The 282,155-nt window shown below is 38.0% G+C and overlaps 29 protein-coding genes, 3 long non-coding RNA genes, 3 other non-coding genes and 5 pseudogenes across 71 annotated transcripts in view; 18 read left to right on the forward strand and 22 right to left on the reverse strand.

Moving 5' to 3' along the window:
• The first annotated feature begins 10,088 nt into the window (after positions 1-10,088).
• Positions 10,089-11,897, forward strand: LOC121804819 (10 kDa chaperonin 1, chloroplastic-like). The gene is made up of 7 exons (XM_042204503.1): positions 10,089-10,247; positions 10,312-10,388; positions 10,475-10,525; positions 10,873-10,938; positions 11,025-11,072; positions 11,257-11,286; positions 11,601-11,897. Exons 1-7 carry the CDS (start codon positions 10,166-10,168, stop codon positions 11,667-11,669), a joined length of 423 nt encoding a protein of 140 aa, XP_042060437.1. The 5' UTR covers positions 10,089-10,165; the 3' UTR covers positions 11,670-11,897.
• A 419-nt stretch (positions 11,898-12,316) lies between these two features.
• LOC121804817 lies at positions 12,317-15,052 on the forward strand. 5 transcript variants are annotated; one of them, XM_042204500.1, is made up of 8 exons: positions 12,317-12,472; positions 12,540-12,672; positions 12,780-12,947; positions 13,034-13,094; positions 13,207-13,342; positions 13,501-13,828; positions 14,096-14,224; positions 14,316-15,052. In XM_042204500.1, the coding sequence occupies exons 3-8, from the start codon at positions 12,887-12,889 to the stop codon at positions 14,336-14,338; spliced, it is 738 nt and encodes a 245-aa protein (XP_042060434.1). In that variant the 5' UTR covers positions 12,317-12,472; positions 12,540-12,672; positions 12,780-12,886; the 3' UTR covers positions 14,339-15,052. The 5 variants fall into 5 exon arrangements, with proteins under 5 accessions (XP_042060434.1, XP_042060436.1, XP_042060432.1 ...); XM_042204502.1 differs by having other exon boundaries at positions 12,540-12,947; XM_042204499.1 differs by having other exon boundaries at positions 12,336-12,672.
• Positions 14,334-15,052, forward strand: LOC121804820. The gene has a single exon (XM_042204505.1). The coding sequence runs from the start codon at positions 14,403-14,405 to the stop codon at positions 14,763-14,765; it is 363 nt and encodes a 120-aa protein (XP_042060439.1). The 5' UTR covers positions 14,334-14,402; the 3' UTR covers positions 14,766-15,052.
• Positions 15,053-16,391: 1,339 nt separating this feature from the next.
• LOC121803199 (putative invertase inhibitor) lies at positions 16,392-17,201 on the forward strand. Its single transcript, XM_042202896.1, has one exon. It carries the CDS (start codon positions 16,474-16,476, stop codon positions 17,032-17,034), a length of 561 nt encoding a protein of 186 aa, XP_042058830.1. The 5' UTR covers positions 16,392-16,473; the 3' UTR covers positions 17,035-17,201.
• Positions 17,202-18,772: 1,571 nt separating this feature from the next.
• LOC121803691 lies at positions 18,773-21,052 on the forward strand (annotated as a pseudogene).
• Positions 21,053-23,932: 2,880 nt separating this feature from the next.
• Positions 23,933-27,206, forward strand: LOC121805592 (probable purine permease 11). Its single transcript, XM_042205507.1, has 2 exons — positions 23,933-24,241; positions 25,908-27,206. The coding sequence occupies exons 1-2, from the start codon at positions 24,235-24,237 to the stop codon at positions 26,993-26,995; spliced, it is 1,095 nt and encodes a 364-aa protein (XP_042061441.1). The 5' UTR covers positions 23,933-24,234; the 3' UTR covers positions 26,996-27,206.
• Positions 27,207-30,004: 2,798 nt separating this feature from the next.
• On the reverse strand, positions 30,005-31,403 carry LOC121804407 (haloacid dehalogenase-like hydrolase domain-containing protein Sgpp). Its single transcript, XM_042203932.1, has 5 exons — positions 31,271-31,403; positions 31,034-31,148; positions 30,809-30,963; positions 30,479-30,740; positions 30,005-30,389 (listed from the first exon to the last, which is right to left on the reverse strand). The coding sequence occupies exons 1-5, from the start codon at positions 31,291-31,293 to the stop codon at positions 30,201-30,203; spliced, it is 744 nt and encodes a 247-aa protein (XP_042059866.1). The 5' UTR covers positions 31,294-31,403; the 3' UTR covers positions 30,005-30,200.
• A 297-nt stretch (positions 31,404-31,700) lies between these two features.
• Positions 31,701-34,015, reverse strand: LOC121804409 (phosphatidylinositol N-acetylglucosaminyltransferase subunit P-like). 3 transcript variants are annotated; one of them, XM_042203938.1, is made up of 5 exons: positions 33,747-34,011; positions 33,231-33,303; positions 32,757-32,875; positions 32,493-32,619; positions 31,701-32,070 (listed from the first exon to the last, which is right to left on the reverse strand). In XM_042203938.1, exons 1-4 carry the CDS (start codon positions 33,934-33,936, stop codon positions 32,495-32,497), a joined length of 507 nt encoding a protein of 168 aa, XP_042059872.1. In that variant the 5' UTR covers positions 33,937-34,011; the 3' UTR covers positions 31,701-32,070; positions 32,493-32,494. The 3 variants fall into 3 exon arrangements, with proteins under 3 accessions (XP_042059872.1, XP_042059873.1, XP_042059871.1); XM_042203939.1 differs by lacking the exon at positions 32,493-32,619 and having other exon boundaries at positions 33,747-34,015; XM_042203937.1 differs by lacking the exon at positions 31,701-32,070 and having other exon boundaries at positions 32,196-32,619; positions 33,747-34,010.
• A 58-nt stretch (positions 34,016-34,073) lies between these two features.
• On the forward strand, positions 34,074-37,512 carry LOC121804408 (UMP-CMP kinase 3-like). 3 transcript variants are annotated; one of them, XM_042203933.1, is made up of 10 exons: positions 34,074-34,191; positions 35,166-35,223; positions 35,364-35,415; positions 35,576-35,693; positions 36,004-36,160; positions 36,343-36,423; positions 36,521-36,628; positions 36,709-36,768; positions 37,099-37,153; positions 37,258-37,512. In XM_042203933.1, exons 2-9 carry the CDS (start codon positions 35,194-35,196, stop codon positions 37,108-37,110), a joined length of 618 nt encoding a protein of 205 aa, XP_042059867.1. In that variant the 5' UTR covers positions 34,074-34,191; positions 35,166-35,193; the 3' UTR covers positions 37,111-37,153; positions 37,258-37,512. The 3 variants fall into 3 exon arrangements, with proteins under 3 accessions (XP_042059867.1, XP_042059868.1, XP_042059869.1); XM_042203934.1 differs by having other exon boundaries at positions 34,120-34,232; XM_042203935.1 differs by having other exon boundaries at positions 34,157-34,285.
• A 1,076-nt stretch (positions 37,513-38,588) lies between these two features.
• Positions 38,589-41,333, reverse strand: LOC121804405 (very-long-chain aldehyde decarbonylase CER1-like). The gene is made up of 8 exons (XM_042203931.1): positions 41,224-41,333; positions 40,930-41,147; positions 40,618-40,850; positions 40,313-40,532; positions 39,835-40,195; positions 39,639-39,746; positions 39,095-39,559; positions 38,589-39,016 (listed from the first exon to the last, which is right to left on the reverse strand). Exons 1-8 carry the CDS (start codon positions 41,281-41,283, stop codon positions 38,852-38,854), a joined length of 1,830 nt encoding a protein of 609 aa, XP_042059865.1. The 5' UTR covers positions 41,284-41,333; the 3' UTR covers positions 38,589-38,851.
• Positions 41,334-50,080: 8,747 nt separating this feature from the next.
• LOC121802233 (very-long-chain aldehyde decarbonylase CER1-like) lies at positions 50,081-53,333 on the reverse strand. Of its 2 annotated transcripts, XM_042201854.1 has the most exons (10): positions 53,106-53,331; positions 52,810-53,033; positions 52,500-52,732; positions 52,199-52,418; positions 51,474-51,849; positions 51,281-51,388; positions 51,005-51,205; positions 50,819-50,917; positions 50,579-50,752; positions 50,081-50,499 (listed from the first exon to the last, which is right to left on the reverse strand). In XM_042201854.1, exons 1-10 carry the CDS (start codon positions 53,163-53,165, stop codon positions 50,320-50,322), a joined length of 1,875 nt encoding a protein of 624 aa, XP_042057788.1. In that variant the 5' UTR covers positions 53,166-53,331; the 3' UTR covers positions 50,081-50,319. The 2 variants fall into 2 exon arrangements, with proteins under 2 accessions (XP_042057788.1, XP_042057787.1); XM_042201853.1 differs by having other exon boundaries at positions 52,500-53,033; positions 53,106-53,333.
• Positions 53,334-57,458: 4,125 nt separating this feature from the next.
• LOC121803692 lies at positions 57,459-58,481 on the forward strand. Its single transcript, XM_042203327.1, has 2 exons — positions 57,459-57,868; positions 58,157-58,481. The coding sequence occupies exons 1-2, from the start codon at positions 57,459-57,461 to the stop codon at positions 58,479-58,481; spliced, it is 735 nt and encodes a 244-aa protein (XP_042059261.1).
• Positions 58,482-58,794: 313 nt separating this feature from the next.
• Positions 58,795-61,967, forward strand: LOC121804443 (sister chromatid cohesion protein DCC1-like). 3 transcript variants are annotated; one of them, XM_042203988.1, is made up of 4 exons: positions 58,795-58,927; positions 59,973-60,262; positions 60,418-61,335; positions 61,436-61,967. In XM_042203988.1, the coding sequence occupies exons 2-4, from the start codon at positions 60,093-60,095 to the stop codon at positions 61,536-61,538; spliced, it is 1,191 nt and encodes a 396-aa protein (XP_042059922.1). In that variant the 5' UTR covers positions 58,795-58,927; positions 59,973-60,092; the 3' UTR covers positions 61,539-61,967. The 3 variants fall into 3 exon arrangements, with proteins under 3 accessions (XP_042059922.1, XP_042059924.1, XP_042059923.1); XM_042203990.1 differs by having other exon boundaries at positions 58,834-58,927; positions 60,012-60,262; XM_042203989.1 differs by having other exon boundaries at positions 58,844-58,927; positions 59,922-60,262.
• Positions 61,968-62,727: 760 nt separating this feature from the next.
• On the reverse strand, positions 62,728-67,205 carry LOC121804442 (eukaryotic translation initiation factor 3 subunit B-like). Its single transcript, XM_042203987.1, has 11 exons — positions 66,985-67,205; positions 66,499-66,736; positions 65,464-65,610; positions 65,224-65,352; positions 64,959-65,087; positions 64,802-64,885; positions 64,580-64,704; positions 64,263-64,461; positions 63,650-64,182; positions 63,376-63,484; positions 62,728-63,205 (listed from the first exon to the last, which is right to left on the reverse strand). Exons 1-11 carry the CDS (start codon positions 67,104-67,106, stop codon positions 62,873-62,875), a joined length of 2,148 nt encoding a protein of 715 aa, XP_042059921.1. The 5' UTR covers positions 67,107-67,205; the 3' UTR covers positions 62,728-62,872.
• Positions 67,206-67,793: 588 nt separating this feature from the next.
• On the reverse strand, positions 67,794-71,255 carry LOC121805523 (ribose-phosphate pyrophosphokinase 1). The gene is made up of 9 exons (XM_042205411.1): positions 71,056-71,255; positions 70,763-70,963; positions 70,343-70,591; positions 69,900-70,043; positions 69,506-69,673; positions 69,281-69,350; positions 68,693-68,774; positions 68,196-68,355; positions 67,794-68,098 (listed from the first exon to the last, which is right to left on the reverse strand). Exons 1-9 carry the CDS (start codon positions 71,128-71,130, stop codon positions 68,060-68,062), a joined length of 1,188 nt encoding a protein of 395 aa, XP_042061345.1. The 5' UTR covers positions 71,131-71,255; the 3' UTR covers positions 67,794-68,059.
• Positions 71,256-73,168: 1,913 nt separating this feature from the next.
• Positions 73,169-78,204, reverse strand: LOC121803487 (protoheme IX farnesyltransferase, mitochondrial-like). Of its 3 annotated transcripts, none has more exons than XM_042203145.1 (7): positions 77,256-78,204; positions 76,816-76,945; positions 75,817-75,954; positions 75,567-75,700; positions 74,964-75,089; positions 74,227-74,330; positions 73,169-73,675 (listed from the first exon to the last, which is right to left on the reverse strand). In XM_042203145.1, exons 2-7 carry the CDS (start codon positions 76,849-76,851, stop codon positions 73,308-73,310), a joined length of 906 nt encoding a protein of 301 aa, XP_042059079.1. In that variant the 5' UTR covers positions 76,852-76,945; positions 77,256-78,204; the 3' UTR covers positions 73,169-73,307. The 3 variants fall into 3 exon arrangements, with proteins under 3 accessions (XP_042059079.1, XP_042059078.1, XP_042059080.1); XM_042203144.1 differs by having other exon boundaries at positions 76,816-76,856; positions 77,256-78,202; XM_042203146.1 differs by lacking the exons at positions 76,816-76,945; positions 77,256-78,204 and having other exon boundaries at positions 75,567-75,710; positions 75,817-75,942.
• Positions 78,205-78,786: 582 nt separating this feature from the next.
• Positions 78,787-88,889, reverse strand: LOC121804410 (F-box/LRR-repeat protein At4g14103-like). 10 transcript variants are annotated; one of them, XM_042203948.1, is made up of 7 exons: positions 88,755-88,889; positions 88,536-88,656; positions 85,340-88,005; positions 83,765-84,777; positions 80,543-80,707; positions 79,283-79,656; positions 78,787-79,133 (listed from the first exon to the last, which is right to left on the reverse strand). In XM_042203948.1, the coding sequence occupies exons 4-7, from the start codon at positions 84,719-84,721 to the stop codon at positions 79,091-79,093; spliced, it is 1,539 nt and encodes a 512-aa protein (XP_042059882.1). In that variant the 5' UTR covers positions 84,722-84,777; positions 85,340-88,005; positions 88,536-88,656; positions 88,755-88,889; the 3' UTR covers positions 78,787-79,090. The 10 variants fall into 10 exon arrangements, with proteins under 10 accessions (XP_042059882.1, XP_042059881.1, XP_042059878.1 ...); XM_042203947.1 differs by adding an exon at positions 88,201-88,245 and having other exon boundaries at positions 88,536-88,883; XM_042203944.1 differs by having other exon boundaries at positions 85,340-88,656.
• Positions 88,890-92,990: 4,101 nt separating this feature from the next.
• On the reverse strand, positions 92,991-93,061 carry TRNAG-GCC. The gene has a single exon. It is a non-coding gene; the product is annotated as a tRNA-Gly (tRNA).
• A 442-nt stretch (positions 93,062-93,503) lies between these two features.
• Positions 93,504-98,762, reverse strand: LOC121805897 (ELMO domain-containing protein C-like). The gene is made up of 10 exons (XM_042205929.1): positions 98,525-98,762; positions 98,164-98,436; positions 96,195-96,289; positions 95,598-95,666; positions 95,361-95,476; positions 95,227-95,281; positions 94,949-95,069; positions 94,479-94,526; positions 94,237-94,331; positions 93,504-94,005 (listed from the first exon to the last, which is right to left on the reverse strand). Exons 2-10 carry the CDS (start codon positions 98,252-98,254, stop codon positions 93,904-93,906), a joined length of 792 nt encoding a protein of 263 aa, XP_042061863.1. The 5' UTR covers positions 98,255-98,436; positions 98,525-98,762; the 3' UTR covers positions 93,504-93,903.
• A 2,142-nt stretch (positions 98,763-100,904) lies between these two features.
• On the reverse strand, positions 100,905-102,974 carry LOC121803281 (blue copper protein-like). The gene is made up of 2 exons (XM_042202960.1): positions 102,745-102,974; positions 100,905-101,614 (listed from the first exon to the last, which is right to left on the reverse strand). Exons 1-2 carry the CDS (start codon positions 102,923-102,925, stop codon positions 101,307-101,309), a joined length of 489 nt encoding a protein of 162 aa, XP_042058894.1. The 5' UTR covers positions 102,926-102,974; the 3' UTR covers positions 100,905-101,306.
• A 7,116-nt stretch (positions 102,975-110,090) lies between these two features.
• On the reverse strand, positions 110,091-115,841 carry LOC121802830. 3 transcript variants are annotated; one of them, XR_006050851.1, is made up of 3 exons: positions 115,727-115,841; positions 111,806-113,087; positions 110,091-110,495 (listed from the first exon to the last, which is right to left on the reverse strand). It is a non-coding gene; the product is annotated as an uncharacterized LOC121802830 (long non-coding RNA). The 3 variants fall into 3 exon arrangements; XR_006050852.1 differs by lacking the exon at positions 110,091-110,495 and adding an exon at positions 111,651-111,696; XR_006050850.1 differs by lacking the exon at positions 110,091-110,495 and having other exon boundaries at positions 111,750-113,087.
• A 790-nt stretch (positions 115,842-116,631) lies between these two features.
• LOC121803693 lies at positions 116,632-124,060 on the reverse strand. The gene is made up of 16 exons (XM_042203328.1): positions 123,798-124,060; positions 123,115-123,406; positions 122,943-123,008; positions 122,720-122,855; positions 122,407-122,562; positions 122,212-122,268; positions 121,753-121,930; positions 121,367-121,407; positions 121,133-121,147; positions 119,135-119,333; positions 118,305-118,623; positions 118,148-118,213; positions 117,900-118,032; positions 117,514-117,669; positions 117,319-117,375; positions 116,632-117,057 (listed from the first exon to the last, which is right to left on the reverse strand). The coding sequence occupies exons 1-16, from the start codon at positions 123,958-123,960 to the stop codon at positions 116,875-116,877; spliced, it is 2,217 nt and encodes a 738-aa protein (XP_042059262.1). The 5' UTR covers positions 123,961-124,060; the 3' UTR covers positions 116,632-116,874.
• A 1,725-nt stretch (positions 124,061-125,785) lies between these two features.
• LOC121805275 (calmodulin-like protein 8) lies at positions 125,786-127,368 on the reverse strand. Its single transcript, XM_042205076.1, has 4 exons — positions 127,218-127,368; positions 126,991-127,148; positions 126,794-126,874; positions 125,786-126,230 (listed from the first exon to the last, which is right to left on the reverse strand). The coding sequence occupies exons 1-4, from the start codon at positions 127,357-127,359 to the stop codon at positions 126,093-126,095; spliced, it is 519 nt and encodes a 172-aa protein (XP_042061010.1). The 5' UTR covers positions 127,360-127,368; the 3' UTR covers positions 125,786-126,092.
• Positions 127,369-135,004: 7,636 nt separating this feature from the next.
• Positions 135,005-135,111, reverse strand: LOC121806103. Its single transcript, XR_006051636.1, has one exon. It is a non-coding gene; the product is annotated as a small nucleolar RNA R71 (small nucleolar RNA).
• A 7,946-nt stretch (positions 135,112-143,057) lies between these two features.
• LOC121802341 (guanine nucleotide-binding protein subunit gamma 2-like) lies at positions 143,058-145,788 on the reverse strand. Its single transcript, XM_042201996.1, has 4 exons — positions 145,166-145,788; positions 143,544-143,596; positions 143,425-143,469; positions 143,058-143,338 (listed from the first exon to the last, which is right to left on the reverse strand). The coding sequence occupies exons 1-4, from the start codon at positions 145,280-145,282 to the stop codon at positions 143,254-143,256; spliced, it is 300 nt and encodes a 99-aa protein (XP_042057930.1). The 5' UTR covers positions 145,283-145,788; the 3' UTR covers positions 143,058-143,253.
• LOC121802342 lies at positions 145,479-146,963 on the forward strand. The gene is made up of 3 exons (XR_006050765.1): positions 145,479-145,549; positions 146,623-146,711; positions 146,830-146,963. It is a non-coding gene; the product is annotated as an uncharacterized LOC121802342 (long non-coding RNA).
• Positions 146,964-165,384: 18,421 nt separating this feature from the next.
• LOC121805157 lies at positions 165,385-167,214 on the forward strand. The gene is made up of 3 exons (XM_042204944.1): positions 165,385-166,210; positions 166,295-166,487; positions 166,592-167,214. The coding sequence occupies exons 1-3, from the start codon at positions 165,842-165,844 to the stop codon at positions 167,080-167,082; spliced, it is 1,053 nt and encodes a 350-aa protein (XP_042060878.1). The 5' UTR covers positions 165,385-165,841; the 3' UTR covers positions 167,083-167,214.
• Positions 167,215-173,121: 5,907 nt separating this feature from the next.
• Positions 173,122-175,034, reverse strand: LOC121803172 (annotated as a pseudogene).
• A 5,092-nt stretch (positions 175,035-180,126) lies between these two features.
• On the forward strand, positions 180,127-190,062 carry LOC121804799 (alpha-mannosidase I MNS4-like). 2 transcript variants are annotated; one of them, XM_042204476.1, is made up of 17 exons: positions 180,127-180,320; positions 181,117-181,236; positions 181,325-181,417; positions 182,212-182,298; positions 182,827-182,917; positions 183,763-183,818; positions 184,612-184,684; positions 184,777-184,886; positions 185,056-185,106; positions 185,769-185,857; positions 185,984-186,065; positions 186,161-186,274; positions 187,427-187,506; positions 187,588-187,723; positions 188,021-188,091; positions 188,872-189,112; positions 189,263-190,062. In XM_042204476.1, the coding sequence occupies exons 1-17, from the start codon at positions 180,204-180,206 to the stop codon at positions 189,527-189,529; spliced, it is 1,878 nt and encodes a 625-aa protein (XP_042060410.1). In that variant the 5' UTR covers positions 180,127-180,203; the 3' UTR covers positions 189,530-190,062. The 2 variants fall into 2 exon arrangements, with proteins under 2 accessions (XP_042060410.1, XP_042060411.1); XM_042204477.1 differs by having other exon boundaries at positions 180,195-180,320; positions 181,112-181,236.
• Positions 190,063-192,227: 2,165 nt separating this feature from the next.
• On the reverse strand, positions 192,228-193,612 carry LOC121802793 (auxin-responsive protein IAA1-like). Its single transcript, XM_042202497.1, has 4 exons — positions 193,387-193,612; positions 192,908-193,107; positions 192,713-192,812; positions 192,228-192,626 (listed from the first exon to the last, which is right to left on the reverse strand). The coding sequence occupies exons 1-4, from the start codon at positions 193,602-193,604 to the stop codon at positions 192,551-192,553; spliced, it is 594 nt and encodes a 197-aa protein (XP_042058431.1). The 5' UTR covers positions 193,605-193,612; the 3' UTR covers positions 192,228-192,550.
• Positions 193,613-200,864: 7,252 nt separating this feature from the next.
• LOC121802656 lies at positions 200,865-202,678 on the forward strand (annotated as a pseudogene).
• Positions 202,679-205,695: 3,017 nt separating this feature from the next.
• LOC121803695 lies at positions 205,696-206,486 on the forward strand (annotated as a pseudogene).
• A 4,133-nt stretch (positions 206,487-210,619) lies between these two features.
• LOC121802641 (auxin-responsive protein IAA7-like) lies at positions 210,620-211,821 on the reverse strand. The gene is made up of 5 exons (XM_042202319.1): positions 211,613-211,821; positions 211,367-211,551; positions 211,151-211,286; positions 210,889-210,950; positions 210,620-210,657 (listed from the first exon to the last, which is right to left on the reverse strand). The coding sequence occupies exons 1-5, from the start codon at positions 211,819-211,821 to the stop codon at positions 210,620-210,622; spliced, it is 630 nt and encodes a 209-aa protein (XP_042058253.1).
• A 35,150-nt stretch (positions 211,822-246,971) lies between these two features.
• On the forward strand, positions 246,972-252,291 carry LOC121804804 (phosphatidate cytidylyltransferase 1). 3 transcript variants are annotated; one of them, XM_042204482.1, is made up of 12 exons: positions 246,972-247,105; positions 247,964-248,163; positions 248,394-248,644; positions 248,947-249,098; positions 249,277-249,418; positions 250,177-250,333; positions 250,653-250,700; positions 250,786-250,872; positions 251,068-251,196; positions 251,283-251,339; positions 251,780-251,863; positions 251,939-252,291. In XM_042204482.1, the coding sequence occupies exons 2-12, from the start codon at positions 248,080-248,082 to the stop codon at positions 252,026-252,028; spliced, it is 1,281 nt and encodes a 426-aa protein (XP_042060416.1). In that variant the 5' UTR covers positions 246,972-247,105; positions 247,964-248,079; the 3' UTR covers positions 252,029-252,291. The 3 variants fall into 3 exon arrangements, with proteins under 3 accessions (XP_042060416.1, XP_042060417.1, XP_042060415.1); XM_042204481.1 differs by having other exon boundaries at positions 246,998-247,174; XM_042204483.1 differs by lacking the exon at positions 251,068-251,196 and having other exon boundaries at positions 246,996-247,174.
• A 46-nt stretch (positions 252,292-252,337) lies between these two features.
• On the reverse strand, positions 252,338-253,098 carry LOC121803696 (annotated as a pseudogene).
• Positions 253,099-254,720: 1,622 nt separating this feature from the next.
• On the reverse strand, positions 254,721-255,815 carry LOC121803040. The gene is made up of 3 exons (XR_006050895.1): positions 255,710-255,815; positions 255,382-255,439; positions 254,721-255,178 (listed from the first exon to the last, which is right to left on the reverse strand). It is a non-coding gene; the product is annotated as an uncharacterized LOC121803040 (long non-coding RNA).
• A 769-nt stretch (positions 255,816-256,584) lies between these two features.
• Positions 256,585-261,994, reverse strand: LOC121805133 (calmodulin calcium-dependent NAD kinase-like). Its single transcript, XM_042204920.1, has 8 exons — positions 261,848-261,994; positions 261,603-261,785; positions 261,298-261,521; positions 260,964-261,022; positions 257,777-257,980; positions 257,276-257,710; positions 257,012-257,156; positions 256,585-256,950 (listed from the first exon to the last, which is right to left on the reverse strand). The coding sequence occupies exons 1-8, from the start codon at positions 261,861-261,863 to the stop codon at positions 256,708-256,710; spliced, it is 1,509 nt and encodes a 502-aa protein (XP_042060854.1). The 5' UTR covers positions 261,864-261,994; the 3' UTR covers positions 256,585-256,707.
• A 5,942-nt stretch (positions 261,995-267,936) lies between these two features.
• Positions 267,937-268,007, forward strand: TRNAG-GCC. Its single transcript has one exon. It is a non-coding gene; the product is annotated as a tRNA-Gly (tRNA).
• Positions 268,008-269,250: 1,243 nt separating this feature from the next.
• On the forward strand, positions 269,251-274,095 carry LOC121804721. 4 transcript variants are annotated; one of them, XM_042204364.1, is made up of 9 exons: positions 269,251-269,485; positions 269,909-269,967; positions 270,210-270,335; positions 270,444-270,602; positions 270,709-270,807; positions 271,035-273,168; positions 273,320-273,435; positions 273,542-273,654; positions 273,779-274,095. In XM_042204364.1, the coding sequence occupies exons 3-9, from the start codon at positions 270,236-270,238 to the stop codon at positions 273,884-273,886; spliced, it is 2,829 nt and encodes a 942-aa protein (XP_042060298.1). In that variant the 5' UTR covers positions 269,251-269,485; positions 269,909-269,967; positions 270,210-270,235; the 3' UTR covers positions 273,887-274,095. The 4 variants fall into 4 exon arrangements, with proteins under 4 accessions (XP_042060298.1, XP_042060295.1, XP_042060297.1 ...); XM_042204361.1 differs by having other exon boundaries at positions 270,210-270,602; XM_042204363.1 differs by lacking the exon at positions 269,909-269,967 and having other exon boundaries at positions 270,210-270,602.
• A 757-nt stretch (positions 274,096-274,852) lies between these two features.
• The window catches only part of LOC121804505, a 7,743-nt gene continuing 440 nt past the window's right edge, over positions 274,853-282,155 (forward strand). The window contains exons 1-8 of one of the 7 annotated variants that reach the window (XM_042204071.1): positions 274,854-275,044; positions 275,142-275,270; positions 275,313-275,397; positions 275,673-275,742; positions 279,104-279,351; positions 279,952-280,065; positions 280,980-281,034; positions 282,024-282,155. The exon at positions 282,024-282,155 is cut by the window's right edge and continues 440 nt beyond it. In XM_042204071.1, coding sequence (XP_042060005.1) covers positions 275,269-275,270; positions 275,313-275,397; positions 275,673-275,742; positions 279,104-279,351; positions 279,952-280,065; positions 280,980-281,034; positions 282,024-282,155 — 706 coding nt within the window. In that variant the 5' untranslated portion in view covers positions 274,854-275,044; positions 275,142-275,268. Of the gene's footprint in view, positions 275,045-275,141; positions 275,398-275,672; positions 275,743-279,103; positions 279,352-279,951; positions 280,066-280,979; positions 281,035-282,023 lie in introns of all 7 variants that reach the window. The other 6 variants (XM_042204074.1, XM_042204075.1, XM_042204072.1 and 3 more) reach the window with 6 other exon arrangements.

The raw sequence follows: 282,155 nt of genomic DNA on the forward strand, positions 1-282,155 counted from the left end.
GAGTAATTATCTATGATTTATTCGCATTTCAAATACTAGTAAATACTACTACCGAGTAATACTCCTACTTTCAACAAATTAGTTTTGTGGTGATTATAATCAGTACTGCATTAATTGTTTGGTAATTGTGTGTGATATCCAACTGTATGATCAATAAATTACTTACATGTGATTGGTTAGTTGTAAATATTTGGTATTATGTCATTGTCAATTATCAGTAATTAAGATTAAACTGCAAGGGTAAAGATCTAGCAACAAATTAATATTAACATCCAACTTCTTTTTCAAAGAAGAGTAATATCATGCATATCTTTACTTTGAGAACAAGTCCTTTTTCTAAAAAGTCCTAACATATTTTTATTAACAAACATGCACTTAACATATTTTGTACTCCACTAATAAACTCATAGTGCTAATGGTTCTGACACGTGTACAGAATGTGCCTCCCCAGTGTACCTTCTTGAGGAAGCAGCAACTACACTCACTTTCTTCTTGTTAATTTTGAGAAAAACATGAATATTGTTATAGCAGAAAACAGAAAACATAATGTTTTTTGGCAAGAGCTTTTGCCAAAATTGGTCTAAAAATTATAGTAATAGTGGAACTAGTTAGTTCAGTTTACTTGTCTTAAACATTACATTGCCTTTCTTTCTCCATAATCTGTAAGCTAAAGAGCTTCTGTATCCCCATATGCTGCCAAAAATTGAAGCCAATATTCGCCCATCAAACTATTTTGCACAACATATCACAAATCCTTTTCTTAGGGATTGGTAAAAATAAAAGGGTTAATTATAATTTAATCACGAAGTTTGGTCAAATTCTGATTTATCCGAACTTTAAAATTGAAATATTAAATTATAAAGTTTCAATTTTTCTTAACAGTCCCACATGTATAAATGTCTTTTTTAACTATATTCAAAATGATGCTTTCTTAATTGGTAAAAATAAAAGGATTAATTTTTATGGGACGGAGAAAATATGTTGCTCCCAATATATTGACCCGTAATCTCTCTTACAAGTAAGACCTCAAATATTTGCATCACCACAATCGGAACATCCAAAATTCATAAATTAGATATAATAATAATGGGAAAAAATAGTACTACTAATTTTTTAATAGAAAATTGAAAACTAGTGAAGTTAAATGAGGTTGGATAAAAATTGAGAAACTATAAAATATTTCATATTTTATTTTAAATTGTAATAATAAATGTTCCTTATATCCCATAAAAATTTGGGCATTTGCAATGTCACTCGAATTAATGCATAATTGATAAAGTAAGAAAGATGATGAGAATTATAGTAGTTAAAGTATTATTAGTAGAAAGTGGGACCTACATTATTATTAGTGTGTGATGAGTAGTAATAGTGAGTCGTAGTAGTATAAGAGCATCCGCAGCGGTGCTCTTGCGGAAGAGCAAGAGTCGTGTCGTCGGCACGGCGAGCGACGTGCTCGCCGCTGCGCTCTTGCCGTCAGCACAGACGTTCTCTTGCCGAAGAGCACCGTCCTTGCCAGCGAGCAAGCGAAGTGGCGGCTTCTGGTTGGCCAACGGCTATGCCATTAGAATTTCATTTTTTTAAAAAAATTTCAAAAAATCTAAAAATTCAGATTTAAAAAAAAATATATTTTTCCACTTCCCAGTAAAATATATCCATTTTTTCCCACTTTTAATTTATTTTTTCATTATTTTTATCCCAAAATTCACATTTTCATCTATAAATACTCTCATTTCAACCCAAAAAAATCACAATATACTAAACAAATCTCCCAGTCTCATTTTCTCTCAATTCTCACTCTTTCTCTCTTGCAAACATGTACAATATTTTTTAGTACTTTGTAATAGTATTTCGGGTATTTTTAATGCATTTTAATAGTGTGGAAATGTTTTTAGTAATTGAAATATTTAAATAGAATGGTGAAACTCGTGAATAGTGTAAGAGCATGTCTTGCAAAAGAGCACGGATGTGGGTGTTGTGCTCTTGCGGAAGAGCTGGAATTAAAAATGAATAAAGGTGGGTCCGGCCCCACATCCGTACTCTTGCTCAAGAGCACAGTTGTGGATGCTCTAAGTTATAAATAAATTGATTTATATGGGTAATGAGTTGGGACAACTTTCCATAAATAAAAATGCACATAGTTTTATGGAATAGACAATGATGGAAAATGCATATATTTATATGGGACCGATGGAGTATTATACTTCCTCCGTCCCACAATAGGAGTCACTCTTATTATGGGCACAAATTTTTAGAAATGTAATATAATATTGGGTTGGAAAAGTTATTGGAATATGAGATCCACTTTTTTATATTGTTTTTATAATAAAATGTGAGTGAAGTGAGTTAGTAGAATGTGAGACCTACTTACCATTTATGGTAAAAATAAAATGTGACTCTTATTATGTGACGGACCAAAATAATAAAGTGTGACTGTCACTTTAGGACGAAGAGACTAGTTAAACTAATTAAATGGAGTGCATTAGAAAACAACAATTAAAATTATACTCTTCCCGCTAATTAGTTGGGCTTTATTGTGAAGTACTGTAGTACTCCTATTATTCTTAGCCCATTTAATAGAGCATGTAAAATATACCACTCCATAAAGAACGTAGAAATAATAAAGAAAATAAAGAAAGGGAGAAACATCTTTTTCGTACGTTAACCACATGGAAATTGGAATAGTTGTTGGGCGGGCTTGGTCTTGGAGAAAGTGAGAGATGGGCTTGGGTCGTGGGATTAGTTGTTGGGCAGTTGTACTAATTAAAAATTTACTACTAACAAATTCACTATAGATCCTCGATAAATAGCCTAATAAAATTTGTTAATAGACATAACTATTAGTACATTTTAAACTTATATTTTCTCATAATTTTTTTTACTTAATTTATTTATTCAAGATAAAAGAATTATTTCCTAGAAGTGAATGCATAACTGCTTACTAGCATAAATTCATTAGTTCAATTGAGGATTACATTTGCTAAATTTATCCGAATGACTTCACGTGGATTGACTATACGATTCTTCCCTAGTAACTTAAATTTATATTATTGATTTTGTTGATAAAGTTGATACTATTCTTCCGTAGTTTCAAGACATGAGATTTGTTGAAAACAATTACTCCATCCGTCTCACCGAAGATGACTCGCTTTCCCTTTTAATTTGTCCCACTTAAGATGACTCATTACTAAAAGTAGAAACGTCTTTATCTCTACTTATTTCCCGTCTCTTACCTTTACTCTCTCCACCCAACACACAAAATAAAAGTGCATAAAATCTCGTGCCGCCCAAGGAAGGGATCATCTTCCTTAGGACGGAGGGAGTACCATCCAACGTATCGTAAAAATTTACAAAGAAATTATACGTGAAAATTGATTATTTTGATATGATTATACGAAGTAGTAGTATGTAACAATATCTATATATAGTTCTTAGAGCATTAACAATAGAAACAGTTCAACCACTGCCCAACCTAAAATTCCTCCGGCCATATCATCATGTCATTCCTACAGCCTAGCCAATGCACTAACCTTCCCACAGCCTAGCCTAGCTCTCACAGTTAATTCATTTTATCAAATTAATAACAAATATGAAATTAATTGGTGTTTGTCAAATATTAAAATAATAAAGTCCAATAGGCGCCCTAGCCACCGCCCAGTCGCTCTCGCCCAAGCCCGAGATCTTGGGATTTTCTTTCTCCTCTTCTCAGCTAGCCTCATGCAATAGTGCCTTAGCAGACCGCCTAGCCGCTAAGCGGTGGCTAGGGCATAGCGGCTAGGGCGATGGCTAAAGGCACTATTGCTCTTAAAGTTTTTACACGTCGTAGTCCCTCTCGCCTTTAGTAGTTAGAAGATAAATGCATAGAATCCGTTTTTAACTATTTCTTGAAATTAAATCACTCATTCTTAAAATAAAGTCAGAATGTCTAGTCCCCATTATTATAATTAAGTCACTGATTTATAAAATTTTTCGTATTTGTATAATACTATTTTGTATGTGTAGCTCTACTTTACAAACTATGCGAGAAACTTTTGAGTGTAAAATCCTAAAGTCGACGTTTTTGTTAAAACTCTTAAATCTTGTTTTATATCGACTTAGTGAAGATTTCATCTTATCTATATAAGTGTGGACAAGCCTCCCTATTCATAAGGTTTTTAATTTGGTATCAGAGCGGGCTCATGTCAATGATGAATTTTCTTTATCTCTTATCTACCTCATATGTGGAAGAGCGATGTCCATTTCGGGCCACATCGATGATGGTTCTTATCTCTCATTCTCTTCACGGGATGGAAGTCTGATGTGTCATTCCGGCCCACACGTACGGGGGCATGTGCCACATCGACTTGGAAAACATTCTCGGAATAATTTGTAATTCGCATGGTGTTTGTGAATAAAAAACTAAAATCAGAATACGTTCTCAGAATATATTTTAGTGTGTGCGTGTTGTGTATGTATTTAATGAGTATGTGTAGTGTGTATTATGTGTGCTGTGTGTGTATTTAGTGAGGGTGTGACTTGTGTGTATTGTGCTCATAATTTTTTAATTCAATTTTATACTTGTTGAAGTTGAAAGCAGAGGTGGAAGAGATAATGAATGGAATAATGCGGGTGACACTCGAACATGAAAATGGTGTGCATGGATGTAAAGTGACAACATGGAAAATATCTTAATCCAACTGTCAATGAGTTGGAATCTAGTCAGCATGCACACGTGGAAAGGGAGTTAGTTAGCTTGTTAGTTGGACTCTTTGCTTCGTAGCTTAGCGTTTTACACTCTGTATAAATAGCTTTCCCTTCTACCTTTTGTAATCAATTTTTTGGTAATCAATAATATGATCTCTTCCCTCAAATGTGTTCTATAAGTTTTCGTTTATCAATTTCTACATGGTATCAGTGAAGAATACTCAATTTCCGCTGTTTCTTGATTGATTTCTCACGTTATCAATGGCTCCTCGCGGCGGCGGCGGTCAGCTCCAGCCAGCGGAGGATTTCTCCAACCCTTACTACCTTCGTCCAAGTGATAATCCTAGTCTACAATTGGTACCTCACCTCCTCACCGGTTCCAATTACATCAATTGGAGTCGCTCTATGTCTACTGCTCTTTTAGCTAAGAACAAATTACTTTTCGTTAATGGTGTTTTCTTGAAACCTACCGACGATGATCTTCTACACCCATCTTGGATTCGATGCAATAGCATGGTAGTTTCATGGATTAGAAACTCTCTGTCACCTCAGATTTGTTCTAGCATCATGTATCTTGAAGATGCAAAGGATATCTGGTCAGATCTCCGCGATTGCTTTTCTCAATGCGATTCTGCTCGAATTTATCAACTTAAGCAGAGGATTATGACTCTAACTCAAGGAGATGATGATGTGAATGACTACTACACTAATCTGCGAATTGTATGGGATGAATATAAGCATACGCAACCAATCTCATGGTGTGTTTGCACCAATTGCAGATGTCATAGCGCAGCAAAATGACATAAACATCAGGAAGAAGAGTGTGTTATGCAATTTTTGATTGGACTGAATGCATCATATTCGCAGATCCGGTCTCATATATTGTCCATGGTGCCTTTGCCTACCTTATCTAAGGTTTTCTTTCTGGTTTTGCAAGAGGAAATGCAGCGCACAATTGGAGGAAGAAATGAATCTCAAAAGTACTCTCATGTTCCTCCATCTCTGAGTGAACAACTGTATTCAGCGAATGCTGCTTCTTCTAACTTTAATAGAGGCAGATTATGCTCTCACTATTGGAAAACAAATCACACAGTTGATAAATGCTTCACTCTTCATGGTTTACCTCCAAATTTTGGAAAAGGAAAGTTCAAATTCAGTTCAAACTCGAAGGATTATGGTACTTCTAAGTCAGTTAATTTTGTAGATGACTACTTGCCTGATTCAAACTTGAGTGATAAGACTCCAGCTGCATCAACTACCATGCCTACTTATGATCAGTGTTAGCAGCTGATATCTCTTTTGCAGAGTTAACTTGCCACTTCTTCCTCTCCTCTACCTACTTCAGCCACACAAAATACTCCAGCTCCTACTCATTCTCCACCTTTCACAGGTACTACTCTATTTCATCCTCTTATAGCCAACATAAATGTGTCATCTCCTGTTTGGCTCTTAGACACAGGAGCTACTCATTATGTTTGCTGCAGCTTGTCTCTCTTCAAATCCACATTTCCTGTCCAAAATGCCTTTGTGAAATTGCCAAATGGTGCCACAACTTCCATCACTCACATAGGAACTGTGTGTTTGACACCTTCTGTCCTCCTTTATTCTGTCCTATATGTTTCATCCTTTTCATTCAATCTCATTTATGTCAGTTCAGTAACAAGCTCTATGTCTTGTAATGTGATTTTTTCTCATGACTCTATTGAAATTCAGGAAGCTTCACAGGCAATTGTGATTGGGAAGGGTAGAAGAGTTGGCAACCTCTACTCCTTAGATGTGAAACCTGAACTTGAAGTTGCTCGAGGTCACTCTACTGCCTCAACTTTTTTTCCTACTTCTTTGTCTGTTTCACATCCTCTCTATGTCAATTATGTTATAAGCATTGATGTTTGGCATAAGAGATTAGGACACCTATCTTACACTAAATTGAAATCCATGTCTGACACTCTATCCTTTGTCAATAAATCTCATTCTTTGTGTGATATCTGTTCACTTGCAAAACAACAACATTTGCCTTTTCAGTCTTGCACCAGTGTTGCTAAAGAACCGTTTGATCTTATCCATTGTGATGTATGGGGTCCTTTTTCCCCAAACACACAACAAGGTTACAAATATTTCCTCACCATTGTTGATGATTGCTCCAGATTTGTATGGACTTTCTTGATGCAAAATGAATCTGATGTAAACCTCATCCTTACTCAGTTCTTCAAAACTGTTTCCACACAATTCTCCAAAAACATCAAAGCCATCAGATCTGATAATGCTCCGGAATTCAATATACCCTATTTATACACCTCTTTTAGAACCATTGTTCAACATTCTTATGTAGAAACTCCTCAGCAAAATGCTCGAGATGAGAGAAAACAAAAGCATCTTCTTAATGTGGCTAGGAGTCTATTATTTCAGTCACATTTACCTATCCAATTCTGGGGGGATTGCATATTGAGTGCTTCTTATCTGATAAATAGAACTCCTTCCTCTGTTCTTCCAAATAATCTCACCCCATTTCAAGTTCTGTTTCAGAAAAGTCCATCTTATACACACTTAAGAGTCATTGGTTGTTTATGTTATGATTCTACTCTGCACAGAAGCAGAGATAAATTTTCACCCCGGGCAACCAAGTGTGTTTTTCTGGGGTATCCTACTGGATACAAGGGATATAGACTTCTGGACTTCGATTCCATGCAAGAAATAACCTCCAAACATGTTGTCTTTCATGAGGATATTATTCCTCTTGCTCACCTTCCATCATCTTCTTTCCCTCAGTCTCCTTCTCCAGTTCCTTCACCTTCTTCACAAATCCCTCCTCCACCAAATCACACCACTCCTGAACCACCCACACATCCAACACCCATAACTTATCTAAACAACTCTCCTAATTCCACAGTCGCAAAAACTGGAAGACAAATTAAAACTCCAGCACATTTGACTGATTTCATCTGCAACTCTGTTGCATCATCTACTTTTCACCCCATATCTGCTCACTTCACTTTTTCCAAACTATCCCCTGAATACCTGAAATATGTCGTTCTTATGTCTGCTATATATGAACCTCACACTTACAAACAAGCCTCCCAAATAAAAGAGTGGCAGTTGGCAATGCAAGAAGAGTTGACAGCCTTTATCAGAACAAATACTTGGTATATTACTGTGCTTCCACCTGGGAAAATACCAATCGATTGTAAATGGATTTACAAAGTCAAATATCATGCTGATGCTACTGTTGAAAGGTACAAAGCAAGGTTAGCAGCCAAGGGTTTCACTCAACTGGAAGGCATTTATTTTTTGGATACTTTTTCCCCAGTAGCTAAACTAACAACAGTCAAGATGTTGCTTGCTCTAGCAACCATTAATGGCTGGTCTTTATCTCATTTGGATGTCAATAATGCATTCCTATATGGTGATTTGGAAGAAGACATCTATATGACAATTCCACCAGGCTTAGAAGTTGACAGACTAAGTGTTGAGGGGGCCACTCCCGAGTCAACATTAGTCTGCAAGCTGAAGAAATCATTTTATGGCCTAAAGCAAGCTTCTAGGCAGTGGTATCTAAAGTTATCAGAAGTCCTTAGAGGCTTTGGACTACAGCAATCAGCATCTGATCACTCATTCTTCTTCAAATCTGATGCAAGAGGCTTCTTTGGCATTGTTGTATATGTAGATGATATATTGGTAGCAACCACAGATCCACAAGTGACTGAGAATTTCAAAGAGTTTCTGTCACAGCATTTCAAGTTTAAGGATTTGGGAGCACCAAAGTATTTTCTTGGCATTGAAATCGCCAGAAACAAAAATAGAATTCAAATATCACAAATGAAGTATGATATGGATTTGATCAATGATGCTGGACTATTAGGATGCAAACCTTCAACAATTCCTATGGATCCTATGAAGAAACTACAGCTAGATTCTGGTCTGCCATTGGAAGATCCCTCAAAATACAGAAGATTAATTGGGAGATTACTCTATCTTTGCATCACAAGACCAGACATCACCTTTGTTGTTCATAAACTGAGTCAGTATGTCTCTAAGCCGTGTATATATCATTGGCATGCAGCTGAAAAGATCCTGAAGTATTTGAAAAGAACTCCAGGCCATGGCCTTTTCTTCTCCAGCAGCAGCAAGCCCACACTAAGCATATTTTCAGATGCAGATTGGGCTGCTTATCCAGATACAAGAAAATCCATGACAGGCTATTGCTTATTTCTTGGCAACTCTTTGATATCATGGAAGGCCAAGAAGCAAAACACTATCTCTAGATCTTCTGCAGAGGCAGAATATCGTGCAATGGCTCAAGCAACTTGTGAAGTCGTGTGGGCAAAAGCATTACTTGAAGACTTTGGTGTCAAGATTGAGAAAGCCGTGCCTTTGTATTGTGACAATCAATCGGCCATCTATATATGCTCTAACCCCATGTTTCATGAAAGAACGAAGCATATTGAAATTGATTGCCACACTATTAGAGAAATGTACTTAAAGGGAGTGATTAAACCCTTGCATATCAGAAATAATCTACAAGTTGCAGACATCTTTACTAAACCGTTGGGAGACACTACATTTCAGTCCATATTGGACAAGATGAACTTTAATAGTTTGTATAGTCCATTTTGGGGGGGGGGTGTTGAAGTTGGCAGATGAAAGCTTGCAAGGAAATGAAGTTGAACGCAAAGGTGGAAGAGATAATGAATGGAATAATGCGGGTGACACTCGAACATGAAATGGTGTGCATGGATATAAAGTGACAACATGGAAAATATCTTAATCCAACTGTCACTGAGCTGGAATCTAGTCAGCATGCACACGTGGAAAAGGAGTTAGTTAGCTTGTTAGTTAGACTCTTTGTTTCGTAGCTTAGTGTTTTACACTCTGTATAAATAGATTTCCCTTCTATCTTTTGTAATAATTTTTTGGTGATCAATAATATGATATCTTCCCTCAAATGTGTTCTATAAGTTTTCGTTTAAGAATTTCTACAATACTGTCAATTATTTTATTGAATTCCCAATCCAATTTTAATCCCAATTCTAATTCCACGTACTAAACGGTTCGATCGAAATATTAAACAGTAGTACGTTATTTCTCAAACGTAGGGGGTTAGCAGAAATAGTCTCACTAATCGAACCAAATCAAACTAAAGTAATTTAGTTCAATTTTTTTGGGTTTTTAGATTGAATCAGATTTATTGTTCTTTAATATAGTATATGTGGAGCGTTTGTTTTTTTTTTGAATTTTCAGATAAGATGTTTGAATTTCCGAATCGGATTGGGTTTCCATTTTTTTTCTACACTCGAGCCCATTTAGTTCTCGGGCAAGCTGAATGACGTCACGAGCATCCGGGTCGGGTATAGAAGCATCCAGAATGCTGTGGCATCAACCAACAGCCGTCCCACACGTGGCTATATTCCTCCGTCTGAGAATACGGTCTAGCACCAAAGCCTGAAGTACAACACCTGCACTGCTGAAAGTTTCTCTCACTTGCTTATCCATGGCGGCCTCCTTCGTTACCTTATCAAGACCCTTCGCTTCTCACACACCGAATTCCCACTCTCTCTCCCCTACTCCATCAGGTAAATAATTCTTTGATCTTCAAATTTTCCGGTTTACTGATTCAATCTTTGGCTGGCGGTGTAGTTGGGGGATTTTCTGTAGGTCTAAAACGGAGGTCCTTGAAATTGAATGCGATTTCCACGAAATACGAACCTACTAAGGTTTTTGCACCTTTTTTTCACTACACTGAATTTGTTTTATTTTGTGTACAAAAATTGAAAATGGAGCAATTCTGTTTTGTTTGTAGGTTGTGCCACAATCCGATAGAGTTCTAATTCGTCTCGAGGTTCTACCTGAGGTACTAATTTTCATATCTTCACCGTTATTTGAAATGTGAATTTGATTTTGTAGACTGGTCAAAATTCAAAGCTTTATTTTAACAGTTAACATCCAATTATCTATGTTCTTCATTTTTTATGGTGTTCAATTCGAATGGCTGGTTGTAAGATTACATGAGAGTTGTGCTTTTAAATATTGATGATACATTGCCTTGTTTCGTTAAGGATTGCGCTGTGCTAGTAGTTTTACAAATGACAAGCATTATGCTTTCATTAATTTTCAGATGAGCCTGGATGTGTTGTATTGTTATCTTTATGATTGCAATCATTATCATCTTTAGATAATAACAGATCATTGCGTGTGCAGAAATCGGCTGGGGGAGTTTTGCTGCCAAAGTCTGCAGTTAAATTTGAGCGGTATCTCGTAGGAGAGGTAAGTTGTACAGTGTAGTAGTAGCAGTAGGAGGAGGAGAAGGCGGAGGAGTTTCTAATTTGAATACCTCATCTATTCCTTTTTAGGTTGTCTCTGTTGCCACCGAGGCCAAGGAAGTGGAGACTGGAAAGAAGGTGAATCTAAAGAGCTTTGAATATAATTGAACCTATTGTTTCAAGAAAACATTAAAATGTCCCCTCCTCAGTATTTGGACAATTGATTTCAAGTTACAACACACTTATCATTCTCCTAGTCAAAGTGTATCCATCTTCCATTCATTGTATTGGATGTCCAAGCTGATTGTTTCCTTTTTTACAGGTTCTTTTCTCAGACATAAATGCGTATGAGGTATGTGAACTTCTGTTTCTAGATCAAATGGCATCAAGATGATTGATGAGCATATGTCTGAAAGAGATATATATGTGGAGTAATGGAGATTTAAACATGTGGGATATGAGATGGTGTTGTTACTGCATTGTAGCATTGAAAGATCAAATAAAAACTGCATTATAGTAAGCATATGGTGATACTTATTTATCCCAACCAAGGATTTACCATGTCTTGTATAGGAGGAAAAAACTATGATCGTTATTAACATACATTTATATTTATATTATCTTACTGCGAAAACTCTAGTAATACATCTGTATATGTTTGATCAGATTGATTTGGGAACAGAGGACCGGCATTGTTTCTGCAAAGCAAGTGACTTGCTGGCCGTGGTCGAGTAGATGCTGCTTACTTCAAAATCCCTTAGGCTCGGCAGTGTTGTGTTGTTGTGTTCTAAAGCTAAAACATGATTTGTCACAAATTTTGCTTATTTGAGGAAAAGTGATGGTGAAGATGTAGTTTTGCAGGTTTCTGTTATGAAATTTGATAGTTCTGCCCAATTTATGTTATATTCTTATTACTATTGTTCCTCGATATATGAACATACATGCATGCTCTTGTTTTTTCCAGTTATATTGCATTCTTGGTTTTATGTCAATTTTTGGCAGCCATGTTTTTAAACCATTCGCAATTTGAAAATATTTGAGTGTGTGACTGTAAAGAAGTACAGATTTGAATTAATTCATAGATGGAGTATATCATTCCATTCCATTCCATTTGTTCCCTCCTTTTTATACTCCATAAATTATCAATCTACTAAACATCAGTGCATGCTTAAACTTTAAACAATGAGGATTTCAATTCGATTACTTAGCCTCGAAAAACATAATTGTATTGACATCAAATAAAAGGGTAATAAATTTTTCATGACTAAGTATAATTTAGGTGATAAAAAATGAAAAGTTACTAGCAAAAATTGAAATGGACTTGAACACTTAATTACTCTATTTTCGATAATTATAAAATGACAAAAACAAATTAAAATATAATTAAGAGAAAGTGAATTCATGGATCAAGTGTAAAACCCCATTTCAGCAGAATCGAAAGCTACCACAATTATTAATGGATCGAGAATCACTGGAGAAACGGCCTGCGATCTTTGTTGTCGGATCCCCCAACGTCGGTAAACGGACCATACTCTCACGTAAGACCTTCTTTCTCTGTCTCGATTCTCTGTATGCGAATTGAAGAATTCTAATTTGTTGCCGTAGATTTATTTGTATGATATTCGGAAGCTACTGGGGAGTTTGAATGATGGGGGTTTAGTGTTTTGCTGTGAAAATTAGTGTAATGATTCAAGAGTTCAGCTGATCGATTAATTCTCAGTGCGTGTAGCTCAAAGAGGTACCTTTATATCGTAATTGTTAACTCAATACTTAGCTGGTAAAACTAGATGGAAGTGTTTCCATCTGCTTATAACAGAATCTGACTAGCTGTGGGCATTATTTCAGCATGATGTTTGGATTACTCCCACTCTATTTCGTCGCTTGTCGAAAAGAGTTCGATTATTATTTATTACAATCGCTTCCTCATCCAACAATGCAATACTTAGTGAAGGATGGCTCCTATTCAGATTCCTGCTTATTATAAGTATTTTCCAGCTAAGAGTGGCAAATTTGGTGCAGTATTTCTGTTGTATAATTATAAGTTTCTGCTCTTATTGAGAGATTATAAAAGGAAACTAAATTGTTGTTATTGAATGTAGGACTACTTAAGGTGGATTTTGACGATGCCTCTGATACGTTACCTGAGTTATCTGTCAATGGGTAAGTTAGAGAGGCCAATTCCCAGTTATGATGTGCCTCTGTGTGTGTGTGTGTGTGTGTGTTATAGTTTAAAAGTATTTAGGTATAAACCTGAATGTGATTTCATTATCAGGTGGACAATCAACACAAAGTATTACACAGCAGATGTTACAGTTTGGACAGCTAATCTTTCTAATGAGCTATCCATTGCAAGCTTTCCTGATGTGAACCAGATAGTTGCCTTGGTTATGGTGTTTGACACCAGTGACGTAAGCCTATATTCTATTTGCTGAGTTTTGTTATGCACAATCCTTTGTTTGTTTATGTGGCTTTAGAATGGACTGTCCATTTTCCATGGCTATCATTCTGTCCTTGTAAATCTCATCATGCCATATGATGGAAAAAGTCTTCATGTTGTCATTTGCAGCTCCCAACACTAGTTGCTCTTAAAGAATGGGTTTCGCGCACTGACATCCAGAAGTTTGATATACTACTCTGCGTTGGTAACAAGGTGGATCTTCTTCCTGATCATCCATCACACGTGGAATACAAGAGACGCTTGATGAAGCTTGGTGAATCCTCTGTCCGTTCTAATGTGGACTTCTCTGATTATGGTATATCTGAGACTGAAGGAAGTAGTTTATTGGGGAACGAAGAGCCATCCTTGGGATTTAAGAGATCTTGCATAGAGTGGTGTCTCGAACACAATATTGAATATGTTGAAGCTTGTGCATCAAATGCTGAATTTGACCAATGTAAGAGCCTTTTGTAAGCATGTTCCATATTTCGAGATATATATTGTTATCATGCTTGCTTGGTTTTTGGTCAACTTGATCCAATTTTCTTTTTTTCCCTTTTAATAGCAAAACGTTGTGGTTACTTCACCTATCGATGGCATTATTAAAAGATGATTCTGATATAAAGTGTATGTGCTTGAAGTGAAAAGTTGTCTACCGATCCCATCATGTTTAAAGTTTGCATGGAGATTTAGTACTTTATTGTATAATATCATTGCATTACAGGTCTCTCTGTCGATGGTGATTCACAGGGTATTGATAGACTTTATGGTGCTCTCTCTGCTCATATGTGGCCGGGAATGTTGTTGAAATCTGGTGATAGGATAAACGAGCCTTCATTGCCTGAGCAAGAAGGTGACATGATTATTTGTTAGGTTTAAGTCCTGATCATTTTTGTATGTGAATGTCACTATGACTATACTAAATGTTTTCCATCTTTCCGCAGAGTTCCGAAGAAGAAGAATCTGACTACGAACCTGAATATGAAATATTATCTCCTGCTTCAGCAGAACAATGGGATGATGTAGGATGTATGTCTGCAGATGGTCCTGTTTCTACTTCGGGAAGTGGGAGGCCTATGGAAAAGGATCTTGATACTTCAGGTAGAGAGAGTGAAGCGAATCAGCCGTCAACATCAGCCTTTAAGTTGTCCAAAGAGCTTGACCATGAAAAGGCAGCTATGGCCTTCGAAACAAACCCAATGTCAGAGCTCGATAATGAGAAGACTTATGAAATCGAAGATTTGGAAACTCTAATGGCTGAAATTGGTAACGTGCGCAATGGCTTGAGGTTGATGCCTGACTTCCAGAGGAGGGAGATGGCTGCGAAGCTGGCCATGAAAATGGCTGCAATGTTTGGAGACAGTAGCGCCGGTGAGGAGGATTTGGTTGATTAGAGCAATAAGAGTATACCAATTAGACTCCGATTTAAATCCTATAGTTTGTCTGTCGCCGTAAAGAAAAAGCAGAATCAGCTTGCCTACGTATTTAAAGAGAAGCGGGCGACTATCAACTGTTGTTCACTTGCACTAAGCACTGTCTTTGAGCAATGGGAAAGCACAAGTGAAGTTTAGAGGTTAGTTCTCAAAAGAACATGACGCTAATATATGGGTTTTGTGAATTTATGTGTAATTGGGTAAAAGTTTTTGTGTGCAATATTAATAAAACTCCCATGTTTTCTTGACGTAAGTTGAGCAAAGTCCCCATAACTTAAGGTATGGAGAAGCATAGTGCTTAGTAGATTTTTGACCAATGATGATGATGATGCGTATAAGCAAGAAATTTGTTAATGAGTGATGCAAGTTTTTGTTTAACAAATAAAGAAGATTAATAGTATTTCCTTGTTTATATATTCTCATAGTTGTGGTAACTCGAACTCTCAATTCTAACTTTAAGCAACTGATGGAATCTTCTAAATCGATTTTGATCAACAATATTATCAATAATCGACATTGCTTTCTATTGGAGTTTGAGAATAAACTCCTCCATCCCTTGTCTATGAATCATTGTATCGACAAGACACTATGAGAGATCGTTGTGTTCTGAACCCGAACCTCGAAATCCATCTCTCCAAAGCCTAGTAACATAAATGTTACTATAACTCTATTTAAGGTTTATCTCAACTGTCTCATCATCCACGAACAAGCCCCCATTTTGACTCACCAAATACCCTTAAAATAGTTGATAAACCACATAATTGATTCCTAACAATTGCCTGACTGTGTGTGTGAGTATTATTTTATGTTATGATCAGTATATACCACCCTATTATTCAGTGTCACGATCGGAATAAGATCAGATTTTGATGGTACTTACACCAAACATGAACTCTGTAACTGATCATGATCTCGTACGATTATGTGGAGCTGTCTCTGATTTTTTGTTGGATCATTGCGATTATCCCACATGGTTAATGGGATTTTAGTACAACTTGTTTGAATTTTGGGTATTACCCAATTTGTTTAATTATAAGGCAAAGTTGAGGACAATGGTGGATCTAAGTGGGATCAAAGGATGAATCAACCCCACCCCACCCCACCGTCGGCTTTTAAGGTCAATAAATTCGCCATTTGGTGTTGCCGCCAACTCCATGGTGAGACTGCTCCACTTCCATTTTCCATGCCCATTCATTCGTTGAGGAATGGTGTAATATCAAAACCCAGTGAATGAAAGAAATGGTAATCTGTTACTATATTGGTAGAATGAGTAGTCAGCATCAGAAGCAATACGATGTTTAACGACAAAGCATGCATTCAAATTTGGACAGATACTCTCAACCGCACGAAAACGGCGTCGCACTTGCACATACTATAATTCATCGGATTAAAGGCATTAAAATACATAATTCTGTGATCATCTTCATTGTGTACATAAAATTGACAACTTGTAAAGTTCATGTATTTTTCAACAAACTTGAAATTTCATCATCACTACTAATTAAACACGTAATAACTCAGAAATTAATTAAAAGTAAACCCCAAAAATAACAAAACTAGCCATATTAGGCGACCCATTTCAACCAACTCCCCATATATAAACACCATTCCTCACGAATATAACACCTTCTACAATAATTAAACAAGCAAAATCAAAGGCAAAAAAAAAATGAAAATGATGAACCCCTCTTTTTCAATCATCTTCATCTTCTCAATATCCATCACCATCCACCTCTCCTCCTCCTCGAGCCTCCTCATCAACACTACCTGCGAATCCATGGCGTCCGACAGCCCCAACATAAAGTACGGCTTCTGCGCGACGTCCCTGCAGGCGGCCCCGGCCAGCAGCTGCGCGTCGACGCGGGGGCTGGCCACCATCGCCATCCGCGCCCTGCGATACAACGTGACCGACACGCGCTGCTTCATCAAGCAGTTACTGAAGAGGCGGAGCTGGGACGCCTACGTGAGGCAGTGCCTCGGCGACTGCTTCGACCTCTACTCCGACGCCATCCCCACCGTCAAGCAGGCCATGAGGTCCTACAACGAGAGGCGCTTCGACGACGCCAACGTCCAGCTAAGCTCCGTCATGGACGCCGCCACCACCTGCGAGGACAGTTTTACAGATGGTGACGGCGTCGTTTCGCCTCTCACGAAGCGGAATGCAGATGCTTTCCAGATCGGGGCGATGGCGCTGTCTGTCGTCGGTATGATTCGGACGGGATCGGCCTGAGTTTTCGTCTTCCCTTATCTGTGTTTATGTATTGCTTTTGTTTATGTTCGATCATGTTATTACCTTGATGTGAAAAAGACACGATTTGTGTACTAATTTGCAAACTGTGTACTCCTTCCAATCCCCATTAAATATCTTATAGGAGTATTTCTTTATTTACATTTTTATTCTCCTTCCATCCCGAGTTTTAATGTATGAAACTGGTATACTAGAAGAGATATAGAAAAAAAAGTGATTGAAGTTGTTTAGTAGAGATAGAGGCTCACCTCTTAAGAGAGAAAAACTTAAGATCTCTATCCATTTACTCTATAAAAATAAACAATATTTTAAAACTCAAGCTAGTTAAATATAAAATATCTATTGTGGACAGGAGGGAGTAGTATTTTTTATTTCATGGAAATCAATAACCTATAGTACATTAATAGCACAATGGGGAGTTTCACGCAAATCTAACATTCAACATAACTAAACTAAAATTGAAGATTGGTTGTGAGAAGCTCAAATCTGTGCATTTCCATTTTTATTTGCACAAAGGCTGTTATATTTAAAAAGTGGTATCATGATCTTGCATATAATAGCATACATTAAAAGTGTTGCTGGTACCATGTCCCTTTGAGCGTGACAATTATGATTCATTGCATATAATTCATTACTACTCTTAAGCCAAATCAGGCTTGCCATGAATTTATTACATTTTTTATTTTTTAATTTACTTTTTGTAAGACAATATCAATTTATGACTTATTTATTCATAATTGTGTCCTCGCCGACAAGTATTGAAATTTGAATCCTGTATAACATACAAGCAACTCATGTCCTCAGTTCAATTTCTTTTTATTTGAGACCAAATTCACGCAGTATTCCACTAATTTTATTTCATTACAAAACTAATATATAAAAGTAGGACTCACATTCCACCAACATTTTCCATCCATTTTTTACTTCATTTCTTAAAATCGATGCTCGGTCAAACTTAGCCTTCTACTTGGAACACTTGTTCTATTGTTGAGGGTTATTGGAAAACCATCATAATCAAATACTATGATTATGAAGACAAATCCGTTGCTACTACCCATAACCATAGAGAAATAAATGATTCGATTAATTTCATAGGCATGGATTATCATAATTGATTGTTTTGATCGTAAAATTGAATGTGCAAATTTATAACATTGAATGTATCTTATACACAGATAACATGAATTTGGTCTATACGTGCAAAAATCAAGGCACTATTATAATAACAGTGAAATTAATTCATTATAATGACTTATAGATAGTGATACTTACATATTACTTCAAATTTTTTCATGTGAAAATATACTCTCTACGTCTCCTAAAAGTAGAAACTTTTAAAACGACACAAATTTTAATGCAAAATTGGTAAAGTAAGAGATAGAAAAAAAGAACAACGTTTAATGGAAAATGAGTCTCACCTCATTAGAGAGAAATAACTTTCCTTAAATAAAAAGTTTCTATTTTAGGGGACGAACTAAAAAGAAAAGAGTTTCTATTTTTAAGGAATGAAAGGAGTAAAATTTAGATTTTGTTAAAACTATCATAAAATTACCTTTAATTTGATATATATATAGGCCAAAAAGTAATTCAAATCGAGAGAATTACATGTAACCGAAAGTTATTGAAATATTTTAAAAGAGATGATCGTTATTGAAAATAATGTGTCCTTACATATTCGAATATATACATGATAATAACATTGGATTTACTATATCATAACATGATCACAGCGTTGAATGTACCACATTATAAGTAAATTACCATAATAATAATAAGGCTTATCACAATTTAACCAAATACTTGATAGTCTAATACACCTTTAGCGAATTTTTATTCTTAATTTTTATGTGGTAATTTATTGACCATTAGATAGCAAGATCTTATTGTTTAAATTTGGTCTTGGTTATATATTTAAATTTGGTTCAGTTTTGATCACTATATATACATATATATTGATGTGTTAAACCATATATTTGTCCATATTTCACGTGTTGTATGTCTGAAAGACGAACACAACTCCTTTTTCCGGTGAGATCGACCCGTCGAAGTAAAAGTAGCTGATTCATATTCAAAAGAGGTGTTCTGTCATTAGTTTGCTTCAGCCCTCACCAAATGCAAGCTAGTGTTCCTAGGAGATCAATCCGTCGGAAAAACGAGTATCATCACTCGGTTTAAGAACGACAAATTCGATGACATTTATCAGGTGCGGAATCACATCTTTGTGAAGTTATAGTTTTGCATTTTTGAATTTCACTTTATGTTGAAAAGTATTGTGCTAGGAGTCAGGATATGATCCCTATTATCATTGATTAGCACTTGACACAGGCTTTATTTCGTCTAAATTCCTAACATCTTTTAGCTATGTTTAATAATTTTTCACAGGAGTACAATCTCCTACACTTTCATTGATCCGCTGCTGCATTTACAGGTTTTGTACTGTTGATACATGTGATGTTAGTTGATAGCATTGGTGTTGTTTTTGTAGGTCTTAAGGCATCATAGTTTATTGGATGACCTAGTTGTTAGTAAAGTTGATGAATCGAGCTGACTTTGTTTTCAAGAACTCAATGACTTCAATAACTTTTATGTTTCCGACAGATAATGTAGCAGGAGACCATCTGTTCTCTGTGTTTTGTAGAAATTAGTCAACAGAAGTCTTCGTTCATCAAATATCAGAAACTAAATGTTATGCTAGATTTAAGTGACTGCAGTTATCTATTGCAATATATTCATGGAGAACTTTTTAGTTTACTTTGGTTTACATTGTCAATAGAACCTCTGTCTGAGCTTGTTATAATGTAGGATAAGAATAAATTTACCATACTATTTTGTTCAGACAACTATTGGTATTGATTATCTTACAAAGATAATGCATCTTGGCGACCGGACTGTACGGTTGCTGCTATGGTAAGACACACTTCTTGATATGGATGATTTCATGAACGCTTCCTCGGCTAGATTTATTATTTGCGTTCTTTTCAAAACAACGTGCCAAAAAAAATACTCTAGAAGCTTTCAGTATCTTGCTATGCCACTAGTGCACCTTGGATAAACCAGGCAGGCATGGCTGTTTTTGTAGCTTGGGTTTGAGTTCTCAAAGTGAAATTTATGTGATTCTTAGTGCCACTCTGCCATAGGGGTTCTTTATTCCTGATTATATTTGTTTCACAGTTTGTTTATCTTATAGAGGAATGATCTTCCAATGTATTCATGTTTAGGGATACTGCTGGACAAGAAAGATACAGAAGTCTTATTATATATTAGGCCGACAATCATTTCTTCACGCTGCTAAGTGAAGTGGATCGAGGATGTTCGCATTGAGAAAGGAAGTGATGTTATAATTGTTCTAGTTGGCAACAAAACCGATCTGGTGGATAAGAGGTAAACACCATGTGTAGAGCCATATTTCTCTTATACACATTTCAAGTTCCAACAGAATTCAAATACTATATCTGTAATTAAACTGAACATTCCCAACTATACTTTTCATGCCTTCTGCTTTTGTTTATGTGTGGGATTCCTTCCAATCATTGTCTTGCATTTTAACTCATCCGTACAAGCTTTCATATTTGGTACTACTATGTATACATACATACATACATACATATAAGAAGAGGCAGTGCTACAGCTACTACACATAAGTAATCATATCCTACATTTGATAACTATAACAGGCAAGTTTCAGAAGAGGAAGCAGAGGCGAAAGCTCGTGAATTTAGTGTCATGTTTATTGAAAGGCCGACTTCAATATAAAGGTAACATATACATTGAGAATCATTTGTGCAACTCAATCTGCTAAATCTTCTTTTTGAATGATGGACGTACCCCAATACAGTAAAGTATTCTGATGCTGAGGTTTGCATGTAATATAAACAGGCGCTATTCAGGAAGATCGTTGCAGGAAACTCTGTCATCAACGAAGAAAGACGAGATGGTCGGTATCAACCTCAAGTCTAGCAACGCAAATGCATCTCAGTCACAACGAGGCTGCGCTTGCTAAAAAGGTGAACCAGAACATTGCTTTATGCGAATGATATATTTTTATTGGATGGAATATGCATCCATAACATACAAGCCACTGTCCTACTAAGTTCAATTTCATTTTATTCCGGACCAAATTCAAGTAACTATACTTGTTTTATTATTGAGAGTTAAGGGAAATAAATAATCCATTGCTCTCTTATTTCGGCCAACCTCATCCGCGTCCCGAAACAGACCCATATCAGTGGTCATCGTTGTACGCCGCCCCAACTACTGAATATGGACAGCCACAACCACCGCCCTTCTCCGACAGACCAGACCCATCCTATGGGCTGCCATGGTTTGGCTCTCGAGACGAGCAACCACCATACACTGCAGCGAAGACCACCGCATCTCCGCGATCCACGTTCACTGGTCAGGATCTGTACCGCCATGTACAGTGGCAACCGCCCGACCATGTACAGTGGCCGCCGCCATGCCAGACCCACCCACAACAAATCCACTACTACCAGCCGCCGTTGTTATATCCGCAACTTCCCGATCAACCGGATTGGCAATGTCTCCCAACGACCAACGATGTCGGCCAAATGGAGCCTCTCAACATGCCACGTGATCCAGTGACGCCGGAGTCTAAACCGAACCTAGCGGTGGCTGCCTTGGCTTCACAGCTCGAGCGTTTGACTGCTACTATCAAGCAATTGACGTCTCGGATGGATGCAAACAAACGCTGCCTGGGCGATCCACATGCCGCGACACGACCTCCACCAGACCCTACAGCCAGTGTCATGTACACGGAGCCGGTATCGTGTCCCCTACCACAGATGACAGCCGCCGCCCCAGCTGATCTCCATCATGATCCATCTAGAAGCTCGCTGCCTGTTGTCGTTGTTATCGCGACTCCAGTTTCGGGTATAACTCGATGGAATTAATTGTCGTTGATAATGATGAAGAGGAAAAAGATGTTATTCATTCTAGTGTTGATGTTAGTGGACCAATTTATGGTAGTAAAGATGGCATAGATGATCCATGTAATGTTGTTTTTACTTGCAGAGAACCTATACATGTGGTGGAGCATAACAGGTTGGATATTACAATGTTGAGCAACAAGATTGATTCTTTTTTGTTGAAAGAGGAAGAAGATGGTTCCATTGAGGATATGAAGAAGGTAATTGCATGTGTATATGTGGTTTGGCATGTTGGTGATGATACAAGTATTAATCATCGATCAACTTTCCTCGATGCTGATGCACGGTTGATTCCTCCGTGCAATGATGTGCAATGTTTGGGCATGCATGGATGCGTTGACAAGCTCCCTATGTTAACGGTAAATAGTCACACGCACTATCTTCAGGCGAGGCATAAATCTAGTCAGCTAATGGATGACTTCTCATATCTCGGCGGTAAAAGAAGCATGGGAATAATATTAAAGATGGCAAGAGCACTTGTATCCCTTCTTACAAATGTTACTCACCAACGAATTCATGGAGTATGTTCTCATGAGGGGAAGGAAGGGGAGAATGATACTTTGCTCAAGGCCTGGAAGGAGTTTTCTAGAGTGACCATCATAGGGGCTGCCAATGCAAAATCTTGCATTCTAGAGGAAATGGCTAAGCAATTAGCTGCCAAATCAGTCACTCTAAAGCTGATTGGAATTATCGAGCTTAGGATGAGTGGGAGAGTTAGGGGAGTTACTAGATATATTGATGAGTTTTTGGAGTTTTTTGTTGATGTTTTTCTTGATGTGCCGAGGAATGAGAGAGTTCGTGGGCGTATGTATACATTTGATCCAAGTAGGGATACCTCGCCAAAGCTTCTGGTCGCGACACTCTTCGTTTTTTCGTGGTTTCCACCTTGAGGACAAGGTGAATTTTAACCGTAGGGGAGTTGATACGAGCATATTCCTAAATTATCTCCATATCTTATTATTCATTTAGCATTGATTTATCTTATCTTTTCCATAGTTAGTTATTGATTCTCCATATCTTTTGCTTAGGATATTATTATATTTGATTTACTAGATTTTGGTAGGATATTCATATTATTCATTCAAGAAATATCAATTTAGTTTATCCTTTATCGTTACTTTATCTTTTATTGTACTTTATTTTCCACAAGTTCATCTCGTCAAACCCTAATTGACCGAGAACCTTAGGCTGCTCGACGGGAGGATCCCGCGAACGAACCTAACCCTTCTCCGACGACTTTGCGCTGCCGGAACCAATACGAGTACCTTCGTATCACAAAACCTGACACATTTAGCCATTTTGGTGTCCTTCATTTAAAGCTGCATTTACTTTTTTTTTTAGTAAGTGGATTCGTACTCCACCAACTCATTACACTCACATTCTATTATAAAAATATTAATCTATAAAAACAAGACTTACATTTCAGTAACTTTTTTATTCTTTTTTTATTATGTCAAACAATATCTGTGTTGAATTAAAGTACTTCATCTGTCCCATTTAAGATGCTCCCTTTTTTCGCACTTGTTTTAGAAATTTGACAATAAATAGTTAAAGTGGAGAGAAATTAAAAGAGACTCTTCTTTTAAGTATTCTTTGTCTTACTTTACTTTCTCTTCATTATAATTACTCCATCTGTCCCTTAAATTTTGTCACATTTTAGTAGTGGAACATTCCACAAACTCATTCCAATTTCAATTTTATTACAAAATTATTATTATATAAAAATATGACTCAGTCTCTACCTAATTTTTTAACTCACTTTTCATTATATTTTTCAAAATTCATGGCCGGTTGAAGTGCGATAAGACGGTGGGAGTATTTATTAATCATTTTAAAAAAGGATATTTTGGAGTATGTAATTGACGGACATGGAGTAAAATCAAACAACTACGACGTATGGTGCATATTCAAATCATCACTGTCATGAAAAAGTCAATTCACTATATTTATGATTGCGTTCCAATACAGCGATGACCGCTTTCCAAAGCTAGAGAAAAAAAAACAGCATTTTAATTTCGAAATTGAAAGAGTTGGCACTTGGCACTCTTCGTCTCCAACCAAACTAGCAATCAAATCCTTTCTCGATACAATTTCCCCAAATTTTCTTCAAATCGATCCAGATATTTCGCATCACAGTTTTACAGCATCTATGGTTCTTCCGTCTTAATCTACCCGGTATTTGTTTGATTTTTACTTGTATCGTCTTCCGCCATAATTCAAGGTCTTCGTTCTCGTCATGGCAGGTTTTCTACTAGCTTATCATATTCTTTTTATTTGTGATTTCGCTATCTGTGTGTAAGCCTTTCTGTCTTTTGACGAATTTGGTGGTTTGATTTATTTATTCATTTCTCACTTTTTTAGTGGTCATAGTTGCATGTTTACTCGAAATTCTAGTTTTTTATTTGGTTCGCCTTATTATTGCTTTAATTTTCTGAGGCAGAGTATTCTTCGCAGGGAAACCATAAATGCTTTGTATTTCAGTTTTTAAGCCTTTATTTTGGTGTGGATTTGACTTGGATGCTTGGTTTTAATGTCATTTAAAGAAATGCTAGGTTGTTTAAAGTTTGAGTCATGAAAAGTGCATGATACTACAAATTTGATAAACAATGAGACTTCTTTGTATGGTCCTGTAGTAGGCCAAGTGTTGTTACCTTTAGATGACATATAACATGGGGTAACTGAAGGGGACATCTGTCAACAATTTGCCATTTTCTTCATAAATCCCTTGATTCTATGTTGTTCATGAATTTCCACTGTAACTAACAATCAGCATTTTTTTCTCTCATTATATTGATTTTTACTTAATCCAACGAGGCGGATTTAAACAGCAACTCACTTGCTAGTAGACCTATGGTTTTGCGTGAGTGGTTGATTTGTTGATCTTTGATACAGATTTTATGGAAGATGGTGTATTTTATGTTGCAAGGAATATAATATAGGCGAACTGAAACATGTTTATTTGTATGCCTAAGGAGCCAGTCCATAAAACAAGTTATGCTGGTGTTCCGTTTTCTTGTTTATTTCTTTACTTCAGAGGGAACTACTATAATTTTTGCTTATATATTTAGGATAGCATGTCCATGAGCTTACACCTGATCAGTTGAGTCTCTTATAAGGAAAGCATGTATGAATTCCTAGTTTATCACCGTTATGAGAAGCCAAACTAATATGCAGCCGAAACTAGTGTAATGTACATATTCAGTGGGGTTTTCTAATTTGCAAAACTGTCGATTTTATTTGCTTTGTCCTTGGAGAGTATTTGAAGAGTAAGTGGTTGATGAGAAATGATATGATGGGAGTTTGCCAGTTGGGAGTGATGAGTGATCATATTCCATTGAGGTAGTTGAAATTTATTTCATACTCTGACACTTGCGGCTGTTACATTGTGCTCAGCGCTTAGTTATTATTTCTGTTGCAGTTGCATTGCATTTTACGTTAATTTTCATTAGTATATTTCATTGGACATTGACCGCCTATGTAGAATCTAGTCAAAAACTTGTTTACAATTTGACTTTATCTTGAGAGCATGTGCTGTGTATTTATATCTAGAACTATAAATCTACAACTTTTTATTCTTGTTCCTTTTAATTCAGTTTTGTTTATTTCTCATTTTCCTCATCAATGTCGAGACATTGATAAAGAGTAGGAGATAAAAGGTCATATATTTTATGAAATGTTATGGTTTTACTTTTGTGGTTTGCTGAAGCAGTGGATTCAGAATTCATGTAAAATTATTGTGAATTTGTGACACATTTTACATAGTACTACTAGTGGGTCATTTAGTTCTATCTTTGTGCTAAAAAGATCAGTTTCATTTTTAACTTGAGGAAGATTGTGCTACCAAGTACTACTAATTACAGACTTACAATAGCTATCTATCTACTCACTTTTGGATTTATTGCATGACAGAGAATCTAGTTCCTATTCTGGCAGATCATGGTTATCACCGACCACTTTACAACCTTAAGCGCTCTCATTGGTGGATTGTTGTCATATTCAACATATTATTTCTTATTGTTGGTCAAGCTGTTGCTGTGCTTTTGGGAAGGTTTTATTATGATAAGGGTGGGAACAGTAAATGGATGGCTACTCTTGTCCAAACAGCAGCTTTCCCTCTCCTTTTCATTCCATACCTTTTCCTTCGCTCCCCTGATGAGCCTACTAGTTTATCAGCGCCACCTTCTACTCGCCTGATGATCATAATCTATATTGTTGTTGGGGTCATTATTGCTGGAGATAACATGTTGTATTCCATTGGATTGCTATACCTATCCGCTTCTACTTATTCTCTCATCTGCGCCACACAATTAGCATTTAATGCAGTTTTCGCATTCTTCATCAACCGACAGAAGTTCACTGCCCTAATACTGAATTCAGTGATAATTCTTTCGTTATCTGCCGCCCTGCTCGCTACCAATGATGGTTCAGATAAACCTTCAGGGATCTCCCGGGGCGAGTATTTTCTTGGAGTTTTTACTACCCTTGCAGCCTCTGCACTGTACTCCCTCGTGCTGTCCCTCATGCAGCTGACATTCGAAAAGGTTCTGAAGAAGGAGACTTTCTCTGTTGTTCTTGATATGCAGATATACACATCAATTGTGGCAACTTGTGTCACCGTTGTAGGCCTCTTTGCTAGTGGAGAATGGAGGACTATAAGGGGAGAAATGGACAGCTTTGGCGATGGAGAGGTTTCTTACATAATGACACTGGTATGGACAGCCATAGCGTGGCAAATCTGTTCAGTTGGTGTTGTAGGTTTAATTTTTGTGGTATCTTCTCTCTTCTCCAATGTTATCAGCACCCTTTCTCTAGCAGTCACTCCTATTGCTTCTCTGGTTGTCTTCCACGACAAGATGAACGGGGCGAAGATAATTGCTATGTTGTTGGCCTTTTGGGGCTTTGCGTCTTACATATATCAGAACTATCTCGATGATCTTGAGGTGAGGAAGAATCAAACTGAATCTTGTGATGCCATCAACACAAGTGATCCTTGTTAACTGAAGATCTCCACTCCATAAACTCGACTTTTAGGGGTTCCGATTATCAGTCAATTTCTCATTGCGAAAATTACTGCTGCCAGTGATTTTGAGACGGATTTTGTAGGTTTAGAGTTGAATTGTGTTATATCAGACCAAATATTTCTGATACAAAAGTGTACAGATATGGCTGATCAAGAAATCTATGCAATAATTCAAGTTATGAACATCATTGATAGTCTATGGTGAATTTGTGCAATATGCAACCTTGGCTTTTTCTTCTGAATAAATATCATACCACAAAGCTTAGAGCATCCACATTCATGCTCTTTCGCAAGAGCATGGATGTGGGCCCGAACCCACTTTTATTAATTTTTTACTCCCTTCTCTTCCCTAAGAGCACAACATTCACGTTCATGCTCTTCCGCAAGGACATGCTCAAGGGTCCCACCATTCCATTATTTAATTTAAATGCTTCAATTACTAAAAATATTTTTACAATATAAAAATACATTAAAAAAAATTGCATTATTAAATCCTAAAAAATAAAAATTACAAACTTAAAATCCTAAAAATTAAAAAATACATAATTAAAATCCTACAAATTGAGAACCTTGGATTTGAGGAGGGACCGAGAATTGCGTTTCCGGACTAGGGAATGGTTGTGAGCCGAACTATTCGTGGTTCCAATCGCGGGAGTCGGATGAGTGATCGCCGGAGCCGGACATCTTTTTTGTAAGAGCGAAATATTGAGAATTGATGAGAGAATTTATATGAGAATTGTGTAGTGTGGTGGGAAATTTTGTGTGGAAGTAGGGGTATTTATAGATGAAAATGTGAATTTTGGGGAAAAAAATTTGAAAAATAAATTAAAAGTCGAGAGAAAACGGATATAATTTATTGGGAAGTGGGAAAATGTATTTTTTATTTAAAAATGATTTTTTAAATTAATTTCGAATATAAATAAAATGAAAATGCCAACGGCTCGTGCCACGTCAGCCTGCGCAGCGGTACGGACGTGCTCGATGCATCGAGCAGTGCCGTGCCAGCGACAAGAGCGCAGCGGCGGATAGCGCGTTGCCGTGCCAGCAGCACGGACGGCGTCCGTCACAACTATCACACCGCTGAGGATACTGTTATGCTTTCATTAGTTTTTGTCTAGATTCGATAACCACTTTAAATTGCCCTAATTTTTTATACAACACAAAAAATTACTAGATAAATACAAAATTTGTACTACAACTCACGTGTGCCTATAAACGGGTGTTCGATTTAATTCGTGTAAATTGTTATCCAATCGCGGGAAAAGACAAACAACAAAGATTTTTGATAGGAGTAAAGGTTGTCACTCAATTAACCCATCATGAAGAGAGCTTGACAGAATATCTAACTCACACTTTGGCTGATATTATTAAAATAGAAGGAAATGAACAAGAATGGAAGTAACAAATGATAAAAGAAATCCTCCAAAGAGGCCCAAGATAATCCTCCGCAGAGGCCTACGAGATAACTCGTCCTAAACTGATACTTTCCAAGCTTCCCCCAATCTACCAAGAATATCACTATTTATAAATGATTTAATGCAGCAAAACTAATCATGAAACTGAAAAAACAACTTCACAAGATTGCCTATTTCTTCTCTCATATCTTCTCCATTAGTTAGCTGAACAAACTAACCACTCAACTAGATCTGTGGGCTATTATCTCTCTTCCATTATCCGTATCAATTTTGTAATCGAATGTGATAAAAAACTAATGACACACTAATCGAGATTTTTTATGTGAGTTAGCTAATGTGATAACAGCTGATCTAGAAATTAGTTTTCTTAGGTTTAAATGACACACTAAATGTACTACAGTAAAGTAGAAAAAATTAATACAAGCACAAAATCACAATTTCTATTATTACTAAAATTTAGACCATACTGATTTAATAGATTAAAATGAGAGAGTAAAAATAAATTAATAGTATTAATTATTAAAGAATGAAGTAGAAGAATCCATATTTCAAATCAACAAAATTAATCTTGAAAGTTTCTAATTCTCAGAAGAATATTTTTTGCATTCCATAGCATTGCAACATTAGTTTATAGTATATCAGTTCACATTCATTGTGTTTAAACTAGTACAAGGAGAATTCAGCAAAAGCACTCATGCATAACTATTTCATAAAATAAAATAAATACATTGGAGTACTATTTCATAAGGAAATGCAACAGGACTCGACATAATAAAATTATACTAGTAAGACCATAATACCATATCCATGCGAAAGAAAAAAAATCCCTAGATAGAGATAGATAGATAAACAGGAAGTGGCCTGGCCTATGCACGATACAAATGAACAAAATCAAGCGTTGGGACACGTTTCCCATCCTTCTTATCTTCCCCGAACTTAGACGCGAGCAGACTGAAAGCCTGCAGGTCATAAACTACATAAACTGATTTGCACTGTACCTTGGTGGCGTCTTGGTCCACCAAGACATTGATGTATTCCTTCTATGCAGCAGTACTTCATTTGTATGTATTCAAATTGTGATAGTCTTCCTTCTATGCAGCAGATGATAGCAACGATCCTAAAAACAACGATTGTGTCAGAATGACTTGAAATGTGCACCATGCGAATTTCAAGTTTTAAGTCTCCGTGAGAATTTCAAGTCATTCCGACAAATTCAACGTTTTAGGCATCGTCAGCGTTAAGGAAGCAAAACACAATCTACTCAGTTACTTCTACACTCAATCTGGGAATAGAGAGGTACAACAAGAACCTCTATTACTCATTTTCTATTTGACGTGTATAAACATCTCCCTCCAAATTTCCCATTTTATGATGTCATTTTGGTGGCATTACAGGGCAAGCAACTAGGCGACTTGCTGGATGAAGATCCAACCTTGATGGAGAAGAGGCAGCAGATGGTAAAACAACTTGAACTGTACAAGAAGGCGAGGGATGAGGTCGATTCTGTATCATGGGCAAGATAGTTTTGTATATTAAATACTCAAGTCATATCGATCTATAGCAGACACAGGTTGTTCATACATATGTTCTTGCATTGCCCCTGTAATTTTCCAGTGTACAGAACCAAGATGTAAGTTTTGAATTTAGCGAAGGGTACAATTTCATTTAGAAGGGACAAGTTATTGTCTCGTATATGTTGAAAGAATGGATTTTTTTTCTATAACTAGAGCTACAAATACAACAGGTCAATCAATGCACATTCCCAGCTCATGTAACTTTGAGCTCTTCTTTCTTCTTGTCAATTTCTTCTAGAGCAGTCCACAGCTTCGTCTCGGTATAATCCTTGATCACCATAGCTGCCCCAGCTCCCGTCAACATGCTTTCAGGATTCCTTAGAGCTAAGCCAACCACTGACATCCCAGCAGCCATCCCAGCTTTTATTCCAGACACAGAATCCTTCATTTATGCAAACAAACAAGGAATTCAGTGGCAGACCACATTGTTAAGTACTATCAAAGTTGATGATAGAGAAAAGCTAGCCAGACCTCAAAGACAAATGCATGATCAGCAGATACTCCAAGTCCCTTCAGAGCATTCAAGTAGGGGTCCGGGAAAGGCTTTGGTCGTTCACACTCGTTTCCAATCACAAGAAGTTCGAAGAACTCGTCAAGCCCCAGCAATGAGATCAGCATCTCCGCGTTCGCTCTTGGAGCATTGGTGACTGCAGTGCGTCTCAGACCCTTGTCCTCCACCCATCTGCACAATGCGTCAAGCCCAGCAACCGGCTCCGTTTGTTCTGCTGCCAGTCTGCTTGTTTACGTTAGCACAGAGTACAAAAGTATCTACAAGCCAACAGTTTAGGTGTGGTTTAGTACCTTCGAAACATAGCCTCCTTGTCAACAAAAAATTTCCTAGCTCTTTGGAGATCCCAATCTGGGAAGAGAACCTGACAGAGTTCCTCATTATGCTTGCCACTAATATTAGTTATGAAGAATTCCTCAGTTATGGGCTCTCCACCATTGTATCCCAGCTGTAATGATATCAAAACTTGAGCTAAGTAGAGGAGGAAAGAAAAAGGATTATAGGGGAAGGAAGAAAACCTCTTGAAGCATTTCTCTAAATGCATAGTAATGGATAGGATCAGAATCAGCTAGTGTTCCATCAATATCGAATAGGATTGCTTCCAGTGGAGCAACCGATGCAAGAGAAGAGCACCTAATAAAAATATGTAACGCAAAAACCCATCAAACCAATTTGCAAACTTGAACTATAATTTAACTGTAAGAATAATGAGAAGGCAAAACATTGAGAAGAGTTGTGGAGTTGAGAGAGAGTACCTTGGGGTGGACGAAGAAGACATCCGAAAAGAGTAGGTGGGAGGAGCAAATTGGGTGGTGTAGGGAGGAGGAAGCTTTGGGAGAAAAGGGGAGAATAGCTAAAGCGCCGCCATAACTACACCACCAATGCTATTTCAATTCTTCGAAATCTCTACTTGTGTGTAGGAAGGAGAATCGAATCTAAGCCCCTCCACGAATTCCGGTGGCCTACAATCTTGCACCCTCAACCCAATATAAATGTCAACATCTATGGGCTATTCTAATATTCGCATAAACTCTACTAACTAGTAGTAGTACTAGTATTTTAAACTGTTATTCTGGATGCATTATATCATCGCTCTCATTTAATAATACATATTCAATTTCTAATTGACATTATTACAAAATTTGATTCATTTATTTAACGTTATAGAAATAATGAACAACTCCATTTTATGTTCAATAATTTAAGCATAAACAAATTTTGGATTTTTAATTTTGTTTCTGTACATATCATTTTCTTGGACCTAAAAATTCACGAAATTTTGGAAGAAATTTTGGATCTTTGGAATTTTTCCAAAATTAATTTTCTCCAAGAATCTGATATGCCAAAATTGAAGCCAAGTGAGGATGACATGCAATAGGAGCCACATCGGCCCTACAACTACAACCTCTGTTCGGCCGTGAAGAAGAGAACGAGGACTGTTGGAGGACTGGTGTTTGGGCAGCGCTTATTGTCCCCAGATATGGTGCAACTGTCACTGACTCATCATCAATTGGTCAAGGAAGCAGATAAGGTTGATTGAATGGTGTTGTGGTACCTGGTTGTGGCAGCAGAGAGTGAGTGAGTGAGTGAGTGAGTGAGTGAGAGAGAGAACATAGAACAGCCAAAAACAGCACTTCTATAGTAGTCTAACAATTTGAATGAAAAAGAGTAACACTTTTGCATATATATAAACTTTCTCATTTGTTTTAATGTAACTTCTCAAAGCTGATTATTCGAGGCCAAGGCAGCAACAAGTTATTATCAAATTTGTGAGCAGGCTGGAAACTGACCTTCAGCTCCAAAATTCAACACAATTAAATTACAAGTACATGGTAAAGACATAGATAGCTTTAATAACATTCACCACAAATCACTTGGTCTAATTTTGTTTCATAAACTCTACGAGGTAACTGGAAAAATGATAAAGTCCTACAATCTAACTTCAGATACATGTAGAATGATCTCGTCATCAAACACCTTCATTTGAAGCTGTCAAACATGATTTTGTTAATTCTGTTAATGCCTATGTCAGATATAGGCTCAATTGGCTGCTCGTCATCATCTACTAAAGGGGCATTGCTCAGCATTTCCCTACTAAATTCATCTGCAAATAGGGCAGAAGTGAAAAGGTTACTATCTTTGATGCTACATGAGAACACATTTTTATCAATCCTTATTGATGATTCTGGACCAGAGAATTCATGAGTACAGTGTAAGAAAAAACCTAGGAAGTAAATTTACCAAACATTATATTTAAGGAGGTAGGAGGAGGAGTTGCCATAAAGTTCATGCCAATATAAAATGTGATGGCCAGCACAATCGTCACCATCACGTAAGTTGGCACCGCCAAAGCCCAATACCTGAAAAGGTTTTCAAGATATCACTACAAGGCATGTACTGCTACATAGAAGACATTAACCAAGGTAATGTAGCCATAATGTGTTATTCATCAATCATCGATTCCATTGCTAAACTCCTCAATCTGATAGCTTTAAGTTTGTAGAGGAAACTCGATTTATGTTTCTAACTATTTTTAACCTGCACTCTATCTATCATAACTTATTGAGAAACAAAGTATAGAACTTAACAAGACTAGAGGAATTTTGTTCATCTTAGTTGCCTTAAATTTTCCATGATAATTGCCTGAGTAAGCATATTATTTGCATTTTAGAGAGAATCGGCAACAAAGGCAAGCAAGCATATGAAAACACGAACCTGCTTGGATAGTAATAGATCCCAATAGAATGCAACCAATGGTCAGGAACATACGCCCACACGATGAATATGACTGTTGCGCGAGAAAAAAGAATCTGTTAGCTGCTATTCTAATTATCTAATCTTCAAGATTCTGCAAGCTCCAACAAACATGAGAAACTACACACGAATACTTATCATATCATCTTTGCATCTTCAATCACAGTCCCATATAATCCATCTACATATATGTACCGCCACAAGTAATCAAGAAAATACATAATCGATCCAATGACGCTTTATCAATAATGTCCAGCAGATTAAAACTCTAGTGACAATATACTACATCATAAGTCACAATTCCACAGGTTATTCACAAGCCCTAAAAATTAATCACGAATTAATCCGTCGTATTCACACAATTCAAAGATAAATTAGGAACTATAAGCAAAAATTGAGAAAAATGCACAATCAACGTAACAATACTAATCACAGAATAGAGTGGGTGATTATTCGAAAGGAGCAGATGAATCGGACCTGTAAAAACAACGGTGGTGATGGATCCGACGAATCCATAAACCTCAGAGAGTTTGGGGCCGTGCTCGCCGGAGACGCCTAATTCGGTCTGGGACCGGTTATCGGCGTCGGAGAAGGAGACGTTGGCCGCCCGGGTCTTGGAGAAGCTCAGAATCCGTCGTGGGCTATTGACAGAGCAACGCTCTTCCATCCTAATTTTGGTTGCTGTGATAAAAACGTTAAACAAATAAGCCGACTTCAGTATCACGCAAAGTAGAATAGAATCTTCGGAAAGGAAACTTAAAAACGCTAAAACACAACTATAAAGTATTATTATAATAATGATATCTTAATTACAAAGGTTACAGTTGGTTGCATTGCCATATGCTCTACAAATCGGAGGCGCTCCTAGATATAGATCTCCACTTATTTCCCTCTCTTTCTTCCAATTCTTCACAACAATTTGGTGAGTGCCAGATCTTTCTTTGTCTCCTCGATCCTTTATTGGTAAGGGACTGCGTTTAATTTATGATATTGGTGACTGGACGTAGAGATTTGAAGTAAGTTGGATAGAACGAGTATGAGATTTATGTTGATCTTTTCCTCCTGTTTGGTATCCTTTTGACATTCTATTTTGCTTAATTTTGAGCTGTTGTATCCTTTTTCTGTTGTGTGGTGAATAATTTGAGCAATGGCTGGTTTGATCTCACAATCTATTATGCGATTGGTGAAACTCCAGATCGCGGGAAAATGGATGATCCTCATTGTCTATCTTTTTACTTGCTTGGCAGATTTCGGTGATTTGTAGTCAATTGAAAGATTGTATCTTTTTTTTTATTCTGGACTCCCTTTGATGAGATATCATCTTCTTTCGTACTTTTATGTGCTATTGTTTTAAATTCGGCCTTTTTCTATGTGGATTTGATTCCGAAAGAATGTACTTTGATGCGCAATGCCACTGTTTAAAGGATCCAAACCAAATGCGTATTCCATGCATTCGAGTTTACTTTTGCTTTCTGTCTTTATTGTTTTCATATTTGATGAAAACATATTTGAACCTATATTATATTGTAAGACTAGTTTTTTCTATAGCTTTGACCTTCTTCAATCATAAAGATCTTCATATTTGGGCTACATGCTGATAATGTTATCTGAATTTAAGCCTACAAGAATTAAGTTTCCTTTTGTGTTCAATGCTAAGTTGTGACCGTGATTAAAAATGCTTGATCTCTCCATTCTTCGTAAAGTGTTTTGTTTGTTGTCCATGCTATTACTTGTGTTGTTTCCAGAATGTAATGAAGTACATGATGTTGAGTTTCAGCTTTAATCTATCAACTAACTACTTACAAATTTTCCGATTCTTGATTTCTTTGGCTTCTCTCATGTACTCCAATTAGAGCATGAATCTAACTGCCATTGGCATATTTGCTTGTCTTTCAGATAATTTACTAGAATTTCTGCGGCTGCTATGGGGACTGTTGTGGATGCTGCAAACAAGGTATTTTCTTTCAATCTGGTTGATTGTCATCCTTGAGAATCTTCTTTCGATCTGGATTCAAGACAGCTAATTAAGAAGAGCAGTTTTAATAGATATTTGGATCTTCTTTCTTGCAAGATACTCACACATTATTTGTTCAGGAAGCAAATGGAAGAGCACCAATCAACAAGGTCACCATTGTCTTTGTTTTGGGTGAGTTAGTACTTTCCTCTCCAAAAATTTCTGTGCATTATTTGTCTTGCTCCCACTTGTAGTTTCAGTGATTCTCATACATGTAAAACCTTTTTTTAACTGAGATCTATATAGATGCTATCCTGATACATACATGCTTTTTCTCTTTAAACTCGAGCAGGTGGTCCAGGCAGTGGTAAGGGCACGCAGTGTGCAAACATCGTTGAACATTTTGGTTATACTCACCTGAGTGCAGGTGATCTTCTCCGAGCAGAGATTAAATCTGGTTCTGAGAATGGGTAAAGCTTTTTTTCTAGCTCAAACACTATTTATTATGTGGGTTGTCTTTTATATGGGCAGAAGAAACGGTGTTTTGACTGAAGAAGAGTTGCTTTTTCTTTCCTAATTGCTCTTTTACTCATCTTAATATTGTATGGAGTCCTTAGGTTTCTGGTACTGTTTAACCATGGACCTTGATCTAAGATTGTGGTTGGCTAATGAACACTGCAACGAACTAATAATATAGTCACTTTCTTAAAATAATGCATTTGTCTCAAGGAATAAGTGTTCTCTTTGTTTTCATCTTACAGTTTCTATGGTTACCTGTAGGACTATGATTCAAAACATGATCAAGGAGGGAAAAATTGTACCTTCAGAGGTGACAATCAAGCTTCTTAAACGAGCAATAGAGGAAAACGGAAACGACAAGTTTCTTATTGACGGTTTCCCACGTAATGAGGAGAATCGTGCGGCATTTGAGTCTGTAGTAAGTTTATGTTTACTATATATATGCATATCGAGTTATTTGATATGATTGATGTCTTCCTTGCATTAGAATTTGGCTTGCTAATATGAGATGGTTTACAACATCCCAAAAGCAAGTTATACATCTTATGATCATCCCCTGGCTGTTCGATCCATGTTACAGCTTGCTTTTTCTTTCTGCAGACCGGCGTCCAGCCAGAATTTGTACTGTTCTTTGACTGTTCTGAGGAAGAAATGGAGAAACGCTTGCTGGGTAGAAACCAGGTTACATACATATATAATTAGTGTTCTAATCAGCCTTCTTCTTCTGGTGGTGTGTGTATTCATCTTCACTCCTTTTTTAATTTCTCTTCCTGTGTAGGGTAGGGAGGATGATAATATCGAGACTATAAGGAAGAGATTTAAGGTTTACATGGAATCTAGTCTCCCAGTTATTGAATATTACAGTGCAAAAGGCAAGGTTAAGAAGGTAATTTAATCAACATTTGCACCTTTGTTTGTATAGTCAGAAGAAGCCAAATATAATACTCGATGTTTCCTTGGAATTAGATTGATGCCACAAGACCAGTTGGAGAAGTTTTTGAGGCAGTCAAAGCAATTTTCACCAAGGTTAGCATTATACATACTTAAAAGTAATGTTACCTGCCACTTCCAGTCTTGGCCACAAACTGACTACACTGGTATAACAAATGAATTGCAAATTTCAATTGTTAATAGATTCAAGTGAGTCAGATACAAGTATTTCTCTCATTGTGGAAACGAGTCGTGGTGTACGTAGAATTCAAATTTCAGTAATCAATTATTGACAGGATAATTTAGTTTGTACTGTTTCTGGGTTAGGAGATCAGCTGAGTTGGAATCTACAATTTTTTAGGAATATGATCACATCCTTTGCATCCATATCCTCCTATGTAATAAATTTTCTCTCTCTTGACACAGGTTGCTGCTTAAATTTGCGACTTCACTCATCATTTTGCACCAGATAGCAGTATAGGTAATGATTTACTAACTGCTTGATATACTGCATTTTGTGATGAGTTATATTGTTTGTATTTTGGTGCAACGGTACCTCAAAGTTTTATTGGTTTTATTGGGCAGGCATGGCTTGACGAAGCCTGTGTGTCATCACTGGATTTCTTCCCCTGAGGTGGAGGGATTACATTTTTACCATTTTTTCGATTTTATTGTTGTGAGGTTTCTTGCCTCTATATTGTTTTACTTATTGCCTCTATATATGCTCTCATATATATCTAATATCTATACGAACAACTGAATTCTCCTACATGTTCATTCATCCTTTATTTGTTTGCTCTAAATTATGGATTTATTTTAATGCAGCGAATTATTTGATTATTTGGACGATTATATACTTAGATCTGTCAATAATTTAATTCTTCATATATGGTCTGAATCCATCAATAATTTTAAAACACATTACTACATAATTAACCGCATATATTAATGTGCGAATTTACATGTAGATGATTAAGATCAGGAACAAAAACACGAATAGATTAAGGTGTTATCAAATTCATAAACCCAATAATCATAATAACAGTATCCACATTGTAAAATAGTTAAAAATTGAACTCACTAGTAATAGAAACTGAGAGAATACTACAAGGAAAGAGTCAATAATTAATTTAACGCAGTCCCAGCACGGCCCTCTATTTGTTCCACATCGAAGGTGAAACATAAAATATTCAAGGATGTCTCTATAAAAGAGAAACAGCCAAGAATGATTTTGTAAAAAAAAATGAGCGACGCATGAGGGAGATGCGTCTCTCCCTAAGACGCATGATGGTTGTGCGTCGTTAAAAATTTTTTTGGAAAAATCATGCATCTTTCATCCGTGATGCGTCTCATTAAAAGGAGACGCATGTCTGTGATGCGTCTCATTAAAAGGAGACGCATGTCCGTCATGCGTCTCTCCCAAACCCGGAATAAAAAAAATAACTCCAGTACACTTACGGAATCTAAGTTTTAGTCTAGAAAAAAAAAAGAAATATCCCCAAAAAGAAACCAATGGGGCGGTTCTAATCAGACCAGAAAACCGGTTAAACGGATGTGGACTTTTTAGCAATCTAGGAACGGGAATCGGACAGAATAAGATTTCCGTCTACTAATTGGCCGGTTCCGAAGAACCAATTTTTCGATTCAATTTAAATTTAAATTTATACAATTCAATATTGATAAAATTAACAATCCAACACTAAAAATATAACAAGTCATGAATTTAATACCTAAAAATTAAAATCAACCTATAACAAAATACAAACCAACAATATTCATTATCTAATACCTAAAAATTTGATAATCCAATACTTCAATGTTCAGTAATCTAATAACTAAACAATTAAATACGTACAAACCAACAATATTCATTTAGAAATTTGTATTAGTGTACGTTAAATAATTAACATTGGTAATAAATTATAAAATATAAAATTGAAATTGAAATTGAAATTGAAATTTAGTAGTGTCCCAGGTGAGAACCGAGAACCAATTAAGAAAAAACTTCATAATCGGTACCAGACCGGAAACCAATCCTCTGGTCTTGATTCTTTGCAAAACCGGTTAAAATTGGTCCGGTCGGATAACCGAATAAGCACTCATGAAACTGATTATCCAACATGTACTCTAGCAAGAAAGAGAAATTGCATGAGAAAACAAATACATATATATGGTGGAGTCATTTGGAAATGGTTGTGGGGCGAAAGCCATGTCTAATAGCAGCCTCCCAAATCTTGTCGACGTCGAAAATGGAGTCGCCGCACTCGTGCACGTCCCACCCTTCGAGGGCGTGCAGTATTCCAGCAATGCGCGCAGCACTCAGGACTCTTCTCGGCAGCCAATTCTACCAAAACATGCCTTATAAAAATGTGAGAAACAAAGGAAAAAAAGAAGCTGATGCATTTCGAAACAGACTACTAACCTCACAAGAATGAAGATTTTGGAGAGAAGAAGGGGCGATCATGGAAGGAGTGTGGCAGTACGAGGCGTCGTCCCGCTCCTTTTTTGGCGGGAAATGGGAGAAAGGAATGAAGAGAGTAGTCCCCTTTGGCGCCTTGACCTGTTCATCTCTTGATAATCCATCTCCAACTATCCATACCTTTTGAGTGTAACTTTTGGACACTGCAACTTCACCCTTGGTTGCCGCGGATAGCTTAAGCATCTCCGTTTCGTAGAATGTTGCAACCTGAATTCTGCGTTGGAGCAAAGCGGATACGATGGCGAAAGCAAGTTTTGAGAGAGCGCCACGGAATAGGATTTCGGTTGTTCCTGTGGGAATGCTGTTTAGCACAATGGCTACTGCTAGACTGCTTCCATCAACAACTTTTGTTTTCAGTTGTGGGTGTCTTTCAATAAAAAATTCTCCACTTCTGTTCACTTCCTGGCTCTGATAATTCAGCAAATAGGTTCATTTTAGCATGACTAGTGTCTACTGTACTTCATAATTGATCAAGGTTAGGACTTGCCTGATTGAGCAAACCTAGGCTTATGACCTTGGAGCCTCGTACATCAGCTTCGAGAATGGCTTCTTCGATTAAGGTATTGATACGTTGTCGTTGCCATTTTAGGCCGTACTACACGTTGTATATTTGGGCGATGAAGGCTTGATCTAACATGACAACATGCATGACTTTATATAATATATATGGTTTGTTTGATTACCTGTATACTATAACGTGGGACGGTCCATGTCTGTAGCTTGAGTTTCCCTAACATGTTTGTCTCTGCAAGAAAGGTGCTGCCACCATTGATGAAGGTGAGCAGCCACGATAGAGGCCACGAGCTCCATTTGGATTCATGAGGCCTTGAAGCGAACGAGGCGAATCCAAGGCGGAGGTGGAAGATGGATTCCGGAGTGGTTAAGTGGGTGAGGTGCACCACGTCAGGAATCTCCTGTAGCCTCTCGAGTGAGCTCTCGTACAGGGCATCGGACGACCTGTCTGTGGTGCCGTGGATGTAGTCGTATAGCGGCATGAAGAGAGAATAGTTGGTCCGGAACTGACTGTGATGCAGCGAGTGGAACCTGATAGACATGACAATTAAATAAAATCGAATATATAGACTGCGTTCAGTTCGTTAAATAAGATAAACTGAAGGATCTCATATATAGTCATAAGTAAACATAGCAACTCGGACTTACGAAGGCGTATACATGAAGTATTTGAGAGGAGGGAAGACGGAAAAGAGCCATTTAGGGATGAACTCGAAGTTGCAGTGCCCCATATTGTTCATGAAATCAATGTAGGTTATGTATCCAAAGAGAGAAGCCAACGAAGTCACACCGATAAAAAGCGTTCCAAGAAGTGGAATCCCAAACAGCATATAGTAGGCTATGTGCTCTGCAAAGGGATGTATCACAGCTGCATGATCATCACAAACGCCGTTAACTTCTCACCCCACAAAACACGCTATAACACACACATTACCATAATCTACTTTGCTTACATGAAATGGGCTCTGTGACGATGGAGGAGTGGTGGTGAGAATGGTATCTAGAGTAGAGATAATGGTGGTGCAGAGCTCTGTGCAGCCAGTAGTAGAGGTACTCGATGGGGCCGGCGTGGAGCAACGCCGTTATAACGACGCCGTCAGTCCTCCACACAGGCAAGGAAGAGGAGGCTGGCAGTATGGAGTTGAAAAAGTAGAAGAGAAGTCCGTTTAGAAGAATTTGATCGTCCCTGAACGCAACAGAGATTGTAATTTAACAATTTGGAAGAAAGAAATTAAAATATATATAATATATATATATATATGGACCAGTTGGTTTCTCTGTCAACTTGTTGGAATTCGATAGGTCTTTGAGAGATCTTGTTGTTGCCTTTAGCAGTTCTGTGGCGAGAGAAGGATATCCAAATCTGGTTGTGGAGAGCTCTTGAGAGCAGAAATGGGAGGATCAGGAGATTAAAGTAGTCCAACTCCAACTCATGTTTGGCTTTTGCTAGAGAATGCATTGCCCATGGACCCAACATCATATACTACAAATTGTGTTAAGATTGATGAAAACGATAAACATAAGAGGTGTACGTCATGACAAACAGACTAGATAAGTACCTTATAACTTCCAAGAGGCTTCCATGGCCAATCGGTAAGCATTCCTGGTTTTGTAGCCATTTTCTGGATTATTTTTGCACTCTGAATAATGAATATCTGCCTCTTAAATAGAAAAAATGTCACCAAAAAGTTAAAAAGTATTTTTTTAAAAAACAAATAAAATCAAGGACAATAATATATATGTTATATGTAAGTCACCTCAGATAAATTCCTGGAATATACTATATTAATAATGTATATTTATACTCTCTTTTTGTAGAAAGTACTGTTAACGTAATTTTTCTGTCACCGCATGCTCCGGCAAGTGTAGTGTCTCGGTTATAATTAATAAAGATAAATTTTGGCAAAAGTGCCAGATATTATAAACTTACAAATTTTACGTCAAAAATATTTATTAAAAAAAAGAAAGAGAAATGAAAAGGACGATTAGTGTTACGGACTCAATTCCCACATTAGTTGTGAGAACAACCGATGTGGGGTATATAGACTAAATGGACTCTCTCTCCTAACAGGCTAGTCTTTTGGGATGAGTTCTCCCGTTTGGTCTGTATCAATTGGTGCTTTCATTGAGAGCCCAAACGGCTCGGAGTGGTGGCCGGGCAACGAACTCGCCGTGACCAACGAGTGCGTTTGGGACCGCTCGGAGTGGTGACCCACGGAGTGGTGGCCGGACAAAGAATCCGCCGTGACCAACGTGGCCGTGACCAACGAGAACTCGGAGTGGTTGCCCACGGAGTGGTGGCCTGGCAAAGAACCAGTCGTGACCAACGAGGACGTTGGCCCTTAAAGGAGGGTCGAATGTTACGGACTCAATTCTCACATTGGTTGTGAGAACAACTGATGTGGGGTATATAAACTAAATGAGCTCTCTCTCCTAACAGGCTAGTCTTTTGGGATGAGTTCTCCCGTTTGGTCTGTATCAATTAGCATAAAATAATAAATCTGAATTCAGTATCAATTTTATTTTTATAATTTTCCAAAATACTGAATCTGTATGAGAATAATGCAAAATCGTTGAAGTATAAGAGATATAGACATAGAAGGTAAATGTAGCATTATTAATGAAAAAAAGATCTCGCATCATTAAACAGAAAAAATTAATAAATATAGATAGTGATTATCTTTTGTAAACAATCTGAAGTATAAAAAAGTATGACTATTTATTGTGGATAGTGAATTTTATAGTATAAACACTGGGGCCAAAAAACTGTAAGGCATAAATCCAACTATTTTTCAACTACACGACAATATTAATATGAGATTATGAGTCCAATTATTCAACAATTCTCATGCGTACTTTTAAATTTAAATACCCAAATTCTCTTCATACCAACCTTTTAAATTTGAAATATATAGTTTGACGCCCGCAGGACGTAGCGCAGTTGGCAACGGAGGGGCAGATCTTGCTGCAATGAAATATATAGTTTGACGTCAATGTATGGTTTCCCAACTATCATATTAAACGGAGTACATAATTTCACCTAAAAAATTTCCGTTTATCATATTAAACGGAGTACATAATTTCACCTAAAAAATTTCCGTTAAATCAATTCGAATAAATTCAAATTTCATCAATTTTCTTACTCCTACTATATTTGCCAAGTTTTGGAGTACATCTAATACCATCAATAACAAATAGCCAATGCACAACCTGTCACGTACACAGACTTACTAAAATTGGATTCGGTGGGTAGTTCACCTTTAAATATTCGAAAAGCTGATATTATATTTTTCTTTTTATAGACGAATATAAAATTATTTTTGTTTCTGTCACCTTTTTTTTCTGAAGAATACTAGTACTCTCTTCGTCCCATTGAAGATGACACACTCTTCTTTTTGTTTTGTCTCAATTAAGATGATTCATTATTAAAAATAGAAACATCTCTCTCTCCACTTTACACACAAAATAAAGTTGCATAAAATCATGTGCCGCCCAAGGAAGAGGCCATCTTCCTTGGAAAGGATGGAGTAGTAATTATGTTTCGTCCTTGGTTATGCAAAATTGCATAACATTAAGACATGTTTGTATAGTGCTAAAATAGTAAAATTAATCTTAATTTGAACACATGCAATTCCTAAGCTAATTGCTGACATATTATAGTTTCGTCGTTGAATCTCCTAGCGACCAACGGTTAATTAGATTCAAACTTTATCGATTGTATGACTATGATTTACTTATTTTTTTTATTTTTCTTCGTGACTTCTCTTTGTATGGAGTAATGAAAACAATTATTGTAGCAATCACAACGCTTGTGTCTCACACATAAACGGATAACACGATTGAAGGATTGGGATAGATGATGTGAACCAATCAATTATTTTCCTCAATATTTGTGAGATTGGGATAGATGATGCTCAGAAGCAAGAAATTATTGGCTTATATTTTGTTAAAGGATTGAATTTGAACACTTCTCTCACTTAGAATTTGAATCGCTCACAAACGAATAACACGAAAAAAATTCCCTTATTTATCGTATGACGTGTAGTCACATGGGTTGTTTGGATCATAGACGATAGTGCGGACTGATTAATTACCATTTTTAGACTAGTCAATTCATTTGGTTTTGGCTTTTTTATAAACCATTATTAATTAACCCTACCTATTAAATTCATTATTAGTTTATAGCATACTATAGGTACCCCATCAAAAATTAACAAGAAAAATATGTATTTAGTTCTACCTATTACTTTTAAAATAGCTCTCCCATTGGCGGAGACAAAAAAATGAAATCGAAAATACTAATGAAAACGTAATCGTATAGGTCCACAGGACCACAACGGGCCTAATTAATTGATTAGTTTGTAAATGCAAAGATAGGTAGGAAATTGGTTTATCCATGCATTTTCTTTTATATAGATAGGTAACATACATTAGTGTTCCTTCAACAAACGACACAGTCGTCTGAATGTGACTCTGTTCATACGTAAATTATCCAAGTGCGACCGATCTCTCAACCCCACCAACCTACTGATGTGACTGATACTAGATTTTTTTCATAACGATACATACTTTCTTTATTTTAATAGACTTTAGGAAAGTTGTTTCACGGATACCGATTAGAGAAAAATAGTTGGTATCCATCCTCTTGTGAAAGTGTTTTGGAAAGAATATAGCGAATCTTATAAAATATGTGATTTAGACTCTTAAAATTTAATTTGAGTTTGGTTTTGATGTCACCGATTTTCAGGTTTGCCACAATAAAATTGGACTCATTTTCACTGAGAAGAAGATTATGTTTTTTGAACAGAAGAAGTTATAGAAAGCAACATTTGAACTATGCTTGGGATAATTAATCATAAATTCATAAATTATCTAAACTAATACTCCCTCCGTCCCTAAAGAATATGCACTTTGGGTTGGACACGAGTTTTTATGCATAATTGGTAAAGTAAGAGAGAGATAGAGAGAAAAAGTAAATAAAATATTGTTAGTGAAGAATGAGTCATATATCATTAGAGAGAAGAGAGTTCGAAAATTAGAAAATGCATATTCTTATGGGACGGACTAAAAAAGAAATAGTGCATATTCTGGTGGGACAGAATGAGTTACTCTGAAATTAGCTCAACTAATATTGCAGACACGGTTTACGACTTAGCTTAATTAATGATTTTGATTAATTAATTAGCAAATCAATAGATTCGCTTATATAATAATTACATAACCTAGCTTTGTTTGATAACTATAGATAAAGCTTAAGAATAAAATGAAATTAATTATTATTAATATTATTGTTATATGGAGTACTAAATTACTCTTTATATTGCAATTGAAGTTTTTTGGAGACACGTTTTTTTATGCGTCTCAGTAAACGCGCGACTTAGATCTGTCAATAATTTAATTCTTCGTACATGTTCATTCATCCTTTATTTGTTTGCTCTAAATTATGGATTTATTTTAATGCAGCGAATTATTTGATTATTCAATAACTATCCTTTTCAACACGTTTAATACATCGAAAGAGCCTTTCTTGTTTTTTGTACTGTGAAACACACTAGTCACATTAGTACTACTGTCTACTAGTGTACTCCAATAAATTTGATATAACTGAGAACACCATCTTGTCTCGAGTTACACGTTTGTAAATTAATCTAAAAAAATAGTCCATTAACTTGAAATTTACCAAAATAGAAAAATAACTGTATTAACATAAAATGGAGGGAAAAATGACAGTATTAACATAGAACAGAGGGATTAGTATTGTAAATTAATCTAAAAAAATAGTCCATTAACTTGAAATTTACCAAAATAGAAAAATAACTGTATTAACATAAAATGGAGGGAAAAATGACAGTATTAACATAGAACAGAGGGATTAGTATCCTGAAATGTCATATTTTTTATTTTATTCTTAGATGCGAACATTATTTAAAATTTTGAATCTGATTAAACAGTTGATGCATTAATGAACAGTGGCGGAGCCACGGTGGGGCTAGGGGGCCCTTGGGCCCCAGCCATTTGAATATTACCTATATATAATATATGTATGCAGCGTGAATAATATCAGGCCACCTGCAACGCGTTACGCGGGTGGCTCGAGTCCCGTCCCTCCGTGACGTGATGGGTGCGGGACGCGTTGCAGCGTCCCGTCCCGTCACCATCCCGCCGAGACAGCGCGCGAGCTGTCTCGCCACGCGCTTGCGCGACATGGAGCGCTCCGAGGCAATGCGTGACGCCCACTCGCCGGCCCGCGAGTGGGTTTCGTCATGCTAACGCAATAAATCAATTTTTTTAAATTCGAATTTAATTAAAAAAAAAATAATTTCGAAAACGGTAATATTACCATTTTCGACTGTTTTCCCTTTTTTTATTTTTTTACTCTGTAAATACTCCTATTTCATCCTCATTTCACACACAAACACACATCTAATCCTCTCAAATCATCTCTCTTTCCACTCCAATTTTCATCTCAAATCATCTATTTTATTCTTCTCTCAAAGTTAATCGATCTAATGGATCCATTTAAACAAATGCATCGAATAATGGAAGAATCACTTGAAGAAGATCGAAGCCGGGAGGCGGAGGAAGTCTCGCCGCCCCAAAGACGCTCCCGGACTTACATCCATCGTAACTGGGAGGAAGCCGCCGCAAGGTTAGTACACGACTACTTCTGCGATAACCCGGTATGAGGAGATACCTACTTCCGTCGCCGTTTCCACATGCGGCGACAGCTATTTCTCCACATCGCAAATACATTGGCGGCCCGGGAAGAGTTTTTCCAAGAAAGGTTTGATGCCGTCGGCCGTCCCAGCCACACGACGCTGCAGAAATGTACTGCAGCAATCCGTCAGCTTGCGACTGGACAAACGGCGGATGTGTTCGACGAATACCTCCACATTGGAAAAAGCACTAGGAGAATGTGCTTGATCCAATTCTGTAAAGGCATCCGGACAGCCTTCACCGACGAATTTCTCCGGAAGCCAAGCCTGACAGATTGCCAGTTTCTGCTCCGCCTTCACGAAGAAGTGAACGGGTTCCCCGGGATGCTTGGCATCGTTGATTGCATGCAATGGCAATGGAAGAATTATCCGGTGGCGTGGAGGGGGTCGTACACGAGCGGCCACAAAGGCACCCACCCCACCGTTATACTCAAGGTCGTTGCCGACTACTGGCTATGGATCTGGCATGTGTACTTCGGGGTCCCCGGTTCGAACAACGACATAAACGTGCTCCACCAATCCGACCTCTTCGCCGAAGTTTTGGATGGTAAAGCGCTGGCCATCAACTTCACCGCTAACAACCGGCGCTATAAAATGGGGTACTATCTTGCCGACTACATCTACCCGAAGTGGCCAACCTTCGTGAAGACGTGCACCAGGTTTGACTAAGATTTTCTTCCGTCCGTGGAATTTTTATGGTCAATAATTTGCATTTTAATTTCTAATATTTTAAATTATGTCTTTTTTTATTTATTTTGCCATGAATTTAATTATGTTTTTTTTAGGATTTTAAGTTGTATTTTTATTTTATTTAATGAAGTGTGTTTTTTATTAATTGAATTTGTTGGAAATTAAAATAAAAAATGAAATTGAATGAATAGTAATTTAAGAAACGGTTAAGGGACGGATAAGAGATGGAGGGTTGCATGTTCCGTCCCTTAGTTAAGAGATGGAGTAAAAAAGTAAAATGGGGCCATGAATAGTAATTTAAGAGACGGTTAAGGGACGGATTAGAGACACCGTTGCAGATGGCCTCAGTAGCTAGCGCAGTTGGATTCTTATACTCTACAACAAATCCTACTGGAGTAGATATTATTAACTCTACAACTGTATAAATGTATAATACAATTAGTAAAACTGATGTTAGAGTTATGTTTAGTTCATTTATGGCTTTATTTTTAAATTCCTTAAATTAGTAATTCTGGTTTATTTTTATCATATTCATTTAGAGTATTATTGATTTTCTCACATTACCATTTTTATTGATTTTCTCACGAGTAATTTTGCATAAATGATTTAAATTTATATTCATAAAGAATGATATTTATGATTTAAGAATAAAAACAATTCCATAGATATGCAAATATATAATTCTGTATAATATAAGTAAAATTAATATCAATGCTATGCCCTAAAAATATATTCATATTTTTCTAGCTTGTGTTCGAGTTGTTTCCAAACACTGAACATACTCAATATATTTTAATACTCTCTCCGTTCACAAAAAAAGTCTCATTTTATCATTTTGAAATGTTCACAAAACATAGTTTCATTTATAAAAATGGAAAATTTTCGTCTCATACTTTACCCACATTTTTATACATTCTCTTTCTTACTTTACCACTTTCTCATTAAACTCGTGCCGTCTATAAATGAGACTATTTTTTTTATGAACGGAGAGGGTAATTGTTTGGGCTCCATCGTTAAAAGTCTGGCTCAGCCACTGTTAATGAATGTTGTCATCTTCATGTTTTTCTCATTTCAGAATAAAAATGATCTTACTTACGTTCGTAAATGTCTAATTTTGCAATCCCTATTAATTTGATATTGTGATTGTCGTTTATTTGTTATTTAGGGCAAATAGAAAAAAAAACGACAAAGTTTGTTATTAATGGTCTGAATTATGATCTGAAATGCCCTGTTTTATAATTAGAAATGCCACATTTTTTATGCTTGGATGCTAAATTTGAATATTATTTGCATCCAATTCAAAAGTTGATGTATTATAGATAAAAAAAATATTTTATAAATTTTAATAGTATTAAATTAATTAGTTAATCTGGTTAATTAGATTTATAATTAAGTAATTAATTGGTCAAAATACACTTGACCATTAAAGTTAATAGAAAATGTTAACTTTGTATCAAAACATATTATTTGGAACTAAAATGTAACAAACTTAATGTATATGACCAAAAAGTTTTTTAGAGCAAATGTAAGGGACCAAATGTGGACTTTAGTCTAAAATTAAATATCTAGAAATTTAAGAAAAAACATTATTTTACTTAAATATTGTACTCCCTCCTTCCCAACTAAGCTGAGTCGTATTCTCTTAGGGATTTCTCAAGTCATTTCTTTTTTTAACAAAAAACAAAATATCCAATCACTCTTACTTTATTCCACCATCTACTTTACTCTCTCTTTATCTTTCCTACTTTATTCTCATCTCCTACTTTTCAACACAATTTCTTAATTTTCTTGCTCAAAAGATTTGTCTCAACTTAGTTGGGACAGAGGGTGTATAATTATTTCGAATCAAGCTCGAAATCATGTGAAAATTTGTTATAAAATTTCCATCACTTCTTTTGTATTGCTATATAATGATAAACAACAAAATTAATTTGTTTCATAATTCAATTAAATTTAAAATTTAGGGGCATTATGTACGTGTACAATTTATGTACATTTATTTTTATTCTAAAAATAATTTGTTTCGATCACATAAATAAACCAGAAAATTAAACTAGTGAAGAAAAGTTAAAAAAAAATGATGGTCTAATTGGGTCTTGGCAAATTGGATTGGGCCTGGTCTATCATCACGATAGAATATATTTTACTGCTAGGGATGGATCTAAAAAACAAGAAGTTAAATTGTTTTTTTTATCCTTGTTTTAAATAAAATATTCAAGAAGAAAAATATGCTCCATATTTAGTTGAAGTGCTATTTAAATTCGCAGCACAGTTGTATATATGGGCAGATCAATGTGCATTTTGAATATTGATGGATTGAAATATAGTATATAAAGAAGACTTTTATATGGAAGAGAATTTTTATCTTTACAAAATAATATATTCACCTTAGATTATTAAAGTTTTATAAAAAATTAAAGTAAGCGAATATATTATAGGTATATCAAAATTCGTAGAACTACTACATATTTTTGTAACTGCTAATTTAAATTGATTAACTTTGAAGTAACTACTTGCATAATTTTGTGAGAGACTACTGTTATGGGGGGCGGAGGGAGTAGTATAAATTGAATGGTACTACTCCAATATTTATCATGCTAAATAATGAAGCATGTGAGCAACAATATGGCTTAGCAACACGAGTTAATTTGTGATGGAAGATGAAAACTAGGTAGGTGCAGCACTTAGAATAGAGGTGATTTGGTTATGGGCAAAGCCCTCTTAATTGTGGGAATGAGCCGCAAATAATTCTTTCTTTTAGCAGTCGCGCCAAATGCCTCTTCCATATCCAAATCTTGACCGGCCATTTCCCAGTCGAATTCGAAATGATAGAGAAAGTGTATGTTCTTTCGCAAGTAAATGTTCAAATAAATCAGACTAAAAAATTAAGTTCAATGACCAAATTTCCTTTGACTATGTAAAATACTCCATCTAACTCTTTTTTTTTTATTGACTAAAGCTTTGTGGTGATTAGTTTCATTTCATTACCAGGAATTTTGCAAGCATGAAGTTTGATAAGTAATGGCAAGAACTGAAATGCAATACTGATTATTCTCAAATACATACTATATCACTGAAGCAGAGGCAAACACTCTAAAGTTTTCTTTGATATGGGATGGATAAATATGTATGAATTTAGTAGGCATTTTGAGCATTTCTATAACTATAAAATGCAGGCTGCAGCAATAGCCAATATATACAATATATCTAACTCTTTTTCTTATCTTCTTTGATATCTCAGAGTGCAGCCTAGTTGAGGTTTGGTTCAGCACACACAACGAGGGGGCGGAATCCATGCTCAAGACTGGCCTTCCATATCTTCTCAATACCAAACACCACGTTTCCACACTCGTGCACGTTCCATTCCTCTGCAGCGTGCACGATTCCTGCTACACGCCATGCGCTCATCACTCTTCTTGGCAGCCAGTTCTGTCATTCATCAATCAAAAAGTGTTAATATGACAGATGTGTAGTCTGGCTAAGATTTGGAACTGTTAATTATTAGTACCTCACAAGAGTCAAGATTCTCGATATGCTTTGGAGCCATCATTGCTGGTGTGGTGTTATACAAGCAGTCTTTGCGCGTTTTCTTTGGGGGAAACTGCGAGAACGGGATGAACATGGTTCCTTTCGATGCTTTTAGTTGTTCTGTTTCACTTAGTCCATCTCCCACCAACCATATCTGCAGACATTATTGTTATTCAAAATGCAGTTTAGATCATGTATTGTGTGTGTATGAGCTGCCAACCTTGGAAGGGATGTTTTTGGAGAGAAACAGATTATTTCCAGCCTCGGAGTTGAGCTTAGCTTTGATCCTCTTGTAGTCATCCTCGTTCAATGTGAAGACCTATTGCCAGTTAGTTAGAATGGAGAGATCAAATTATCTATCTATAAACATGGTCAGTTTGTTGGTATGATCATTGATCTAATTAACCTGCATTCCCCCTTCGCATAAGGCGAGCGCGACAGAATATGCAACTTTGGTTGGATTGCCTCGGAGCACCACCTGAGTTGTACCCTTTGGAATGCTGTTCAGAACTATGGCAACGGCTAAGCTACTCCCATCTATCAATTTCACTTTCAGCTGAGGGTGTTTTCTCAAGAAAAAATCGCCGTTTCTGTTAAGCCCTTCTTCCTGGATCAAGAACAGGTTTAAGTTGAAGAAGTAAGCTAAAAAAGGAAACCAAGTTCTGCAGCTTATTTAACTTGCCTGATTCAATAACCCGAGGCTAAGAACCTTTACGCCCTTCTCATCAGCTTCGAGTATGGCATCCTCAATCAGGTTGTTGATCCATTCTTTCTGCCAGTGCATGCAGTACTGCAAAAAATGTTCAACTCAAGTAAAAACCACTTTTTCAATTCACCTTTATCATGGGACTAATTAATCTTTGTAGTTGTTATACTTGGATTGTATACTTGGGCACAGCCCATGTTTGCAGTTTATGGTTCTTGAAGATGTTCCTCTCGACAATGAATGTGCGGCCGTATATCCAAGTGATCATCATAGACCATATCGTCACCGGCCACATCAGCCACAGATACCACCTGGATTTGTGAGGCTCGGATGCAAAGCTCGCAAATCCTAGACGTAGATGGTAGATGGATTCTGGCGTCGTTAGATGAGTGAGATGCACCAGATCGGGTATGTCGTCCTTCCTCACTAGTGAGCTTTCGTACAGCGTATCAGAGGACTTGTCCATTGTACCGTAGACGTAGTCATAGAATGGCATGAAGAGTGAATAATTGGTCCGAAATTGAGTGTGATGCAAGGAGTGGTATCTGTACACATTAATGTCATTATCAATTCGATGGATTTCTAGATAAGTTATTGAAATTTTGCAATATGTAACTTGTCCAACCATTCTTGATTTTTTACTATATAGGTCAACCAATAGTTTTAATTTCCATAGAAAAAGTATGCTGCGATTTGCAATGTGACACATCAAGAGTGAAATTTATTAGTCTCAACTGCAGCTAGCTAGAATCTTGAACACATCACATTTTTTTCCAGTAAAGTTATTAATTCTGGAGGGGGCGTATTTAGGTGGAGTATCTATTATTGAGAGACATTAAATAAGATGGACAATGAACAAATATCTCGATGAAAATGAGGCTAATCAATACTCACGAAGGTGTGTAGACGAGGTACTTGAGGGGAGGGAAGATGGAGAAGAGGCGTTTGGGTATGTGCTCGAAGTTGCAGTGTCCCATGTTGTTCATGAAGTCGATGTAGGTGATGTAACCTGCAAACGACACCACGGAAGCAGTGCTCGTCCACAAGGTTGTGAGCAGTGGTATCGAGAAGAGGGCGAAGTAGGCTACGTGCTCCCCAAATGGATGGATCACGGCTGCCACATATATATTTACCAAATTGAAAAAACACTTGTAGGAGTACAATTAATCAAGTAGGAGTAGTACTAATATCTTACATGTGATGGGCTCGGTGACGATGGAGGAGTGGTGGTGGGAGTGGTAGCGCGAATACAAGAAGTGGTGGTGCAACGCCCGGTGCAGCCAGTAGTAGAGGAACTCCACTGGACCGGCGTGTAGGAGGATTGTCCAGACCACGCCGTCCGTCCTCCACCACGGCAGATTATGTGACTCTTTGATGTATGTGTTTCCAATATAGAACAATATCCCATTGAATATGATCTGATCATCCCTGCAAAACACCACCACAATCATCATTGTACAAATGGGGTGGGCTCGAGCCCCCTCGGAGGTATATTTAGTCAGTACCAATTTCTCTCCCTGTCGACCTGGTCGAACTCGATGTTCTTGTCGATTATCCGGTTGCTCCCCTTGGCCGTTCGATAGCGAGAGTAGGAAATCCACAACTGGTTGTGAAGCATTCTTGTTAGCAAGAAAGGGAATATGGTGACATACCCAAAATCCCTGTGGCTTGGATCCTTGAACATGTATGAGTATGTTGCGTGTATTGCCCATGGTACTATTACCACATACTAGCACACCAAACACATATTGTTAAAAAGACAAACTAATCTAAGGCATGTTTATGAATGCTAAGAAATTACCTTGTAGTCTCCGAGCCATGCCCATGGCCACTCAGTGAGAATTCCTGGTTTAGAAGCCATTCTTCTTCTTCTTCTTCTTGTTTTTTTTCCTTGGTTTCTAATTATGCATCTCTCTATACCTTTATAATGAAGATAATAATGTGTCGACTCCTCACTCTTTCATAATGCATTTCATTGATTTTGCCTAATAACTACTCGACGCGTCTTACCCTCTTGATGATCGGCTGTACCTTATATAGGTATGTGTGTTTTCCCCTTTATTATTGAGTGTTACAGGCCGCATTCAAATCACTTATAAATATCAAAGCCCACACATAATATTCACGCGGTTATATATTCACAATAAAAATCAATGTACACGTTAGTTACACAACGTGTATATTGATCGAGCGCATACTAGCTCGATCACTATACACGTAAATTGTAATGTAATCCCAATGAGGTAGGCAGATGCAACCATATAAATGGCGCATTTATTAATCCCATCTGCCAATCAATTACGAAATTGAGTAACTGACTGAATAATTAGTGAGAGAATAGAACTGCAATGCCAAATCAACCGTTTCGTGCTCCTCCATTTCTGGTAAAATTTTCAAGTTCTTGCTTTTCCGGATCGATAATTTTTTAACTCCTTTAGGCAAGTTCTTGATTTGAATGTTTATTCTAAAATTTTAAATATGTCATAGATCTGCAAACTACTCTTTTTTGTGAGTAGGAGTACTAATTTGGAAATATGAATAGTTTGTGGTTTGTCTCATATGCTCAAACAATTAATCAGCGGATGTAGACGAATAGCTTTGAATGTTATTTTCATAATTGTCCTTATTTTGTTTGAACTTTATATATTGAACCTAGTCAAAATAATTTGTTTGGTGTTTACTTTCTAAATAAGGACACAAATTTCGGCGCAACGTTCTACAACCCTTAATAGCGGGTAATTAACAATTAATGAATTTATTGTTCATATGATTATAGTTTGATAGCAACCTTGTTAAGTTTAGTAATCCATTATTAGAATTTAGTACTAATTGATTTAACTACAATTAGTTAGGTATTAATTTAAAAATAAATTAGTTGCATGGTGCAGACTGCAGACGTCCGCACATAATATGGAATTTTAATAAGCTTGATCTGAGTAGGTCGAGCTAAACCGGTAATCTAAATCATTAATGCAATAGATAAGCACCTAACATACCCTACCTCATATTGCACAAACCTTTTTTGCATAAATATCTTATGATATTTAGATGTATAGGGACACGCATTTAATTAAGCCTAAAGTTATTTTTCACAATAAAAAATTTAAGAAACTCCAAATTAAATCTCATGTACTTTCAATTATTAACTAACATGTGTATCAATAACATATATATAAAAATTTACTTCATACGATCGGACACAATGAATAATATCATTGCTAGCAAGGGATGAAATGCGAAGAACAAAAGTGAATTACAGCCCATCATGAGGTCGATGACGGTTCCAAAAGCCAAATTCAAGGATTTAGGGCTCTCATTGGTTAGCAATGTGCTTGGTAGATCCCAACAACTCCACCTATATCCACCATTTGAATTATACTCCCTCCGTCCCATAAAAATAGAAACTTTGGATATGGCACAAATTTAAATGTAAAATCGGTAAAATATGAGAGAGATAGAAAGAAAAGTGATTGAAGTATTGTTAGTGAGAAATGAGACTCACCGTAAAAAAAACTTGCCAAAAGTAGAAGGTGACCAATTTTGTGGGACACCCCAAAATGGAAAAATTGAAGACTATTTTTATGGGACGGAGGGAGTATGTACATGTTTTGCAATTTTACACCTCAACTAATATTTTTATAATTATAAACCATTTGTATTAAGGGTTGATCTTAGAGGATCATGACCCATCGGTTATTATAAAAGTCTCATTTTTATAATGAGTCCAAGATCTCTTCTTACTATTACAACGAGACGAGGGTATAAAATCACTCAATTAAGTGTATACGTTATTAAATTTAAAATATTGAAATTTATTTGGTTTCGAATCCAAGATGTCGAGATTTCATTTGGCCTTTTGAGTTTAGTAAATTATACACTGTGAATTAAAAAATTTATGATTCTAATGCTAACTGAACTAGACGTAGTTAGCAGGAAAAGAAAAAGTGAGATTTACACATAAAAAGTGGACACAGTTAATCTCTCTACTATATACCCCACATAGCTTTTCGTTGATTGATCCTATCGATCCAACTAATTAATTAGCTTCTATAGTAGGTATTGGACTATGATTGCCGCGGCCTATTATTCCGTTGAAATATCTTTTCCGCTGACACTAATTCAAGATTATTTTTTATTCCAATGATTCCTAAGAATGAATTGCACAATGTGTGACTTCTCATAATATTTAAATTCAAAATTTAAGGAATTTAGAACATCCACACCCCTTTAGATATGGACTACTCCATATCATTATTTTCCCTTTTTTTTATTCAGTGATATCATAACTTCCACAACAAACATCCGTCTAATTATTTCTCTCACAGTAATTTACTACATTATTCATTGACATCATTGTCTTAACTTCAAACCATTTATAAAATACGAAATCACTTCATTAAAACATGCAAATTAATAATATTAAATTATTGATACTTAATTCAAATTATAAAAAAGGAAGTAATATTAATATACTAATTCAAATAATTATAAAATTGAAAAAAAATGTGATTTTTCCTTCTTCCCTTAGCTGGAAATGGCAAAAACCGGCCCCCACCCCCGAAACCAACCCAGCGCCGCCTGCCAGCTGTGACGCTGCGGCTCACCCCTCGTTTGAAATTATGGATGATCTTATAGTTATTTGGAATTTAAAGATGCAACGATTAAGCAAACATGTGACAGGAGGTGTAATTATCAATTATGTCTGAATTGAACACTCGAAACTGTGTGACCCAAATTTAGGTGGAGAGCAGTCTAATAAATATTGGATTGGTACATACATATATTTGGGGACTCAACTCACAGCTTTTGGAATTTATCTTATTCGGTTTTGCCGTTACATTTTTGGAATCGTGTCCACGTTTAATTTACTCTTTAAAAGTAGATAGTGATTGTGATGTGTATCATAGTAATTTATACACACAAAAATACCTTCTAAGCTGCAATATTCGAATGATTTGTTTTTATTCTTAGTAAGAGAGAAAAATGAAATTTGTATATGCAAATTGTCAAAATAATTGAAAACATATTTTTAGGAGGAGGGCCAAGTGAACTTTGGATATCATAACTTAGTATTTGCATTAAAAAATAGTACTCCTAACTATCTCGTTTCATAGCATTCTCAATAAACATATTTGTAGTTAAGAGATCACTGAGAGTATCTTTAGTTCCATTTATTAAGGTTGAACCTCCTAACTATATGGAGTTGATCGATATAATTGAATGAGATTGCTTACTTATGTTTATTATCATGGCTATGATATTATATGTATAGACTATAGAAAATGATAATTACACCTAATACTGATACGGGAATCATTGTATCACTTTTATTGTTCTAAATAAAAAGTGATTAATAATGATTTCTCAATCATCCCACTCATGATTTGAATCTTCAACTAGATGTTTAAGATAAACATTTTTATCAATTAAATTACATTTTATCATCATTTTCGTCATGTTGGTTTAGTCCCACCAAAACACAAATGTTTATAATTTGTAGTATATGCTTAAAAATTGAAACATAATTAAGTCTTGAAATACTACTACGATATTATTATTATTAAATATTGACAATAACTTAGTCTTAAATCAGTTGAGAAATTTTCCCCCAAAAAATGGGAAGTTGGGGATTTCTGTATGCAAAAAGAAAGTTAGCATATTACTAAAATTGAGAGTATAAAATAACATTACCATGAGTTAAAATCTATATAAATGTTTATCGTTGAATAAAATTATTGTTTCTAAAAGGGCGTCGACTGTCGTATTTTTGGTTTGATTGAAAATTAATTTGAATATGTGACACACCGTTCAGTACATAAAATGATAAAAGACTAAAGTCTCAATTTGGTCCTTAACATATTACGTTTTTTTTTTATTTTGGTCCAAAACATTATCTTTTGAATTATTCGGTCCCTCACATTTGAAATCGGATCTCATTTGGTCCATTTTGGACGGTTCCGTCAAATTTTTGACGGTTTTAAATACTGGGTCACAAATCCATCACTAATCCGTCACTAACTGGGAGAAACTGATCCGTCACAAATCCGTCTCCCGCCACCGCCGCTGCCGAGAAGAAGCACTGGTGGCTCACCAATAGAAAGGTATACACATTACGTCAATTTCTCCTCTGTTACATTTTTTAATTTCAGAAATAATGCAGATGGTGGAGAGATACGTAAGGGAAGCCAGGATGCTGATCGCCACGCAGGAGCAGAGCGAGATCGCGGCGGCGCTCCGCCTCCTCGATGCGGCGCTAGCGGTGGCGCCGCGCATGGAGGTTGCGCTCGAGCTGAAGGTGCGGAGCCTGCTCTGCCTCTGCCGCTTTAAGGAGGTGGCGGACATGCTCCAGGACTACATTCCTAGCCTCAAAATGGTCATCTCCGAAGACGCGTCGACCACCAGTTCGTCCGATAACTCGTCGACTCAGCTATCGAAGGAACGACTCACGCTCCTTTCCTCCGGCGGCGCCTCCGAGCCAGCGTGTACGTGCTTCTCTGTCTCCGATTTGAAGAAGAAAGTTATTTCCGGTTTGTTTAAGAACGTGGAGGAAGTTGGCCAATGGAGGTATCAATTCATAATTGCATTTTCTATTTTTTATGAATCGATAATAGAGTATAAAATAATACTACTCCGTTATCAAAGGTTGAGTATTACTAGCTTCTAGATCACGCGAAACCACTGGCCGCCATTAATGAAATCTCACCAAATCACAGTGATCAGATGCAATAATTTATGCAAAAACGAGTTACAGCTTGACTCAATTTTTGATGCATTTTATCGAACAAGTACTCGGTGTTAGGCCAAGCATGCTGCCACCTAGGTTTAATGGAGGACGCATTGGTGCTCCTCCAGACCGGAAAACGCCTGGCCACCGCCGCGTTCCGCCGAGAGAGCATTTCTCTTTCCTACGACATCTTCTCCTCCATCAAACACCCCCTCTCCGGGCTCCGGCCAGCCGGAACGGCCTCCGAAGACCGAATTCGAGAGCATCTCGCACCTCCTCTACCACATCAAGCTCCTCATCCGCCGCAAGACTGCCGCGATCGCCGCCCTCGACGCAGGACTCTACTCCGAAGCCGTTAGACACTTCACGAAAATCCTCGACGGCCGCCGAGGCGCGCCGCAGGGGTTTCTTTCAGAGTGCTACGTCCACCGCGCCTCGGCCTTCCGAAAATGACGGATTAGTGACGGATCAGTTTCTCTCGGTTAGTGACGGATTTGTGACCCAATATTTAAAACCGTCAAAAATTTGACGGAACAGCCCAAAATGGACCAAATATGATTCGATTTCAAATGTGAGTGACCGAATGATTCAAAAGATAATGTTTTGGGCCAAAATTAAAAAAAAAAGCAATATGTTAAGGACCAAATTGGGACTTTAGTGATGATAACGTAAAGAGTAATGAGTAAAGGTTGTACTTTCCCTTTTGAATGTTGTACATAGAGGCAAGTTGATTTTTACAATTTGAAGGACAAAAACGTGTGTGCGACTTTGCTGTTTCCCTCCAAGGTCGCTTTTCCCTCCACAAAATCCAGATCTGTAGCGCTCATCTTCCCGCCAATTCAACCCTAATCTGAAACAGCCGAACGGAACCCCATAATCCACATAGTCGCCGGACTGAGGTAAATTTCTCTAAATTCGAGCATCTTTTTATTCGTTTAAATGTTCTGCTTAAAATCCGAGTTGTGTTATGCTTCTATACGAACTGCTGATTTTGTTCGAATTCAATTGGATTCGTGACATCGAGTCTGAATGCGTTGATTTTTCAGGGCAAGGTCTAGAAATCTAGTTTGAAGAGCCGATAATTTTAGTATTAAAAAAATTGAACACAGCATTAGAATCTATGTTAATGTTGTTTGTCCTGTGCTCGCATTTGTTGTCATCTTCATCTCGATTGAAGTAGGTTTTGAATTTTTTTTATTGAAACCACAGCAGTAATACACTAGTATTTATGTCATGATTGCTTGCATTTTGATAAACAATAATTCACATACATATTGACATTAGATCTTCATCTACTATGAGGAAATTGTTAAAATAGATCATAATTTGAGATATGTGGGCTTTCTTGTTATATCCCATAATCTAATAGTAGTTTTAAAAGGCAAAAATCATTTAAAATCAGCCTTGTAGCTGTAGAACTGTAGAACCATTCTTAAAACTTAAAAGGTTGTGAGCAGTTATTTTTCAATTTTGTCAAAAATCTCAGAAATTTTGGGTTAGAGAGTGAGTAGGTCAAATAACTGAAGAAGTCCTCAATGATGAAGCAAAGACCTAGGATTGCATAAACTGATAACAATAATGTCAAAAGGTACATAATAAATTCCAGTGCATATCTGAATGTGTCCTGTGTTGTACATGGCTTATGCAAGTTTTCCTACATTTTTTAATATTGAATTACTAAGCCTCAACTATTTGATTTTAGCTCTGAAATTTAGTAGGGAACCTATGACAAAATGAAAAATACAATGAAATTATGGAATAAAGGCGATAACTGCTTTGATGGATTTGTTTTGCATTATTAGTGCCCACCTATTCATGTTATCGATGTCTAACCACGTTAGTTTACTTTTAGTTTCTTGCCTTGACTGCATCTAAAGTTCAGATCTGCTATAGGAGCTCTGTTTTGGTAGTGTTTGCAAATGACCAAAATTTTCCGTGTGGTAGCTCTGGATCAGCTATCATTCGTCAACCTGTTCCTTCCAGGTAGCTGTTGTGACTGAGAACGGGGTTGAAATCTTGTCCACAATTGGAACCTCAGTCTTGTTTAGTAAAGGCGACTGGTATATGGATAATTTACACCAGCAAACTGCATGCTCTGCCGGCGCAGAAGCAATTCTAAGCCTTCAACCCAGCTCTTCAATTTCTCTCACTTATCATTCTCTATTTGGCCCCCACAATGACCTTATGCTTCTTGAACTCGACGACAAGCTCCTCCCTGACATCCTGCATCAAAGGTGTGTGCACCAAATTTTTTTCCGACAAAAAAATCTACATATTATGATTATGAGTTGTGATTCTTGCTCGTCATATATGTTTATCAAGTCCTTACCTTAATATATATACTTTGTGATTTCTCTTCAACTTATGGTCTTGTTTATGAAATTTATAGAGTAACACTAAGAGGACAGCCTGATGAGGATGCAGTTCTTTGTACTTCGTCAAAGACATATGCTGTTAAATTTGTGGGTACATCAAATTCCATGCTTCTCATACCTCCCTCAGAGGATGTCTCCAGATCCCGTAATAACAAAGATGATGGCAGCTTGGCAGTTGCATCTGTCCTCAAGGTTGCTCCCGGTTGCATGGAAATTGTTGAGGTAGCACCAAAATTAGATGAACTAAAATTGCTCCTCTCTCAAAAACCTTACAGTTTTGGTGAAGCCTCAGAGATGGACATATCAGAGGAGAGGGAGGAGACAGGGTTGGGTCTATACAGGTGGGAGGATCTAGTCGAAAGGATCCGGGCAAGTGATGAGGAATTAAAGATGGGTCTGCAATCCATTTCAGCAGTAGAAATTGATGGATACTGGCGGATTTTGGATGACAGTTATATGCACGCCATCCTAAGCATGCTTTTGCACAATGTGATATTGAACAATTGGTCTATCAATGCACTTGATGAGGATGAAGTTCTGGGCATGCTGGAAGCAGATGGATTTCCTAGAAATATTGCAAAGCATTGCTTGCAAGCCTATGGCAGTAAGGTGGATGACGAGGGTGTTTGTGTAAGTCATCTGTGGAAATTGGACGAGAGGTGTGTTTGTGTGTGCCTAGCAAGAGAAATCCTGAAAGGAGGGAAGATGAAACTTGAAATCTTTATGGAGAAGTGGACGCGGAAGCTTCCTGATGGGATGTGTGCTAGTTTTGAGATGTTGGAAGGTGAAATTCTAACAGAAAAGCTAGGAATTGAAACTTGGTTGTATCCTTTCAGTGTGTCTTCTCTCCCTTCGACTCCCGCAGAGCGGTTTTCCATACTGTTTCAGCAGCGGCTCAAGTGGGAGTGGAAGGATCTGCAGCCATATGTTCGGTTAGACTCATTATCTATCTACATTTGCATTGTCGTACTTGTTTACTCTTTTCCCTCTTTCTGACAAGATACCTGTTGCTGCTCCAATTTTCATGTGCAGGGATCTAAAGGTGCCAGGCCTTACTTCAGAGGCTTTACTCCTCAAATATACTAGAAGAAGTCAGCCTACTGCTGAGGCAGAGCCTGTTTTCAGTGCTAGATAATACACCTTTTTACGGCGTTTACGTTTTCAGGTCGAAAGTTGAGTCTAGGATTAAAAATTTTAGCAAGCAGACACTCTTCTTCACCTGGTATGCTCTAACTCAGCCGTAAATTGTGTGGGGAAATAAAGACTTTACGTGGGTTTGATCCAAGTGAAATATGGAAACTTCGTTAGAAACTTAAGAGGTGGTGATGAAGCAGTGAACATTTAGCCACTTCTTTCAACTAAAAATGTGGCCGACACACTCATTTACTCAACTGTTTGTTGAAAAATCATGTATTGCAAGTAGTATCTTAAAATAGTGTCCCACAAATGCATTACTCCTACTACTATTGTATTCACTTGTTGTCTGCCATGAGCTGTGAGCGGGTCAAGGATATGTCTAAATCAGCAATCACATCTATTAATTCCTTGGTACATTTTACTTTTCCATTTTGACATTTTCAGTCGCTTTTGGTCTACCTGTTTTTGTGGTCGCCGCTTCTTAAATCCAAATATCTCTACAAAGATTAATTCATCAACCTTTTTCCAGGAAACCAACTTCTTACGTGATGAAATATAATTTCACTACATGAAATAATAATCTAACTATGGCTATATATAACTCTCTCGAAGATACACAAAATAGGAATGGCTGAAGAATAGACCACATGATCTATTAATACAAGAAAGTAATCTAATAAACAACTCCTAACTACCACTATCAAATTAACTTCAAGAAACAAGATATATCTTGATCTTACCAATGGCTACTTCCTTTCAAAGCATTAGAGCATGTATAGATGAGTTGTATATCCATCTCCAACAGATGTAATACCTTTATTTTGGCAATTTTGTAATATTTTGATGCCAATAAATCCCATTCCTTTGCCATTTGTTTCAAATCAATACCCTTCAAAATTAAAACCATTAAAAAGCATGTTAAATTACAAAATCAGATAAGTTGCATTCAATTACTCTTGGAAAAAGATGTGGTAACAGAGAAGGTTGCAAGGAAACTTAAAAATATAAAAATGATTGATAACCAAGATTGTGAAGATAATCATTATTTTAACTTTGGAGTTACTTTCAAGTATAATCATGGTTAGGGAAGGTACTAAAGAGTCATTAATGACGGCAAATTGTATTTTGCTAAGCACAACTGTAGATTTACCTATGTTTCTAGAGGCATGCAAGAAATTAAAAAAATGTTTTGAAATCCAGATCAAAATACCTTGCTCAAAGCAAACCCTCTATGTCGAATTGGTACAAAAAAAAATTTATCTGTTAAACAGGCCGTACAAAATCTAATGATTCTCTTTCACTCTCTCAAGAGAAGACGCAAAATCACTCCATTCAGTCAAAAGAGATAACTTCTTCAGAGACATCCAATAGTTCCTCTACTTCCACCTCTTTCGCTTCGTACTCTTCTTCCCCATCACTCGCTTCTCCATCACGCAGCTTCGTTCTCTCCAATTTTTCTTCCTCGTGCAATCGCTTCCATTCACTAATCCATCTAGCCCACTCTTCCTTCAGCGCCTTTCTCTTCTCACGGTCCTGCTCACTCAGCAACATAGATACGTCTTGATCCTCAGCCTCGTATTTCTTGCTATATTTCTTCAAATTCTTGGCAATCTCTTCTTCCTTTTCAGCTGTCAAGAAAGATGGAGGCCTTGGGCGCCACAGAAACTGCAGTTAAAACCATTCGACATAGTGAGTGAGAAAATCCATCTAGGTGGCACAAACGTTTACTGCTCTATCTCATTCACACATTAGCTCTAACTTTCTCGCCCTCATCTGTTTAATATTTTTCAATAAAGCTAGTCATCCCAGAGATGACAGGACTTAGGAGAACTTACTTGAAAGAAATGATCCTTTAGGATTCGGTATAGCAGTTTGCCATTGAAGGACCACACGTTAAACCCATTTTCCATCTCATGGACGGATGTGACTGCAGTCACGCAATACCTATAAAAACCAGGCAAACCTTAATACAAATGATGCAGCAAGTTGATGAGTAAACACCAACTCAATTACCTCATAATAGAATCATAACTAAAAGAAAAGGGCAAATGAAATCTAACCATTATCATGCAAAAGACATATAGTACCATATAAATACAAACTATTTACCTTCCAGTAGGATCCCACTCAACATCTGTTGCCATAAAATGCTCAGCTTGAGCCATGGTCTCAAGCTCATCAACATTATAAAACTCCAACTGTCCATTAAAACCTTTCAACCCAGCAAGAATAATAAAACGGCCACCTGGAGACCAGAAAAGGGCATTGGCCTGCTTGCCCTTGAGGGTTGTGAGCTTCGAAACCCGGCCAGTGTTAGTCCCACTACGCATTGAGTAGAAACTCACATCAGGCCTTGGATTATCACCATGAATGACTGCAAACCTGTGGCCTTTTGGCTCCCATGCAAAGGCAATAATTTTATCATTCTTATTCTCAAGCTCTAGAACCTCAATAGGTATGTCCCTTTCCTTGATCCTGAAAAGCTCAAAGCCAGCATATGTGCTTTTCTTTGTTTTTGTGTACCTATCAACTTTGACAGCAAGATATTCCCCATTACTTTGCCAGTATAATTTGCAATCACTGACACTGAAGAGATTCTTTTGCCTCAACTCTTGTTTGCTTGGGATTTGCACAAGACTCACCTGAAATCAGAGATATAAGTCAAGCAAACTGAAATCACAGGACATGAGTCAACAATTTCAGATAGTGGTTCTCAGCTCACCCTTGCAGGTTGATTTCCTCCGCCCAGCTCTGGCACAAAAAGGGCAAGAATGGAATCCGTAGGTGACCAGCTGAAGTCAATAACATTTTCTACCTTTATAGATTTCTTGTCAATTAGACCAAAGGTTTCAGTTTCATAAACAGACACAGCATTCTTTCCTATTCTGGCAAAGTACTTGTCTTCTCGTCCGCCACCCCACCTGGTGGTAAGAAACAACATATCAGGCAGTGCCAAAACAAGACAAAGAGAAACCATTAGCTCTTTGTATTTGTAAAAACAGGGAAGTTATGAGAAGAAATATGTGTATAATAAATCACCTGAAAACAGGCCAAGACACACCACTGACACCTCCAGTTCCACCAATAGCAAATTCATCTGCGCTACCTTTGAAATCTCTCATCACTTTTCCACTTCTCACATCAAAAATGTTAATCACGACCCTCTGTCAAAATATAAGTAAAATTCATTCACAATCTCAGCTCACTAATATTGGACCATCAAAGTGGCAATTCATGAAATAATTCATAACAATACATTACATGTGTGTCACGGGGATTGCTAGGCTCCTGGCTGCTGTAAGTCACCAAAAATCTCTCACCAGGGGAAAAGTCAATCAGTTTTACCTGTATTCACACCATCAAAGCTAGAACCTATGATAGAAACAATGTGCTAATGCATGTCAGATGCCAAAACTACCTGGGAATGTTGATAACGCATCAACCGGTTGAAAGTAGTGGCACCACCCCAAACTGCGGCGCCCTGCCTGTGTACTGTGGCTAAGTAAGTACCAAGTGGCGACCACTGAACAAAACTTTCTGTCCAGTACTGCAGTAAGCAAGCATTTCAATTAATACACGGAAGTTCACTTACAGATCTTTTGTAAACAATAAAAAGTGTAGAGAACAAGAATGCTCATGCTAGGTGCAAGAGCAGGCAGATTAATACACTGAAGTTCACTTACAGATCTTTTGTAAACAAGTTCAGGTTTAGATTGCCTTGCATCATTCCATAAAACCTCGGTATCAGAGCCAGCACGGATCACAAACTGATCGCGGGCTTTTTCATCCATAAGCCATTTTTGAAGATTCTCCTGCAAGAATTGATAAGACATCATAAAAAAGGACAAGATTCTCTTGCTCTGGGAACCATGAGTACAACTACTTCATTCCCCAGAGAGTGAGTTTGAGTGCAAGAGACTAACCCCTGGAGTATATGGCTTGCTTTCTGGAGGAGCCCACTCCTCTGGGACCTTTAAAAACTTCTCAATTTCATCAAACATATTAACAGAAAATATGTGAGATCGATCCAGCTTGTACCCATGGGTCTTTTCCTTTGCAAGTTCAGCTTCCTACAAACCATATGCAAATCAGTTCCATGACTGAAAGTGATGACTTGATTATAAGTATACATTAGCACCTAAAATACAGCTACTTTGCTCCTAATTCCTACACCAGTTATATATCTTCTGCGATTCATAGAAGTTTATAACTATCAAACTGCGTAACTCATTCATTAACATAATGAGCAGGGAAATATAGCTCTTACAGCACATTATGGAGAAGGGAAAAGGAGAACAAATTTCAACACAAGCTGGATCAAGTGATGTGACTAGGTAGATTGCAAAGAAAAATTTAATGAATCCCAGAAAACTATTAATAGTTTATAATAAAAATCAACTCCATGGCATCATCCAAAAAAGGATAAAATAGCAATTATAGCACCATATCATATAACTGTTAATAGGCTCTTTTCTACATTGTCATCGGCTCATCGCTACTATGGACTTATAGGTTTGACTAATAGATTAGGCCGGCAACAGGGTGTTGCAGCTAGGGGCTTGAGCTACAGGATTGAAGAGTCTGAGTTATATGGATTGGAGCAGAACAGCAGCATGAGGATTCAAAGAAAAGTAAATACACCAAAACAATGGCAACCCAGAAGACATTTATATTCAGAAAGTAAGTACACATCAAAAAGCAGAAAGAAAGACTCAAGCTCCTTTATCTCAGATAGACCCGAGCTAATTATCCAATCAACAACAGAAGCTTATTTTTTGCATTAAAGGGAGAGAAAAATTCCGAGCCAACAAGTCATTTGCTCAGACCTCAGCGTGCATACTTAGATGAATACAAGCCTTTTTTCTTTCTGCTTCTCTCGGAGCTGCTACGAATGGAAGTTCACCACTAATTTAAAAGTACCAACAAAATTACAGTAAAAAAAAGAAGCAATGCACCACCTGAGGAGTGTTATACTCAATGAAGCAGTATCCCTGGGTTTTACCAGTGTCAGGATCAGTTGGCATCCAGAGACCATCCTCTTTGATAACACCAATCTGACTGTAAATCTTCCGCACAACTCCTTCTAGCTTCTCAAACTTTTCTTTGGGCACCACCGGCAAATTGTCCACCGCTATTATGTTACCGAAACCCTCTTCGAATTCAAAATCTTCCTCCTTCTTCAAATCATCATCATCACTTCAACAAAGAAAATCAATCAACAATATGTATTTCTGATCGAGACCATTTCCGAATCCTAACACAATTCAAATCTACTCCACATTCGAGACACGAGACATTAGCACATGATAGAACTAAATAAACATTTCACACCGCAATTTTGGGCAGTCGACTTTGGAAAATATGGCACATGATAGAATGTTGGAAATCTCAGAAAATGGGTCTCCTTTTCAACAGAGACTGTCCTATATTCTCTGAATTCATACCTGATGATGCCGAAGGTTTCTCCGGCGGGGAGTCGGATGGAATCGAGATCGAGAGAGTCGAGGTCGACGTTGAGGCGGGCGGCTGTGGCCTGTATATCTTCCATCGACATCACGTCCGCCATGCTCGTGGCTGAGAGCTACCAGATATCTGTATACACGCGCAGATTAGCCAGCGAGGAAGAAGATACGCAGATAATGTAGAGATGCAGAGACGAAGAAGATGAAAGAGTGCTTAGGGTTTTTGATAGTTTTTTATTTTGGGCTTTTTATGAATGGGTTGGCCCGTTCTTTGAAGAACTTCGTGACCCTATTTTAAAAATGGGCTTCGGTTTGGGTCTCTAAAGATAATGGCAGATGATTTTATCCATAAACATAATTTTTCACCATTTCTTTTTTTGTCAAAAACTTTATCATATCTCTTGTTACTCTCTTTCCTACATTATTCTTTCTCACTTTACCTTTAAAACATCAATTCGATATATTGTGTCCAAAAGAGATTGTGCAAATAGCTTTGAATGGATGTAGTTAATAATTGCAAATCTATTGATTTCTCCATTTTTACAAAATTAAGGTTATTTTAGTTATATACTCCTGAGGGAGTAATTTTGCATTATAGCCTCGCCACCTTAAAAACATTAGGTAAACATCATGAACCCAATAAACAACATAATTAAGATCATCGAGTATATTAAAAATAGTTATATATAGAAACATTATTCAGCTACAAAGTGTTTTATGAAATTAGATTCAAGTGACTTTCTATATCATAATAAACAAACTGAAACAATCAGTCCTAATACATAGCAAAATTGACTAACCATTTCTTACCATAATCTGGGAAGGCCCGAACATGGAAAAAAGGGCTTGTTATATCAAAATCATATGAGAGTAAAATTCATTGATATAGAAATACACCAAAACTCAACTGACACATACAAACACATTTAACATTGTACAATGGTAGTACTACACTTGTTGTAACACAACCATCTTGGGAATTTCAGCAAATGGGTCTCCTTTTCAAGCGTCGGAAAACTGCAATGGCAAGTTGAGTTTCTCACAAGCAGTAGGAATGTCAGTCGATCCCCAAGCTCGAGTAAGGTTCAAATCCTCCCTGAAATCATAAGAGCGAGTCAGAGTTTATATACTTACACAGTCCCATTTTCAAAATGCTGCAGATGATACAATACTTAACAGAGAAGACTACTTACAGCACAATCATCATGCACACGCCATATTGTCTCGCCCAAAAGGTTTGCCACCGATAAGACTGTAAGCTGGGGGAAATAGTTTTGCTCTGCAACTGGAATGGTGTTTGTAATGATAACCTCTTGAAAGAGACCACTTGACAGTCTTTCTATGGCAGGAGGACTGCACAAGTATGCCAAAACTTTATTAAATGGCCACATGGCTTTTCAAAGATCTTTGATTCCAAACAGAATAGAACATCATTTGGGTCAATGTGCAAAATTGAAGGCTAACTCACGGCCAAAATTGGTTAAGCAGCCCCATGGTTGTCAAGTCAAACAAAGTAACTTCACAAAATCAAAGCTAGAATTTAGATAGAGTAGTTTATGCTATTGAATAAGCAACAAGTCCAAACATTAGAAACGAAGATCCTATTCGAAGTTAAAATACTACTCCTGCAGTGTTTTTAGCTACGAGAAAAACCAGCAATGGCAAACTGTCTAAAATATGGACCTAGTACCTGAAAACCGCATGAGTGGTGCAAGCATAAACCTCCCTAGCTCCTTCTTGATGTAATAGAGCAGCACCGTTAGCAATAGTTCCTGCATGGCATTTTGCATGAGAAAATTTTCAACATATCATAATAAAGAGGATTGCATTGTTCCAATGGAATGCAAGATATAGATGCCAACTATCCATGCAATAAAAGACAGCTAAAAAAGTGCAATGGGAAAAGATTCCAGCTACAGATGACTATATCATCTTGATCCTGAGATGAGACGGAAAATGCCAAATAAATTTAAAATACAGTATTACTATCTGAAAGTAGACGTTATCCGACAAATCTGCCACGCAAAAAAAATGCTTATTTCAATTAACCAAGAAGAAATAATTTTGCCTAGTTAACACTTAACAGTGATTCACCTACAAAGTTTTTAGTAACTTCATCTATCTTTCTATAAGGGCTGTTCATATTTCAGTAAATATTCTTTGAATAAATTTTTACAGGTTTAGGAGCTTCATAGACTGAGCAAACTATCTCAATGTGCTTTGTCAGAGCCTTATAATTTAAAGGGAATGAGGGTATGCAATTGAAATATATACTAACCAGCAGTATCAATCATGTCATCCACCATGACTGCAACTTTTCCCCGAACATCACCAATCAAATTCATCACCTGAATATTTGAACAAGTCAATATTATGGTTTATGTAAGCTTCTTTGAAAGGAAATGAGCAAACATCTGATAGATTGCGGCAACCATATACAATCTCATATTCTTTCCAACCTTCCCAAACAAATACGAAATAGTATATTACTGAAGAAGTTCACCTCGGAAACATTATGGCCATGACGCCTTTTATCCACAATGGCCAAAGGAGCATCAGATAACTTTTTGGCAAAGGCTCGAGCTCTTGCAACCCCACCAACATCCGGTGAGACCACAACCAAATCATCAGAACATGTCGTCTTGCTGGCAAGATAATCAAGTATGACTGGCTGCAAATAACAGGACTAAATTATATTACACTGGAATGATTAACCCAAAGATGCAACTAGTACCAAGAAGAGCTCGGAGATAAACTCTCAAGCTATGCTACAATCAATTGTGAGTATTCTTTCAAAACTTTCTTTCATAAAATTCATCTAATCACTTTGGAAATTTCCAGGCCAATAGAAGCTTAGTGCACAAGTCATATGTAGCAAATGTATGCAGTTTCTTTACCTGGCCATGCACATGATCTACTGGAATGTCAAAATATCCCATTGACTGTCCAGAATGGAGGTCACATGCTAAAACCCGATCAGCGCCTGCTTCAGTAATCAAATTTGCGACAAGTTTGGCTGCAATCGATTCCCGTCCTTGAGTCTGAAAAGGAAATGCACTTCATGACCTTAACGATTTGAAATGAAAAGTACAACTATTTCACTAACATACAACATACTAACTATAGTATAGCTTTGTGAAACACAGAACTGTACCAATACCATGAAAATTGGAGTTAGTCTTCTAATTTGAGGCATTCATTTTCATGAGTAATATTCTATAACAGATGATTAAGGCCAAGCTGGCCAAGAATATTGCATCTAACAAAGGTGACCAACCGCCAACTCTGTACAATCTCTGAAGTGAAAAGCACAAAAATGAGAAGTACATGAGAACCTTGCCTTTCGATCAGCTCGTGCATATCCAAAATAAGGGATAACCGCAGTAATATTTTTGGCTGATGCTCGACGGCAAGCATCAATCATTATCAAGAGCTCCATGAGATTTTCATTTGCTGGAGGGCATGTAGGTTGCACAAGATAAACATCACATCCCCGGACACTCTCTTGTAACTGAACATAAATTTCCCCATCAGCAAACCGCTTGATCTTGATCTTACCAAGCTCCAGACCCATGTAACAAGCAATTTCCTGTATCAAGAATTTTAGTAAACATTAAATGTATCATCACAATGAATTACAAAGGAAATTATGCAATCAAAACTTCTCCAGAAAATATTACTCCTGCTATGAAGATATGCCAAATGCAATATAAAAAAAAAGATAGAACAACTCAAGGAAAAAAGGTAACCAAGCAGAGACCTGAGACAGAGAAGGATTAGCGGTGCCAGAGAAAATGCGTAGACGCGTGTCGCTTTTCGGAACCGCGATTCTGTCGAGAAACAGATTGGGGGCGGTCAAAAAGCTGGGAAGCGCCGCCGCTGCCACCGCCCGGCCGTTAGAATCCCCGCCAACAGTCTCATTTCCCTTGCACTTGAGTGACTCTGACAAGTTGTTACAGCGCTGCAAAGACAAGGCGACCGTTTAGCTCAAAACAAAACAATCGAGCACATGTATTGAAAAACAAGCATGATTTTGGAGAGAGAGGAACTGACGATGAGAAATGAGGTTTTAGAAGTGAGCTGAGGCGATCTGAAGATGCTGCTTCCGGGAAAGGGCATGGAAGCCATTTTCTCCGATGAAAATATGGCCGGAGTATCTATTCCGGTAGGTTGGGCACCGGAGTTAGGGTTTTAACGCTCTCTTTGACAACTGTGAACCACCCTGTCCGTTTCCGTTAAGAATCAAATTACTCATTTCCCACTGATATAAACGTCATATTTTGTGTTGTGGGGAATAAAATTAATTCAGTATACCAACTATAATTAAAATTTTGTTTAATCTAGAAAATTAAATTTTATATATTTGTATATTTTGCTTTAACTTGTTTATTTGGTCTGTGTTTTGCTCGATTTTGACGGTGACATAAAAAATTGATTGCTAACCCATTTTTTAAGAAAACAATATTTTGAAATTGGGACCACAGTCAACTAATATAAAAATCATTACTCCGTCTACGATTTAAAGTCTCACTTTGGTGCGAATTTTAAGAAATATGAAGAAAAATATATTGAAAAAGTTAGTAATATGTAAGTCTCAATTTATATATTGATTTTATAATAAAATGTGAGTGTAATGAGTAAGTAGAAAATGAGATTCATTTACTAAAAATGAAAAAAAAAAGTAAATGTAGACATTATTTTGTGAACGGACCAAAATAGCAAATTATTTCATTAGACGAGGGCATAGTACACACTAATCCAAATATTGGACGACATTGTGTTCTCCAATTTTTTTCTGCTCTCATAGGAGCGACGGAAGTCACGTGTGTTTAACGTTTCGATGAAGATTCCCAACAACTTTTGGTAGACTTAGGGCTGCAGTTATAATTAGAGGGAAATGAGAAAATGGAGTGAAGGGATTTGACAATTAGGGCTCGATTTACGTATCTACAATTCAAAGATAATTTTTGGTGTTATTTATTTATTTTTTATCATGGCGGGATTAGTATACTAATCGGGTCAAAAATGAAATGACTATAAAATTTTTATGTCACCGTCAAAATCGGGCAAAAAAACAGACCAAATCAAACAATCAAGGACACGGATGTCTAAGCTTCGTGGTCTAGACCAAAATCATAAAAACAAGCACATGACCAAAAATGAACTATAGTATTTAGACTAAAGGCCCAAAATGGTCCCTAACATTTGGCGTTTTTTTTATTTTGGTCCAAAACATTATCTTTTGGATTATTCGGTCCCTCACATTTGAAATCGGAGTCAATTTAGTCCTAAATTGACGGAATTGGTTAAAATTGACGGAATGCCACAGTCAACACGATTTTAGTTGATTTTGACCAGATTAATAGTTATAACTATGTTTTATTAATGGCTAATACCTAATTAACCTAATTAATCAAAAACTTAAAAATGTAAAATTTAAACATGAAATAAAAAAAAGCTCGAATCTCTTCTTCGCTTCATAAACGAGCGTAACAATGCCCTCATCCTGCATCAGATGCTGCTGCTTCGTCGACCACTCCAGCGCTATCAACACGTCTTCCTGCGCCAACGTCTCACTATCCGGCACGTGCATCGCTAGATAGCACAGCAGTATGAACGACGAACTTGTTCAGCGCCGCCGCCGCCTCGCAGCTCACCTCCGATATTGTGCATTTGGCTAGGCATTTGATTGTCCATGGGGTGATCGGCGACGCCGTTATGCTTTTCCTCTGTTTCGTTGCTTTTACGGTTAGGGTTAGAGTTTGAATTCGCCATTACAAGCGAGTGGATCGATTGTTTGTTGGTGGCGATGGCGTATTTGTTGTGCTCAGAGATGGTTTCGAAGGCGAGGTGGCTGACGAGGAGGCGGATGACGTTGTGCTGTGCGTCGCTTTTCCTCTAAAATTTTGATTTTTTTTATTTTCATGTTTAAATTTTACATTTTTAAGTTTTTGATTAATTAGGTTAATTAGGTATTAGCCATTAATAAAACATAGTTATAACTATTAATTTGGTCAAAATCAACTAAAATCGCGTTGACTGTGACATTCCGTCAATTTTAACCAATTCCGTCAATTTAGGACTAAATTGACTCCGATTTCAAATGTGAGGGACCGAATAATCCAAAAGATAATGTTTTGGACCAAAATAAAAAAAACGCCAAATGTTAGGGACCATTTTGGGCCTTTAGTCTAGTATTTATCGTCACCATCAAACAAAAAGTTTCCGCAAATTATGCTATGCGTCTCGTACATATGTGTAAAATTCCACAATCAACTTCTTCACAAGTACACAGATACAACATCTTAGTTGCTGATGTATGGCGCTGGTAAGAATGGAAAAGGAGCGACAGAGCCATATGCTACCGGAGGTCGTGATGAAGCAGGTCTTCCGTTTTTCCGGGTGGAAGATCTGGTCCGGTCTCCATCTAAGGAGGACGATGATGGCAGCTCAGCTAATTGATTTGAATTCTCCACAGTAGCAGACAGCTCGTTATCATAACACCGGTGTACTAGGAGCCCACCCATGAACACGGGAAGATAAAGGAGGCTGGCATGGAACATCCTTCGTGCATTTTTTGTTGTACGGTTGAACAAAAATAATCCTGCAGTGGAACTGATTGCAAGAGCAAGTAGTGTCGACTCCACACAGAACCACCCTGATGCAATACCCCCTGCAGTCAGCCAACATCCAGATTTACATTAATTTAGGTGGTATGTATAGAGAAGATGGAACATAATACAGTCAATCATGACAAACTCAGGAAAGGTTGGGACAAGGAAATGGACAAAGATGTAATAAATTTAGGTTAATCAAAATATGGAATTGTGTAATATCTAGGATCATGTATTTGCAATTTTTGCACATACGCAACAAAAACAGATGCATTGACAGGTTATTGAGGCTGGGTCTGATGGGTTGGAGACCAAATATTTCCAATTTCAAATAAATTAAGTATAGCCACTGGTTTACATAGGAAATCATACTGATCAACTAAGCTGATAATGAAACTATGCAGTGGATAGAGGGTGAGTGAGGCTTAGTTAGGGTCCAATACTCAAAGCTCTCCCCTCCCCTCCACTCCACTTTTCATGTTTTTCTTTTTCAAATAGAATTTGATAGTGATGTTGGGTTGAAGAGGAACCCTGTACAAGCAAGTGGATGTGGGCAACAAACAAAAAGTATCACATCAGACTATAACCAAGTCAGTCAATAACAACTTACAGTCATAAGCCAGGTAACCCAACGGAAGCAAATAAAGACAGTTCCTCAGTGCAACCCAGGCTGTTCTGTAGCCAGAAGGATCAGCAAGTGAGAACATCTTGAACCTAATATGGAAAACAAGGAAGGACTTAGAAGGAACAATCATTAGATATAGAAATGCCCATAAGCAGAGATTCAGTTTATCATGAAGCATATCCCATTCTTAGATGTAAGAGTACATCAACATATCATTACTCTTAGTAGTAGTACTAACTAAGAACAATACCATGATTTTTAGTATCATATTATGATTTTGTAAATGGTTCAATTATACTCGGTCAAAAAAGGAGCAATAAGGTCATCCAAAAAAGGAGCAATAAGGTTCAATTAGTACTCCCTCCATGCTCCATCCCAACTAAGTTGAGTCAAAAGTCAAAACTTTTGGGAACGGAGATTAAGAAATTGTGTTGAAAAGTAGGAGAGATGAATAAAGTAGGAAAGATAAAGAGAGAGTAAGGTATGTGATGGAATAAAATAAGAGTGATTGGAAGTTTTGTTTTTTTTCAAAAAAAAAGGAAATGACTCAACTTAGTTGGGACATCCCAAAAAGGAATATGACTCAACTTAGTTGGGACGGAGGGAGTAATATAATAATGAATTAGTGAAAGTTTATACTTAGGCTCTGTTGTAACTGCTACATCAAACATCATCGATAACTTGTTCATTGTATAAAGCCAGTGACATTCAGGACCACATACCCTCCACCGGCATAATCCTTGCGACATAAGTATGCAAGGGCCATGAAATGAGGTAGTTGCCAAAAATATAGAGCAGCAGGAAGCATCATTGAATTCAGTGAGATCTGGCCAGAAGCTGCAGCCCACCTGAGACAGAAAAAATAAGTATCAGCCAATCTATTATACTATCTAATAATTTCCATAGTAAGTTTCGTCAACGAGATAAATTGTGGTTTCAAGAGTTAAGAAAATCATTATTGAAGGAACATTGTTTAACGAACTTTTGTTTATGGGTGACTAATGTCTGAAAAACTAATCTTTACTGACTACAGATGTCATTTATCTTAGCGCCAGCGATGTACAAATTTTACTAGTAGCTATCGGTTTTATTATTTTACTGATATAAAATTATTAATTTTGTATTACAAACAAAGGTGATTCATAGTTTGTGGGAAGAAAGGACCAGGATTGTGTGTAGATAGCAGAAAACAAAATCATTGCAATAAAAAGTAGAAAAAGGTAAGGCACAGATTGTTTTGAAAAATATAATCGCCACGCAATAAAATCTATGTCATGCCATTAATCTGAGGTGCACCTAGGTGCCCTATGAACGTGGAATCTTACCCAAGGAGAGGTGGGATTGCACCAACTATAGCTCCAACCCAGGTGTTTACTGGATGAATTTGTTTTAGAGGAGTATATACAAATGCATAGAGGACAAGATTGGAAGCTGCAAGGCCTGCTGCCAGCATATTAGCCTGCAAAAACCTTGTTTCACATCATCAGTCTTCCACACCACTTATACTTGCATGAGAACAATGAACCAGAAAGCATTTTAATACACTTATTAAACAAGTTAGGAGACCATGATCACCTCGCAAGCCAGCAGAGCAGTGCCTGCTATACCCATAGAAGATGCCCACATAACCGCATGAGGTCTGGTAATACGCCCGGATGGTAGTGGTCTTAATCTGGTTCTATTCATCCTTGCATCATTTTTAACCTCAAACACCTGGGGGACCAAAATAGAGCAATAAAATAAGTAAGTTTATAGCAAAGATGAAGTGGAAGCTAGTGACAAAAATGCCACACATTTTTTGGTCATATGTTTCATTATAATGATTACTATACATTTACTTGGGATGAGTCTAAGAGAAAATCGAGCATTCCGTGTTATCTATGTCCTAATTTATGCAGGCATTAGATCTAATACTAATGAAAATAGTCGTACAATTTTATGAACATTGCTCTTCTATTTGTTATAGTAACATTTCATACTCTTATCCGTATTAGATATTATGTTCATACAGTAAACACAATTGCTGCCAAATTCAATAGTACCTTACATATTTGTATCTACCGTTTCTTTCACTATCAATAGCGAGCTACGATGCCAAGACAAAGACTAAATCCATATTTACACGTTATATTAGTTAGAGAGATGCAAAAAGATTGAATTGCTCTCACACATTTATCGTGTGATTCACCCTGCCCCTAGGTTGTGGTTAAAAAATGCCATGGCATGAAGCACTTCGAGTGAGATCAGAACTGTCATACTTGATGGTTGATGGATGCATTTTAGAGACTAAAGACAGATTGCATATCGACAAATATAGCTATTTCACGATAGATTCAGGCTCCCATTAAGTCACTATTGAATGTCCATTTCCTAATTTGAAGGTGTATTCATAGCTATCAAGACTGAACCTCCACAGTCCACATGGAGCATATAAGGAAAAGCATCCCAATAACAATACTTCAAAGCATAAAAACTTAGGGAATGAAATGTGTTTAAAAGATAATTAGTGTGTAATGCATCTCCATTCTCTATCTATTAAAGTAAGCTAATAGTTAAACGAAAATGAGACCACACCTGGTTTAAGGAGTTAGCCGCAGCTGCAACCATCATGGTTCCTGCACATGTGCAGCAAAGGCCGAGTTAGTCAATCGAACTACCGCTTCCAAGAATATATCCAGTACCAGAGGTGGCCACGACAAGCATGCTGAGTATAATCGTAGAAGAATGAGATTTATACAATTCAATCCGAAAATAGTAGCTATGAATTCATTCTCTTCCTCTTCTGTACACTAGAGAAGCCATTGCTCTTATATCATAAAAAAAACTACCGGAAGTTCCACAACATAGAAGAATTAGGTACCCAAAATCAGCTTTCCAAAATTATCCAGCAAACTTATTGTTACTGCCCCTATATCCAAACCCAATGCTGTACAATTCATATGAACAAATAAACCACACAAACAAACAGGCGGATGAAAAGACATACGCGACGAAAATAAAACAAAATTGATCACCTTAATCGAGCTTTGGAGAGCTCCCAATAGCATCTGCTGTAGTGCCTAACCAAGTCAGCCTTGGGGTAAATTCCACGAATGTACGTCATGGGAGATAATATCCGCCATTTGTACCCGGAAAAAAAATGTTTCCCGTGATAAAATTTCACCCGGCCGGGTGATTTGAAAGTTAAAATCACCCGACCGGGTGTTCTCTCTGGACGACTCCTGTCTTAAATATTTCACCCGGCCGGGTGTTTTGAAACTGGAAATTCACCCGATTGGGTGTTTTCAATAAAACACGCATGAGAGTAACGCGTGTATTGTATACACGCAAGACACTTTCGCGTGTTTGGTTTACGCGTCTTTCCCATCACTGGAGATGTTTTTTTTCCCGGGCACAAATGGCGGATATCATCTCCCATGACGTACGTTCGTGGAATTTAGCCGTCAGCCTTGCCCGCCGACGCGGATGCCACCAAACCAACGGCTGGAGGCGTGGCGATGCACCGATCATCGGGCCCGGATTGAGACCAAGTCACAGGATCCGCGGCTGACGTGGACTCAGGGGCGGTGGAATTGGATCGAGCGAGGGCCCCATGGCTGTGAGATGTGCGGAGGAAGAGAAACGGAGAAGGATTGGAGTTTAGGCGAGTGAGTTACTTCTCCACATTGGACAGCGAGTTCGATCCAACGCAATCGGAAAATGATTTGGTCACAGCGGATGAAGACAGCTAATGGGCCCATATCTCAACCCGGTTTATAAAACCGGGTTGGGCCCTTTTTACTGGGCAAAGGCCCATGATTTTGTGACTTGACCTGTTCAACTGCTTAGATTAAGTATTAAAAAAATATTTTCAACATAAGGTGAAATAATCTTGCGCTTAGCCTAATTACAAAATAAATAATAGTCATAATTTTTACTGCCAAATCTTGAACATGCTGTTATATCAAATTTGGAGAGTGGCATCCGTAAAGAAACCTACATATATGAAAAAAAATAAAAAATCAAATTTGGACAGTGTGAATTTGTGGACTTTGGAGAAGGTAAGACATCAACTGCACTACCTTCTTACGAGATTGTTGATTTATCCCTTCATACTAAGACTGACGGAACCACTTATAACTAGGAGTATTTGATGTAGATTTTGAATTATAGTAAACTTTTTTTATGTATATCATGAAACATCATTATCTAAATTACATTGTTACTCGATGAGACTTTTGAGGAGGTGATGGCGCCAATCGAGTAAACATTTTCGTTGGAGGTTAACTCGAATAGTAAGATTTGTTTGCCTGATATAGCTGATTTCTTGACATTGCTCAAATAGGTTATAGTCCTTGTTATTGAAGCAAGATGAACAAAAACTTGTCACTTTCATCTTTCTCACGATTAATTTTATTTGCATAATATTTACATGGTAAGCCGGGCATGTTATTTATTTATTGAATTTCTTGCTCAACATGTGCATACCATAAAGACATACCAGAGATTGCAAGACATGTGCATTCATTTTCACCAAAATTAAACTCAAGATAATCAAAAGGTGAGAAATACAATAGACCAGCAAGAATACTAATACCAATATCACAGAGTTTCAACAATACCAAACAATTATAAACAACACTGCTTAACAACAAAAAAATAACACAAACACGCCAAGATAGCTCGTGCTCGAGTCTAGATGGCGACAGAATATCCAAAAGGTTTAATATAATCGTAAGCTATAAATAATAATGTGACCTTATAAATAGCTAGTTTTTGTTTTGATGATACAGATGAGCAATTAGAAGAAAATCTACTCATGATGTTTCTCTGGATGTCTGGATCATCGCAACATTCATGGACGCACACCTCATTTTCCTCTCACCAAGCGAGCAGATTTCTTCGCTGCAATTCTGTCGATAGGAATAGAGAGCAGATGTGAATTTTGTGACCATAACATGTCAGGGGGATTATTTTCACACAGCATAATCTCTATCACTACAGTTTCAAATTAGGTATGGAGTTAGTACTTCTTCAAGTTATAAACAATAAAGAACTGTACCTGATGCTTCTTCTTAATCTAATCTTCGATATACCAGTCTCTGTCACTACGCTCAAACCACATTTCCCATAAACAAGCTTAATCAACTCCTTTCTTCCAGAAGCAGAGGCTGAACTGATGGACACTGAAACTGCTTCAGACGCTAACTGAACTTCATGCAATGCATAAAACCTCTCGAGATTCAGTCTTTGTTCCTTTTGAATGATATTTATCTTCTCTAGAGACTTTCCATTTTGAAGGAAGAACTTGATAAGTTCTGTAAAGTTTACTGGATCACGGCACGCAACAATCTCAATTTCTTTTAAGTTGTGCGACAAACATGGGACGTCCACTTCTCGGGACATCCAATGGCTTATCCTCGAGGACTGAAGCATCTGAACCATATTAGTTTCAGAATAAGTATAGTGAAAGAATGATTTGAGCTCAAAAGGTGTAGCACATATAGAATATATTTTCATAGAAACAAGATCCAGTATAAGTTTAAACCTATCTTTTTTCTATAAAAGAACAAGATCATTATACCTGTATATATAAGAGGGTTTAGATATCATAATTGATTAAAAGGTTCTATATGAACTGGATCACAAATTCATTCAATAAATAGTGGGCGAAAAAAATATCAACAGTTTGTTACAGACTAGTTGTGCAGTTGTAGTACTAATTAATCAGCATTACAGGCTCAGAGAATTTACCATGCAACGAAGGCACACGGCAGTTCCAGACCAACAACTCGAGTGGTTTCATTCAGATAAATTGAAAATAAAGTATACGTAGCATGAAATTGTCAATCATCTTACAATATGCCATGTAGCTTATTATTGGTAACACAACCCTAGTATGGGTGAGGCAGGGTCCAAATTCCTACCTCTTAAAAACAATCCGTTCTAAGTAAGCAAATAAGCTCAAGGAATCAATCACCTTGATGAAAAACAGTACCAAGCAGATAATTTGTCCCGTCAAAATTCAGAATGGCAAAGAATATAATCCACGACTAATTAAAACTTACAACATGTTTTAACTGCCCCTCACGAGCTAAAACTAGAGAAAAGGAATACAGATAATGATGTCAAGAAACATTGAATACATGATTGAGTGAAGGTGCTACACCAAAATCTACCTTTCTTTTCCATTTCAACCCATTCGGTGAAAAGGCATCCCCATGTTCAACTCTACCCAACTCTTAATTATGAACATACAGTATCAATATTTCAAATACCCCCAAAACCTCCCATACCAAACAATGTAACTATTAGCATGTACCTGAATAAATTGGATGCATAGAGCTTCAAGATTTGGAGAATGTTGGAGTAACTTTATCAGACCCTCAACATGGTCCACAATGCCTTTCATATCAATCTTCAAGCACCTTAGACTGTCAAAAGGACTGAATTTGCGACCATATCCACATAATTCAGGAGAGAAGTACTAACAAAGAAGAATGAACATGATAAGTTATAAGTAGATAAGACAAGTAATTACAGATATCAATATCCATTACCAACTTGTAGACAATTTATAGGGCATTGCTGGAAGTGAAACACACCATTAAACATAACCAACCATAACCCCAAAGATGGCATTTTACAAAAAAATAAGGTATGTAAGTTTAGAGACTTTGCCCTCAGGGATCTTAAATAGTTTTTGCAATCTGGAGCCCACAAGAATCTTTAGGCTTAACGTCCTCAGAAGACCCGAGGTTCTAGATATTTCAAAATTGCTTCTGTATGAAGTGCTAGCATATGGAGGATTTTAATTACGACCCAATCCATATATAAGTGTATATATATAAATAGGGTTGTGATCCCCTAAAGAACCACCCTTATATAATAAGAACTAAGAACCATTTACATTAGTTTTTTAATCTAGTGGCATTCATTCATGCCATGTAACTATTAATTAATGCACCCTACGTCCCATGACAATACACTTTTGGGATGACATGGGACTTAATGCACAATTAGTAAAGTATGACTGAGTAGAAAGAAAAAGTGATTGGAGTATTGTTAGTAACTTAGTGGAGAATGGGCCCACCTCATCAGAGAGAGCAAAAGTTCTAAAAATAGAAGTGGACTATTTTTATGGGACAGACCAAAATAGAAAGAATGTCTATTTTAATGGGATGAGGGGACTATTAATTTCAAATTATTTTAATGCGAAAAGGGTACAATTGTCCATAAAAGCTTACTAGCTAAGGTAGTTACGGTATATCCTAAATATATGGAATAAAAATGTCAATGTGTATACCGATATGTGTGTGACATAGACTGATACTAAACATGTACAATATACTGATGTAGATGTGTATACTACTAATATTGATTATAGTGTGTGACGTTATGGCATATATTGATATTGTGTGTGATTAAACTTATATTTACATATATAATATTGCTATATTATAGTCTATAGATATGATGGTATTTTATGATTTTTGAAAATATATCAAATTGGTTGATCTGAACATATGCAATGAGAATGTCATTAGATTTCTTATAAAATTACCTTGAATTTGATATATTTTGTAATAATAATTTAAATAAGGAGAGTTATATGAATTCAAAGTTTGAGATATTTTTTAGAAGAGAAAGTGCTTAGCTTTAACTAAATGCCACATACATTTTTCTCCCTATTCTACCCTTTGCTTGCGGTCTCTTAAAAATTTCTGTATTATTAAATCTACACCTTCTATGTTATAGTCCAATCGTCCAGATTGGTTCTAAGTTCTCATTTTAATAATAACTCTCAAAAGATCCCATTCCTATACATAAGCATGCTAAGTGTAAGTGTGTAACCAAACAGGGGACTGCAAGTTCTCTGCAAATGACCCGAAATTCAATAGATATATGTGTGACTGATACAATCCCACATCGGTTTCACACGAAAGTGTTAATAGCATATAAGAGGGAGTCAACCCTTTACCTTTGACCATAGTTTTGGGTTAAGTTAGGGCTTCCTATCTTATCAATGCTTATCAATTTGGTGCGGTGAACGTGGATCCCGATGTCCTACGGAAAGGGGCTACCGTAGGTGTGACCAAAGGGGTGCCACCGAAAAATGTGGGCCCGAAGGAAAAGGGCAGCAAAGGGAATGGTGGGCCCGTGGCTTTGGGTTTGCCACCCGGTGTGTGCCGTCCATGGACGTCCGGTTTAAAAGAGGGATGGATTGATACGATCCCACATCGGTTTCACACGAAAGTGTGAATAGCATATAAGAGGGAGTCAACCCTTTACCTTTGACCATGGTTTTGGGTTAAGTTAGGGCTTCCTATCTTATCAATGCTTATCAGTGTTGTCAAAATGTCGTTTGGGTCGCTCGGGTCGCAAGGGTCGCAGCCAGCACCGCCCCAACTTGGGTGGGTTGATCGAGATACGGGGTCGCGGCTGGGGCGACGGGGGCGATTGGGTCGAGCCGGAGTCGATACTGTGGGTCGCAGTCAAGTGGAGAAGAAAGAAAATAGAAGATGAACAGTCCCTATAATATTTAAATACTCCTATACTAAATGGAATACAACTTTTACTCTCCTAGATTACATAAATGATTTAGTGGTGCAGGGCTGCTGGCACGTTTTCCTATAGTAATTAATAGGCAGTCTCTCTCTCTCTCATTACTCATAAACAAGAGTAATATTTAACACATTCTCCATCTCTGTCTTACTCGGCTCTCCATTTCTAACAAATGTTTAATTAATATTTCATAGGCAATTATGCATCTCTCTTTCTTTATAAGCTGCTGTTATATAAATACATTACCTATATTATAATAAGAGCACAAACCTATTTACAACTTAGTTATATTAATAGGGTGAAATGGTAGGTCAATAAAAATAAAAGTTCAGCGTGTTATGCAATTTTTGCACCATTACCACGTTTGATTGGTGGGGCGCACGACCCGGTCGACTCATCGCCCCGCGACCCAAAATTTCACTCAATCGCCCCGGTGCGACCCGCGACCCTAACAACACTGATGCTTATCAGTGACGTTGACAATGGCTGTTATGGAATCATGATACTAATAACACTATACATGAAGCACATCCAATACAATTAACATTTGCATGTAATGGAACTCCATGAGATATATTCCCTTTATATCTAGCATGTTGAACATAATGGTGCGTATGAAATTAATCCAAAATCATTCAATAAGAAGTTTATATCATGGATATCATAAGTACTAAAAAATATGCTCAGTCACTCAAGCTGCACAAAAAGATCATTAACATGTAATTTACATCCCTATTACATGACCTGCAGGCTGCAACATTAATCCTTCAATCTTATTTTTAAATGATACTACATTATTAAACAGTCGAAATTTATCTCAAATAATATGATCACATAAAACTGAAAAGATCACATGACATGAAAATGTCAAATTATATGTCACAAGTATCATATAAAATAAAAATTAGATAAACATTTTAATAGTAATCAGAGCAATAATATTAGTTTATAACTAGTATATCATTAAATTTACACATACCAGGACAAAATTTGGTGATACTGACAACTCTTCCACATGACGAATTCCTGAAATCATTGTACCTAAGTCTACAGATAAGCCCCCTGGATTATTTTGATTTCGAAGTTTAATCGATGCATTCTTCAAAAAAAACATATCTGAGTATTGACAAAGACGTATCACTGGCCCACTATAGTAGAAAGAAACAAGGTTAGGTGTATGAAGTTCCAGTTTACCCTGAAACATACACATATGTCCCCACCAATAAGGACCATCGTTTACAAAGTTCAAATTCCTTAGCCTCTTGGCTGAAATCTTGAGAAACTTTATAATCCGAAAACAACAACGTTCCAGAGATAAATTCTCAAGAACACCACAATCACTTAACACTTCCTTGGCTATATCAGCATCAGGAAAGTGAACTCCAACCAAATTCAGGGTTTTGAGATTCCAAAACCCTAACGGATAATTGTACTTAACCAGACTATTCACATTATGTATGAATGCATCAACATGAGCATGTAGATAACTATAAATTGGACACCGCCGGATTCCATATCCAGAAGAAATATTAACTTCTTGGACATTTCTCACAAAACAAAGACAAAAAAGCGACTGAAGCTGATAAGCATTAAAGTAATCACAGTGGAGCCGCAATCTAAAGATGGGTGAGAAATCTCTCATTCTGAAAGCCCACTTGACAACTGAGCAAAATTTTATCATGCATTCATCATAACTCAAAGCTAAGCATTGCTCCTGGTTCCAGAAATCTCTAAAGTCAAAGTTTAAGTATGGTAATGAATCCGGAATGTATCTCCATTTTCTTGAAAGCAAACTGGTTTTCGTAGCTTCAGTAACGCTGAGAAATGATAGAATGTGGTACAGGATATCACTGTGCAGATTACTTAGCCAGTCATGTTCAATGATTTTTTCATTCTCAGGTTGTGAACATTTTAAAATTTTATGAGCAAACCCCATTTGTTAAATGCAGCAGCAAAGATGTTTACGAGATCCAGCAAATAGTGCACTTATCCCTGCAAACAATAGAAGAGCTTATGTATTCAGCAAAAAGATTTTTGTTTACTACTCACGATAAAAAATAAAAATACCCTTAGCAAGAACTGAGTCCAGGAAAAGAATTCCTGTAAAAATTTCTCAGCCAGAGATAATACAAAAATTCAGATAAAATACATGCTTTACTTTCTCATATGTGTCAACTAAGTTTTTTGGGAGAAGCATATGATATTCACATTTCTATAACTTGATCACATTACACTATCGTTATACCATTAGTACAATTCCCCAAACAAACTCAACATAGACAACCAAATTGCCAAATGCAGATAAGAAAGATTCAGCAGATACATATCCAAGCCTGATGTGAGCAGCGATAACAGATGCGGGTTGACAACATATATATTCAACGAATTATAAAGGTTAAGGTAGTGATGAATTTATAAACAATAAAAAAAACAACATTTCATATTGAACAAAAAAATGTTTGAATCAAAGGAATCTTAAATTCGATGCAAATGCATAATTATTTGTACAATTAAATGATTCGATAAGATATTTACTTAACAACAAGACACTCACCCCAAAAAGGAAAAACTATTCCGCCTTCTCGAGAAAACCTAAATGGGGAGAGAGGGGACGGAGGAGAAAATTTAGCCAATTGAGTGGTGGCAGTAATGAGGTTTTTCCATTCATTTAATATGCCCAAGGAAGGAAAATTATGACAACTCAGATACAGCCCCTCACCTAAAAGTTACTATAGAAAAGAATATTGCATACGCCAACTAAATAAATAAAAAAGCAGGATTGTGAAATAAGGAAGAAAAATTGACATGGATCATGGTATTCCCTACCAAGATGTATAACACACATGTGGTATCATGCATGTAACCAATACGCCATATTATTTCGTTACTAAAGCAGTTGCACTACTCCATTTTAATCTAATCAGCAAATACTAGTCAAAACCAACAAATCATCTGAGACCATAAACCATTCTGATTATTTATATCAATGTCACCAATAATGTGCTTTACTAAATGAAGAAAGAAAATCCTCTGCGTATATTTCGGATCCTAGAGATGTTTATTGTTGCCATAGAATCTCAATGGTTAAAATTGAATATATCAGGGTTTATTCTGGGAAAAAATGACAATCCAAAAAGTAATACTCCCTCCCAAAGAGTATGAACATTTGGTTCGGCACGGGTTTTAATGCATAATTGGAAAAGTAAGAGAGAGAGATAGAACGAAAAAGTTTTTAAAGTATTGTAGTGGAGAATGGGTTCCACCTCATTACAGAGAAAGAAGTTTCCAGAATTAGAAAGTTCATACTTTTCAGGGACGGACTAAAAAGGAAATAGTTCATACTTTTCAGGGACGGACTAAAAAGGAAATAGTTCATATTTTTCAGGGACGAAGAGAGTACTAGTATATAAAGAAACTATCAAATGTCATTCAAATACAAAAGACATCTGCCAAGTATTTTAAATTTATTATTAGGTAGGATGGTACCAAAACATGCAAGATACAATCTAATTTTAATTTTAGCACTTGCATTTGTAGCCGTGAAAATTGAAGAGAGCAATGTGTATCATACAAATCAAGGCATGATTAAGGTATGTAAAAACTTTCGCATATAAGCATTTAGTGTCATGATTTAATAACTAAGAGCTATCTGTGTTATAGCCGAGTATACAACTTAGTTTGGCTTTTGTAATAATATGTCCTAGTAAGCTCATCATCTATTGGATAAAAATATAGGGAAAGTAGAAAGAACTCCTTTAGTAGTAGTAAAACTAGAAAATGCCTGATAGAGAGAGAGGGGAAAAAAGAGGAAATGTAAACTATAGTTGGAGAACGAACATGAAACTATTGGCATAAAGTTTGGGTCTCTATTAGCATAATTTTGGAATCCTTGAATACCTAGTTTATCTCTTGTTATGTAAATATCTATACATAGCACCCTTGTTAGAGAAGGGAAGTGTGCAGAAAAAGTAGGAATCAAGTTAGACTAAAGCTACTCTATCTCATTTTGGATCATTATTTGCATGTTTTTGTTTAATTCTCTACAGCTAATAATAAAAATGATCCTTTTCTATACTTTCTTGTCTCTGAACTCCATCAAATATGAAGTAATTTACATTTAATACAACTTAGAGTCCCCTACATGTAACTCACCACTGTATCCACTGCCACTAAATACCGTCACAATCATACATTCAGAGGTCCAGAACGACCACAACTTCAAGAAGATAGATGCCAATGATTCACAGACATGCTAGAGATGTAGATTCAAGTACTAAGTAAGTTTTAGCACTTCTAAATCAAGATCAGTAGATATATGAACGCCCAATCAGAGCTTGCTTCGAGCCTCATTTCAGTGCTTCTTTTCACTTGACATTCAAACTCTACATCCTTGTGTATTTCAACATTGCTATTGTTTTAGGTTGTCAGCAATGATATAGATTACAAAGCTTGCTTCTTTTCCTTTTTTTTAACTTGGCTGTTGCACAAACTTCCAGAAATACCTGCAGATTTTCTTTATTCTTCATCCGGAAATAAGTGAAGAACTCACCAGTCGAGATATAACACAATCATAGAATTTACGAGTATAAGAAGAATATTATTGTTAATCAAAGTTAAAATGCTTCCGGATATGGTAGTACATCTATTAGAATGTACCCCCCCCCCCTCTCAAGTAACAAAACCAAAACAGAAATGGAAACTCATTGGTTGTGTCCTCAATATAAAAATTTGAAAATTATTGCCAATAATATATATTCTGTTTACAAAGAGAAGCGAAGCAGTGTCCACATACCTTAGCAACAAGAGTGGACAGAGTCGAAGCCTTCTCATTATAAAGCCTGATCAACTTCCAGGACTAAGTGGTTTCTTGTATTCACCTTTATGCCCATGATGTAAACGTAGAAGGCTGATTAAGACATAATCCAAAGAGACTTTATCAGCACAGTGAAGCAACATGAGTGGTCCAATGTTGCAGAAAAACAACAAGTCTGGCACACAAATTATGAGCTCAGAATTATAACAGCCTACAACCCAAAATTTCTCATGATCATACAGGTTCGTGATTGTTAGGTTCTTGAGACTACTGCCTGAACCATTAATCTATTCGATATCTCTGACTTGGCAATCTTATAAGTAACATTCTTGGCCTGCACCATTAATCCAGCTCCTGAGCAGTGTAATTACAGTCAAGAAAGCAAAGTTCTGGAACCTTCTTGCCGGCTGCAACATGAAGGAGCCCATTTAGCTGCTTCATTATAGTGTTATCAGTATAATTTGAAGTAAGGCCCAATCAATAAAATCCCAAAATTTACAGCGTGGCTCCAAAACCACGAACTTGTTCATCACATTATGCTTCACAGACCAATAAATGTTGACGTTTAGCAGTTTAAGAAAAGCATCGAAACCCAAGCATACCTCCATCTTATTTACAGCAAGCTGTCAATCTAATCCACACAACACCTAGAAAATTAATGTGAAAAAGCATGAGTTTGGTATTCTTAATCTGTTGTATAGCGGAAACCATTTGCATGACCAAATTCAAGCATCCATAAAACCCGGCCTTACAATCCCACAAATTCAAGTATGCCCCCTGAAGTTCTTATAATCCCCCATTTTCAAACCAGTTAATCTTTTGCATTCAAAGATCTTAGCCCTGAGACCATTCCTTCCACTGCACAATTATCAAATTACTGCAACAATTAATCAAAAAAACGATTCCGTGACACGAAAAATGGGGATAGTTAAGTTACATTTATCCTGGTAGTGCCATAGTCAGGATCGGAAGATTCTGATAACAAAGTAGCGGCGGCGAAAAGCACCAATAAAAGAGGGGCCCAAATCGAGCCCAACCGCACCATGCTCCTTGCCATCCTGTTATGATATGCGCATATGCCGTCCATGTAATGCCGACTTAATCATCAAATAAATGCAATGCAGAAATTCGGAATGCGATGAAGATATAAGAAAACCAGTTCGATTACGATCGGGAGAGTTGAACAAGTCGTCGTCGTCAGTCCGAATTGCAATAAGGGGATGGCTTACTGGCCTAAGGATGTGTTTGAATTGTTTAAATGGTATTTACCCATGTAGTGTTTGAATTGTCGTATAATTATTCGGTGTGGCCTATTCATACGGCAAGGGCCCGTTGTAATAGGGCAAGAAAAGGGTGTATGTATTACTATCAACAAAATTTCAGTGATAGCAATAAAATATCAATCTTAAAGTAACTGAAATTACTAATATAGCCTTCAGATTCAATATACTATAAAAGTCTGAGGATAGTTTTGGAATTTCACACTATAAAGTGGTAGTATATAGCATATCAAACATATGTTATTAAAGACTATAGATAATATATCATCAATTCAAACACCATAAATAGAATTAGAAAACCAAAAAAAACATTGTTGCAAAATGATTGTGCTCTTATCTAAATGAAATATAAACTCCAATTCAAACACACCCTAAATGTTCTATTTTTCTCACTTGTATATATAAATTTTAAATGATACGTGAGTGGAGTGAGTTAGTGGAATGTGTGGTCTCTTTACCGTTTATAGTAATTATGAACCGGGACTCCTATTCGCGGACGGACCAAAATGGAAAAACATGACTCCTATTCGCGGAAAGATGTAGTACTTCGGACCCATTTGATAAGATTACGAGCTTCATGTGAGATAAGATTTTTTCTAGAAAAGAAATTATCTAAATTTGATGGTATTAAAGAACAGTGGTTTAATTTAATAAATTAATGGGTTATATAAACATGGTTAAAATTACTTCTTCCGAATGCCATTAAATGTCCTATTTTTCCTTTTTCGTTCGTCCACCAATTAATGTTTCATTTCACTTTTACTATATTTGGCAAGTGAACTCTACATTCCACTAACTCATTCTATTCATATTTTTATTATAGACCAATATATAAAAGTAGGCTCCACATTCCACTAACTTTTCTACCTACTTTACTACATAAATTCAAACAATTTCTTAAAACTCGTGTCGGTCAAATATGAGGTATTTAATCATGGACGGAGAGAGTATAATTTTGGCAAGATTGAGGCAAGCCCTTGTCTTATATAGGGCTTTTAGTTAAGCTTAAATATGATATTGTATCAAACAATTAGAAATGTTCATATATAATTCTCTATCTTGATGTTACCATCTTATTAAACACATCCTTCACATATATGGATAGTCACGTCATAATAGTCAAATACCCTCCTACTAAATAATTTTATAATTTAATTCCAGATATATTTTAGTGTTTATTTCCGACACTTTATATAGCAATAATTTGTTTTTTTAAATACATTTTTAGACCTTAAATTTTTTGCTCATATAGTACTTTTTAAATATTTAATTGTGTTTACGCAGAGCATCTCCAATGCACGGATGTCCCACTCGGACATCCACTAGGACTTCCCAAAAACACCTCCTGCCACTCATTAGGACTTCACATCCCACTGCCACGTCACTAGGACTTCCCCTGCACAATCCGCCCTCCCCATCGCCCTTCCCACTAGGACTTCCCGCAATAAAAAAAAATCACAAATTCACAAATAAAGCAATTTACGTTTACGGAAATAAAATTTCAACACGAATACGAACGGGAAAAATTAACAACTTCATTAAAAAAAACATACATGATTCGAAAAAAAAAATACTTTATAATAAAACAAAAAAAATTAATCACATCAACGTCAAGTGGTGCGAATGAAATGAAGTTCAACGAGCCGTATATATAGAGTTTAAAAAAAAATTAATACCGGACGTCCGACCCACGCCACAATGGCGGACGTCCGCCCGCCCGTCGCCCGGACGTCCGAGGTCATCCGACGTCCTTACGGGATGTCCGTATCCGAGTTGCTTCGTTACAATGGCGGACGTCCCGGTCGCCCGTCGCGGATGTCCGACCGGATGTCCGCCATTGGAGATGCTCTTATATGATTCTTAATAATAAAAAAAAACTTATATTCCAATTTTGTTGTTAGCTTTTTAGCCCAATTAGCTAGAAACCCGAACGTTATAGAGTCATATAGATAACTTATGAATAATAAAATTTTAGTCCGATTAGCCCACGTCCAATGAGAATTCGTCCAAAACTCAAATGGGTTGATGCAATGACGGGGCTACTACTATCTAATAACATACATCTCAAAAAACGGTTATCAAGATAATGCATGACTAGTTTTTTTTTCCGATGCAATGCAAATGCTCAAAGAGAATAATAGATGGCGAGCAAAGGAAACGAACATGTCACAAGCAGTCTAAATAACACTGCAACAAAGAGGCAACACAAGCAAATGATATGGCAAAAAACTACGCTCGGGCCAGCACCAATCAAGGGACAAACCGAAGAGCAACACACATACGAAGATGATGCATTTCATGACGAGGCTCCATTGCATCAACATCTTTTCATGATTGTGGTGTTAAGCGTAACACAAGATGATCAAAGACAGAACTAAAGATGACTGAAGAGAGTTGAAGACACAAGTAGGCACAACATGTGATTCTCTCAAAAACTAGAAATCATTAAAACCCTGCATTCATGTATAGCAGCATTGGATAACTATTATCAAGGAATTGAAAGTCTTGAGTAGTTAGCGTGCTGCTTCTTCCATATAAGGACACGAAGCTGCATTGCATCCTACATCCGACTCCTTACACTTTAATATTTGACGAAGAAGAAAACATGAATATGATATACTTTCTGATATTAAACATATATGAAACCACATTGCATTCAAAATCTTCAAATTGCAGAAACGGCTACCTTTTTGAAAGTGCGATCACAAGCGCGTGTTTGTGATACGAAGTAAGAGATCATAGTTGCCGTTTTCAGATTGCTCTTCCTCAATCCTTTTTGCTGAGGCCACTACGGATTCACTGCAATATTCCAACTCGATTAATTGGAGTGTTGGGATTTCTCCAATGCCGCTAGGGATTTCCTCTAGATACCAGCAGTTATCTACACAGAGATGGCGGAGTCTAGGAAAGTTGGTCTCATCGGCTATCCAATGCACAAGACTCAAATGTTCAAGACGTAGAAACTGCAAAGAACAGAACACATCTCCATCTGCTACCTCCCACTCTTCATCACATGTCTCCTCGTCGCTTTCAAACGCATCTCCATCTGCTACCTCCCACTCCGCATTACATGTTAAACTTGCATGCACTTATCGTCAGCACTTCCAGCTTATGTAGTGCACACAAAGTTCTCATCACTCCTGAATTTATCACACACCCATTCACTTCCAATTTTCTGATATTACAAGGAAATAAAACTTTGGAACGACAATGGGAACCATCTGGAGTTCTGATAAAATTGCATGTTAATGTTTTGAGTCTGTGAAGATAGCTAAGATCAACTTCCATGGTTGTAGACCGAAAGTCATCACCAATCGCCAACTTCTTGATATTTGGAATGCTTTTGAAGAAACCATCCCTAGTTGATGCCTTAGTTACAATCGTAGTCGAAATCATTTGCAGCTTCTTCAGAACACTATTGTTCATTTCCTCATCTTTCAACAGCTCAAACACATACACCTTGAGATTTCTTAACTCAGAGAGCTGCTGCAGAGAAGTAGCTTTGTCGAGGAGGGATTGGAGCTGTGGATTGCTTTCAGCAACAATCCATCGTGTTTGTTGAGGATCAAGGATTCCTTCAAGAATGGTGATGAGGGGTTGAAGATTGTAAGCCATTTTTCTGATCTCAACAATTGTTTCAAATTGAAAGTGAACAATAAAAGATGATTGATCACATCAACTGAAATTCCTCACAACCAGCTCATTGTTGACCTTGAACAAACAATATCAAATTGTTATTTGATAGGAGGAATATATCAATTATGATTTGGCAAAGTAACATGCTACGATGTTGTTAAACTGAGATGTGATCTTGACAGAAGTGTCCATCGCAACAATTCGTAATAATAATAAAATAAAATAGTGGGGGTTAGTAAATGAAAAATCATACGGAGTAATAATAATAAAATAAAATAAATGAAAAATCGTAATAATAATAAAATAAAATAGGGTTAGTAAATGAAAAATCGTAATAATAATAAAATAAAATAAAATAGTGGGGGGGTTAGTAAATGAAAAATAATGTGCTCAGATAGAACTTAGATATCTTCAACATATATATATCAGAGGGAGTGGGTAACCCACCACACATTAAAGTGGTTCATCACAGCAAATGCACCAGCCGGGAATCGAACCCGGGTCTGTACCGTGGCAGGGTACTATTCTACCACTAGACCACCGGTGCCATTGCTTAAAAGGTTTGTATATTCATTATTTCCATACATAACTAATTTTATCAAAACAATTTAAATTGTGCCGCTATCGTATTGTGTCGATGATTTTCTTATCGTCTCGTGTACAGATTTAGCCTTATAATGTCTTTGTAGAATCCAAAGACATATATGTACCATGAAAATTTAAAAGAAAACCATTAATAGAATTATAAGAGGAAACAACATAAATGGTCTTGAACCATGAATAAATTGTCATTTCATTCCAATCTTCGTTCCATAGTATAAAGAATGGCCTAATTGTAATTGACATGTCCTAGTCCATTGGAACTAAAATGTAGTTTTTCAGCGTAGATTAGATATTTTAGTTGCGCAGATGAATGCTAGGAAACTCATTACATTTGTCTCTGGTATTCTATATTTGATCTACCAAACTTTGATTTGACTCAGAACAGATAATGCAAAAGTGATTCAGTTTCAATAACTAAAGCTGCAGTTTCCATAGAGCACGATGGTGTACAAAATCAGTGGACTTTGAAGGATTCATCTTTCACTAAACTCGGTTCATATATCACTGTCACTAAAGATGGATGCACATAGATTAACAGAGGTCAGAGAATGTATGCTTTAAAAGCTCACAACAATGAAGAGCATTAATAAGCATGCTTTAGCATCACTTTCTAGCTAAGAGTCCTTTTCCCCCTTTCCCTCAATACGAAAAGCCACCACTCCAATTTGATCAGCAAATCTATTTAGTTGGAAACACCAAAATTTGGATTTTATCCAACAAAATAGCATTCCTGGCATTGGACATACTGGCTCATACCTTCAGAAAATACGGAAGTTGGATGCTAGGTTACCGACTAAGAAGGTTATAAGAGGGCAGGTCCTCGAGGCGTACAATGTCTTCCTGGAGAAGCTCCATCTCCAGCTGATGGCGAGTAGCTTTCATCACAGTCTGAGAGTATCATGAAAAAGGGATTGTTACATATTTAAACACACACATGCAAGTCTTTGTTTAAATGAAGAAGATTCAGAGTGTATCAGTGCTAGCAAGTGAAAGTAGTTTAGTGAAGACATAATCAGCACCCCGTGGTTATATTTTTCAACCTATGCATGATCGATAGAAGTCCCCTCCCTATCTGAACCCTATGGGAAGTTGTTTCTGACAAATTAGTAACAAACTTACATTGAAATCCATGTACGAAGCATGCATGTCGAGCCATTTATGGTCCATTAGCTTGAACGCGATGCAATATAGAAGGTCGAAAGCTGATTCATTATCTGCCAGAATGAGATGAAATCATTAAAAAGTGAAACTACATTTGGAGCGTCAAACAAGTTGAAAAGGAGTATGTGTATCTAATTAGTAAGGCATTTCCTGGCTAGCCAGTGTTTGCATAAGATATGAGCTACGATGGAAATATTTACCTGCAAGCAACTTCAAGAAGGTTGCTCCCACAAGTGTTCTGGGCTTTACTGCAAATATGACAAACAGATTACAGGACCAGCAAACAGGATAACTCATCTCAAATGTTTAACAATTTCCGTAAAGAGCACAAATTCAAGAACCTACTGGCTGCTTTATAAAAATTATAGCTCAGCCTCTGGGAACTACATCAAACTATTACTGTAAGCTGACAAGGAATAAAAAGAAATACTCAAATTAAGGTTAAGTGTTGTCATTTAATTCCGGAGACTAACATAGGTTCAGACTGGTTGTGAATATTTTCAGGTGAATACAGAGAGGGTGCATCTTAATATCAGATGAAAAGAATTATTGGCTGGAAGAATTTGGAGGATTTAGATCACTTGAGGCAAGTATTTTCAGAAGAATTGGTCAAACAAGCACTCTATGGTTCAGTGATTTCCATTTGGCCTCAAATCATCCAACAAATTACCTGCTTCAAAGTCAAGCATCTGAATAAGCATGAATGTGATATTGACACCAGCTACGGCAAAGGGGTATTCCCACATTGCCCTATCACCCTCTTTCTTCTGAAGAAGATCCTGAAAAGATTTCTGTGAATAATATTGTGAGCTTTTGCCAGAAAAAAATTATACTCCGCTATAACATACAAAGTCCGAAGATCATGCACTAAAGTACAAGTGATAAATATGCCTTGCACGCATGCACAGACAGGTAGAACAAGATAGACAATGGAGATAGAAAACATACAGGAAAGTGCCTCGCAAAGTATAACAAATTTTCCAATGATATGAAACCACCACCCCTGAAATAATATGCTATAAGCCATTATACGATCAATTTGGTTCAAGCAATCCCAAAGGTCCAAGAGAATGATGGAATACCTAAAATCTGTCGATGGATCTTTCCCCTGCCAACCCATCTCCTTCCACCGTTCTGATATTAACCCGTGTAGTTGCTCTTCAGGAAAGGCAGCATGCCACAATGCCTTTAGAGCTTCCTATTAAAGAAAAAGACACATATACATGCTGAAGTTACTTAAAAAGGTTGTTTCTGCTTCAACTAAGGCCTGCAGATGTTACTCGAATAAACAAACTTCTTAGAAGTATGATGAACTACACCTGGTGCTTGGGATTAGAACTATCATAACCAATATTTATCCGGTTCTGTAGTCTGTGTAAACATTCTTCCTGATACATACAGTTACAGTACATCAGGATCTACTGAAACAGGTCCTAATCATGGATTGAACTTGATAGTGAAAAGCATTACAATAAAATACCACTATGAACATGTAGCCGTGATATAAAATCCACATGTTGCAGGTCCGAATCATGGGTTGAACTTGATAGTGAAAAGCATTATAAAATACCACTATGAACATGTAACCTTGATATAAAATCCACATGTTTAGGTGTCCCAGCAATAACAATATATGCAGGACCACCCAAGAAAAATAGGCATTCCAGAGTGTAACAACTAACAAGCAACACACATGTATTGCTAGCCACATTCTTTGTAGTACACCAGATTTATTTAAATATACGATAATTCAAAGTAGACTCTATCATGACATTATCAGAGAGATGTAGATATCAAACAAGTTGAAATATATGCTGAATGATTTGCAAACATTGCTGTAATGGGGAGTAAAAGCAACACCCACCTAAAATGAAAAAACAAAATGAACTGAATAGTCCAACCAAGCCATATATTACCTGTGCGGGCGTCAACTCAAATGATGGATGATCCTCAAAATCTCTTTTTTGAGCACAAACACACGAAAGGCCTCTGCCTAGCCACGCAGAAGATCCTGCAACAACCTCAATTGTAATAAAAGAAATAATAGGAGAAAATATACACATTTTATATATTCATGTATTCCATTCTATGAAATATGCTAAGAATAAAGTGATACCCAACATGCTAGAATGATAGCTTTCAACCAATTTTTCAAGTACTCCATGTCTTTGATGATCCAATGTTTTATTTCTAGATTTTTAGATAAGTTAAAATAGTTCAGTTTAAATAATTCCGACTCGAGTATAAGATCCTCATCCGCATCCTCCCTCTAATATCACTAAACATAACACTGCTCACTGCACAAATAGATGATTCTACCTGGTAATCAATACTCAAGCCCACCCTATTTATAACTCGCAGCTCCATATATAATGCATGTATCATATTTTACTGTAGAAGGATAGTGAATTGACTGTAAAGTAGAAAAACAAAAAAAAACAAACAAACTTAGAGCATCCACTACACTGTCCCCCACCGTCCCTTAAACTACTATTTGAGGGCCCGTACTTTATTCCTCTATCCCTTAACTAAGGGACGGAACCTGCAACGCTCCGTCCCTTAACCGTCCCTTATTCCGTCCCTTAAATTACTATTCATTCAATTTCATTTTTTTATTTTTTTTCCAACCCAATTCAATTAAAACAAGCACACTTTATTAAAAAACACACAACATAAAAAAACACACAACATAATTTAAAATACAAATCTGGAGAAAAAAAAAACTACTCCGCAGGCGAATCATCCTCAGGAGGCGGTCGAGGTGGAGGGGGAGTCGGAAGGCCAAGTCGTGCTGCCATATGCACAACTCCGTTCCACCAGGGTTAGAACAAACACACTTTACCGTTAGAATTTTTTTTCCATTCAATTTCATTTTTTATTTTTTTCTCCAACCCAATTCAATTAAAATAAACACACTTTATTAAAAAAACACACAACATAAAAAAACACACAACATAATTTAAAATACAAATCTGGAGAAAAAAAAACTACTCCGCAGGCGAATCATCCTCCGGAGGCGGTCGAGGTGGAGGGGGAGTCGGAAGGCCAAGTCGTGCTGCCATATGCACAACTCCGTTCCACCAGGGTTAGAACAAACACACTTTACCGTTAGAATTTTTTTCCATTCAATTTCATTTTTTATTTTTTTTCCAACTCAATTCAATTAAAACAAACACACTTTACCGTTAGAATTTTTTTTCCATTTATTTTTATTTTTTTTTAAAAAAATTGAATTTTGTAAAAAAAATATTTATTGCGTCAGCACGTGACGACGCCCACTCGCGGGCCGGCGAGTGGGCGTCACGCACGACGCCGGGTGGCGCCACGTCGCCTAGGCGCGTGGCGAGACGGCCCGTCGCTTGTCTCGGCGACACGGGACGCGGGACGGGGCGCGGGACGGGACGGCGAGCTGCAACGCGTCGCGCGACGGACCCGTCTCTCCGGGACGGGTCGCGGGACGCGGCGCGACACGTAGTGGATGCTTACTGAAGCAAGCACAACAACCAAGGAGCTTTAGTTGAATATACAAAATCAGCTCAATCAAGCTACGAAAACCGAACCAGCAGCAAATTCATTGTATACAGTTTCTTAACACACGGAATGAAAAAAGCTTCGTAAAACAAAACAGAAATAAACATGAGAAAGCACGAAGTTCCTGGATTGCTGTGCTAAATTGCTAATCGGTAAAATTTTAAGTGCATCCATCCGTAGAAAAAACTATCGTAGCTTTTTGTCAATTAACTATACCAGATTTTCCAAAAACATTAACCTCACGCTTTGCGCATGATTATGTAAAATACCTAAACAGGCGTGTGTGTGTGAGAGAGAGAGAGGATAAATTAATAAAAGATCATTGAAAGAGCGAAAAGGATAACAGGAATGTACCAGTAGAATGACAGGCAGTTCCTTGATCGAGTCCTTGAGAAATTCGGCGCACCGCCACAAACGATCCTCCTTCTCCTCCTCTGTCATCCATTTCTCCGCTGCACCGGCGCCTCAGTCGATTCTGAAATTCTCGGTAAAATATACTCCTATCCGAACTCAAAACCAGCTTCAACTCGACAGTGCTTTCCAATAAGACTTAAAATCTCGATAAACTGACACTGAATGTGGAACAGAGCTAGTCGGATTAGCCGATGCAGTTTCTCGAACAGTTAGCTATCAAGTAAAAGAGAGGTGGCTTGGTTAGGATCAAGATCTACAACACACCAATCAAATGACAAAAAAGAATTTTAAACAAAAAAACCTCTGCGGTTTATTGGCATTATGCGCCTGAATATTAAATATTATGAGTAGTGTTGATGTTGTCGTGATTGTATCAGCTTCTTCAGTCCTTCAAATATACTCGCGCGCAGATCTCTCTCTCTCTCTAGAAGTTTATGTATATTTTTTTTCTCTGAGATTCTGGCTGGTGTAGTTCTGTTAAGTTTGGTGGCCTGCTGTGCCTCTGTTTGTTTGAGAGATATCGAGAGACAGAGAGAGATCATTATATGAATTTAATGATCTGGCTTCGGTATATTTAAAAATTAAAAATTACTAATGCTACTAATTTTTTATATTTGGAATCAAATAATAGGAATAGTAAATAATTGGTGATGAATATTTAAAATACATGTGACGATAATTGGTTGATTCGATTCATATCCCTAGAGACCACTATATATCATCATAAAGTGAAAACTATGTACTGTATTGCACAAATAGTTTAATTTTCCCTAATGCATATTTAGACAGTGCATGTCAAAAAAATATAATGATAGTGGGCCTGCAGAGTGGTGCTCAAATAGTCATTTCTGTTTCATGTTAGAATATCTAAATATAGTTGTACATCGCAATTAAATAGGAATACCTGGTCTCACATATAAAATAGTTGGAAAAAGGAGAAAAAAATATACTATTGTCATTATTATTATTATTATTATTATTATTATTATTATCATGCTAATGAGATTAACTTGTCATTATTATTATTATTATTATTATTATTATTATTATTATTATTATTATTATTATTATTATTATCATGCTAGTGAGATTAACTTGATTTTAGTCATTTTACTTTATAGATAGAGACATAGAGTCTTGTAATTCACATATGATATCATTATGCTATGTAGTTGAGCAATACTTATATGCTTATGCTATCATATGCTCTGTAGTTGAGCAATATATGCTAGTATATATTATTCTCATATGCATGACATACATACATGAAAGATTTCATATATATATTCCATATTTCAATTTGTAATGGATTAATTTAGTTTATAGGATAATACTTGAAAGTGTAGTTAAAATAGTCAATCCGTCACATGGTATGTTGAGGGCCTTGTCATGATGTGTTACACTTAAATTAAAGTAAATTAGACCCTACACACACATGCACTGTGGAATGTATTATCATCCAAGTCTACTCAAATTTGATAGTGCTCCATTTCATAACACGCATGATTTGATTTCTCTATATGTATATGCGATTCGAGCAATAAGTACATCACTACATACGTTGTTATCTTCTACATCTAGGGTGATTTGTCTAATGTTTGGATGGATTGATTACATATAGAAACCTGATAAAATAAAATTCAATCATAAAATAGGCTGTGTCCCTTATACTGCTTATATAATTAACTAATTAATTACTATATTTTGATTGATCTAATAATGAATAGCATATCACAGATTGTTGGACCTCAAAATATGACGAAATTTAATTATTAGTGGTTAGTACTTTTAGTGATTTTTTTTAGAATCTATATAAAACATTGAAAGGTACGACACCATCTGTTTTCCAATTAGACTGGGTCAAACTCTGTGCACGCTGCTCATGTTTGTACCTTTATCAAATAAATTATGAAAAATACACTTTGAATTCAGGCATATTCCATATTTTTCAAAAGTCTGAAAAATAAACTATGAACTTAGAGTTTTTCACAATTATCCCATCATTCCCTTTTACGACGAATTATGCGATAATGTGACAGTTGGTTTGTAAGACGTGGACAAAACGTCATTTCGACCTAATTAAACGTTTTGGCCACTGTTTGTTTTGTTTTATGTGTTTTAAAATGCAAATACGCTTTGGTATTATATAGGTATAGATTCATTCGATTGGGGTTTAATTTCAACAGTATTAAAAAGACGCATTATAACCGAATTATTAGATGAACGACGAACAATGTGCTTATAATAAGGTCATAATACCTAAATGGTCGATAACTTCATTTCGAACTCATAATTGCGTTAATTTAAGACCATTCAATTTATCGCTTTACAGGTAAGACGATGGCATATATCGTTTTTGGACAATTTATTCAAGAAAAATTGGATATTAATGGAAGCCTACCCTTCTTCATTTTCATTTTTAGTTTCGCGTTTCAGAATATTTTTAGGGGGTTCGAGAATATATATAGTTGAATGGTCATGATTTTCAGTTTCGGAAGGATCATACATATATTATTGAAATAGAGATAGGGATCGAGACATACAAGCAAAAATAAATTGTATGCATAAATTGATTGATGATACAGGTCTGGTTCACCCTTGAGGAAACATCTTAATTTTCAGGTCCAACTTTTAGTCATTGTATGCCAAATCAGATACAACTTAAACCCCACATCAAATAATAATGAGACAGCAAAAGTTTGAGGATTTAATAATTGAATTACTTTTGAAGTAGGAGTAATAGTTAAACTTACATGTAAAATCAATATCTAAATATGTGTGTGACTGGGTGGTCCACAAATTCTGCACAACTAGAAGAAGGCAACACATTTGACCCTTTCTAATCAATTTGAAATATGTGTTTACTACTACTCCCACTTAAAAAGTTCAAACTAACATCAACTTCAAAGGGAAATTATAAAAAACATGGTCTCTTTTTAGAAGCAAATAATACTACTATTAAATAAAAAAAAAGGAACAAAGAGTGTCACACAATCTCAGCACACATCATTCATGCAAGCATAGTTATAGACTTCATAGTACTACTAAAATAAAAGGTCAACAACAAATTAAAGTGCAGTGCCTTAGGTCATGACTCCCAACATGGCTCCAACAACAATCGACAAAGCAAGCATGAAGCTCTTCCCGCCGCCAACTCTAGCGGCGGCACTGCCTTTGGTGGTGTTGGCATCGACGACGTTGATGGCTAGTTTCATCCCCTGGCTGCAGTGGTCGGACTTGGGGCAGATGAAGTAGCGGATGCCGGGGATGACGAGGGAGAAGTTGGTGGGGCTGGTTTGGTCGGAGCTGATGATGTTGTCAGTGTTGCAGTTTTTGTAGTCATTTGCCCTTACTTCGTCCACAGCATGGGTAATGGCCCAGAATTTGAACACTAATTAAACACCAAAACGAAGTCGTTTTGTCATTTAAAATCTACTACCACAGTTTCTAAAAATAGAGATTTTGGAAATATAACATGTTACATTGTTAAATAAATAAATATGAGAGACAAAGTGAAATGCAGCTGAAATTGTATTAGCGAGTCGTTGAATGTAGTACTCCATATCATATCATCATTAGTATATTGTGCGGAGAAAAAGTTTTGAAAAATAAAAATAGATTGATTTTGGTAGATATACTAAAATGGCTAGCTAATTTTTAGTACAGGAAATATGTTTCAAATTTTCAGGTTCACAACTTACTGTGATGGTATATAAAGTTAAATGAGTCGTACATAACCATTTTAATAGAAAACATCTTCATTTGGAACTTAAATGCCTAGATCGGATCAATATTAAATCATGAATTGTTTTATCTAAATTTTGGTCTGTTTTTTAAATTGGAATATTAAATCATGAAATTTTATTTTTTTTCAATTGTCTCATTAATGCATAAATCAACGTCTTTTATTGATGTTAAAAATGATAATATTTTAATAAAATTAGAAGGGAAATAAAAAAATAAATTAATATAAAAGAAAATATACTTATTTTAATAGAACACTTTGTTTAAAAAGATAGTAACATTTTGCGCAGGGATGCGACAAGAGAAAATTAAAACTTCTTAATTTAAATATTCCATTTTCAAAGATCATGAGACATACTAGAATTTGAACAAACCTCATAATTTAAATTACCATTATCCCAATAAATTACTCCAACTAATTAAAATAACACATATTAGCTATTGATTGATGATTAAAAGAAAAGATTTTGCAAAAAACAAGATTCACAGCAGCCATTATTTGAAGGGATTAAACGCGATAATTTATCTATGATATCAAGAAAATATAGGAATGCATATTAAAAAATATGTATATTATCGCTCAATTTGAATAAATATGGCTGAGATAAAAAGAAGTAATAATTGATATATGAACAATAATATGCTCTGACATATTATATTAACAGATATGTTGTGAGATATCGTCTATATATGAAAACAAATTAATTTATGTGCACATACAAAATGAAAAAAAATTTATTTTATAGAATATTGAAAAGTAGAGAATATGGATCATACCAAGGGAGTCACCAACATAAAAAATTTGGTCCTTTGACCACTTGACGTAGTTGACACCGGTATTCCAGCCGTCACCGTCGCCGACGAAGTGCGACACCGGCTGGTCCGGTGTCGGGCGCTGCGTCGCCGCTGGAGATATCACAACCACAAAGAGGAGGGCAATGGCTCTACCCATTTTCATTTTATTATATGTTTCTTTAGTACTACTAGTGCTATAATGTGATGAATAATACTGTTTTCAGAGCTCAAATGTTCTATATATAGAATAATTGAGGAACAATGAAGTCTTATTAAGATATGATAATTAATCTAATATTTCACACTCACACTTAGTCACATAATTAATTTTGATATTTATTTAAAGAAAGCTACATATGTATGGATGACCATAAAATTTTACAAAAATATTAATAATAAATTAATATCTTATTAATATTAAAATCTATTTACAGTTTTTCTACTTATTTTCTGAATAGATTATTTGACATCAATAAAAAGGTATAATAGTCAAATGTCTAACTCAAATTTCACACAGTATATAATTTATTTATTTTATCCTTTTGCCCCCCCAAAATAATTTTCTCAATCCGACTGTGTTTAAGAGCATAATTAGGTGAGTGAATTCGAAATCACATGAATGTTTGATCATATGAGAAAATGTCTATTTACTTTTGGGGATAAATGAGCAATGTGTGCATGCAACATACAAAATTCATTTGTTTAACTTGTATGTTTGTGTACTTCATCCATTACGAATTGTTTGACTGTCTCAGGGTTGTTGAAAAATATAATCTTCATGAATTTTGTTTTCTGTATTTTTATTTGAAATGATTTTGATAAGTTCCAGCTACTTATAAGCTGTTGTTTCAAATTGTAAATATAAGTTACTACGACTTACTATAAGCTATTGTATCCTACTTATAAGTTCTCTAGCGGAACCAAAAAAAGCTTAACAATTGGGCTGAAATCGGTAGAAATAGACTGTTTAATTTAATTTCAACATACACCAAAAAATTGGTTTATAAAAATAAGATTTAGTAATATTTACTTTATCTACTTATTTCCCCCCACGACATGCTGCTTATACCTAATACACTTCCAACCGATGAATTTTCAATGTACATTAATTTATCAAATGCCCAATCACCTTATTCCTTATTTTCAGATCCAAGGTTTAGGTTTAAACTTTCACACGATAAAATTATACTTCATCCGTCCACGATTAGTAGTCCTGTTTTTCTATTTTACTCTATCGCGAATAAAACTCCCAGTTTATTTTTACTACAAATGATAATAGTATCTCACATTCCACTAACTCATTTTACTCACAATTCATTTAAAATTAATAGATAGTATAAGTGAGACTCAAATTTCACTAACTTTATCCATCTATTTTTTTTAACATTTCATAAAATTCGCACACTGAAATAAAAAGATCAAACGGTTTGGACACTAACAATTTCCTGTTAGAACCCTTCAATTTGCAGATACATTGAACAAACATGCAAAAAGTCACTAACGAGCTGTTTATGCATCATCCAATTTGTATGCACACAACTAAACGTAATATTGGTATAGTATTTTTTTTTTCTCCTTCTTCCCCTTTTGTTGGTTTGTTGCTAGGCTGGAAAATCATGTGTTTCATATTGTTATCGTGCTGACACGATAACGACATGACTCATATAGACATGCGCATAACATGAACACGATAACAACGCAATTTAATTTGTGCTTACACAATAACCCGACAAAATCATAATGCGTTTATGTAATGTTCATATCATGTTCGAAATTGGCGGGCAAGTAGAAACTAGAAAGAAGGTTTATAAGGACATCCACATCCATGGCATGGTTATGGATGCCGCGCCGCAATTGGGCTGCGGATGGGGGGACATGGATGGAGGGGCATGAGCCAAGTGGGGAACAGGTTGGAGGATGCAAATGGGGGAGGGCAGCCGACTTGGTTGCGGGCACGGCTCAGCAGGCCATGCGCGTTGTGGGCGTCGATGCTGCGCTATAACCCATTTTTTTTTATTTCAAATTTTAATTAATTCCTCCGTATGCATCCATTCTACACAATTTTTATTCTACAGGACTCCTATCACTCTCAAATTTTAATTAGGATTTGTAGTTTTTTTATTTTTAAGATTTATAATTTTAATTTTCTATTGAATTTTTCATGTTATATTTTTTCATCATTTTCAATTAAATAATTAAAATACTAAATCCAAGCCTCTTAGCTCAACTGGTTGAGAAGGGAGGCAAGGATACTGCTCATCCAGGAGGTCATGAGTTCGAATCCTGGATGACGCAACTTGGGATTAATTTCCCCTGTGGGCATTTGGGCTTGGCAAGCTTGCAGACTCCGACCCGCTTGATGGCGAGAATTTACGAAATTTCAACACGAATACAGGAAAGTGCAACGATTTTATTTAAATAGTAAAAAGCATACATAATTAATTTTTTTTAAATACATAGTTAAAAAAATTTACACCCCAATGCTTCGATAAAACGCAGCCCCCGTCTCACTCCTCGTCATCCCATGAGCCAGCCCCGACGTCACTCCCGAGCAGGGGTGGCATCCCCAAATCGCGCCTCAGACTGTCGATGGCATCCTTCAACATCATTTTGTATAAGGGATCAGTCGGTGCATGTCACTTGTCCATGGTGTCTAGCAAGCTCAGCGTTTGCTGCATGCGAGCGAGATGGGAGAGCTTGGGATTGAGCTGGGAATGAGCTTCAGAATGGACCTCATGGGACCCGCTGGCACTTCCTGATGTGAATCATGTACATTCTTATTACCCTAACTTTACATGATTTATATTGTTTGATGCTTGCAAAAGGATGTTTTGTGGTATAGGAAGAGGAATAAATGGTGAAACAAAGAAGGAAGCTCGGATGGTGAAAATCTACGCAGGAAGCTATAAAAATTGGCCACCCGGCCGGGTGATTCCCGGAAGGCAGCGAGAGGACAGATTTATCGCCCGGTCGTGCGATTTTCATGGCTCGGAACGCCCGGTCGGGCGTCTCACCACGATAGCCCAGAAGCCTTTCGCCCGGTCGGGCGTTTTAGTCGTGCAACTGCTATTTGGCGGTCAATTCAGCAATTGAAGGGATTAAAGAGGACGAAAATCAGAGGGAAAAAATGGGGGAGACAAAAGAGGAGAGAAAGAGGAGGAAGAGAAGATTGGAGGTGCAAACATTCAACTTCCATCATCCCGGAGGAGATTTGCTACCATCTACACATCAATTTCATGAGTTCTATGGTTCTTGTTTATTGGTTGTTGATGTGTAACTAAATTCTTACGTTGCTCCTAATTTGTGAAAGATGTGAATTAAGTTTGGATTCTATGGATTAATATTAATTATGATCTTTTCTACGGTGCTTTTTACATTGAATTATAATTCTGGCCTGATTTATGATTCAATCTTGTCTTTTAGCCAATGTCTCTTTAACTTGGTTAAAAGGTGGAAACGTAGATAAAGAGTTTAAGATTCGTATCGTGTTCAACGTATGAATCTTGGATAAGTTAATTTACATGTCGTTACAATAATTGTTGGATATTTACTATGCTTCTGTAGGAATGTTTAATTGATTTTGTAAATGAATCATGTACGTTGGAACGTTGAAGTTGGATTAGAGCTTACTATGCGTCTGTAGGAGTGATAATCCGACGAGCACGAATTTGATCTTAGTGTTCAGCAAGGTGAAATTCAAGCATCTATGAACATGTTCAGTGTGAGTAGAATGAACGAGATTATTTCAACTTTCATTAGATTAATCGTTAATCCATAAGTTAATTGGTCTGTTAAGTTAATTCACATCTGGAGCATATTAGGAGCAACGTTCTTTATCTCTTGAGTTTCTCTATTTTCATTCTTTAGTTTTCATTTTGTTTATTAATCTTGTCAAACCTTTTTAAATAATCATACGTCTCCCTGTGGTTCGACACTCAAAGTACTACACACGAAGCTGTATTTTTGCAGTGAAATTGTAATATTTGGGTTAATTAATTAAACTTGAGTGCAAAATCATTTTGTTTGGATAGACCTAAAATTACAAATCACTTCCCCTAGCCATCCGCATCGCGGTCTTTTGCCCAACCGGGCGACGGTGGCGGGAAGACGGTTGAGGGGTCGGGAACTCTGCCTCGGTGTCGGAGAGGTCGTGGGAACCGGCACTGCTGCTGTACTCGCCGGAGGCATTGATCTTCGTCCGCTTCGGCCAGCCAGCTTCAACACCCGCACTAAACTTGGTCGAAGTCTGCACCACAAGATAGACCTCTCAATATTTGAATTCGCCGAACTTCATAGACCTGTCGGGGAACTGCTGCATGGAGAGATTCTTCACATCCTCGGCGGACATGCTACTGATTGCCATGCGATGCCGGCAAATCGGCTGAGCTGCCTCCTCAGCCGCTCCCACTGTTTCTGGCATTGCTCTCCATCATGAGGCTTCCCACCTGGCGGTTTAAATTGGAGGTAGCTTTGGCTAATGCGCCACCACATTCTGTCGATATGCTGGTTAGCCTCGATATAGGGATCATCGACTACACCGACCCAGGCCTGAGCCAGCGCGACGCATTCCGGCACGCTCGAGATGGTCCTATTTCCCTCGCTGGCCTCCTCCCCCCTCGGCCCCCGCCCCACCCTCGTCCCCCGCACGCGAGGACGAGGTAGTGCCCTTGCCCCTGCCCTTCCCTTTACCCTTCTTCTTCGACCTCCCTCCCGTCGGTGGCATCTCAGTGGGAGACTCCCTGGCCGGAGATAGCCCCAACTCCTCAAAAGAGAAAGTCTCAATGCCGGTGAACTGAGTCTCCAGATGAGTACTATGGGAGAAATCGCTAGACAAAAAATCCATGTAGGAGCGATAGACATTGTTCCCAGGTGATTGGGGGGCCAGCCTGCTACCCCCCGCAGCGGCAGGCGTGCCCTGCATCATACCGGGCATCATTCCCCCCACCCCGATGTCATTCTGGGCATCATTCCCCTCATCATTCCGGCGCTATCCCCGTCATCCCCCCACTCACTCCGGGCATTTGGGTCATCATCCCACTCATCCCTGCACACCAAGGGTACATATTGTAGTACCCGGGCATCATCCCCGCCATTTGGGGTTAGGGCATCATCGGCGTCATTCCAGGCATCATCCCGGGCATCATCTTGGACATCCCTGCAGTTCCGCTGGCGTTTCTCCCACCTCTAACGGGAAACATCGGCGTTTGTGACTCGCTCGTGGCGGGAGAATAACTATCGTGCTCCATTTATCTTCAAAAGAAATGAAAGTAGAGAAAGAGAAACTCGTTAAAACAAGTGGTGCGAATGAAATGATGTTCAACGAGCCGTATATGTAGAGTTTTTTTTAAACAAAAAAAATAATCAAAATTCGGGACGTCCATTGTGCCACCGCAATGGCAGACGTCCCGACGGATATCGCCGGAAAGCCGCGGATGTGAGGTGTCCGCATCGGACGTCCGCATCCGTCCCTCCCACGCCTAATGGCAGACGTCCCGATCGGACGTCCGCCGTTAAATCCGCCATTATGCTCTAAGAGCATCATTAACCCCGACCCGGATTCAGGCCCCAAGTCCCCTCCATGTCATCATTCCCCCAAATTTGAGTCTCATGACCCAACTGCTCTAACCCTGCAGGCCCCAACCCGGGCCGCAACTAATAAATGACACTATTCACAACTGCAATCTATTTTACACGTAAAATGAAAAACGCCAGAAATTTATAACACGGAAGAGTTAATTTTCGATCGAAGATTGAAATTTTATAACAAAGGCCTCCGCATCCGGAACTGGTGACGGAACATCTGATCACTCCATCGCGGATCGCTAGAGAAATAATCTGTGAAAAGCCGCGAAGCAGCTTGTTCACGGTTTCGGTGAATATACATCCGAGTACGTGGTACCCGGATTTGTTGTTCGTTCCAAGCTTGAATAATAGCTTGGTAGCGTTCCACTTCGTTGTTGATTTCTTCTTGGATTGCAGGTACCGCCTCTTCTAATAATCGGGACATTTGAGCTTCGAATAATCTTTGACGAGGAGGCATTTTTTCGAAATTTAGGAAGAGAAATGGAGTAGAATGTATATGAAAATGGATGGAGTGGTATTTATAAATAAATTTTTGAATTTTAAAAAAAATAATAAAAATTCCATTGCGGCCCGGCCCGAACACGAATTAACGCTGGGCCGGGCAGCGTTGCATCCCGTCCCGTCCCGAACCATCCAACGCTAGCCTGGGCTGGACCCCGGGATCGTCCCCAGGCCGCAACTCCTCCCCCTCCAACGCCAAGCTCGGGCCGGGACTCGCTTTTTGCGGCCCGGCCCCGAGCGTTAATGATGCTCTAATAAACAAATGAATGTAATATAGTTTGTCTAGGCCATGAAAGCCTGGAGCTGGTGAGAGTTTAAATCAAAACTAATTTTATGTTGGTGTCTAGCTTGCTATTTTAACCTCATGATTATGGATTAGAAATTTAATGAGCTATGTTCTTAAGAAATCATCAACTGATTTCTCAGTTATAACCTATTCAGTACATATTTTAAATTATGTACTACTGAATGTAGTCTGACAAATAATTCAATTGAAAGTTCTTAAAGGCCACATTACTATTATTCTAAAAAATTCACATTGCTTGTATTCTAAAATTCCAAAACCATATCCAGTAATCCAGATCTGGTTTCTCGTTCATGGCGTCAGCAGCTTTTGTCTACTCACCTCAAGGCTCAATGCAACTTATCAGCCCACCAGGTCCAAATCCAATTCAAAATGCATCGTTTTTATTTAATTTTCAAAACCCAAAAATAGGAATCAAATTTTACGTCACTATAGTTGCCTTTTTCAACCAACAGCAAAGCAATTTCCAAGGATACTACTCTACTAAGGCCACAAAACAGAGCATCTCCCGAAATAACAAAGTTACGACATCAGCGTTATCACATTATTCGAAATTAAATGACCATCACTCTTCACGTGAACTACTCATATTCGGAAGAAAAAAAAAACTAAATACATACCCCTTCGTCCACCTGTAAAAGTTTCATTTTGTCATTTTGATTAATCTATTAATAAAAGTCTTATTTCACTTGTACTATAGATAATAAATAGCTTAGCATGTCATTAACTAATTTCACCCACATTTCATTATAAAACTAACATATAAAAGTTTACTCAAATTTTATTAATTTTTTTATTAACAAATTTTCACAATTCTTAAAACCAGTGTGGAACAAAATATAAATGACTTCTATTGATGGAGGCGGAGAGTATGTATCTAACCACATACTATTATTAAGGCGTGCTCATGTTCAAGTTAAACGAGAGCAGGGGCGTATTTGACTCTGTGAAGTCATGCCTTATTTCCCGCGTAATAAAATATCCAAGTGGAAGAAGTGGTGATGACAACCATCTTTTGTCTCTCTCTCTCTCCACCTTGGAATCATCGGCGGATGCAGGTGGGGTCGCGCGGGGTCGGCCGACCCCAACGCCGTCCCCGGAGAACCGCCGGAAGACTCCTCCCAACAGCCCCCGACCCCACGGCATCCGGAACTCCGCCCCATGATTCATCCTCAGACCTTAAGCAGCTCAGCTTTTCCGATGAAGACGATCAGGGCCGAGTGGTCGTTCGCCCTTTACAAGGGGTTTATTCCGACGATATCGAGGCAGGGGCCGTTTACGGTGGTGCTGTTTGTGACGCTTGAGCAGGTGAGGAAGTTGCTCAAGGATTTCTGATGAAGATGTGCTGATGATGATGAAGAAGAAGGCTAGTTTAGTCTTTTTTAGAATATTAATTGATATGGTTATTGTTTAGGTTATGGTAATTTGGTTTAATTTTGTGTTTTTATTTTAATGGGAAGAAATGGTATACTTGCGTGCTTTGATTTATGATGCGAAAATATGCGCCACTTTAAGAGGACAACATACATTTATTACTCCAATGGAGTTCTTTTTCTTCTATATGAGGAGTATATGATTTAATTCCACGTAATTGCATTCTAATTTGTAAGATCATACAGTTTTCTTTTAGTAAAGTGAGGTCTTTGAACTAATATATATTAGTTCAAATGTGTTTATTATTATTAATATTATTATTGGTTATTGGTTATTATCATCTAAGTAAGTGATACCACAGTACAAAATTTAGAGTTATATTTAAGTACAACCACTTTAAATAGGGAAAATTAATTATTAGCATTGTCCCTTTCAAAAATTGACTTTTAAATACTTTGATGAACGTGATTAAAAAAATGTACATGTATGCACATTTTTAAAGTAGTACCCCGTTTTTAAAGAGTTAACTATGAAATCAAAATTCGAATTATTATAAATTTGAATATTGTATCAAGGTGCGGCATTTCAGTGGAAATGGTTATTCCACTGAAAATGGGTATTAAATTTGAATACTGAAATCAAAATTTGAATTATTATAAACCATTAGTTTATTGATTTTCTTTTAATCATGTATTAGTTTTTACTTTTATTTTAAACTAGTAGTAACTAATAAATTTTTTAATCTAATTTTAATAAATATAATAATTGCTTTTAATCATTGATTTTAATTACTTTTCATTAAGATTAATGGATACATTTCTTTTATAAAGATTTTGCGCTTTCGTCTGTTTTTCTAGTAATAATGTTGAACACGACTAAAAGATACATATTCATAACTATTTCCAATGAAATAACTTTAAGTTAGCATCAAAATATGAATACTCATAGAAGTCAATTATCGTGCTTAATATAAAATAGGGATATTTCATTTGTAATGTATTTTTACTACTATTTTATATATTTAAATATTATTATTAATTTTTTCGTCCGACCCCATCATTTTTAATTCCTGGATCCGCCCATGCTTGGAATGAAACAAAAATATCAATTTTAACGGCAAGTGATCTACTCATTTGGCATGAGCACATAAATGCTTCCTACATTCAATGTAACTGTCCAAATTAAATATGAATATTTGTATTAGTAAAATTCTGCACCTTATAAATAGGAAATGCTGCCTGTGTTTCATCAACTTGAACAATAAAAAGAACATAGGCTTACCATGGCAGATAATACTCACTCCGCAGAAGATCAGTATTTCACGAGCACAATGACACTTGCACAAATGGGTATAAGCACTGTTCCTGAGAGCTATATTCTTCCTCCAGCAGATCGCCCTACCCTTGAGCTGACACCACCTTCCTCCTTCAGTGCTTTGCCACTCATAGATCTCTCCTCTTTAGAGAACCCGGTTCGTCAATCACAGGTGATTGAACAAGTGCAAGTGGCTTGCAAGGAATTCGGAGGTTTTCAGGTATGTTAATAATCACATATAATTGCATAAAACCCACCTGAACGACAAAACAGATTTTAGGCCATAACTAACAGTGTAAAATTCCTAATAAGTAATGAGAGTGCATTGCATGGTTTAACATCAATAATGAGAGTGCATTGCTAGTGAAGAAAGTAAAACAAAGTGTGATCCTGAAGCAGTTTAGGCAAATTCACTGAAGAATTTCATCTTCCGTGGTATTATACTGGCTTCTCATTGCATGAGCAGTCAACTACAAAGCAGTTTGACTGTAAGCACATCATGCACAGTTTAACCACTCTATTCTAAGAAGATGTGCTAAAAATTTCTTGTCTCCCCTGCAGGTGATCAATCATGGAATTCATGTTTCATTAACGGATGAGGCTCTGGATGTTGCAGAAGATTTCTTTGAGATGCCAAATGACGCAAAGATGCGGCTTGCCTCAACTAATGTTCATGAACCTGTAAGGTACGGGACAAGTGTAAATCAAGTCAAGGATAAAGTTCAATATTGGAGAGACTTCATCAAACACTACTCCAACCCAATTTCAACTTGGATCGACTTGTGGCCATCAGAGCCTCCAACTTACAAGTAAGCAACACAATTCAGTCCTTGCACAACTAATAACTAGTAGTAAAACATAATATGCCACATTTAATAAAATATACTCCTATTACTGTACTTTCTTATTTTGCCTTATCATCATTATCCCGAGTCAAAACATACAAGGTGGGACTCAAAGAGTACGAATTGATTTTGTAGGAAGAAAATGGGAAACTATGCCAAGGCTGTGCTTCTTTTACATACAAAGCTAATGCAGATAATATTTAAGAGTTTGGGTCTACGATCGGACTACTTGCAGAATGATGTGGAGCAAGGCTCCCAAGTCTTAGCCGTGAATTGCTACCCTGCTTGCCCAGAACCAAAATTAGCTCTGGGCCTCCCCCGGCACTCGGATTATGGATTGTTAACAATCATCCTCCAAAATCAAGAGGGTCTAGAAGTGATGGGCAACGATGAGAAATGGCAACCTGTTCCAGTAATCAATGAAGCATTAGTGGTTCAGTTGGGAGATCAAATGGAAGTGCTAAGCAATGGCCGATATAAAAGTATTGTTCATCGAGCAACTTTGAATTCAGAGAAAAAGCGTCTTTCAATTGCTAGCCTTCACAGTCTGGCAATAAACAAAAAAATAGCACCTGCTCCAGACTTAGTGGATGAGGGACATCCATCGTCCTATAAAGAAGGCAGCTTCGAAGATTTTCTGAAGTTCCTTTCAGATAATGATATCCTAGAAGGAAGATACATAGACACATTGAAACAAAATGCAGACAGTGTTTATGAAGCAAAATGAGTGCTAGTGTGATTTTCAGCTTGATCTGTCATTCTTCAGGATGATTCTGATTTCAAAAACTGGAAAGTACATCAAGATATCAATGGGTGGCACTGAGTTTTGCAAAAGTTTCTGGAATAAAAGTAATAAGAGAAGCCAAGTATTGAGTGATATAGCCTAGATATTTATATTCTTGTCATGCTAGAAAGATATAGATAATAATGCACGCATTTTGATATCCTTTTTAAAATTATCCAGCATCATATGTAATTATTTTTCGACATCCACCTATGTTTACTGAGGAAACCTTTTAATGATACAATAAATATTACAAAATACTTGCACCTATTGCCCTGTAACGAAACTTTCGTTACAGGGCAATCAATAGTTGCTAATTAGTATTTTAAGTTTGAAGAATTCCCATGTAGTTAAATTTATCATAGTTGCTTTCCTTTTTTCGTTCTGCTCCTTAGCGAAGAATAAAGATTAGAAAAGACAATCTTAGAAGTTAGAATGCATATTTACTTAATCTATTATTCAACCTTCCAGAATCTACTTTGTTGCACAATGAATCTCATTCATAAGCTTGAACAGTGTCAGTGAGATTTTTTGTGAGACATAAACAAAACTATACCAGATATATGCCCATACATAGAAAATGTGTGATATCATAGCAAAACAAACCATCAACCTTTATAGTTTAAGAGAACTGGACATTTCATCAGTTGTCTCCACGAAATTGATCACAATAATCTGTTTTACTTTGGCGATATAAAAAAAATACTATGCAATAAATAACCGTTCTTACTAGGGTTAGGGGAACATATGCTGTACATCTAAAACAATGAATGCTTAGAATGGCATCATGATATGTGCACATAAACTATTGTTCATATTATTCTACATAATCACAAGGATTCAGTTGTGGACTATTTAGGAGTTGAATAAAGCAAAAAGTAAAAACAAGAAGTCAAGGAAATAAGTAAATATTTATTGAATAAATGTCTACCAAAAGGAAACAAACAGAATTTTAGATTATAATACTATTGTGATACAATCTACCAGACAAAGACAAGCCTTTATAATAAGTACTGAATTATGCGAGCTTGATTTAAAAAAAATTAATCCTTCCCCTCGTCTATTTTTCTTATATTTCATCAGCGCACAGTCATATTTATTCGCCCATCAAATATTATCGCCTACATATATGACGTCTGTCAGTCAACATGACAGGATATTTCATGCCATGTATTGAACACAAAAGCAACTTAAAAGGTATTCAATTCATATGCATGCATAATAAAGTACAAGGAACACAATGACACGACAAATTCCACGTCGGTTTTCAAACAATTACACAACCTGTAACCGTAATGTTGTCCTTTCTCGCAATCTTTCAGCTTGCATGCTTTAGTACCTAAAGGGTGAAAATATTTCCAAACAATTTGAAGGCTCATATCATTACCCTTTGCATTTTGCAAGTGTGGCGGCAGAATATCAAAACTTAACACTGTGTTTTTCTCACTATATATGTATAAGTCACATTTGGAAACTTGAGAGTGTGCACTGAATTTAAAGGTGACCTGCCTCTAATATGAAATTTAACGTTGTCCAACGGTAAATTTTTAAGGGAAAGCAAGGTTGTAAATAAGTCTAGTTAATCGCCAGCTGCTCGTATATCAATCTGGAAGCTCATTAGCATAAGTGAGTCAAACTTAAGCTTGAAACTACTCAACCCATTAGCTGGAGTAGGCTCATATATATACTAATAAGCTCAATTAAATGTTCAAGGAAAGTTATTGTTTTAGGAAATATTATAATTGTTCAGCAAATGACAAGTATTTAAAGGTTAAAGATATATTTTCAAAGCGTGTCAGAGTTAGATTAAGCTCATGAACCTTGATTCTCTTTGGTAAATTAAGCTCGAGCTGAGCTCCATTCTTATTGTCGAGCTGAGGTTGAGTTTAACAATAGTGTGCACCGAATTACATCCACCGAAAGCATAATTCGAAGCCTGATATGATACCAGCGGCTACGAATATTGACACCAACCAAACCGTACATTGAATCTCATGTTACAATTCATTTATTCGCATTGAAAATATTTGTAAAAAAAACATTATCACATAATCGATCCGAAATGGAAACCTCATACACCGAATGGCATACAATTACGAAATTAAAGCAAAGATAAAAACTTCCAATCTTCTTGCATTTACAACTACTATTTCATTTGCACATTACAGACTACCATGAGAATTGAATGAAAACCATATATTATCGGCACTCATAACTGTGGAGCTAATCGGAATTAAGCATTTAAAGATTAGCACTAACCAAAGTTTCGTGCCGCCGAAGGTCCCCTTCTATAGTCGGCGAAGCTGAGGCAATTTCTTCCTATTTTCCGCCATCGATAAGAGCTTGTTTCACTACTTTTCGGCCATTTCCTGAGCAACTGTATGTTTGAGAAATGCGGATATTTTAAATTTCTGGGCTGGGCCTACTTAATGGATGGACCAGTCCGCACAAAACCAACCTCGCTAATTATTTTGGGCCCACTTCTTTGTTTCAAAAATGCTTGTAGTCATTCTAATTGTTCAAGCAATATTAAACTACTTCCTCCGTTTTTTCGTTGCAGTCTGTTTTTTTATTTTAAAATTTTCGATATAATTGAATCATTTTTATTTTTAATAAAAAATAACACGCTTTCTTATTTTATTCTATCTTGATCTTTTTTTATTTTATTCTCTTTTTACTTAATTCACCATTCACTTAAAATATTATTTTTAATCTTTGTGTTCAAAAGAAATGTCACTTTAACCCATTATTTTTAATTTATATGTCCCTTAACACATTGTTCACCATTCACTTAAAGTAAAATTAGATTAAATCAGTAATAAGATACTACCACATGAAATATAATCTATAATAGTCTTGATTAATAAAAATAGTAATAGTAAATAATTACAACTATTATTACCCTAACAATATCAATATCAACTACAACAATTATTATTACCATTATTATAATACTAATAATATTAACAATTTTTTGAAGTATTCTCCGAAAAGCCAACAATTTTAAAATTTTAGACAGAAGAATAAATTCACATCAATGTGACAATTTCTAATACAGTCTAAAATAGGAAACAATTTCTAATAAGATTAACTGCAACCCAAAAACGACTTAAAAAGTTGGTTTTCTTACTTAGAGAAAGTAAAAACAATATGCAACACAAAAATAACATTAAAACTGTAAATCATTTATTTTCGCTGTTTCTTAGGTAATTTACAAATCGATGGATTAAGCGCACAACACATTCGACAAGGGATGTAAAAACGGGTAATAAAAGGCAACATACTTCAGATTTCAGAATGTAATGTCAAAACAAACAATTAATAACGTGTTGCCAGAATCACGAAGCAAAACCGAGAACCAATGTCACAATTAATAACGAGCGGCAGGAAGCAGCACAAGGAGCATCTTATTTACCACCCAAGGTAGGGAACTGCCCAGGGTCTTCGATAGCTGGTGCTTGGAAAGTGCTCCTGTCGCTTGGCCCACCGAACCCTCCTCTGGCGCCACGGCCACGACCGCGTCCACGACCGCCAGGGCTGTAGTACTTCTCACCCTCAGCAGGTTTCAAGAATTCATTGATGCTGACAGCCTATAACAGCCAATAAAACAGACATCAGATTTCAATCCAACAAAAATTTCTTCACTTGTACAGCATGAATCCCAGTCGTCACAAAATAGATGTGGATATGTTAATCAACATTAGTAACTGAAAACATTAAATATCTACATTTGCAGGCTACAGCAACTAAATGGCAAATAAACAACAGGAAAAAGAGCCTCTTTGGCTCTTGTTCAACCAATATACACCATAAAAACGTGGGATAGATATTCAGCTTCCATGGAAGTATACCTTTTTAGCTCTCTCCTCTTTCTCTGCCAACTCTTTCTTTTTATCCTTCTCGGAGCCCTGCAGAGAAGCATCTCTCATTAATAACAGAAAAGTCAACTCTTAAAATAAGGTAACTTCTAGAAGCAATAGCCCAAAAAAACAAGGTTGAAGGAGAGACAAAGAAAAAAGCATTCAGTAGGGAGTACAGTAATTCACCAATTTAATGAAGATATCATCATTAGTTTTCTTGTTTGAGAGTGCTTGCATTGATTCAAATTCTTTTGCATCGACCTTCCTTTCCTCAGATTTAAGACCAAGCAAAGCCTTCCTTTTCTCCTCAAGAAGCTTCTCATACTCTTCCAGTGTCATCTCCTATAAACCATTATTTAACAAAGTCACAGTCAAAGTTAAGGGTGTGGTTGTGATTCCTAAATCAAAAAACAAAAAGGTAGTGTCTGCCTTAAAATAGATACTTTCATCGGGAAGAAGTAAGACGAGTAACACTCAGAACATCAAGTCAAACGCTTCCACAAAAAGCCTTTAGGATAAAGAAAGCAGTTACAGTTTTCAAGCATTGTACTTAAATTATTCAATTCTTTCACCTTATCCTCAGGCTTCTCTTCATTTTCCTCTTTAGTACCTTCCTTTTCTACATTTTCAGCAGCATCTTCCTCTCCCAAGGGCTTCTCCACACTCAGATTTTTCTCATCTTCATTACCAACTTCCTCAGTCACTCTAAAAAGAAAATTCAGTTAACCAAACAGCAGATTGTTGGAGAAATGGAAACATGTATGAATCCCAGAATTTCAATGAACTCTTAAGGGTCACTAAAAATAATTAAAATTCTTACTGTGCCAATTCATCAGTATGCATTCCCCAGTTTCCCCGACCTGACCCTTCTCGTTTCATTTCAGTTCTACATTAAAGAACAGGGTAAGTGACATAACCAACACAAACAAACAGACAACAGACATAGACAATTACAAAAACACCCATTTCTCACATACCCATGGCCAGTTCCACTGCGGCGCTCGAGAGGCCTACGAGTGCGGTCTCGGTCTCCTTCTCCAGCATCTCCATTGCTGTAACCACCTCGACGGCCACCAGAAAATGAACCGCGGGGTCCACCATAGCCGCCGCCACGCCTTTCAGATGATCTTCCATCAACCTCGTCAGGTGCACCCTGAGCAGCAAATACTTCCTTATTGCCATATGAGTTTCCATTGTTGGCAAAGTCTCTATTTGGACGTGCACCACCATCACGAGAATATCCACGTCCTCGACCTCGTCCACCTCCTCGCGCAGAATCATATTTTGCCTCTCGGACTGATTTGTATCACAAGTCAGAGGAAGGTGACAATGATTTTTAACAGTGGCCAAAACAAAAACACATAGATACTTAAAGATGAATGAGAAAAGATAAATTCTACACAGAATACTACCTAAAAGTCGGTGTATTACATTCAACTGACCATGAATAGTAAAATTAGCACTATCAAATCAAAGCTGCAATAAAATCCAAACTAAAAATTAGCGTGGATCATAAAGTTTAGCTAGAAGCATTTCAGCCCTAAAAAATCACGGTTTACATAAACTTCTCACTCACAAGTATTCACTAACAGAACTTTATTGCGATAATCCAAGCACAACAAAACTATTGAATAACGCAGTATCTCAATTCTCACATTCCTTATTCTTAAGAATGATAATCGATAGACCCATAGGGGGTCAAAACGCATATCTTTTCGAGAAGACAAACAATATAACAAATTTAATACAAACAGTCATTTCATATTCTATATAATAAGAGAGATAATTGGTGAAAGGAAGCACTGACCAGCCTGAGCCGGGGGTACCGGCTTGGAGGGGAGTTTCGGCTGCGCTGCCCGCTTAGCCGGTGGTGCTATGGTTTTCTTCGGCTCGATCTTCTGCTGAGCCGCGAGGAGTGAGGGGTCCTCGGTATCGTCGCCCAGAAGATCAAACGGGTTTATTGTCGCCATCTCTTGAGCAACAAAACCAAAACAAAACCTTGTTTTTATAGATTATTGATAAGTAAACCTTTAATTTAACCTCGTATTCATATTGGAATCGACAGATCTATGGCTCTTCAACAGAAGTGGTGAGAGAGAATCAACAGAGAAGAGAAATGTTGGCAAACCCTAGTCGCAATCAACAGTGAGTATAGAAAGAGTGAGGTTTATCTATAAACGGTGAGGTGCCGGTTCTCCCTTTTTTTGTTTTATTTTTTCCTTATTGTTATGGTTTTTATTTGTAGATATAAAATCGATAAAAAAAATCTTAGGATTCTATTTTTTAAATTATATACGTCATATGTATAAGATTCTAAATCATGATTTTATTTTTTAATTATATACGTCATAAGTACAACTATAAGATTCAAATCATGAAATAGATATGAACAATATAAAATATCATTCATATTTTATGCATGATTCATAAAATTAAATAATATTATTTTGTTTACTTTATATTAGAAAAAAAAAGCTTTATAAATAACGTAAAAACTTTAATAAAATATACAAATATTAAATAAAAGTATTTCACTAACATTTGTAGTACCTGTATTTCATTTATATTACTTCAATTAATAATTCATAGCAAATAAATTCAATACTTCAACATATTGTTGTTCAACACTATTTTGATTTTGAGAGAATATTATTATTGAATAGTATTATCACCTCTGATGATATTATAAAGAATAGTATTATCACCTCTGATAATATTAGAACAAAAAAAGCTTTATAATATTATCACTATTTTGAGAGAATAATATTATAAAGAATAATATTATTAATGTTATCACCTCTGATATGTATAAAATAACGAATCGGCAGATTGCATTTAAATTAATATTAATAATAATAATATTAATAAAAATAATAAATAAAATATCCATGATAATTCGATATCCTATATAGAGGAAATTTACATGGAATCTTATATTTCCATAGCAAGTGTATTTGCAATTAATTATGTATGCAGACTATAGTTGTAGCATCAAGTGTTGGGATTTTCAGAATATCAAGGTAAAGTCTTAAAAAAATACACCATATTCGGCTCGTATATATACAGTTCATAAGTGATCACTCCATAACAATTTTAGTAGCCTAATAGGTTGTTCTTCATGTAAATACACTTGTATTACAATTTGTTGATCAACTTGCCAAATTATCCACAAGTCAATTAGTCTCACAATATCCCAAATATTTGGAATGACATTAAAGCAACTTCCATATCCTCTATGTGAGTAGATCATAAAAACCACAGCTTAGTTGTCACTTTCGAGTCTGTATACCATTGTCTCACGCAAGTTGCAAGCCATCATATGTAATGCCTATAACTAAGCCAAACATACTGATACATCACCTAACCTTTTGAAGCATCCGTTAAACCACATATCAATAATGTCATTTCTAAACTTAATGCAAATCTGTCATTGAATTATATCTAGGCATTTACAGCCTCATAAGGGCTATTTTTGTCAAATTTGCTTACTCTTTTTTATTCCTGCTCTCATATTTTTTTTCTTTAGATATGTCCCTTTGTTATGTTCAGTGTTGACTTTGATGCAGAAGATCATGATTCTTTCCAATAACTATTCTTAGTTAGTCATCATATCTCTTATTTTGTCATAACGTTAATTTTGTCGCTGAGGCACTTACTCGTGTGCAAACCCATTGTACGAACAAATAGCAAACTATGGAACAAATATTGTTAACAAATTCTATAACATGTTGAACTCGTTTAGATATGATTGCATTAGTGTTTGTTCTATCGTTCTAAAATTAAACAATTGTATGATCATATATACCTCATCTTGAAGGTTCTGATATGCGCCACATACTTAGTCAATCACAGTCGAATAACCTCATCACATTTATGTCCAACAATTTCCACTGCACATTTTCTAATTTTTGGGCTCAGATTTTAGGAGCTATAACACTCTTTTTAAAAAAAATCAGTAATATTTTTTCATCTACCAAAATTTTATTTAAGACCTAAGCATCTCTCTCCAAGAAAGCTAGAATGCTACTAACGTTATAACCATTAACGGATAGTAACTATTCCCAATCTGTAATACATAATCTGCACAAAGCATATAATAGTGAGAAGCAAGAAAACATAATTCATATTGTCAAATGATAAACGTGTTTTTCGAATTTTACGAATCAAAACTGAGCATCAAGGTCTAGAGCATACTAATCATTATCCTGCTACTAACTCTAGAAAAAAAGCTATGAAAAAAACAAAAAAGACGAAATAAAACAGTTGAGAATAACTGTGTAGAATCAGATCACAAAGAAACATGTTGCGCATAAATATGTAGAATTTTTTGATAGAGGCTACTCCATTCTTCCTGCATTTCTCCAGCCCAATTGGTTAACGCTGCATGATACGCGGCAGAAGCAGCACAAGCAACATCTCATTTGCCACCCAAGGTCGGGAACTGCCCGGGATCTTCAATGGCTGGTGCTTGGAAACCACTCCTGTCATTGGACCCAACATAGCCTCCTCCTCTTGGTCCACGGCCTCGGCCCCTCCCACGGCCACCAGGGTTGTGGTACCTCTCACCCTCGGCAGGCTTCAAGAATTCATTGATGCTGACAGACTAGACAAGCCAAAAGAACATGTATCAGATTCTGCACAAATTCGTATCTGTCCAGAAACTAACAGGTCATGTGCAAATTCAACATATGGTTAAGCACAACTTCAGGCTAAAATAAAATTATGTGATCAAGGTCAAAACTTGAAATGGCAGCATAAACAACATTAAGAACACTGAAATCATACAAGATGTATGATCCTCACCCATAATATAGATGCAAGAATACCATGGCCCAAGCTATATGCATATGAAATAAATAAATAAATAGTATGCACAAATGATACCTTTTTAGCTTTTTGTTCTTTCTCTGCTAAATCTTTCTTTTTATCGTTCTCAGAACCCTTCAAAGAGGAATAACGTTTATAAAAAAGAAAGGGAAGAAATTACAAATATAAGTAATATATTGAAGCAATAAACAAAAAGAAGTAACAAAGGACTGAGATGCACAAATTCATCCAGTATGAAGTTAAGTGGTTCACCAATTTAATGAAGATTTCATCATTAGCTTTCTTGTCTGTGAGCTGTTGCATTGAGGCAAACTCTTTTCCATCAACCTTCCTTGCTTCAGTTTTAAGAGCCACCAGAGCCTTCCTTTTCTCCTCCAAAAGCTTCTCATATTCTTCCAATGTCATCTCCTGAAAGGCATAAGTTATCTATGTCAATACAAAATAGGAAAGTTACAGAGTCAAGTCCATTTATTGCTCACTGTCTTCAAATCCATCATGAGACATTGCTTAGGTTAAAAGAAAGCAGCAAGATTGAACAAATATGTTCAAATCATATTTTTTAAACCTTATCCTCAGCCTCTTTCTCTTCATTTTCATCTTTAGCAGCTTCCTTTTCTCCATCTACAGCAGGGTTTTCCTCCACAGGGGGCTTCTCCACATTCAGGTTTTTCTCATCTCCATCAACAGCTTCCTCTGTCAATCTAGAAAAACAACAATTAGTTAACAAACCGTAGATGGCTGGCATCCTCAATGAGCTGTAATGGACAAGAAAGACATTAAATTCTGACGGTGCAAGTTCATCTTCAGGTGCTCCCCAGTTTCCACGTCCAGATCCTTCCCGTTTCATCTCATTTCTGCATAAAAATAGAAATCAGTATATGGAAACATCATAAAATTCAACCTCAGACTGCTGTAGATACACCATACTAATTGAAAACACAGAACACAATCCATACGTACCCACGACCAGTTCCACTACGGCGCTCAAATGTCCTCCGAGGGCGCTCCACTTCTTCTCCAGCTTCTCCATTGGTGTAACCACCTCTCCGTCCACCACGGGGTGCTCCATAGCCACCCCGCCTTTCATAAGACTTCCCATCCTGGTCAGGTGCACCCTGAGGAGCAGAGAACTCCCTATTGCCATATGAATTTCCATTGCTGGCACTCTCTCTATTGTGTCCTCCACGACCACGGCCAAAACCACGACCACCACCACGGCCACTTCGTGCAGATTCAGATTTTGCTTCTCTGACTGATTGGATGTACGAGTGAAAAAGTGAGCAATGACACATGACAAAATAAAAGCAGCGCAAATAAATCATCAACATACTCCATGTGCAACAGTTATAGCACGTGAATCCAGAACGGTATACACCCAATCAATCATACAGACTCCATTTGAATCGTCAGGTTCAAAATTTATGCTAAATTACAAAATACTAACTTGAACATCACCACAAAAAAACTATCACTATTTGTGTTAACGTTGGATCAATTGATGACTAAGAAAAAATTTATCTAAAAAACAATAGAAATATGCAATATACTTATTGTTAGATATAAAAAAAAGTGCAGATTTCAATAGGAAATTTAACGAAAAACAGTACTCATATAGTGAGGCGAGACAGAGAGTTAGAGCTAACCAGCCTGAGCCGGGGGGAGCGGTTTCGAGGGGAGCTTCGGCTGCGGCGGCTGCTTGGCCGATGGTACTACGGCTTTCTTCGGCTCGATCTTGAGCTGAGCAGCAAGTAGCGAAGGATCCTCTGTATCATCGTCCAGCAAATCAAATGGGTTTATAGTCGCCATTTTTTGCTCAATAACAGCAAATAGCAAAACCCTGACAAAACAATTTCTCACTGGAAGAGGGGAGAAGAACGAAACCCTAGCCGCCTGTTGAAAGTGAGGTTTATCTAAACGTATATATACCTGTATATATATACGTTAATTTTTTATTTTCATATTTTTACTTTTTTCATTAAACGCTCTATTTAAATGTCAAGACTCTATTTTTATGCGTTACACCTAAATCATCTATGTTCGACTAATATTTTCATCTCGATTTTACTAAAGAGGGGTGCAAATGTGTAATAAATAAATTTCAAAACCTATATCATCAGCCTGAAGATATTATTTGGGCTTCAAAGTGATTTTACTGTTACTAATGTTCATTTAAATACAAAATTAAATTCATAGTAGTATTATGTACTTCTGTAAATATTTTTGTTTCATTTTTTATTTTTATATGTCGAAATTCCAATAGTATATTTTTGTAAATGTGATGCTACAAGAATCATTTTTATTTGCGTGGTCGTGGGCCGTGGCCCTATATACATGAACGGGATATTACAATTTTAACACGATTAACTAATATCCCAATAGTTTATAAGATTTCCAAATCTATCACAACATTTGCAAAATATCAAATTTATATATAATCATTTAAACTTTTATAAAAATTATCATATGATTCAATTTTCATTATCGTATTGATGACATGACTATGTGAACGAAGGTGGGCAGTTTTTTTCTCTTACTGCTATACACATAATCTTTAGGTATGCTATATCACCAATATGAAACTGAATTATAACAGATTTGATAAAAGTTTAAAAGATTGTACTATATAAAATTAATATATTTTACAAAGATTATGATAGATTTCAAAACATTATAAGGTATTAGAATACATATACCATTATTAATCCTTTGAATTTACATTACAAGACTGCAACCATAATCCGCACCATAAATCAAAGTAAATGAAAATTTAGGGTGAGAATGGTGATATGAACTTACTAATATGCACTAAGATTAAAAATCTGCAATGAAGTGATTATGTTGATTTCTCTGTATTTTACATTGAAGTTTTGCTTTTTGAGATGTTCAACACACTCTGATTGACCAGTCTATTTATTGATATTATTGTCAGCAATGAGATTGAGATGATTGGGTTTAGGTATTTTCATTCTGGATGCAAATTGGTGTTGTTACAGTTACCCTGCTAATGAAGAGTGAATAATCTTGGAATGGAAATGATGGATATAATTTTTTTCAGATGTTCTATCTATAAATTTTGATGCTGTTTTGGTTTTAGATTGAGTGTTGATTTTACCATTGTAACTTCGTCGATAGTTTGTTGGCAGGTGCAGAGCTTGGCCAAGAATCGGGAGAGTCCGGCCTCCGGACGGATTCATGTGCCCCCGGCTAGCAGTGGCAGGCGGCTTCAACCACTTCTTCAATAATCTAATGTGTCAGTGATACTAAATCATCATCTCTTTGTAACATAATTAACTTGACAAGGTATGATTTATTGCAAACTTGTAATCAGTAATCATATCTATGTAAGCACTCATCAAGTTCTAGTTATGCATATTTTAAGTAGCACTTTCTTGAGACTTTATTTTTGGATTACACCTCATTTTGAAAGTTCAAACATGAAAATCTAGTACTTCACATTTTTAGATTACACTTCATACTATGTAGTATATGCAGTGGCAAAGAAAGCTTATAAGAAAAGAAAGAAAACATGGTTTCTAAAAAATACAGACCCATTCAATTATAAAAATGATTGACATAAACTCTTGCAAGCAACAAAGGTATACTTAGAAAAATCAATTGCACACAAATACTCTTTATACATGTTAAATATAAGGAACCAATAAAAATACTCTTTATTATACATAATACAAGTATAAAGAAGCAACAAATTATACAGAATCGATACAAACTGAAAAACTTTATGCATAGGAGTATATTTTATCACAATTAAATGTTGGGATGCTTTCATTCCTTCTTTTCATTATAAGGATTAACTTAACCAAGCCCATCTACTTGTAATTAACATAAGTTTAACTGCTTAAACTTAATTAGACAATTGAAGCAAAGACTAATTAAACATGCATGAGATTAACAAATAATGAAGCAATCTTCTTCTTATTCTATCCAATAGCCAGCATCATCTTCACAAATTCATCGTAATTAACTTGTCCATCTCCATCCAAATCAGCCTCCCTTATCATCTGCTCAAGCTCTTCATCTGTTAATTTTTCCCCTAGGTTGATCATCACGTGTCGAAGCTGCACGAAATCCGATTAATTAATCACAAAATACTAATTAAAATATGGGTTGCATAGATTATGGAAATGATACTTTAAAAAGGTGAAATTCAAAAAATGATTTAAGTGCATTTGCTTGATTTAGTCAACTGTATTGGTGATTGTGTCCACAACCCTGTATAGAGAAACTGGGGTTGACTCAAAATGTTCAGATGAGTTAAATAAAGTCTCCTTATATTCTTCAACACCGTGTAAGAAATTCAGAGAATACATTAACGTGTAATATTGTTTCTTTTCGGAAAACATAGGGAGGGGTTGAAATTAAATTTTGTAGATGCCTTGTTTGCCCTTGACAAAAAGCCAAATTGGATGAGACCATAATGAATATGATGAAAACAAATAAAAACACTGTAAATTACTTATATGGTACTTATCAAGTACAAGTACAATGATTGCTACGGCGATGATGAACAAACGTGGTTATCATCGAAAAACACAAGACACACACACACATACATAAATATGCAAGTGAATTAATTAAGAAATTGATAACATGATTAAAATGTTGTCGACAAATATTATACCTCTTCAGCTGAGATGTAGCCATTTTGATCCTTATCAAACACTTTGAACGCTTCTTTAAGCTCTTCCTCTGCATCAGTTTCCTGCGATATTGTAGTAGTAGTAGTAGTAGTATGTTTTTTCATTAGAGATAAATTAGTGTACATAAATAATGAAATAACAAAAACAATTGTAGGGAGATTGAAATGAATGAATTTACCTTCATTTTGTTGGCCATGAGATTCAAGAATTCGGAAAACTCAATGGTGCCGTTTCCATTGGAATCGATCTCGTTGATCATGTCTTGAAGTTCTTCCTCAGTGGGGTTTTGATCCAAAGACCTTATTACAGTCGCCAATTCTTCAATGGTAATGCAACCTGCAATTTTATTACATCAATAATGAAATTTTAAGAACTCAAATCATGATTGATGACACAATTAATTACCATCTCCATCTTTGTCAAATAGGCTAAAGGCCTCTTGGAACTCGACTATCTGGTCTCTGTTCAGTGTGTCTCCCATGGCCATTAGGTTTATGCACAGAGAGAGAGAGAGAGAGAGGGGATGGTTAGAAATAGAATAGCTCATTCCTTGATGGGCTTATGTAGAGGGGGGAGGCAGAAGGGGACAAGCAAATAGCTTGTAAATACATCCCATTTTCATTAAACTTTACAAAAATATAATTATATTGAAGAGTCAAAAACATAAAATAAATAAATAAATAGGGGTCTTGACTTGAGTAGGTCAATATGTGCATTAATCTACCACACACACCCACGTACGTCAACTCTTTCGTGACCAACGAAAACTAATGCACTTTGGATCTAAATTTACACTTTAAATTGAAAAATGGCCATTAATTAGAGCACATGTAGTAGTAATATTTATCATTATAGGTAGGAGCCAAACAAAAGATACGTTAATTTACACTAGTAGTACTATAATTTACAGTCAATCTACATTAAATAACTAACTCTAATGCTAGGTTGCTCTATAAAATATATGGACTATTATTAGTACTATCAAAAACCAAAACATATTGACGGCGATACATATAAGTGTGCAGCAAGAAGTCAACATAAATATGTGGCATGGACAATATATTAGGCTATTATAAGCGATAATTTATACTCCCACCGTTCCGCAATAGTGGACCCTTTTTTTCAATACACAATTCAAGAAAAATTATATTAAGTGAGTTAAGTAAATGAAAAATAAAGTAAGAAAATGGAAAATGTAGAGTGATGCCGAGAGAATAAAGTAAGAAATAGTAAAATAAAAGAGAAGAAATGTGTTGATTTTTATTAAAAAATGAAATGACTCCACTAATATAGAATGTGCCAAAATGACTCTACTACTACGGAACAGATGAATTAAGTAGTATTCTATATACCATATCTAAATTATTTTTTTAACATTATTTCTTCCGTATCTTATGATAAAACATTGTCGATCAAAATTAGTTATATATACATTAACATAGTAATTTCACTTGCCAGGCAATGAATCACATTTGATACCTAATATAGTAGTAATATGACACTGTTAATTTTTTTGATCGAACTAATTAACTCCGGTTAATATAATTGTAATGGCACAATTGACAAAATTAAATTAAATAAATAAATACTCCTACATGCTATTGCTAGCTGAAAAGGGTCAAAAGTAGCATCTCGTGCCTCACTCACTTTCTCTTACTCCATTGGTAAGCCAGCTCATGTTTTGACCATTCAAACATTGTGCTTTGGATTTTCTCTTGACCTATTTTCTGTGTTCATATTTGGAATTGTACACATTTTGAAGAATTTTTCCAACCCCATTTTATTTTTTTAAAATTTAGTTCATGCAATACTGTAGTATTTTGCTCTGCGAAGGTGCACCATGAAAATATTTCATCAGGAGTATTAGTTATGGACTATGTTGGTAAATTGGCAATGATAAATTTTTTATAAAATTGAGATTCACTTTCCACTCAATCTATTCATAATACACTCAACTAATTCATTCAAAACTATACTGAAAGCAAATAGTAGCATTTCTAATATGGAGTACTTTGTTTTTACAGCTGTTGCGTTTGATTGCTATGGAACCATGATAGTTCAAATAGATTAAGTTGATGCTATTAATTAGAACTTAGAAGTGGGAAAAAATAAAAAAAATTAGTATAAATTGGAAAGCGTTATCCAAAATCAATGGCCTCGCTGGGCTTCTTGCACGAGGGGGGATTAGCCTTCTGTGTCGCACCTCTAGATTTTGTTTATTTAATTCTTTTGTTGGATTCCATTAAAAATAGATCTAATGAAGTGCAGTGGAAATTTTATAAAGCCAATATAATTCTAAAAACATTACAGTTATGAAATTCAAAGAACAAAAAAAAACAGTAATAAATTATGACTAGTTTTGAGTTTGATTTTAGGATTGCCTTATTGCAGATATTATGGCTAAAATTAAACATGCTAACGCAAAGTAGGAAAGACGTGTCCTTTTTGTAATTTAAATCTGTTAATATGTTTAGTGGAAGATAAATAGATAACGAAAATGAAAATGACAATGAAAATGAAAATGAAAAAGAAAAGGAAGAAAATATATTTTAAGAAAGCTAGCCGATCTAAGCTTGTCAGTATAGAGAAATTTGTAGTATGTGTAAATTTCTTTGTATAATATAATGACAAACGAAGCAGGATTTATACCGATACAACCTTGCATAATATAAGTATTTCAACATCAAATTGATAATTAGATCGAATTTAATTATTTTTAATTTATTTTCAGATTTGACACTCAACGTACAATAGTGCAAATCGGATTTGTAAGTAAGTATATATAAATTGTTAAAATATTTTTATCTACTATGGTCACATATTTTATGTATTGATCCATATAGAGATGATAATATATATTGCCATATTCGTTTTAGGTAGGAGTATTATGTTTTTATTTGTTTCGTGTAAAAAGGGATTTAAAAAGTTACACTATTAAGTATGATAAATAGGTAAAGCATCGTCACTCTCGTTTAATAGTACACATTAACCTTATTGATTTTACTTTTATTTTAATATCTTAAAAATTATACTACCAACCTCATTAATATTACAAATTGCATAAAAAGACAAAGTTTAATTTGTTTCTATCCATTTATTTGAAGTTAAAAATATAAATGTATTAAGTGATTATATGCATGAGATTCAACCAATTTTAACAAGTTCAACTTAAACTATCTAATCAAGATGTGATGCAATCTAATAAATTAAAATATTATACATAACTCAATTTGGACTAGTAATAATTTTGCTAAGAAACAGGGTAAATGAGTAAATCAATATGCTCTACAACCCCTCGGAAAACCATTTTAAAAGAAAGTATGAGAAGTAAATATGAAAATTAAACTCTTTCGGTGGATTAATTTATGTAAAAGAGCATTACATAAATAAACAGCTAAACTCGTGTATAAACACTCTATTTAATGCCACCATTAAACATTCCAACCAAGCACCTGTACGGCTATACTCTCTCGCAACCAAACTTTGGGTTATAATAAGAACCAAATTAACAATTAATATAAACAGCTTTGAGCTTTGGGAACTGTGATAATCCTGTTTATTCCAAAAAATAGAAAAACACAATTATTAAAAATTAATTACTTTTACAACATCAAAACGACACAAGAGTGCTTGGCTGTCAACGCGGTTTTGCTTGCCATTGGCTCAGCTGACGAGGCATCCAAATAGTCAAGTTTAATTTGGTTATTATTCCAATATTATAAAGTATTTTACCAAGACTATAGTATTTTTCTTTCTATATTATTTATAAGATCTTTTAACATTAATTAGGCCATGGGTGCCAAAAAATTGTTGGAGATTTTTTGTCTGCAACTAGAGTGAAAAGGTCGGAAAATCTCTCTCAATTTCTAAGAAACCTTCGATTTGTTAACACGATCTTATAGGAAAAATGTGTTATTGGATCGCACATGTATAATTGATCACGTCAATTTGATTACAAAAATGAAAAAATGTTACTCCGTTTTCAATATATATTGATATATTAGTACTCAATAAATTGAATTTGTTTACATTTGAACAGAATGTGAATTTCAATAACATTCGCATACATTTGTATAGAAATTCAGATTGGTGTCCGGACTTCTATTTTAATGAACAACATCATAGATATGTGATTATCAATGTAGGAGATAAATTATTAAAAATAGTGAATTACATAAATTGTCATTTCGAACTCTGTTGTACTTTTGCATTTTGCACATTTCAAATAATATTGACTGTCTCTCAATATTTTTTGACTAAAATGTCATGAAGGATATTTTATTACATTTATATATTTCAAATACAGTAAATAGTAAATGAGGTACATATATCAAAAATTCACAGTAGACACTTGCAGAATAAAATTGCACATATTTTAGGGTTAATAGTCATCTAAATTATAAAGTTTGGTTAAATTCTGATTTGTTCTGTAAATTTTGAAATTGGAATACTAAATTATGAGTTTTTCATTTTTCTCAATTGTTTCATCCACGCACTAAAAAAAATTGAAACTGTGATTTAATATATCAATTTCATAGTTCGTGGGACAGACTAATATTTGACCAAACTTCATTATTTAAATGACTATTATCCATATATTTTATTACTTTTACCTTAGTATAATATATAATCCAACATATTTTAATAGTTAAAACTAATAATAAAATCCATTTACAATATTCCTTATGTGAGTAAGTAAATATAGTAGTAGTAGAAATAAAAGTTAATTAAAATATATCTTTATTTGTTAAATCAATTTAGCTCATTCCCAAAGTGTGTCAGTTATGATCAATTGTTTGAGATTAATAAACATAATATTGATGTTTGTTTATTCTCAATATTTATTTTAGTTAGTATTTGATGTCCACATGATAACGCATTAATTATTGAAAATTTTATTTTTATGTATTTTATTATGTGACTGATAAATTTTATTTTCATGTTTTTATTATGTGACTTAATAATTTCATACTTTATGGGGGTATTCGGTTTGTAAGATTGTATCCGAGATTAAATTTGTAGTGTGTTTGGTTCATGAGATTCAATCCCACAATTCAATCTCACAATTCAATCCTAGATGGATAATCATGGGATACTTAGTCATAGCTAACCCCCTATGACTAAAATAATCTCACAATTCAATCATAGATTGTATCTTGATATTATTTTATCTTGGAAACCGAACACCACCTAGAGGTTAATCAGAATTTGATCAAAATTAGTGATATAAATGATTATTCATCTTAAAATTCGAATCATAGTGCGTGTAATTTAACGGAGAAAGACATAGTACTATTAATCTAATAGACAGAAACACCTAAAGAAGATCGACAACAAGTAACAACAATCGGAGTTTGCAAGAAGAATAACTTTCAATTTCAAGTTTGGTGAAAAATAAAATATTTTGTACTATACGTTACGTTATATTTATAACAAAATTAAGTGCACGATAAAAAAACGTGAAAATAAAAAGGAAAGGATTGATAGCATGGTTAATAATAATAATTCGAAGATGCGGAGAAATTCAACACGCTACATTACGCGTGATTGTGGAAAATGAAATAAACCATTTATGAAATACGCTTACTTATTCCTCACTAACGCGTGTACTTAGCATTGAATACAATATCTCAATGCAAAATTCCGTGTATTGAAAAAAAGTCTTCTTATAAATTTTGATATTCTGTAATATTCATACTGATTTATTTATATCTTAGCAATTTATTAAACTCAAACTTAGTTGTACTACTTAATTTGATACTATGTGACGAGAATCATTTTATATCCATTTATAATCATATGGAGTATTCATCTAATTATATTTTTTATATACTCCCTCCCTCCGTCCACTGAAGATGACTCCCCTTCCTTTTTGATTTGTTTCAGCTAAAGATGATCCATTACTAAAATCGGAAACACTTTTATCTTTACTTATTCCAAGTTAGGCTTTAACTAACTTTTTCAAATTAGTTCACTTAATTTGATAATTAGTTAAAGGAGGTTTGTGATGCGAAGCATATTTCCTATTCTTTACCCCGGTTTTTATGTTAATTGTAACTCACCGAGTCGTGCTTTGAGTGTAGTTTCGGGTGTTAGAAGCTGGAAGTTCGTCGGAAAGGCATAGCTGAGATTCCAGAGAGTTCGCCCGGTCGGGCGTTTTGAAGTTGCTAAACGCCCGGTCGGGCGTTTCCATTTGTGCATGCGGAGTCCAGAAAGTTCGCCCGGTCGGGCGTTCTGATTTCAACTAAACGCCCGGTCGGGCATTTCCCGCGAGGCCATGCAGCAGCCTTTCACCCGGTCGGGCGATTCCCTCTTATAATTTCGCCCGGTCGGGCGTTTCGGAGCAGAACTGCAAATCGGCAGTTGGATGATTAAAAAGGAGAAAAATCAGATAGAGGGGGACGGTTTTTTTTCAGGAGGAGATTAGAGAGAAAAACAGAGAGAAAGGAGGAGAGGAAGAAGAGAAGGAAGGCATTCCGACCGTTATTCCGACCATCTATTCACAAATCCCGACTCCACTCGACGAGAGCATCACACCTATGGTTTTATTTCTACATTCTACTATGTGTGTAGGCTAGGCTCTCTTCGTTGCTCCGAGTTGTAATCTAGGCTTGTGCATTTGTTTCAACACCTTGAATCGTATGTCGATACCAACAATGTGTTTGATAATTAAAATGCTACGTTTTTGGCTAATGATGTAGTGTTGTTAAATCTTAACTATCGTCTCTTTAACATAGCTTAGGATTGATCGTTTGTTGGTATGCTATCGATTTAGAACTGTTCAGGGGATAAATTGATAGTGGATTAGGTAAGTAATTATAGTAGACGACGTTTGTTCCCGCGCATCTGCAGGAATTAAATGTCGTTGAAAGCTGGTTCATGGAACAAGTGTTCAGCTGACTGTGAACTATACGTCGTAGACATGTTCAGTGCACGCGATTAGGTTGATAATTTTAATCCCGTCGTATGGTTCGTTGTAATGGTGTGTAACAACGCAAGCTTAGAGAGCAACTTGGAGTGACTTGTCTTTCACGTGTTAAAAACCTCACTTTAGTAGCTTAAGTTAGTTAACCTTCTCAAAATCAAAACAAAATCTTTACCTGCTTTGTGTCGTCTTATTAAGTGTAAGCAATCTCGCCTCCCTGTGGATCGACACTTGAAATACTACTACGATACTGTATTCTTGCAGTAGTGTAGTATTATTAGAGTTTAAATAATTGAACTTGATAATCTTTATACTTTGTTTAAGAACTCTAAAATACCACATCAAGTTTTGGCGCCGTTGCCGGGGAGGCAATAGCTTGTTTATGCTTAATTGTTTTAGTTTTTATTTTGTTTTGTTTGATTTTTCTTTTTGAGTTTTATAGGTACATTGTTCGTGTTCTACGGTGTGATAGCCATCTACCACGTCCGGACTTGAAGACGAAGGAGTGTATTATTTTAGGTAATATTTAGCTGACTCTTAGTTTAGTTTTAGGTAGTTTTGTTTGCACACTAGCACACACGATTTATAGGACTTACCCCGAAGTTGTCGAGAGGTCTCGCTTTCGGTTATAGGAATTATATTGTGCTTGTGCTTGGTGTATTTTCTGTTGTGTAGGTAAAATACAAAAAAAAAGAGAAAGTCGTGAATGCACACGAGATCTCAGGGTACACCGCCTTTCGGATTACTCTGTTATCAAAGAAGGAAAGGGTCAGGAAGTTCAGCCGGGTTTGAAATTCAACAGGATTCGCCGAGTCCAATCAGAGATAACCCATTGTTTGAGAGTAGTGACAGTGATCTAGAAGCTGAGTTGATGGCCGACAATAATAACAACAACGCTGTCCCACCACCTGGAGGAAGGTTCGGTGACACTCTTAGGTCGGGAGTCGACTTTCTAGGAGAAATCGCTTACGCGAATGACAACGTGAACATTCCTCCTCATTACATTAGCTTGGTGAACGGGGGAAATCTCTTCCATGGGCGAGACGATGAGGATCCAATGAGCCACCTCAACGCGTTCTACGAATTGACGAACTCTCATCGACCCCCGAATGTGGACCATCATCAGATTAAGAGGGCCTTATTCCCTTTCTCACTGAGGGATTAAGCACGGGCGTGGTATGATTCTATTCCGGGATACAACATAGCCACATTCCAAGAGTTGAAGATGTTGTTCCTCTTGGAATATAACTCTCCGATGAAGATTGAGAAGTTGAGAGAGGAGATCACTACCTTCCGACAGAAATATGATGAGTCTTTTGCGGAAGCGTGGAAGAGGTTCACTGAATTGCTTAGGAAATGCCCGAGCCATGGTCTTGCTCCAGGGCATGAGCTACTCAAGTTCTACAAGGGACTCAATAATGAAGGCACGGGCTTGGTGACTGCAGGCTCTAATGGGAACTTGGACGACTTAACTCACGAGGAAGTGAGAGCCCTGTTCCAAAGGTTGGCGAACAACCAAAGGAATTGGCATAATCCAAGAAGAGCGGCTGAGAAGGTAGGAGATACATTTGGTGCTACCAAAGATGCGGAAAGAGTGACAGCCATTGAGGCTCAATTGGCGGACATTAGTACCTAGATGTCTTCAATGACGAAAGCAGTGAAATCTCTTCAACTAACTCCTCAACCTCAAGCAGTGACCGTTATGAAGTGTGGGTTGTGTCAAGGTGGACATCATACTGATCAATGTCCAAGTCTTCAAGGACCACCCGTCGAGGATGTGAACTATATTGGCAACAATCGCCAAGGGTTCAATCAAGGCAACCAATACAACAATCAGCAAAATTGGAGGCCTCAACAAACGGGATGGAATCACGCTGGTCCTAGCAACAACTCGGGTAATCAATAGAGGAACAATACTCAACCCCCGGGTTATGAGAAGAAGCCATCAGTCGAAGATCAGTTGGGACAGATTCTCTCTTTTATGACTAAGAGTCAAAAGGAGAATGAGAATTTCAAGGAAAGAACAGTGGAAAAGTTTGGACAGATGGAGGCGACAATGAGGAATCTTGAGACTCAAATTGGGCAGCTTGCCACGGCATCACACACGAGGATTCCTAACACCATCCCGAGCAATACCATACCTAATCCGAGAGGCAATGAACAGTGTAAGGCAGTGGTCTTGAGAAGTGGTCGTGAGTTGGATTCGACACCAGCAATGGACGGCCAAGGTACTTCCGGCATCTCACACGCAGGGGCGGATGAGATGTTAGGCTTGCATTCCTCGCACGCAGGGGCGGACGAGGCATGTAAGGGAAGTCCCGCGTTGGTGCAGGGTGCCCAACATGGTCAAGAACAGGCTGCATCCGGCAGCAAGGAACACGGTGTAGAATCCGAGGTAAGTGAAAGGTTTTCAGTAGAAGAGAAAGGAAAGAAGAGTGTAGAGATGGAATCAAAGAGACAGATGATGACAAGTCCAGCACTAGATCCGAAAAACAAGTTCAACTTCCCCGATCACATTCCTCCTCCACCGTATCCATCCAAGAGGAAGAAGAGGGTCCCTAAAGAGAAAAGCTTTGAGTGGATGATGAACGTGATCCGTAAAGTGAATGTGGATGTATCATTGGTGGACCTCTTCACTAATTTCCCCAAGTTCTCCAAGTTCTTCAAGGACATGATGGCAAATAAGGAGAAACTTCAAGATGAGGGAATAGTGGCTTTGAGCATGAATTGCTCACAACTGATTTCAGGAATGATGCCAATGAAGAAGAGGGATCCGGGAAGTTGCGTGATTCCTTGTGAGATAGGCAATACAATTTTCACCAAATGTCTGTTGGATCAAGGATCAGGGATCTCGCTGATGGCGTTGAAAACGGCACGTGCCATTGGACTCGAGAACAGAATGGAGCCCATCGACATTGCTCTACAATTGGCTGATCACTCCATTGTGAAGCCCACTGGAATAGTAGAGGATGTCTTGGTCAAGGTAGACAAGTTCATCATCCCTGTCGACTTCATAGTCTTGGACATGCCCGAGGACAAAGAGGTACCAATTCTTTTTGGTAGACCATTTCTTGCCACAGGAGACGTGTTGCTTGGGGCAAAAGACAACTATGTCACGTTTAGAATTAATGGTGAGCAAGTGACCATTAATGTGGAGAAAGTGATGAAGCATCCTAGTGATGCAAAAGCGTGTTTTAGAGTTGATGTCCTTGACAAGTGCATCTTTGACAAGATGTGTTGCTCGGCAAGAATAGAAGGAAGCGTGTATGATAAAGGAAGTTTGGGGAGAGACTATGGTTCGACACTTAAAGTAGATTTTGATGAAATAGAAGATTCTCAAGTTGATCAACCAAGTCTCGAGAATGAATGTGTGGTGGATACTTTCGTGGCGGATGTGAAACCTTCAATCGAAATACCACCAAAGCTTGAATTGAAGCCACTCCCAACAAATCTGAAATATGTCTTCCTTGGTGAGAATGAAACGTTACCGGTTGTAGTATCGGCTTTGTTGACTGATGAAGAGGAATCCAAGTTAATAGAGCTACTGAAGTCGCACAAGCAAGCTCTAGGATGGTCCATTGCCGATATCAAAGGAATTAGCTCCGCTATATGCATGCATAAAATCTTGATGGAAGATGGAGCTAAGCCGGTAAGGGAGAGACAAAGAAGGTTGAACCCACTCATGCAAGAAGTGGTTGAAAAAGAGGTGAAGAAACTGTTGAAATTTGGGATGATCTATCCCATTTCCGATAGCGCGTGGGTTAGCCCGGTGCAATGTGTACCGAAGAAAGGGGGAATAACCGTGACCGTTAATAAAAAAAATGAAGTGATAGCAACTCGATTGGTGAACTCATGGAGAGTTTGCATGGACTATAGGAAGTTGAACACGACGACGAGAAAAGACCACTTTCCTTTGCCGTTCCTAGATCAGTTGCTCGATAGGATTGCGGGTTATTCCCACTATTGCTTCTTAGATGGATACTCGGGGTATAATCAGATTGCAATTGCCCCGGAAGATCAAGAAAAGACGACATTCACATGTCCTATTGGTTCATATGCCTTCCGCCGGATGCCTTTTGGTTTATGCAATGCACCAGCTACATTTCAACGCTGCATGATGGCAATATTTTCCGACATGAATGAAGATATTATGGAGATCTTTATGGATGATTTCTCCGTCTTTGGATCCTCATTTGACTTGTGCTTAGAAAACTTGAGACGGGTCTTGCAAAGATGTGAAGAATCAAATCTCGTGCTTAATTGGGAAAAATGTCAATTCATGGTCAAAGAAGGCATAGTGTTGGGACACAAGGTGTCGGAGTTGGGATTGGAGATGGACAAGGCGAAAATCGATGTGATTTCGAAGTTACCTCCCCCGACGAATGTGAAGGGCATCCGTAGTTTCCTTGGTCATGCGGGATTCTACCGAAGATTCATAAAAGACTTTTCGAAGATTGCAAAGCCGCTTTGCAACTTGCTTGAAAAGGATGCCAAGTTCGTCTTTGATGGAAAATGCCTTGAGGCATTTGAGTTGTTGAAGAAAAAGCTAGTCGAAGCACCTATTATTATCACACCCGATTGGTCAAAGCCGTTTGAATTGATGTGTGATGCTTCGGACTATGCTGTGGGGGCCGTTCTAGGCCAAAGGAGAGACAAGGTCCTACACGCCGTCTACTACGCTAGCAAAGTACTCAATGAAGCTCAACTGAATTATACCACGACAGAGAAGGAAATGCTAGCAGTTGTGTATGCTTTCGAGAAGTTTCGTGCTTACTTACTTGGCACGAAAGTGGTAGTGTTTACGGACCATTCAGCTATCAAATATTTGATGCATAAGAAAGATGCAAAGCCTCGGTTGGTGAGGTGGATCCTCTTACTACAAGAGTTTGACGTGGAGATTAAAGACAAGAAGGGGACCGAGAACTTGGTAGCTGATCATTTGTCTCGGCTAGAGGGCTTAGAAGAAACGGAAGATGAAAGAAAGAAGAGAATCAATGAAAAATTTCCCGACGAGCAAGTGTTGCAAGTGGAAGCTCGGGAAACATATGTGCCGTGGTTTGCCAATTTGGCGAACTACCTTGTCACGGGCATTATACCCGAAGGGTTGTCATCTAACCAAAAGAAGAAGTTTTTGAGTGACACTCGCACATATGTTTGGGAAGATCCGTTTCTCTTCCGCATTTGTAATGATGGAGTTATTCGAAGGTGCGTTGGAGAGCATGAGCACCTTCAGATTTTGTCTGCATGCCATGATTCGTTGTATGGCGGCCACTTTGGAGCACGGCGAACGGCTTTTAAAGTGCTTCAGTCCGGATTCTTTTGGCCATCGATCTTCAAGGATGCAAAAGCCTATGTAGAGAGATGTGACAGTTGCCAAAGAACCGGCAATATCTCGTGGAGAAATGAAATGCCGATGAATAATATTCACGAGGTAGAACTTTTCGATGTTTGGGGAATAGACTTCATGGGACCGTTTCCCAAGTCTAATGGGCAGCAATACATTCTCGTTGCTGTTGACTATGTTTCTAAGTGGGTAGAGGCAGTGGCCTCGGCGACCAATGATGCTAAAGTGGTGTTGAAGTTTATCAAGAGTCACATCTTTAACCGCTTTGGGACACCACGAGCCATTATCAGTGATGGAGGAACTCATTTTTGCTATAAGTTATTTGAGAACCTCCTAGGTAAGTATGGTGTCCAACACAAGGTTGCTACCCCTTATCATCCCCAAACGAGTGGTCAAGTTGAAGTCTCCAATCGTGAGATAAAGCGGGTGCTTGAGAAAGTTGTAAGGCCGTCTCGGAAGGATTGGGCTCAAAAGTTAGATGATGCTTTGTGGGCATATCGAACGGCGTATAAGACTCCGATTGGAACTTCACCATACAAGTTGGTCTTTGGAAAGGCTTGCCATTTGCCGGTAGAGCTTGAGCATAATGCTTTTTGGGCTTTGCAAAAGCTTAATTTGGATTATGATGCTGCAGCCGAGAAAAGGGTGTGTGATATGAATGAAATGGACGAGTTTAGGCTTCATGCATACGAGAGTGTTGATCTCTAAAAAGAGCGTGCTAAGAGGGTACATGATGCAGCCATTAAGCCTCGTCAATTCCATGAGGGACAACGAGTCCTTTTGTACAACTCTCGGCTTAAACTGTTTCCGGGCAAGCTCAAGTCAAGATGGTGGGGGCCTTATGTGGTGCACAAGGTATACCCCTATGGTGCTGTGGATGTTCAGGATGAGAAGAATGGGAGCATTTGGAAGGTGAATGGCCAACACTTGAAGGCCTATGTTGGAATTGAAGATGGCATGGAGACAGAAGAGGTGGTCACACTAGAGAATCCGAAAGTGTAGACCAAGGATGAAGGAGGTCGAGCCAACGACTATAAACAAAGGCGCTGATTGGGAGGCAACCCAAGTTTTTATGTTTTTATTTTTGGTTTCATTTGTTGGAGGTTTTGTTTGCTCAATTCTTTCCTCTAACATTTATTTTGAATTGAGTGTTTCTTTTTGTAGTTTTTGTTCTTTTTGTAGGAGCATGATAGAGTTTGGATTGGAGCTTACGAGGAAGCACACCCGCAGAGGATTTTTACACCCACCCACCCACCCGAATGCACTATGGATATCATGCCAAGTTTGGGGGAGTACTCTGTCCCTTTACTTTTTATGTTCTTCTTTGCATGCATTGAGGACAATGACGCATTCAAGTTTGGGGGGGGGGGGGTTGTTTGAAGTTGAATGATTTTTATGCATGATGCATGTTTTTGGGTGTATTGTTTGCTAAACTGTTGTGAATCATGTAATTGACGGATGCATGCTAGATCTTCGGCTTTCTGGTTGGGAATTCTTGTTTGATTTTTCTTGATCTTTGAAGCCTAGGATGAATGGAATTTGTGCAGGATTTATTTGAAAGAGCATGTTGTGATTACATCCGATTTCTTGAGTTGAGGAGAGTATGAAAATCGCATGACTTGTGGAAATTATCTTGGATTGATTTGTTTTATCGAGTGAAGTGCTTGCGTTCGTTTGGGTTAACGATTTGGGAGGATAAGGCACTAGGATGAACTCTATGGCCAAATGATCACATGCCTAGTCCATCAAATGATCCACTAGATGCCACCTTGAGCTTAATTCCCTATTCTTTGTGTAAACACTTAGCCAAACACTTAGCTACTTAAATAAGCCTAATTTTAGCCTCATCAATAGACCCTGCTACTATTTGGGTGCTAAAGACAAGTTGAGCTTTGTGTTTTGAGTTGTGAGTGTGAGGTGGTGGATTGTAAAGAATAGACTTTTCTAGACTTGATAGAAGGTGAAAAGAATGAAGTTCTAAAAAAAAAAAAAAACAAGAAAAAGACGACCTCCAAATTCACAAAAGTCGAGGTCTTTACAAAAACAGAAAAAAAAAGAATAAGTTGATGAAATAAAGATAGAGCTTCTATGTTTGTTTGTGTAATCTCGTCTGGAATAGATCTCAAGTTTGGGGGGTATTTGTTTGGTTGTAATTTTTCGTTGGTTAATCTTTGGAAGGAAGTTGTAGGAGGGAAGATTTTGGCACTCAAATGTGTAGCCTTTGAGCTCACTATCCATATTGATCCTACCTCGTCCCTAGCCCCATTACAACCTTGAACGAAGACCTTGGACCTAATCGTTGATACTTGTGGATGTATCTTAGTAGCTTGGTAGAGTAAAGAAGTTTGGTTTGAAATCCGTGAGTCTATGTGATTAGTAATGCTTAATGAGTCAATGATGATGGTTTGAGTTGTTTGATCGCATGCTTGGACTTATTTTGAAGTGCACCTTAACTTGACGTTCTAGGGGGATGAGTGATTGTTCTTGAGAGTGGGAAATCTTGATTGAAAATGTTGGGGGTTCAGATTTTGTTACTCACGTCCCTATTTGATTCTTTGTGTTGAAAATTTCTTTGCGGGGTAGACTTGTGTTGAGTTTTTGTGCTGAAAATAGACCTTGCTCGGGGCGAGCAAGAGTTCAAGTTTGGGGGTATTTGATGCGAAGCATATTTCCTATTCTTTACCCCGGTTTTTATGTTAATTGTAACTCACCGAGTCGTGCTTTGAGTGTAGTTTCGGGTGTTAGAAGCTGGAAGTTCGTCGGAAAGGCATAGCTGAGATTCCAGAGAGTTCGCCCGGTCGGGCGTTTTGAAGTTGCTAAACGCCCGGTCGGGCGTTTCCATTTGTGCATGCGGAGTCCAGAAAGTTCGCCCGGTCGGGCGTTTCCCGCGAGGCCATGCAGCAGCCTTTCGCCCGGTCGGGCGATTCCCTCTTATAATTTCGCCCGGTCGGGCGTTTCGGAGCAGAACTGCAAATCGGCAGTTGGATGATTAAAAAGGAGAAAAATCAGATAGAGGGGGACGGTTTTTTTTCAGGAGGAGATTAGAGAGAAAAACAGAGAGAAAGGAGGAGAGGAAGAAGAGAAGGAAGGCATTCCGACCGTTATTCCGACCATCTATTCACAAATCCCGACTCCACTCGACGAGAGCATCACACCTATGGTTTTATTTCTACATTCTACTATGTGTGTAGGCTAGGCTCTCTTCGTTGCTCCGAGTTGTAATCTAGGCTTGTGTATTTGTTTCAACACCTTGAATCGTATGTCGATACCAACAATGTGTTTGATAATTAAAATGCTACGTTTTTGGCTAATGATGTAGTGTTGTTAAATCTTAACTATCGTCTCTTTAACATAGCTTAGGATTGATCGTTTGTTGGTATGCTATCGATTTAGAACTGTTCAGGGGATAAATTGATAGTGGATTAGGTAAGTAATTATAGTAGACGACGTTTGTTCCCGCGCATCTGCAGGAATTAAATGTCGTTGAAAGCTGGTTCATGGAACAAGTGTTCAGCTGACTATGAACTATACGTCGTAGACATGTTCAGTGCACGCGATTAGGTTGATAATTTTAATCCCGTCGTATGGTTCGTTGTAATGGTGTGTAACAACGCAAGCTTAGAGAGCAACTTGGAGTGACTTGTCTTTCACGTGTTAAAAACCTCACTTTAGTAGCTTAAGTTAGTTAACCTTCTCAAAATCAAAACAAAATCTTTACATGCTTTGTGTCGTCTTATTAAGTGTAAGCAATCTCGCCTCCCTGTGGATCGACACTTGAAATACTACTACGATACTGTATTCTTGCAGTAGTGTAGTATTATTAGAGTTTAAATAATTGAACTTGATAATCTTTATACTTTGTTTGAGAACTCTAAAATACCACATCAGTTTGCGCTAAGGGATAGACAGCAAGATAAAACTGGACATGCAGAATAAAATAAACAGCAAAAAAGCACACAGTGAGGCTAACATTCGATTAAATAAAACTTTGGCAAATGAATTGGAGTAGAAAACTTGCATCTTTGTCTGTTTAATACACAGTTGGAACTTGGAAGGCATGGCTATTTTCTGGGCACTATATTGCTCTGCATCGAACAAACGGTCTGATGTTGTTAACGTGCTGGTTATAAGACGAAGCTGATGCTTGGAACTCGATTTCGTGGCTATGTATATCATAGTATCCAGCACCTGCAGCCTGAAGACTCCGGGGGGCCTTCAAACCATCTGTCCCAGATCGGATTTACTGGGCCCGTGGTCCTGAAACGAAAACACAGACAGGAAACAAGCTCAACAAGAGTAGTCGATTGGAGCATCCAAGGGAAACAAGCAACCACGCTTCTTACTCTGGGAGCAAAGGATCTGGTCTTGTTTCGATATTGATAAGCATCCTGGCCAGGTATATTTCTTGTTAGAGAGATGACCATAAGAAAACCAACGTGTAATCTAGTATCAGCATGCTTACTCTTTGCAAGCTGCCGAGGCGTTCTCCGTTTTCTCAAGTTGTTCCAATTCTTCCTGTACAACAATTCTCAGTCATGAGATATTTTTTTGATTGAACTTTCATACAACCAAAAATGTAGCCCAATCATGAATAAATAATAACAATAATAATAATAATAATAATAATAATAATAATAATAATAATAATAATAATAATAATAATAATAATAAAAGGAAGGTACCAAAGTCACTCCAGCAGTATGCATTTCTACACACCATTTGATTATTCAAGAATATCCTAGATTTTTTTACTTGAGTCTTTAATTTTCTCATGAAGCACAGAATCTCTAACTACTTAACCTCGGAATCTTGAAATTCCACGGTTCCCTTGCACAAAGACGTAATCTATTGCCATACAGATTTTATATAAACTAATAGATTTCTTATATTCCTCTGTTTTAAAGATGCCGTGGCTAGTTTGTGGTATTTTGTGCTGCAAGTGAAAAAAGCGAGCGACATCCAGTAATTTGGCACAAATGTATACAAGCAAAAGAAATGCAGCATCAAACAAGCCATTTCATTAGGACTTATAGGATCTAGCAACCTACTCTAAACCAAACAAGAGAGATTTAGTATCAGCGAAAACATATCAGAACAAAAATCGATAAAACTTGCATAGATAAGCTCCTCTAAACATATCACATGTTACTACTACGTCACAGTTTAACTGTAGGCGTTAAACATATATCATATCAACTACTTATCCAATGCAGAACAACTCATTGTTATGTTACATGGGATTTATTAGTTTTGGAAAAGTGGAGAGCTAATTAACAAACATGTGGTTGTGGACTATAAAAACGATAAATCAAAACCTTGTTAGCCCAATACCTCAAGTTCTAATACCAAACCTCAACAACAATACCAAACACATCAAAGAAACAAATTCCAATTTACAAAAAGGAGAACTAATGGAAGTTATTCCTCTAAACACACTCACACTGAGGAGTGAGGCTGATACCAATGGGTGTTTACATAAAGAATTCGAAGCCAGTAAGCTTCTTTAAGGTCAAGATTATCAGTCTATTTAGCTATCCGAACCATAAAGAATGACACATTTCACATTCCACATTCCACAGAACTAATGGAAGTTATTCCTCCAAACACACACACACACACACACACACACACTCTGAGGGCAATACCAGTTATGTGTTAACACACAATATTCAAAGCCAATAAGCTTCTTAAGGTTAAAAATACCAGTCTATTAACTAACTGAACTGCAAAGAATTAGTACAAGACACTTTCACATTCCACAGCTTTCCTTTTGCTGAAAATTACCAGCTGGGGATAAATTAATTTAACCAAGTTCAAGAAACTACGGTGGTCCCAATTTGCAGATAAGCAACAAAAAAGACATCTGCACAACGAAAAGTCTACTGTCCAACCAATTAGGGCAGCTGTTTTGTTCTCTGTACCCAATAATTTCACAACCTTACAAGAAGCAGACCAACCAAAACAAAAGTTCAATCCTAAAATGCACCATTGGCATCAAGATTTCACCTTTACACCATTATAACACAAACTCATAAAAAAAAGTGAATTAAAAAGCTAAAATGAAGGAAGTCAACTGAAAGTTACCTCCAAGAAACGAATTTCTTGTTCTAGTCTCTTCAATTCCGCAGATATCCTGTGTTTCCCTCGAGTATCTGCTGCTCCAACACCCGATCGCACTTCACCTGAACTCCCTGATTGCATTTTGTCCCTGAATTGAAACCCCGCCTCAAAAAAACAAAAAAGTAAGAAATGGGCACTCCACAATTGTGGTTGCGGATTTATCCTAAAAGGCCATTTTGAGAAAATGGCAGCTTCGTGATCAGTTGAACTACCAATTGCATCTCATAGAGAGGGAAGATTAATTTCAATCGTGAAAAAAGGGTTGGGTTTTAGTGTTTGGATTTATGTGGGCGTTGTTTAAGGTTTGTGGAAGCCATAAGTTATCAAATCGAGAAATATCACAGAAAGGTACTTTGCTTGCTTGATTGCCTTTTAATTGATGAATCAAATCATGAAGAGTCATATGAATTTGTGTCTTTTTCTTGTCTCATCCATTCCCAGTGCTTAGTATTGTAGTGAACAAATTATTGCATGCCCACTAATTTTGTTCTTTTATTGGTGTGCTAATGATTTTCTTTCACTTTAATCTAACTACTAGTAGTAATACTAGTATTTTTTTAGAGGAGAGTGATCTGGTAGAGATCCAAACATCTACGCCAAATCAAATTGAAAACAGAGATAATTAAGCTATTCCATGAGTGAAGTGAAGTATGTTCAGTTCAGCAAGAAAAATACTAGTAGCAAACAGTTTCCCAGAATAAGCTAATCCACTGTTTGGTAAAAAGCAGCTCAAGGCCCCTAACTAAAGCATGGCAAATAATAGTAATAATAATACTCCAATAGTTTGCAAAATATTTGAAGGAAATTTAAAATTTATTTTGGGAAGACATTTCATACTTCCATTGATAAAATTTCCATTTTTCCTGTGCATATTAAAAATAAGCAGTCAATTAAATCATCACTTTTAGTCTTTTATTGTGTAATTTAATCTTGCGTGGCTCATTAGGTGTATATTTAACTTTTCAATTAAGAGGTAATAGCCGCTAACATCACATATTTGTGGCACTTGCCGATTTTTCCGGTTAACTACAAAAATAATCAATTAAAATCACAAACTTTGTGGCAAATTTTCATGGTGGATTTTCCGGCCATACGTGTCTTTTTAATTCTTATTGGATCTAAATGAACATTAATCTCCCGCAAAATCAGCCTTCTATTGTTAGCGACAACTGAAATTTCGTTGCAAATCTAAATTCGACTCTCAGCTGCGTTTCGATGTTGGCCGATGTTGCTAGGTTTAAGAGCACCATCTCCGCAACTCTTTCGATCTTTTATAATCTCTTTAGCCGAGTCGATAGCTAGCCTCCCATTTCAAGTGTCGAAATTTCTCCAATATCGTCCGGATCTCTTGACCCGGACAACGCAGTGTTAGACGATGCTTGGATGAGCAAATATTTAACTCATCATCACCTGTTTCCCAGGTTTCACCCTCCAAAGAATAGTCCAAGAGTTTAAGCACTTGAAGATTTGGCAATGAACCAATGATAGACATATCTTTTCCTCCACCAAGGTCAGTTTTTTTAGTGTTAAGAATCAGCAATTCTAGTAATTAGTTGCAACTTTTCAAGTTGAAGTAGATGTTGGAGATGATGGAGGTTAGGGTGTTGATGGGCTGTATTCATTTGTAGCAACTTGAGACTCCATACAAGATTCTTGATGAGGCAGAATGCATGTATCATACACTATGATGAGCTGCATCCTCCAAATTTCCAATGGCAAATGAGAAGGACCTGCATATATATGTATATTTCCTACTCCGAGGAGAGACCGATTGAATGATGAAGGTTTCAATAATACAACAGCGAGCTAGGGCAGTGGCGGATCCAGGACCCAAAAATGGCGGGGGCGGAACTTATATTTAAATATTAAATATTTAATTTAATATTATTTTTAATAATAAAATAAATAAATATTATATTAATATTTAAGTAGCACTAGCTTCATTAATAAAATATAAACATGCTTCAGCTTGCAAATATGTATTATTCATTTTAAAATAAAAATATATATAAATATAAACATGCTTTAGCTTGCAAATATGTATTATTCATTTTAAAATATAAAATTATTGTAAATATATGTACATTTTAAATCACTGTAAATATTATATACAAAAGTGATATAAGTAGAGCACTAAATATTTATATTTCAAAAATATTTAAAATGTTTATTTTGTTACATAGAGAATAATTAAGATGCATGGATCAAATTATAAGTACTATAGGATAAAAAAGACTTTAACACAAGATTAAAAATGATTTTAACTAAAGAATAAATATAACAACATAATATATGCAACTTAGTAAAAGTTTAGATTACATAAAGTATTTAAAGGTGTTATTTTGATAATAAGAAGAAAAATATGAATGGATAAAATAAAAAATGAAAAATGAAAAAAAATATGTTCTTGTTGAGGATTGAACCCTAGACATCTTAGTTAAAAATCCAACAAACAAACCATTGAACTACTACATTTTATATGACATTTATTGAAAATAAAAATATTTATACACTCTACGGAGGGGGCGGATATGCTATTTTCGGCTTGATTCAATGAAAAATTTAGGCTCTCCGGACGGTCGGGTAGGGGCGACAGCCCCCACCTGGATCCGCCACTGAGCTAGGGGTAGTGAAGTGAGGTGGGCATGCAATCGCCATTATTCAACACCTTTTCCTAAAATGATCATCTTCATATCTTGACTGGGGTTTGTGGCATTAGCATTTAAGGATGAGAACTTGCTAGCTAATAAAGGAAACTCAGCATAGGAGAGCTTTTCTTGCTTTGCCAGGCTCTTGTATTTTGCCATTTGTTTTCATTCTTCTGTTAGAATTGGGATATACTATGTTACTCTACTTCTAGTTTACCAGCTTTCTTTTACACATAACATACTCACCGTTTATTGAGGTAAAAGAAATCTGATGATTCACGAGTCAATCACACAGCTTTGGCTTTACCTCTTTGCAATTTCCAATACGGCAATTAATATTTATGTTGATATATTTAATTTCAGTTGAAAAATAAATATAAGTCTGATTCTTTAGCCCTACTGGTAGTGACATCAATTTGACCTTTCCAATCCATTTATGTATTTCATCGAGCATATACCCATCTTGACTTCTAGATATTGTACACTTCGATTCGGTTGATTAATGGATTACTTATACTCACCTTGAAAAAAGTGGATAAGGGTTGGCTTCATTTGTGGAGTATCTTACAATAATTAGTTACCTTTAAAAACTAGGTGAATAAAAATATGAAATAGAATAGAATATGACCTTCTTGGCATATTTCCCAATTATAGGAAAAGAGTTGGATAAAATAACTTGTTAAATTATTCGACTTATATAATTTGCAAATATTGATATATTTTCGGAAATTAACCTGTCAAGTTGCACCTCTTGACTTGTGTGGTAGGGAGAGGATAGGGCTTCGTAGATATTAATTGGATGTAACACGCTTTCTGTATACAAATATTTCACTACAAAACAATAATAGTGATCATGAAAATGGCATCTAAACCTATATCTTTATGAAGCCTATTTTTTTCATCGCTTTCAATCTCAGAAGAGTTTTTTACATAAAACTGACCTCTCCCACTTGCCAAACCACTAGCATTGGCTTCTTCTTAATCTCGTGTTGTGTCTCTCTTCAGTAATAGTGAGAAATCACACACACACTGATACGATTCCCAGGCAACCACCGCATCAACACAACGCCGAGCTGCGCGACGCCGAGCTGCACGATGCCGAGCTGCGCGACGCCGAAGAGCACAATGCCGAGCTGCATGGCGACGCCGAAAATCTGCATGGCGACGTCGAGAGATCGGAGGGAAGATCAGCGAGAGGCGAGAACGACATGCAGACGTCGGTCGCGACAACAAGGGGAAGAAGAGTTCGGCGCGCGCCTCTCCGATTCGGCGATTACGTCGCGAAGTAGAATTAGGATTCTCTTTTTCCTTTTAGATTTTATTTCCTTTTTATGTCTTTCTTATTTTTGGTAACTTAGTTATTTTAATGAGTCGAGCATATCTATAAGCTCCGTTTCGGGTTTTCTTTGTTGGTTCTTTCCCGAGATGCATTAGGTTTAGAAGTCGAACCAACCCTAGGGTCCTTAGTCTATAAATAGGGCTTTGTTTATCAAGTTACGGATGAATAAGAATTACAATATTTGCCCACAAAATACGTGAGTTTATCTAAACCTAGTTCGCCGCTGCCCGACGGAGAATCCTCCGCGCACAGCCGCTGCTAGAAGACGCCGCCGATCCTGTGTAGGACGCCGGAGTTATCGTTGGATCGCCGCGCAACCCCGCCGCCGATCACGTTGAGGTAATAAGGCCTTAACATCTGGTGCTTTCATCCAGTACTCATGAAAGGTTTCGACAATAACGGCAAGGCCGTTTGGGGGGGGGGGACACAACGATTCCTACCCGCCATACAGATTCGGGGGTCGTCCGCCGAGGACGAACCGCCGCGACGGTGGGGGTTTCCACCGACAACATGGGGACGACGGCGAGGGGGAGATTCGCCAACCCGAGGAGTCGCGCAGGGAAGAGACCAACACTACTACCTTGGCTCAGGTTTTGGAGAGGTTGGAACGTTTGGAGAAATTCGATTCAGCGAGGGAAGATCCGGATCGCCGCGGCGGGAATCTTGGAAGTTCTTGGTCACGCGGAGCGGTGAATCCGCCAGAGTATGACGACGAAGACGATTGGGGATTTGATGAGACACGTCGCATGCGCAACGGAGGGACATTTGTTCGGGGTAAAAACCCTAATTGGGGTTTACGCGAGGGGCAACCCGACACGAGGCTGAGACGCGATCAATGGGGTCGCCATGGTCCGGGATGGACGATGCAGGGAACCCCCAACTCGAGGCTGGCGCCCGGAGGGTTCGATCAATCATACGACCGGCCTCCGACATGCTGGGACCCCCCCCAGCGATATCAGGGTACCGTGCCTGGTTTCGACAGACCACCGGGGGTAAAGATGGATCCGCCCAGGTTCGACGGGTCAGACGCGACTAATTGGATCGCAAGAGTCCAATATTATTTCAATCACCTTATGATGCCCGAGGCTCAACGATTACATTACGCGGTGATGCTGTTTGATCAACCTGCAGCTGAATGGGTCTTTAATTACTGCGCGAATAACGAATTCGTCACGTGGAATGAGTTTCTGGGGGACGTTCGCCACCGTTTCGATAGAAAGAGTTTTCAAAATTACTTTGGGTTGTTGGCCAAACTCACGCAAACGGGATCACTTTTGGAGTACCACAATACATTTGAAAAATATTTGAATCGGGTCCATGGAGTCCCGGAATCAGAGTTATTCACTTTGTTCGTAGCTGGCCTCAAACCGGACATTCAGGAGCGCGTGAAGTTGCACAGACCGGAATCACTGGCAGCCGCGATGGCCTTGATTTTGGAGTGGACGGAGGAGATACATGACCGTGGGGCACAGGCAGCCTTTTCAACCGTGCCTCGTCGCGCTTGGCAGAATCGTGATGGACGGGGGCAGTCAAGTACCTCGGCAGCACCGACATCCGCATCGGTCACAACCGCCGTGGGCCAGACCACGGGTTCAGTGGGTCGCAGTGGGGAAAGGCCGCGACCCGGCATGATACGGGTATCCCAAGCGGAAAAGGCGGAGCGAGCTCGTCAGGGTTTGTGTTATTATTGCCCCGAGAAGTGGATTGTAGGGCACGTGTGCAAACAGCGATTGCTATGCTATGCGGAGGAGGACGATGAGAACGACGGTGTTGCGGAGGACCAAGCGGTTGATGAGTCTGTGCCAACAGATATTTCGCATATTCACGCGATGGACGGTGGTCGTCGTTCTCGTCCGATGAAGGTCGTGGGATGCATACAGGACCACGAGGTGTGTGTCTTAATTGACACGGGTAGCGACAGGGATTTTCTACACCCTAAGATTGCGGAATCGTTACACTTACCCCTCTCGCCGATAAGGCCGTTCAAGGTAGTTGTAGGCAACGGGGGGGCCTTACTGTGCACTCACGTGTCCAAACAGACGAAGTTGGAGGTACAAGGGTCGGTGTTCTTGGTGGATTTACATATACTGCCTATTCACGGCCCAGATGTAATTCTAGGAATGGATTGGCTGGAGTCGTTGGGCAAGGTGACCGCAGATTTCGCAGGAAAAACTTTGGAATTCACTCACAAGGAGCGACCTATTACTTTGAAGGGGGTGGTACCACCGCCCCGCAAGATAGACAGAACGTCCTTGGCTGCTTTGATGTCTCCATCGATCGGGTTAGAGGTTTTTGAGATCATGCTCTTGGAACCGGAAACCACTATTACCACACAAGATGTCCGGGAGGATTTTCCTGCTGATCTAACACCACCCATCACGACAGTGTTGGAGACCTTCCGACCGGTGTTCAACATGCCATCCGGGATGCCTCCGTCACGCCCCTATGATCACCGGGTACATTTGTTGCCAGGCACGAAGCCAATCAACGTCAGGCCGTATCGCTATCCCTACTTTCAGAAAAACGAGATAGAGCGGCAGGTCAAAGAGATGCTCGAGCAAGGTATCATCCAGAGAAGCAACAGTCCGTTTTCTTCACCGGTACTCCTTATTCGTAAGAAAGACGGTACCTTCCGCTTCTGCATCGACTATCGTGCGCTGAACACCGCCACAGTGCCGGATCATTTCCCTATCCCGACAGCGGACGAGCTTTTTGATGAATTGGGTAAAGCTCGTGTTTTCACCAAGCTTGACTTGCGATCAGGTTACCATCAGATAAGGATGCATGACGAAGATGTATTTAAGACGGCTTTTCGTACCCATGACGGACATTTCGAATTCTTGGTGATGCCTTTTGGGTTGACGAATGCCCCGTCTACATTCCAGGCGGCAATGAACGCGATTTTTCAACCTATGCTACGAAAGTTCGTCATTGTCTTTTTCGACGACATACTGGTTTACAGCCCGACTATGGAAGTTCATGAAGAACACTTGTCCGCAGTATTGATGGTTCTGCAGACCAATAGTTTCGTCGTCAAATTATCAAAGTGCTCTTTCTGCAAATCGACCGTGGAATATTTGGGACACTTGATCAGCAATGGATCCCTTAAAGCAGACCCAAATAAAATTAGTGCAATGAGGGCTTGGCCGAAACCAAAGAATGTGAGACAGCTTCGCGGGTTTTTGGGATTAACCGGCTATTACCGCCGCTTCATAGCCGGATACGCCTTGATTGCGTCTCCCTTGACGGGTCTGTTGAAAAAGGATGCCTTTGTATGGACCCCGGAAGCAGATTCGAGTTTCTTAGACCTGAAAGGAGCAATGACGACAGCCCCCGTACTTCGTCTGCCGGATTTTGATAAGACTTTCTGCGTCGAGACGGATGCCTCGAACACGGGCATTGGGGCAGTGCTACTCCAAGACAATCACCCAATTGCATTCTTCAGTAAGAAACTGGGTCCGCGACGACGGGTCGCGTCCACTTATCACAAGGAATTATATGCCATCGTCGAATCAGTGCAGAAATGGCGTCAGTATCTGTTAGGGAGGGAGTTTGTCATTCGGAGTGATCAGAGGAGCTTGAAAGAATTGCTCCATGCGATAGTGCAAACGCCGGATCAGCAGCTGTATGCGCGCAAACTCATGGGATATAAGTTCCGTATTGAGTACAAGAAGGGGAGCACAAACCGAGCAGCCGACGCGTTGTCCCGCCGCGAGGAAGCCGAGCAGCCTGACCTGCACGAAGACGCGTCCTCGACAGCCGAGGCGAACCTGGACACAGACACGACCTCGGACGCCGACGAGGGCGACGAAGCAGCGCACGCGTGCGCCCTCCTCACAGCAGCGTCCCATCCTATTCCGCACCTTGTGGACTTGCTTCGTCAGGAAACATCTTCGTCCCCGGAGATGCGGGAGATCACGAGGGACATAAAGGAGGGGCGGGCCCTACCGCATTTATCATTGGTGAACGGGCTGGTATACTACAATCGTCGAATATTTGTGAGCTCACGATCATCGGCACGGACGCCTATATTGATCGAATACCACAGCTCGAAATCAGCGGGCCACCCTGGGTTCGAGCGTACGCTGCGTCGCGTGACTGCGGATTTTTACTGGCCGAATATGAAGAAGGAGGTAAAGCAGTTCGTCGAAGCTTGCGTGGTGTGCCAGACGACGAAGTACTCTACCCAGAAGCCTGCAGGGTTGTTACAACCGCTACCAATTCCGTCCCAAGTGTGGGAGGATGTCTCCATGGACTTTATTACGGGTTTGCCGCAATCACGGGGCTACACTGTAGTCATGGTGGCCGTGGACCGTTTGTCTAAATATGCACATTTTGCCCCATTGCCGACGAATTTTGATACGATAAAAGTGGCCAATGTGTTTATTGATACAGTTGTTCGCCATCACGGTTTTCCGAAGACGTTGGTCTCGGACAGGGACTCGGTGTTCTTAAACCAATGTTGGAAGGATTTGATGCGGCTTAGTGGCACGAAATTGAACTTCTCAACGGCTTACCACCCGCAATCGGACGGTCAGACGGAGGTACGGAACAGGGGATTGGAGCAGTATCTGCGAGCGTTCACTGCCGATCGTCCATCCAAGTGGTCAAATTTTCTACCTTGGGCGGAGCTGGCTTTGAATTGTTTCCATCATGCGGCCTTGGGAATGTCTCCGTACAAGGCCCTCTATGGCCGGGACCCACCGAGCTTGATTTTTGCGGAACCTTCGAGGTCGACGCCACCGGAGGCGGCGGAATTGATACGCCAACGAGGGGAGTTATTGGTGGAGTTAAGGCGAAATTTGGAACGCGCACAGCAGCGTATGCGCGAATCCGCTAACAAACATCGTCGCCACTTGGAGTTTAAGGTGGGTGACTTGGTCCTATTGAAGCTCCAACCATATAGGCAGCACTCGGTGGCTCGTCCACGGTCGGCCAAGCTAGCTCGTCGCTACTATGGCCCGTTTGAGATATTAGAGCGTATTGGACCAGTTGCATATCGATTGCGCTTGCCGGAAGGGAGTAGGATCCACAACGTATTTCATGTGAGCCTCCTTCGCGCGTTTGTGGCAGGCAACGACTCGGGAATGGGCATGGACCTGCCGTCTGAATTCTTTGGAGATCGGCCGGTTGTCTATCCGGTCCGGGTGTTGGACAGACGCATGTTATGGCACGATGATCGACCCTTGGAGCATGTGTTGGTTCGTTGGTCCGATGGAACTGAGTCGCCGACGTGGGAACCGCTGGAACTAGTGCAGCGCAAGTTTCCAAATGTGCTCCTTGAGGACAAGGAGGTTGCTATGGAGGGGGGAGTTGATACGATTCCCAGGCAACCACCGCATCAACACAACGCCAAGCTGCGCGACGCCGAGCTGCACGATGCCGAGCTGCGCGACGCCGAAGAGCACAATGCCGAGCTGCATGGCGACGCCGAAAATCTGCATGGCGACGTCGAGAGATCGGAGGGAAGATCAGCGAGAGGCGAGAACGACATGCAGACGTCGGTCGCGACAACAAGGGGAAGAAGAGTTCGGCGCGCGCCTCTCCGATTCGGCGATTACGTCGCGAAGTAGAATTAGGATTCTCTTTTTCCTTTTAGATTTTATTTCCTTTTTATGTCTTTCTTATTTTTGGTAACTTAGTTATTTTAATGAGTCGAGCATATCTATAAGCTCCGTTTCGGGTTTTCTTTGTTGGTTCTTTCCCGAGATGCATTAGGTTTAGAAGTCGAACCAACCCTAGGGTCCTTAGTCTATAAATAGGGCTTTGTTTATCAAGTTACGGATGAATAAGAATTACAATATTTGCCCACAAAATACGTGAGTTTATCTAAACCTAGTTCGCCGCTGCCCGACGGAGAATCCTCCGCGCACAGCCGCTGCTAGAAGACGCCGCCGATCCTGTGTAGGACGCCGGAGTTATCGTTGGATCGCCGCGCAACCCCGCCGCCGATCACGTTGAGGTAATAAGGCCTTAACACACACACACACAAGTTATAATCGACAACTTTGGTAGTATCAATTAAGTGAAAGTTGACATATGATTTATATGGATACTGACAGGTTAAATCATGGATTACATTTTCTCTTCTAGCTAGTACAACATTTATTCATACATAAAATGAAATGTTTGATGAGGTTTGAACAGTAAAAATCTTGATTATTAAGTTGATGTCATATTAAAATCTTACATTAATCAAGGTACTGAATCTCATGACAATAGTTATGATAATCTAGTTTTAGTCGAAGCCGCTTGTTTTCAAGATTTGCAAACTTCAGTCGCAAAAGAAATAAGATTACATAAAAAATAAATAATAAAAACTAATGTAGGAGTATTTGACTAAACAATTTGACTTCAATAGTTGAGTACTCTTTTAAGCTCATAAATTATCAGCCAGGTGATCTTTGAATGAGCTACTCGTAAAAGCCCTAAGAATTTCAGCCTAACTAGCTACTACCAGTAATTTCAATAAATACTACTCCCTCCGTCCCGGACTACTCGCACATTTCCTTTTCGGCACGGAGATTAAGGAATGAGTGTATAGCAAAGTCAACAATTGCGGCTGTAGGTGATAATTTTTACTAAAAATGGAAAGAGTGCAAATAACTTGAGACGTCCAGAAAGGAAATAAGTGCAAGTAGTCCGGGACGTAGGGAGTACTACTACTAATATGTACATATAAATATCCTTTACTATCGTTTAATAAAATTGAATGTATCATCACCAAAATTGGGTGTTGAATCTTATTTGTTAATTCCTGAGGTTCCAAAATACAGATACATATGGAGAGTTATTATTATACTGTTGAAACAGGGACCCAATTATAAGATAAGTGTATGTGAAGGGCTCAAGATGACAAAATCCCAACTCCAACACAAGAACATTTTATACTCAAATTCAATCTTCATAAAAGATATTTAAAAAAGTATTACATCTTCTTCAATTTTTGAAGAGGTGTTTCTTCTCCACACGAAAGAATATTTACTTTTATTTAGAATTCACTACATTTTAGGATGGTATATTTAGTTTTTTAAGAGGTATTTATCTAGTTGCTCTGAAAGGATAAAACAGTCTGATATGATATACTTGAAATAAATCATGATGATTAAGGAGGACTAATTTAATTTTATGTAGTCTAAATTTCTGCCTCGGCCCTCGGGAATTATATAATATATAGGATTATTCCAAACTCCATATTTTAGAGAAGTAGAGATTTACTTTTAAAGAATATCAGAATAATTAACTTTAGAAACACAAATAACCCTAGAGAGATTAATCTTTAAAAGTCACTAACAAATTTGTTAAAATGGGAACCTAAATTTCTAAACACAACCCTATACTATACATAGCAACAGAAAAAATACTCCAAATCATGCTCATAAGATCTACTTTAACCAACATAGAATTATTCTTTTTTATTATTTCTTCATCAATTATCTCAAGCGATGACATACATGCATGCATAAAGCTAGGTGCAAACATAACATAAAAAAGCATGCAAATTAAAATTGAAAAATTAACTAGAACACACATTATTGGTGGGCATGCGATAATTGAGTTATATAGGGACCATGATGTATTTATCAATGTGATAGGAAATATGGTTTTAGAAGTACTATGCCCCACATCACAACTGCACCCATTAGCAAAACCTACTACTCACAATTCAATTCACCTTTGATGGGAAAATGACATTGATTTTTTTGAATCCACTCTATCTTGATATATCAAAATCGGAAAGTTTTTGTTGCGTTGAGAGTAGGCCTAAGGAATTGGGACTTTTTTTTTGAATATTTGTATCGTCCACAAATTAGGGTTTTGAATAATTTGAAGTGGCATTAGCTAGGATTAATTGTCATCAACGTCTTCAAAATTGCAGTGAGATTGCTTATCATTATAGACAAATGAATTTGTTTAAAGTTAGGTTGGGTTTGATATCTACCCTAAATATTCACATGTATAGATTGATAGGTGCACATAAATATGACTATATGCAATTGTGTGTGAAAGAAAGTAATTAACAATGCATACATAGACTAACGTCCCTTCATATGTTCTGTTATTCATCATTAGTACTCATCCGTTTAGTTACAAATACTCCATAAATTTATTAATAGAAACGGTAAGAGTATTGAAAATGAGACACGTTATGAAAATAATGTTACTAATCATAAAAATATATGTGAGTCAATGATGACTTTCGCTCTAGTGCAGTTACTACTCCTAGTTAGTAAAAATTTTGTTGGATGGAAAAAAAATGAAAAATGAAAAATGAAAAATGAAAAATTTTGTTGGGTGAAAAAAAATGAAAAGAAGAGATAGAGTGTCATTTAGAAATAATTTTTATTTTACATTTTAGGTATTGCTACCGTTCTTGTCAAAATATTTTCATTTTATTTGAAACGATATCGTTTTATTGCCATGTCAGTTTCAACGTGCCATCTTGTCATTCATATATTGAAAATTATGGAATAAACCAAAAATTGTCCAAACTTTATGATTTTAGCCATAATTATTTCTTAAAAAGAAATTTGAATAGAATTCGATTAATCGTATATATCAATCAGAACAAACATGCACGTTTTGAATTAAAAGAAGAACATTAAGTAAACTAGGCTGTCAATTTATGAGAAACTATTACTACAATAATTGAGTGCCACGCCTAATGCTACGATTAAAATAGCCTTTTTCTTAAAAGTGACGTAGGCCTTTTTTTCATATATATGAATTAAAATGTGTTTTATATGGAGCGACACATAATCGCCATATGCCAACCTATTATTTTGAAAATGAAATCAATGACATAATGATAGGGACTCAACGTTGGAGGAAGGAGTACGCACGGAAGAAGGGCCGTCGCCAAGCGCGGAGCAGGCCGGAGCCCAAAATAACGAGCCCAATATCAAGACCAAGACCGCGAAGAAGCTAGTTCCGCCAAGGGAGGAACGCCCGAAGCGCAACGCGCCTCGGCCCAGCAAGTACAACGATTTCGTGCCAAGATAATTAGAAGATTTTATTTGCTTTATTTTTGCTTCTAGAGATATTATTGTGTTTCCTTAAATAACGTTTTTTGCTTAGTTAGATAGAGTCAAATCTTTTCGGGTTTTCTTCTTGATTCTTTCCCGAATCGTAAGTCCGAATCAAGTAGGGGGAATTCTATATATTATAGAATTCCCATAGATCGAGTCTTGAGAAATAAGTAATACAATTTGCCTATTGTCTCAACCCTAGTTTTCGTCCATAATTCCCAGCACCTCCACTGGGGCAATTCTTCAAACACCTTGCATACAACCAAACCTAATTCTCGTCCGTAAGTTCAAGCTCCTTCATTGGGGCAATTCATCAAACACCTTGCATAAAATCTGTGATAGGATCTTAAATCCTATCAACTGGTGCTTCATTGCGCTTCTCTTCCCCCGTTTTTCACCATCACCACCATCGTTCAGCCTATCATGGCATCCGACGACGTTAACACCGGTGGAGACCCTTCTCTTGCCTACACCCTTGAAGAATTGGGCCAGACCATGTTCGATATCAAAGTCCGCATCGCCGGAGATGAAAAGAAGATCCAATCGAACCGCTTCGCTCAGGAAGCCTTCGAACGACAACAAACACAGTGGAATAAGAGCATGGATGATCACATGACGCGTCTGATAACGGCCGTCGAGAATCTGGGGAAAAAGCCCCCTGATGCCGCGACGCAGATGTCGTCGGCAACGCCGCCCCGGGGCTGGAAATTACCGCCCTCGCACACGATCAGGCCGGTGGGGTTTAATCAGGATTCTTGGCCGAAGTTGAAGATGGATCCACCCCGATTCAATGGTGATGGCGTGGTTTTGTGGATCAAGAAAATTCAGAAATTTTATAATCATACTTTCACGTCGTTATCCGACCGTTTGTATCTGACGGAGTTTCTTCTTGATGAGGCGGCGGAGGAATGGTTTGAGTGGTGGGAATCTAACAATAAGGACCGAGGTTGGGATGACTTCTTGCTCGACATCAAACGGCGCTTCGACCCCCGATTTGTATGAAGATTATGTGGGTCGTTTGGCAACCCTACGCCAGAAGGGATCGTTGGAGTCATATCTAGCCGAGTTCGAACCACTGTTACGGAAGGTGACCCACGTGGGCGACGACACTCTAACATCGTTATTTGTCGCCGGGTTGTCCGCATCCCTCAAGCATGAATTACTGATTCGCCGTCCCGCATCCCTCAGCGACGCTATCTCTCTTGCGCAGCAACTTGCTGCGTGTCACACGGCCTCTCACACCAGCCAGTCATCTGGATCGCGTTCGGCTTGGCAACATCGCGATGGCAAACAGTACCAGAAACCTCAGAGCCCCTCCCCGAAGCAACCTGATCTTGTTCGCTTGCCAAATCCATACCAGAAGCAACAACGTGAAGCACAAGCTCCATCTGATTATCCTGTGGTCCGCGTTTCGGCGGCGGAGCGAGCGGACCGCACCAAACGGGGTCTGTGTTGGTATTGCCCGGAACCGTACTCGCGTTCGCACGTTTGTAGCAAGAAGTTTTATGCCCTTATGGGCGAGGATGAGGAGGGCGACCCAGAGCATGACATGGAGGACCCTCTGGACGGCGAGGAGGCTGAAAATATGGTAATTTCGGGCGATGTTTCCCGCATTCTGGTTATTGGACCCAAGCTCCGACCCCGTTCAATCCGAATTACTGGCATGATATATGAGGCTCCGGTGTCCGTGCTGATCGATGGCGGCAGCACACATAATTTCATCAAACCCGCCGTCGCCGAACAGCTAAGTCTTTCATTGCATACTATTTCTCCATTTCGGGTTTTTGTCGGCAACGGTGCTTCGATGCGATGCGATTATGTGAGCCTCAACACCCCTATTTCTCTGCAGGGTAATTGCTTCGACATAGATCTGTTTCTACTGCAGGTCGAGGGCCCCGACGTCATTTTGGGCGTCCAATGGTTACAGGAATTGGGCAAGGTGGCTTTGGATTTCCGCAATCTAACCATGGACTTCTTATGGAATCAGTCACGGGTTACTCTGACAGGCGAGGACAAACCGCCCAGGCAAGTCTCCTACAACAACCTATTTTCGCTTATCAGCCACGATAGCGAGTCAGATTTATTTGAGATCGTTCCGCTGGGTCTAGATCAGACAGGGGACCTCACACCCCAGACAACCATCGATCCCCGCTCTGACGTCAGTTCTGGTTCAATTTGCTGATGTGTTTGAGGTACCAGCTGGTTTACCACCTGCCCGCTGCTGGGATCACCGAATACACATGCCTCAGTCAACCAAACCCATCAACGTACGACCATACCGCTACCCGCATTTTCAGAAAGCAGAAATTGAGCGCCAAGTGAAGGAGATGCTCTCTCAGGGGGTTATACAAAATAGTACAAGCCCTTTTAGTTCGCCAGTCCTCTTGGTCCGTAAGAAAGATGGCACATTTCGGTTCTGTGTGGACTACCGCGCCCTCAACGCGGCAACTACTCCAGATCACTTCCCTATACCTACCGCAGACGAGCTGTTTGATGAGCTTCATGCAGCAGTGATTTTCTCGAAACTGGACCTTCGTTCGGGGTATCACCAAATAAGGATGCATGTCAACGATATCCACAAGACGGCCTTTCGCACTCACGATGGCCACTTTGAGTTCTTAGTAATGCCGTTCGGCTTGACAAATGCGCCGTCCACTTTCCAGGCGGCGATGAACGGTATCTTTAAACCGTTTCTTCGTCAGTTCGTTATCGTATTTTTTGATGATATATTGGTCTACAGCAACTCTGCAGAGGAGCACAGGAATCACCTCCGTGAGGTTCTATCGATCCTCAGGGAAAACTCATTCTTTATCAAGAAGTCAAAATGTGCATTTGGTGTGTCGACGATTGATTATCTGGGCCATATTCTATCTGCTGGAGAGTTGCGGGTCGACCCAGCAAAAATTGAGGCCATGATGGTTTGGCCGACGCCAACCAATATCAGACGTCTGCGAGGTTTTCTCGGGCTCACAGGGTACTATCGACGATTTGTGCAAAATTATTCTGTTATTGCAGCCCCTCTGACGGAACTGCTCAAGAAAGACTCCTTTATTTGGAGTGAGGCAGCAGCGGCAAGTTTCACAGCCCTCAAGGAGGCAATGAGCTCCACCCCAGTCCTCCGTCTTCCAGATTTTTCCTTGCCTTTTGTGATTGAAACGGATGCTTCCGACTTCGGCATCGGGGCGGTGCTTATGCAGCAAGGGCACCCCGTCGCCTACTTTAGTAAGAAGTTGGGGCCGCGTCGTCGCATCGCGTCTACATACCATAAAGAACTTTACGCTATTGTTGAAGCAGTACAGAAATGGCGGCAATATCTGTTGGGTCGGGAGTTCATATTTCGCAGTGATCAGCGGAGTTTAAAAGACCTTCTCTCTCAAGTAGTGCATACACCAGATCAACAATTTTATGTCCGCAAACTCATGGGGTTTAAATTTACGATTGAGTACAAGTCGGGAGCATCAAATAAAGTGGCAGACGCCTTGTCCCGCCGTGATGATGACAAAACAGATTCTGCGGCACAGTTATTTTCGCTGTATGCTCGCCCAATTCCAGCGGTTCTAGAGACGATTCGGCGCGAGAATGAGCAGCTTCCGGATCTGCTAGCTTTGCACCAGGCGTTTACTGCCGGCACCGCCCCGCCTAACATCTCGGTCGTGGACGGATTACTATATTTCAAAAGGCGGTTGTACCTCAGCCGAGATTCTCTTACCCGGACAGCTATCCTCGGTGAGTGTCACGACTCGCCTGCCGCCGGCCACCCCGGAGAGCGCAGGACCCTCGCTCGTGTGTCCGCTGTCTTCTATTGGCCGGGCCTCCGTCGCGACGTGCGTGAGTATGTGGCGGCCTGCTTCACTTGTCAAGCAACAAAATATGTGCGAGATAAGCCCAACGGCCTTATTCAACCATTGCCTATTCCCGGTATGGTGTGGGAGGCGGCATCCATGGATTTCATTGTTGGACTTCCTCCTTCGCAGGGATATACGGCTGTCATGGTGGTCGTTGACCGATTGTCGAAATACGCCCACTTCGGAGCGCTGAAACCGGGCTTCGATGCCCCCCGCGTGGCCCGGCTATTTGTTGACACGGTGGTAAAATTACATGGTTTTCCTGCTAAGTTATTATCCGACCGCGACTCCATTTTCATGAGTGAATTTTGGGATGAGCTGTTGAAGCTTAGTGGCACCAAGTTGCAGTTTACAACGGCCTATCACCCCCAAACCGACGGCCAATCGGAGGTTACCAATAGAGCTTTGGAGCAGTACTTGCGAGCCTTCACCTTTGATCGCCCCGCAAGGTGGTTCGCGCTGCTTCCCTGGGCGGAGTTAGCACTTAACTGTAGCGTGAACGCGAGCATAGGAATGTCCCCTTTCCAAGCGTTGTATGGGCGGGAGCCACCCAACCTTTTTGCCACTTACCCACGGCCGTCGCACAACACAGCAGTGGAAGAATTGCTGACCGAGAGGCAGGAGACGCTGCAGACCTTGAAGAGGCGCATTGCCCGTGCGCAGGGTTCTATGGCGGAATATGCTAATCGCCATCGTCGGGACATCGAGTTTAACGTGGGCGACCGCGTGTTACTGAAGCTCCAGCCGTACCGCCAGCTTTCTGTCAGCAAACCATTATCAAACAAGCTGGCTCGGCGCTATTTTGGTCCCTACGAGATCACCGAGCGTGTGGGCAAAGTGGCGTATCGTCTGCGCTTACCAGCAGAAAGCAGGATCCATAATGTTTTTCACGTTTCTTTGTTGAAGAAATTTGTGCCGTTAATTTCGGCGACGATGCACTTGCCGGCTTCTTTCCGACGAAGCGATCCCTATGACACTCCAATTTGCGCCTCTGAGTCCCGCACAGTGTTGGTGAATGGCATTCCACAGGAGCAGTGGTCGGTGGGTTGGTCTTCGGATGGCGGCGTTACACGTTCATGGGAATCAGCTGCTTTGCTTAGGGAACACTTTCCTGATCTTCACCTTGAGGACAAGGTGGCTCTCGTCGATGGGGGAGTTGATAGGGACTCAACGTTGGAGGAAGGAGTACGCACGGAAGAAGGGCCGTCGCCAAGCGCGGAGCAGGCCGGAGCCCAAAATAACGAGCCCAATATCAAGACCAAGACCGCGAAGAAGCTAGTTCCGCCAAGGGAGGAACGCCCGAAGCGCAACGCGCCTCGGCCCAGCAAGTACAACGATTTCGTGCCAAGATAATTAGAAGATTTTATTTGCTTTATTTTTGCTTCTAGAGATATTATTGTGTTTCCTTAAATAACGTTTTTTGCTTAGTTAGATAGAGTCAAATCTTTTCGGGTTTTCTTCTTGATTCTTTCCCGAATCGTAAGTCCGAATCAAGTAGGGGGAATTCTATATATTATAGAATTCCCATAGATCGAGTCTTGAGAAATAAGTAATACAATTTGCCTATTGTCTCAACCCTAGTTTTCGTCCATAATTCCCAGCACCTCCACTGGGGCAATTCTTCAAACACCTTGCATACAACCAAACCTAATTCTCGTCCGTAAGTTCAAGCTCCTTCATTGGGGCAATTCATCAAACACCTTGCATAAAATCTGTGATAGGATCTTAAATCCTATCACATAACTTTATAGTGTTTTATATGCAACGCCTAATGTGTACTACTAATATAGCTTTGTTATAGAATAAATATTACAAACGTAACTCTACTATTATATAAAACCATAATTTATCGAACGTTCATAACTTACCTATAGTTCTATAAATAATCCTTTTCGGTTTTATGCTAAAAATGTTAGTTAATCAATCATTAATTCTAGTATTATGTTATAAATCACTAATGGATTGGTATCCATCCACTCAAGATTCCATTTTTTATAGTACCAAAAAACATCGATGTTTCCTTGATTTACCGCGTACATATTCATTCAATCCTACTCCAACACTACATCTAATTAGATGTACTTCGATTGCTATACTTTGTCTAAGATTATTGGTTTTAAATTATAAAATTATATTAATTGAAGAAGGTTGAGTATGACTGGTTGAATATGACTAGTTAGCAGTACTTATTATATAATTATTTATTTATAATTAAATTAAGATTTAATTTCATGAAACAAACATAATACATATATTTATTTATGAAATACTCCACCCGTCCTTTAAATTTTGTCACATTTTTCCATTTTAATCCGTCCCACAAAATTTGTCACATTTCACTTTTTACCATTTTTTTGTAGTGGATCTCATATTCCATTAACTCATTTCAATTCACATTTTATTATAAAATTAATATATAAAAATAAGACTCACTCTTCACTAACTTTTTCAAGCCACTTTCCATTATATTTCTTAATAATTTTGTAAAGCGAACTACAACCTATATAAAATTAATAAACATATTTAGAGCATCCGCAATAGCGGATTTCCGACGAACGTCCGCTATTGCGACGTTTGAGGTGGACACGGACGTCGGCGCCGGACGAGAGGTCGTCCGCCGGTGAGCGCGGACCTCCGTCGTGACGTTCGCTATTGCGGTGACACTACGGACGTCCCATTTTTTGATTTTTTTTATAAAAAACTCTATATATACGATTTTTTTAAAAACTCTAACGCATGTAGTATCAGCGAGACCCCCGTTCGGCTAGCGGCAAACTACACAGATTCAAGGCATAACATGTACTTTATTTGAATCGTTTTTTAGTTTGGGATGGTTTTTTTTTGGAACTATGTATTTATTTTTAATTTAAATATGTATGCTTTTTTTGAAATAAAATGGTTGCAATTTTCCCATATTCGTGTCAAAATTTTAATTCCGTAATTGTTAATTTGTGAATTTGTGAATTATTATTATTATTCTTGTCCTTCGGGATGTCCGCTATTGTGTAGTGTGATTTTTTTATATCATGGCAGGAGGTGTATTTTGGGTGTCTGCCATCCGGCCCCGGCCCCGTCCCCGTCCCCGTCCCCGTCCCCGTCCCCTATGGATGCTCTAAAAAGATTTAAATAGGGAGTTGAGAGATCTGACAAGATGATCAACACGTGTCGAGATCAGAGTGGGTTAGGATCACCGGCACCAACGTCCATCACAGCAGATTGTAGCCCGGATTTCAGGGTAAACCTACTCCACGTGGCAATAAGTCTCAGTCTTCAAATCCAAGGCCTATATAAGCTCCCTCCATTTCAGCCAACTAAACAAAAATCAACCAAAAAACAAGTGGAAACAGCAACCTGAAAAAAAATAACAGTCGTGATATCAACATCCGAGCACCGGCGATGGAGCTGCGCCGGAAAATTAGTTTTCCGGCATCTGATTCCGATTCTCCCCGTTACACTCATAATGCTCGTCTCTCCTATCATCGCCGTCACGTTTATCACGAAAAGCAATAACAGAGAAATTTATTATCTTCTCTTTTTATTCAGTTTTCTCGTTGAGTGAATATTAGTGTAAAAATTTTGTTCTGACGCTTTGGTGCTTGATGATCGGATATTGTGAGGTTGAAATGATGAAATTGAAATGATTTTGTTTAGCCTTCCGTTTGCCGATGTTGAAAGTTTTGCAGGCATATTTTGTAAATTTTGTGAGTTTTTGAGTAACAGAAGATTATTAGGTTTAACAGTATAGATTTGGATTAGATTAGAAATATTCAACTTTTCCGATGAGAATCCAGCCGATCGATTCGATCCCGATCGACAACGTCAAGCCGCCGGTGTTTAAGTCTCGGCTTAAGAGGCTTTTTGACCGTCCGTTCAACAGCGTCCTCCGGATTTCATCCGCTGAGAAGCCGGTAGCCGGAGGAGACAAAGATGGCGGTGGCGCTGCCGAGTTCGAGCCGAGCTCGGTCTGTTTGGATAAAATGGTTCAGAATTTCATGGAGGACAACAACGACAAGCCTTCCTCTGCCGCCCGCAACCGCTGCAATTGCTTCAACGGCAACAGCAACGATAGCTCCGATGACGAGCTCGGCTTCTTCTCCGATTCCATTTCCACTAATTCTTCCTTCAGTGAGCCCTCCGATGCTCTCAGGGTACACAATTATCCTATGTATTCGATTTTTTTCCTTTTTTTCCTTATTGGTCGAGAATCTGAAGTTTGCGTATTGTTGTTGCAGAGTTTAACGCCGTGCGCGACTGTGGCGGAGAGAAATCTATTGGCAGACGCTTCGAAAATCGTCGAAAAGAACAAAACAACTTGCAAAAGAAAAGACGATTTGAGGAAAGTAGTCACCGATGGTCTAATCACCCTTGGTTACAACGCCTCCCTTTGCAAATCCAAATGGGATAAGTCTCCCTCTATTCCAGCTGGTAATTCTCAATTCCACTTTCCCCCTTTCTCCTTTTTTTTTAATTCTCCTAATTTTAGAAATCAATTGATCAAATAATCCTCAATTGATAATCGGAATTTGCAGGCGAGTATGAATACATCGATGTAGTGGTGGAAGGAGAGAGGGTGATAGTCGATGTGGATTTCCGATCGGAGTTCGAGATCGCCCGATCTACGAGCAGTTACAAGGCGATTCTGCAGAACTTGCCGTACATATTCGTCGGGAAAACCGACCGGCTGATACAGCTCGTGGCGATGGCGTCAGAGGCCGCGCGGCAGAGCCTGAAGAAGAAAGGCATGCACATAGCTCCGTGGCGAAAGGCGGAGTACATGAAATCGAAATGGCTGAGCCCTCACGCCCGCCTCACAAACGAGGAGGCGCCACCCGGTGATCTCGAGGTTTTGGATTTGGGGTGTGAGGGGGGAGAATTGGACTTTATTTTCGGTGAGGATATGACGATCTCATCGCCGGCGCCGATGACGTGGCAGCTGCCGGAGATTAAGCCGAAGAGTTTAGAGAGAGGAAATAAAGTGGTGGTCACCGGATTAGCTTCTCTCCTCAAAGAGAAACATTGATGAACAAATTTTTGTTCTCTCCCTTCTTAATTTTCATTCCGCTAGAATAATCTCTAATTTTTTTAATTTTCTTTTTTCGGATTACAAAAATCATATATATATATATATATATATAGATCTTCGTTACCGTAATTTATGAATTATACAGTATATTGATAAGTTTAGGCTAATAAATCAGATTTGTGATGATTTTAGCCTATAAATGAAACAATTATAAGGTCGAATTAGCCCATTGTGGCGGTTACGTTCCCATAAGAATATCTCCACTCATTTACACTAAACTACCATTTATACTAAATTCAAACTCATCATTTTAGTGTAAATGTCACGTCAAATATAATTTTACTCCAATTATTTACATTAAATTAAAATTTAAAAAAATAATATCTACATTATGCCTTTTTTTACTAACAAAATTTAAAAAATTAGGTTTTAATTTAATGTAAACCTAAAAATAGATATTTTTTCTCAAAACCAAAAATGAGATCAATTTTTTAATGCTATTAGAGCTAATTACTTATCTCATTTTAGGTTTTAGTATATTTTGGAGATAGTCTAATAAATCTAGCGTACATTTCAAGAAATAAACCTATGACAGGATTTCATTTAAAATATTGTAGTAATATAAATATAAAGTTTAACAGTAATACAATGATTAAATACCTCCAATCTTTATATGCTTTTTTTTTACCAAAAAAGGAAAAGCTGACACCTGACAGTACCTATATCTACTTTCATAATATTAGGTCATTTTCCAGCTATAGTAATTTAACTTCATACAAAAGATTAATATAAAAGGGCTCATATCCCATGATTTGATTCTTAACTTGTGATTAACAAGCCAACATATTTCAAAACTTTTATTTCATTAGTTCTTTTTACCACAACCAATGGTTTCGTACCACGTTGGTAGCCTCTTTATTAGCTTTTCTCAATACATATTTTATTTATGTCATTATGTGCACATATTTTACTTCCCCCTTTCCTTTTGTCCGGTAAAGTAATTTGCAAAATTTATAAAATCCTTATTTATTTTCAAATGGGCTTATTTACTTCACCCCGATCTCGAAATATATCATGAGTAGTGAATTGTCCATGTTTCTCGATCCTTTTTCCAAAACAAACCAATTACTTTCTTCCCTTTCTCAATATATAGTCAACCAATTTACTATTCACTTTTCTATGCTTAAGACTGTACTTAACAGTATTTATACATAAATCTCTATTTAAATTTGGAGATTAAAAATGTTTAAGTACTTTAACACTAAATTAAAAATATGTACTAGGAAATGTTTAAGTACTTCAAGCTTAACTGAGATTTTGAGAAGAAATTTATGTTTTGGCACCTTGGATCTTAGATGGGATGTGAGGATAGTATTCGAAGTTTCACCGAGACATGTTATGGGAAACTTTGAGGATATCAAAAGGTGGGCAAGGGGAACGAACCCTCACAGAAGATGACTTGTTGAGGAAGTCCTTGTTTCTTCTCTTGTTTGGTGTCTGCTTTGATATCAAGTGATTCTTGGGTGCTAGCTACGTGAGTGTTACCGGTTAGTGTTTGACTTGTTCTCCTCTGGCTTTGACTCTTGTTGTCTTTTTTTCTTGTCATCTCTTTATTTTTGTGGTGTCGTTTGTGTTTGTGTTTCTATTTTGTGTTGTTAGATTGTTACTTTCTTGTACTATCCTTCACCACTTTTGTGATTTGAGGTTTTTAGTTTATAAAAAAATTGTAGGAAATCTACCTTTTATCATATCTCAAGTGTAAAATAAAGATCGCCAATGTAACAACTGGGTGAAAACAATTTGACATTTATTGGCTACTCGAAATGACTCATTAAAAAAAACATCTCCAAAACCCTTTCAAATTGTAATCACATTCAAGTACCTTGTAATCTAATTGATATTGCACCAATAAAGAAATAGTAGCATATTAAATTATATACTGTATTATACATTCTGAATTTGGTATCTCGTTGTAATTAATCAATACATGACTGAGATAATTAAGTTTTCACTAACATGCATGAAATTAGAACAGTGTACCATTATTGTTAAAAATAAAAATAGCATCAAAATACAAATCATCTATATATCGTAGTAGCATATATATACAATATCCAATTATTAAAACTTACATGAAACTACACCGCAAAGAATAGCTTAATTATACGAAACAACACTATACTTAATTTTAGGGGCATTGGTGCTTATATGGTTATTGCATTTTTATCTTTGGCGAAAAAATCCGACTGCATTTCCCATCACAAAACATCGGATACGCTGAGAAAATTATCTTTAAAATTATAGGATTGAAAAATGTGCATTATATCTGAACATAATATAATTAAATGGCGCTGTTGCGGTGTAAAATTGAAATGGAACATCATTCAGAGATCTCACAATAATCACAACAAAGCTGCTTATTTTGAACATTTATCACTATTTATTGATTTATTCCAATACTGCAACCTTTGCCCCCAATTTCTATACAGGGACATCTCCAAAATAGCAAATTCCTTGGATATTTTACCCAATTATTAATGAAACTAACTTATGCCACTGTTATCTCAACATATTTACATTTTTTTTTCTTATCTCATACAACTAATAAACAAAAATTCTGACATCCAATTAGAATATAGCATGTTGATCTAGGATTTGTCTCAAATCTATTTTAAAGACTCCAATAATTCAGAATAAAAAACTTGCTGCTGCCAGAACTCCAAACTAGTTGCTAATCATCATCTTAGACAATTGGTTTATTCATTTAATTAAGCTATTATGTGGAATAATATTCTTTTTAATATTATAGATTTAAAGATAAGCCAATAATTTGTTTGTGGGTCTAGTATATTCCATTATTTGTCATTGACAAAGTGGGTAGCCCCCCCCCCCCCCCCCCCCCATGTTTGGGCTATATTTTAGAAACTGTGTGGTGACTTGCTCAGTTTTTTCTGTCTAAACTTCAGTGGGTGTCTGCCATCTTTGTTCTATGTTAGACAAATAGATTGAAAAACGGTACAAATAGCTACTTATATCATGAATTTAGGCATTTTTTACTTTTATTTTTGTAAAATTTAATATTGGTTGTTAATACAATAAAGTATTATGAATTCTGCAAATTACCCTGAAAAATATAAATTCCCAAAGTTTCTACTTATAATTAGCTAAAAATGAACTCAAAAGCTCATATGCATATTCATTTGGTTAATAATTGAATGGGATTGTATGTGTGACAGTTGAGATCGGAATTGTAAACCGATTTTCATTTTACCTAAATGATGATTTATAATATCGGGTGGTTGTGTTATTTTTTACACTCAACACAATAACAATAGCATAGGTGCATGTAATTGGGTCGAGGTATGAATTAAAACGAACCTCAATTAACAATTTGGATAGAATATAGCGCCAATAACATAAATTTACTCAATAAATTTACACAAATGAAATGAAATAGTAGAGTCTGAGAATTATTATTGGACCTAAATAACTCTTTATGTTTATTTTTTATCATATTCTCAATATTGTTCCCTAATCAACGACATTTATTTTTAGAATTTATCCATGACCACTCCAGTCACTCAATCATAGTTTTTATACTACTATTGTTCAAAAGAAATAATTTAAAATTTGAAATTGAAATGTATAGTTCAAACTTTAACGATTTTAATTTATGTACAATCGACGGGGCGGGGCCCAAGTGAGAAAGTTATTAAATTTGGGCTGGGGCCCAAATATAAAAAAACATGTAAGAAAGTGACACCGCAACAAATTAAGTCCACTCATCACCCAGCCCAAATTAATTAAAAAAAACTGTGAGAAAGTGGCCCCACAACAACTTAAGTCCACTCATCACTGGTTAGCACTTAGCACCATTAATATTTAGTCCAATCTAGCATTTTTTTTTAAAATTTTAAAAGTTCAGAAAGTATTACTAAATTTTAATTTTTAAAATAATTTGTGAATTTGATGACACCGATAATAATTTATGAGGTATTACATTAAAACAAAAATTACTCCATTCACCCACCAATACAAAGCTTAGTTTAACTAGACACAAGTTTTAAGAATATAGTGGAAAGTGAGTGTAAGAGCATCTGCATCGGTGCTTGTGGGGAAGGACGGCGTCCGTGCCGTGGCGCGGCATGCCCCTGTCCACCGTTGTGCTCTTGCCGACGGCACGGCTCTGCTCGATGCATCGAGCACGTCCGTGCCGCTGAGCAGGGCGACGTGGCGCGTTTCTATTGGCCAACGGCAATGCCGTTGACATTTTTTAAAATAAAATAAAATAAAAAATAATATCAAAAATCTAAAAATATATATTTTCGGATTCCCAAAAATATAGCAGTTTTATTACCATTTTTTTATTTTTTTGAATTTTTTAAATCCCAAAATCATCTATAAATACACACATTCATTATCTATTTTTTACATCAAATTATCTCTCATTCATATTTTTTCATACAACTCATCTACGTCTCTCAATCAAGCCCTCTCTAAATTCAAAAATGGATATCAACGATATCATTGCGGAAGCGAAGCGCGAAAAACAAGAATACTATGAACAATATCGTGCCACGAGTAGTGGGTTTTTTTAATTTTATGAATTTAATTGTATAATTTTTAATTTTTAGGATTTAATTGTATAATTTTTAATTTTTAGGATTTAAATTGTGTAATTTTTAATTTTTAGGACTTTAATTATGAAATTTTAAATTTTTATGATTTTAATTATGTAATTTTTAATTTTTTAGTAATTAGTAATAGTATTTTGGGTATTTTTAATGCATTTTAGTATTGGGAAAATGTTTTTTTATTTAAATTGAATAATAGAATGGTGAGACCCTTGAGCATGTCCTTGCGGAAGAGCATGCATGTGGATGTTGTGCTCTTGCCAAATAGTAGGGAGTAAAAAATGAATAAAAGTGGGTCCGGACCCACATCCATGCTCACTTATCCATTAAAAATAAAACATTTTCTTTTTTGGGTTATCCCATTAAAAAGGAAACATTTTCTAAAATAGAAACTATATCATCTCTACTTTTCGCCCTCTCCTCAATAACTCACACAAAAACATTACAAAAAATTTCATGCCGATGAACAAATGTTTCATATTTAATGAGACTAGAGAAGTACTCCTTCCGCCCCATAAAAATATGTGCACTTTCCATTTTTGTCCGTCCCACAAAAATATGTGCATTCCATTTTTAGAAATTTATATCAATGTAATAATGTAGGTCTCACTATCCACTAACACTATTTTAACTATCATTCTCCTTCTCTCTCTTACTTTACCATACCATTCTTCTCTCTCTCACTTTACCAATTTTGTTTTAATTCTCATGCCACATCCATTGCACCTATTTTTTAGGGACGGAGGGAGTATTAGTTTTGTAATGAAATGTGAATAAGATATAATTAATGGAATGTGAGGTCTATTATCAAAAATAGTAGTAGTAAAAAAACAAATGAGACATTTATTAATGGACGAACAAAAATGAGTAAATGAGACGATTATTAGTGAACTGAGGGGAGTATCTATAAAGAATAATGTTGACATAAAATGAATTTCTACAATGCACACAAAATATGCTTGTTCACACTTTTATATGTGTGTGTATGTGTGTGTGTGTGTGTGTCCATATCAATATAAAGGCTGCACCTTTTTAGAATTTGACTTCAAACTGCTAAAAACCCTCTTTAATAAGTGATGAGCAATCTAAGAACTAAGTGTACAAATCTAGAAAGCATTCAATCTTCAGACGATAGGAAGCCATGTAATAACATTGAGTAGCAAAGAATAGAAACTTCACAATCACGATAGGAAGCCATGTAATAACATTGAGTAGCAAAGAATAGAAACTTCACAATACAAGCATATCATGGGGTTATTAGATAGAAAATGCACTGTACTCGAAACGGAGAGCGAATACAGAGCCTGAAAGACAGATCAAGAAATACAACATACGGAACGAGGCTAACAGACATGAACGGCTCGTTCCAGACATGAAGGAATGTTTCTTCACGCCTCGTGCTTTATTCTTTGCCATCAGCAGCACGAAGTGAATCAAGCTGAACAGGAGCTTGCGTGTTGCGTCCCCACCACTTTGGACGAACCATAGGTGGAGAGGTCGACGCCCTTAGCTTTTTCTTTCTCGAGTTGCTCCTTGATCCAGAAGTATGTGATTCTCAGTCCATCCTGTGAAGATGTCGGGCACGTGTGACATGTCGGATTTCAAATAAAATGGAAGTTGATGAGCAAGAAAATGAGGGTAATGTTATCTTAAGTTTCATAGAAGGTGCCCAACCAAGCTTTTCCTTAATTAGAGTATTGTCTGAATTTCGGCGCGTACACCCTCTGGCCCTGGAATGTGATGGATTGGAAGCTTCTTATCATCAAAGCTCAGGACAATCTCAGCCATTTCATTCATGCTCACCATCTCATCGCTTCCAATATTTACAGGCTCCCGAAGTCGGATTTCGTTAATCTGAAAATGGGATAAAAGTTCATATAATTACTGTTACTAAATAAGTGACTCAGACCCCAAAATATAATCGATATATCGCAATGTAGCATGAGAAGTAAAAACCTTTTTTTATATCGCAATATATTAACACTAACTACAAATGCCAAAATAGAGGATCATTTACTTTCCGGTACCATATTTCCCGCCTCTATTCTGAAGCATTTGAAGGCTATAAATATTATCCTGAATCTTCTTTACAGCTTAAAAATAACAAATATGGAGTAATATTCTCCACCTGCGGTGTTCTTCAGTTTTTATGGTACGAAAGGAAAAGCACACTCAGTTGAAATGCAACAAGGCTCCATTTATTGGGTAAACTCCATACCTTAAAACACCCTCAACGCATTCATCAATAAAGGTAAATGATCGTGTTTGCTTGCCATCTCCCCACATTTCAAATTTGTCAGTAGCAGTAAGGGTTTTCTACAGAAAGCAGCTGGCGCTTTCTCCTCCCACCTACATAGTAACCTATGATTTAATCCTTACACAACGTTTTTCTTTTATTTTCCTTTTTTGTTTTGGGGGGAGGGGGTGTGAGGGTCAAAAACAATAATTAACATACATGCTTACCTTTCCATGTCCCAAATGGACCATAAATATTATGGAACCTTCCTATCCGGCACTCAATTCCAAAGTCCTTGTTGTAGTGTTTACACAACTCCTCGGTTGCCAATTTCTCTAGCCCATAAGCATCTTGAGGCTACACCAACAACCAATACGAAGCTCGTGTCACTCATGGAAAATGAGGCTGCACCAAAAAATGAATTAGTCTAGATAGGAGATGGAAACGAAACCTCTGCAGGCCATGCATCCGCCTCCTTCAAGCTCACATTGGTTTCCAACGGCTTGAATTCAGGATAGATACAAGCACTGGAGGCATAGAAAAACCTATACCCCAAAAGTAAAGTTCATTTCAATTCTTCAATTCAAATGTGTGCCTTGGCACGTCAAAATTTGCATATGAACCGAACATCAAGAGAAGGGAACAATGTAATTTTGCAAGAAGCTTTTGTTAAGAAAGCAGACCTTTTAATTCCATTAATCCTTGCAGCCTCAATCATGTTAAAGCTGATCGTTGTATTGTTGTACATGATGACCGAGTGGTTCGACTGGATGAATCCCATCCCACCCATATCAGCAGCAAGATTGAACACATGATCAACTTTTTCAGTCACTTTCAAACAGTTATCCATCACCCTCAGATCCACAAGATGGAATTCGTTACAGAACATTTCCTCGGGCATATGCTCATTTTTCTTCCAGTCGATGACCCTCGCTCTTCAAACGCCTAGCAATATGAGAAGCGATGAACCCACCAGCTCCTGTTATGGAAATCCGGAGCTTCTCTGATGGCCAGTAGGGCTCCCTGTCCAGCTCTTGGTATGTGTATTCCCCATAAACGGTATCACCAGAAGTTCCCATTCTGCAATCAGGATGGACAAATATTTATCAACCAAATCAAGTAAACATAACAGAGCTAGACAGAAACAGCAAGAAAAACCAAACCTGAGCTAACACCAAACACAGACTGAATACGCCCATCTAGTAAGTTATAGACAAGCACCAAATAATCATAATTCATAAACATAATAATGTCACGTGATCGGGTCCTTAAAAACTGAACTTTGGGGGATCGGATGTGGCTCACTACCTACGAGTAGTATAATAAATGCAATAAAAAATCATTGAAAAATTGTTTCTATGCTCAAACTCAAAGGTATTAAGCACTAAAGATTCAAAGAGAAACCTAAGAAATATACACCGATGTGATTAAGAAAAGGAAATGATAAATAGTGAAAGCTTTAGCATTCAACTTCACATGCTGATGGGAATCCGAGAACTACTCTTGTTACATAGATAATGCCCTCATAAGTCATAATACACACAACTTCTTTCAGCACAAAACAAGAAAGGAGTACAAAGGTCCCAAACACAATTTAATTCATCATTAAAGGTATTGTTAATAAAAAATGGCCTTTGTTAATATCCAAGAAACACAACACACACACAAATATGGCTGCTCAAATGCCAATTCACTCAAACCAGTATGAAGAAAACAACTATCAAATTCTAAGCCATCACTTCACACATCAATCAAAAGAGAACGACATGAATTTTACGAAACCCAACTCAGGAATTAAGGGTCTCAGCCAAAATAAGAAACAGAATAACAAGTAAAGGCATGAATTTTCATAGCAATCAACAAAATACAGAATGAAAAACTCGAGATTTGAAGGGGGGAAGAATCAATTACCTCGAGATTATTGGAGCATCTCTAATGGCGGCGAGCGGGCCGGCTAGCCGATTTCCGGCGCTCGCCGGTCCGCTCGCCGAACCATTGGAACCGGCGAGCGCCATTTCGGCGAAAAAATCGGCGAGCTCTGGCCGATTCGGGAGCGCTCGCCGGTCTGCTCGTCGCCATTGCAGGCTCAGGACCGGCGAGCAATCGGCGAGCGAATTTAATGTTTTTTTTTTAATTTTCGAAACACTATTTATACGCGATTTGCACGTCATTTTCATTCGCACCACTTTTTTAACGAGTACTCTCTCTATCTTAATTTCTGTATAAGATCAACAACGAGAAATGATCAACGTTGGTGGTAGTAGTGGTGGTAGTGGTGGTAGTGGTGGGGATGATGAGGAGTACGATCGTCGAATGAACAAAGCGTTAGAGGCCTATACGAACCATGAGATTGATCGGCTGCTGCAGAGGGCCTTGTAGCCGGCGGTACCTCGACCTCGACCACGACCAGTTGTCCACCGCCGAACAGTGATTGAACGTGATCACGTAGCTGCACATCAGCGCCTATACGCAGACTACTTCTCACAGGAGCCGCGGTTCAACGACAACCATTTCAGGCGCCGTTTTAGGATGAGCAAAGCCCTGTTTATGCGTATTGTTAACGCCTTGGAGCAGCGATATCTGTATTTCCGCTTCAGGCACGATGAGGCTGGCATACCCGGCCACACACCTATTCAAAAGTACACTGCGGCAATCAGACAGTTGGCATACGGAGGCGCGGGAGACATGTGGGACGAGTACCTCCACATCGGTGAGTCAACTGCCCTTGAATGTATGAAGTATTTTCTGTTAGGGCGTGATTGAAATTTTCCGTAATCAGTACCTTCGAAGCCCTACTCGTGAAGATTGTCAGTATCTGATGCAGATGCACGAGGAGAAGCATGGGTTCCCGGGTATGTTAGGCAGCATAGATTGTATGCATTGGGAGTGGAAGAACTGTCCCGTTGCTTGGAAGGGGTTCTACACGACCGGCTACAAGGGAAAGAATGCCACGATGATCCTGGAGGCCGTTGCTGACTATCGGCTATGGATTTGGCATGCGTATTTTGGGATAGCCGGGTCGAACAGCGACCTCAACGTCCTCAACTCGTCGCCCCTTTTCAACGAGCAGTGCCAGGGCGTCGGTCCGATCATCAGTTTTGTCGCCAACGGGACCCAACATGATATGAGCTACTATTTGACGGATGAGATATACCCTAGGTGGCCCGTCTTTGTGAAGACGATCATATGCGCATTGGATGAGATGAAGGCCTACTTTGCGGAACGCCAGGAGTCGACGCGCAAGAACGTGGAGCGCGCATTTGGTGTGCTCCAGTCTCGATGGGCGGCAATTAGGGGTCCAACGCGTTTGTGGCATATCGACTGCATTGCTGATATAATGTACGTCTGTATTATCATGCACAACATGATTGTCGAAGATGAAGGTGTACGACTGACTAGTTGGGCCAACGACGATAATGAAGCCGGTCCAAGCCACGGCATAGCCGCCCCCACGTACGAAATGGGGTCCCGCATGATGAAGCCGGCCTCCTCCAAGCACATGCCGGCATGCGCCAAACGGATGCTCATATTCGACTCCAAAAAGATTTAATTGAAGAGTTGTGGGCGCGGAGTATTGCACGACGTTAGTTTTTTTTAATTATGTAATTTTTTCAAATGTACTTTTTTTAAATTTTAAATAAAATAATTAGATTTTTCCGTATCTGTGTCGTAAATTTAATTCCGTATTTTGTGTGATTGTCAATTATTTGTTTTATATAATTAGGAGTGATGTGGCTAGGCTATTGCTGGGCTATTTGCTTGTCCTGATGATGTGGTAGGAGGATTTTTAGTGCAGATGATGTGGCAGGAGTAGTTTGTGGCTGAGCTATTGCTGGGCGAAAGCACTTGAGATGCCCTTAGACTATAGATTCAGATAGAGGAGAATTGATGCAAACAATTCTGTTTATTTAAATAGATCTCTGCTCTGAGTAAACCCTAAACCCTAAACATACATGAAGCTATTTTTCCAAATCGTGAGGACAGAAAACGTATGGATACCTATAAAGATTATGTTTTTGGTTTGGGAAAATAAGGAATCTTTATTCTTCTTCTTCTTTAATTTTGTATATACTTCGTCTCGGATAATTCGTCCCACTTTGATCAGACACGGATTTTAAAAATTTAATGAGAAGTGAGTTGAAAAATTAGTGAAACGTGAGTCTACTTTTATATAATAAAATGTGAGTAAAAATGAGTTAGTAAAATATGAGATCCACTACTAACATTGGTAAAAAGTGAAATGAGACAAATTATAAGGGACTGATAGAAATGGAAAAATGAGACAAATTATCCGGGACGGGACGAAGGGAGGAGTAGTGTGACATGAAAAGTGAAAGGACAATGCAGTGGCCCTCACAGTAATTGTGAGTATCAAATAGATTCCGTAACGACGTTGTGAAAGTGATGGATTACAATAATCTAGAGATTTATATAATCATGAACGCATACTTAATCATGTTAGAACTAGGATCTTTCACCTGACCTGACCTGACGGTTGAAAACATCTAGATTAACTCTTCCATACATGAAATACATAATTTCTTTTAATTAACGTTAATTTCTTTTTTCGTCCATTTATAACTAATTAACACTCTTACTTTTTATTTTCCTCCATCCCAAGACGTTGAGTTGTTTATTTTTTATACTCGTTTTGTAAAAATAAAAGTAATAAATAGTTAAAGTCAAGAGATAGGAAAAAAAATTTAATAGTGTTAAAAAAAGTCTTATCTATATTATTTTTTTTCTTACCTTCCCTCTATCTACTTTAACTATTTATTAGTATCATTTTTTTAAAACGAGTGCAAAAAATAAACTTAAGTTTGACCATGTGACTTCACAATCCACTAGCTTATCATACTCACATTATACTAGTACTCATATACAACTAGATTACTATACAACTAGATATAAAAGTGTCACTCAGATTTCACTAATTTTTTCAACCCATTTTATACTATATTTCTTAAAACTTAAGCCGAATCAAACGAACCCAACCATACTAATCTAAGAAATATGCGTGACTGATTTTATGGCTGCTGGAATGTTCCGGTAAAAAAGAAGAATCAACTCTAACTAATAGACATGTTTAGAATCAACTCGTTACTGGTATAACATGGCATGAAATTTAACCACCCAAAACCATCAACAAAATTGTCTCACAATTTGCAAAGTCATGGTTCTTGAGCTATTGCACATAAATGTGAGTTTAGTCAGTGCATACCGAAGGGCGAAGGCAGCAGCTACGAGTTCCTTGAACACCATGCTGACATTGTTCTTGGCAAAAGCGATATACATTACATGTTATGATTAGTAGGTTTTTCTCTAATATTCACACCATTTCATAATCAAATATACCCTAACAAATCAGAAAATAATAATCGTATCAAGCTTACACTCTCCATTGAAAAAGCCTTGAGAGAAAGAAAGCTCGGGGTTGCGTAGGAAAACCTGCAAGTCAGTGATGTTAACAGAGCAGTAGCACAACTAAGTCTATGCTGGTTTCGAATCCACATTGCATCAGGATGCGACCATCTTTGAATCCTTTGAGAGGGTAAACTCTACTCCATCTTCTAAATCAGCTCTGTGGATGATAAAATCCCTTTGTCCAAGATGTCTCATCTCCATATTCCTTCATCAACCAAATACTACTCTCATCTTCCAAATTCTCACTAACACATAAACAATCCCTCAAAACAGACAACAGACTATACCAGTGACCAACATCAAGAGGAACGGGAAAACAAAAGGTACTAATAACTTCTATTTCAACATCAAGGCAATAAATTTCTCCCTTAGTATACAAAGTATTTCAATATTTTAATTGAAATATTTAACCAAACAATTACATTGAATATGGCCTAAAATGAAAGCATATCACTATATGTGTTTCTTAAAAATGCAACTTTAGAATTTTTTATATAAAAAACATGTATATTGATTACTAAGCACGGATTACATTGTTAAAACAATATTCTATAGTAAAATTGGTTACAAATTAATAAACAGCTAACTATATATTATGATTATAATTATATTTCTTGAGTGAGGATTTTTTAATAAAATGTTAATAATTTAAATACCAATATTACTATTTAAATTTTATTATTTTTAACATATTTATATGCTACTGATTCTTCTCAATTTAGCCCCACTAAAATTCGTATATTCGATTTGAAACCACTGTTCGACAAAGCCAAGTTACAGGCATCCGCTCTCGTAACTCACACACTCGCACACACTAGAGATCTATGGGTTCTGCCAACAAGATTCCATTGCTGATTCTCCTGCTATTTTCTCATCTTTTTATTTGTCAGATTTTATCTGAAGGCGTCACTAAGGAGGAGGCCAAGCATCTCAGAGATGAGGTCACCCACTCATCAATTTCGGATTCATTTTTATTTTTGAGATAATTAAATAGCCATCTGCCAAAAGAAGCTAACTTTTACTATGTAAAGCTGTTCTGTTCTATGGCGGAATTGCTTGGGTTTCCATATGAATTGTTGTGGTTTGAGTTGTGGGTTATTGTAAACGACGGCAGTAAAGGCTTTAGGTTACTGTAATGTGAATTTCTTGCTCGATGGGTTTATTTTGCTGTGAACTTGGTTGACTATTGGTTGATGATGTTTGATTTATTCGATTATGCGAGGGACTAAATGAGGTTTGAAGGACTGGTTGAGGGGTGCAGCTTATTTGCAAAATATTTTTCTGTTAACAGTACAAATTTTGGTGAATTTGCTTTTCAATCAAATTTTCCAGCTGGATTTTTGTTAAGGAAATTTTGTGTCTGGGTGAATAGTCTTTGTTTTCTTTTGTGGATTGCAGTGTTTTTTTATTCAGTTTTAGAATATTGTATCAAGCAGTAATAAAGTAAGCAGTAAAACCATCTGTCTATTGAATCGTGGATTTCTTGTATGTCTATCTAATTGCATTTGGTTTCCTGATTCTTAATAATTTCAAAGGATCAACCACATTTGATTCCATATGCATGTGCAACTGCAAAGGATGAAATTTCTTCCGAAAAAAAGAAAAGAATTCTTGTTGATTTGGGGAAATCTTCCTGCTTTTCTCTGTTTAGTACAGTTGCATCCTTTTCACTTTCAAGTTAGTTTTATGTGGTTGGCGTGGTTTCGGTCACTAATCCAATAAATGTGGATAGTTTAGGTGCGTGAAATGTTTTATCATGCCTTTGGTGGATACATGAAGCATGCATTTCCACATGATGAATTGAAGCCTTTATCATGCGGAGGGGAAGATACACTTGGAGGATATGCATTAACACTGGTGAACACAATGACTCTTGATTTGCTCAATGGTCATAATGTATTTTAAATTTATGTGTACCTTTGGAATCTCGTGTTTTGTAACTCAGATTGATTCATTGGACACACTGGCTTTGCTTGGTGACCGAGAGAGCTTTTCGGCATCTGTTGAATGGATTGGTAAAAATCTTCGATTTGATATTGTGAGTACTGATTTTGTGTTTGTTTTGCATGAAATTGAACAAATCTATACTATTAAATTTTCCACCTGTTGTCCCAAACTTAAAATCATATAACTGAGCATGCTTTTATCTGTGAAATTTTGTTCTTAGCTAACTGGGAGACCTGTCAATATGGTACATTGGTACTCTATGTTGCATTTTATGCACTGATTGAATTTTCTAGATCTAGCATTTCTTTCATTTGTAAATCTGAAATGAACATATGTACTTACGAGTTCTTTGGAGCATTCTTCTACTTTTTCTTCAGTCTCTTTCATTTTTTCTTCATTCACTTACCCTTTTTCTTCAGTTGGTGTGTGTGTTATTTCATGGAGAGGTGGGGTTGGGGTACATAACTAAATGTATCAGCTTATCTTTTACTATTAACTTTAATTATACTTTCTATTGTCACTATCTTTAAAGCGCTATAGTGACTTTGTAATCATGATCATGAATTCATGATATTGTAATTATAATTCTTTTATTGTCTTTTACTATATTAGTCTCTCAGTTATGTTAGGAGAATGTTATATGGAAATGCCTGACAGCTCCAAACTATTTTTCCTGTCACTTAAAGGTTGATTTATAAGATACGTTGATTTTGTTGCATATTAGGTTATTGAAATGTAAATTCCTGGCTTTTATTTGGAGTTAATTCTAGCAGTCATTTTGAAGTTGAGTGCTAAATTTGTTCATCTCGATTCTCGTGGCAGATTTGGTTGATTGGTTCTTTGAAGTTCCTAGCTAAAATTTGGTATTAATTTATTGTTTTGCAGAATAAAACAGTTTCGGTCTTTGAGACTACAATAAGGATACTTGGAGGCCTTCTTTCTGCACATCTTATTGCAAGTGATTATAACACGGTATATTCATCCACATATGATCCTTGTTGTTGTTCTTGTTTATAGTGCATATCTTTGCTAGATATTTATTTATTCATAGAAACTATTTCTTCTCTATGCATCATATCATATCCTCATGTAAGCATGTAGTCATCTCATTTCACTCATCCACCTCCACATTATTTAGGAGGTAATGGAAAACCATGCAAAAAAATCATAACAATGGAATTAGGTGGAATTGCCCATATACAAAAGCACATTTTTTTTAATTTCCCTAATCGTGCTATTCTAAGTATGGTTGGATGCCTTGCAGTTTATCGTATATCACATGCAGTATTTTGTCTTGATGCTCTTAATCAGATAATCCTTGGATACCCTTATTCGTTGCAACCAGGGATTTCTTTTCCAATAGAGAAGAGTGTATTGTAGTGTAGTCTCACTTCATGCCTAATTGCTTCAAAAAGTTGTACTATGAATTTATGATATAGGCTTCATTAGTATCAAACAACTACTGATGATATTATTATTAACAGATTCTTACTTGTTTAGGGCATGAGAATACCCTCATATGAGGATGAGTTGCTTCATTTGGCGGAGGATTTAGCTCGTAGAATTTTGCCTGCGTTTGATACTCCTACAGGTATTATCAATGGGTGTTGGTTTTTAAGAATAAACGACATATGTTCCTTGACTTTAACATGGTAGATGCATAAGATTCATATAGCTAATTCTCCTTGATGGGGAGTGTAGGATAAATGCCTAATTTTATGTTGTTACTCAACTTCCCTAGTAAAATACTGACAAATTTATGTACTTGTACGTAATTCTAACTAGTAATATTTTGAAGCTGGATTGATCACTTTGATCCATTTTAGTTTGATATGGTTGTTTGGTGTAATTTCCATCGCTGATGAGAATTAATTCAGTTTCTTTCTGGTTCATGTTGTTTGTTGTTCTCAGTGATATGGTTATTTATATAAGGGTTAATAGCATGCAAATTACCACTTTGACCAAAGTATGGTTTTGCACACCAGCTTAAAATTCCACGTTAATGATCTGTCATTCAATTACTGATCTTTCAATTTAATCTAATTTTTCCAATGAGTAGATTTCAACCAAATTTGATGCTTTCATGGCCGCCTGAGAATCCGAGGTGGCTAAATTGGCCGGCTTACTTACCAAACATCATTGTTTTTGACTGAGATTAAAATTCTTCATGATCGAATGAAATTGTTCATGATTAACTGAAATTGGATTTTTTTTAATATGAGGGCAGCATTTTGGTGTGTAAAGACAATTTGTCAAAGTTGAGTAATTTACTGGCTATTGTCTCTTTAGTTAATAAACCACTATGTGCTATGTGAGATTTTCATTGGTTGGAGGATATTTGATCTAAGTTTATTTGCTTTATGATGATAACCTTCATCTTTTCGCATGTGTATGGTGTAGGAATTTGCTGATGTTCATGTATAATATTTGCTGCAGGAATCCCTTTTGGGTCAGTAAATTTAATGCATGGAGTAGATGAAAACGAAAGCAAGGCAAAGCCTCTTTGTATTCTCTTAACCCTGTTAACGTGCTATCTTTTTACTTAAGTAGTAAATCAGTATAAGAGAGAAATTTCTGCTTATTCGTTAAGGACCACATTATTGACATCAATGTCGTTCAACTTGCTAATGTTTGATTCTTTGTCCTCCCAATTCATGTTAGTATTTTTTGTTAGTTCAATGGTTTCAAAGGATTGCATGTCTAAATTTCTTGTAATCCTAATTCCTAAGGTGAAAATGATATTAATAATGACTGAAGAGTAATGGGTTTGGCAACTAGGGCACCAGTTATCGGCCAACTTTTCTCCAGTTGCTTTGAAGTTTTAGTTAGTGGAACTATTATAACTTTTTTGGGACAATAAAATAAGTTTTGGTGATTTATTTTGTATGTTAGAGTTTAGATTCTGATGTTATTCTAATGCTGTATTTGAGATTGTTGTGTGTATCTCTTCAGTAAATTGTGTGGATTTTACCAATTAAGAGTACTTTATTAAAATATCTATTATTTGTATATAAATTGACATGCCTTTAATCTTATGGTTCTATCGTTCGATGTAATTGTCTGTCCAATAATCCTAGTTGAAAAACAGATTTTAAAAACCTTGATAGTTCATACACTGACACATAAAAAATGAATTCAGGCCAATAAGTATCGATCAGAGGTCTAATTGTGTGCTTGTAACAGATTTTCTGGTTTTATCTTATATTAATCATTTTGTAATGATTGTTTAGAAATATTTTTGTCTCTATGAGGCTTTGAATGATATAAAAGATCTCTCCTGTGTAGATAACATCAACAGCCGGTGGTGGGACACTGACATTGGAATTTGGGATGCTGAGCCGTCTGACAAATGATCCGAGTAAGAGATTAAGTCAGACAGACTTGGATATAAGAATTTAACCTTGTTTCTGCGTGGTGCTAATTTTTCAATGCTTGGCTTGTTGTGGGCAGTTTTTGAGGAAGTCACGAAGAATGCAGTGCTAGGACTATGGGCACGTCGTTCAAGAATCAACTTAGTTGGTGCTCACATTGATGTTTTTTCTGGAGAATGGACTCAAAAGGTCATTTTTAACCTAGTAACTTTCTGATAGAAGAAAAAATAAATTGTTAAAGAAAATCATGTGTAGGTTGTTTATAAATATAGATGAAGAATGCTTTTGTTTGGAAAGTTTTGTTGTCACGGCTGGATGTGGGCTAATTTTGCCTCTTCTCTTCTCCGTTGAGCTGTAGGATGCTGGAATAGGAACCAGTATAGACTCTTTCTATGAATATCTACTCAAGGTGAGTTGTTTTATTGCTGGAACTATAAATCTGATTGCAATAATAATAATTGTATGTAAGCTACTTCAAATATACTCTATAGCTCTTATTTGTAGGGTGATTTTTCCGTGCCTACGTCATGTTAAAAATCCTTGTGAATTCTGAAACTTTTTGCAAGAGAAATCTATAAAAAAACTAACCTTCTCTTTAAGAATTGTATTCCATTAAGGTGACACTATTGGTAGAAACTCTAGTTGTATTATGCTTGAAAATCTGCATTGCTTAGTTTTAGACAAATGTAGGGAGATTGTCCTAGATTTATTTTGTAGACTTCATATTTGCTTTAAATTGCTTTATTTTGTTAGGTCAATTTTGGCTTCTACACTGTTTCCTTCCAGCTTGGTTTATCTTGACCTACAGTTTTGGGATCATTCACAATTTCTCAACTTATATCTTCAGATCCCAACATAGAGTAATATGTTGTCTATATGTAAAAGTCAACTTAATGCAGATAAGACTATTTTAAGCATTTAGGAATTTATTGTATCTCACCTTTTGAACAAAATTTCCTTTTCTTTTTTGTTATAATATATCAAACCTTTTGATAAATTTATGATAAGATGTTTCTTTGATATATACTGTTTAGTCCTTCCCTTTTCTAACAATTATATAAATAATTTCAGGCTTATATATTGTTCGGAGATGAAGAGTACCTTTTCATCTTCCAAGAAGCTTATAGGGCTGCAATGCTATATCTTCATAATGATCCTTGGTCAGTAAATTCATTGACCATTTTTTTCCTAATTGCATATTCCTCAGCCTTGTTCAACTGATTAACTCTTCTTTTCACCTTCTTATTTAATTGAAAATGATACCTTAACAATGTCATTATCCATAGGTATGTGGAGGTGAATATGAATTCTGCTGCCCTTGTTTGGCCATTATTTAATAGCCTGCAAGCATTTTGGCCTGGCCTTCAGGTAGATTTATTTATTTTTCTAAGTTGTTTTTATCTCAGTACCAAGATGTAATTTTTAATCTTATATATGTAAACTGCTCTTGATAATTGTGTAAGGTTCTGGCTGGGGATATCGAGCCTGCGATAAAAACTCATGCTGCCTTCTTTAGTGTCTGGAAAAGATATGGTTTCACTCCAGAAGGTTTTAATTTGGCCACTTTTAAAGTTCAGGTAGTTTACTTCAGCCTTGTTTATCATGGTCTTTGAACTTTACTGAGGATCGGGTTCCAGAGTTTCCTTCTTTTATTTATATTTATTGATTATCTGCTTAATCACTTTCTCGATTCAAAGTTCTGAAATCCATAAAGCCTATCTGATCCGCCACTAGTTTCTTATTCATTTCCATGTAACTCAAATTGGTTATGCCAAATGTTTAAAGAAAGCCAATGCTTGTTTGTCTCTTTAGGCATAATTTACTGAATTTAGTAGTATATTGTTAGAAAATGTGCACAGGTTTGCTATACGTGTATGTTGCGCTATGTCTGTGAGTCTATAGAATGGACTTGTTTCTGTTTCTCACTGCTCATGTTCCCATACATGAAGCAAAGTTAAGTATTGATGGTCTATCTGTGGTTGGTTTGATTTCTGGAAGTCATGTGTGTGCGCCTGAGAAAACATGTCTTTTATACTAATATTAAGTGGCTGATCAAATCAAATAATTTGTTTCTCTCTGGATGTCTAATGTGCTGCTCAAGTTAGATTGTTAATTTTCAATTTCCTTTTGGTATAAGACTGTCACTAGCATGCTGTATGGCTAGCTTCAAATACATGAAATTCTAATTGTTCTGGTTTTCACATGGTTGTTGCTTTGCGACAAATTAATGTCATAATGGCTAGCTGAGGTTGAAAATTAATGTTATCATGACTAGCTTAAGCAGCGTAAACATCCAACTGCATTGTTTAGTACGTATGCGTCGACATCAATTTTGTGAATCAGAACAATTGAACTTTTGAAAGTTCATGTATTTGGAGGCAGAATTTGTGAGTAGTCATATGTGGTGCCGTCATTCGTCCATCTCTAGTCCTCTGTAAGGCTGAGAAAATTAGAATTGGATTGGGCATGTGCCAGATAAACTCACAAATAAGGCAGAATTTTGTGAATTACTACACAAATATGTTTTTTTTGAGGTTCTCAGGACTTTTCATTACATTAGATTTTTATTAGGCATGTGCCAGATAAACTCAAGGACCTAGTTAAGATTGTTCACTGGGTTAATATATCCCAGTTTTGTGGGGTTTGCCTTATCTGTTTGATGGTTTCTATTTTTCCCTTGGCTTCTGTGACCTGTATTTTTCGCATCTTTTCATAATGACATCAACCAGCAAGGTCAGAAAAGTTATCCGCTGCGTCCCGAATTAATAGAAAGTACATATTGGCTTTACAAAGCTACTCGAAACCCCAGGTTTGCTTTTGTGTTTCTTTAAATATGTATGGATCTTTGGAAAATTCTTTTACTAAAATGCAACCATCCAATTATGCTTAGATTTCTTGATGCGGGAAGGGACATGCTTGCTAGCTTGCAGTTCGCCGCTCGATGCACTTGTGGATATTGTCATATTTCAGATGTAGAGTTTCACCAGCAAGAAGATCACATGGAAAGCTTCTTTTTGGCTGAGACTGTAAGTCATCCAGGGTTTCCATCAAAATGTCATGTTACTATTTTTCCTAGAAAATTCGATTAGTACATAACGTTGGTTGGCAAATACTGTGAATTAAGTATATTAAAGAGAAGAAAAACTGAGTTAAAATTCATTTCATTTCATTGTGGATCTCCAATCATAATTAACCCCAACCTCTCAGCTTTGCATGCGACAAATCATGCTTTCTGCATATTGTTTGTTTTGTTTTTTTTTTCATGCTCAACACATCTATTCTCTCACATTCATTTAGAATCTAATTAACAATAACTCTTTTAGGTCAAATACCTGTGGTTGCTATTTGATTTGGCTGCTGGTCCAGATAACTTGGTTGAGAATGGCCCATACCCGTAAGTTGGTGAAGACAACTACTTCTGTTTTCAACTTATTTCTTAATTCATGCTCGAGTTTATTGTAGCTTTTCTATTTACACGTTTACATGCTGACATTCAACTGCAATGGTTATTCATGAAGTGATTGACCTTAAACTATCCTACATTAACATCTTATCATTGCCGAGTTGTTTTTCATGAACCTTGTTGGTTACAAAATGAATACAACTTGACTCATTACCTATTTTGATCACTCGTACAAAGGATATATATACGTTCATCATAAGCTAGAAGTTCATTTTCTTTTATAACGTAGACATTTTTTTTACTAATTACTGTTTTGAAGAAGTAAGTCATAGGGAGTGGTTCTAATAAAACCTTTTTATTCTAAGAACTCTTGCACTTGTTGCACTAAAGCTATATTGCGAATTAGTTATAATTCAGTACTCATAGTTCCAGAATAAGAACAGACTAAGAGATTCCTATTTGAGTCTCACCCGTCAATTTTATGTAGTATCTTTAGTGAATTTACTGGCGAAGTCTATGTTTTTTTCTTCTTTATTATCTTTTCCAAGATATGTTTTCTACCTATCCTATGACTTATAAAATGACAACATCTCATTTCTAAACTGAGAACCACGAGCATTGCAGCTTAGTGGTATTCTTTTTTAGTAATATAAAATTTATTTTTTTAAGTATTATTTGGATACTTTTTGCTCTCATATGTAGATCATAGGAGTAAAAAATATCCGAGACTTTTACCAATGCTCTCTTGGTGCCATCTATCCCCATCTACAGGTACATCTTTAGCACCGAAGGCCACTTGCTTCCGGCCACTCCGCAAGTATCTTTAGTTAGTGAACATTGTAGCTATCTTGGAGCATACTGTAGAAGCAGCAACTTGAGACAAGAAACCTTCTTTTCAGAAACTGCAAGGGACTCTGCAGCCACAAATATTTCAGAATCTCTTACAAACACAGATGCAAAGATTTTATCACGCTCTGATTCACGAAAATCACGCTCATCAGGATTGATCAAGGTCAGTGTGGAGTGCCATATGCATCTTTCGACACTCCCTTATTCATATTGGCCATGCAGCCTGCCTTAGTTTATACACAATTTCAGTATTGATCTGTTTTATTGACAAGTCTAAATTCGGGTACAATTCTTTTCACTCCATTCATGATAGGGATACTGTCCTGGACTAACTCATGCGCAAAGGTACGGTATATCATATGTTGCTTCTGATGATAGTCCTGGGGAGGAGTCATCGAGCACAGATCCGGATACTGTGGTTCAAAATTCTTCAACAGCCTTGATGGTTTCAAATCCAAGTTCCGATTCTCCATCTTCAGATGCTGATGATGATCATAAACCCAGGGAGGATCAGAGAGCACCACAGCTAGACGATGAGACTTCACAAATCGTCAATGTAACAAGCAAGGAGGAGGTGTGATTCAGTGATGTATTGTCAACTTTGAAGATGCTTAACTTAAGCCAGCGTGAACGTCACTTTGCCTTTGGAGAGCTTCAGTAAGGTGGATTAGACTTGGCTATCTGGCACAAAGTCGACTTCTATGAAAGCTGGAAAAGCTGACGTTGAACACACTCCTATCTCACTGGTGAAAGATACTGACATTCAAACTCTTATCAAGAACCTGCTATACCATGTATGTATACTACATGCTATTTAAATTGATAGTGAAAATGTTGCGGACCGTACATAGGACACTTGATGCTCAAAAGAATCTTATGAATACCCATTCGATTGCAGATAGGAGTTAAGCTTCAACTGTATAAGATAGACAGACATAGTTAAAAGGCGATCTAACCTTAATGTTGCTTTGCTTTATCTAAATTAAAAATACCTTAGCTGATATAGATAGTTCAATGTCATTTTTTTGTTCAGTATCCTAGTTGAATTGTGTATCTATCTACTCAATATCTGTCAATGAAATGTAATCATCAATTTTGCCTTGCTCCTTGAAATTATGTGCCAATTGATTGAATTCCTAGTATAAGTTAAACAGAGTAAGGAAACTGTGACAATGGACGCATCCTCAATGACTAGGGTCTAGGGTTTATGTGTGAGAGTTGCGCTTGTGTCGGGTGCTTTCGTTGTTGTCTTGAGAGAGTTATCTTCCGGGCGAAGGAAGCTTGACCTGACCCAAGTTTTTGTGATAGGTCAAGGGGAGAAGACTAACCAAACAGAGTTAGTGATTCGACCCATATCTTAGGAATCCCTATTATTCATGCTAATCGTAGTGAAAACAAACACTCAAATAGCATATTAGTCCCACTTGCATTCTTTGGAAATAATGGCGGATCCAGAAAATGAAATTCGTGGGGTCGGATATAGTAAACATATTTTTATTATTTCTCAACTCTGATGGTATCCTTTTTTCTCGACTTTGATGGTGCCCTTTTTGTTGCTTCCTCCTCTGCTGTCGTCTTCATAAATCCTACCAAAGTAATCAGATTCGCAAATATTATCAGCATCTAAACTGTTCTTTCCATGCTTAATACTTTGTGGAAATACATGGATTATAAATAGTAACTTGCCTTAAATAACATTGTATCCTTTTTTTTACTTCATTGCGTTAATGTAAAATTATAAATTCGATAAGAAGTCTTTTGAATAAAGAATAGTAAGATGGACAAATATATCGATATTAAAATTTGATATTTGACGTTTGTTTAAATTAGACAAAAATAATATGTTGCCTTTCATAACTTATTACTAAAATTTTATGAAATTATTAAACACAGCCGTTTAATATTATGAAATCATGTATTTTTGTTCCCTTTAATAAATAAGACTAGTAGATATGTATAAATAATTATCAATCCATTAATTAAATTTCTAGGTATTAATTGATACTAGAGGAGGCCATCACAGTTAATTAATTAGTACTTATAAAAAGTTAATTTGAGTGAATAATTTGAAATATTAAAACTATTTTGTTAATTTTGAATATTTTAATACTCATTCAACAAGAGAGATATAGAAAAGGAATATTAATAAACCAAAAGTTGGGTCCCACAATGAGTATTTTTCCTTTTCATCGTCTTCTTCTCTAATCACCGGTGATTCCGTTTTCACTCTCTGCAACTCATTTTTTGAATTCTTCTTCTTAAATATTCAAATAACTCTCTCTTCCTGTGAATTTCTCGTCTCACACATATGGCCAGCAAGAATGGTAACTGCTCTCTTTCCTACTCCGGCGCACTGTGGAGTTGTGGGGTCGGCGGTGGTTTCATAGGCCATAACTATTGGAGTTTCCCCCACCTTATCTGGCCGGCGGTGGGGTCGGCCGACCCCGCCCGACCCCACCTGGATCTGCCACTGTTTGGAATCTGACGATTTTAGAATCATAATCTAATTACACTGTGGCTTTGTGTCGGGTTGTTTTCCAAAGTTGAAACATAGTGTAATATTCTCAAGTTAACAAACTTGCATGACACATATACTAGTACAATATATTTATTTATATAATGCATCTTTTCAAGGAAAATAAAATTAAAAGAAAATAGCTTTTTTAGCACAGGGCTCCAAATATGTACTCCGAATCTTATACAATCTGCACCATGATTTTAATATTCAAAAGTCTACAAAGCACAAATTATTTTCTCCTTTGCTTAAAAAGAATCTTATAGTGACACTATTAATTTCTCATGCTTGCCAATAACCTAGCATGATCGTTTTTCATTTGGAACTACTTTGGATACTGTCTCTCCCACAAATATATAAATATCCATTAAATTACATTCTCATCACATGGAATTTTTTTCTTGATCTTGTTCTTGTTCTTTATTGTTGTTGTGACTTGATATGGTCTAGCTTTATTGAGATACTTTTTTCCCATAAAAATGTTCTATTGGTTAGGTTAGGTCGAACTTTACCTAACAAATATCAATCAAATTCTTTGTTTTAACAAATATATGTGATATATACTGCGTACCGAAAAGATATCAAATTTATAAAGCATGTCCTCTATTATATGCATATGTAATAATGTAATTAGGTGAAGAAGATATTAAATATTACATATCATTTGCAGACTGCAGTAGTTAAAGGCTAGAAATCGGAAACATTAAGAGTAGTAATATATACTAATAACATAACAATAAGCTAAATTAGAACAAGCATCAGATATAAAATGAAGAACAAGTTTTGTCTCAATCTCAGATATTGGGGATAATAGCAACAATACATGTAAAATAGAATCCAGAATTCTATTCAAGAAAAACTAGAATTGAGCAACAATATCAACCATATTGCATCACAATATGATCGAAAAAACACAAACCCAACTCGAAACAATGAAGATATATAGTAGTATGTATTCTCTCAGTATTCCTCTACACCTAAGTATATATGTTTTTTTTTTCAATTCAAAAACACAAAACATTACATGATCATAAAACATTGATCAAACAAAAGCGCCTTATCAACTAGGCCGCGCTTCATCGTCAACTATTGAGCAGAAGCCAAACCTCTGGCGTCCGCTCCTCTCATGATCCTCAGTCTCTTGCAAGATGACATGAACATTCTGCAAAATCCTCATCATAATCAGCATGCATGTTCCATTAATTCAAACAATTAACATACATATATATCTAAAGTGAGGGAACTTACTCCCATGGAACATCTCCAACGAGCATCAAATCGCCATCTTTATCCTCGTAGGCAGGCGCATATTCTGACCCTTTGTAGCCTTCCCTCTCTGAATATTCACCTGATCACCCAAAATTAAACCATCAATAAATACTATATACCTATAGAGAAATCCAAAATTCTTGATATTATTATATAATGATGAGAAATATATACCTATAGAGAGCTTGAACATGTCTTCCAAAGCAGTAAGCAGGTGGGAATATCCATTGTAAAGCCTGATATCAATCTTTCTTAGATAAGGAGCTCCATCCATGCTCACTTTCACGTACATCCCACTCTCCGCCTCCTCATTCTTTGCCGCGGCTGTGCTCTTCCGGTACGACTTCACCGGTGGCCACCCCACTATCTGCGCTCTGCACATCCATCCAATTAGTCATAACATCACATAGTACTAATATCTAGTTAACTAAATAAAAAAAGCTTTATTTGTATGGAAATTCCTATACCGCAAGTTAATAACTTAGTTTTCATTTATTCTGAATTTGCAACCAACTAGACGTGAACAAATTAATATTAATACTCACATAGCTTGTTTTAGTAAGAAGTACACTAATAGTATAAATTATTGATTGCAAAATCATATCGCATTGTAAAAATTTACGAGCAAATACCCCTAGAGTTAATGAACTTACTTAGGCGCGGGTGGAGTTTGATGGTCCTCGGGCGAGGGTCTCTTGTTGTTGGAAGGGACGTCGTCAATGGAGCCGGGGAGGCCCAATCTGAGCTCAGTGGCTTCCAAATTAAGATGGGAAAGCATGATTAATATGTGGATGATAATTAAGGTTTGAAGGTAAGAGATGAGGAAAGGAAGAGTATATAAGAGGGAGAGGAAAGGTGGTTGTGGGTGCATGAATATGAATGTCGAGTGTGAATGGGACAAGCCCAGCCCAGCCCAGCCAAGCCACCTAGATGGAAGACTTTTTTGAGAACTCACCCCATGTGAAATTGTGAACATTCCCTTTTTCACTTTTTTATTTAATTTTGTCGTCTTTATTTGGAATAGAATACACTCGTAACAAGATTCCTCGATATCTCCAATTCAAGCAGGTGAATTCTATTACCCGCTTCAACTATTCCAAAAACCAGAACTATGTGTGAATTGTGATGCCCCACTCAATTCCAAGTCCAACACACACACACACACAAATCGTTCTACCTGACGACATTTATAATAATTGAATGAGTATATATGTTATTAAATATTATTAATAATGCTATAGCATTAAAATTGATTTTTATTTCGTGAAAACAAATTGACATCACTTCGTATATATAGCTAATTACCAGAATTGTGATATTATTAGTAAGATGAAGTTTAGTAATGTTAATAAAATTTATATTATTCCAAACAAATCACATTCTTTTCATATTCTTATATATAAATTTGGTACATGCGATAGAGATTGACCTTAACTTTGTTAAAGCATGAACGTCAATTAAAATTGATGTCATTTATACTTGAACAATACATGCCCCAATATCAGCACATGACTCAAAGTTTTTAAGGGGGAATATTCTCCCTTAAAAATTTTCTAATAAAACATGTAAAGCATTTTTTTAAGTTTAATTATCATAGGGGAATAATAACCCTTAACACTCGTGCTTATGAACGGATCATTAATTTATTTTTATATTCGTTCAAATTTTAAAAAATTAAGCAAAATCTACATTACATTTACATATCAGCACAATAGTTTATGTAAAAATATTGCATAAGTTTTTCTATTTCTTATAATTTTAAAACATTTTTGTTGCTTGCTGAATTCTTTAAATAAAAAATTAAATGACAATGGAGTGAAGAATTGCAAGATGGCGTAAAATATTACCTAACCAATCAACCATGTCATGTTTGCTCACAAATTCCCTCCCAATCTTTAATTTGAAAATTAGCTCCATTCCTTGAAATTTCCCCCCTAAAAAACCTTGATTTTAAGGTAGTATAGATTTATGACAAAAAAATCCTTCAGCCTACATAATAAAAAAAATTATCTTACAACCAAACCCTAGGTAGCTAGTAGAGATTGGTAGTTGGGTAATTCCCTTGATGGTTCGCAATGATTCATAATTCAACGACTGAATAAGTTTTTATTATTATAACCAAATGCTAATTATGTAATTAATTCATGTTGTGGGTGATTTTGAATATATGCAACAATTAACTAAAGGATTTTTTAATATACAGTAGAATAGTAGATTATTGATTTATTGGGTTGAAATTATCGGAAAGTCATATTATTAGGTGCACTTATATGTGTTCAACTCTAATATTATGTAAAAAAAATTGTACTTTCTGACATTGGAAATCAATTTCAAGTTAGAATTGAAACAAATTGTGTAATTGGTGAAAGTTGTTTAGTAAATTAATTATATCGGGCTAAATTTAGTTTGCGTCTTTTGACAACTTAAAAATTATTAAGTTGATAATATCACATTTTGTTTTCCCTTCAATCTCTATATATAGGCTGATGGTTCAATATGTAATTTTCAGATATTAGAATAAAACTAAACGAAAATAGTATTCGTAGACGATGCTTATATAAAATATGTAGTAAAACATTATTATACAAAACAAATCGATTGAGAATAATATGAAAATGAGATGAGTTATAACGCTAGTTCATCTTATATGATCACAATATGCATATGACCGTTGATATTAACATTAATGTGCTAAGAAAGTGTAAAGATCGGAAAACAAATATAGTATAACAAAACTACTCAATGTTATGATTAACACTTATCATCTATCTAGAATTTCTAATATATGCGTACCATGATGATCTGGTAGTATCTAAATATATAAAATTTTCACTTATTCTGACTATTTGGCTAACTTTAAGTATTTATATTTTATTTAAATGTTTTCTTTCTCATATATATATATCGCCATATCGGTGATTAATTTTATAGTGGTGCAATTAATACAGGAATCTCCATAATGTTGTTCAACGTGAATAGAATAATAATAAGCCAGCAACAAGCAAATTTTATTCCCCAACATAATTATTTCGCAAACATTTCTTTAATCGTGAATTAGATTAATTTAATCAAGAAATTACTTTAGTGGCACGGAATAACTTTGACTAATTATAAAAGTCCTTTTATTCGACAATTTAGAAAAATAAAGATGATTAATTATGAAGATACTATTTTGTGTCTAATCTTTGAGGAACAATATTACAGTATACTCTTTTATTTTGTTTATTCTCCCTCCTTGTCAGGTTCGAAATGATTACAATTACAAGAGCGCGGAGAATCGATCTATTCTTTTTATTTATATATTCCAAAAATTACACTTGAAAATTTTAAACAATGATGGTCTTATTATTATTACTTTATTTAAAGTATCTATGACCACTTTCCATTTTTTTGTAAAATAATATAGTCATGGCTTACAAATCACAATGCTACCACTAAAAGTCTATAACAGGGGCGGAACCTTTTTTTACTGTCGCATTGTTAGGCATCAGATTAGATTTAGTTAATAATTTTTTATGATAAACATGGAATATAATTAGATACATAATATTAAATCAATATTATTCTCATCATTTTCCTAATAAAAATTGTTATTAGGTGAGTTGCTTAAATTATGCATTTCGTAATATATGATTCTTGTGTATTATCGACTCCGGGCAGCTTTCTTTACAGAATATTTCAAGATTTATGGGTTTATTTATAAAATACTACCTATTTTTGTGATTATCAATTGATTTTAGGTATTTTTAATAGCAAATAAAGTTAATTTGAAACTTATTATACTCCTATTATTAATAATTACTGTATAATATAAGAGGCAGTTTGGTAAAATAAATAATTCCTTTATTTTGAGATTATATGACCCAACTTAATGAAATAATAATGAATGAAGGAGAAGTGTCTTTCCCCATTAACACATACTAATTTTACAACTTTCTAATTAATTAAGGGCATGAGAGACAGGGCATAGTTAATGCTATGAGCAGGGCATTTCATATTTGATATTTGTATTTAATTTCTAGACTTAGACATAGATTAAATAATTATGAGTTATCTATATATGTCTAATCATTAGTTGTCATAGAAGCTTCATGTCAACAATCAAACTAATTCAAAAATACAGATTAATTACATATGAGTCAAGCTTTTTTCGCGAATTCGTGAGTTTTCATGTTATTTATTGTATATACTTACTGCTATTATCATTATAAAAGTTTCTATTTTTACAACTATTATAGATGGTTTGATGCTATACTAATCCTTAATTCGTTTTGCATAATTCTTTTTAAAGAATAATGATAAAATTTATCAATTTTACACACATAATTATTGCGAGTGTGAGATGTATTAGATGAAGATAGTGAGGCATAACAACCAAATTTAAACCTATTTTCTTCTTGTCCACAGCTTCATGTTGTGGTTACCGATGCCACATTTTAAAGCCAAATCTTAGTTGGCCGATAATCGCAAAGACGAAAGCAAGCCTACATAATATCAACCTCCTTTTTTTGGACTTATTAAAGTAATTCTAATCATAGACTAATTGAAAATCAAATCAAGTTTCTCACTTTTGAATCAAATTTTTATATACTCCGTGCCCGTTCGGTTAACCATATAAAATAATGGTGGATAACAATATAGGATACAATAGAGATGAGCTTTTTTTATAGGATGAGCTTTATCTAGGATTGATTTAGTAGGAGGGAGTTAGGCTAAAATGGGTTTTATCTAGGATTGATTTAGTTGGAGGGGGTAAGGCTAGATGAATAGTCTAATTAAAATAGTTAAGTTGCATTAGTTATGTGGGCTTATGTGAGGGCCTCTTACTAAAAGGAAAGTAAATTATATCTATTCTTCTCCATGTTGCAACCGAACAGGGGCTCCGTATATTGTAACAATGTATCCCCCAAATATTCTGCACAAATTTAAAAATCCTATTTTTATGATTTCTGACATGGTAGAAGAAGAAAAATACTCCTACTAGTATCCGGTTTAAAGTTGGGGTGATTGACATTTACAGATATATACTCCATAATGAAGGATGAGACAACATACATACCGAATAGCCCGCTAAAATTAGTGGATTAAGGCTTTAATTTTGTAACCCGAATACAAAACGGGCTAAACGAGTTAGTCTGAATGGGCTGGCGGGTTAAACGGGTTGGCCCGAACGGGTTGCGGGTCAACCCGATGTGTTGCAACTTTTAATTAAAAATATTACTCCCTCCGTTCCATGTTAATAGAGTCATTTTTTTATTTTGGAAAGTTCCAAGTTAATTGAGTCACTGCTATTTTTAGCAAAAAAGTACTTTCCTCTTTTACTTTATTCTCTCTTACTTTATTTTTTCTTACTTTTTCATCATCTATTTAACACATTATTCTTAAACTCCGTGCCGAAAGGAAATGTCTCTATTAACAAGGAATAGAGGGAGTAAGTTTTAGGGATTTTTTGTATTTTTGAATTTCATGTGACAAAATCATTAGTCTTATTCAATCTTCATTCAACACTTTTCCACTCGATCCCACAATATCAGCTTGCCTTTTAAGTTCCACCTCGACTCATTGTTCCATCGTCCCATCATCTACACTACTGTCTTACCACCACCAAAGCCAATCAAGGAAAAATTAAGAACCAACCCATCAAAATCTCAATATATTTTTTATTTTCATAATGATTCATGTAAGATATGAAATATGCATACTTACCGGGTGAGTGTGACAAGGAGGTATGAGTTGGCGTGACCTTTAAATTTTAATTCATTTACGAAATAAAAAAAAGATGACAAGGAACCTAGAACTAATAAGATTATTAGTTTAGTGCAAAACTACTTTATGTTAATTACATTTTTTTTTGTAAAACCTTTTTCATGCCATACTAAGCATATATGAACGGTGGATCCAATTGCTAATGTAGTCGGACTACAAGAAAGAATTATCCCGATTTATTTCTTGTCTCTCGTGACAGTGGATTACAATTCCAATCATAACCCTAACCACAAAAATGTTATTTCTTCCGTTCCTAAAGAATATGAACTTTGGGATCGACACAGATTTTAATGTAAAATTAGTAAAGTAAGAAATATGTAGAGAGAAACAATAATTAAAGCATTGTTAGTGGAGAATGGGTACATCTCATTAGAGAGAAAAGACTTTCTAAAATTAGAAAATGCATATTATTATGTGACGGACTAAAAAGAAAAGAGTGCATATTCTTGTGGGACAAAGAGAGTACCAACTAAAATTTGGGACTGTGAATGGACAAAATGGGAATTATTGTAGTAATTAATAAAGGTCACATGCAATTGTAATACTATAAACTCCAATGTTGTTTTTAATTGACCATCTTCAAATAGAACGTTTTTTTTATGTGCACACATTATCAAACTGATTAGTCGATTAACCGACTCCCATTTTTTCTCAAATCTAGAATCGAAACCGAACCCTTAGTCGGTTCGGTTCCTCAAGGAACCGATCGGTTCTAACCTATAGGTTCTTCGGTTCCACCGAAGGAATTTTGTGTTTGCAATTTTTAATTAAAAAAAGAAATTTTGTGTTTGCTAGGTTTCAATCCAGGATGGAGGAGAAGAAGGAATGATAGATTACCAATTGCGCTAGAAACTAATATTGACAAAAATTAAGTAGAATATAAATAAATAAATAAATATATATATATTTTTTTGTGTAATTGAAAAGAAAGAAAGAAAGAAAAACATCCTACAATGAAAATGGATTAAAATGAAAAACGTAGAGTAAAACAATGCATATATGCACACTTACCAAACTATGACAAATTATCCAAATAACATCGAAAAGATGTGATAGAAACTATGACAGTATATCTATTACTCTCTCTGCATGAACGAAAATAATGCAATTTAAATCAACTATAATTTTAGTTTTAAAATTAAATCCTAAACTATCGGTTCTTCGTTCTAACCAACCAAGAACCGCCTATATCTTAAACCCACTAACCGAAACCGAACCTTGACCTTATTTTTTCGGTTCTCGGTTAACCAAGAACATAAAAATTGTTGGAGATATAGCTACAAAAAGCAACACTAACCGGGCGTAATACAACCCAAGAGAAAAGAAAAGAAAAACAGAAACGAAAATTACAATGGGAATTCGAAACTGTAAAGAAGAACTTAGCCGAGTCGAGGAGGCCTCTTCCCGCAAGACGAGATACGCCCCGATAGTGCTCTCGGTTTGGCGTGTCGTCCCCAAAGGTAAAACGGCTACGTCTCTGGTGAAGCAGCACCGCTATCAGCAGAGCTCCGGCGAACTGGATGGAAGAGAGGGCAGAGCTTCGACAGAAAGACAATGCAGAGAGAGGGAGATAGCTTATGCTTGTGAATGGTATATTCTATCTAATGCAGTGGAATGACTAGCCTATTTATAGGCCAAGCCACCATGCAGGGTCAACCAAGCCATAAAGGCTCATCATGACAGATTCGTAACCGTCGGCGGTTACAAGCGTGTGGCAGGAGTGTGCCATTCGCGTGTGGAGCGTGTGCTTTTCTCACGTGTCAGCTTTGACTGTGCCACGCTTGACGACGTGTCAAGCCACTTGGATTGCTGACTCAGCGGTGGTCTAAAAAGATTATTACGGGTCCAGACCGAGCCCAAAGACCAATTGCCAAGTCCAAGTCCAAGATCGGGATCGGGACCGGGCCCGGGCCCGCGAGCACGGGCACGGGCACGGGCTCGGGCTCGGGCTCGGGCGGGCGGGCGGCGGCGGCGGCACGCGTGTGGGCTCTTTCACCCATCTTGGTCCACTATAATTATTAAGTAGCATAAAGTCACTTAATTTAAACACATTAAAAGATGTGTTACTTCTCCAATGTGGGATAATTAACACTAGTTAATTATTCCCTAAGCTCAAACTCCAAGCTTTAATTAAAAGCTAATTATGCCCAACTTTAATCTACTATTTCTCACTCACCGGAAATCGGATTTGAGAAAGTGAATATACTACATTTATCTACGTAAAATGTAGATCGACGCTATATCATTTAATTTCACAAAATTAAATGTCTCGTCACATTTATTATTTGGTCAAAATCCATTGACCGAACATATTTAATCCATGATTTTTATAAAAATTAGGTTTAGTTCTCGGTTAACCGAGAACCGAGAACCGTTTCCCCAACCCTAATTTAAATCTCTCTAAAAACCTTTCTCGGTTCATCGCCTGAAACAAACATGCTGCCTGAAACAACCCTTCTTTGCTTCTGCCTCGTCGTTCTTCTGTCGCTTCATGCCTCCGGCGGCAGCGGCAAGTGGAGCTTACTCCTCTCCAACGTGGGCATATCAGTCATGCACATGCAGCTCCTCCACACCGACCGCACCGACTTCGGCTGCTCCAATATCTCCCTCCCCAACGGCCGATGCCGTCGCGACTCCAACGACCGGGCCCTTACCGTCGACTGCACTGCCCACTCCGTCGAGTACAACGTCGCCACCAACTCCATCCACCCCTCACCGACGTCTGGTGCTCCTCCGGCGCAGTCGCCCCCGACGGATCCCTCGTCCAGGCCGGCGACTACAACGACGGCGATCACGCCGTCCGCATCTACAAATCCTGCCCCGCCTGCGACTGGAAGGAACTTGGAAACGGACTCTCCCAACCAAGGCGGTACGCCACCAGCCAAATCCTCCCTGACGGCTGCCAGATCATTGTCGGCGGTAGGAGGCAGTTCAACTACGATTTCTACCCGAAGAAAACCACCGCACATGGCTCCCTGTAACGCCCCACATTTTGAACCCTAAATTTTTTTAAATTTAATGTTTTTAATACTGTGAAGTCCGTGGATTAAATGACGAGTGAAATGGTCATTTGATTATTCTTGTGACTTAATTGTATTTAGAGTTTTGACTGTGCGTTGACTGAGTCAACTTTGTTAATTACGTGACGCGTGAATAATTGATGCTTATTGCTAAGGCACTAGATAACACTAGATAGCAGTTTGAATTTAAATAATTCCTTTCTTTATGGAATATTTATTGGGCTCAATTCCGTGTTGAGTTTGATAAATTTAATAAATAATAAGTCTAATCTTGTGATATAAATTGTGGGCTACACAATTTAAATAAAATATAATGGTTTGTTAGCCAAAATTAATTAAATATAAAATCTTTTCTAGAGAGCCCAAACTTCCTTGAGCCCAGAGACTCTTCCAAGGAAATTAGCGCCAGAATCAATTCTTCGCGTACATTCAATCTGCAAATCCATCCCAAAATTAAAACAGTCAAACAACTTTAAGTTTCTCAATCAATTGGCAAGTTATCACCCAATTAAGCCTCTCACTAAACGCGGTATTTCAATCTCTCTACCCTAATCTGCTCTCTCAGCCAGCCGTCCTCACTCACACACACTCTTGTTCACAATCACAAAGAAAGTAGAGAGAGTAGAGAAGAAGAAAAGTCCAGCCAATGACTAAGGTATTTGATCCTGAGTGTTCTTTCAATGACTAAGGTATTTGATCCTCCCCAACACCAAGTTCTCACTTTTCCCATTTTAGCATACGAATTGCATCATCTGTTAATTCTCAATTGAACTAAACAATAGCCCAAACTCAGTTAGAACCGAACTGAACTTAAGAAAACGAAATCGGTTAAAGAACTCAACTTTTGGATAAATCGGGGCTGCTCTATCTGAATGACGACGGAGGGCTGCGCTGATCAGGCAGGCGGTTGGGCGTCGATCCTGCAGCGGTGAATTGGGGATCTTGTTTGAGAGAGAGAGGTCGACTAAGAGCGTGAGGGAGGGAGCTTTAAAATTTTTGTTTCAATTTGTGGAGAGTGTGAGAGAAATCGTGGGACAGAGAGACCGAGATGCGGGAAGAGGGGGGAGAGAGAGAAGTGCAATTGCAATTTGAGGAAGAAGTGTGAAAGTGGGAGAAGGGAGTATACATCTGTATTTGGGAGTGGGGAACTTCCCCAATTTTTTTTTATTCATTTCTTCTTGTATATGAATTTACAGTGTTGATTGGGCTGTTTTAAAATAATTGTTTCGGGACGTGAGCGGCCAACCGGCGTAGCGGACGCAAATTAATCGAAATAAATAAGTTTACAATTATATAAGTTCGCCGAATTTAGTAGTATGAATTAATTGATTTTTTTTACTTTGAAAGAAAAATCCTATGATCGATAAAAAAATAATCAAAGTCTTAGGATGCATTCATCTTAATTATTTATTTGACTCTTTGTGTTCATGAATGTATTTTATTTAATTCTCAAAAGGGTTTCCTCCGCAAGCTAGTTGAGGTCGGAGTGGAATAATCTAAATTGAGGAAAATAAGCGAACGAAGTGGGCTTTCTTTTAAATAAGGATAACGTCCTAATTATTTTATCTATGGGAATGGAAATGAAATTGTGTTTATCATGCTATATTTTAGTTTTAACGTGCCTATCTGAAATGACTTTGCCATATATTATTTAAATCGAATTCGGATCCTTGTAGGGCCGCAAACCCTACTTGGATTAGTGTACACCTATGGTAGACCGTCTGTCATCTTATGGGTTGGCCGGTCTAGTGACTTGGATTGTGGCCACAGTCCAAGTCACGTATGAGCAGAAATGGTTGACGTCTATGGAACATTGGTTGCGCAACCGTTATTTTGAACAATGGAATATTTTTTGTGGCTCGAGCCTTTCTAAAGCTAAAACCCCGATGGTTACTTGACAATGGCATGATAAATATAATATTTTTGACAACTGTGTTTTCGGCATAAGAGCACCCGCAACGCGTGCCGAAACCGTTCCGCGTGCCGTTCCGCCGGAACGGTTTCGCCGCGGAACGCGTTGCGGCGCTGCATTCCGCTCCCGTCTCGTTCCCATTCCGTGCCGGGTGCCGACGGCACGTAACGCGGCACGGAACAAGCCGCCACGCGCCTGGGCGACGTGGCCGATCCCCGTGCGTGCGTGCTTCCCACTCGCCGGCCCGCGAGTGGGACACGTCAGCAATGACGCAATAATTATTTTTTTTTTATAAAAATCGAATTTTTTAAAAAAAAAAATTTTTTTTAAACGGTAACATTACCGTTTTTTTTAACTTTTTCTTAATTTTTTTAATTTTTATTTTTATTTTCTTATTCTATAAATACACCTAATTCATTCATTTTATACACAACTACACATCTATTCTTCCTACATCAACATCAATTTCTCTCCAATTTTCATATTCTATCTCTTCAAAAAATGTCCGGCGACGGCAATTACGGTGGTGGCGGCGCCGGAGGGTGGGATCTCAACGCGTTCGGCGATTGGGAGACCATGTACAACACACTTGGTGGTTCTGGGTCATCGACGCCGGGCACGCAGGGGTCGGCGACGCCGGGTGGGTACCAACCACCCACTTTCGATGTGGATGCCTACGCTCGAGGCTCCGGCTCGCGGCTTTCCCAGGGTTTGTCCCAGATTCGGGAGGATATCCCCGTTGAACCCACTCAGGGAGGAAGCTACAGGGCTGCGTCTGAGGCACCCGAGGAGGATGAGGAGGAGGAGCCGGAGGATCTGGGCCGGCATCCCTACACCAACGAAGAAACAAAGGCGGTGTACACCGCCTGGCTCACCGTCTCATATGATCCCATCGTCGGCAACCAACAAGCCGCCAAGTGCTTCTGGGAAAAGGTCCGTGATGTCTACCACGAGACTAAGCCGAAAGGGGCCCGGAAGCGCAAATATACAATGCTTCGTGCTCACTTTGGCCGAGTCGATTTACAGGTCAAAAAATTCTGCGGGATCTACTCCACCGAAGCGGCGCACTACCAAAGCGGAGCTTCGGGCGCCGACATACTGAGGGCGGCTATGCGCGCCTTCCACCAGGACACCGGTGTACAGTTCAAATATGTTGATATTTGGCAGCTCGTCAAGGACGAGGAAAGGTGGGCCGGTGGTGTCCGCTCCAGCTCGGGATCAACCTCAAAGCGGACGAAGCACACGACGAGCGGCCAGTACTCGTCTGGTGACACCGATGCGCCCAGTGATCGTGGCACGCAGGAGGATGATTCGCCGGCGGAGTAGTTTTTTTATTTTCCCACGTTTAATTGTGTGTTTTTTATTGTGTGTTTTTTATTTTTTTAGGATTTGAATTGTGTGTTTTTTTTAATTTTTTTAAGTTTAAGTTGTAATTTTTTTTAATATTGTGTGTTTTTTAATAAAGTATGTTTGTTTTTTAATAAAGTATGTTTGTTTTTTAATAAAGTGTGTTTATTTAATTTAATTTAGTTGGAAATAAAAATAAAAATTGAAATAGAATGAATAGTAATTTAAGGAACGGTTAAGGAACGGTTAAGGAACGGAGGGTTGCAGGTTCCGTTCCTTAGTTAAGGAATGGAGTAAAAAAGTACAGTGGGGCCCTCAAATAGTGGTTTAAGGAACGGTATAGGAACGGTATAGGAACAGCGTTGTGGATGGCCTAAGTCCACTGCGTATTTTATAGTACTTAGCTCTGCATGTGTTTTTCCTATATGCAGGTTGAGCGGTGATGAGCTTGGGGTGGTGTTGAGCTTAATTTGAAGTCTTGTTGGTTATTATTTTGAACTCCGAGTGTCGTCATATCTTCATACATGATGCCACTATTTCTCTTGAACGCTTCTGCTGTGATAATACTATTTTTCGCAATTATATTTTGAACTCCTTTTACTCTTGGATTATTAATTATGAAATAGTAATTGTTTGATGTTGGATTTAAGACATTACTGTGATTTTCCATCCGTTATTTGAATATTAAATATTTTGGTCAAACTCTTTATTGAAACCCTAGAATATTTCCCTTTCTTAAAGTCCTATTAATTGCGACCACCCGCATTTATTAACCCTAGAAAGGGCGGTCGTGACACTCCCACTATCTTCCATTCCTAGTCCATACTAACGAAGCTCGGCTTGAAAATAATCTCTATCCGTTTGTGTTCTTGAACGTCGAAGGAAATTTGTTCATTTTCGCCAACAATCGAGAGATAATGTTCTATGACAAGAGCTCGAGGGTGACCAAAACCTACCCGACCATCCCGGGTGAGGACCCGAGGAACTACCCCAGCACGGCTGAGGTCATGGTGTGTGGTGGCGCACCGAAAAGATCTTTTATAAGAGCCAACAAGGGTCATTTTGAAAAGGCTCTCAACTATTGTGGGAGAATCTGGATAAACGACCCGGGTCACAACCGAGTGGGAACTGGGTCGAACCCTTGTTTTGTCGCCGATTGTCTACTACCCAATAGGTGACCTGGGTCGAGGTTTGAGGTTCAGAACCCGACTTCGACCCCTAGAATGTAGCACTCTGCACCAATATTGCTTCGCGATGGTCGAATCCATATTGGTGGAAGCAACCCTCATACATATTACAATTTTACTAATGTAATATTCTCAACGGATTTGACTCTCGAAGCATTTTCACCGGCTTATTTGGATCCGCAGTTTGTGCATTTGCGGCCGAAGATCCTTTCGCCCATATCCGAATCTTGATTCAGATACGGGCAGCAAGTTCCGGTCCGATTCAGCATCCCTCCGGGTCGGCTAGACAAAGGCTCGATCATGGTGACAATGATAGCGCCATCATTTGCTACTCATTCATTCTCGACGAGTCAAAGATTACTAGTGCGAAATTCAGGTCTTGACACCAAGTTGGAAGATCAGTGTGCAAAATTCGGGTCTTGACACCATGTTCGGGCAATCTTGCACCGGCCGGGTACTATATTTTGTTTGTAGTTCACAAAGATATTCCGAGTGAGGCTATCTGGATCCATATCAATTGATAGAGCCAATTGTTAGTTTAAATGTAGTGCTTGTTCCATAAGAACTCTTATAGGATCTCCCTTTGTCATCTTATAAGTATATGTATATTATTCCAATGGCGTCTTCTAGTTGACCACATGGTAATTGAAAATATTTAATAATAGTTCCTTCCCCGTCCACGTTATGTTTATTTCATTATTTGTGTATATAGTCCTTGACTCCATTTCGTATATACAAATGTAGAATAGAAAGGAGAGAATAGTAGTAGTATTTTTTTAAAAGAACAGAAAAAAAGCAAACATTGGTTATAGTAGGAACGACAATTTGGATAACAAAGGTTGCCACATTCCATATCAACTACCACTTAATTCACTTGGGTCTTGATGGGCAGACACACACATAACCCTTCATCGCAGATCGTCTTACCCTTTTTGCATGGTGGACACTCCTTGTTCGTATTAGTACATAATATATCATCTGAAAATATATTAATTGGTAGTACTACTATATAAGGAGTTGTTTGATAAGGAAAAATCACACTTTTAGGTTTGATAACTCTCAAGATAAATGAGTTAATAAAGATATTCAATTACCTGATTTAACACCGGTCTTGATGGGCAAACAAGTGCAGCCAAAGAGCAATTGCAAAAAGGGCAACCAAGTAAATCATCCTGTCCTTAGACATTTTTCGAATTTATATATATTGTTATAAGAAAAGATGTAGTAGTTAGTGTCGTTGAATGTGTTGATGTGGTTCTCTCCTTTATATATATAGGCGACATGATGCAAATATATATCAGGAATGTGATAATAGCTACGATTAAAAAATCTTACTTTAATTAATAGTAGTATGTCATTTAATTTATGGCATTGTTTGACTTTATAAAAAATTTGCATAAAATAAAAAGATTTCAATTGATTTACACTCTAAAATAAAAGATTATTCCGCGTTTTGGGTTTGCTTAAAGATTTCATAAAATACTATTTTTTTAATTCACTCACCTAAAATGATGAATTCGAATTACTCGTATATTGATACACCAATAGAAAAGATTTTCAAACAAATTCCATAATAAAATTAAAGATTGACTTTATAAAAATGTGCATTGGTATTTAATTGATGATTAGCTTTGTTCTCGCCGTAATATTTATGTAAAATACGTTCACAAGCTACTGGTTAGAAAAACCCATAGTTTCTGGATTTGTCATAATCTTATCAAAGTATAAGAAAGTCTAAGAAAATCTTAAGAGAAAGGAAAGGCAAAGTGAAATCATTGATTTGTTTGATTTCGGCTTCTAGTGGGCTTTTCACATTTCCGAATCCCTAGCCCATTTAAACAAGAAACTATAGGCCCAAGCCCAAATAAATATAAATTTTCACCAAACAAAAATAAATTAATACTCTCTTCGTCCCCTAAAATACTAGTACTTTTGAAACGGCACGAGTTTTAATGCAAAATTGGAAAAATAAGAAAGCTATAGAAAGAAAAGTGGTCATGTTTGGTTGACGGGAAAGTAAAGTTAACAAGGAAAATGATTCTGAGGAAAATGAATCCCGGGAATATGATTCCTAATAACTTTATTTTCCTGTGTTTGGAAAATATCAAGATTTTAAATTTTATATTTAATTTAAACATCAAACTAAAAATTTACTAATTATTCTTTTAATTATAAAAAAAATATATAAAAATTTTAATAAATTATTAATTACAAATAATAATAATTATACTATTATATTTATTATTACGATGTATAGTTTAAATATGAATTATTCATCATAATATATAATAATCATAATAAATATTATTATTATTATTATATTTAAAAATATTATAAATGAATAAATTTTATAATTCAAAATTCCCTATTACTTTATTGATGAATTATTAATTTATAAAATAATAATTATTATTTATTATTATTATTATTATATCATTTATATTATATAATCTTATATTAATTGTTTAATAATAACAATTATATATGAATATTATAATAATATAGTTAGAATTATGATAATTTTAATTATAATTATTTATTATACTGAAATGAGTATGATTTATAATTTTAAATTATTTTAAAAATATTGTAATTAATAATAACAATAATACTAATACTAATAATAATAATAATAACTATACTATATTGCATTAAATATGTATGAATCCTAAAACTAGGAAAAAGAATACCTAAGAAAAGTTAGGATTCAGAATCCTGGAAAGTTGTACTAACTTTCCTTGTTCTCGGATTCTGATTACTTTCCGGGTTTGATTAAAAACCAAAACAAACACAGGAATTTAAAATTTAAGGAATCAGATTACTTTCTCAGACAGAATCCTGACAACCAAACATGGTCAGTGTGTTATTGGAAAATAGGTACCACCTCAGAAAATTTTCTTAAACAAAAAGTTTCTATTTTTAGAAGATGGACCAAAAGGAAAGAGTAATTAATTCCATTAAAATAATTTTATTGTACATATTAACATTATTAATCGATATAGCGTTATCACTAAATATATGGCCCACGGGCATAATTACCGGACACGTGGCAGCAGATTAGATTTCATTTATACCATCGCATTTGCTTATCGAATTCCTCGTTTCTTTATATAATTGCTAAAATGAGGTGGCGGACCCAGAAATTTGGTATTATAGCTTCAAAGTTCAAACCACATAATACAAAAAAAATAGGATGAGAAAACATTAAAAATCAAGTATTGCAAGTGTCAGGATTTGAACTTAGCTCCCAAGAATAAGAATAAGAGGTTTTTAAGACCAAATACTAGAGGTTCCAGTGGACCACAACCCACAACGTAAGTTTGCCAATGGCTGAATCCACTTTTATTGTTGTCTTTTATTGTAATATTTGTTGACAGTAAGGTGTGTAATCGATTATCGATGCAATTGGAAGGAAGGTATGGCTGCAACACATCCATCAGGCATTACACGATGAGTATTGCAGTATCATTGACCAGAAATTGTTAATTAATTACTTCAAAGTTACCAAAGAATAAAACTAATTTAAATCCATTAACTAGATATATTCATGCTCAGATGGCTGCATACGAACTTCAAATTCCATTTACCTAAGTTTAATATAGTATTAATAATTTAGATAATACAAGCTTATTAAAACTTATACTACTACTAATATCTAGAAAATGTCCCAACTGTCTATCTTAATTTTTTCCATCACATCCAAGCCGACTAACATTTACCATCTACATGAATAAGTACTCCTCCTTCGTCCCAGCTAAGATGATACACTTTCTTTTTTAATTTATCTCAAATAAGATAACACATCTTCCGCTCCAATTAAGATGACACACTTTCTTTTTTAATTTATCCTAAATAAGATGACACATTTGTATATTTAGTAACATTCTTTCTCTAATTAATACACATAACCATTTTTTCTCGCTCCAATTAAAATATTCAACTCTCCTTTTCTCTCTATTTAATATTTACATCCACCTTTTCTCTCTCAAATTAAAAAATTACCAACAACTCCTAAAATCCTGTGCCGACTATGAAATGTGTCATTTTAGTCGGGACGAAGGGAGTAGTATATTAAATTCCAAGAAAATGAGAATTCAGTTTAAAAATAAAAAAGTATTGAATGTGAGTAAATAATAATTGGTGGTAAGGGAATAGTCCCATGAACATGCACATGGCCTTGTTCTATCCAGCCCTCTAGGTGGGGGACTATAATATTCATGAAATAGTGTTTGCAATAATCAATAATTTTAAAAATAAATATCAAGATATGGACAATCTGGTGAAATAAACAACACGGTTATGTGAAAGGGGAGGACATAAGCTTGACAGCAAAAATGTAGCAAACAAAATCAATGGTGTAATTATTAAGCAATGCATTAATTTAATTGAGTCAGTAGTTATTATAATAGCAATAAAGATCACAGTAACAAGCCAGACACAGATGAGTGTATTTTGCCTTCTTGTCCAATACATATGCGTCTTTTTTCAATAACTACACTATATCAAAATACAACCACATCCACAACAAACCCAGAAATAAAATCGGAAAACATAACAAAAAAAGAAAAAGAAATATTACAAGAAAACAATACTAGTGGGCAAATATAAAACAAATTTTTGTTGGATCATACCAAGTTGATCATTACAAGATGCTTCAGCACCTGCTCTTGCATTTCTCCATAGCTATTGGTGCTGTAATTCAAAAAAATAAAAACAAAATTATAATAGTTTTGCATTAAAAAAAACATATTCTTCACTAATAAATCGACCTGCTTTTTGCAATATAACTAATATAATTGATACATATTTATCATAAAGAATTTGGATATATCTCATTGCACGAAACCCTAAATTTATTTATTTATTTCATAGTAAACATTTAAAGAAAACAAAAGGTTATTGGTTTGATGGAGGGACACATACCAAGTCCAACGGCTTCAGATCCTTTCATAATACGGAGACGCTTACAAGACTCAACAAACATCCTGCACATTTTTAAGTAACAACATTCTAATAAGTTTCAATAACTTTGCTTAATTAAATTACATACATTCAGATAGAATTGTTACGCTACATGCACATCTTACTTACAACCACCTTTTTAGTACTATTCTCGTTTACTATACGTTGACATTATTCATTTTGTTTTATACATTTAATTTGATTCCAAGTCTGATGAACTTACTCCCATGGAACATCCCCGACGAGCATCCAGTCGCCATCCTTATCCTCATAACTGGGAACGTAATCAGAAGTGTTCAACAAATCCATTAATTTCCCTTCATTCATGAAATCTATCATACCTTGGCTCCCATAATTACCTACAATTATTAATCACATAATTAATGTAAAGTATGGAGTATTCAATTAATTTCAGCATATATAAAAAAATAGAACTTACCCATGGTGAAGGAGCTGAACATCTTTGCCAAGGCATCAGAGAGCTGTTTGTAGCCCTTGTACATTTTCAGGTCGACCTTCCGAAGATACGGCGCTCCATCCATCGACACCTTCACCAACGCCGCCTCCTCCTCCATCACGTTTTTGCGGAATGACCGCACGGGTGGCCATCCCACCACTTGTGCCCTAGATCAACAAAATTACATTATTTTTTTGAAAAATCAATTCTAGATTAATCGTGGCTTACTTGGCTGGAGGTTTGACTGGATCCTTAATAAGAGGAGCGGTTGAAGATGAGGAAACGGTCTCCTTCAGATCTGAGTCGTCGGAATGAAGGTTGAGTTTGAGATCAACGGTTTCTGAGAAGCCTCTCTTGCCGCTGGTCTTGATGTCGCCTCCGCCACCGGGAAGGCCGAGGCACAGCTCAGTTTCCTTGAAATTCAGGCCAACTTCCATGAAGCCTGATGGGGTACGAACTAAACCCTAATGGCAAGCCCAATAACAGTGACGGCCCATCAGCCCAGAGCCCAAGAAAGAGTATCTGTTCGGCACGACCAAAGAGTTCGGCACGACCAAAGAGTTCGGACTCAGCCTACAGCTCGGTAAAAGCCGACCAGTCAAGCTCTCCTCTCAGATCGGCAAGAGTTGATCGGTAAAGTCCAGCAGTTCGGTCTCAGCATTCGACCGAACTAGGAGTTAGTGGACTCATGAAAGGCCTCCACGACCTCCACTATACCCACGATCTATTTAGTGGTATGAAGCAGTTATTGAGCAGTTATTGCTCACCCACGATCTTGTTAGTGGGGCTGCAAACCACGATCCTAGTTCAATGTATAAATAGAACTTAGATCAGATAGAAAAGGTTTAAGCTCTCTAGAGATAAAATAGCAAATAGCAAGTTTGTATTTGTAAGCTGTAGAAAACAGATCAAGCAATACAATCTCGCCCTCCCTTCTTCCCGTGGACGTAGATTTACTTCAGTAAATCGAACCACGTAAATTCTTTGTGTCGTAATTTTCATTCTCTACCAGCAATTACTAACATCAGAAATTCGCGGATCCATCACTGGCGCCGTCCGTCTGTGGGAAAACAGAGAACAAAATTTGTGATAAAGCGAATTTTTGATCCATTTTTTCCACCCAAAAAATGCATACCAGATCGCAGAATACCCGTATTCCAGCCCGTGAGAACCAGGAGGAAGCCAATCCATCCCATAGGTCGGGAAAACAGCCTAGGGATAAATCCACCACCAGTTCTCATGGCGAAGGAACAAGCCGCTCCAAAAATCGTCCCACTGAGTCTTCCCAGCAGCCCGATTTGAATGAGGCTGTCAAGCAGTTTTTGGCTGAAAAGCAGGAGGAATTCTTAACCTTCCTGCGAAAAAGCCAAAAGCAGCCGGAGACGAAAACGACGGATTCTCCTACCCCCTCCGCACAAGAAAGTCACTACCGCAGTAGTGTCGCATCTCCCAGGAGAAAGAATCCCCGTCCCCCACATATTCCAGCTCCTCCTCGGTACCGGAATCACAGGAGAACTCAATCTCCTCCATACCGACGAGATATCGGATTCGCCGTGTACGGAGCACTGAAGACTCCGTTCTCGGACGACATCACCCGAACTCCCCTACCACAGAACTACCGAACTCCGTCGATGACTTACGACGGGCTCGTGGACCCTCACGATTTCTTGGGGCGCTATCAATATAACATGGCGAACCAGGGTCTCAACGAGGTCCACATGTGCAAGCTGTTTCCCGAGCTGCTCATCGGGAACGCGAGAAGGTGGTTCGATAGCCTCCCCCAAGGCAGCATCAGATCTTACCGAGATCTAATGGATGCCTTCCACAGGAGGTTTTTTCAGAAAGCGGAAGCCCGAATCACTTCGGCTCAGCTGCTTTCCATTCGTCAAGGTCGCGACGAAAAAATCAGGGACTTTATGACAAGATTCCACAAGGAATGCCTGCAAGTAGACGATCTCAACGATCTGCTTGTCATTTCGGCATTCCAAAACGGAATCCTGCCCGGAGCTCTCTACAGGAAGCTCGTTGAGTGCGGTCCGCAGACAGCTCAGGAGATGTGGGACATTGCGGACCAGTACTCCCGGGCCGATGAGGCAGATCGTCGCAAACGGTCGTTAGACAGCTCATCGTCCCGAGGAGACAGAAGGAAGCCCGATCATAGCGATCAGGGGCATCCTCGCCGGACTCCATTTGAAAGAATTCAAAGGGCTCCGGTGCAAGACAGATTGGGACCTCGTCTCAATCCCGAGAAGCCGCCCGCTCAGTTCGTACCGCTGAACAAGCCGAGAGCGGAAATTTTCGAACTGCACTCTGACCTATTCGAAAAGCCAAAGCGGATGACGAAATCAGCCGCGCGCCGACCACAGGATAACTACTGCTCCTACCATCAAGACCACGGTCACGATACTGAGGAGTGCAGAAACTTGGCTGCAGGTATCGATGTTCTTGTGAAGGCAGGGACATTGAAAAAATACCGAAGTAAGCAGCCAAAGAAGAATAAAAAGCAGAGTGGTGCGAACTGCGCTCCTCAGGATCCGAAAAGGCAGCCGGATCCCGAAGACGATGACGAGCCGCAATATGATGGAGTAATCCAGACTATTGACGCGCTCCCTGCCGGGAAGACCAAGTCGTCCCTAAAGTCAGAACGCAGAGGCTCCAATCGAGAGGAGCCAACGCATAAAAGGCTGAAGCAGGACGAAGTGATTACGTTCTCGGCTGCTGATCCCGTCCCGGCCATCTCTCCTCACCAAGACGCCATTGTCATCCAAGCCGGAGTGGCAAACAAACTGATCCACAGGGTGTTTGTGGATACAGGAGCGTCGGTTAGCATTCTTTTTAAAGAGTGCTTCGACAAACTAGAAGTGGACCCAGCTCGGCTCAGTCCGGCTCCGCTTCCCCTGAAGAGCTTCACCCAGGAGGACACCCGCCCTGAAGGTATTATCAGCCTTCCGATCACGGTGGGGAAAGCGCCTACTAGCTCCAGTACGATGATTGAGTTTTTCGTGGTGAAAGCTCGGTCCCCGTACAACGTCATCCTGGGAAGAGACTGGCTCAACACAGTTCGGGCCGTTTGCTCCACCTATCACCTCACCATCAAGATCCCTACTAAAGGAGGGATAGCGGTCATCCGAGGTGACCAAAAGAGAGCAAAGGAATGTCTGCAAATTGCGCTTAGAAGTGCCGAGCAGTCAGATCGGCACCACCAAGCATAGCAATCACAGCAGCCGGAGTCAGAGGCGATGACCGAAGTCATACCGGAGCCGAACTCGATGACTGTTCAGCTGTACGAAGACGATCCATCCAGAACGGTTAAGATCGGCTTCGCGGGAACGCCCCTACTTCGGGAAAAAACCATCCAGCTCCTCAAGGAGTATAAAGACGTCTTTGCATGGTCTCCGTTGGACATGACCGGAGTGCCCCCTGAGGTAATCACTCATCGGTTAAATATTGATCCTTCAGTCCGGCCGATAAAACAGAAGCAAAGACTATTTGCGGCAGAACGAAGTCAAGTCATCCATGACGAAGTCCGTCAATTATTGAAGGCGGATGTGTTATTCGAAGTGAAGTATCCTTCGTGGGTGGCCAATCCTGTCATGATCAAGAAAAAGGAAGGAGGATGGCGGATGTGCATAGATTTCACCGATCTAAATAAGCACTGTCCCAAAGATTGCTATCCCCTTCCGAACATAGATAAAAAAGTAGAAGCTTTGATAGGCTTTGAAATTTTTTGTTTTCTTGATCTGTACAAAGGATACCATCAAGTTTTAATGGATGAGATTGACGCTTCAAAAACGGCCTTCATTACTGATTTCGGCATTTTCGCTTATAAAAAGATGCCATTCGGTTTAAAGAATGCCGGAGCCACTTATCAAAGGATGGTAGACAAGCTTTTTCGGCACCTGATTGGAAAGGAGGTCGAAGTGTATGTTGACGATATAGTCGTCAAAAGCAAAAGCACTTCGGAGTACGAGCACAACCTCAAGTCCACTCTCGACGTGCTCAAGAAAGCCAACCTCAAACTTAATCCCCAAAAGTGTACCTTTTTGGTAGATTCGGGAAAGTTTCTGGGTTGTTGGGTTTCAAAGGACGGACTCAAGGCAAACCCCTCAAAAGTTCAAGTCGTTCAGAACATGGCAATGCCGAAGTCCATACATGACGTGCAAAGGCTGACCGGATGTCTAGCCGCACTGAATCGATTCCTTTCCCAAGCAGCCGAAAGGCAACTGCCGTTCTTCAAGGTGTTGAAAAAGGCACCAAAGTTCGAGTGGGGAGCCGAGCAGAAAAAGGCTTTTGACGAGCTCAAAAGTTATCTAGCCGAACTTCCTCTTCTCTCTGCTCCAACCGAAGCCGAAGTAATATTCTTATACTTAGCGGCATCGGATCAAACCATCAGCGCGGTGCTTGTACGAGAAGAAGGCCTAAAGCAGCTTCCCATCTATTTTACAAGCCGAGCATTAAGAGGTCCAGAAACCAGGTATCAACCTCTGGAAAAGATTGCTCTGGCATTAGTAAATGCAGCAAGGAGACTGCGGCCATACTTCTATGCTCACAAGGTATGCGTCTTGACTGATCTGCCACTTCGGCAAGTGTTGACCAAACCAGAAGCATCAGGCAGAATCGCCAAGTGGGCTATAGAGTTGGGAGAGCACACAATTGAATATCTACCTCGGAAAGCCATCAAGGGACAAGCCTTGGCAGATTTTCTTGCAGAAGCAAAGTTCGATCAAGCAATTCCTGTTATTGCCGAACAGAAGGATTCTGCCAATGCCGAACTAGCACAGCCCTTGGAATCCGAAGTAGAGCCGCCGGACTGCTGGAGTGGATTCGTAGATGGAGCTTCAAACAAGATGGGAAGTGGAGCTGGTATTTTACTTGTCGCTCCCGACGGACACGAGGTAACCTACTCACTTCGGTTCCTATTCCCCACTACTAATAATGAAGCCGAGTACGAAGCCCTCCTGGCCGGACTCCAGCTAGCGCAAAGTCTGCTCGTCAAATCTCTCAAAGTCCATTGTGATTCACAAGTCATAGTAAATCACATGTTGGGTACAAGTGAAGCTCGTGACGAGAGAATGAAGAAGTATTTGGACAAAGCGCAGAGCATCAGCCGGAGTTTCTCCTATTTTCGGATAATCCGCATTCCCAGAGCGGAAAATAGCCGAGCAGATACCTTAAGTAAGTTGGCCTCAGATCCGAGCTCAAAGGCGGAAGAATTAATGCATCGAAGCATTGATGAAGCCGAGGTACATTCAGTATCCAGCTCGCCGAACTGGATGACGCCGATCTTGCAGTATCTGGATCAAGGACAATTGCCCGAGGATAAGAGAGAAGCTCGGAAGATCACGTGCCGAGCACTTCGGTACGAACTTCATGAAGGAGTCCTCTTTAGAAAGTCTTACCTCCAGCCGTTATTGCGGTGCGTAGGACCAGAAGAGACGGACTACATCCTCAGAGAAGTTCATGAAGGATCGTGCGGTAGCCACATCGGAGCCAGAGCTTTAGCTAAAAAAGTTCTGAGATGGGGATATTATTGGCCAACCATGGTACAAGAGGCAGTGCAGCTCGTCAAGAAGTGTACGAAGTGCCAAATTCATGCAAATGTCCCAAGGATGCCGCAGACCGATCTATACACTATGCAAAGCCCTTGGCCCTTCATGCAATGGGGCATAGACATAGTGGGACCACTTCCTCAAGCTCCTCGGCAAATGAAATTCCTTATCGTTGCCGTGGACTACTTCACGAAGTGGGTGGAGGCTGAACCATTAGCTACGATAACGAGCTCAAAGGCATTGGACTTCGTTTGGAAGAACATAGTGTGCCGATTTGGCATACCCCACATCCTCATCTCGGATAATGGGACTCAGTTCACCGACAAGACGTTCAAGAATTGGTGCCAAGAGCTGAACATTCAACAGCGGTTCACTTCGGTCTCCCATCCCCAAGCAAACGGACAAACGGAAGTAACGAACCGGATTCTGGTGAAAGGGTTAAAAGCTCGGTTAGAACAAGCCAAAGGACAATGGGTAGAAAATCTCCCTCAAGTCCTATGGTCCTACCGAACTACACCCAAAACCTCCAACGGTGAAACTCCGTATAGTCTGGTGTACGGCACTGAAGCCGTAATTCCGGTGGAGATCGGCGTACCCAGTCCCCGAACTCTAAACTTCTCCTCAGAAATGAATGACGACGGACTGAGAGCCGAACTAGATCTCGCCGAAGAAAGAAGAGAATTGGCGTGCATAAAAGCAGCCAAGTATAAGGAGCAAGTAGCCCGGTATTATAACCAAAGGGTGAAAAAGCTTCAATTTCAAGTGGGAGATCTCGTCTTGAGAAACAACGAAGTAAGCCGAGCAGAAAAGCTGGGCAAACTCGAGCCCACATGGGAGGGTCCGTATCGGGTGTCAGAAGTCCTCGGCCAAGGGTCTTATAAATTGACTCACATGTCAGGAGAACAAGTACCCCGAACATGGCACGTCTCCAACCTCAAGAAGTTCCACTTGTAAGAGACAAAGTCCGGTCAGTCTGTCTTGTGTCTAGTTCGGTCATAGGGGTACATGTTTTTATTTGTTTGTTTTTTTACTTGTACCTTTTACTTGTCGTTTTATGAAAAGTTTAAAGTTTTTTTCTTTCGTCTTTTTCATTTTTTCTCTATGTGTTTTGTCTCTATGTGCTTGTCGTCTCTTACAAATGGTACCAAGGTATATCGTTCTTTAAAGACTGATCCCCTTTTTAGATCGATTATTAAAGACTATTGTGAGTCCAAGCTTCTAAGGAGGATATAAGACCACAATTCAGCTTAACAAGCAGTCCGTCTGAAACGAACTGCAATAAGCCAACGATTGTGCGTCCAAGCTTCCAAGGAGGATACAAGACCGCAATTCAGCTTAATAAGCACTTCGTCTGAAACGAACTGCAATAAGGGAAAGTCCGATCCACGCGATAAACCTCGCCGAATTAGGACGACCGAGTTCGGTCAAAGAAGTTTACCTCATAAGACCGAGGACGACCATGTCTAGTCAAAGAGGTTTACTGCATAAGACCACTTCGGTTAACTGGGAAAGTCCGATCCACGCGATAAAACTCGCCGAATTAGGACAAGGGAAAGTTCGATCCCGGCGACAAAAATCGCCAAATTAGAACACAAACCAAGTCCGGTCAAAGATGTTTATTTCATCAGACCAAAGACGAGTCCGGTCAAAGATGTTTATTTCATCAGACCAAAGACAAGTCCGGTCAAAGATGTTTATTTCATCAGACCAAAGACGAGTCCGGTCAAAGATGTTTATTTCATCAGACCAAAGACGAGTCCGGTCAAAGATGTTTATTTCATCAGACCAAAGACGAGTCCGGTCAAAGAAGTTTATTTCATAAGACCAAGGACCAAGTCCGATCAAAGAAGTATACTTCATAAGACCGAGGACAAGTACGATGAAATTTTTTCGCTAAGCTGTAAATACAGTGTTAGAGGCGGAAACAAAATTTCATTTTTCAAATCTTGTTCAGCATACAACTCCGCTACCCTACTATTACAAAGGACTATTCTACTGTCCGGGGTTGCTAAAGTTGAGCCACCTATTCACAAAATCCTCTGGAAGCCGAGTTCGGTCGTTCCGAGCAGATGAAGAATAAGCAGGTCGACGAGATGCTATCCTCGACCCAACGCCTCTTCCCCGAGCCCGAGAAGTCCTAACACCTCGGCGATGAAGAGTCTCTGCAATAAGCATCTGCTGATCTTGCTCGCTCATAGTCACAACTCCTCGGCGAATTTCAGTCCGTCCCTGTCTTGACGATTCCGGTTGCTCCTGAGCCCGTTCTCGTCTAGACGTTTCCGGCTGTTCCGGAGTTCGTTGTTGACTTGGAGTAGGATTTTGAACAAGGGAACCAGAGGTTTGATCTGGAGTGCGAGCATCTGTTGGCACGATATGCCGAAGGAATCTTTCTATGGAGGGGCGCCGAGAAAGAACAATGTTGTACCGAGAAGCCCAACGCCGTAGTGATTTCACAACTTGTTGGCAAGCCGAGCTCTCCAGCGCATTGTTCCTCCGGAGTACAAGATATTCCTCCCACAGTTCGTCAACTCGACTCTGAACATCTGATATGGTCAATCCCCCGCGCACACGGATGTAATCCTCGTACGCAGTCCTCTCAGCAATGGTCGTATTCAGCTCGGCCTCCAGATCCTTCTTATCGGACTCTAAGTCCTTATTATCGGCCTCCAGCTTCACTAAACGAGCCAGAAGCTCATCATTCTTCGTCTGATCGGCTATAGCTCTTTTCTCAGCTTCGTCTAAAGCCGAAGAGTACAGCCGTTTCCAGTGAAGTATCTCCATCTCCTTGAGTACAAAGCAGCTATATTAGTTCGGCAGCTGTACCGAGCAGATAGTAAAATACAACAGGAGTAAAGGCGAGTACGAAAAGCTATACGAAGACAAGTGTAGAGAATTTTTCATTCACAAGGAAAAATTTTTACACTAGGAGGGCTTCAAGGCCATTTTACAAAGAAGAAACTAGACTAAGAGAAGGGAGACGAAATCATACTCCGCCAGCTTCGTCTCCGGCTCCTCGCTCTGGTTCAGCTTCTTTCTCCTGAGCTACCTCGGCCTCGGCCTCGCATCCTGCCGGCCTCGCCTCCGCCTCCTGATCGGCTTCCTCCTCTGGATGCCCGGCCCGCTCGACTTCGGCCTCCGGCTCCAGCGGCTCGGCCTCACCCTCTCCGTTGTAAGTCGAAGCGGGTGAAACAGGTCCCACGGAGGCAAAGATAGCCTCCAGGTTCTCGTCCCGATCAGCTCGACAACTCCGGACTCGGTCTGCAGAAAGCAGGACCGAGGATGAAGCGAGCTCCTCAAGGAGCGGCAGATTCTGAAGCCGAGCTGCTATCTCTCGGCTGTACAGAGGCAGCACGACGTCGGCCCCCTGCTCGCCCTTATCGGCAATTAGCCTTACCAGACTACCGACAAAGGCCGAAAACTGGCTGCTCAAAAAGAGTCTCTCCGTGTAGGCACGGAGACCCTCTCCTTGGGCAACCACGGCGGCAGCATCCCTCTGTTTCGTCTGCTCTCGCTGGATGACGAGCTGGTTTTTGGCAAACTGAGCTTCATCCTGGGCCGAAATCCTAGCAGCCCTGGCTTTCTCAAAGTTTGCCTCAGCCTGCTCGGCCCGGTGACAAGCAGCCGCCAATTTCCTCTGCATCTCGGCATAGTCGTTGGACGCTTTGGAGAGTTCGACGGCGACGAGCTTGGAGAGCATATCATTCCTCTGAAAATGGATAAGGAAAAAAGTTAACAGAGGGCACCAAAAATACAGGACAGAAGCCAAGCCAAGGAATCAAGAAGACAATTCACCTCGGCGAAGTCCGTGGGCCATAGAAATGGCTCACAGATATGCTCCGAAGGAGGCGCCAAGACCATGTCTTTCTCTGGCGCTCTCGGGGGCTTCTGGGTCTTCCCCTTCCTACTTGCCGAAGTCGACTCCGGCTTCTTTGGACCCGAAGAGGTCTTTTGCCTCTTCGGATTCTTCTCGGCATCAGGCGCCGAGCTGGTAGCCTTCTCTCTCTCCGGCTCCACAAGCTCGGAGGACTTTCTGATAGCCTTATTCAACATGAACACTGCCAAAAAGCAAGAAAGCAAAGTCAGATTTTCTTCGTTAAAGCAGTAGAGCATAAAGATAAAGAGAAATCCTCACCCTCGGCCTCTTCGTCCGAAGACGAGATGTCGAACACGACGTCGCCCTTGACGAGCTCAGACTCCGTGTATTGTTTCCTAACTATGGGAATCTTGTTGAGCTCGCCATCGAGCTCGTCCAACGGTTCAGGCCGAGGGTGACGGATAACGGACTCCGGCCCTCTCCAGGGAAAACTAGGAGCCGCGGTCCTATCATAGTAGAAGAAGCGATTTTGCCACTTCGGCCACTTCGTTTTACAAAAGGCCCTAAAGGGCTGTAAAGGGATCAAGTAAAACCAAGACCCCTTCCTCTTAAATTGAAAGAATTTAAGGATCGCCTTCAAAGACAAATCCCTTCCTAACCTACGGAGTTCGGCAGCGAAGGCCGACAAGTGCCTCCAAGAGTTCGGAGTCACCTGGCCTAAAGGAAGCTGAAAAAAATCTAGTAAATCTATAAAGGCAGAAGGGAGGGGGAAACGAAGCCCGCATTCTAAGCAGGCCTCGTACACGGTGACGTAACCCTCCGGCGGGGAGTCAGCCCTGTGATCACCGTCAGGTACCACCGCCTTCCCCCCAGGAAAAGAGTATTTTTCGTAAAGGGATATCACAGTATCCTTACTCAAGATACTGTGAAAATACTCTACGGTCTTCTCCCCGGATTCTTTCCGGCTAGAAGACCCCTTACCCCCTTTCCTAACGCTACCCGACTCCGAAGAAGAAGAAGAAGACATTTTTCTTACTTTTTGAAGGTGAAGATAGTCTGAAAAAATTCTTGAAAGCGGAGAGAGAATTTTCGCAAGAAAGAGAGTATAGAAGACGCAACAGCAAAAGTGCTTCAATGATGAAGAAAGAGCGTATTTATCAGATACGGGAAAGATTTCGAAATCGTTGCGCCGTTTCGAATCCCACCTTTTCAGGAATCAACGGCCGGATTTTACTGTCGCATTTAATGCAGGCATGCGCTAGGCACGTCCCCTGACGTCAGCCTCCCCCTTACCGTTATCCAGAATGCCGAAGTGACTCACCTCGCCGAAGTGATCCACTTCGCTTTTCGGGGGGGGTAGTGATGGGGTACGAACTAAACCCTAATGGCAAGCCCAATAACAGTGACGGCCCATCAGCCCAGAGCCCAAGAAAGAGTATCTGTTCGGCACGACCAAAGAGTTCGGCACGACCAAAGAGTTCGGACTCAGCCTACAGCTCGGTAAAAGCCGACCAGTCAAGCTCTCCTCTCAGATCGGCAAGAGTTGATCGGTAAAGTCCAGCAGTTCGGTCTCAGCATTCGACCGAACTAGGAGTTAGTGGACTCATGAAAGGCCTCCACGACCTCCACTATACCCACGATCTATTTAGTGGTATGAAGCAGTTATTGAGCAGTTATTGCTCACCCACGATCTTGTTAGTGGGGCTGCAAACCACGATCCTAGTTCAATGTATAAATAGAACTTAGATCAGATAGAAAAGGTTTAAGCTCTCTAGAGATAAAATAGCAAATAGCAAGTTTGTATTTGTAAGCTGTAGAAAACAGATCAAGCAATACAATCTCGCCCTCCCTTCTTCCCGTGGACGTAGATTTACTTCAGTAAATCGAACCACGTAAATTCTTTGTGTCGTAATTTTCATTCTCTACCAGCAATTACTAACATCAGAAATTCGCGGATCCATCAAAGCCGATGTCGCCGTCGTTGAAATCCTTCTAGATCAAAATGAGAGTTATATTGTTATGGAGCTTCCACAGAATTTTAATAAAAGCGATTGTTTAATTGTAAATTACTCTTAAAACAATAAACCGAGACTACTTTTTTATAGATGAAAGAGTTTTAAAATGTGTGTTTACTACTGATCGCGTGCTGACACGTGGAATATGAATTACTTGATCTTCTAGGATCGAGAGCACATTTACTAAAGTAATCACGTTGCCCGAGAAAAATCATAAGAAAGGGGCTTTTATTTTAATTTTTAGTAAGGTGATATGTATAGTATATGGATTTATAATTTATGTCATATTGTTACATTAATGGGTCAAGTGGATGATTTTTTAGTATAAAATATAAATGAAAGCATATTAAATGGGGAATGGCATGATTAGGGGAACAATTAATGGATGTGGTCCATATAAGATCAATAATCGACCTTCTCCTTCAACACTTTCAAGTATAGTACTAATACTTATATTTTTATAAAATATTATATAGATGTCCACTTTTATTTTTATTTTGTAGCTAGGAGTATTAAATGTAATGTCGAAACTTGGTTAACTTGAGTTTGGATACGTGTAGATTAATATGCTTAACAATATGTCTAGTAAGTATATGAGAAATGTTTTAGATATAGATACATAATGGCAATGCCATAATGAGGTTAAAATTGTTATTTTAGATTGTTTTATATTTTTATTTAAATAAATGTTTTGTACATATACCTTATTACCCTTGTGCATATAAAAACATTTATTTATATTTAAGAATTACTTGCTTAGGAAAGTTGTGTGCATTTACACGGATGGATTGATTTAAGCAAATATATACTCTAATCATCTCACCACAATCTCCAATCTCTCTACCTAAGAGCGTCTCCATCGCCACTCTCCGGGGCAGACGGCGTCCGCGCCATCGGCGCGACACAGCCCCGTCCGCCGCTGTGCTCGCACCAACGACACGGCCCTGCTCGATAATAAGAGCACGTCCGTGCCGCTGAGCATGGCGACGTGGCAGCGTGCGATTGGCTGTTGTAATTTCCTTTTTTAAAAATATCAAAAATAATACCAAAATTAAAAAATATATATTTTCGGATTCTCAAAAAATATAGCCGTTTATTACCGTTTTTTTGAATTTTTTTAAAGATTTTTAATTATGTAAATTTTAATTTTTAGGATTTGAATTATGTAATTTTTAATTTTTTAGTAATTTGTAATAGTATTCCGGGTATTTTTAATGCATTCTAATATTGTGGAAATATTTTTATTTAAATTGAATAATAAAATGGTGGGACCCTTGCCCATGTCATTGCGGAAGAGCATGAGTGTGGGTGTTGTGCTCTTGGGGAAGAGCAGAGAGTAAAAAATGAATAAAAATGGGTCTGCACCCACTTCCATGCTCTTGCCTAAGGGCATCATTAACCTCATCCCCATTTCAGGCCCCAAGTCCCCTACACGTCATCATTCCCCTACAGTTACGACCCAGACCCCAACTGCTCTAACCCTGCAGGCTCCAACCCGGGCCGCAACTAATAAATGACACTATTCACAACTTCAACATATTTTACTTGTAAATGCAATATGTTGAACAATTCAAACCGGGAAAATAAATTGTTCATTCGAAAAAAGAAATTACAAATCCTAGAAAAAAAATTAAAAAGTCCTAGACACAAAAATTACAAATCTTAGAAAAACTACTTCTTCATTTGGGCGCGAAGGTAGGCGATCATCTCACGGTGCAACTCGAGATCGAACTCCGACATGGTCGAGGTATCCCTCGATGTCAACTCCGTCAGCTGGCTCATCCGCCAGGTAATACTCATCTCCGACAAAGAGTCGGACATCTTATCTAGAGACTGATTGATCGGCGGTGGCGCCATAGCGGAGTTGCTCGCAGTTGCCTTCCCCTTTGCTTTCCTCTTTGTCGCCTTTGTTCCCATCGGGCGGCTGTGAACGCTAGGAGATGAGACGAAGACGTCGTCGTCCGTCACGTTGAGGTCGATCGTTGGACCTCCTTCGCTCGAAGAGTAGTTTCCGGAGGTGGAAACTTTGGTTCTCTTCGCCGCCCCAGTTGCCGTCGGCTCGGCACCACTGGTGTACTTCGGGCTCTTCTCGACGAGCTTCCAAACGTCGAAGTACTTGAAGGGCTTCTTCCCGTCAGCGAAGAATGCCTCCTTCACCTTCTCGACGAGGTCTGCTTCACTGTGCCCGCTCGGCCACATCCGGACTACGTTGGCCCACTTTCCATTCCACTTGCTCATATGACATATCCGCCTGGACCCGACCCCAATGCTTGCGCAGCTTCACGTAGATACGCTCGAACGACCCTTTAGGACGCCCAGCGTTATACTTCTCAGCAATCCGCTCCCAGAACACCTTGTCGGACTGCTGGTTGCCGATGATAGGATCCTCGGCGACGTCGACGTAGTTCCTCGCAAGCCAGATTATCTCTTGTGGACTGTACTTCTTCGGCCCATCCTCCTCGCCGACCTTGCCCTTGCCCCGCCCTTGAGTGGGCTCCATCTCACTGATTTTGAACTCTTCGGTGTTGACCAGCGATGTTACGTCAATGTTGCTACCGACTCCCGGACTAGGCGTCGGCTGCAATGGTGGCGATGCCGGTATGTACCAATTGTTCGAGTTGGCGAACTCGTCCATCTGATGTTCATCGCTGTTGAACCAATCCATTGACACCGAAACAAATTGTATAATAGAGGATTGAAATGGATAATGTACGTAAGAATGGTGCACAATAGTTCCGTATTTATAGACACAAAATAAAAAAAATTAATTTTTGGGGACTTGCCCCCGGCCCGAAGAGCATGTAACGCTGGGCCGGGACTCGCGATTTGATGCCCGTGCCCGATTAATGCCGGCCAGGCCGGGCTGCGGGACCGTCACCGAGCTGCAAATGCGGCCCCGGGACCGGCCTGGGCCGGAACTTCACGCCCTCCATCGCTTGTGACCGGCCGGGCCTCGTGATTTACGGCCCGGCCATCCGCGTTAACGATGCTCTAAGAGCATGGATGGGGATGCTCTAATCAACTGCATCATTATATTGGCTTTAATTTTATACTCCACTATTTTGTTCAGGAAGTGTACATAAATTTCAAAATTTTAAATACTCCAATGATGCTAAAATTTTGAATTATTCTTTCTAACTTCAATCACGTTTTTTTTTAAAAAAATAATCTAATATAATGAATTTAAACTTTATTTTAAATAATACATTATACAATTAATTTTTTAAAATTCTAAACTTATAGGTACTTAATAGATTTAATACTCAAGCTTAATTTTATTATTACAAAACAATTGAATCTAGAATTTATATTTATAAAATGAATAAATCAATTTAATTGGTTGAGTTCTTATAGCATCAAAATAAAGATTCGAAATTTATACATGCTTTATTTTATTAATGGACAAAATGTTAGGGAACAACAATTTAAATTTGTATACTAGAATTTAATTGTTACATGGTGTCAAAATAATGTGTTTTAGCTATAGAAATTTAATAGTCATGTTTCACAATTAAGAAATTTCATTTTTTATAAGAGTGTAATTTGATATGAGTTGACTTTTGATAATAATTTAATTGATGTATATTTAGATAAAAGATAGTAATTTGATATGAATTGTCTTTCCTTTTATGATTAATTGATATATATTTATTTATTCAATTATTATTTAATTCAAAATAAGGGTATATTAGTCTCTATAATAATTTGGCTTGTGGCAGAGTGACATAGGGGTATTATATTATATATCGCACTTTGTTTCGATCATGTGTGTTAGACGCTCTTTAATTTGGTAGTATCGCACTTTGTTTCGATCATGTGTGTTAGACGCTCTTTAATTTGGTAGTATCGCACTAACCAAGAAACTTAGGTAATAGGATAACTTGTCTAAGATGATTGATTAATTATGGCAAAATTAGGGAAAATTCATGAGTTGTGTAGTGCTTGTTATGGCTAAATGAAGAAATTGTACTTGTGATATTAGGCAACAGTTGAAAGCATTATAAATTGTCTAGAATTGAACTGATGTTAATGTTAGGTTTAGTATACTGAAAAACATGTTTCGAGCAAATTCGCGCAAGTTCGCGCGAATATAATCTTACTTGTATACGGAAAAACTCTACAATCCACTTTTAACCCGATTCAGTATTATTCAAGCAGTTTGCACGAATAGAATCAATATATTATTACATTGTGTTTACTTGTGCGTTTATAAGATGTTTTATAAACATTTAATTGCATAAGAAGTAAACAAAGCCTAAGTCTTTTGCTTAGTAGACTGGTTGTGGGCGTCGTCTACTTTAAGGTAACTACAGCCGGTTCTATGCAATGCTTTGCAAAAGAAAAAGAAGAATTTCACAACCTAGATAGGCTTTGGCTACCTATCGCGAAAGGTTGCAATGTCAGCCCGATTATTTCTAAGCCTTATTGAAATAAGATGACGTTTGTGTGGTATAGCACTGAATGGATCTAACAGCAAGACGTGTCTTTATGCTATCTACTGAAAGACTAGGTCTTGATAAAATACTATTTCTTAATCTACGTACGTTAGCATTGAGCATACGATATTGATTATGCACTACTTTGACTTATCAAAAGGTGCGGGTTTTTCACAACCCAATAATCCTGATATATTGGGTAGTGGTGATTAATATCTAGCGGTGTTAGGATTGCTATTATGTTGAATCGTGCGCGAGGTGAGTCTCGTTTGATAATGCCCTCAAGAGGAGCTTGAAGAAGGTTTTATTATTCGAAAACTGGCCAGTTGGAATTTAATTATTTCATGAATAATAAATAAGTGTTTCTTGCTAAGTCCACTCTTGAAATTAATAAGATATTAATTAATTAAGTCCATAGCGGACTTTAATTAATTAATGGACATTTATATCTTAAGCGTGAGAAATAAATAATAAATAAAATGGAAACCCGGATTACTTGTAATTTCATAATTGGATGGGGAGGTCAATATTACTTCCGTAGTGGTTGCTCGTAATATTCCAATATAAGCTTGTATTAAATTGTGGTTCAATTTAATTAGTAAAAAGCTAATTGGGGGAGCCCATATCCAAAACTTTCCATAGATCCCTGACCGAGCCCAACATGTAACTATTATAAATAGGAGAATAAATGAGACAGAAATGACAAGTAATTGTGAGAGAGAAAATTTCGTCCCTCTCCTCTCTGCAATAGGGGACGAAAATTTCAACTCTCCTCCGTGAGAAAACTCTGTCTTCTTTATTTGAGTCCTAGTATTTCGATAAGATCAGCCCACACTGATATCGGAATACAGTTCGGGAACCAGTCAGAAGATCTGTGGTCTAGTATTGAAGATCATCGTGGAGAAGGCGCGAGCAATCGATGATTCTTTGGAGAATCAAATCGGTAACTTTAAACCGTAGAATTCATATTTTAGGTTTTATATTCTTTAAGCATGAATTATTTGCGTTCTAGCATGCAATTATGTGTTAACATATGAATAGATTAATCTCATAATCTGTCAAATAGATCATACTTCTGATTTATTTGTTTTGTAAATCTTCCGCTGTGCAGGGGCTCCAAACCCCAACAGTTAAAGCCACACTTGTGTTGCGAAATGATGTTGCAAATTCAACATTTTTGGTTGATTAAGTGCGCACTATTACCAATCGTAGCAACAGTGAGATTAAGGATATAAACCTACCGTTAAAGCTTGGTGGAAAAAAAGGTGTAGAATTAATGGCTACCGCCAATGATGAAAATACTATCAAAATTATTTCTCGGCCATGCATGCTAATAGGAGTTTTCATATGATTCAAAGGTTTTAAGATGACAAAATAAATTTGTAGAGAAAATGTGGATGAGTGTGAAAGTAATACTCTGCATAAATGTGGTCGGTAGGATGTTAGAGGGAACATATCCCAGCAACTCAATCAATCACTCTGCATTTTTACTATATTAGTATAGTTTTATATATATTCGACCTATGAGTTTGTTATGAAATTGATGAACCATATTTTATTGAAGTGGCTAGGATTGATGCTAGTGACAACCAAAATTAATTAATTATAAAGTTCAGAGATAATTTTGTTAATAAATACAAAATCAGTTAATATAATGTTTTAATTGTTGTAAGTTATGACCAAGTTCATGTAATTTGTAGTTATAATGCTATAAATTCAATGTTATGATGATGTATATTTTCAAATCTTAAAGACTCATACATCATACATTTAATCTTATGATGATTTAATTTCATCGTTATAATAATTTAAATTCAATGTTATATTTAAGCATATTTTCAAATTTATAATGACTAGCATGGGCGGACGCAGAAAAAATTGGGTGTAGGGGCTGAGCTTCATTATATATTTTTTCACAGTCAAATATATATATATTATACAATATAAAAACCGCAATCACAACAAGTGTAAAAATGCACATATATTTAATACGAACTAGTCCAAAATATATCTAATAAAAAGAACATGTCAGAGCTGTGGTTTTACATCTGAAGCTGTGGCAACTGAATCCTACGTGTTCTCATTGATTGAAAACGTTATAAGATTCGTCCGTTATCAATAGTTCAAAACAGGTCCTTCTCAATATACACAATTAAACTGTCATTCATCCATTCACCTCCCATTAGTTTATATCAGTGAGATACTATCAACACCCACATCCACATAACATAATTGTATTCTGTATACTAGACAATCACAATTCACAAATATTAGCTTGCAACTAACCATTGTTATAACTTTTTTAACTTGCAACTATTCTATCAAAATCTTAAAAAGACAAGAGATAGAATATAAAATTAACTTTAATAAACTCCTTACCTCACAATATATGTAGAATTTGAATATTAAATTCTGTAAAGTCTCAAAGACTCAAATCCTCTTGCCGCAGCAGCTCTGCTCTAAACCTCTAAACACTTCTGTCTGTATTCCTTGGATTTTTTAAAGTCCCAAAACCGTGTACCCACTTAAAATTTTAAACTTCCTTCTTCTCAAATTTTAATAAAAATGTGTGCCCATTTTTAAAAGTGATAGCACTTTTATAAAATTAAATAATACATTCTCTATTTTTAAAAGTTAAAAACGAGTTCAACATATAATGTGGGGTAAGTTTGACTTTTACTTTTATAATTAATTAATTCACTTCTAAAATTACTCATCTTCTTCCTTACACTGCCAAACGTCATTGTTACATTTTTTTCTGTAGATTTTTACTTCTCCTTCTTTAATTTCAGCCCCACACAAATATTCATTACAAGATAATTTGTTCTTCAGTAGTATTGTTTGGTAAGGGCTTAACATGATTTTTCAAAATTTAAAAAAATTTGAAAGTAGAAAAATAAAAAAAAAATTGAGTAAGGGCTTAAGCCCTACCCTGTGTCCATGTGCGTCCGCCCCTGGTGACTAGCTAGTTTTGGAGTAAAATATGTACTCGATCCCTACCAATTCTCTATATTTTTCCGTCTTCTCCAAATATAATCGCCAATACTAATTACTGTACCTCATTTACTAATCAACCTTTAATGCTCTAATGTATTGAATTTATAATAACATATGTTTGATAAAATATTGATAATTTAAATTTGATCCAATGGATCATTTTTACACTAAATTAAATGAATACTCTACATATATTAATGTAACCATATACACCTACATATTTACATGTCATACACAGAGATAAACACATATACGTGTATATGTTTTGTGGTGTGTGTGTCTGTTTTATGTAAGAAAATAGATTCTTCGAGGAAGCTGCCCACCACGCATTGGCCATTGTGGCTATGCACACATGAAGATCATTCATTGTTTCTCATCTCTCTCTAATACAGAGAGGTACGATTTCATGCATGACATAAAAAATGTATACTATAGGGTGTTCGGTTTACATGATTGCATTCGAGATTAAGTTTGTAGTGTGTTTGGTTCATGAGATTCAACCCCACAACTCAATCATAGATAGATAATCATGGGATAATTAGTCATAGCTAACCCTCTATGACTAAAATAATCTCACAACCCAATCCCATATTGTATCTTAGTATTATTTTATCTTAAAAAACCGAACACCACCTACTACTACTAACATGCAATTATATGAGGACCCATTAGCTTGATTGGTGTCAAGAAAAATTGAATTGATCTATACACATGCAGAAGCACATATAAAAATGATTATACTTTTAGATCAACTGGCGTATCTAAGACTTTGAATCACTCATCAATAATTACTTTGAAAGTTAACAAAAACACAGAGAAAATATGCTGAGATAAAACTAGTGGAACATACATTATATGAACTTGTATACTTTCCATGTTAATTTATTCGGCGTTGCATGTCTAGATATGCATGTCAATACATATTTAGTTAGGAATTAGCTAAGTATAACCAATGACGAATATAGGTGGGTTCCTGGGTCAACCAAGTCCACCGTCAATCTGTGAGAGCTGAAAAGTCCAATTAAATTAAATGTTTGGAGTTGTCATCCATCTCATAGTGTGATAGCTCTGCCGCCTTGGGGTTCATTTTCGTTCTTCGTTCGTCAACCTTCCGACGGTAACGACAACCTTCTTCACTATATCTGATTCCACCAGTTACATTCCTGGATAGTATTTTGACCTACAAATTTGTGTGACAGGACAATATTGAGAACAGAGTTATATTTGTATCTTCTCCTATTATCGTACTATAGCTATATATGATGATTGGGCGAATTTTTGATGGTGACAAATGCGGGTAAAAGAAAATATAGATCACGACACAAGGAATTACGTGGTTCGATTTACTGAGGTAAATCTACGTCCACGGGAAGAAAGGAGGGCAAGATTGTATTGCTTGATCTGGTTTACAGCTTACAAATACAGACTTGCTATATGATCTTTGATGTCTAGAGAGCTTTCTCCTTCCTGTCTATCTGATCTAAGTTCTATTTATACATTGAACTAAGATCGTGGCTTGCATCACCACTAACTAGGTCGTGGCTTACATCATCACTAATTAGGTCGTGGCTTACATCATCACTAATTAGGTCGTGGATGTCGTGGAGGTCATGAGATCCTGCATGGGTCCACTATCTCCCAGTTCGGTTGAATACTGAGACCGAACTGCTGAACTATTGCCGAGAAGCTTTTGCCGATCTGAGAGTAGAGCTTGATTGGTCGGCTTTTACCGAGCTGTAGGCTGGGGCCGAACTCTTTGGTAATGCCGAACTGATACTCTTCCTTGGGCTTTGGGCTGATGGGCCGTCACTGCTATTGGGCTTGTTTAGTACGTACCCCATCACTACCCCCCCGAAAAGCGAAGTGAATCACTTCGGCGAAGCGAGTCACTTCGGCATTCTGGATAAAGGTACGGGGGAGGCTGACGTCAGGGGACGTGCCTTGCGCGTGACTGCATTAAATGCGACAGTAAAATCCGGCCGTTGAATCCTGAAAAGGTGGGAGTCGAAACGGTGCGATGATTTTGAAATCTTCTCCGAATCTGATAAATACGTCCTTTCTTCATCATTTGAACACTTTTGCTATTGCTTCTTCTGCATTCTCTCTCTTTTGCGTAAAAATTTCCTTCCGCTTTCAAGAATTTCTTCAGAATTTCTTCAGACTTTCAAAGAGTAAGAACCATGTCTTCTTCTTCTTCTGAGTCAGGTAGCGGTAGGAAAGGGGGTAAGGGGTCTTCTAGCCGGAAAGAATCCGGGGAGAAGACCGTAGAGTATTTTCACAGCATCTTGAGTAAGGATACTGTGATATCCCTACACGAAAAATATTTTTTTTCTGGGGGAAAGTTGCGATTCCCGACGACCTTCATAGGGCTGACTCGCCGCCGGAGGGTTACGCCACCGTTTATGAAGCCGGCTTGGAATGCGGGCTTCGTTTCCCTCTTCCCCCTGCCTTTGTAGAGCTACTAGATTTTTTTCAACTCCCTTTAGGTCAGGTGACTCCGAACTCTTAGAGGCACTTATCGGCCTTTGCTGCCGAACTGCGTAGGCTAGATAAGGATCTGTCTCTGAGGGCAATCCTTAATTTCTTCCAGTTTAAGAGGAAGGGATCTTGGTTTTACTTGATCCCTTTACAGCCCTTTAGAGCCTTTTGTAAAACCAAATGGCCGAAATGGCAAAATCGCTTCTTTTTTTATAATAGGACTTCGGCTTCGGACTTTTCCTGGAGAGGGCCGAAGTCCGTTATTCCTCATCCTCGGGTAGAACCGTTGGACGAGCTCGAGGCCGAGCTCAATAAGATTCCCATGATTAGGAAGCAGTACTCGGAGTCTGAGCTCGTCAAGGGCGACTTCGTGTTCGACTCCTCATCTTCGGACGAAGAGACTGAGGGTGAGGATTTCTTTTTTATGCATTACTGCCTTGACGACGAAAACTAACCTTGTTTTCTTGCTTTTTGGCAGTGAACTTGCTAAACAAGCTCGGTCGCAAATCCTCCGAATCTAAGGAACCGGAGAGGCCGAAAACCACCAGCTCGGCGTCTGATGCCGAGAAGAATCCGAAGAGGCAAAAGACCTCTTCGGATCCAAAGAAGCCGGAGTCGACTTCGGCAAGGGGGAAGGGGAGGATTCAGAAACCCCCAAGAGCGCCAGAGAAAGACGTGGTCTTGGCGCCTCCTTCGGAACATATCTGTGAGCCCTTTTTATGGCCCACGGACTTCGCCGAGGTGAATTCTCTTCTTGATTTTCTGGCCTTGCTTTTTTCCTGTATTTTTTGTGGCCCCTCGGTTGACTTTTTCCTTTTTCCATTTTCAGAGGAACGATATGCTCTCCAAGCTCGTCGCCGTTGAACTCTCCAAAGCGTCCAACGATTATGCTGAGATGCAGAGGAAGTTGGCGGCTGCTCGTCACCAGGCCGAACAGGCTAAGGCAGACTTTGAGAAGGCCAGAGCTGCTAGGATCTCGGCCCAGGATGAAGCCCAGTTTACCAAAAACCAGCTCGTCATCCAGCGAGAGCAGACGAAACGGAGGGATGCTGCCGCCGTGGTTGCCCAAGGGGAGGTTCTCCGTGCTTTCGCGGAGAAACTCTTTCTGAGCAATCAATTTTCGGCCTTTGTCGGTGATCTGCTAAAACTGATGACCGATAATGCCGAGCAGGGGCCCGAAGTCGTCCTGCCGCTGTACGGCCGAGAGATAGCAGCTCGTCTCCAGAGTCTGCCGCTCCTTGAGGAGCTTGCTTCGTCCTCAGTCCTGCTTTCTGCTGACCGAGTTCGTAGTTGCCGAGCTGACCGGGACGAGAATATGGAGGCTATCTTTGCCTCCTTAGGGCCAGTTTCACCCGCTCCAATTTTCCACGGAGAGGGTGAGACCGAGCAGCTTGATCAGCAGACCGGAGACAGGCAGGCCGAGCAAGAGGTGCTGCTGATCGGTGATGGGGGCACCGAGCAGGCTGGGGGGAGCAAGGAGGCCGAGGCTGAAGCTGAGGCAGACAAGGAGAAGGAAGCTGAACCTCACCGAGGAGCCGGAGACGAAGCTGGCGGAGTATGATTTCGTCTCCCTTCTCTTAGTTTAGTTTCTTCCTTCTTGTAAAATGGCCTTGAAGCCCTCCTTGTGTAAAAAATTTTTTTTTCTTATGAATGAAAAAATTCTTCTTTCTACACTTGTGTCTTCGTATAGCTTTTCGTACTCTCTTTTACTCCTGTTGTGGTTTACTACCTGCTCAGTAAACTGAAATGCCGAACTGACATAGCTGCTTTGTATTCTTAACTCTTAAGGAGCTGGAGGTACTTCACTGGAAGCGGCTGTACTCTTCCGCTTTAGACGAAGCTGAGAAAAAAGCCATAGCTGACCAGATGAAGAATGACAAACTCTTGGCTTGTTTAGTGAAGCTGGAGTCCGACAATAAGGACTTAGAGTCCATAAGGAAGGATCTGGAGGCCGAGCTGAATACTGCCGTCGCTGAGAGGACTGCGTATGAGGATTTCATCTGCAGGCGCGGGGGAATGACCATCTCTGAAGTTCAGGAACGAGTTGACGAACTGTGGGAGGAATATCATGTACTCCGGAGGAACAATGCGCTGGAGAGCTCGGCTTGCCAACAAGTCGTGAAATCATTGCGGCGCTGGGCTTCTCGGTACGACATCATTCTTTCCCGGCGTCCCTCAATCGAGAGATTCCTTAGGCATTTCCCGCCAACAGATGGTCGCACTCCAGCTCAAACCTCTGATTCACTTGCTCAAAACCCTACTCCAAGTCAGCAACAAACTCAGGAACAACCGGAGACGTCAAGACGAGGACGGACTGAAGTTCGCAGAGGAGCGGTGACTATGAGTGAGCAAGATCGGCAAATGATTCATGAAGAGACTCTTCGCCGCCGAGGTGCTAGAGCTTCCCGGGCTCAGGGAAGAAGCGGTAGGTCGATTAGAGCATCTCGTCGACCTGCTTATTCTTCAGCTGCCCGGAATGGCCGAACTCGGCTTCACGAGGATTTTGTGAATAGATGGCTCAACTTTAGCAACCATGGACAGTAGAATAGTCCTTTGTAATGGTGTAACGCCTTCTCGTAGGGCAGCAGAATTATATGCCGAACAAGATTTAATAAATGAAATTTTCATTTCGCTTCTATCACTGCGTATTTACAGCTCAGCGAAAAAATTTCATCGTGCTCGTCCTCGGTCTTATGAAGTAAACTTCTTTGACCGGACTCGTCCTCGGTCTTATGAAGTAAGCTTCTTTGACCGGACTCGTCTTTGGTCTTATGAAGTAAACTTCTTTGACCGGACTTGGTCCTCGGTCTTATGAAATAAACTTCTTTGACCGGACTCGTCTTTGGTCTTATGAAGTAAACTTCTTTGACCGGACTTGGTCCTCGGTCTTATGAAATAAACTTCTTTGACCGGACTCGTCTTTGGTCTTATGAAGTAAACTTCTTTGACCGGACTCGTCTTTGGTCTTATGAAGTAAATTTCTTTGACCGGACTAAGCTTGTGTCCTAATTTGGCGAGTTTTATCGCTCGGATCGGACTTTCCCTTGTCCTAATTTGGGGATCGGACTTTCCCTTGTCCTAATTCGGCGAGTTTTATCGCGTGGATCGGACTTTCCCTTGTCCTAATTCGGCGAGTTTTATCGCGTGGATCGGACTTTCCCTTTGTTGCAGTTCGTTTCAGACGAACTGCTTGTTTCTTAAGCTGAATTGTGGTCTTGTATCCTCCTTAGAAGCTTGGACTCACAATCGTTGGCTTATATATGTTCTAAAAAGGGGATCAGCCTTCGAAGAACAAGATACCTCAGTAACATTTGTAAGAGACGACACGCACATAGACAGACAAAACGCACATAGACAAATAAAAAGGACGAACAAGATTTTAAACTTTTATAAAACAAGCACAAAGAACAAGTAAAAAACAAAGAAAGCATATACCTCTAGGACCGAACTAGACACAAGACTGACTGACCGGACTGTCTCTTACAAATGGAACTTCTTGAGGTTGGAAATGTGCCATGTTCGGGGTACTTGTTCTCCTGACACGTGAGTCAATTTGTAAGACCCTTTGCCGAGGACTTCTGACACCCGATATGGACCTTCCCATGTGGGTTCGAGTTTGCCCAGCTTTTCTGCTCGGCTTACTTCGTTGTTTCTCAAGACGAGATCTCCCACTTGAAATTGCAGCTTTTTCACCCTTTGGTTATAATACCGGGCTACTTGCTCCTTGTACTTGGCTGCTTTTATGCAGGCCAATTCTCTTCTTTCTTCGGCCAGATCTAGTTCGGCTCTCAGTCCGTCATCATTCATTTCTGAGGAGAAATTTAGAGTTCGGGGACTGGGTACGCCGATCTCAACCGGAATCACGGCTTCAGTGCCGTACACCAGACTGTACGGAGTTTCACCGTTGGAGGTTTTGGGTGTAGTTCGGTAGGACCATAGGACTTGAGGGAGATTTTCTACCCATTGTCCTTTGGCTTGTTCTAACCGAGCTTTTAACCCTTTCACCAAGATACGGTTTGTTACCTCCGTTTGTCCGTTTGCTTGTGGGTGGGAGACCGAAGTGAACCGCTGTTGAATATTCAGCTCTTGGCACCAATTCTTGAATGTCTTGTCGGTGAACTGAGTCCCATTATCCGAAATGAGGATGTGGGGTATGCCAAATCGGCACACTATGTTCTTCCAGACGAAATCCAATGCCTTCGAGCTCGTTATCGTAGCTAATGGTTCAGCCTCCACCCACTTCGTGAAGTAATCCACGGCAACGATAAGGAATTTCATTTGCCGAGGAGCTTGTGGTAGTGGTCCTACTATGTCTATGCCCCATTGCATAAAAGGCCAAGGGCTTTGCATAGCACATAGATCGGTCTGCGGCATCCTTGGGATATTTGCATGGATTTGGCACTTCGTACATGTCTTGACGAGCTGCACTGCTTCTTGTACCAAAGTTGGCCAATAATATCCCCATCTCAGAACTTTTTTAGCTAAAGCTCTAGCTCCGATGTGGCTACCGCAAGATCCTTCATGAACTTCTCTAAGGATGTAGTCCGTCTCTTCTGGTCCTACACATCGCAATAACGGTTGAAGGTAAGACTTTCTGTATAGGACTCCTTCATGAAGTTCATACCGAAGTGCTCGGCATGTGATTTTCCGAGCTTCTCTCTTATCCTCGGGCAGTTGTCCTTGATCTAGATACTGTAAGATCGGCGTCATCCAGTTCGGCGAGCTGGTTACTGAATGTACCTCAGCTTCATCAATGCTTCGGTGTAGTAATTCCTCCACCTTTGAGCTCGGATATGAGGCCAACTTACTTAAAGTATCTGCTCGGCTGTTTTCCGCTCTGGGAATGCGGATTATCCAAAAATAAGAGAAACTTCGGCTAATGCTTTGCGCTTTGTCCAAGTATTTTTTCATCCTCTCATCTCGGGCTTCACTTGTACCCAGCATGTGATTCACTATGACTTGTGAATCACAATGGATTTTGAGAGATTTGACAAATAGACTTTGCGCTAATTGAAGTCCGGCAAGGAGGGCTTCGTATTCGGCTTCGTTATTAGTAGTTGGGAATAAGAACCGAAGTGAATAAGTTACCTCGTGTCCGTCGGGAGCGATAAGTAGAATACCAGCTCCACTTCCCGTCTTATTCGAAGCTCCATCTACGAATCCACTCCAGCAGTCCGGCGGTTCTACTTCGGATTCCTGGGGCTGTGTTAGTTCGTCATTGGCAGGATTTTTCTGTTCGGCAATAACAGGGATTGCTTGATCGAACTTTGCCTCTGCAAGAAAATCTGCCAAGGCTTGTCCCTTGATGGCTTTCCGAGGTAGATATTCTATTGAGTGTTCTCCCAACTCTATGGCCCATTTGGCGATTCTGCCTGATGCTTCTGGCTTGGTCAAAACTTGCCGAAGTGGCAGATCGGTTAAGACGCATACCTTGTGAGCATAGAAGTATGGCCGCAGTCTCCTTGCTGCATTTACTAACGCCAGAGCAATTTTTTCCAGAGGTTGATACCTTGTTTCTGGACCTCTTAATGCTCGGCTTGTAAAGTAGATGGGAAGCTGCTTTAGGCCTTCTTCTCGTACAAGCACCGCGCTAATGGTTTGATCTGATGCCGCTAAGTATAAGAATATCACTTCGGCATCTATTGGAGCAGAGAGAATTGGAAGCTTGGCTAAATAACTTTTGAGCTCGTCAAAAGCCTTTTTCTGCTCGGCTCCCCACTCAAACTTTGGTGCCTTTTTCAACACTTTGAAGAACGGCAGTTGCTTTTCGGCTGCTTGGGAAAGGAATCTATTCAGTGCGGCTAGACATCCAGTTAGTCTTTGCACATCATGTATGGACTTCGGCATCGCCATATTCTGAACAACTTGAACTTTTGAGGGATTTGCCTTGAGTCCGTCCTTTGAAACCCAACAACCCAGAAACTTTCCCGAATCTACCAAAAAGGTACATTTTTGGGGATTGAGTTTGAGGTTGGCTTTTTTGAGCACGTCGAGGGTGGATTTGAGGTTGTCTTCGTACTCTGAAGTGCTTCTGCTTTTGACGACTATGTCGTCAACATACACTTCAACCTCTTTTCCGATCAAATGCCGAAAAAGCTTATCTACCATCCTTTGATATGTGGCTCCGGCATTCTTTAAACCGAATGGCATCTTTTTATAAGCAAAGATGCCGAAGTCAGTAATGAAAGCCGTTTTTGAAGCATCATTCTCATCCATTAAAACTTGGTGGTAGCCTTTGTATAAATCAAGAAAACAGAAAATTTCGAAGCCGATCAAAGCTTCTACTTTTTTATCTATGTTCGGAAGGGGATAGCAATCTTTAGGACAGTGTTTGTTTAGATCGGTAAAATCTATGCACATCCGCCATCCTCCTTCTTTTTTCTTGATCATCACAGGATTGGCCACCCAAGAAGGATATTTCACCTCGAATAATACATCCGCTTTCAGTAATTGGCGGACTTCGTCATGGATGACTTGATTTCTTTCTGCCGCAAAGAGTCTTTGCTTCTGTTTTATAGGCCGGACTGAAGGATCAATATTTAACCGATGAGTGATTACCTCAGGGGGCACTCCGGTCATGTCCAACGGAGACCATGCAAAGACATCTTTGTACTCCTTGAGGAGCTGGATGGTCTTTTCCCGGAGTAGAGGCGTTCCCGCGAAACCGATCTTGACCGTTCTGGATGGATCATCTTCGTATAACTGAACGGTCATTGAGTTCGACTCTGGTGTGACTTCGGTCATTGCGCTTGCCTCTGACTCCGGCTGCTGTGATTGCTATGCTTGATGATGCCGATCTGATTGCTCGGCACTTTTAAGCGCAATCTGCAGACACTCTTTTGCTCTCTTTTGATCACCTCGGATGACCGCTATCCCACCTTTAGTGGGAATCTTGATGGTGAGGTGATAAGTAGAGCAAACGGCCCGAACTGCGTTGAGCCAGTCTCTTCCCAAGATGATGTTGTACGGGGACCGAGCTTTTACCACAAAGAACTCGATCATCGTACTGGAGCTTGTAGGCGCTTTTCCCACCGTGATCGGAAGGCTGATAATACCTTCAGGGCGGGTGTCCTCCTGGGCGAAACTTTTCAGAGGAAGTGGAGCCGGACTGAGCCGAGCTGGATCTACTTCTAGTTTATCGAAACATTCTTTAAAAAGAATGCTGACTGACGCTCCGGTATCCACAAACACTCTGTGGATCAGTTTGTTTGCCACTCCGGCTTGGATGACAATAGCGTCTTGATGAGGAGAGATGGCCGGGACGGGATCTGCATCTGAAAATGTAATCACTTCGTCCTGCTTCAGCCTTTTATGCGTTGGCTCCTCTCGATTGAAGCCTCTGCGCTCTGACTTCAAGGACGATTTAGTCTTCCCGGCAGGGAGAGCATCAATAGTCAGGATTACTCCATCATATTGCAGCTCGTCATCATCTTCGGGGTCCTGTTGCTTTTTCGGATCCTGAGGAGCGCAGTTCGCACCTCTCTGCTTTTTGTTCTTTTTCGGCTGCTTGCTTTGGTATTTTTTTAACGTCCCTGCTTTCACAAGAGCATCAATACCTGCAGCCAAATGTCGGCACTCCTCGGTATCGTGACCGTGGTCTTGATGGAAGGAGCAATATTGATCCTGAGGTCGACGCGCGGCCGATTTCGCCATCCGCTTTGGTTTTTCGAACATATCGGAATGCAGTTCGAAAATTTCCGCTCTCGACTTGTTCAATGGTACGAACTGAGCGGGCGGCTTCTCAGGATTGAGACGTGGCCCCAATCGGTCTTGCACCGGAGTCCTTTGAATCCTTTCAAAAGGAGTTCGGCGAGGATGTCCCTGATCGCCAAAAGGAGTTCGGCGAGGATGTCCCTGATCGCTATGATCGGGCTTCCTCCTGTCTCCTCGGGATGAGCTGTCTAAAGACCGTTTGCGACGGTCTGCCTCATCGGCACGGGAGAACTGGTCCGCAATGTCCCACATCTCTTGAGCTGTTTGCGGACTGCATTCCACGAGCTTTCTGTAGAGAGCTCCGGGCAGGATTCCATTTTGGAATGCCGAAATGACAAGTAGATCATTGAGATCATCTACTTGTAGGCATTCCTTGTGGAATCTCGTCATAAAGTCGCTGATCTTTTCGTCGCGACCTTGACGTATAGAAAGCAGCTGAGCCGAAGTGATTCGGGCTTCCGCTTTCTGAAAGAACCTCCTGTGGAAAGCATCCATTAGATCTCGGTAAGATCTAATGTTGCCTTGGGGGAGGCTATCGAACCACCTTCTTGCGTTCCCGATAAGCAGCTCGGGAAACAGCTTGCACATATGGACCTCATTGAGACCCTGGTTCGCCATGTTATACTGATAGCGTCCCAGGAAGTCATGAGGATTCACTAACCCGTCATAAGTCATCGACGGAGTTCGGTAGTTCTGTGGCAAGGGAGTTCGGGTGATATCGTCCGAGAACGGAGTCTTCAATGCTCCGTACATGGCGAACCCGACATCTCTTCGGTATGGAGGAGATGGAGTTCTCCTGTGATTCCGGTACCGAGGAGGAACAGGAACATGTCGGGGTTGAGGATTCTTCTTCCTGGAAGACACGGCACTACTGCGGTAGTGACTTTCATGTCTGGATGAGGAGGGAGAATCCACCGTTTTCGTCTCCGGCTTTTGGCCCTTTTGCAGGAAAATTAAGAATTCTTCCTGCTTCTCGGCCAAAAACAACTTGACAGCCTCGTTCAAATCGGGCTGCTGGGAAGACTCGGTGCGATGAGTCTTTGAGCGGCTTGTTCCTTCTCCGTGAGAACTGGAAGTAGATTTCTCCCGAGGCTGTTTTCCAGACCTGCGGGCTGGACTAGCTTCCTCATGGTTATCACGAACGGTATTATGGGTGTTATGTGATCTGGTATGCATTTTTTTTGGTGGAAGAGGATCAAAAACTCGCTTTTATCACAGATTTGGTTCTCTGGTTCCCACAGACGGCGCCAGTGATGATTGGGCGAATTTTTGATGGTGACAAATGCGGGTAAAAGAAAATATAGATCACGACACAAGGAATTACGTGGTTCGATTTACTGAGGTAAATCTACGTCCACGGGAAGAAAGGAGGGCAAGATTGTATTGCTTGATCTGGTTTACAGCTTACAAATACAGACTTGCTATATGATCTTTGATGTCTAGAGAGCTTTCTCCTTCCTGTCTATCTGATCTAAGTTCTATTTATACATTGAACTAAGATCGTGGCTTGCATCACCACTAACTAGGTCGTGGCTTACATCATCACTAATTAGGTCGTGGCTTACATCATCACTAATTAGGTCGTGGCTTACATCATCACTAATTAGGTCGTGGATGTCGTGGAGGTCATGAGATCCTGCATGGGTCCACTATCTCCCAGTTCGGTTGAATACTGAGACCGAACTGCTGAACTATTGCCGAGCAGCTTTTGCCGATCTGAGAGTAGAGCTTGATTGGTCGGCTTTTACCGAGCTGTAGGCTGGGGCCGAACTCTTTGGTAATGCCGAACTGATACTCTTCCTTGGGCTTTGGGCTGATGGGCCGTCACTGCTATTGGGCTTGTTTAGTACGTACCCCATCAATATACGAGCAATAAAAGTTCACTTTTACTTACAAAAAGATCGGCAGAGACGAATAAGCATGATTATAGGCGTCATAACTATTTTTAGGAGCTGCGACGCCTACATATATGGTCATGTCATATCGTTAGTGTTTTTCTTATTTTTTTTCTTTCTCCCAAATCTTTCAATTTGGGCTAAATGGAACCGTCCATACCAATTGCCCGAACTATTTTGGAAAATTTTAATAAACAAACCTAACTCGACACTAACAAAACAAACTAAAACAAATCGGCGCGGGGAATAGTTACTGACCCTGTCGGTAGATACCATTGATAATTACCAAAAAAATAAATAAAACAAACTAAAGAAAATAAATTAAATCATCATAATTATAAAAATAAATCATAAAGTATCAAATGCTACTATGCTAGTAATATGCAGATCATCAATTTATTTCAGTCGAAACATAAAAAAGTATATTAGCATCATGTATTATAGAGAATAGTTTTAGAAAATTACCACAATAGCGATAAAAACGCATTTTTTGGATAGAATGTTTCCTCCAAATTCCAATCAGTTGATCGAGATTTAGTTAATTGCGTTTATTTGTCCGTGTGAGTTGTAACTTGAAATAAACAATATACAAATTTGTTTTCATTAATTGTTGAGTGTTAATAATATAATCATACGTATTTAACTACAAAAACTTGTCTAAAAATTTAACAAAAACATTAAAAGTTCACAGCAATTGGATAAATAAGCTCTAATGAAATTGGTAGTGTAATTAATTTAAATTTTGAATTGCATGTAAAACTAACCTACTTGTCCCAAGAGCATCAATCATTATCACATGTCATCATACTTCTAAATCTTTATTATCATGGTCGTGAGTTTGAGACAAGTCACATCCTCAAGAGAAGGAAACATCCCCAACCCTAGTTGTGGTCTTGCCACATCACTATCCCCGACCCTTTGGGGTTTTGACCCTATCGCGAAGAGCTGCAAAGCTCTATTAAAATTGGCTTCTAAAATTACTATCGACTCTATGTTGTGACCTCGATGGCTGTCACACCGCCTCTGCTTTTCATTGTCACCGACTATCTTTTTCACTATGTCCAATTACACGAATTTCATTCGCAGGATCCGCCATTGATACCACCCCACCATGTATTAATCCCTCCCATCCACATTTTCCTATTCTAAAAAATATTATGCCCAAAAAGGACTCCCGAAAAGATAAACATGATCTATTTTTTTCATTTTTCTTAGTATTATTTTTTTTTTGTTTTTGGAACAAGGTGCAGTCAAAATCACATGACAATACAAGATTGGGTTTCTGTAAAGCTTTTAATTTTGGAGAATTCAATATCTATGTTATTCATGTATAGTTTGCAATAAAAGGCAACGAGAGACAGTGACGCATAATTGAGTTTACTTTCGGAGTCTTGTGCAATTTATTTTAAAATTGTTTGAGTTGATTAGTATTTTTATTAATTGTGGGCCAAACAAATCCCACTAAAATAAGCATATAGTACTATATAATTGTGTAGAAACCATCAGGTACGTACTGATCCTGGGCCACATCGGATATAATCAAATGCAATCAATACGAGTAATTAAGGTCTAGTTTAAATGTGAAATTTGAAAAATTATTCAACATGCATGATATAATATATTATCATAAAATATAAAAATATGCACATATAATTGCGCAATTTAAACGAAGATATTGAAATTTACTTGGTCATTTTTGAGCTATAATATATCGACCAAGAACGAAATCACTTGAAAATTGATCTATTTAACTAATAAACTGACAATTCTAAAATTAATACCTCATCTAATTATTAGTACAATTTAAAAATATACGATCGTGGATGGTTTGGGATGATGGGGAATAATATGTTTCAGTCCAAAAAATTATATACGTCTTACATTAATTGAACAATATGAAATTAGATTAAGCTAATAAAATGGTGTCCATAAACTTAATTAATTTTCTTGCTTAATTAAAATTGTGGGCACCCCACATCTGCAATATGAGAATCGTGGGCACAATAATAATTATTCATGTCGGTGAAGTTGGGAAAATGGATCGCACTTATTGTTTCGAATTCTTATTAATTTTCTTAATTACTAGTAATATTTATCATATTTTTATAATATTCTACTAATTTTTTAGTCTTGTACACCATGTCAATTAAATTGAGACATCAAAAGTCTTTTATTAGATCACATGATATTCAATTGTATCGAATTCTTATCAATCCTTTTATTAGGTCACATATTTAATATTCTCAATTATTTTCCTTAATTAGCATACATTTCCATTAGAAAAAGGAAAATAAAAACAGACTATTTAGAATTATTCAAAACTCATTGAAAAAAGAACTGTTCAATGATAAATGTCCGGCCCAAAAGAAAAAAAAAATGAAAAACACAATTTGCTTACATAAAGAAAAAGACTAATAGGAGACGTTCATGGTCAGTTATGGGTTCATATCAGCCCACTTACACGTGTGATATGAAACTTGGAAGCCCAAGCAACAAAAGCAGGCCCACACTGTTTGGATCATTAAGATCAGATATAGTTCTTGTTAAAAATGTGATATACAATTCTGGTAAAGCAGCAAGTAATGGCTGACTTGGTTGATAAAATGACCTATTTAACCCCGCCCAAAATCGAAACATATCCATATTGGTTACAATTTCTTTCACCTCAACTCAAACACGACATTGCGGCGACCTCTATTCCGACAACCAGAGGGTAACGTACAACACAACATTGTTCGATTACAGATGTCCTCCGGCGTATTCTGATTTTTGTCGGTGGGATTCGGCATGCCCTCGTGAATCGGGTGGTATAGTCGTTCTAGCAAGAAGTGCACTGGATCAGCAATTTTAGTTCTTCAGCACAAGTACCTACCCCTTGATTACACATATTCGCCTACGAGAAGTTTCATTTTTACGCAATTGAGGAGCATTTATACGTTTTCAGTTGCAAGCGTATAATTTGGCTTATAAAATCACTTGTATAAAATTGAGGGTTGGACCGTAAAGTGTGGTGTGTTAGCGCAATTGGTGGTTTGTGGTTACTCGTACACTTACGATCAACATTCTATTTATATCTGATGTTGGGTATGCGGAAAGTTTTATTTTGGTAGGGCACAACATAGCACGATGAGATTCTCCACCTATGTGCGGCTATACATGCTCCTAGAAAATATCATGCTTTTTTAGTGAATAGAGACAACTGTACTCGCCAACCGCTAAATGAATGCTAGGACATGAAGGGCTAAGTGTATACATATGGAGCACGCAAGAAGATACAATTTGCAAACAAACCCTTCACAACATTACTTCGATAGTGGCATCTATCTAACTCATTTTGTTGGCAAATTGAATAAGATGTCACCATTGAAGTTATGGTCTAATGTATAAGTGGCGATGGTTGGTGCACAGGTAAACCATCTTTTGGAAAAAATATATACACCTATAGCAAAGAATTGGGATCCAAACTTACATTATTCCTATTCTACCTCCAATCACCATTACTCAATGGAAAAAGAATTGTGTTCAAGGTTAAATGTTCGGCCCAAAAGACTTAAAATTAAGTCTTTATTGCTATATTTTAAAATATGAGTATAAATACAAATAACCCCAAATATCAGGCATTAAGTTGCAATAAACCCGAGAGAATATTGGAGCATAAAGTTAAGACTTAAGAGATAAACTAGTAATTATTTTGTCACACAATTCCACCATAATAAAATATTTTATATATGCATGATTCGGCCATCTGCAATTCAATCGAATCCAACAAAAAATGTATAATTTCTATAAGGGGCATCAAATCAATTGAGGGTTGCATGTTGCATAGATACTTTTATCAGAAGTGATGCTCAAATCCGCATAATCTCTTCTTTAACTTTTAACAACTTTCAAAGATTCCTAAAGCATAATTGTGGCAACGTATATTTTAGATAGGAATATTATATTGTGGGGTTAAAACTTTAATTTATACATATTCATCATGTTGCATCAGTAATTTAGAACTTTGATTTAGTGGTGAACAATTGTGGGGGTTAAAACTTTATTATATACATATTCATCATGTTGCATTGCACCATAATTTAGGACTTCGATTTAGGGGTGAATAAAATACCTGAAATTCAAAAATTCGATTCAAATCAAATTGATATTAAAATTTTGGTTCGGGTGTTTTGAATTTTCAGTTCAAATCGGATCAGATTTTTTAACAATTTTAGATATTTGTACAATTTATTTTCAAATCCTAAGTAATCTAAAATCTAAAATATATAGTGTTATAATTATAAAACATAACAAATATAAGATCTTTGTGATGAACAATTCTAATTTCAAATTATATATTTTTTGAATTAGATTTTTGGATTGTTATATTTGTATGCAAATTTGGATTTTTCTAATGGGATTGTAATTCATAGGCTGCTAAGGAAATATAGGAGTATAATAGCTTATTGACTTAGTAAATAGCCAAAATATCCTCATGGTCTAATTAATCGTCTATAAAGTTAAAACTTGAATATGAATGCCAAGTACAAAGTGAGCTAATAACTTCTTATATACTGAATTTGATGTATTTACAATAATTTTAAATAGTTGAATTAGATCGACGACGGTTTCGAGTGTTTGACCGATTAATTGGAGAGAAACTGTATTAAACAAATATGATTAGTATAAGTGATATAATAAGTGATTAAAAACAAAACTCACGACAAACTTCACTGAAACCCTCTTAATACTATTCAACCCCAAATAAGTTTAGTGAAGAAGCCCACCAATCTCAACTCTCCATTCCACTCTACAGAAAGAGAGAAGAGAGAGAGAGAGGCGAAGGTCAGATCTCCCTCGCTCTTGAATCTCTTCGCTTCTGCTCAGTTAACGCGTCACTTTGTTATTGCTCAGGTTTTACTTTTCTTGCCAGTTCTCTGCTGGTAGTTTTTCTTGTATGAATTATATATCCGTGTTGTTTAGCAGTGTAGTTGCTGGCTGAATTATTTAGCTCCGGGTTGTGAAGTTATTATGCACATGTTCCTCGTCATTATTTCAATTGTAATTTTTTAATTGAATTTGGGTTTAAGTGGTGAAGATTTGTCATTTCGCTGCGTGAAGTGGCTCCAGTGTTTCTAGCTAATATGAATCCTTCGATTGTAGTAGAAGCATGATGGAGAAAACTTTTTGGTAGTGTATTTATTGCTGGAGCTTCTGCTTTGTTATTGGTGTATTATGAATTTGTAAGCCGTGATTCTGTTTTGGGCTGTTCAAGTGTGTTTATTATGAGAATGTTTGTTATTGGTAAACAGCTTATTTTTCTATTTTGTTGTAAGAGTGTGCTTTTGCCGATTTTGGTTGCTTTTAGAATTAGGATGAGCGATTGAGAGAAGTTTGTGTGCTATGTCCCGTTTACTCTGACCATTCTGGAGAGATTGCTTTGGAGAATATCTCATGATTGTAAGATTGGAGAATTGTAGATAGAAGATGTGTTGCAAGCATGTATATGATAGATGCCTTTGGAAAACTCTCCACATGTCGTTTAATTTTGGCTTTAGAATTGTTAAATTTTAAGTTGAGTGGCTGAATTTATGGAATTGTGGATTCTAGTAATGTTTAATTTTCCTTAATCTGTTGAAAAACTTCTGGATTTATGGGTTGACTGTGCACTAATAATATGGACTCTGTTTTTGGTTATTCCAGCTACTTGGGAATTCAAGCGGGGGTTTAACATTCCAAATTCCCAATGCTAGCTCTCGGTTCTTAAAATTTGAGATTCTAAAGTGAACATATTTCGAGTGGGTATACATAGAGAAACCATGGACAGGGATACTGGTTCTGGTGGTCCATCAACACCTAGTGGGCCTACTGCACGGTTACGTCGGCGGAAAGGCTCGAATGAGGTTTGTCAGGGCTTGTTTGGTTATTTTTAATTTCAATTTGGTAATTAGTATTTACAGCTGAATATATAAGTAACTAAAATAACTCTAAGTATACATGTACATTGATATTGCATTTGTTTTTCTTTGCTTAGGCTATCTATAGATATCCTTAAGCTATTTTAGCTTTTGAATTCTACTAGTTTATTCGTAACTGCTTTCAAAGATTTCATTTATTTGCCTTTTTTTGTCAGGTTCCTCCAGAAGTTGAAACAAATGGCGATCGTTTACTTTTCAATGACCGTAACAAGTACAAGTCAATGTTGATCCGCACATATTCAACTGTTTGGATGATTGGAGGCTTTGTCTCGATAATATACTTGGGTCACCTTTATATATGGGCCATGGTAGTGGTTATTCAAATATTTATGGCTAAGGAGCTGTTCAATTTGCTTAGGAAGGCACATGAAGACCGGCAACTCCCTGGTTTTAGGCTCTTGAATTGGTGAGTAGCTTAGCTTTTTGCCGACTCTCACATATTTTTGTTGGTTATTCTCTTTTATGGACTTCAGATTTTATTATCCTTAATCCTTAGCTTGTTCTGTATGATTTATATACTTGGAAATTTTCTGTTTTTTGACCCGCTTGCATAGTTATTACAGGGTGGTGTCAATTACATAAATTTGGACTTGCTGAGCTTGCTATCTATCTCATTAATCCCGACCTCCTTCTCTCTCCCTCTTTGTTTTTTTTGTCGTGTCTATTAGTCTAACATTCTCTTACATGAGATCACTTCATACTCTTCAGGCACTTCTTCTTCACAGTCATGCTTTTCGTATATGGTCGAATTCTCAGTCAAAGGCTTGTGAATACTGTGACTATGGACAAATTTTTGTATAAGCTGGTGGGAAGGCTTATAAAGTATCATATGGTTACCTGTTATTTCTTGTATATCGCAGGTTGGTAAATGGTTGTTGTTACTCATTTTTCTTCTGTAGATTTTTGTATGCATCATTAGGCAGTATTTAACTAGTGATTTTCCTTTTTCAGTTTGTTAAATGTCTGTGTACTAGAATGTAAGATGTCCTGTACATATTTGGATAAGAAACTGAGTATTACCTCCCTTGGTTGGTTCAGGTTTTATGTGGTTCATCCTTACATTAAAGAAGAAGATGTACAAATATCAGTTTAGCCAATACGCTTGGACGCATATGATTTTGATTGTGGTGTTTACCCAATCAGCCTTTACAGTGGCTAATATTTTTGAAGGAATATTCTGGTAAGACAACTTTGGTTTCCCTGTTTACAGTAAAATGTAAATAATTGCTTTGGATTTCTACCTCCAAAGTAGTACTCCGTAGTTACGGGAATGGGCTGATGATGATAACAAAAAATGCATTTTCTATAACCCGTCATTTTTCATTATAATTTGTTTATTTGCTTCAATTTCGTGCCCCCAAAATATTTGTGCCAATATTGTGATATTACTCTAATACGATTATAACTTTCTGGTTGAGTCAACAAAGAGAGTTACATAGATTAAAGCTTGAATATGCTGTAGGAGAATGTTTTTCTAGAATAATTGAGGGTGAATTAACTATTGATAATTGTACTACTGTGATTCCTTTTACTGTTTTGTTTATGTATCTTGATGGCTTCAACTTAGCTTTCCCTGAAAGTAGGGCCTAAATCATACACCTATCACATACCATTTACTAAGAAGTGAAATGGTGCTTGCTGATTGTACTCCCTCCGTCCCAACTAAGTTGAGTTGTATTCCTCTTTGGGATGTCCCAACTAAGTTGAGTCATTTCCTTTTTTAACAAAAAATAAAACATCCAATCACTCTTACTTTATTCCACTATCTACTTTACTCTCTCTTTATCTTTCCTATTTTATTCCTCTCTCCTACTTTTCAACACAATTTCTTAATCTCCGTGCCCAAAAGTTACTATGTCTCAATTTAGTTGGGACGGAGGGAGTATTATATAAGTTTGAACTATTATGTACTGAAGCACAAGATAACGACAATTGCAGGTTCCTTCTTCCAGCCTCACTTATTGTCATCAATGACATTGCTGCTTACATTTTTGGGTTCTTCTTCGGGAGAACTCCTTTAATCAAACTCTCACCAAAGAAAACATGGGAAGGCTTTATTGGCGCGTCTTTTGCAACTATGATATCTGCCTTTGTGGTTAGTAAGCCATCCATTTTTATCAATAAAAACCTGAAAAAATGGATACATCAAACTTCAGTAAAAGTTTTTAGTTTCGCTACCAAGGTCTATTTCTGTTCTTCAAATTTATAGTAGTATATCGTTTCAGATTTCCCAAAAGTTATCTTGAATAATGATTAATCTGTTTACTCACATGCCTCTCTTTGTATCTTAGAATGAGTTCATCTTTAAACTACTTAAAAGTATATTTATGGGTAATCTACCTTAATAGTTATAGGTGAGCTGGTTCTAAAATTTTGGCAGTAAATTTATCAAATTTCTCATTTTTTTTCTTCAGCTGGCAAATATATTGGGTCACTTCCAGTGGTTAACATGTCCAAGAAAGGTAATTGTGGCAATTTCTTAGTTGGAGATTATTATTATTTTTTTTGTTGGTGGAGCACTCGAAACTTTCTATGTGATTTTTTTAGGATTTGTCGACTGGTTGGCTTGAATGTGATCCTGGTCCACTGTTTAAGCCCGAGTATTTTACTGTCCCACAGTGGTTTCCTGAATGGGTAAGTGCTTAATCTTTTGTTTGAGCCTCAGTAATAGCTCTTATCACCTAAGATCTTTACTTTTATCAAGTTAATTGATTTTAATGCTAATTTTATTCTTTCAGCTGTTTGCTGAAATTCTGTCATCATTGTACTCTACCTGGTGAATTCCAGTTTAAAGTTGGCTAATTATGAGCTACAATAAACTTCTTGCAGTTTCCTTGGAGAGAGATTTCTATTTTACCTGTCCAGTGGCATGCATTATGTCTTGGTCTTTTTGCATCAATTATAGCACCTTTTGGAGGCTTTTTCGCCAGTGGCTTTAAACGGGCTTTCAAAATCAAGGTTTGGAAACCATCTGTCAGTTAAATTTCTTTTGTTGGAATTCTGTTCATACTCTTGCCTCTCGATAATTTTCTGGTTTGTTCCAGGATTTTGGAGATAGCATTCCTGGACATGGTGGTATCACAGATAGAATGGATTGCCAGGTCGGTTTCAAAAAAAATTGTGATTTATGAACTGCAAGTTAACAATTCAAAGTTGCACCTTATGACTGCCCCCCATTTTTATACATCGCATCAATGGCTACTAAATTCTCAAACTCTCTTGGTGGTTAATCTTCTTACTTTGTTGTTGAATATTCTAGATGCAACCATGTCCTCATTTTTTGATTAGGTGTATTGGTATAGAATAGTTGTTGTAGGGTATTGATTTTTCTTTTCCATCCCCTGTTATTATGGCAATGCTCCAGTGCACATGGAAGTTTTTTAATTAAGTTGGAAGTTGATAAATGTCTAATGATGTTTGAGTTGGTCTGAACAGTTGCTGACATTTGCGTCCAACTTAAATTCTTGGTCTGATTTTGTAACAATTATGTCCTCTTGAGGTACTTCCCATGTTCTGCTTATTAACACTGACCAATATGCAGATGGTGATGGCCGTCTTTGCATACATATATCACCAATCGTTCATTGTACCACAGAGCCTGTCAATCGAGATGATCATGGACCAGGTATGTGCCTGTGATTGTCTACACAGGAATACAATTGTTTGCTCCTTATAACTGAAAATTGTGTCGGTTTTGTAGATTCTAATGAACCTGACGTTTGAGGAACAGAGAGCGCTATACACAAAACTCGGGCAGATAATCATGGAGAAGCAGTTTGGAGAATCCTGAATCTCGAGTTCAAGAAGCCTTTGCTTTCACTAGCCCTGTGTTTTAGTTTTATTTTTGCTTCTTTTTTTTTCTTCTTAATTTCTATATGCTCTGTGATGTTGATTTTAGGTTACCGGTATTGTATAGCACATTTGTGTAGCTTCTGAATTTGTGGGTTAGTTGCTAGTACTTTTTTGGAGTTTCAATGTGTAGCAAAAACTTGAGCACATTTTGATACGTTGCAAAATCTGATGAAATAAACATGTTCTAATTCGTATGCAAAACTAGAATTTGGTCAGAGTTGATCAATCACAAGCTAGTAGAGAATTGTTAAATGAGAACACATAAGAACTAATGAACTGAAATAATGAGGAAATCATACATATCCACAGAGATACTCTCATGATAATTAAAAAGATGAGAATTACAGAGCTTCTCTAAGATGTAGCTCCAATTTTCTTTTACACTAAGTTAAAGTCTTGAACACGTTTACAAACAACTTGTAAGCATATACCTCTCATTCTCAATAGTACTTCAGGAAGCTATGCCATCTAAGCCGTTCAAAGCAACCGGCCCAAGGCCATCCGCGTCGATAGTTGCCAGAACTCTAAATTCCCTATACCTGTCCTCAATCCACCTAACAGCATAGACCGAGTATCGTACCACCACACCAATCCCAATCTTGGATGAATCGTCCCGAACATGGGTTCTCTCCCCCCCGGAACAAGTAAGTAATTTGGCATAAGTCGGGTTGATAAGTAAACCATGTGCATGGGTCCAGATTTGAGAAAGACACCACCCATAACCACGTGTTGCACTACCCCGGTCAAGACCTCCCCAGCCACAGGTATAAAGACTCGGCAGCGAAAGACTACTGGAAAAAGAATGTGTTCTGGACAGAGCTTGTTCTCGCCGCGCCCTATACGGATCAATTTGGTTACCGCAAGCATGTAACCATGTTTGCAGGCCTTGTCTTTGGACAATTGCTTTAGAGAGCAGCCAACTACATAGCTTGTTAGGATATCTTTGTTTATGTCCACGCTCTTAACAGAAACCCACACTTGATGGTTAATACTACTTCTCGCAGCATATCAGTGACCTACGTACAACAAGAAAGGGCTAATTCTATTGCAGACGCAACAAAACACAATATTTCAGTTGTCCAAAACGATAAAATGGCCAATCATTTGTTGCTTGAAAACTCGTGCACTTGTGGAAAATGTGAGGCACAATAATCTCTATGTATACAAATAAAAAGACACGATTTTTATTATAGTTGAACTCACAATTCCAAAGGACCAAAACACCCACAAATAAATGTGGTGTATATGCAGATCTCCATGGACAACACAGATCAATTTGTCACACCAAATTTAATGCCAACACTAACAATTTTAAATAGTAGAATTTTTTTGTTAAAAAAACAGTTTTAACTGGACATAATCGCAATCCTAATCCGCTGAGTCTACAAGATACACCTTTTTGGAGGAGGGGAAGCAGGAATTTAACAATATTCATGAATTTATAAGCGTCAAATAAACTGAAATCCAAAATAAAACTACATGGTTGAGCATAGAAAAATAGATATTGAAATGGTATTGTTTTCTGCATTTCATACATCGGTGGAAAATGCTTACTTGGATGAAAATGGAAAACAGGCAGCTTGATTAAAAGCAAAGCTGATACTGAGAAAATTTCACCCCAGGTTTGAGAGAGTGAGAGAGATCCTTGCTTACATAATTTGTCTGTCAAAAAGAAACGGATCTGAGATGTCATTAAATGATCAAATTTGAAAGGGGGAATTTTGAAAGAAGCATTGCAATTCTGTTTGTGTATGATTTTTGTCATTTGATTTTTCCTAATTCTTAGTTTACAAGATTTTAATTTGTTTCGACCATCTGTACTGAATGGTCGTGTATTTGTCAAAAATTCTCAATCTTGAGTTTTGGCTAATATGGTTAATCAAGTAAAAAAATGTGAATTTTATATTTAAATTGATTAACATATAAAGATAAAATTGATTAAATATGAAAATAATTAAAAGGTTGGACCTAGGTCCAGTTCTATGAAACAATACAAAAATGTGACATGTGTATTTGTATTTCAATAACTTTTACAAATTTAGATTATATTTTAATTACATTGTACTTCGACTTTTAGCACAATGAATAGTCATTTCAATCAATTGTATTTTAATGTTTAGCATAATGAATGATCATTTCATTTTACATGTATTTTGATTTTTAGCACAATGAATGGTAATTTCTCTTGTGCATCAAACACGACAAATTAAACGCTGCTCACTTATCTTGTGATACATATATTATCTCATATTTTACAAACTAAAATTTATGTATTAGACTAGATTCATTCTTAAGGCATCTATACACAACTTCATAATTTTTACTTTGATCATTCACAATTAAGCCAAATATATCCATGTCATTTTATCTATAAATATCAAAATGTCATATCGCTATTATCACTTCTCATACCAAACATAAGAGGGTTCTAGAACTTGTACTGGTAGTAGTAGTAGTAGTAGAATTAATGGAGAGGATTGTTGAAAATGTTTGATGTTAAGTGTAGAAAATACTTCAAATGCGACAAGGAGTGGATAGAAAGAGGCGTGGCTTGGGAGAAATGAATCTTCTTCAATCAGAGCTAAGTAAGCTAACGATTTTGGCTCCTAATGTAAAGCACAAAACAAGGATTAGTTGGTAAAAAGTAACACTAAAACAAGGTGAAACAAAATAGTAATCCAATATTCAAAATTAGCATGAAGCTGAAGTAGTCTTTCACTAAATTTGTAGCAGAGTATCACAATAACAAAACTTGTGAAACTCAACATTTTCCCTTTCCACCACTCCAAAATAGTCCCAAGTAGCTAGCCTAGCCAATGCACAAGCAAACTAAGTCTCTGGCAGACTATCACCACCACACAACGTTTAGTTGAGAGGAATGAATCGTGAGGAGTGGGTGGCACCAATACCAGGCCTACCGTGCTTGACTGGTTTGTACGAGATAGAGAACTCAGCGAGGTAATATGGCCAATCATCTCAGGCTTGATTTCAACAGGGTTAAAGGTCTTTCCGTTGTACACTTCCTATCATCTCAGGAACAATGATCATGTTCCTCACGTGAGTCCTGACTAGGGCGGGCTTCACGTTTCTGGAATAGTTGGATAGTATTCCGCACCAGTTAGGTTAGGACAGAGAATAGTCGCAATAGAAAATCACAAACCAAAGGATAATATATTGTAAGAATAGCATCAATTAAGTAAATTGAAAGATTCATTGCAAGACACAAACGCCTATAAAAAATGAAGATGCAACCAAACTAGCCAAGTAAGCAAAAAAAAGTGTCAAACTTACTGCATTGCGCAACTTCTTGATCAAGGCCATGGGCTTCCGCTTCAATCCTCTCTGAAAACTGCTCGTTCAACATTCAAAATGAACGAAATACAAAAGTTAATCCAAAGAAATCAACAATTTAAGAGCTATAATTTGTTATTTAACTCAAGCAATAACATAGGATAAGAATTTGTATTAATTTTAACATCGATGCTTCAAATTCTAATAAAGAAAGACTACTATATGTATCTGAAACCACTTGCAAGTACATAATTTGAAATCCGAAAAACAAACGCATACACATAAACCAAACGCAAAATAGAAAGGAATACAAAATAAATATGGGTACCGTCTTCTGGCTCGGGCACTGAGGAGCTAATCCACCTAGTTATGCTAACAGCTAATCCACCTAGTTATGCACTAAAACATCATTAACTAATTATATATATATATATATAGGGAGATGATCAAAATAAGTATGTGTTTAAATCCAGAAATGCAGACCAAATCTTGGCCCTAGGATTAGATGATCTAATGGTCAATAATTAACCAAAAACACGGAAGGTCATAATTAAGCAATTTTAGGTCATATTATAATATTTGGGTTTAATGTCATGCTAAGATCGTTTTAGGTCATGCTTTGTTAGCATGACCTAAAAATTACCTAATTATGACCTAAAAGTGACCTAATTATGATATTGTTCTGCGTTTCTGTATTTAAATATAGTTTTGCATAGATCAAAACCCTATATATATATATATATATATAGATTTGATTTTATATTCGAGGAGAGTGTTTGTGGTTCTATTTTGAACTTATCCCCCAATTTTGAAAACTGAGTGTGGTCCCTTTTATGGAATACGTTAGTCCAGATATTCTACATTGTCCTATACTACCTTTTTTGTGTGTTATAATACTATCATACTAGTATATTGGTTATCCCAATTCAAATATTTAGGTCTGTGTTGTGTTGGGTGTTATGGGGGGTGGAAAGAATATGTAAATGTTTGGATCTAATTTTGTGAACATGTTTAGTCATTAAATATGACTTGTTTTGAATATAGATGAGATCTTCACAATAAAATTGCACTGTGATGGTGTGATGAAAAAAATGTTGAAAGCAATATTTAGATTGTCTTGTGGAATTTCAGTATTGTAATTAATTATCTATGTTTTAAACATCATCGTTAGTTAATTGTAAATTTCCAAATTGACACGTGACATTCACGATTAAAAGCTCCTTGTATTGTGAAGTTAATACAAGAAAGGGAAAATGCATGGAAGTATTTTTAGACAATTAATTAGATCATGAAACAATAGAACCCAACAAAAACAGAGTCAGAATGTCATGAAGAAACATGGGTTTCAATCGCGTTGATGGCAGTTTTAAGCTCCAATTGAAGCGCAGACCTAGTTGGCTGCAGCACTATATCATTCCAAACTGACCCAGCTTCGTACATTGTGCTTGGATGCTTGTACAGCTCGTATATCGACTCTGCTTCCTCATTCAACTCTTTCACTGTTGTCAAACTCTTTATATCATCTCTATCCACCAACAGTTTGCTCCCTCCATCTTTCCATGCTATCAGCTACACAAAATCAATATCGTCAGTGACGAAGCCAGACATTTCACGTATTCATCAGGCTTACCCTAGGAGGGCCTCCCGGCGCGTTGGTGCAGTATAGTCTAGCATTATCAACGAGCTCAGTGTAATTTTGAAATGCATTAGCAAATCTCTTGTGAGATTTCAGCTGTGATTGCACCCTCACTGCTCTCCCTATTTGTATTGCCCTCCTGCAACAAGATTCAAATATTGAAAATCATATAGTAAGGTCCACTTATGATTTTTATATATTGCATCCAACTTTCCCTATTCTCTGATGTAGGAGGAGTTTGCAACAAATGAAACTCACCTTATGCCTCTAACAACAGCAAGATAGGGATCACACACAACTCCAACCAACTCAATCCTATACGGCTTCCTGTCCTTGATGGTCTCCTCGTCCGGAGCCCAATAGTTCTCTGTGATGGAGCCATCCTCTTCGACCTTGTAGCCTACTCCCATCCTGTAGCGGCGTCTGTGCACGTTTCTGGCCATTGCAATAGTCTGGTCGACGAAGGGCTCCCATGAAAGGGTGCCGTCCATGATCACGTCCCGCCCTTCGTTGAGGGCGGTCACTAGGAGCGAAGATGCAGCATCCGTGGAAGATTGGTGCACGAGTTCAGCTGTCTGAAGCATGTCTTGATGATGGCCTCTTAAGCTCAAGGCACGGTAGATGACGTCTGTCTCCTTGAAAGCATCGGCCTCCACAACCACCGCATTTGCTGCTGCTCCCGACCAGAATGATCTACACAATTACACACTTTTCATGAAGCTAGCTAGAAATGCTAAGTAATGAGTAAAGGGGCATTACTCTTTCATAATGTCCTTAAGGACAGTGCTCTTGCCGGCGCCCATGCCGCCGCCCATAAGGAGGAGGACGGGGCTCCGTTGGCTGAGGGCCACCGGAGCCATGACGTCCGAAGGTTCAGTTCCGATTGCTTTCAACTCCTCCACTATTGTCGAGAATACTCTCGTCACCTTCAGGTCCTTCGTCGTCTTATCGAACCTTAGCTTCCTGGATAAAAAATAAAATAATAATCAATCGTTCATGATCATATATGGAATGAGGAAGTGAAAAAGAATTGTGTAACAATATGATTACTCCACAAAAGAATTTATTTCTGAAGTAAAGAGATATTCAAATAATGTATCTGACTTATTTTATTAGTTAGTTATCCCATCCGCCGCTGTGCTCGCATCAACGGCACGACCCTACTCGATAATAAGAGCATGTTCATACCGCTGAGCATGACGACGTGGCAGCGTGCGATTGGTCAACGACAATGCTGTTGTAATTTACTTTTTTTTAAAAAAAATGAAAATAATACCAAAAATTTTAAAAAAATATTTGCGGATTTAAAAAAATATAGCCTTTTTTGAATTTTTTTTAAAAAAATTTAATCCCAAAATCATCTATAAATACACACATTCATCATCCATTTTCACATACAACACATTCATCATCCATCTTCCCCTCTTACTCAAACCCTCTCAAAAAATTCAAAAATGAATTTCACCGATATCATGGCTGAAGCGGAGCGCGAAGAACAAGAATACTATGAACAATATCGTGCCGCCTATGAAGCTTATGTCGTCGCCGCCCCTCCTTCTCAACCAACTAGATCAACACGCCGCTACATTCCTCGTGACCGGGAGGGAGGCCATGAAAGGCTCATTGCCGACTATTTTTCTGACACGCCGCGATTTCTAGAAGATTACTTCCGGCGCCGTTTTCGCATGTCAAAACGGTTGTTTATGCGTATTGTCAATACATTGTCCGCCTGTATTGAATACTTTCAATCACGTAGAGACGCAACTGGTCGGCAAAGTCTCTCGGTGTTGCAGAAGTGTACTTGTGCCCTCCGACAACTTGCTACTAGGCAAACGGCTGACCTCTTCGACGAGTATTTGCATGTGGGTGAGTCAACTTGAATCCTATGCCTCAAAAAAATTTGTGACGACATTCGTTCTGCTTTCGGTGAGGAATTCCTTCAGGCACCCACCACCGAAGATTGTCAACGGTTGCTTCATCTTCACGAAACAGTCCACGGTTTTCCCGGTATGCTTGGCAGCATTGACTGTATGGATTGGAAGTGGAAGAATTGCCCGAATGCTTGGAGGGGGCAACACTTAAGCCGCCACAAAGGCAGCGGCACAACGCTTATCCTTGAAGCGGTCGCCGACTACCGCCTATGGATTTGGCATGCATATATCGGTGTTGCCGGATCCAACAACGACTTGAACGTGCTCTATTATTGACCACTCTTCAATGATGTTTTGAATGGTGTGGCACCGATGGTCGACTTCACCGTCAACGGAAATCCATACCACATGGGTTACTCTCTCGCCGATGGTTTCTACCCAAGGTGGTCGACTTTCGTGAAGACGCTCAGCAATCCGCAATACCCGAGACGGGTTCTTTTTGCGAAGCGTCAAGAGTCTGCTCGGAAAGACGTTGAAAGAGTTTTGAGGGTTCTTCAAGGCCGATTCAACATTGTGAAGGCCCTGTCTCGGCTGTGGTACTCTAAGAATATTGCCGACATCACGTACACGTGTATTATCTTGCACAACATGATTATAGCTGACGAAGGACCGAGGGCGGCTAATTTTTACGACGAGAATGAAGCCGGAAGCTCAACCGCAAGGTCTCCCCCACGCCGAGGTGTGCATACGACGGTGCGAGAGAGAATTGAAACAAGACACACAATGCGCGATACCAAAGCCCACATTGAGGTACAAGAAGACCTAATCAAACACATTTGGGCGAAATTCGGCGACGAATAGTGGGTTTTTTAATTTTATGAATTTAAATATGTATTTTTTAATTTTTAGGACTTTAATTATGTAATTTTTAATTTTTAGAATTTGAACTATGTAATTTTTAATTTTTTAGTAATTTGTAATAGTATTCCGGATATTTTTAATGCATTCTAATGTTGTGGAAATATTTTTATTTAAATTGAATAATAGAATGATGAGACCCTTGAGCATGTCCTTGGGGAAGAGCATGGATGTGGGTGTAGTGCTCTTGAGGAAGAGCATGAAGTAAAAAATGAATAAAAATAGGTCCGGTCCCACTTCCAGGCTAGCATGGATGAGGATGCTCTAACTAATTTAAGTATACTATATATGTAAGAATTTTGGAAGGTTATGTTTGGCATCATGCATTTATTGCAAGCTAGTTAGCCTCATGAGACAATATTGTCGTAATCATATGAGAATCATATAGTAGTATATATATAGGAGTTTACTTTTTTGTATTATTTTATTTCGAAATGAAAACTCGTGGGCCCAGGGTATCGCCGGCATTCAAAGAGAGGCAGCACGGTGCAACTAGTGAAGTTGATAATGGATGACTAATAAAGAACGGGACAAATCTCACAACTCAAAAAGATTGGGACAGAGGTGCAATACCGCCATTGTCGATTATAATAGTAGGCAGGGGCGGACGCAGAAATGAGCATTAATAAGGGCTATATTTTCAAAATATTATTAGAAAACAATTTTCTATGTGATTTAAATTACTAACAAGGGCTTTAATATAATTATATGTATAAATTATAAAAAAAATATAAAACTTTATAAAAGAAAAAATTAAAAATATAAATTTATTAGGGCTAAAGCCCTACCCTCTATCCACAGGTAGGTATGCATTTAATTAAGATATCACCAAAAAAATTAGAGGATAGAATTCGCTGTCGATTGATGGTCCTCAAAATGAGCTATCAATTTAAATGGGAGAGATGCCAGATTTTTTAAAATGGGTGGGGACCAGACCGTTGATTCGACCAAAATCAAACTGAAATGAGCCAGATACGATTCAAGATATTTGGAATCCAAGTTAATCAATGGGTTGAGCATTATTTTAACATTACTTCTTAATATAATTTAATGTCATTGTTAACCATGAATATAATTCAAAGTCCGGTGCCTAACCAGAATAATTTATCCATGCCTACTGATTAATAAAATAAAGAAATAAAATGGTGAAGTCTAACCTTGTAGCTGCCATTACAAACTCCTTCAGCTTCTTCTGTTCAGAATCAACGCTCAGTATCTGCAAATTAATCTCCACGTTATTAACTTTTTCTAAAATAAAAAATGAAAATATGATATATTGTCTCAATGTTTTACCATTTAATTTCTAACTTTAGACTAATTATGAAAAATATCCAATATTATTGTAATAATGGTATATCAACTTCTCTACAAAATCCGGGGGCAATTGCGTCCAGAATTTTTTCTACAATATATTTAAAACTAAAATTTAAAATATTGCATGATTTTGGAAATTATCTGATATTTTCATTAAAAGAAATGAAAGAAAAGGACCTGGGTAATCAAGAGAGAGGCATGACTCCAGTGAAAAGCTAAGTATCCAAGAATGCATCTTTCAAGTTCTTTAACAAAATTAACATACAAATCTTCTGCATTTGGGTGTTTGGCGAAATATTCATATATTTTATCATCAACTCCTTTGGATCTCTTGAGGTATTCATATGCTAATTTTATGAGCTGTGGGCACTCATTTTCAACCGCAAATCCAATCTGCCTTGCTGCCATATCATCCAATCAATATCAAGCACGTGTGTCAGTGAGTGTATAATTTATTTACTCCATATTTATAGCATAAATACCAAGATAATTGGAAAATTTCTCGATTTTTCCAAGCCGGCCGGATTCCGTCTGTTGCAGGAGCGGAGCAAGGTGGTTGAAATCATGTTTTGAGAGTGTTGACCGACGGCGACGGAAGTGTATCACAGCGGCGGCAGCGAGACCAACGGCGGTTGCAGCTGCCACGTGAGCAGCAACAATCTTACCTACAAAAATGAAAAATTATGAAGAGATCGATCGAGATATATGATATGTATGTTTATATTACCTCGAGACATTGACATTCACAACAAAAAATCTTGCCTAAACTATATTGATCTTTAGTTTTCAGAAGAGGGAAGAATTAATTCACCACTCCACATAATAATAATAATAATAATAATAATAATATGTGGATATCTCATTATATATATTCAGAGAGAGGACCCTACAAGTATCAACCCAATGATTTAATTCTGCGGATGAGGACATATTGCTTCGAATTAAAAATAAATTAATCCACGAACATTAATGTTTTTTCAACTACCAAAGCCAATCATCTCAACCTCTCATATCATTTCAAATCTTCTTGATAAACATTTCTTTAAAAAAATTAAAATATGAAGTTTACTATTGGGAAGCTTTGACGATACATTTTTACAATAATACGACGAGGTGTATAAAATCAAATCCCAACTAAAAAAGAAAAAAAAATGCCAAAACCAAATTAACTACCATAAAAACGCTGTCATCAACAATTTTCTAATGATACAATTGCATTTTATCAATGTATGGTGAGGTATGAGAGAGACACCTTTAAATTTTTTTTGAAGAGGGCCTTAAGATATTTTATTAATGTTTACACCAGGTAAACACTACAATGGGATTTTAAATATACTACACCTCCCTTTTTTCTCCACTTCTTAGCCAATTTCATCAAACTTTGTCATGTAAATTGTTCTGATTTACTATGGAGTACTTGTTTTAATTGGTATGAAATGGCGTCGGAGCTGACGGATCAAATTGTACGAATTTTAATTCTCAAATTACGAAATATTTATCGTGTTGATGATGACTGATCTGAATATAAGTTTAAGACGATAAACCAAGTATGATTAAAAGAATACTTGTATAGTTGTATAAATAAAAGTTCGTCATAGTTCTAGATCGTGTTAAGTCTAGGATTATACGTATTAAAATTAAAAAAATCAATTTAAAATATACATCTTTCATTTACAATATTTTCAATTAAAATAATATTTTTTATATTTAGAATAAAATACTCCTATATATTTGGTGAAAGTAGTACTCCCTCCGTCCCAACTAAGTTAAAACATAACTTTTGGGCGCGGAGCTTAAGAAATTGTGTTGAAAAGTAGGAGAGATAAATAAAGTAGGAAAGATAAATAGAGAATAAAATAGATAGTGAAATAAAGTAATATGAAATGTTTTATTTTTTATAAAAAAAGAAATTGACTCAACTCAGTTGAACATCTCAAAGAAGAATACGACTCAAGTTAATCGTGATATAGAATGCTTATGTATATATTTTTTTCCAAAATAATAAAAGAATAGATTATAACTTGTCAAATCAAATCAAATCAAATCAAATCATTTACTATACTCTTATACTAGTAACAATTATAACAAGATGCGTTGGCATGTAATGGTGTATTGTTAGTTGAATTTTTCAGGAGTATTAAATTTAATATCAATTTTATAGTGTAAATGTGAGGTAACAACCGGATCAAATTAATTATAAATAACTGAGAACTATTGTATCGAATCATGTGATGATCAAGACCAACTAAATTAAATTAATGGCAAAACTAAATTAAATTAATGGCAAATACTCCATCGTATACATTTGGATCTAGATATGAATATTTTAAATAATTTTTCAGTAAATAATTAGAGCATCCACAATGGCGGCGAGCGGACCGGCTAGCCGATCTCCAGCGCTCGCCGGTTCGCTCACCGAACCATTATAACCGGCGAGCTCCATTTCGGCGAAAAAATCGGCGAGCGCACGTCGATCCGCGAGCGCTGGCCGATGCGCTGGCCGGTCCTCTCGCCGCCATTGCAGGCTCCGGACCGGCGAGCGATGGGCGAGCGAAATTTTCTTTTTTTTAAAAATTTTTTCGAAACACTATATATACGCGTTTTGCACGTCATTTTCATTCGCACCACTTGTTTTAACGAGTACTCTCTCTATCTTAATTTCTGTACAAGATCAACAACGTGAAATGGAGAATAATAACGAAGGTACTCCAATGACGAGCGGGTCTCAAACTCCTCCGGTACCCGTGGGAGGTGTATGGGGTCCGATGCCCGAGTACTACAACATATACCCGTGGCAGCAGATGATGCCCGGGATGGCAGCTGGGGGAAGTATGCCGGGGGGTTACCGGCGATGCCGGGGTGGGCACCCGGTATGCAGATGATGTCGGGGTGGGCACCCGGGATGCAGACGATGCCGGAGGAGGGGGTACCGGCGATGCAGGGGACGCCGGGGGGGAGGTACCGACGACGCAGGGAACGCCGGGGGGAGGGGGGACAACGTCTATCGCCCCAGTTTTGATTTTTTAACTGCTTCTTCGCACACGTCGACCCCAACGGAGGCGCAGTTCACGCAATATGAACTTTCTCCTTAGAGAAGTTGGGGTTTGATCTTCTCGGTATTCCGGAAACTCCAGTTCAAACGGGGGGAGTAGGGAAGGGTCGGGCCCCCCAAAGAAGAAGGGCAAGGGGAAGGGCAAGAGGGTAGGCGAGTCGTCGCAGCCGGGTGAGGACGACTGCTCGGTACGGAGGAAGTGGACGGATGCGGAGAACGTCGCGCTGTCCAAGCCGTGGGTGAGTGTTTGCGATGATCCCCTCACTTCGAACAATCAGAGGATCGTCAACATGTGGGCCAAAATAGCAGCAGCCTACAAGGCATTTTGCCCGGAGGGGAGGCCGCGCACCGGGGAGGAGTGCCGGAAGGCGTGGGACCGAATCAGGGCTGGGGTCTCCCGATTTCCGGGTTTGTACGCCAACGCCCTCCGCATGCAGAGCAGTGGCAAAACGGAGGATGACTGCAGGAAGATAGCGGAGAAAGCCTTCCCTCAGCCCGGCTTGTATAAGGAGTTCACCTACTGGAACTGCTATGAGGTACTAAACGACTCCGAGAAGTTCCGGGCAGGTGTCGACGCTGGCTGGCCGAAGAAGCAACGACTGAACTATACCGGTGATTACAGCGGCAGCAGCGGCGGTTCCCACGACCTCCCCGAGGGTGCTCAAGAGCTCCCGTCCCCTCCATCGTTCGCTCACCGAACTCGCTCGGTTGGTCAAAGGCGGGCGCAACGGGAGGCGAGGGGGGCTCCGGGGGTCCCAGGAGGTCCAATCGGCATCCCCCCTTTGCCAGTAGACAGAGGATCTCAAATTCTTCGCGCGTCAACAAACGCGTGCTAAGATGGTCAAGATCTTAGCCGATTGGAAGGCGGCAGGGGATCTCAAATTCTTCGCGCGTCAACAAACGCATTGCTCGTGAGCATGCGTGACGATTTGAAGGCCACCGCGGCACGGGGGTACTGGAGGCGACGGAGACGAGGAGTGAGGCGGAGGTCGTTTTTTTTAAATAATGTAATTTTTTAAAATTAATGTATTAATTTTTATGTACTTTTTTAAAATTAATGTATTTTTTTAATGTATTTTTTTAATTTAAATAATATTATTGAATTTTTCCGTATCTGTGTCGTAAATTTAATTTTGTATTTTGTGTGATTGTCAATTATTATTTATTTTATATAATTAGGAGTGATGTGACTAGGCTATTGTTGGGCTATTTGCTTGTCCTGATGATGTGACAGGAAGATTTTTAGTGCTGATGATGTGATAGGAGGAGTTTGTGGTTGGGCTATAACTGGATTATGGCCGAGCGAAAATCACTATGGATGCTCTTGAGAGTGGAAAATTGTAATTCCAGCTGTAGCGTCAGTATGATGATCTGTCCTTTCATTTCTATTCAGTCAACGGGACTTGGTAATAACTTAACGTGTTTCAAGATTATTCGCACGGTACGGATGCTTGAAAATGGTTCAATCTTTATATCATAAAAATAAATAAATCCAAAATTGTTTCGGATGAGTAAGAAATAAACGCACATAAGAGTAGTATATAATCCAAAATCTTTATATTTGTGTTTTAAATAATATTCTTACTTCTCATTAATGAAGTGCCATTTGGCCCTCAAAAATCAATCCCCACATACATATAATCGTTAGGCTACACGGATGATGTTATCTTCCATTCACCCTCCTCAAAAATCGGTGCAAATGGGTGGCCAGAGCAAAAAGGGATTTACTTCACCACAGCTGCTGGAGACTTCATAAAGTATGAGAAATAAAAAAAAATGAATAAAATTATGAGAAATAAATTTTTTTTTGGAAATGACCTTATTTTTTTGTGGATACCAAAAAAAGTATAAATAGATGAATCAAGTAAAAAGTAAAGGAAAAGTTAAAAAAGAAAATACATTACTTATCTTATATTTGTGCCTCGTTTGTTTAATTTTAATTCTAGGAGTACTGTGGAAGAATATTCAGATTCTGATTTAGTAGTAGTACTAGTCTTTTTATGTTCGGTATAGATTGACTTTTCGATATTAAATTTATTTATAAAAATGTAGTACTAATTTAGTTCTTAGAAACATGAAAAATACATACTCCAAATTCTAAGAATATGAGTCTCATTTTTCCATTTGGCATGTCAACGGATAGGAGCCTCCGTTATAAATCATAAGTACCACATATTCCACTAACTCATTTGATCCACATATCATTTAAAATTTATACACAAGTGAGACTTATATTTCACTAACTTTCTTTTATTCATTTTTGTAACATTTTTTAAAACTCAGCCGAAAAGAAATGAGACTATTAAGTATTAACAGTGGGAAGAGAGTAATATTTATAAGGTCCTTCTTTCCTATCCAACTTAACTTTGGTATTTCTTTCCTTGGATTTTAAAAAAGAAGGCGGGTATAAACAGAAAATCAACAAAAGTTTTAAACATTATTGATTTTCCGAAAAAATTGAGAAAAGTCCAGGAAAGAAAAGGAGAGTGATTCAGAGACGAACAACTCCTGTCAATTGAAAGAACACCATGCATGATGCCTATGTTTTTAGTTATTCTTGGTGTAATTTGCAATGAAATGATAGGCTAGTTGTGTCCATTGTCCTTGGCACCATGAAGATACTTAATCATTGATTTATGTTTGTGTATAATGGAATTTATTTGGCTTCAATTCTCGTCATTAGAACATATTTGTTTGTGTTATTTTAGAGACGTGTGTTCAATAGCATGATTATTCCAGACTTCTAATTCTATTTAGTTTAAAAGATGGAGGTAAAACTTAATTAGATGAAAATTTTAGGATTGTTGTTATATCTTATCTAACTGAACCAGTTGTAAGTATTTTTGAAAGTATGTTCGAAATACTATATAAGAGCATCTTCAACAAGGGGTAAATAAAAGAGGTATATCATTTATATACCTATTCAAAAAGTGAAATATATCATTCCAAAAAGAAACATATTCTAAAGGAAAAAGGTATATAGAAAGGTAAATGATTTTTTTAACATAAAATAATAGTACAAAATGCATTAAAAAACATAAAGTGTAATACCTCGTCAAATACATTCCTCCTTGGATAATGGTTTTTCATAAAAATAAGGCAAATATGGTAGTTATAAAACTTTACCTCTCCATTGATGGAAAGATAAAGTTACATTTTCTAAATGAGAAAATGTATAATGCCTTCCCAAATACCTCTCCCCTTGGAGAATGATTTTTCATGAAAAAAGGTAAATATGGTAGTTATATAACTTTACCTCTCCAATTGGAGATGCTCTAATACGTTAGTCTAATCATTAATATTTTGATCAAATATAATTCTTGAAAAATAAATTAAAGTTCATAATTGTACATCATGAGATATTTGAGAACACATCCAAACCTTATAATTTTGGACTGATTTTTAAAATGGCGGGACACACTAAAATTCGACAAAATTTTGTGATTTTTCCTATAATTGTACATCTTTACCAATTTTCTCCACATAAAAGGTTAAGATGTTCCTTTAACTTAAAGAATCAAAATGCTCTCTGCGTTATGTAATCTTATTTATTCGTTTGGATGTTTTATCTAAATTGAGTTGCAACTTATTTTATTTAATCTGCACGTTATGTGTTGCCCGTCATTTTTACTATTTTCATAAACTAAGAATTAAATTATTTTAATAGTTGAATATATTGGAAAGTACTAACACCGTCCATCTTCTCTTGATAACACCATCTTATACTGACATAAGGTAATAATATAGAAATTATGAAAACATTAGCACCAGTGGTCTAGTGGTAGAATAGTACCCTGCCACGGTACAGACCCGGGTTCGATTCCCGGCTGGTGCAAGCAAAAATCGCTGTGGTGAAATTATTTTATTTTTATTTGTTTTAGAATTACTGTAATTATATAGATGATCGTATTCGTATCCTTTAGAATGGAATTAAAAAATTATTGAATTTCTGTTGTTTCAATTTAAAATTCTTTATTGATTTGGAAAGAGTGAGATTTCCGGTGGAGACAGTGGGCTCAGCTTTCTGTGGAGATGACGCATCGTTTTCGAAATTTGTGAAATCCTCCAATCGAGCTGAGAAGTTGCAGAAGCAGCATAGTCGATTCAGTATTTGTCTCCAATCGCTGCTAGTACAACTACACGAGGGCGGCAGCAGTGCAGTGAGAGCCTCCTCCACTTTATCAATTAATCACAGCAAATGCACATTGAAAAGGCGCTGGTGGTGAAGGCGGTGGGTTTGAGGAGACTACACTTACGAAGATGGTTGCGTTGCGGTCAACAAATGTATACCAGATTGTTTCTACTTTGAGTGAAATAGATTCTTGCATCTCAATTTTATTAGTATTACTATTAGTACTATTTACTACTATGATGTTAAATTAATTACTAATATACTTTTTATAGAGAAACATTATAGTTGGTATAACGACTCATATTCTTGGTTATAGTTAATTCAATGGGTCTAGGAAAATAAAGTTTTTTACAAATTTAAAATTGTTAGTTAATGTGAAACTTCTTGGACTATGATTTCGAGAATCTCTAGGGTTTGGAAGAATGACAGTATTCTGTGAATTTCAAGGACTTAGTATATGATGGTCGGTATATATATATATTTCATTTCCGAAAATTTTATCTCTTTTGGTGAGAGTGAGAGTGAGAGTGAGAGTGAGAGTAAGCTATTCTAAACATTCTAATTACCTCGTATTAAGAGGTTTTTATATTAAATAAAATCCTTAATCATTGGTTTAAGGGTTGAAGAATCATTTCGATAGCAACTAATCTATCATACGGAGGTACTTTTTTTTTTTTTTTTTAATTTCTTCGACGACTCCATCTCCAAGTCCACTACTTTTAAATATATTCGACTAATTTAAAAAATATTCCTACTACTCAGAAGAAGTGGAATAATTAATACTACTCCTTGAGTCTTATCTTTAAACTGTACTGTTACGCAATGGACAAACAACCATTAAACTCTGCGCTTATATTACGTATAGTATTATAATATGATTATTTAATTATTATTACAAACACAAATTATTAAATATGATACTGGGATACGGTTATCCACGTGGCAGCTTCTCAACCACTTGTCCTTGAACTAGCCAACAATTCTTGCAGACTTCTCTCTCAATGGGCTGGGAATCTTTGAGATCCAAAGCGACTGCGTTTATGATTCTTGTTTTCTGCTTCATTCCTCTCACCAGCTGTCTGTGTGATAAATATATGCTTTTGCTGTCTGTGTTTTTGGTGAGAGAATGAGAGAGATTAAAATGGCGTGATGCAACTGCAATGAGTTGTGGAGAGAGAAAGGTATGGGGGGGGGGGGTCTCAATTCTGTTTACCCTTAATGGATTGTATGTGTTTGACATATATTGATAGGAATTCTTGCTTTTTTGGCCCTATGTTATTATCCTCTTTGCCTGCTTTCTTTGTAAGAATATTGAAGCACATGTTGGGAAAAAATGATATTTGATGAAATTTCATTTGCAGAAAAAGTCATTCTTGATAGTTGAGATTTTATTTGTAACAACTACTACTTGACAAAGGGAAGATTTTTTGGATGAGATGCATGTCTGTAATTATGAAGCCAGTATTAACCTAATTTGGGTTTTTTTTGTTTGTGATATTTTAGGTTTTCATTTGAAGTATATTTAAAATTCTACTTAGTTTCTGTTACATAATTATTGATCTTGTTGTTTAGATTGATCTTTGTGATGGTTAATGTTCACTCAGGCTTCTAGTGCTGAGGCTTGGTTATCATGATATTGTTTCCCCTTCTGCAAATTTTTGAGGTATATAATCTCTGCTAGTTCCAGAAGCAATAATAATTATTTACTAAATGTTTTTTGGTGTGATTCTTGGTGATAAAATGTCCTAAAATTGCTTGAGGAAAAGGGCTAATGCTTTCATTTTAATGTACGTAGTAGTAGAATTGTAATTCCAAGTATTATAACTACAAGGCTGTGATAGTAATTATCTTTACAAGTTTATGTTTGAAGCTTCTGTATAAGCATGATTATAAATGGCATTGCAGGATTTTGTGTTGAGGCGAAGCTGATAATGAATAAAAGTGATGAAGATATTGATCTAAGGCTTGCTTTGGGCTCTAGAAGTTACAGTGTAGAGACGAGGTTGGATAGCAGCGTGTGCGAAGGTGCAGGTGTAAATGCAAACTCACGCGTGGGCATGCCATTTACAGCATCTGATCCTCTATCCGAATTAGTTTGGTCGCCAAATAATGGTTTGTCCATGAAATGTGCTATTCCAGGCTTGGCCAATAACAGACCTTTTCTGGCTTTGAGAGAGAGCACAGACGAGATTTTAACATCACAGGATATTAGGGTGGTTAGTGCTGGGGAGAAGTTGACAAAGCTCGATGAGGCTGGGAGTTCTGGCGACAAGGCTGTTGTATTTAGTTCTAGCTACGGTACTGATTAAGTTGTTTCTTGTATCATTAGCTACATCTTTTCCGTTTAGAGTTTCTCTTTTGATTGCTGATTAAGAGCTAAAATATATTATGAACTCTTGTTTAGATGGGAGCAAGGGTTTAATTGATAAAGCTATCACTACTGATGCTATTCAACAACACAAAGGTCATGTCCATATTGCTGAAAGCAGCAAAATGAATGCCGGTAAATTCTTCTAACATTTCACTTTGTTCGTTTGATTGACCAAGACCATTTGGTTTTAACTCCATTTCTCTCTCTCTCTCGTAACTATTCAGTATGCTTGTGAGACGTAGATGACTGTTTAGATGTATAGAAATCCATTCAAGCTGTATCATGCTAAACGATATGCTTAGACACACCCACTGTCTTTTCTTGTTATTTCATCTTATGGGGCTCTTGGTTGATTTCAGAGGTTCATACTCTAGCGGATGCAGAACACGATAGGAAATCAGACAAGGCTATAAACTGGAAGTTCCCTAGTAATATTGTTAAAGGAGGACACTTCAATGATAAAGGTAAACTTGAAATGGATGCTTGTACAAGTGTTGTTATCGGCTCAGCTGTCCCTATACGTTTTCAACCTCCAACAGCCAAAGTATCCGAAGCTGTAGTTTGCTCTCTTCCGAACTTGCAAGCACATGATCAGATAGATGATGAAGTCACATCAGCCGTGGACAAGACTAAAACTGATGCATCCCCTTCGACCATCCCTGCGCCCACTTTGATGAACGTGGAGTCATCTGACGAAAATGACTTGGGTGGCCATCTGATTGCAAAAGAGGCTCGGAGTTTACGAGAGACGGAGCTTCCAAGAGAGGATCCTCTTGCTGTTGACATAGCTCCTACGAGTAGCAGGATTTTCTTGTACCGAGAAAAGGGAAAAGAGAAAGCGAAAGAAAAAGCCTTATCTGATGGATATATTTATGGAAGATCGTCAAATAATAAGGAAGACAGCCACGAGACCGTGGAGAGTTGTAATAGTGCTGGATTGTTCCCAAAAGGTATGAAGAGACAGCTTTATGATCAAGAGCAGGAAATAGAAAGCAAAAGGGTGAAAACGTGTGTCGAAGAAACACCTGGTTCGACATCCTTCATAAAAGCTGATAGCTCCTTTGTGAGATGGATATCAAACATGGTTAATGGTCTCTCAGATTCTAATAAACAAGAGTCTTCTTCTCTCCTCGCTCTCACCCTAGCCCGTTCTAATAATGTTTGCAGTCGCAATCACCAGGAGAGTTTCCTGTGCAACAAAACAACCGAGTTCGCGAAACCAAGGACAGGGTTCCAAAATGTGTTTCAGTCCTTGTACTGCCAAACCAACAAGACACTGATCTCTGGAGCAGACAAGGATAACCAGCTCATAGCAGAATCTGGCGAGCTTATGGTTTCTGATACGAAGTTAGCTGACAAAACTCCACAGTCGTGCAACAGCAACAATGATAGCTCTTGCAAGGAGATTATTATTTCTGATCAAGAATCCAACCCACAGGTATCTACGAGGCCAGTTAAACCGTGGATATTTTCAGCAGGTTTTCTTAATAGAAATTCTTCTGAAAAGAGCTTGGCAGAAAGTAGTAGGAAAATGGTCGAGGGAAAGCCTTCTGCTTCGTTGTGTAAAAAGGTGGAGAAGATGGATCTCGACATCCCTTTTCCAGTGAACTGTGTTCCTGAAAAAAGTAGACCTCTTCCTAGTTTGTGGATTACGCGCCTTTATACTAGAACTGCTCCGTTTGAAAATTGCAACCGTATAAATGATGAAGCCCTCGACTGCAACTCTGAACGCCTTGAGGCTAATCATGAGAGCTGGGAAAATGATGTTTCCTCCAGTGGTAAGAAAACTAGGGATGATTGTGCTCGAGATCAGGCTCGTGCTTCAGAATCCGCTGATCCCAAGTTTGGTCATGGACAGAGCCATATACAACCTTTCAAGGAATCGACAAATTCAGAGGAAATGGCATCAGTGTTTGCCAAGCGGCTTGATGCCCTCAGAAACATTATACACCCTTCAGGAAGGAGAAGCCCTCCAACATCCCCACTTACATGTTTCTTTTGTGGCAACAGTGGCCATGATATACGTAAATGCCCGGAGTTAACTGAATCTGACCTGGAGAATCTCCTTGTCAACATCAGCTCATTTAATAGGGTGGATGAATCCCCTACTTTGTGCATTAGATGCTTTCAGCTTAATCATTGGGCAATTTCATGCCCCTCGGCATCCTCACAAGATAATAGACGATTGAATCAGAATGCTGTCACTGTCCAACAACAAACCACTTGTTACCAGCAGCCTTTTGCTGGTGAGGTAGGCTGCAGCACGAAACCAGCTGTTGCCTCTTTTCCTATCTTTCTGACTTCGAACATGAAAGAATGGTCGAGCAAAAGACTTTCTACTTCAAATGAGCTCCAAAAGGGTACTCTATCGAATTCAGGCAACCATCTAAAGGACAAACAAATATTTCCACCATGTAAGATTTCCAACACCCAACAGGAGGAGATGTTTCATGTAATAAGGAGATTGCGCTTGTCTCGTGCTGATATTCTCAGGTATTATTAAAACCACCTGATAAAGCTTGTTTCAACAACTTTATGAAACCAGGAGTCTTGAAATTTTTTGTATTGTTGAATTGGCTGCATGTTTCATTTCACTGGACTGTAATCAGTAACTGATCTCTAGCTAATACTTACATTGTCTCAGATGGATGGATTCTGATGTCTCCTTGTCACATTTAAACGGTTTTTTCTTGCGTTTGCGCCTCGCAAAGTTGGAAGGGGGACTAGAAGGGACTGGCTATTATGCTGCTTGTATTTCAGGTACGTAATCTCTGTTACCATAAACACAGTTATGTAAAAAAATTGTTTATATCTGCTTGTAATTATAATCATTTTCCTCACTTGTTGTCTGTGTTTCTCCCAATAGGAGACTCAATAGAGAATATTGGTTGCAAGTCCAACAAGTCTGTGTTGGTAGATGTTGGAGGGCTGAAATCATCTGTTGGGAGTCAGTACATCTCCAATCAAGATTTTCTGGAGGTTAGTTCTTACTTACTAAGAATCCGGCAATGAAATGATTTGTGACCAAATTTTTATATTTCTTGTTGTTGGATCCATAACTTTTATTGCTAGTTCAATAAACTTCACCTGACCTGTTTTGCAGGAAGAGATTGAAGGTTGGTGGAGCAGAATAGTAAAAACTGGTGGCAAGATCCCTTCTTTAGATGAGTTGAAGTCAAAATTCGGAACTAGAGAATGTCTAGGTCTATAACTACAAGCACACACTTACACATACTACACTATTTCTTTAAGAATTTTTTGACAGTGGAAGTCCAAGTAAATAGCATTTACTTAGATTTGCTTTAAGTTAAGCACTTTTGTTGTAAGAAAATGAAATTTTGTGTGTCTATATTGCCGGGAATCATTACTTTGTTTGCTGGCAATAGTGCTTGTAAGTCTCATTGAGGAATTTTAGCTTTATTTGCAACTTGGTAGATCACAGAATGCAGAATCATATTTCTGTGCTAGACCCCATTTGATATTTGACATGCATGGTGTCTCCATCAAGCTGGCCGTGCCAGGATGGAAGATCCGGCAAGGCCTCATGCTCTGGTGGTGGCGTCCACGCCGCTGCGTGAGTTTGATGTGAACAAAGTGGAAAACTTATACTCTCTTCGGTCCTAATTAGAAGTCTTATTTTACCATATTTTTCGGTACCCATTTCACTTTTACTATTATTTTTGGCAAGCAGTTCTACATTTCACTAACTTCCCACACTCACATTTTATTACAAAATCAATGAATAAAAGTAGGATCTACATTTAACTAGTTCAAGTATTGTTATTACTTTTGAATGTGATAAAAAAATACATTAGTTTTTATTATATGGTCAATTTTTCAGAAAATTTTACCAGAATTGAATTCAATATGACATGCCAAAATTCTTAAAACGGTATATCAAAAGTCTAACTAAACTGATGTCATTTCGTCAAAAAATAAATAAATAAAAGTCAATTTATATATAAAAATGCTTCTTATTAATTGTTAAAATGATTTGATGACTTGCCATTTTAACACTAGTTTTGTCAAGTAAGTATTCACGTAATTTAAAGTTGCGATTTGACACACCACATAGTATAATTTAATTTTGCCATAATACTTGAAAAATTACGTACCATATCTAAAATTGATATAAGCGCTTTATACGAAGAAAATAATACACTCATCATAAATTATTTTATTTTAACTCATCATAAATTTGAAAGGTTTTAACACCAACAAAAAAGTTCGACAACCGCTTTAACAGCGTCGATCATTGCAGAGCAAACCAACTCTCGTCGCTTGACGCAGCACGCCACCTCAAATCCTTTCCGCTCGCTCTGTTTTCACATCTCCGTCTTCATCAAGCTGCTGCTCCGTCAGTATTAATGTGAATTTAATGTCTCAGAAATTGAATTCCAATTCTGAAATACTATATTTTCTTGATAGCCTCTGTGATTCTGATTTAGACTGTTTCTTAATTGCAGGAATTGGGATCTTGAAACTATTTGAATTACCAATTCAATTTACCTAAATTGATAAATCGGTCGGTTTAAAGAATACAGTGCGTGTGTTCTTGCAATAAGTTCACTGTGTGCGTGTGTTTTGTGTTGAATGTATTGAACAGGGGCGCACACATTGTTGGATTTATCTTCCATGGAGAACTTACCGTTTAAAGCTGGACAACTGGCTGAACTAAGGTCTTTTGCCTTTGGTTATCGTGGTGCATGGTTTCGATGCAAGGTAAAACAATTTAGATGCAAAGAAAATGTATGCTGGTCAGATCAAGATGCAATTTTTATCTATAAAATTGATGCCATGATAATGATTTTGTGCATTTTTTTTAATTGCTCTTATTAACTTGTGAGCCTCGTTTCGAAGTTACTGGTGCCTATTGTTGCGTGTGTGGCCACACCCTCTAGGAACCCTTTGCACTTGTTTTGCTTTGTGCCTTCAGGAATAAGTTTTTGGCATATCATTTTTGTTACTTATGTCAACCTCTATATTTCTTGAATCAGATTAGAGAGATCAGCGAGAGAAATGGAAAACTTGGACATATCTCGGAATATTATGACTACACAGAGGAGAGTAAGTGTCCAAAGTTGCCTGTTTTTGATAAACGAAAACATAGGTTAGAATTGTGATCCACTCTTGTAACTGTAAGATACCCCTCTGGATTTTGTCGCATCGATTGGCTAATATGTTAGCTCATGACAGGAGGTAGAGGCTGAAACTTGAAATTTACTTTAGATTCATCTGAAAAAGAGATATACTCTGTTTTCCCCCCTAAACAGTTACTTATTTCTTTTGGAATTTTGCACTTTGAAAAATTATTAACCTTCATATATAAGTGGCTGAAGTCTAGAAGTTAAAGTGTGCATACATTTCCAAAAGTTGAGCAATAGCACTTTGTTCTGTGATTTATTCTACACTTTTGATAGTTCATAGTTGCTTGCTAGGTTGTTCTTATAGTCCGAAGTTTTGACCTTATGGTGACTTTTTATTCTGAACTTATGAATATTGCATGCATGTATCTCCAGCCTCCACTTACTTAACGCCCCGAGTCAAAAATTTTGGTTAACCAAAGCCGACATGAAAAGCCGAAAGTTGATTTGTCATAGGCTCCTTACACCTCCATCAATTTAAGCTTCCTTGCGGCCTTATCTAGATTTCAAGGTTAATGAGTCCACCCTGGATTCTGGCGCTTAACGAACATGTTCACAACTTTCCGCAAATGCCTATTGGCCGGGGGTGGTGCACCAAGTCATACAAATTTTTGTGACTTTTAGTATGCCAGCAACATAAGGCACACATTCTTCAGTCAATCATAATTTTCATTATAAGTCTTTCACGATTTCACAATGCTCATTGCATCTTAGTAATGTTTGATCGGTTCTCCAAGTTTGATCACATATTCTGATTGAAACACCCCCTTGTACCTGCATAGTGTGTCCATATGGCGTTTTGTGGTCCATTGTGTTTGGTAAAGATTTCATCTTGTCAGTTCCTTTTTGGCTTGAAATTGTTTATAGCTATGGAGACCAAGTACTTGCACTTGAGCTCTGCTATCGTCAAGAGTGATGATGGCTAGGCAAAGGTTATGAATCATTTTTTGTTGGGTGCACCTGTATTGTCTTACTTACCTTGAAATGGAATTTTGAATTCAAGGTGTGACTGAGGAGTTTTGATTGATGATATCCATCATCTCACATTATAGGCACACGACTCATGTAACTCTGTTTCTTTTTGCCATCTGGGGTTGTGCATTTTATCGCCCTAGCCAACTATAAGTTAAGGAGTAGTATTTATAATCCTACTTCATAGTAAGTAAGGTGTGATAGTTTTATCGTTGATTTGCGCCTATTAGATATAAGAGGGGAGAAAGAGAAGTGATATGGCCGACTAAGTAGCAACAGCAAGAGAGAAGATTTCAAATTAATTTGTTAGCATCATTTTCTCAGGTTGTTAGGTTGTAAAGTCAATTTCCTATTTTCTTGTATTTTGAATTTCAAGTAGCTGAGATAGAAGTCTATAAATAGAGAGAACGGGCAGAGAGAATGCATCTCTGGACGTGATCACAATTGGACGACTTCTGTCGTAGGGCCTCCTCGCGAGGATTGTTTTAGTTCTTCCATATTTCCAGCAATAATAATCTCAGTTCCTTTTCCTTTATCCCAGTATATTCAGCACATCTCGTGCTTCTTTGTGTGGGTAGTCTTTACTCCTAACAATTGGTGCGGTGAACGATGGTTAACTCTAGGGGCGATTCACGCCTAGATGGTGTGGAGAAGGCTATCGACAACCTCAACGCCCATGTCCAACAGACTGATGATAGGGTCTTGGCGATGGAATCCAAACTCGATTCCATGATAATCGAGATGCGCGCGGGTTTTGCGTCCCTCACTCCAGGTTCCAAAATACCCCCGGAGGCCGACGCAGCCTCTGAAAATCTGGAGTCCAATTCAGTGGCTGTGGGGTACAAACCACAGTCACCCATGCCGACCTTCGACGGGACAGATGCCCTCGCATGGTTGGCCCGGGCAGAGCAGTACTTCCTAATCTCGGAAACACCAACCGAGAAACGGGTAGGCGTAGCAATGGTAGCCTTGGCAGGCCGGGCCCTGCCATGGTACCAGTTATTGCGTCAACGAGTTCCAAACCTCTCGTGGACTTGATTTGCGCGGGAGTTGATGAAGCGATTTGGTGGAAACGGGGCGTTGGATGAATACGAAGCGTTCGCTGCGGTTCGTCACACCGGCTCTCTCGCTGACTACGTCGCGGCGTTCGAGGCACGCCTCGCGCAGGTTCCGGATATCGCTTCCCATCAGTATCTCGGGTTCTTTATGGCGGCCCTTCGCCCGGAGGTACGCCTCCTGATGAAAGCAGCAAAGATCACCACCTACGAGGATGCGGTTGAACTAGCCCTCGATATTGACCTGATGGCTACGACCCACTCCCCTAAACCACGAGCTGGTCAATCATTCACGCCGGCGGCCATGTCGCCCGCCCAATCATCCCGGCCGGGTGCCAGGGGTCCTTCCACGGCGACCTCCCACTTATCATCGACAGGCTCTTCTCGACCGGGGAACCAACGCTTTCGAAGCATGTCACAAGAGGAGTATAGGAAACATGTCGCGGCAGGTACATGTTTCAAATGCGGGCTGAAATTCGGGCCGACTCATCGGTGTCCGCCCAAAACTCTCAATGTGATGGTCTGCGAGGATGACGATGAGGCTTTCGCGGAGGAGGAATTCGAGGGGGCTGCTGAGGACGTCGAGCTGTAGATCTCGGAATTATCGCTGAATGGTCTGGACACATCAAAAACGATGAAGCTATTTGGAGAAATTGATTCGCATAGGATCAAAGTCATGGTGGATAGTGGAGCTAGTCATTGCTTTATCTCAGAGCAATTGGCAAAACAACTACAATTACCGATCACGCCAACCAAGCCCTACTCTGTAATATTGGGCGATGGAACGTCACGTCAAGCCGCGGGGCTCTGCCGGAGGGTGCCCTTGGTTTTGGACAGGGAGAGCTTTGCGGTATCATGCTATGTGTTTCCTCTCCGCAACATCGACGTCATCCTAGGGGTATCATGGCTCGAAACCCTTGGGTATGTCTTGGCAAATTGGCAGCACTCCTCGATGGATTTCTCGGTCGATGGTCGACCCATGTCTATCAAAGGCGACCCGACCCTTATGCGGCGCGCGTGCTCAACACAGGACCTACGCTCCCTGGAGGAAGGGGTCTGCTGCTGGTTCCTTCGATCAGTGAAAAGGAGTCAACTGCGGTCTCTTTTGGCATAGGCACGGACCTGTCACAGGCTGCACAATCCCAGCTCCTAACACATTTTGTCAGAGCTATTTGGTGTTTCATGCTTTCGTTAATTTCATCATATTAGATATATATATGTAACCACTTAATTGAATTTGGATTTGTTTCTGTGCAGAATTAAATTGGACTAAGCTATATCAGCTACCAATGGGGAAATCAAAGCGGAAACATAGCGAATTGATGTTGAGGCCACAATACCCTCCTATCTATAATGAAAAGCAAATGCCTCACGTCAGTGAGATCTCAGAAGTCTCAGTTATTGTTTGTGATTCCTGGAAGGTTGGTGATTTGGTGGACTTCTTCCATACTGGCTGTTATTGGTGTGGAAGAATAACACAGATATTTGATGATGAAAAAGCTGAGGTAATAATTCTTGGTGGCCTGTTTTATGGGTGAGCCCACTAATTAGTCTCAAATCCTCCTGGTTAATGAGTTCCTTTGAAAACATGGTCCATTTGAAATTAGCAGCAACACCAATATAATGTTATGCAGTCAATTTTTGGTAATTATAGAATAAGATTTGTTTTCACGTCAAGACAAAGATATTGACATATTATATGACAATTTTGGTTGAATAATGAGGATGAAATTTTTAGGAGCTAATGGGACTTGTAGCCGTTCTTCGCTCCTGTCTGACTAAATTCATCCTCATAACTCAACTAAAATCGAGTCATATGTAAAAATTTTGAATTTTCCAACAAACTTGCTCTAAAATGAGTGGAAATGGGCCACAAACTTGACACAGTTGTCGCCATTATTTTTAGATGAGCCATAATTAAACAATTTCTCATACTTCATTACATACAAAAAATAATTCGGAAGTTGATTTAATAAAATAATTAACCCTCACTTTTATTATGGCAGAGATGCACCGTATTCAAACACTATTTAGTTTTGGCAGAATTTTCAACTATGGTGTTATGTTGTGAACTTATTAACTTTTTTCTTTCTTTATCTTTTTAGATTGAGCTTAGACCACCACCTCTTGGTGAGGGTTCATCTTACAAAGCACATATTAAAGATTTACGCCCATCTTTGGACTGGTCTCTTCAACATGGTTGGACATTACCTTTGCAGGCTTGTCATTTCTTCGCTCTTCTTTGTGTGAAATTTCACATATAGAACATATTTACTTACCATCTACTTGCGGAATCACATGCAACTTGATATCCTATCAACAGAAAGTTTGTTTTTCTCAAGTTGTCAATGGTGCAAAACTGCATTATATTTCTTATTTGATTCATACCTTAAATTGAGTGTTGGATCTATCGTGGGTTGTTATGTATAACAGTATAAGTTTACTTAGCATAACTTGAACCTTGAGGGACATGGTTGCATTTTCTACTAACAGTTTCTTTGTCCGCATGTGTCATTATACGAAAATACCTTATGGAAAATGACAAGTCTTTCTTCTTCTTTGAGACGTTTGAAGCTCCTTGAAAGGAACTTTATCTTAAGATTCCTCTATCCTAAAGGTCCCATTTATTTGGCACAAATTCTGGAAATGAAGATAGGAAAAATAGTGCAACTTAGGTATTTTTTTCCCAGTCTAAAGATTTTTATGTACTTGCGCATTTAATGGAGTATAATTTTCGTTATGCTATTATAATGCAAATTATGATTTTTACTCACTAGTGGTTTGTGCTGTGTTCTTATGCATTTTTTATTATTATTACTACAATTGTTAAAATCATTAAGATTGTTTTGTAAGATTTGATTTCATTCTACGTCAGGTCTATGCTTAGGGAGGTTGTCAATGGTAGTAGTTTTGGTTCTAGTTATCATGTTTTCTCCTAATATCCTATCTACCGTTTAGAAAATGAGCACATATAGTTCTATGTGAAGTTGTATTTTCGCTTCTGCATCTATATTGTACACCAGTTTTTACTTTTCAGATCATATAAGGGCTGTTGGTGCTTCTGCATGCATGTTCACTATGATGTCTTACGTTTATTGATCTACTGTTTGATGTATGTTGTTGCAAACTGCAGGAAGATGGTTTTGGCCACCCTTGTGCTGCTCGCCTCATTAAACCCAATAATCAAGGTATGAGTTAACAACAAACAGCTCTTGAATATGTTTGGGAATCTAATTTGTTAAAAGTAAAATTCATAAAGTCTTCCTTTCATATCCTGTTATTACACCTGTTATGCTGGCTGAATTCTTCTACGTTTGTTTCTTTTCCTGTTTCTGTACTCTACCTTTATATATGTCTGGTTGTCCGAGGAACTTTTGACTTGAAAAACATTACTAGACAGAAGTGAGGTGGCCTAGGAAATCTTTGTTAAAGATCAGTGTGTATTCTATCTGCTTGCAATTCGGTAAATGGTGTCTGGGATGATTCATATTTGTCTACCGAATTGCTGCATGTTTGTGGCATTGTCGTGGATTAAATCGATCCCTATGGAGAGTCAAACGAATAAGTTATTTGCTACAGAAGGTTTCGCAAGTGTACGTCTTATGATTAGTGACTCTCTTGATTAAATGTTCCAAAACTTTTCCCCTGAAATGTGTACTAGTTTGCTTGTGTAACAACTTAGCTAGACTAGTTTATATGAAAACTAAATACATATACTACTTGCTTTCGATTCAATGTGGCCTAGAAATAGGTGGTACAACTGAGAGTTTAACCCTTACGATGCGTTCACTTTTTAGGATTGGTAATATATTGGATTGAGTTGTCTTCAAAACTAGAATTTCTCGAATCTTACTCCTTGCGATTGGACAAGAATCAAATAAGTTACCTTAAGATATCTTAAAATTTCCATCTATATTGATAAACAAAAAACTAGTAATCCTGATTTAGCAAGTATTCCCTTGAAGAAAGTGGATCTTAAATATCTATGGAATCTATTTTTGCTAATGACAAACCATTTGAAGCTTTGTTTGTAGATGTGATTTTGTTATGTGATGAATGCATGACGCATGTCACTCGTTAACTAGTTCTGAACTCTAAATTCATTTAGTTTTTCTATCTCCCTTTCATCAACAACCATCGTTACGTTTAAATCACTCTGGCTACTGACATAACACAGGTATTGAAGATGTTCCGAAGTCTGTTGGATTGCCTCCTAGATTGCTGTCCTCCTCGCCCATTTCGTCTAACTCATCAACTTCAGGTGAAGTGAAGAGTGCAAGCACAAATGGATGTGGAGCTAACCCTAACG

This window comes from Salvia splendens, chromosome 5, assembly GCF_004379255.2.
Source record: "Salvia splendens isolate huo1 chromosome 5, SspV2, whole genome shotgun sequence".
NCBI lineage: Eukaryota > Viridiplantae > Streptophyta > Magnoliopsida > Lamiales > Lamiaceae > Salvia > Salvia splendens.

Coding starts and splice junctions, on each gene's coding strand:
- LOC121804819 (XM_042204503.1), top strand. CDS start 10,166: ATGGCGGCCTCCTTCGTTACCTTATCAAGACCCTTCGCTTCTCACACA. Junction 10,248..10,311: donor TCTCTCCCCTACTCCATCAG/GTAAATAATTCT, acceptor CTGGCGGTGTAG/TTGGGGGATTTTCTGTAGGT. Junction 11,287..11,600: donor CAGACATAAATGCGTATGAG/GTATGTGAACTT, acceptor ATGTTTGATCAG/ATTGATTTGGGAACAGAGGA.
- LOC121804817 (XM_042204498.1), top strand. CDS start 12,391: ATGGATCGAGAATCACTGGAGAAACGGCCTGCGATCTTTGTTGTCGGA. Junction 13,343..13,500: donor TGGTGTTTGACACCAGTGAC/GTAAGCCTATAT, acceptor TGTCATTTGCAG/CTCCCAACACTAGTTGCTCT. Junction 14,225..14,315: donor TTCATTGCCTGAGCAAGAAG/GTGACATGATTA, acceptor ATCTTTCCGCAG/AGTTCCGAAGAAGAAGAATC.
- LOC121804820 (XM_042204505.1), top strand. CDS start 14,403: ATGTCTGCAGATGGTCCTGTTTCTACTTCGGGAAGTGGGAGGCCTATG.
- LOC121803199 (XM_042202896.1), top strand. CDS start 16,474: ATGAAAATGATGAACCCCTCTTTTTCAATCATCTTCATCTTCTCAATA.
- LOC121804407 (XM_042203932.1), bottom strand. CDS start 31,293: ATGTCTTCTTCGTCCACCCCAAG. Junction 30,964..31,033: donor TTAGAGAAATGCTTCAAGAG/GTTTTCTTCCTT, acceptor ATATCATTACAG/CTGGGATACAATGGTGGAGA. Junction 30,741..30,808: donor AAGGAGGCTATGTTTCGAAG/GTACTAAACCAC, acceptor GTAAACAAGCAG/ACTGGCAGCAGAACAAACGG.
- LOC121804409 (XM_042203938.1), bottom strand. CDS start 33,936: ATGGAAGAGCGTTGCTCTGTCAATAGCCCACGACGGATTCTGAGCTTC. Junction 32,876..33,230: donor ATCTATTACTATCCAAGCAG/GTTCGTGTTTTC, acceptor AAACCTTTTCAG/GTATTGGGCTTTGGCGGTGC. Junction 32,620..32,756: donor CTCCTTAAATATAATGTTTG/GTAAATTTACTT, acceptor CCCTATTTGCAG/ATGAATTTAGTAGGGAAATG.
- LOC121804408 (XM_042203933.1), top strand. CDS start 35,194: ATGGGGACTGTTGTGGATGCTGCAAACAAG. Junction 35,416..35,575: donor CACCATTGTCTTTGTTTTGG/GTGAGTTAGTAC, acceptor AAACTCGAGCAG/GTGGTCCAGGCAGTGGTAAG. Junction 36,161..36,342: donor GTGCGGCATTTGAGTCTGTA/GTAAGTTTATGT, acceptor TTCTTTCTGCAG/ACCGGCGTCCAGCCAGAATT.
- LOC121804405 (XM_042203931.1), bottom strand. CDS start 41,283: ATGGCTACAAAACCAGGAATGCTTACCGATTGGCCATGGAAGCCTCTT. Junction 40,196..40,312: donor TACTTCATGTATACGCCTTC/GTAAGTCCGAGT, acceptor CATGTCTATCAG/GTTCCACTCGCTGCATCACA. Junction 39,017..39,094: donor AAAATCTTCATTCTTGTGAG/GTTAGTAGTCTG, acceptor ATGTTTTGGTAG/AATTGGCTGCCGAGAAGAGT.
- LOC121802233 (XM_042201853.1), bottom strand. CDS start 53,130: ATGGGCATGGCTCGGAGACTACAAG. Junction 53,034..53,105: donor CATGGCTCGGAGACTACAAG/GTAATTTCTTAG, acceptor TTGGTGTGCTAG/TATGTGGTAATAGTACCATG. Junction 51,389..51,473: donor TGCCCAAGTATACAATCCAA/GTATAACAACTA, acceptor CATTTTTTGCAG/TACTGCATGCACTGGCAGAA.
- LOC121803692 (XM_042203327.1), top strand. CDS start 57,459: ATGCAGATGGTGGAGAGATACGTAAGGGAAGCCAGGATGCTGATCGCC. Junction 57,869..58,156: donor GAGGAAGTTGGCCAATGGAG/GTATCAATTCAT, acceptor GTGCTCCTCCAG/ACCGGAAAACGCCTGGCCAC.
- LOC121804443 (XM_042203988.1), top strand. CDS start 60,093: ATGGATAATTTACACCAGCAAACTGCATGCTCTGCCGGCGCAGAAGCA. Junction 60,263..60,417: donor CCTGACATCCTGCATCAAAG/GTGTGTGCACCA, acceptor TGAAATTTATAG/AGTAACACTAAGAGGACAGC. Junction 61,336..61,435: donor GATCTGCAGCCATATGTTCG/GTTAGACTCATT, acceptor TTTCATGTGCAG/GGATCTAAAGGTGCCAGGCC.
- LOC121804442 (XM_042203987.1), bottom strand. CDS start 67,106: ATGGCGGACGTGATGTCGATGGAAGATATACAGGCCACAGCCGCCCGC. Junction 64,183..64,262: donor GAGGAAATCAACCTGCAAGG/GTGAGCTGAGAA, acceptor CTCTGATTTCAG/GTGAGTCTTGTGCAAATCCC. Junction 63,485..63,649: donor GAGTGGGATCCTACTGGAAG/GTAAATAGTTTG, acceptor TGGTTTTTATAG/GTATTGCGTGACTGCAGTCA.
- LOC121805523 (XM_042205411.1), bottom strand. CDS start 71,130: ATGGCTTCCATGCCCTTTCCCGGAAGCAGCATCTTCAGATCGCCTCAG. Junction 70,044..70,342: donor ATGCACGAGCTGATCGAAAG/GCAAGGTTCTCA, acceptor TTTCCTTTTCAG/ACTCAAGGACGGGAATCGAT. Junction 68,775..69,280: donor TGACATGATTGATACTGCTG/GTTAGTATATAT, acceptor AATGCCATGCAG/GAACTATTGCTAACGGTGCT.
- LOC121803487 (XM_042203145.1), bottom strand. CDS start 76,851: ATGATGGTTGCAGCTGCGGCTAACTCCTTAAACCAG. Junction 74,331..74,963: donor AAGGATTATGCCGGTGGAGG/GTATGTGGTCCT, acceptor TTTCCATATTAG/GTTCAAGATGTTCTCACTTG. Junction 73,676..74,226: donor GGGTTACCTGGCTTATGACT/GTAAGTTGTTAT, acceptor GGCTGACTGCAG/GGGGTATTGCATCAGGGTGG.
- LOC121804410 (XM_042203948.1), bottom strand. CDS start 84,721: ATGGGGTTTGCTCATAAAATTTTAAAATGTTCACAACCTGAGAATGAA. Junction 79,657..80,542: donor TATGCATCCAATTTATTCAG/GTACATGCTAAT, acceptor AATATGGTTCAG/ATGCTTCAGTCCTCGAGGAT. Junction 79,134..79,282: donor AGATTAAGAAGAAGCATCAG/GTACAGTTCTTT, acceptor TCCTATCGACAG/AATTGCAGCGAAGAAATCTG.
- LOC121805897 (XM_042205929.1), bottom strand. CDS start 98,254: ATGGATGACAGAGGAGGAGAAGGAGGATCGTTTGTGGCGGTGCGCCGA. Junction 96,290..98,163: donor AACTGCCTGTCATTCTACTG/GTACATTCCTGT, acceptor AGGTTGTTGCAG/GATCTTCTGCGTGGCTAGGC. Junction 95,667..96,194: donor TTGAGTTGACGCCCGCACAG/GTAATATATGGC, acceptor TGTATGTATCAG/GAAGAATGTTTACACAGACT.
- LOC121803281 (XM_042202960.1), bottom strand. CDS start 102,925: ATGAAAATGGGTAGAGCCATTGCCCTCCTCTTTGTGGTTGTGATATCT. Junction 101,615..102,744: donor TTATGTTGGTGACTCCCTTG/GTATGATCCATA, acceptor GTGTTTAATTAG/TGTTCAAATTCTGGGCCATT.
- LOC121803693 (XM_042203328.1), bottom strand. CDS start 123,960: ATGGCGACTATAAACCCATTTGATTTGCTGGACGATGATACAGAGGAT. Junction 122,269..122,406: donor ATGAAATCTTCATTAAATTG/GTGAACCACTTA, acceptor TCCTCTTTGAAG/GGTTCTGAGAACGATAAAAA. Junction 118,214..118,304: donor CGCAGTGGAACTGGCCATGG/GTATGTGAGAAA, acceptor TCTTTAATGTAG/AACTGAAATGAAACGAGAAG.
- LOC121805275 (XM_042205076.1), bottom strand. CDS start 127,359: ATGAGCTATTCTATTTCTAACCATCCCCTCTCTCTCTCTCTCTCTCTG. Junction 126,875..126,990: donor TCATGGCCAACAAAATGAAG/GTAAATTCATTC, acceptor ACAATATCGCAG/GAAACTGATGCAGAGGAAGA. Junction 126,231..126,793: donor GCTACATCTCAGCTGAAGAG/GTATAATATTTG, acceptor GATTTCGTGCAG/CTTCGACACGTGATGATCAA.
- LOC121802341 (XM_042201996.1), bottom strand. CDS start 145,282: ATGCAATCAGGGAGTTCAGGTGAAGTGCGATCGGGTGTTGGAGCAGCA. Junction 143,470..143,543: donor GCCTCGGCAGCTTGCAAAGA/GTAAGCATGCTG, acceptor ATACCTGGCCAG/GATGCTTATCAATATCGAAA. Junction 143,339..143,424: donor CCAGATCCTTTGCTCCCAGA/GTAAGAAGCGTG, acceptor TTTTCGTTTCAG/GACCACGGGCCCAGTAAATC.
- LOC121805157 (XM_042204944.1), top strand. CDS start 165,842: ATGAGAATCCAGCCGATCGATTCGATCCCGATCGACAACGTCAAGCCG. Junction 166,211..166,294: donor AGCCCTCCGATGCTCTCAGG/GTACACAATTAT, acceptor TTGTTGTTGCAG/AGTTTAACGCCGTGCGCGAC. Junction 166,488..166,591: donor GTCTCCCTCTATTCCAGCTG/GTAATTCTCAAT, acceptor CGGAATTTGCAG/GCGAGTATGAATACATCGAT.
- LOC121804799 (XM_042204476.1), top strand. CDS start 180,204: ATGGGTTCTGCCAACAAGATTCCATTGCTGATTCTCCTGCTATTTTCT. Junction 184,887..185,055: donor CTGGAGAATGGACTCAAAAG/GTCATTTTTAAC, acceptor GTTGAGCTGTAG/GATGCTGGAATAGGAACCAG. Junction 187,507..187,587: donor AAAGCTACTCGAAACCCCAG/GTTTGCTTTTGT, acceptor AATTATGCTTAG/ATTTCTTGATGCGGGAAGGG.
- LOC121802793 (XM_042202497.1), bottom strand. CDS start 193,604: ATGCACCCACAACCACCTTTCCTCTCCCTCTTATATACTCTTCCTTTC. Junction 193,108..193,386: donor CAAACTCCACCCGCGCCTAA/GTAAGTTCATTA, acceptor ATGGATGTGCAG/AGCGCAGATAGTGGGGTGGC. Junction 192,813..192,907: donor CATGTTCAAGCTCTCTATAG/GTATATATTTCT, acceptor TTGGGTGATCAG/GTGAATATTCAGAGAGGGAA.
- LOC121802641 (XM_042202319.1), bottom strand. CDS start 211,821: ATGGAAGTTGGCCTGAATTTCAAGGAAACTGAGCTGTGCCTCGGCCTT. Junction 211,287..211,366: donor GTTCAGCTCCTTCACCATGG/GTAAGTTCTATT, acceptor TAATAATTGTAG/GTAATTATGGGAGCCAAGGT. Junction 210,658..210,888: donor ATCTGAAGCCGTTGGACTTG/GTATGTGTCCCT, acceptor TTTGAATTACAG/CACCAATAGCTATGGAGAAA.
- LOC121804804 (XM_042204482.1), top strand. CDS start 248,080: ATGGACAGGGATACTGGTTCTGGTGGTCCATCAACACCTAGTGGGCCT. Junction 248,645..248,946: donor GGTTTTAGGCTCTTGAATTG/GTGAGTAGCTTA, acceptor CATACTCTTCAG/GCACTTCTTCTTCACAGTCA. Junction 250,701..250,785: donor GGTTAACATGTCCAAGAAAG/GTAATTGTGGCA, acceptor TGATTTTTTTAG/GATTTGTCGACTGGTTGGCT.
- LOC121805133 (XM_042204920.1), bottom strand. Junction 261,522..261,602: donor GAAATTTTCCAATTATCTTG/GTATTTATGCTA, acceptor ATGATATGGCAG/CAAGGCAGATTGGATTTGCG. Junction 256,951..257,011: donor CGCCGGGAGGCCCTCCTAGG/GTAAGCCTGATG, acceptor GATTTTGTGTAG/CTGATAGCATGGAAAGATGG.
- LOC121804721 (XM_042204361.1), top strand. CDS start 270,236: ATGAATAAAAGTGATGAAGATATTGATCTAAGGCTTGCTTTGGGCTCT. Junction 270,603..270,708: donor TGTATTTAGTTCTAGCTACG/GTACTGATTAAG, acceptor ACTCTTGTTTAG/ATGGGAGCAAGGGTTTAATT. Junction 273,655..273,778: donor CCAATCAAGATTTTCTGGAG/GTTAGTTCTTAC, acceptor CCTGTTTTGCAG/GAAGAGATTGAAGGTTGGTG.